At 37.4% G+C, this 221,717-nt stretch overlaps 2 protein-coding genes across 4 annotated transcripts; one reads left to right on the top strand and one right to left on the bottom strand.

Moving 5' to 3' along the window:
• Positions 1 to 65,327: 65,327 nt before the first annotated feature.
• ppme1 (protein phosphatase methylesterase 1) lies at positions 65,328 to 112,483 on the bottom strand. Of its 2 annotated transcripts, none has more exons than XM_039744279.1 (14): positions 112,461 to 112,483; positions 93,155 to 93,248; positions 92,453 to 92,545; positions 88,553 to 88,610; positions 87,451 to 87,502; positions 86,555 to 86,709; positions 86,385 to 86,475; positions 83,756 to 83,821; positions 83,177 to 83,294; positions 80,449 to 80,575; positions 79,413 to 79,457; positions 76,850 to 76,914; positions 70,751 to 70,818; positions 65,328 to 65,771 (listed from the first exon to the last, which is right to left on the bottom strand). In XM_039744279.1, the coding sequence occupies exons 1-14, from the start codon at positions 112,466 to 112,468 to the stop codon at positions 65,753 to 65,755; spliced, it is 1,059 nt and encodes a 352-aa protein (XP_039600213.1). In that variant the 5' UTR covers positions 112,469 to 112,483; the 3' UTR covers positions 65,328 to 65,752. The 2 variants fall into 2 exon arrangements, with proteins under 2 accessions (XP_039600213.1, XP_039600214.1); XM_039744280.1 differs by lacking the exon at positions 112,461 to 112,483 and adding an exon at positions 107,022 to 107,283.
• A 174-nt stretch (positions 112,484 to 112,657) lies between these two features.
• On the top strand, positions 112,658 to 205,442 carry c2cd3 (C2 domain containing 3 centriole elongation regulator). 2 transcript variants are annotated; one of them, XM_039744277.1, is made up of 33 exons: positions 112,658 to 112,781; positions 119,668 to 119,937; positions 124,750 to 124,907; positions 129,708 to 129,844; positions 130,430 to 130,653; positions 132,449 to 132,584; positions 134,609 to 134,761; positions 135,791 to 135,938; positions 136,023 to 136,159; positions 140,115 to 140,312; positions 140,609 to 140,721; positions 140,816 to 140,934; positions 141,507 to 141,638; positions 144,464 to 144,946; positions 145,124 to 145,275; positions 145,505 to 145,748; positions 149,508 to 149,676; positions 152,017 to 152,200; positions 155,255 to 155,430; positions 159,280 to 159,415; positions 162,049 to 162,317; positions 162,410 to 162,490; positions 167,195 to 167,794; positions 168,815 to 169,138; positions 170,490 to 170,628; positions 177,773 to 177,837; positions 180,344 to 180,543; positions 181,951 to 182,084; positions 182,422 to 182,553; positions 182,809 to 183,017; positions 185,681 to 186,380; positions 188,807 to 188,915; positions 205,136 to 205,442. In XM_039744277.1, exons 1-33 carry the CDS (start codon positions 112,730 to 112,732, stop codon positions 205,271 to 205,273), a joined length of 6,621 nt encoding a protein of 2,206 aa, XP_039600211.1. In that variant the 5' UTR covers positions 112,658 to 112,729; the 3' UTR covers positions 205,274 to 205,442. The 2 variants fall into 2 exon arrangements, with proteins under 2 accessions (XP_039600211.1, XP_039600212.1); XM_039744278.1 differs by lacking the exons at positions 188,807 to 188,915; positions 205,136 to 205,442 and having other exon boundaries at positions 182,809 to 182,989; positions 185,681 to 185,797.
• The last annotated feature ends 16,275 nt before the right edge of the window (positions 205,443 to 221,717 follow it).

The following is a 221,717-nucleotide window of genomic DNA, read 5'->3' as shown; positions in this document are numbered from 1 at the left end:
GACAATGATTATATTTTTATATTATGTTCATTAAGGAACCATCAACAACAAATCAAATTAATAATATATTGATCAATTATTATAAAAGTAAAGTTGAATAAATTAGACTCTGCAGCATAAATAAAAAAATAAAAAACATCGAGTATGTGTTCAGGTAAAGTACCACTTCCGGGTGATGGATTTGGCCCAAAAGTTAATTGAGATCTGCAATTATGGTGTAACAACCACATGCCAAACTTCATCCATCTATCTAGTTGTGTTTTTGAGTTATTGTGTATACATACAGACACACAATTCCAAAAAACAGTATTGTTGGACACTGGTTAGTCTATAACGTTAAGATTCATCAAAATATCAAGGTCGAATTTTTTCATGATTACTATACCTTCTCTATACTCCGTATATGAGAAAGTAAAAACGATTTCTCCTGTGCGAAGTGGCAGGTGAATTGCTGTCAATAAAAAGCAGACACCTGAGAAATAAACTGAAACGTTATTTACTCGTGATTTTTCTATCCAAATGGTAAACATTTTGTTGACCGGCACATTCTAATTTCTGCCATTTGAATTACATCTTGATATACAAGCACAAAGAAAGGCGGCACACAAACCGCTTTCTATTTCTCACGCTTTACGCACCCGCAATCAGCTCACTCTGTCACCGCAAATGTTGTGTGAACAGCCGATGTTCACTGGATGAATATGTGCGGGCGTCTCGTGGTGGATGACTCTGTTTTAGAGTTAAAACTTACAAGGTTTAAAGACTATCGGTAAGAATATTCATTCAAAAATGAAAACTAAAAATATTTTAGTAAATTATTTTATTTCAGTTAGTCTTTCCAGCTACTTTAATAGTTTTGTTTAGTTTTAGTGTTTCATTTCAGTTTTGTTAATTATTTTATTACAGTTTACGAAAATGTTTTTTTAATAATAGTTTCAGTTTTGATTTTAGTGTTCGTTAACTATAATAACCTTGGTTCACACCCCGGCTCATTTTGGTACTGCACAGGTTGCAAACTACCACTCTTTTGTTGTCTGCACATTCCTTAAAAAAACCCCTTGGCAAGGTAGATTTCCGCATGGGGGTGCTCGGTGTCACGGTTGCAGGCCTGTTTGGTGTGGCCCGACTTCTCCCTTTTGCAACACCACTGCCTCTTTCAGCCTGTTGCGGTGCTGCGGATCCCTCTGTACTGCTGTCCTCGCTCGGCTTTTCACCTTCCCATGTTGGATCAGTGACTTCATCGTACACCACCTCCTCTTCCACTTCCTCACTCTGCTCATCCTCCTGACTTGACCTAAACATAACCTGAGTGTTTGGCAACTGTGTCTCATCATCATCCACTTCGTGAACGAATGATTGCCGATCACCACCGTCATCTTCTTGTGACTGTGAAGGCTCAAGACGTTGGGAATCAGGGCACAATATCTCAGGTCCCTCCTCCAGCGTGCTGGGCGAGTGGGCCAAATCTAATTGTGGCGCTGTAAAGAGCTCCTCGGAATTTCCGAGTGTGGGATCACTTGTTTGGCAAGCCTCTACATGGTGGAAGGAAGGATGATCAGAGTGAGGATTTTCTTGACCAGGCTCTTGGCTACAGAGACTGGACCTGGTGGAAGAGAGGTTGGTGCTTAAACGACTGGAACCATTATCTATAGCAATCCAACCGACCAACTGTTCGCACTGGCCCGACTTAGACAGTGTTGTCCTGCACCGCCCAGCTAATTTGACATGAAGCTGGGTACAGTGGGTTTTTTTTTTTCTGGTGCACTGGCAGCAGGCACAGTTTCTTTGCGCCCAGGGCCACGGCCTCTGTGTGCACCATCAGCATCACACCCACTTCCCTGTCCCTTAATGCTCACCTTCTTCATATTAATGCCGGACTGTATATGTCACAAAAAACACCAGAATATGGACAGTATATTAGGCCCAGATGAATGTAATGTGAACTACAGCCACTGTTTTAGGACACTATATGTGACAAAAAAGACCAGAATATGGACAGTATATTTGCTCCAGATTAAATTGAATTTAAAGTACAGAAAATGTTTTCTGATGTCCGACTGTATATGTCACAAAAAAGGCCAGAACATGCACAGTATATTAGGCCCAGATGAATGTAATGTGAACTACAGCCACTGTTTTAGAACATTATATGTCCCAAAAAACCCCAGAACATGCACAGTATATTGTGCCCAGATGAATGCAGTCTAAAATACAGACTGTAAAACACACACTAGAGTCCTTAAAAGGACTTTTGGGTCTTCTCTGAATGTGAGAGCTGTGAAAGTCTACGCACACTAATCTGTCCCTGCCTATCCACGTCTCTCCCTGTCTCTGTCTGAGCCGAACACGCAGCATCAGGTGCTATATAGCACCCGATGACATGTTCCGGCCAGCCAATCACTGTAATGCCAGCACCTGACATGGCTACTGGCATTACAGTGAGGGCAGTACTTACCTGCCTCTTGATTGGCAGTCTCCAACCCGCAAACGTGCAGGGCGGAGACTCAAGCATGGCGCATGAGCACATGTGGTGCTCGTTCGAGTAGCGCCATGCAGGATCACATGGCTTTGGCAGTATTCTTTTATATTGTGCTTTAATAGATCATTGACTTAGGTGATTGATTATAGTATACACTTTTTGAAATTCCAGCGGGCCATATTTAAACTATTGTAAGCATAGCAAACATATTTATAGCACATTCACTTCAAAACAATTCAATATTTCTTTCTTTCTTTTTTTTGACAGTTAAAAGAGTTTGACTGTTGTGGTATTGTTTGCAGAAACAGCAGGGCTTGACATTAATGGTTGCCATTTCGAGGCAACTGGCAATCACTTTTTGACCCCTGGTTGCCAAGAATGTCAAACGCTTAGTGATCCATTATTTTTTTGGGAGTGGATCAGAAATGGACAATGTTTGCATTTAATATATACATAGTTGGCAGCTCAGCGTATTACTTTCCAATCACTAGTCATTTTTATGATTTAAATAAAATGTTATCTGTACTCATGTGCACTGAACTTCTTGTTTTGCCTTTGTGCAAGTAATAAGTTAGTTAAAAAATTCAGTGTTACAACTCTCCTCTATGCAAGTGTAACAGAAATGATAAAAGTCACCTTTAGCTTAGAGAGGCTAAGACGTAAGACTGAAAAATCCAACAGAACCCCCAACCTCTACAATATCTGCTGTGTGGAAGTAAAGTGTGTGGTGATGAAAGATATACTTACTGCAGCATGTGCTGGGAAAAAGTCAGCCATGATGGAACTAAAACAAACATTTGGCACTACAAATTTGATAAGATAGTTAAGATTATACATCACATGGCAGAATATGCTGACTTTCAACTACTTCCATTGCACATGAGTAAAACATAATTCTTTTTGGCACATTTTTTACTTATTTTTGATTGTTTCGTGAAAGTACTACAATATTAATTAAATTAATTAAACAATAATATATTTAGTAGTAATAGTTAAATTCTTTTTATCTGATAACAAGATGCAATGATCAATATTTTAGAAACCCAATATAGGAACAAATAAAATAAGTGCTGCTGACTATTTTAAGAAAAAGGACATAAAATAAGGTGTGCAGAGGAAGGTTAGATTGTGTGTTGTTAGATTTATTTTACATTTAAATATGCAGAGGACTTATTTTCTTTCATATGACGTTTGCTCTGCGGAACTTGTATATATTTATAATGAATCTATTAAAATAAATAACATTCAACTATGCTGAAAATTTTAATTTTTTAATATTTTATTTGAACCTGTAAGGAATTGCTATGCTTTTGTTTATAGTGTGTGATCTGGAGATTTATGCCAAAAGTAGGAAAACTATTTCATTTTGTTGGGCCCTGGCAAAGCAAAATGAATGACCGCTAAGGGTTTAGGTTTGTCTAAACGGGTCATTTTCATTCGCTGGTGCGCAGTATTATATGAAAGAAAAATGGCTTGCAGGATGAACTCATTTAGTGCACTTTAACTTAATAATTCTCATAAGGCAGATTTGAGCAAACCACGTAACACAAAGAATTGCTGTGCACAGAGCTGGAAGTGATAATACTTCCTCTTAAAATGCTGTAAAGTAGCAGCATGCTGACATATAATTGCATAGCATCTAACTCTAAATATGGCAACTATATTTTCAGTTTTGGCAACCTAAAGATGATGCCTGATTGCCAAGGCTGGCAACCACTTTTAAATATTAGCATTGAGCTGTGAATAGTAAATGACACAGCAACAGAGTGAAGTTGACACATATCAGTTGTTGAGCCTGAGCTGAGGAGACTCTTGGTTTTTATGTTTGTGATATTACCGATTGCCACACAATAGCACACTATTACTTCCATTTCTTGTCGTTCCGTTCTGTCTTCTGCCAGTCTCTTTTGTCAGTCTAATTATGACAAAGCTTAACATTATTTCATGGAACATCAAAGCCCTGAACTCAGGTCAGTGGCAAGCTTGCCTCCTCGTTCTCCTCCACTGTCACCACATGGACATGGCTTTAATTTGGGAGTTGCACCTGTTGGCCTCAGGTGTCTCTTGCTGTAATAATAAGTTCTACAGAGTTGTGGCGTCATCCTCTCTAAAAGATGTGCCGTTTTCATTCAGCGATACCACACCTTACGAATGAAGGTTTTGGAATCAGGTAATGATGACGTTGGTTGATTTTGTTACTTGAAGTCTGATCTAGGAGGTCATAAATTACTCATAATTTCCACCTGTGGCTGTACCCTGTATGTTCCCTCCTTTTTCCCTGACCTCACCGACCATCCTCTTAAGTTCTCTGGCTGTAAACTTCTAGTTGGCATTGACGCAAATGCCGCTTTAAACATATAGCTAGACAAATTTCCACAACTGGTCAGCAAACGCACATCTCACTATTCATAAACTTTATGTAATTTTACTGCCAATCTTTAATAGATTGATTCTAGTTACTTAATCCTTCAGCAAAAGAATTCTCTTTTCTCTTTTCCTGTCATAATTCACAGTCATGCATTGATTATATTTTCATATCACACAACCTGGCTTCATTGGTCTCAGACACTATACCTGACCACAAATTTAATCATTTATAGTAGATCCATCTGTTATTAACATTTCATACCCAGAGGTGGAAATTCGACACATCTCTTATGAAAAACAAATTGTTTCACAAACAACTTGATATCATAGTAAAGGAGTTCTTATCATTCAGTTTTGGCTTTGTAGATAATTCAGGTGCCATCTGGGAGACAAAGGTTTCATTCTGGACTTAACTGTCTCCTTTTCTTCCCATTTGGCATATACTAAACTCCAAAAAAAACATTGAGTCTAAACTTTCATCCTTAGAAAGAACATGCACCCTTGTAGTAAATAAAGAACACAAATTACTAATTGTTAACACCAGATTCAAACTTAGTAGCCTTTTAATCCAAAGAACCACATTTTCAATCCACCACATTAGTGCTTGCTATCATGTGTCTGGGGCCAGGCTGAGCAGACTTTTTGCAGCTAGAATTAAGAAAAATACCTTGTTCGCCACCATACCTTCTATCCACACTAAATCTGGCTTGTTTTCTAATGATTCGCAAATAATATATAATGAATTTGTAGATTGCTACTCTAAGCTATTTATTGATATTAGATATTAAATCATTCCTTAACACCCTTCCATTCCCCTGTCTCACTAAGGGAGAGACTTCTCTTCTAGATGCCCCCTTCTCTTTGCCTGAACTTAAAGATCCGTTATACTCAATGAGCACAGGCAAGGCCCCAGGGATAGATGGGCTCTCGGGTAATTTCTGCTATCTGGAAACATTTATGCCTTCCTCTTTTTGAGGCAGTCAGTGCAGCTGCCTCCTCTGGCCATTTAAGCCCTAGTATTAATGTCACAGTTATTAGTTTACTTTTGAAGTATGGTAAAGACCCCATTCTGATGGACCTCACTGCTGATCCTCTCTGTCAATTATGTTCCCTTGGTTTACCATGCACTTTTCTTTACATGTTCTGGCACTGTCTCTGTGTCTTGTAAGAAGAGGAGACCAGAGACGAAAGGTTTGGGGCAGCCACCCGTTTAATGCGGTTTCCCGGCTGCAAAAGTCTTTGAGGCATTGTTAAACAGTTGTTACACAACAGAGTCCAAAACAGAACTGCCTGCCTAAGCAAAGGCAGTGAGCTTTATAGCACAGAGGGCGGAAATGATGTCGTCCTCTGGGCCGGAACTGGAAGTGACATCATCCTTGGGGCCGGAACCGAAGTGACCTCATTCTTGGGGGCCGGAACCGGAAGTGATGTGTCCTTCCTGGAAATGGCGGCTCCTGGTGGGATTTCCGGTAAGACCTGCAGAGAACTCAGAAAGAGCGCCAGTGCACCCGCCCCTGGGCAGATGTATAAACAGTATTTCTAAGCCCTTCAGCTGCTTCCCATGCACACGCAGGTGACAAGACTCCCCTCAGCCCAGACCCGTGGGTCGGGCGACCTGCACCGAGAGGTCGTGGGCCCGGGAGAGGGCATCGGCGTTGGCATGAAGAGACCCCTGTCGATGAACGAGCGTATACTTGTACTGCTGCAGGTCAAGAAACCACCTCGTGACCCGTGGATTCGACTCCCTGTGAAGGGCCATCCACTTCAGAGGTGCATGATCCGTCACCAGAGTGAACACGCCACCCAAGAGGTAGTACCGCAGCTGAGTTACGCCCATTTGATCGCCAGAGCCTCTTTCTCCACCGCCGCACCTGGTCTCCCTGTCCAACAGTTTCCGCTCAGGTACATAACGGGTGTTCAACACCGCCGACGCTTTGGGCTCAACACGGCACCCAAGCCTGTGTCCGAAGCGTCCGTCTGGAGGATAAAAGGGAGAGAGAAGTTAGGGGAGATCAAGATAGGTGCTGAAGTCAGAGCCCTTTTAAGTCACTGAATGCAGCCCCGCTTTATCAGACCATACCACCGTATTAGGAGCTCTTTTCTTTGTCAAGTCGGTCAAGGGCGCCGCTCTCGGAGAAGCGAGGCACAAACCGGCGGTAGTACCCGCCAAACCGAAAGGATTGGACTTGCCGCTTGGTTTTGGACGGGCCAGGCCATTATGGCTTGCAACTTGGAACACTGTGGCCTCACAGTACCCGCCCACTAGGTAGCCCAAATATTTGGCTTCCTCAATCCAAAGAAACATTTCTTGGGGTTGATTCGGAGCCCGGCCTCTCCCAGTGTCCGTAATACTGCTGTGACCTGCTGTATGTGTTCCTTCCAGGTGCTGGAATAGATGACGACGCCATCCAGATAGGCAGCACAGAACGAGTTATGGGGCCGGAGCACTTTGTCCACCAGACGCTGAAAAGTCGCAGGCCCTGTAACCCAATGGAAGGACACGATACTGCCAGTGTCCGCTAGGAGTGCTAAACGCGTTTTTCCTTCGCGACTCGCTAAAGGAACCTGCCAGTACCCCTTTGTCATGTCAAGTGTAGTCAAGAATTTGGCTGGTCCCAGTCTCGAGGAGGTCATCCACGCGAGGCATGGGATAAGCATCAATCTGGAAACTTGGTTGAGCCGACGGAAGTCATTGCAAAACCTCCAACTGCCGCCAGGCTTAGCAATCAAGACGATGGGACTGGACCAGGGACTACTACTTTCCTCGATTACTCCTAGTGCCAGCATTCGCTTGATTTCCAGTTCCACTTCTACTTTCTTTGCCTCCGGGAGTCTGTAGGGTCGCCACGGACGATCACCCCGGTCAGTCAATATGTCATGCGCAATCAGAGAGGTCCGACCGGTTTTCACTTACCACCTCTGGGACAGAGCGGATAGCTGCTTCGAGCTCTTGTTTCTGCCTGGGGATAGCTGCTCGCGAAATTAAGGGAACTTACTTCAGCAAGAGAGAGCAGGGCTGTCCGGAGGAGGGATCGGGACCCTCTCCTTCCACGGTTTCAGCAGGTTTACATGATATATTCGCTCAGCTGGTCGGCGATTGGGCTGTTTCACCAAATAGTCAACCAATCCCTTCCTTTCCTTAATTTCGGAGGGGCCTAGCCAATGTGCGAGCAGTTTAGAGTGAGAAGTTGGTACCAATACCATGACGCGATCCCCCGGTTGGAACTCCCGGAGAGTCGTGCCACGGTCATAAAGGCGGCCTGTGCTGATTGCGCCTCTCTATATGACTTTTAGAATCGGTCTTATTGCATCAAATCTATCGCGCAATTGGGCGATATATTCCAAAATATTAGTGGAGGGCTGTGCCTCCCCTTCCCAGCCCTCTTTAAAATATCCAATAAACCCCGGGTTGTCTTCCGTACAGTAATTCAAATGGAGAGAACCCGTAGAGGCTTGAGGAACTTCCGATATGCAAAGAGGACAAGGGGAGGAGTTGGTCCCAATCCTCCCATCCTTGCTGACTACCTTACGTAGCATTTGCTTGAGAGTTTGATTAAATCTCTCCACTAGGCCATCGGTTTGAGGATGATACACCGAGGTCTTTAAATGCTTTATTTTCAGTAACTTGGCAGTCTCCTTGAACGCTTCCGAGGTAAAAGGCTTCCTTGGTCCGTCAGGACTTCTAGGAATGCCTACCGCAAAAGACTCCTACTAGTTCCCGTGCAATATTTTTGTGGTAGCCGAAAGCAACGGAACGGCTTCAGGGAATCGGGTAGCATAATCCACGAGGACGAGTATATATTTATATCCTCGGCTGAGGGTTCTAGGGTCCTACTATGTCAACCCCAATCCTATCAAAGGAACGCCAATAAGGGGAAGGGGAACCAGAGGAGCGCGGTCCCTCCTAGGAATTTGCCGCAGTTGACATTCCGGACAGGAAATGCAAAAGCGCTGAACCTCCTCGTTAATCCCCGCCAGAAAAACGGAGCTTAATTCGCTCTAATGTTTTATCGGAGCCGAGATGGCCTCCAAGAAGGTGGGAGTGCTAACTCGCAAACCTGCCGCCGTAGGTCCGCTGGATTAGCAACAACTTCCGACCTTCCCTCATGTTCAGCGACCCGATACAACAAATCATTATCAATGACAAAGTGAGGTCCCTGTGGCATGGGCAAATGCGCGTTGGCGCTAACGAGAACCACTGCATTCTTTATGTGTTTCAGAGAGTCGCCATTCCACTGTTCTCTTGAAAGAAGCCGGTGTTGCTCTAAACTGAAAGTGCAACTCAGAGAGGGTCCGGTCTGACCTCAAGGGGCGGAGATTCCTCCCTCGCTGCCGGGCGCTTAGTGGATGACGTAGTAGCCCGCGACGGTCCGGGAGTGTCTTCGCCACTCTCTTGGCCTACCGCCCCACTCCCTGTCGGCTGATTACACGGTGTGGAAGCAACTTGAGATGAATCGTTGTCATCTATAACGAGGCCATAAGTTTTTCGGGGAATGCTTTCTAAACTACCGCCGTTACTATCAGACCAGTCTTCTTTTTAATGCACTGTTGCGGTAGAATAAAACGGCGAGCAACAACAGACACGTTACTGCCGGAATCGAACAGCGCTGTTATTTTATGACCATTAATAAGAAGCTCCCCCGTATGTTTATCCGCCAGGGGATTGCTAAGGGCACACAAACAACCCCGCCATTGTCCCTACGGTCCGCCTTGTTCCCCGACAGGTCGCAAGCCAGACGGCCCGGCGACTTCGGAACAGGCTCTGGATTTCGTGGAAGGGACTGCTTTAGTAGGACATAGCTCCCGGGTAGTCCATAGAGCGCTGTTCTGCCTTCCCAGGTTTCACAGCCGGCTTCTGGGTTTGCAAGGTTTGTAGCAGCTCGTCCATAGAATGGAATTCCCAGGCCGGCTGGGCAAAATCCTGGGGTAGCTTTTTTAGCAGCAAAAAACAGGCCACTTGCTGCACTATCTGTAGGGGTCAACTCGAATGGCCGTAGCCACTCACCCACCTTTTGCCAGAGAGCCATAGCCTGCTCTGACAGCCCTTTGTTTGGGTTAAACTCCCAGTTTATTATTTCCTTCACCTGCCAGCCTGGGGACAACCCATCGTTAACAGGGACCTTGGTCCCATGGGCAGCTCGGCTTTCCTGCCAAGGAGAGCATACTGAGCCACTCGAGTGTGTTCCCCAGAAGCCAGCCCACGCCTGTGGGTCCCCTCTACCTTCTCCACGAGATGGGTGGTCAACCCCGGGTTATGCTCATGGAGCAGAGCCTGCACCGCGTCCTTCCTGACCCTCCGGCGCACTCCCTGCCCTGAAACTCGCCCCGTACTCACCCACCTGGTTCCATGAAAGTTCGTGGTCCCGGTTCATCGGGACACCATCCTGCCGACTACGCCACTGTAAGAAGAGGAGACCAGAGACGAAAGGTTTGGGGCAGCCACCCGTTTAATGCGGTTTCCCGGCTGCAAAAGTCTTTGAGGCATTGTTAAACAGTTGTTACACAACAGAGTCCAAAACAGAACTGCCTGCCTAAGCAAAGGCAGTGAGCTTTATAGCACAGAGGGCGGAAATGATGTCGTCCTCTGGGCCGGAACTGGAAGTGACATCATCCTTGGGGCCGGAACCGAAGTGACCTCATTCTTGGGGGCCGGAACCGGAAGTGATGTGTCCTTCCTGGAAATGGCGGCTCCTGGTGGGATTTCCCGGGTAAGACCTGCAGAGAACTCAGAAAGAGCGTCAGTGCACCCCGCCCCCCCCTGGGCAGATGTATAAACAGTATTTTCTAAGCCCTTCAGCTGCTTCCCATGCACACGTGTGTGACAGTCTTTTCTTATTGGACACATGTATGCCACCTACTGTCTTCCGTTCTTTCCTGTAGTATTCCTCTTTTATCTTAAACCTTTCTTCTTTTAGGCCTTTCTAGGCGTATGCTTGAACTTTCTGAATGCAAGTTATTCTGTCTGGGTACTCTAGCTGCCCAACTGTTTATTGCCTGATTGTGTCACGTCAAAACTGGCAGTCCTCTCCTTCTACAACTTAATACATTTGGAGTTGTCTGCAGTGCAGATTAATGGTGCTTCCAGTAATGTAATTGAATCCTGATCTGCTGTGGTTTGATTGTGTAAATCTCAGCTTGCAACTCCTTGATTTTTTAAATAATCGCTTGGCTCAGACTGAGCGGGAGAGGGTGGGAGTGGGTAGGTTGGTATACTTTGTATGCTGTGTCTGTTGATTGATGCATCCTTTCAATTTGTTTTTGCTTAATAAAATGTTGATCACAAAAAAAACATTTCAGTTGTTTAAATATTAATAAATATGCAACAGTATAAAATTAAAAAGTAAAAGTGTTATACAATACATTCCATACAAGCAGAAAATGCAGGCAACTGAATTGTACAATGGTAAAGGAAAATAAATCATCAGTGAAAACTGATTTTCAGTTTGTGTGCTTACACAGTGGAGATTTGGTCACAGATGAAGCAGATGCATGCAGATGTATGCAGGATTATAGTTTAATGGCTATGGGGTAAAAAATGTTTCCAAGTGTTATGTATGACAGTGAGTGCTACTATACTGCTAGGAAATTGAAAAGATTTTTAGTCTTAATAATAATGTGATTTTAATCATATTTTTATATTATTTAGATAAGAATGGTATTAGAAGCCATACCACTTGCACTTAAGAACACTTGAAGCTAAGCATGTTCGGGCCCAACCAGTACTTGGATGGGAGACCAACCAGGAAATGTTTGGGTTACTGTTGGAAAAGGTGTTGGTGAGGCCAGTGATGGGGACACTGTGCTATGAAAAAGGTGTTGTCCTTCAGATGAGACATAAAATTGAGTTTCTGACTCACTATGGTTATTCAAGATACCTGGGCATTCTGATGTCTTGGCTAAATTGCCCACCACAGCCTGGTCATACTGCCCCACTAATCATCACCTGTCTCTAATTGGCTATCTCTCTCTCACCCGTTCACCACCTAACATGTGATGAGTATACTGGCACAAAAACACTGCCCTTGCACCATCCATGTGGGTGCTGCACATTAATGGTGATTGAAATGGCTCCCCACTCACTGTGTAAAGCATTTTGAGTAGGGAGAAAAGTGCTATATAAATGTAAAGAATTATTATAGTACAATGGTTATGCATTAACCAGGTAGATGCTACACATTAATGGTGATTGTGGTTCATTAGTGGGTCCCCACTCACTTTGTAAAGCAATTTGAGTAGTTAGAAAAATGCTATATAAATGTAAGGAATTGTTATAGTGCTGTGGTTAGTTCTGCTACCTACTGGCTAAGGTGCTGACTGTATCAGTTTTGTAAATTTTTGCTATTTTATTGAGGGAATGTTTTTTATCTGGGTACTCCTGTTTTCTCACCCATGTATAACATAGTTTGTAATCAGACATTCTAAATTGGCTATATATGATTGAGTGGGGGTTTAATGTGCCATACAGTATTCTGCCCATCTAGGGTTCATTTCTGCCTGGTGCCCAGCACTGCAGGAAAAAGCTATGCGAGCCTGAGCTGGATAAATAGGAAAACAGATTGATGGGTGGGTTGTTATATAAATATACTTAGTCCTTATCATCATTCTTTCACCATAAGCATTATTTGTATGATAATAATATTGTATTTGCAATAAACTTGAAAATCTAAGTCATCAACAAACATTTTTGCTAAAGTGAAGCTGGTGCATTAATTACGCCCAAGTGTTTCTTTTTCTTTTTCTTCCCCACCCACGCTAAACAGCTTATTGGGTGACTAAGGCACTATATAAACATAAACAACCATAACAATCCCCTATAATTATAAACAGATGGGAACTCAGGCTAACAAAAGCAAGAAATTTTCAAAGTGGTCACTGATTTTATAGAGAAATAAATACCCTGTTTACAATCATGTGAAAAAGGTAGTTTGATTTTCAACATCTCTTTTTCTGTAACCTTTGGAGTACCTGAGAGGGAACATGGTATACATTTTTTTTAACTATCTCGTGCCCACCACATGCTATCTTATGCTCACCACTTACCATGCGCACCAAATACTTTAAGGTCACACCAGCTGCTATTGCATGTGCATCGAATACATTCAGGTGAGCACAAAACACCATCGCGTGTGACTGTACATTCTTTTCTGCGAACAGGACATATCGCTTAACAGTCTGACAGACTAACTCTACAGAAATAGACATCGGCAAGTTTATAAAAGTAGGCTATACATTAAATCCCAGGTTGTTGGATTCACAAACCAGCAGCACTAAGCACTATACTACTGTGTAGTAAATTACATTAGTTAGCTAAGTACTTGCAGCTACTTACTAGCTCACAGCCAGCTTATCATTCGCACAAGTTACGACAGGAATCCATGTTTCACATTTTGATTGCATGTGATGTTTGTCCAGTCCAGTGTGGGGTTCATGGCTAAACTAAATTATCTGAGTCAAATCCACCAGTAAACCTGGGACACTGAGTCATCCATTGCACTAAGCAAAATGAACTGTGATATTTAAAGGGCAAAGCAAAGCTAAATCAAATTGTGACAGTTTTTCTTGCAAGATTTTTGACTAGATGGACACCTAAGTTAAATTGAAAGTGATAACTGCTTGGTTCAAACGTAAGTACACTAGGTAAATTCATTGACTAACTTGCATGTTGTAAAATGTGAAAAAGAGCCCTGAGTTCCTAAACTACCTTAAACAAAACTACCATGTAGTATACGTAAATCCTTCTGCCAGCTTAAATTTTCCTTATTTTAAAAGACAACGAGTTACAAAGAGTTTCTTCTCAAGCATAACATATTTTACTCAAATTTGTAGTCCCTTTATGACATCATGGCACGTCTAGCTGTGAACATCTGGAAAGTATTTATAGGTTCAATGAGTCTGTCAACTGTGGAGAGAGAGGATAGTTGCCAGGATATGTGCGAATATACATTTTTTTTTTCGTTTGGGATTCTAACTTATATTTTTATATTCAGTATGTTTTTAAAATTTCAAGCTTGTTAAAAACTGTTATAATTATTAAATAAAAAATGTGTCTCTTTTTTGATGCTAATAATCTTAATGTAAAAAGATAAGAAGTCACTTTATTGATTCAGATGTTTTTCTCATTGTACATGTACAGTAGATGCTATATGTTAAGGGTAATGAAAGGTCTGTCTGGCGTTTAGGGATATTATGGTGGTGGAACACTTTTAATACAGTACATTTACCATACCATTCATTTTCCAATGGAGAAAACTGTAGACATGTTTAACCTTGTTTACATGAAGTATTTTGTTTGTGAATACCTACATAAGGCATCAAGCTTTTACCAGACATGGAGAGTAACTGTGAATTTCCCCTTGGGATGAATAAAGTATCTATCTATCTATCTGTCTGTCTGTCTGTCTGTCTGTCTGTCTGTCTATCTATCTACCACAAGGCAAACTCTTTCACACTTATATACTAACATAGTGGGCTAAATTATAATAGCTAATTATTTGTATCTGTGCATTTAAAAATGTTAGAGGAAGCTAGAGCACCAAGAGAAACGTAAGCACTGCTCATGCCAGAAAATGAATCACATCTAGAAAAAAGTAATTCAGCAAGTGAATGCCAACATGAATTGCATTTTTTTATTTTTATAAATAATGCCTAGATAAAAGAGAAACAATATGAAAGCAGAATCCTTCTATATAAAAGCAGTCGAGTGTCCTTCCGTCCCATGAGTGCTACGCAGGCGCGGAGTTTCACACACACCCTGTCCATTTTGCAATGCACGATGGGATTTGTAGTTTCGTTTTTCCAGGTAAAAGATGATTTTCTACTCCAGACTGTGAGATATCTTCTTCTTTCTTACTATATAAAAGCGATCGGGATTGTCCTTCCGTCCCGTGAGTGGAAAGCGTAGCGGTATTCCGTTATCACAGACTTACTACTTGCAGCTTGCGGTACGAAGCGACATGATGTGAGCAGAGTTCTGGTGCTCCCATCGTTCCTTTGCTTTTGTGCGCGATGCGCTGGAAAAATACACAAAATTATGTCTCTGGAAATAATTAATGTTGATGGAGTACAAATGCCTCATCGCGTAGTAAATATCAGGGGGGTTCAAAAGGGCGACCTCAATATAGAAAAAAAGTTTACATTTCATCACAAAAATAACAGAAACTACAAGTATTAAAGTAATACAGCTCAAATGCAATATAACCAAATTAATGAGTTTGTATAAAATATCAAATTGATCTACATATTGAATTGCCTTAAGAAGTGGTCAACTTAAAAGTCGGTCGCCTTAAAAGGCGGGTGAGCCTAGTAATTAAACTAATGTCAGTATTTACAGAAAGAACTTTTAGAAAAAGGTAAATGAGGCAGAATATAAAAGTGTGTAAATAAATTTTAAATCTTAACCTCCTGCTAAATATATGTATAATCACACAGATGTCACCCACCATAAGATACCACTGTATATATCAAATGATCTGCTAGTCTTTAGCTGTAAGACTACTTGTTTAAGATTTATCCTATCTTACGTAGTGGATGAGAATTAATAATTTGTATGCACTATGAGTGTGCCAAACTTCAATGGTTGCCTTCTGGGTTCAGCAAAAATGTTTAAGTGTCATGAATCGAGTAGTACTTCTTAATAAAGTTAAGGTAGCCGAGGAGCAGGCCCTCAGGGTGGGAAAATAGGCAATATAGTTAAGTATCCTCAAAAACTATAGCAATTATGTTAAAATGGTCTTTTAAGTGTCCCACAGGGCTAGGGAAGTGTCTATGGTGGACCGATTGTTCTGGCCAAAAAATGTGATCTGTGCTAACCACTGTGTCTCATACTACAAAAGTTTAAACAGAATGACAGCCATAAAAAATATAACAAATGGCCAAAAAGTAGCAATAAGTAAATTAAATATAGATTATTGCACTCACTGAGCTTCAATCTGGAGCACACTTTGGCCATGCCATGAAGTGGCAGCGTGGGACTTGTTCATTCCGTTGTTTGAAGTCACAGCTCCAGGCACAACCAAAACTTCTTTTTTGTTTCGTCTCTACCTTTACATGTACTTTGCTCTTTTTTTGTTCCACCATGAAGATAGAAAGGTCTTGTAAATAGTAATAAATCTTTCATTATTATTATTTCACAGGGTCCTATTCTGATGCCATTAATGTGAGGGCTTCTTTGAGGCTTGCTTTGTCCCTATACTATGTACTTGCCTTGCACCTATATCTTTTTCCTATATCCCAATATCCTGCCATCCCTCAACAGGCCACAAAGCAAAATAATTAAGCCCATATGCCATTTGTTCTCCATTCAGAATTTTGTTTTATAGTTCAACGTTGTTTCATTGTATACCAACTTTGTACAAGTGTTTAGTACTCACACAAACATATCTGCTGGCACAAGTGCAATGTTTTGATAGGCTAAATTTCTTAAGTATTTATTTAGTAGAAAGGTTTAAGCTGAACAAATCGAATACTAGGCTCAGAGTGCTGTAACAAGTTCAAAGGTAAAATGCAATTACAAAGAAATTACAAATTGTATAATGCATACACATAAAGACACACATTTGTTTTAACACCCTAGAAAACAAAGCAGTTTCAGACTGAATAACACAAATAGAACCTAGCAATATCTGTCCATTAAAATTATGGTTAAACTATGGCATGTTGTCAGCTGGAGGCGGCACGGTGGTGCAGTGGTAGTGCTGCTGCCTCGCAGTTAGGAGGCCTGGGTTTGCTTCCCGGGTCCTCCCTGCGTGGAATTTGCATGTTTTCCCCATGTCTGCGTGGGTTTCCTCCAGGTACTCCGGTTTCCTTCCAAAAACATGCAGGTTAGGTGGATTGGCGATTCTAAATTGTCCCTAGTGGGTGTGGGTGTGTGTGTCCTGCGGTGGGTTGGCGCCCTGCACGGGATTGGTTCCTGCCTTGCGCCCTGTGTTGGCTAGGATTGGCTCCAGCACACCCCTGTGACCCTGTATTCGGATTCAACGGGTTGGAAAATGGATGGATGGATGTTGTCAGCAGAGAAGAGGAAAATCAAAACACAAGTCAGAAGCATCAATAGAGAAAATAAGCAAATGAGGAATCCATGGTCAGTTATGAAATAGAAAGTCAAAAGACATAATCACAGTTCTGGAGACATAGGCTAACTGGCTGTCCAGTCCTTGCTGGGCATTCTACAGTTTAAGTTTGTGCTGGGCCATCAAATATGACAACAGATTGATCCCAAGGCTTCAAGTATCTTAAATGATTTCTCTTGGGCAGGAAAACAACTTTTAAATATAGCAGTGGCACCAAGTACAACAGTAGCACACTGAGAAAAGAAATGGAATAGACAAGGGTTACTAATGGTTCATATAATCATTGCATTACTTATATTTTGATACAAATGACTAACAAACAAGATCCTATAAGTAAAGCTAGTCAACAGCTCAAATCAGGTTATGCTAGACTAAAGTAGTGAGTCTTCAGCCTAAATTTAAAAGTAGAGCCCAAATGGGTATCTCTTATACAGCTTAAGTAGGCCGATCATTCCACATATTTGGGGACCTAGAACTGAAATTTCAACTTCCTACTGTTAATTTAATAATCCTGGAATCTTTAGTAGGTCAGCATCTAAAGAACTTACTGCACCCTTCAATTTGTAAGTAATAATAATGGTAAGCAACACCTTGGTCATTTAAGGCTTTATATGCAAGAAAGAGGATTTTGAAATCAGCCTTAAGTTTAACTGGAAGCCTCTGTAAAGACTTAAGAACAGGAGCTATTTGGTCATACGTTCTAGTTACCAATCTTACAAAACATAAATACATTAATACATTTCTTAGTATCCCTGTTTTGAAACTATCTTAATTTTCCAATATTTCTGAGCTAAAACACAGGTTATAGCTGTAGTGTGTTTTAAAAGACATACTGGTGTCAAAGATAACACCTAAATTACATCCTGATTCAGTAAAATTAATGACATCTGAGTTAAGAAGTGGTATAATGTTGTTGCAGTCTGCACCATTCCCCCCTGTTAGTGGCATTTCTATTTTCGGTATATTCAGATACAAGTAGTTTTTATCCATCCACTCTTTTAACTCATTGACTAAATTAATTAAAGACACTATTAGAGAATCATCATGTGGTTTAAATAAAAAGGCTAGCTGGGTATCCTCTGTATGGAAATGAAAATTAATATTATGTTTTCTAATGATAGTTTCCAGTGTAAGTATGTAAAATGAATACAGCAATGATCTGAGTACAGAGCCCTGCAGGCACTATGTTTAACTCATATATAGATAAAGACACTGTAAATGAGAATACAAAACATAGAACAGTGCAAGTGCAGTGACTTATTGTATATGTAAGTTGATTAAACAAATGAGCCTTTTCAGTCTATGCCTCAAAATTGTGTGTTGGAAACTGAAGATTGCTTAATGAAAGACAATTTGCATTTTCCATATGGCCTCAAGAGACAATATGTACAATACAGTATGAGCTTTGTGAACCTTATGCACAAACTGCTCATTATTGAAGTATCCAGTTTCTGCTCAAGAAGTTTTTGCTGTGATTCAATTTCCAAATACTTATTTCAATGCTAATTGAAACAAATTCTTAATTTACATCAGGCTTTTCATTTGTCAGAAGGCTTGTCCTTTTGCAGCATATAAACTGCTGTTGTGTTTGCTGCCAGACTAGAAAAGAACATATTGAAGTAATAAAAAGCTCCTAGCCCAGAATGGAATAAATCAATTTGTTTTTCACTCATTTTGATCAGCACAGCCAAAACACTTAACAGTTGCATTGCCATTACTTTCAATTTCTGTATACTGTACTCCAAATAAAATTGACCTAAGCCAAACTTTTTCTTGCATTTTACTTTACTGATTAATGATGTCAATAGGATCCATTGGAATGTTACTCAGTGGTGCATAAAAGAGACAGATAACTGATCCATGTGTTCTGTACAAGCTCTTTAAAGTGGTTAATTATTCTTAAAAACATATATACTTACATATGTGATGTATAATTTTTGGTGCTCTTTAAAATTCAGTCCCATCTGGTTTATGCAAATAAACAAATGTTTTAACATTTACATTTGGTTATCCTTCACACATCAAGAATGTAAGAAATTGCAAAGCTACATTTTAAAAGGCTTTTAAGTAAAAATTTAAATAGAAAATCATTTTCAATTAATAATTTTCCAGTCAATCTGTACAGTGGAACCTCAGTTCACGACCATAATTCGGTTCCAAAACTCTGGTCGTAAACCGATTTGGTTGTGAACCGAAGTAATTTCCCCCATAGGATTGTATGTAAATACAATTAATCCGTTCCAGACAGTATGAACTGCATGTAAATATATATTTTTTAAAGATTTTTAAGCACAAATATAGTTAACTAGCAAAATACCCACGCTTCGCAGCGGTGAAATACTGACTTAAAATTTTTATTAAGAAGAAAATTAAACCTTTTTAAACTGAGGGAAAATATACTAATAATTATTTGTCTTTGTATACCACATTGTGAGGTCGGCCCTCCGGTTGTAATATGACCAAGCTGTGCGCTGAGCTTACTCTTGAGCATGCAACGTACAGTTGGCCATGTAAACAGTAATCTTGTTTCAAATCTCACAGCTTGGATTGCTGCTGTCATAATCGGTTTGAGTTTCATGGTTTGTTTCAATTACGACAGTATTTGTAGGACTTGTGTTGAAGAGACATTCAGCATCTGTCAAGCGTTGTAAGTATACAACCGGTTTCATCAATAACTTTACATCTAGCTTTTGAGAGTTTGAACATTCATAAACATCAAAGTGTCCACTACTGAAATCGTCACCTGTCAATCTAAGATGTTTAAGAGGCATTGGTGGTTTTGGTTGTCAAAAGGTGTAAAATATTTGGCCATTTCGGTACACTTGAAAGCGACAACCGAACAATTCACCGGCAGCCATCAACTCACATGCAGTTGCATAGGTGAAGGGCTTAAGCATTTCACTCTTCTAGTGCTCCTGTGTAGAATAATTATCTCCTGTACCATCATCAGTCCACACCTTGAACCTGTCCTAGTCATTCAATACATAAGACACAATGTTCCTCCAGATATCAAGAGCGAGCCTGATATGGCCGTGCAATATGTAACAAAGAGAATGGAAAAGGTAGGTGCCATCTCCGGGCATGGAAACCACTCGGTAAGTGACAGTTCTTTGATCGATGGTGATCACCTCGATAGACATGTTAATGGGGGTACGGCTGGAATGATAAAGGAAATGGGTACTAACTATAATCGTAATAAATGAACAATAAAACAGCGGAGAAGCCGTGGATTAAATAAAAAGGCTGTAGTTATCAGCAGGGAGACGTGAATCCCGTGGCGAAGCAAGGAAAGGAATGTAGAGACTGGAGCGACGGACGGCCTTATATAGGCAGGCAGCCAACAATGTGGGAGGCGTTGGGATGGGGGACCCAACGCCGCTTCACACGGTGACCGAGCTGCAGGCTATGGACGTATATATGTACGTAAGTAGGATTCAGTTAGCGTTGGGAACCCGCGTACCAAATTTCTTGAAGATGGGCCCATAAGTAACAAAGACCATTGAAAAGTTCAAGTAGCATCATACCACCGAAGTAAGTACCAAATTTCAGCCTTCTACCTACACGGGAAGTTGGAGAATTAGTGACATTGGAAAGTTCAATATGGCAGCTGACAGTGGTGTAATACTTCCGAAATAAGTACGTACATTGGTTTCGGTTAGCGCAGGGAAGCCGCCTACCAAATTTCATGAAGATGGGGCCATGAATAAGAAAGTTCAACATGTCGGACGTTGTTGACCGTTATGACCGTTACGTGTAGAATTTCGAAATGAAACCTGCTTAACTTTTGTAAGCAAGGTGTAAGGAATGAGCCTGCCAAATTTCAGCCTTCTACCTACACGGGAAATTGGAGAATTAGTGACGTTGGAAAGTTCAATATGGCGGCTGACAGTGGCGTAATACCACTGAAATAAGTACGTACATTGGTTTCGGTTAGCGCAGGGAAGCCGCCTACCAAATTTCGTGAAGATGGGGCCATGAATAAGAAAGTACAACATGGCGGACGTTGTTGACTGTTATGACCGTTATGCGTAGAATTTCGAAGTGAAACCTGCTTAACTTTTGTAAGTAAGCTGTAAGGAATGAGCCTGCCAAATTTCAGCCTTCTACCTACACGGGAAGTTGGAAAATTAGTGACGTTGGAAAGTTCAATATGGCGGCCGACAGTGGCGTCATACCATCGAAATAAGTACGCACATCGGTTTCGGTTAGGGCAGGGAAGCCGCCTACCAAATTTCGTGAAGATGGGGCCATAAATAACAAAATTCAACATGGCGGACATTATCGACCGTTATGACCGTTACTTGTAGAATTCCGAAATGAAACCTGCTTAACTTTTGTAAGTAAGCTGTAAGGAATAAGCCTGCCAAATTTGAGCCTTCTACCTACACGGGAAGTTGGAGAATTAGTGATCAGTGAGTGAGTGAGTGAGGGCTTTGCCTTTTATTAGTATAGATTATACCATAGAATGCACAGCGTAATAGTAAACTAAATGTAAAAACATTGAATAACACTGAGAAAACCTTGAACAACAGTGAAAACTAACAATGCAAGAGTTTGCGCTATAGCACTACGAACTGCTCGCTAAAAACACTTTTTTTTAAAGAGTTTTGAAGCACAGGGAAAAAATGAACATTTGAAAAATCCATAATTTAATAAACCACCAAGAAAAGTAACATTGCAACAATGCACACTATGAACCGATCGCTGTAAACAGAAGTGAAGTGGAGGTTAAAATCCAATAATAAAAATTCTTCATTAAATACAACGAGGTTAAAACAATGCTCGGATCTGTCTCTTTAAAAACAAGCCCGGTGCATTCTTTAACTGCCTTCTCGGCCTTATGCGTCCAGCCGTCTCTTTCTCTCGCTCGCGTGTGTGTGTGTGTGTCTGTTTGTCTCTCTCGCGTGTGTCTGTGTGTGTGTGTGTGTCTCTCGTGCATGTCTGTGTGTGTGTGTCTCTCACGCGCATCTGTGTGTGTTTCTCTCACGCGTGTGTTTGTCTGTGTGTGTGTGTGTCTCTCTCTCATGCGTGTCTATGTGTGTGTCTCTCTTGTGCGCGTCTGTGTGTCTCTCTCTCGCATGTGTGTGTGTTTGTGTGCGTGCTCACACAATCAGAAAGGGAAACTGGCTTCTTCATATACCGAGTGTGTGGTCATGAACAGATGCAAAAGTTTGGTGAACTTTTTGGGAGTAAACCAATTTGTACGTGTTCCGAGACATTCGTAAACCGAGGTTCCGCTGTACTAGTATTGCAAGTTAAAAAAGGGCAAATTACCCAAGTATCATATCTTGATTTTTCTTGAGTCAGAGTATAATTTTATTTAGATTGGTAGCAATCTCATAATGCCAAAGAACAGCTTTTATGCTAGTGTTTGTAGCACCTTCGAATTGGGATTTCACAAGGTGTTCACCCACTGTATGCATAGGCATCAGTCCCAGTGAGTATTGAGCTGGTGAAGACATGCAAGAAATTAGATCTTTTCAGAGCCAGAAATTTTGAGCCATTGCAAACAGAATCATTTGTTTTTATATTGCTGCAATTATTAATTTACTTTATATTTTAAAATCCTCACAAAGTACAGTATGTAGATAATTTAGTGCTACACTATGATGCTATTTTTACAGCACTTGGTCAAATGTAATGGTGCTTCAGTGTGATGATTTTTTATTCATTACTGTTCTTTACAAATTGTGTTACTACATAGATAAGAGGAGCTAATTATTATAACAATAAACTCAGATATAGCTAATTGAGTGTGTTTTGTACCAGTGTCATATCTTTTAAAAATTTTATTAAGCTAAAATCGTACAACAATAAGAAAACCATAATAAATCCCATAGCAATCAATACTTTTTAGGTTACTGGTATTGTTTCCTCCATAATGTCAATTTTTATTTGCTCAACAGACAATACATCTATCATAGTACAGTACCTGTGCTGCTTTTTTTAAAATTTCTAACTATTGTAGTAGGCTATTCTTCCTATTCATTATGTCTTAGGATACAACTAGCGGACTTGTGATCTTCAGTCTTGTCTTAAAGACTTTATTGATGATCAACAATCAACTACTCAGGATGACTATTCGCTTTGTGCTTTTTTCACAGTTGCTGAAGGTGGTACTCATGCCACTTCAGTATGTTTTGGCCTTTTGAAGTCACATTCAACAAAATATTTGTGCACACTCTAAGCCTGGTTTGCATTTTAACAATATTACTTTTGCCATTGCCATATTTAGCATATGATTTTGTTTCCAGTTTTATATTTATTTGGACTTACTGTAATGCCTTGTTATGATATATTTCCTACATGTGGGTTCAAAGAGCGGAAAGGGCAGACTTGGTACCTGTTTTTTGCTTTGGTGTATTTTACCAGGTGCATTGGGGATGGTTGGATGGGCAGATAGTGCACCACATTAGGGTTTTGGTTCATTTTGGGGTTTATTGTACCAGGAACTGTAGGTGGAATTTTTCGGGGAGTTTATAGAGCTTATGCATTAGGAGAAGTGATAAATATGCTGTGATGAAACCATACTGTTTTTCTCTCTTCTTTTAGTATTCTCTACATTCCTATTTTTACTATTTTTCTTTTGGTCCAATGCCTTACATGACAATCTCTTTCTGGAATATAAGGAATAAATCTGATCACAAAAATGGGAGAGGTATTGAGTCCAACAGTATTTGACTAATAAGCAGATATTTCCTCCAGAGTGATGTTAGCATGGAACATTCTCAAAGCATATTGCACCTATGAGGCTGGAGGATAATGATACTGGTCGCTTTAATTACTTTTTAACTGATCAATTTAAAGTTTTTACATTTTTGTAATGGGCAGTTTTAAAATAAATTACTCAATGCTTTGCACAAATTGAAGAAGAGAATATGCTATGATTAATTGAATTCTATTCCTTGTTTAAAATAGTAATTTAGGTCTCTTTAATATTCTATCTTAGAAAATTTAATTGATAATCAATATTGTAAGATTCTATTTAAAAAATATTTTTTCTACATTTTAAAGTAAAATAACACTTCTTTAAAGATTTTCCTCTCAACAAAATCCTGTTGGCATTAATATGATTGGCAAAGGTTTGAAATTACAATATAGCCATAAAATAGAACGTATACAACTTACCTTGTCTCCATTCCCTCTCTATACTCCCTCAGTTTTGCATCTCTAAACAAGGATACACATCAGACCATTCATAACCCTGTTCTCTGACATCCCAGAAACAGAGCATACCCAAAACACACATATTATTCCAAACAATCTAGAGTAATAAATTGCAGTAAATAACAATGTATACTAATTATCATGACATCTGCTAGTAAGCCAGTCTACAGATAGCATTAAAGATAGAATAAACAAACCTAGAAAAAATTGAAAACTAATGAAAATAGCAAAAAGAGAGAGACCTAGAAAATGGCTTGTTAATTGCTAAACACAAATGTAAAGTAAAACAAGCTTCACTCATAAACATCCTCCTCATTACAAATTAAGACACAAAAGATAATAAATACCGTTGCTAAATCTAATAATGCTAAGCAAGTGTGTCATTAAAAAGTACAAAAAGAACATCTTTAAAATAAATAGACAAGCAGATAATTAAAATAAATACAGTACTTGAAATTAAAGACACTAATGTGACATTTTATTCATATTGATCATTATAGTCTTCAAAGTCTTGCAGGTGCTATTTCTTATATTTCTCTTGTGATTAGCAACCAAATGTAATTTAAGTATGTTCAGTGTAATTCCCTGTTTTACTCTGTGGGCGGACCCAGAGGTTTTTTTTTCTCCACCTATTCATGCAAACCACGTTTATGCGTGTGGCCTTCAAACATAAACCTCAGTTTGGCTGGAAAAAGGAAGCCATGTGCTATACCTGCAATTTGTACTCAGTGTTCTCCTCTTTTCAGTAGTTGACACAGAATGATATAGATAGTTGATCTAGAAAGATATATATATATATATATATATATATATATATATATATATATATATATATATATATATATATATATATATATATATATATCAATCTGTTCTCTACTGCAGAATAACATTTTCTTTTTTACAAAGTTCATCAAAATTTACAATGAAAGCCTTTGGAGAACATTTAACGGGCAGTAATATCCCGTTTCATATTCTGGATTACCTGTAAAATTTTTGCCAAGACTTTAAGACAACAATTACGTGTATTTAATAGAATTTCCATATTCTAAGCCCTATTATTTAGTGTTTTTGTTTTATTGCCATGTCTTCCAGTTCCATTAATGTATTCTGAAGAGTTTCTGATTCATGTTTAAAAGCATTCCAACCATATTTTGCATCACTGAGTAGGACGTTGAATGCATCCATTTCACTTTTTGTTTTATTTATTTCATTCTCAGTTGAATTGCAATTGTAAATAGAAAAATAGTATTGCATCTCTCCAATGCAGTTTAAAATACTAGTAGAGTCTATACCCAGCAGTACTGAAAATATTCATCTGCCACATTACGATACAATACAATTTATTTTTGTATAACCCAAAATCACACAAGGAGTGCCGCAATGGGCCCTGTCTTTTAAAAGCCCCACAGCCTTTACTCTCTAAGAAGACTAGGAAAAACTCCCCCCCAAAAAAAAACCCTAGTAGGGAAAAAATGGAAAAAACATTGGGAAAGGCAGTTCAAAGAGAGATCCCTTTCCAGGAAGGTTGGGTGTGCAGTGGGTGTCAAAAAAAAAGGGGGTCAATACAATACAATACAATACAATACACAGAACAAAACACAAGTAGTCCTCAATACAGCATAATAATAAAATAAAAATACTACAAGTACAGAGTAGAATTTAACAGTAGATGATATCACATAATATGGTTTAGATTTGTTTAGAGTCCTGGAGATCTCATCCATCAAGCTGCCTCCCCCAATTGGCCTTTCCACAGCTGAGATAGCACTGGGCCAGTCACTCCAATGAAAGGACCTCTCTACCTGACGATTCCTGTGATCCTCCATCAGAGATGACTTTACCTTAGGCAGGCAAAACAAATTGGCAGGTGGGCAATGGCACCAAGTGCCATATTTGAGTACCAAGAAGAGAAACAATAGATGGCAGTTAGTAACAAATTATACATATTACATATTACTTATGTTTTAGTGCTAATGACTAACAACAGAGATACAGTCTGTACAGTTAATCAGCAGCTCTAGTCAGGATATGCTAAACTGAAGTAGTGAGTCTGCAGCCGGAATTTGAAAGCTGATACTGAAGGGGCCTCTCTTATAGTAGCAGGAAGACCGTTCCACAGTTTAGGGGCCCTGTAACTAAAAGCTCAACCTCCCACTGTTATTTTATTAATTCATAGGATCATAAGCAGACTGGCATCTTGAGATCTTAATGTGTGTTCTGGTAAGTCATGATAAGTTCAGATAAGTAAGCTGGACCTTGGCCATTTAAGGCTTTATATGTTAAAAGGAGGATTTTGAAATCTGCCCTAAACTTAACTGGGAGCCAGTGTAAGGATTTAAGAACTGGAGTTGCAGCCGCATTTTGGATTAACCGGAGGCTGTATTGTGACGATGTGTGTTCGCTGCATGCTCCTATCGTCCATCCAGGAGCCCTTGAACCCTGCACCGTCGGTAATGTTACTGATGTGCTCAGCAGTGAGGCACAACAATGGAGCAAGGAGATGGTGCAAAAGAGCAAAGTGCTTTTATTTAAAACCACAACAAAAACAAAACAGTGTTCAAATTAAATAAAGTGCAGTGCTTTTCAAAAGTCATTAAATAAATAAATAATCCATTAAAACAGTTGTGAAGTGGAGGTTAAAAATTCAATAAATAGAAAAACAAAATCCTTTAAAACAACAAGGTTAAAATAACACTGGAAGCAGTCCCTTTAAAACACAAAGCCCGGTGTCTTCTTTTACCTGGAGGCTCCCCTGCTTCTCCCATCTGGGCCCCGCAACAGGAGAGTCTCCATACCTAAAGCTGACCTTCTTCTCCTACACAACTGACCTGGTGGCCTTCTGATCCCTGGCTCCGGTTCAGCTTACCTAGACCAAGACTTGGGGTCCCCAGAGACCAGGACGCACACATTGGGGCTTCTCTTCCCAATCTCAGATTCCGACTGCCTGCCTTTGCTGTGACAAGCCAACCTTCTCCTGGTCACTTCTGCTCCAAACAATCGCTCAGCAGGAGCAACCACTACCATCAGCCCTCAGGTGCCGGCCAAACACCTTACTCAGGCTCGCCTCTCCCAGCTGCTCGTATACATAGTGAGCCTGCGCATGCTCGCTCTCCTTCTTTCTCTCTACCGGCTTTGTTCCTCGTGCTTCCTGCCTTCTTCTCTGCAACCTCCGTCTTTCTTTTTCTTTTTCCTCCCTCGAGCTTCTATTTGTGATGGGGACGTGATTCACCTGTGGCAATCAGTGGCTCCCGGGAACAATTACAGATGCGGACGACTCCTCACCTGTGCACTTAAGTGAGACTCGCCCACACCGCAAATCACCACTTCAGCCACACATCACCACACCCCCTCGCTAAGCCACAAGTGTGGTGATTATTTGTCTATGAATTTACATATTTTAGATGCCCTTTGCATATAATTCCATCTGACCTATTCATAATAGAATGAACCATTATAAAGAAACCTGTTAATAAGTCCTTAAATATATTATTTTAATAATTAGATTATTTGTTTTAGATAAGTTTAATTTAATTGTGATTTTTTTTTTATTTTCAAGGAAAATTATGTGTGTTTTTATGTACTCTTTTTTTTTTACACAGTTTTAAGCAAGTCAAACCTCTATTTTAGAGCATTAACATTTTGTTGGCGAGCTGTTAGGATGTACTGAACCTTTGTAATGGCATGCCTCCCCAAAGGGCACTATGCATCTCACTGCAAAGGATCTGATATACTGTAAAACTCAATGTAATGCTTCAGCTCTTTCTCTGAGATTATAGATTTAGACCTTATACTGCATCATATTCTTACATTGAATGCCACTGTAAATAGGCAGTAAGTTGCTAAAGGCCATTGCCTGGTTGCTAATGACCGCCTTCCTGACACAAGTTGATAAAGTACGATGCAGCAACGACAGCTGCTTTGTCCAAGATATGGATTCAAACAATGGGTTAGTGCTAATAAAATGTTCTGTTTTCAGTGTTCTGTATTTGACTTTAATTATTTTGTCTTGATTTCTTTTTTCTTTAAGTGATTTGGCTGTGACTTTTAAATAGGATTTAACTGGTGAATCACTTTCGCAACTGCATTCTGACTATGATCACAGTTAACCCCACCTACCCCCGCCAGTTAGAAAATGTAGTATTTTTACTCTGAAAAGTTTATCTTTCATTTTCAGGCTTATTTCCTAGTCTCAAGAAAAGTTGTGCATCGTCTGATTAGTTTCATAAATGTTGTAAGTCGCCTTGGATAAAGAAATCAGCCAAATATGTAAATGTAAATAAAACGTCATGCCAGTGTGGAACTTGGGGCAGACAGTTTGGGAAAGAAGGCGTGCAGCCATCTTGGAAAATTGGATGGGCAGTGGGTGTCTGTAACTGACATAAGAGTTTTAAGCTCATTGTGGTAGATGTTCAGGAGAACGAGTTAAAGCTTCCCTCTTCTCAGTTCAGTTCATAGTTTTATCCTTTTAGTTCAGGTAATATTCTGATAATTTTGGTAATGACCCATTACAATTCTTGTTTTGACTTCAATAATGGTTTAGCCCCCTGGATTTTATTCTTGATTACAATACATCTGTATTCTGGAAAACTGCTTTGTTCCACTTTCTTTAAAACACACACATCTCCTGGTCGATTTCTAACAACATTTTTGCCATTGCTCACAATCCACTGTGCCAGCAAATAATATAAAGAGGATGGCTGGAATAAAAAAGCAGGTTAAACAAGTCTGTACTGTAGTCTAGCTGAGCTGCTTTGAATTTTCAAGATTTCGATAATATAAGGCAGTGTAGGAAGCAACTTGAATTACACAGCTGCTGGTTTTGCTTAATATACAGGTACATTAAGATGAAGATGGCTCAGAATATGGGCGAATGATAATAGGCTTTTTCAACCTTTCATGGCTAAAAACATTTTACTTATTATTTTCTTGATCTGCTAACCTAAGGAAAATAACTAAACTAAGCATAGCCCAGCCTACAGCCAAGATTTCAACAGTAGTCATTCTTCTGGTTGGACTGAATCATAAGAAGGTAATCAAAAAGGTGAAATATTTTAAAGTTTAGTTGGGAAACTGTGTTCAAGTTTGTCTTGTACTATAGCTAAGAGTCTAGAGGCCTAGAGTCTAAGTTCTGATCCTTAAAAAGATGTCTTGCTAGGGTTTCATAGGCTATTGTTGGGCAGCATAAAACAACAGTTTTCTGGAAGGTTGAATATAGGGCATGTTTTAAAAAATTCTTGCCAAGCGTGAAGGAAGAAAGGTTGGCAAAGGGAATGTTGAACAAATGCCCGAACAAAAGACAAAATTCTGGCACCTTTATGGATCACCCAAACAAAGCAAAAACTCAAAGCAAATATTTCCTGAATTTTCTGCACTCTTTTCACCACCCTGTGTTTCCTGATTTTTGCTTTCATTTTTAAAAATAAATCCATTGGGTTGATTAGGTTTTTGGGGGGATTTTAATAATGATTATTTTATTTACAGTTTGTCTGCTTTATGTCAGTGAAATGGAAATGTTCTTGCATTTAACATTTTATTATTCATCCATTTGCCAATCTGTTTTTCAAACCGCCTTAATCCAGTTCAATGTCTGGGTGCTAAAGTTTGCCTATCCCAGCTGCATTTATTGTAATGTAGGATATGATAGTAAATGAATCTTTGGATGTTTTGTTTTAGGTGAGGTGTAGAGATGGAAAAAAGATGGATTCATATTTGCTGGCATTGTTACAGTGTAATCTAAAAATGTGGAAACATTTATACAGAAGAAAAATAAAATCCATCCAAATTTATACTATTGGTCCTCAGTTCTACAAGAGAAATTAGGATAGTCTGCAGTGGGTTGGCGCCCTGCCCGGGGTTTATTTCTTGCCTTGCGCCCTGTATTAGCTGGGATTGGCTCCGGCAGACCCCCCTGACCCTGTAGTTAGGATATAGCGGGTTGGATAATGGATGAATGGAAATTAGGATAGTGTTGTATGCTATGACTGGATCTTATACTGATAATTATAAAACATCAATCCACTGTCTTCCTTTCTTGTTTATTTTAGTCACAGTAGGGTAGTAGTATGTAATATATTAATAGATTTTATTTATGCAGCACAGTAAAATAGCATAGACTTCCCTAGGTGCTGTACAAATCAAGATAAATTAAACAATAAATAAAAATAATCTTAAATAAAACAACATACAAAATAAAATTGTAAATTTGAAAGATTAGTACAAATGTAAATATTACTTATTATAGATTATTAGACAACATTGAAATAAATAAGTCTTTAAATTGCCATTTTCACAGAGCTTCAGGCAGACTGTAGGAGCTTGTTCCATAGGCGAGACCCAATAGACCAAAAGGCTTGGTCACCCATTGAGATCAGTCTCATCTGTGGAACAGCCAGGATGTTAGAAAAGTCAGATTGCAAAGAACTAACAGATGTGTAAGTGTTACTTATGTCTTGAAAATAGATGGGCAATACCAGCAATACATTTGTAAGTTAAGAGAAGGATATTAAAATGAACTCTCTCTTTAATAGGTAACCAGTACAAGGATGACAAAACTGGGGTTATAGGAGTGAATTTACGTGTTTTCTTAAAACAGGTGCATTTTTCATTTGGGCATATGGTAAACTCTGAATATTCTTTTCAGGGAGACAAAAAAAATTAAATTACTGTAGTCAAGATGAGATGTGATGCAGATGTGCATGAACTTCTCAGCATCATGCATTCATAGAAAATACTGTATCTACATCTTGCTATATTCAGTAAATGATGGAATTAAGTTCTGGGCAAGAATGCAATGTGACTTTGAAATGAAAGCAGAGAATCAAATTTAACACCAAAATGTTAATAGTGGTATGATTTATGCTGGTCTTTTTTACATGATGAAGAGTGCCAATAAGTATAACTTCTGACTTATTGGTATTTAACTGCAGGTAATTATTACACATTCAATAATGATTATCACTAACACAAAAAGTGACTTGAGTTTGTAGAACATGGGCATCTGGAAAGGTGTAGAGATAAATTTGAGTACCATCAGCCTAACAGCGAAAATACATGTCATGCTAGTGTGTGATTTTTCCAAGGGTAACTGATATTTCAAAAATAAAATGGCACCAAGTATAGAAAACCGTGAAACTTCAGACAAAACATGGCTAGATTTTGACTGATGTTTCCTAATAACAACAAATTTGTTCCTACTTGTGAGACAGCTACAGAACCTCTTCAGTGTGGTACCTGAGACTCCAGTTTCACTCAAACAATTGAGAAAAATGCTGTGATCTACAGTATTAAAAGCAGTTGTTAGATCCAGAAAATAAGATTTGTTACCCCTTGCATCTGTAGCCATGAGACAATCATTTACAACCCCTAACTAAGGCAGTCTCAGTGCTGTGAAAAACTCATTAAACAGACTGATAAATCTCATATAGCTCATTTGAATCTAAACAAGACTGTAATTGCAAAGAAGTCTGCTCCACCACTTTAGATACAAAAGAGATGTTAGAAATAAGATGGAAATCTAAATTAGGCTCTTTTTTAAAAATGGATTTATAACAGCAAGCTTAAAAGAAGTGGGAACTTTCCCAAAACTCCAAGATGTATTGATAATAGTGATAAGAGGTGGACAGAGTGCGGTAAGACATGTTTTTAGCAGTGAAGTCGGAATGAGATCCAGGGAACAAGTAGAAGATTCCATTTGAGACACAATACAGCTCAGAGAAGTAAAATGAGGAGGGTGCGGCAGTACAACAAACTGACTAGCAGCTGCAGCAGCAGGCTTTATTTATCCCCTGATATTTCTAGTCTTTGCTTGAAAAAAACTGAAAAAATGTTTCACATTCTTCTCCAGACTTAACCATAGGGCCTGTCTAGCTAGGTTTAATCAAGTGGTCAATTACAGAGAATAGATGTTTAGGAATGTCACTACCATTAATAATAAGTGTAGAGTAATGGCTATGTGCTGATGTCGTCCTCCATCTCTCTTTTAGCAACCTCAAGAGGTGTTCTTATTAAAGAACGAGGCCACCCAGAGGTCACCTGCACATTGTAATGAGTAGCAAAACCCACAAATAACAGGTATCAGTCTGGGGAGACTCCTGTTCCATTATCAAGGGTCCTTTAAAATCACTTTATTAAATAATTGTCTTAGGGGTCACAAACTGCAGAATACATTTCCCAATTAAGAGGTTTAAGACCCCTGTTGACAATGACTCAGCACTGCTTTAATTATTAAATGTTTCGTATTTTCCACCATCGAGTCTTACAGCCCAACTCCTGCTCCTTACAGTATGTAATTGTCTGTACCCCATGCCCTCCTTCACTGTATATTGTGATTCTTCTTGCCAGTTGTTTTGTTGACAGCAAATGAAAATCGAAAACATATAAATACAAAAAAGAGAGCAAAAAGACATTCTTATTCTGTAAGAAATATACAATAAGAAAAGCAGTAAAAAAAAAAAAAAAAACAGCAACCGTGGAACTGTAGTGAGCACAAAAACACTGCGTCGAAACAGTTAGGCAATCAGAGTGGCCAACTTGAAGGTAAAGCCCGGTGGTCTGAGCTTTTTTACCATCTGTCTGAACACAAGCATGAGAACACCTTGTATTCAAAGTAGACAGAATCCTCAAATATGGAACAGGATCAATTTTGACAGCCATCTGCAAGTGAAGGTAGGTGAGATCATGAGGTCATAAAGGTTTTGTTTTCCTTTTTGAGTGGCAGCCCTTGGAATGGCCTTGCAACCTGTGAAAGGAGTGACCACCATTCAGAACATTTTCACTGGCAAAATGGGATAAATTCTTCAGCATTAGCTTTTTTGCCTCAGCATGTGTAGACGCTGTGGCCTCAGTGCTGTGAAATATCTGAATCCCATGCAGGGGCAGAGAACCTGTTTGGTGGCCATACAAAAGTTTTGCCTGCCTACCCAAAGAAAACTCAGAATAAATAAATAATTTTGGCATTAAGTTGCCCACCCTACATATTCAAATGCCTACCTGAGGATGACATTCTTTTAATGCCACTGGCTCCATAAGGTCCACGGTGGCCACTCTTGTCTTTTCTGACATGCACAGCTGGATTGTCAAAAGTGCATCAAAGATTTTGAGATCATTGTCTCATTTTGACATTTGCTTCACTTCTGTCTTCTGCAGCGCTTTAATTAGTTTTTTTTTTTATAATTCTATATGAGTTCATTTTAAAGTTAACACAATAGTGTAGTGCTATTTAGGGATCTTCCTGACAGTTTCAGGTGGTAGTTGGATTTGATTCTCAGTCATCATATAGCTACTCTGGTTTGCTCTCATTTGGGTGGGCTGGCCACTTTAAGTGCGTCAATGTGCCCACTTCTGCTGGATTAGACCTCATGTCTCAACACTGCTTAACAGAAAAATGGCTGGAAAAATTTTTTAAAGTTGTTCATCCATTTTCTACACCAGTGTTGTCCAGTACTGTATCATGGACAACTAGTCTGGCAACATCAAGTGGAACACAGAAATGAACCTTGGATGGGGACACATACACACACCGGTTTAACCCCTATATCGTTGGGATTTGAGATGATGCAAGTGTGTAAAGAAAAACCTCACAGTCTAGGGGAGAAAATGCAGACTTCATTCAGACAATGATGAGGCTATGAGGCAAACAGTGTCCTGGTGCTGCAGGGCAGTCACACACCGCATGTTTTTAAGTAATCCATCTATTCGTATTTCAACCCCATCTTATTTTCCAGAAGGCACACAAATGAATGAATTAATAGGTCAGTAGTACAAGTGAATTAAAAGTAGACCATTTTGTTTAGTCAAATCCTACTATTCATTTTCTTGAAACAGACACCGATAAATGCCACTGTTAAAATGAACACTGAAGGGCTTCCTGAAGAATTTTAAATGACATCTAATGTTGACGAGTCATACCATAGCAGCCCACTTTCAAAAATGAGTGCCCTTTCTCTGTGATGTGTGTGTAGTTCTCTTGATTTCTCATTTCATCCATGACCCAGGGGTACAGAGAGCTTTTCTATTTCTTACCATTGTTTTGATATTTCTGAAGCCTTGACCTGCATTTCATTAGCTTCACCTCAAGGCAATAAAGGCAACTATTATCTTGCAGCCCTCTGGGGTAAACATTCACTTAGAGATAACCTTCACAGTTTAAAGATTAATGGTCATGTTTTCAGTTGGTGCAACATACTACTCTTGAATGAGCTGACATCTGCCATATTGGTAATACTAGTAGACCAAATAATTCCACATTACAGTTATACATACAGTATGATCATGATCAGGATTGTTTTGATGTGTTGGTGGTGATGTGTAACAGAGATGTAGAACATCTGGATAAATTTGCAGGTTCTATTCACTCTTGTAAGGCAGACATCAACAGATAGCTCACCCCACAAATAGACGTGCCAAAATGTGCAGGTGAAGCTCCGATGAAAGAAACCTTAGCAAAAAGCCACATTCACCTTCTGTGAACAACGTGCCAGGTGTCTACCTCTCAACACCCCTCTTATATTTCATGATTCTCCCTCCTGGACAGCTCTGAATTCAGGTTCAAGCTACATTAGTGTTGTCATAGTGTACATCCATATAGAGTTCAACATGGCTTCTGCAGTGTCCATGCCATTGTTGTTACCTGTGGTTCTATAAGGGTGACAGAATGAACATTAGTTGAAAGCACTCAGTTACTTACAGAAGATAGGGCAGATTGCGACTCAAGAACAAAACATTCTCTAACTGGTTTCCAATTCAGGCCCACAGCCTATCCAGGCTCAGTATTTAAACCCAAGGTGCTCGATCCATGAAGGAGCAGTAGCACTAACCATTGTACTGCTATAAAGAAGTCTCAACAAAACACAAATAAGAGTAACATAGCAACATACTTTACATACAGGGGCTGTGTCCCACCAGAAGTTGTAATCCTTTCATCTTTTGTACACTGATGACTTTTACTGCCTCATCGGTCACATTTGCGCTTCTTATTTCAGAACTCTATCTAAAATGACCTTCTTTTCATCTACAGTGCCCATAATGCCAAAGTGATTACGCCAAATGTGTTTCTGAATTCATTGTGGTCAATATTTTTCCCCCCAGCAAATGTTATGTTCATTAATCAAAGTCCACCTTTATCATCCATTAGTTAATTTTGATACATTTTTATTAGAATATGTCAAACATTTATGTATGTTACATAATGGCTAAAGAACTGTCATGGCCACCTCAGGATCACACTTTATTGTTACTATTTTAAATTTGGATGACACTAGTGATAAGCAAAACAGCTGATTTTCGATTTGCACCCTGTTTCACAAAACCAATACTAAATTTTGTTCTTCAGTGTGACAGATAGGGGACACCACCAAGACCCAAACCCTAGAAACAACCAACACAAATGCAGCCACAGGTTCAAAACAGAGGTTTTTATTATATCAATACCTCACAAAGGATTCTTAAAAGTTGCTCAAACACAATTCCAGTCTAATGATTCTTTCTTCTCTACTCTCTCCATCCACCTCACTCCAGTGAGTATTACCTTTCTTCCTTCCTTCCTGCAAAAGATAACATCTGTGTGACTGGTCGTAACCTTACAAACATCATCACCCAAGTCACTTAATGTCATGTTCAGCCAGGAGGGTTGCTGCCCTGGCTCAATTTTATTATTTGTTTTAGATGTATGCAATTTTATGCATTTTTTTTTGTTTATTAATTATTCTATGTTTTTATATCATGTAAAGAATTTGTGTTCTGTGGGTGGAGCCTCAGGAGGCAAGCAGGACAGTCCTTTGCTGAGGGTTAGAGTTCTTCAGATGGAATGACATTGTGATACAGTTGTGGAGTTCTAATCATGCTTGTGAGTGTTTTTTGGATTTTCCAATTTAATGTGACATTTTTGCTCTGATTACGGATTAGCTTTTGGACTAAGGTCCGGCTTTGTTTAATTTGAGCTGTTTGTGGTTAACATTTATGCCTTGGTCATTGTCATGATTGACATCTTCTGTATTTTTCCTGTTTTTCCCGAATTCTCTGTGTGTTCCTAAATTATATTGCACATGCTTTTTGGAAGTTTTCGTGCACAGAGAATCCATTTCTGTTATTGGTTTCTCAATTGGAATCCTCATTTAGAAGTTTTTTTGCATTATGGTCAATGCTGTTTCATTTTGTTGAGAGGGGGTCAGGATGCCTGGGGTGAGGCCAAATCCAGTGGGTCTGAACCTAAAATACAGGCATATTTTGGTTTGTTAAGGCCTGAACCTCTTCCTTTATATGTTGTGGCTGCAAATCATAACACCTTATGGTTATTTCATTTACATTGATGTTTGCACACTTTATATAAGGCCTTCATTACTGCTAAGTCCTTAACCTGACATTTTTACAACTCATTTCATACATAAGTACAGTTAGCAAATTGCAATATATTTGTTCATTCCTAAAAATTTCCATACCCACTAACTCTAATAGATGGTCGTAGGCAGCTGGAGACATTCTCTGTAGCATTGGAAACAAATACAGAAAGGTCATCAGTCCATTATGAGGGATATTTCCACATTAGACCACAATCTCTCATTTTCATGGGTGACTTCGGGATGCAGGGTGAAATCCAGTTATTCAGGAGGAAATCCGCAACGATTCAATGTAAGTTTACAGCTCCACACGGACCAACCCAAGCCAAAATTTGACCCAAGGACCCAAGCTATGATCATCTTCCACCTAATTCCCAGTACTGCCTTGAAAACTTGATTGGTCAGGAAAGCCTGACTATCAAGAAAAACCCAACTCAGTAGTTTCATAGAAAAGTTTCTGGGAACAGTAATATATAGCTATATTATTTATGTAAATGTGTCTGTTTTGGATTTTTCTTATCAGTATTCTGTTTTTGAGGTTTAATCTTTAATTCAATCCATTTTGAAAAAGTTTTATTTTGTTTCCATCTAGCTTTTTGTTTTTAACACAGCATGTTTTGGATGTACCACATGAATGCTATTTGTAACATCACAGAAGTAACAGTAATAACACGGTGATGGTTACAGTGTAAGTGATCATTTAATGAATAAACAAGAATCTCTAGCATAGTTAGCTTAAAAGCAAAGTAGAACCTAGTGTCAGGTTTTCATTTTGTTTTTGACACACCTTTTGCTTTTGATTTTCAGTTCTTATTTTGCCTTTTTAATTCCAGGTTGCCTGGTTATTCTTGTTTTCTCAGTCCTGACCCTTTTGCCTGTCTTGACTACAATTAAGCCTGCATGTCATGTACCTGGGGCCTCAGGTATAAAAACATGCTTACACTAAGAAATGTGTGAAATCCATTTCTTATCCAAAATCAGGATTGATGAAACACAAACTGGGCATGAAAATTGGTTCAGTGTTATTGCAAATGTCGACCATTGGTAAGTCCTATGCAGACTCTTTTTGGTTCTGGCATTTTAGCAACCCCAGTCAGCTGTACAATGAAGTGAACAGAACATCGTGCTTCATTGTGCAATTCAATGACACATCAGTCACATTTCTGTGTTTACTGTGTGCAGCCTGTCTATTTTGTCTATTAAAAGGGTGTGCTGTATGTTGAACAATATAACTGGCAATGGTAGCATTGACTCTTTTGAAGAATATCCCCAATGGCAGCCTATAAGGGATTGCAGTGATTTTGTGGCTCATGATGATGACTGGTGTCACACATGTGCGCTTAGGAGGCAGTCAACAAGCCCAGAGGTGAGTGATTTATCGACAGATGAAGGGTTGAATGACAGTGTTAATGCTTCTCTCTCTGATCTTTCTGAACTAAAGAAGATAAATAACTCACACACACCTCCTACAGTAAAACTTCCAGAAAATGGCTCCTCAACATCACTTCCTACTCCTTCTGATGACATCACTTCCGGTCCCAGTCTGATGGTGTCACTTCCGTCTCATGACAATGATGTCACTGCCGGTCCCAGTCCGATGATGTAACTTCCGTCTCATGACGATGATGTCACCTCCGATCCCAGTCTGATGTTGTCACTTCTGGCAATTCCTCAATGACATCACTTCCTGCATTACCTAATTTCCTGCAGCCATTTTCTGAATCTGTATAAAAGCCACCTGAAAACCACCATCTATGTTGAATGTCTGATGTTTTTTCATCATATTTAACCAAATCAATATTGCAACCAAAGCAACATACGGGGCAATTCCCCAAACCTTTGACGTGGTTTGTCAAATTTATTACACTGGGTTATACGTAGTAATGATTTAGACTTCTTAGACCCATCCTCTTGGAGTTGTGTGATGAATGGCAGACTACATTACAAAGACCATCATGCAGAAATTACATAATCTCTGTTGCGGTGCACGGTTTAACAACCATAAGGCATTTGGTGACAGACATTCTTCCGCATGATTTTGCAGGCTGGTCAGGAATATCACAGTCATGTCTGAGCTGTGTCATGCCACCTAAATGGGATGGTATAGTTAAGAAGATACCCAGATATATACTGTACAATTTCCTTACAGTCAGGGTGAACATGACAAGATCAAATGGCAATTTGCAGCAATTGCTGATTACCCCAATGTAATCTACAAAACTGACCATCACAGAAACAATTTGCTTCAGGTAACAGAAAACACTTTAATAAATTTACAACTAATATGTGATTTATTCAGTGGGATGAGTTTAAGTACCTTGGGGTCTTGTTCATGAGTGATGGGAAAAGGTAAGGTGAGATAAACAAATGGATCGGGAAAGGCTTGGAGTAGTTGATTTATAAGTCACCTTGGATAAAGGCTTCGGTTAAATAATAAAAACAGAATACAGCGTTGGTTTATTAAATGATAGATGATGATGTTTGAACTTGTCAGGAGACACACTGCCGTATAGCCCCAACAAAGTTTTGCCACATTGTAAAAGTAAAATAGTCAAAAAATGTGACTTTTAAGTTATGCATGGGGTACATGCCTGGGGACCACCTTCTCGGCTCTGATAAGGTAAACAACACCACTCTGAGATGAGAGGAGACACTGGTGCTCTCTTCTCTTTCCACCATCATAACAAGACACCCATGGAGCATACCTATCCCCGCCCACTGCTCCTAGATCTGGCCCCGCCTCTACTGCACATGGAAGATGCCATTCATTCAGACCTGAGACACCATCATGGACAGAGCTCCTACTGACAGAATCTTATTTAAAATATTGCAAGACAATATTGGATCAGCCATCCTTAGTTGTAGCCAGGGCACCATTTTGGTTGATTGACAATTAAAGGGGGTAGCCTGGCTGGTGCCTCGATGTTCTTTTTGTTTCCTTCAGCTTGTTCCTCAGTCACAATGGTTACTGGAGGGAGGTGACGGTAAGTACCTAGAAGCACGTACATGCGCACATAGGTTTAAGTTGATTTGGGATTTAAAAAGTAATTTGGCTTGGAACCTGGCAAATGTACAGTTTTAGAAATCCGATTTTTTTTTTTTTTGTTTGTTTGTTTTGTGCATATGCTGTTTTTTCAAGTGTAAGCAAAATTTTTGTATAAAAGCTAAGTATGGTTGGGGCACCGGCCTGTCCTGGGTCACATTTCCGCCCTGAAAAACATAAACACAACAAGGGCAGGGAGGCGCGCCCACCAAGGTTATTATAGTTGACGAAAACTAAAATCAAAACTGAAACTATTATTAAAAAACATTTTCGTAAACTGAAATAAAATAATCAACAAAACTAGAATGAAAAATTAAAACTAAACGAAACTATTAAAGTAGCTGGAAAGACTAACTGAAATAAAATAATTTACTATTTTTTAGTTTTCGTTTAGTAGAATTTGCATTTATTCTTAAACTATTAAAGTGAGGCCTTCTGGGTATTTCCAACCCAGTAGCACAGAGGCATTCTACGTCAGAGCCATACTAATAGCTCCACAGAGACTGATTTAATTTTCGCTTAAAGAATGGGATATTCTTGCTGTTAGTCTTTAACCCTTGTAAGTTTTAATTCTAAAACAGAAGGTCATCCATAACTAGCCACCATATATTCATCATAGAACGGCGGCTAATATGGAAGACATTCACAGAGCAAAGGAAAGCCACATAAGCAGACAGCAATTCAAAAGCATTTGTCAGTGATGAGAAGAGAAGCAATTCCATTACCCTCATTTTTTCCAAGTTCATATGGAAAAAATGGGATTTTAATGAATGGAGCCAAAATGCTGCTGTCAGAGTGCTGATAATGCTATCCAAAGGCAACAATCTGAACTCCACTCGAGAGGGGATGAAAGCATGAGAAATAGAAAGTTATTTTCGTGTTGCCTTTCTTTGTGCTTGTTGCATATCAAGATGTAATTCAAATGGCTGAAATCAGAATGTGCTGGTCAACAAAATGTTTACCATATGGACAGAAAAATCACGAGTGAGTAACGTTTCAGTTTATTTCTCAGGTGTCTGCTTTTTGTTGACAGCAATTCAACTGCCACTTCTGATCGTGCAGGAAAATTGTTTTTACTTTCTCATATACGAAGTATAGAAAAAGTATAGTAATCATGAAAAAATTCGACCTTGATATTTTGATGAATCTTGACGTTATAGACTAACCAGTGTCCAACAATACTGTTTTTTGGAATTGTGTGTGTATGGGCGTTTGTGTGTAAACACGTTAACTCAAAAACACAACTAGATAGATTTGGTATGTGGTTGTTACACCCATAGACATATATAGATAGGCGCCGCATTCACTGTTTTGGCCAGTCGACATGATACGTCAGCGTGTCCGCCATATTGCAAGTGGCAGAAGTGCCATTTAATCTAATACAGGTAGACGTGGAAACCAGGTTTTCTGATGAAAAAACAATAATGTTTAAGTATTGTTTACATACAACAGATTTTGGCAAATCGTTTAAATGCAATTATTTATATCAATTTATACACTAATAATGGCAATTATTAAATAATAATAATAATTATTAAATAATTCCTCCTATATAAGTAACATTTCTCCAACTGCCTTCTTCCATCTTCAAAACATTTCTAGACTTTGTCCTGTTCTTATGCAACACAGTACTGAAGTATTGGTTAATGCCCTAGTCAACTCACGTATAAATTATCTATCTGGAATCCCACAAAAACTTATCCATCGCTTACAACTTCTTCAAAATTCTGCTGCCAGGATAATAACCTGCTGTTCTAAATCCACTGAACATATTACACCTATTCTCTCTCAACTTCACCGGCTCCCTGTTAACTATAGAATACAATACAAAATACTAGTCTTAACATTTAAAGGTCTCCACCGCCTCGCTGCCCCCTCACTGATCTCCTACAGACTTACACTCCCTCTCACTCACTCAGATCCTCATCTGCAGCTCTACTTTCTGTACCACACATCAAACTCTGTTCTATGGGAGCTCAAGCGTCTCTCATAGTGCTCCTCAACTCGGGAATTCTCTTGCCGCTCATATACGTCAGCTCGATTCAATAACACAATTTAAAACTACCCTCAAAACTTATCTTTTCAAACTGGCATACCAATTGTGAATTTTGCACTATTACTGTCAGTTATCTTTGTTTGTTTGCTAATTATTGTTTTTTTATTTATCATTCTCTTGTTTTTATTTTACTAATGTTTAATTTTATTGTAAGGAGACCTTAAATGCTAAGAAAGGCGACTATTAAATAAAATGTATTATTATTATTATTAATTATTGAGAAGAAAGCTTGACCAATGTCTGAAAGTCAAAGTAGTGAGACTGCAACTGGCAGTGTTGTCTTTCTTTTAACAGTGAAATGATACACTCAATGACACACAATTTTATTGTATACAAACTGGCTTAATAATTTCTGAAAACATTACATTCATTTCCTCTGTCAATCTCTCTCTCACTCTCACATACACGCACACAACACACACAATGTGGTTACTTAAATATATACAGGATAGGATCTAAAATCCTTGAAACAGAACCGTCTAACATAGCTTTTTCCGTGTGTTGCCACTCTGTAATTTGAGAGTATTCAGTCTGGCAATATGATGCAGCCTTAGTTTGTGGAAGACAGACACAACTAAAGACATGAGCATGCTTAACTTTGATAGTTGTCAATTTCAAACTGTGTTTCCTCAATGTGCTCCTTGGGGAAAAAAAACAACATCTGAACCAATCTCAGCCCAAACAAACTGATTGATCAAAGATACACTGACCGCTTGCCCTAATGTCAACTCAGAAGAAATCACAGGACACGACACACATCACAGGACAGCTTTCTCAAAATCCCGATTAAGGGCTATCACTCACTGCTTCTTGAGGTGGATTTCTTTGGGAAATCTTCAAAGTTTTACAAATGTTAACAGCTAACAACAATCTACATAGTTAGTGACTAAATACATTTAGCCAAAACGTTGTTTGGAGGCTCACTTGAGCATCTGAATGCACAGCTTTGGCGTAGCTAAAGTTAAGATTATAAAATGGGATTTTCCACTGGCCAAAACAATTGTTCAGCCTTACCTATGAAATGTAATCCCCCGGGATCGGGTTTGGAGAGTACAGCGGTTTGTACAATTCCAAGCAGCACATGCGTGAGGCATCTTTATCCATTACTTCACTCCACAGCAGTGCCACTCGTAATATGGTGGCGACATTGTTGTACGATGCTGCTGGTTATGCGGCGTCTACAGTAGTAATTCTATGTCTATGGTTACACCACAATTGTAGATCTGTGTTAACTTTTGGGCCAAATCCACTGGTACTTTACCTGAACACATACTCGATTTTTTTTTTTTATACAGCTGCAGAGTCAGGTTTATTCAACTTTACTTTTATAATAATTGTTCAATATATTATTAATTTGATTTGTTGTTGATGGTTCCTTAATGTACATAATATAAAAATATAATAATTGTCTTGTGGTTTACTCCTCAAATATCCATCCCCATATCTGAGTATACAGGAAAGTCAAGGGGAGACCACTCCTGGTTTTTGAAAATAATACAGCACTGATCAAGAGACTGACTAGGTTATCATACAAGATTCAGCATATTGTTGCTGACCAATCACTTTTGCTTTAAAAACATCAGTTAACAACGAAGCGAAACAAACAAAGGTAGACAGTCTGACAAGTGATGAAAAACTGCTAATGGGTTTTTGTATTTATTCCATATTTATTCATTTATCTTTTTTAGTTCATATTCACAACTCAAAATACCTGATATTGTTAAAGTAATCCATTAGCAGAATTATATTTTAAAATATTTGTCTCCTTTTTTCAATGTTTTTCTCTCTCTCTCAAAATAGATAGTTGAAATATCATATTCTTTTTGTTCTTAACATATACAGCCTTATCATACATATTGCATACCAGGGATTTTTCCAGCCTTGTATCCATACCTGCTGCGGTAGGCTCCAGGTTTCCTGCAATCCTACTCTGGATAAACAGGTTTAGATAATGTATATGTTGTTCTTAATCTTGGACGCTGTCTCTGTTGTTTTGTGTTTTTGTTCTTTGTTTCCCTCAATACAGCTAGGTGGAGTCTGCACACTGATTCAAGTCTAAGAGCCCTGTTCTTCCTAAGCCCCTGTGATTTTCATGAGAAAATATTTTAAAAATTATAAAATTGTGTAAAATTGTTCATATTCAGTGTCTAGTTTTGATTATGCTTGTTTTTATCAGACAAAAACAAAACCAAATAGTAAACCAGGTAGTATAGTAAACTTCCACTAACATTAAACTCATATCCAAATATGTTAAGTGTACAGTTCTGCCTGATTGTGACACAAAACTAACTCCATAGGCGCTCCATGCCAAAATTACTAAAACTAAAACTGAAATTAATATATATATAAATAAAATAGTCTTTGTGAAATAAAAACTAAAGCAAAACTAAAAATTCACAATGAAGGAAAACTAAAACTAAACTGAATTTCTAAGTAAAGTCAGAAAAAATATAGAAATAAAAACTAATATAAAAAGGCAAAACTATAATAACCTTGGCGCCCACGACACCACTCCATGGCATCCTCCGTCAGCATATACGGACAGCGCCTCCACCTGTGACCACTGGCATTGCAAATAAAGCACCGGTGCTTCCCTCCATGTCCCCGTGCCCTCTGGACATGGCATTAGGATGGGTTTCTGTGCTCCGCCTGGAACCCAGCCAGGCTCGAGGCTTCCCTCTGCACCCGCGGAGGGCGGCTCTCAACAGCAGTTGGGCGCACAGGCCCAGCCTGCCCCTTGTCAGGAGGTCTGGACCTCTGTCTCCGGTTCCTCCTCCTTCTACTCTGGGACGCAAGGACGGTTTGGGTCTCCTTATGGGGTAAAAAGAGACCCTGTGTCTTCTGCATCCCTGTGGACCTGCTGCCGGCTTTTGGAGCGGTATGCCTTGGCAGCTAGCACCTTGCACACCCCCGCACCGGACTCACCCCTACAGCATGATCGGCCACTCGCCCCGCGTCCACTGTAGGAGGCCAGGCTAGCTTTTACACCAGTCTTTATCCTACTTCTCACAATAATCTTTGGACACTTGCATATCTGTTAACAGGAATGGCATGTATTTGTGGCAGTTGTTAGTTATGGAAAAGTGGAGTTTGTTCTGGCAGCAAAGGCCAAAAGGAAAGAACACACATCATACAAGAAACACATTCATGGTAGAGTGATCATACCCATAAACACCCGCATACCTCAACTAATCAGCATCGCTTTGAAATGATGGAAAAACAGAGAAAATGAACAAAGTGAAAAACATGAAAAATGTTTCTGTTAATGAAAAGCCATGCACAGTCATACTGTCCACAGACATAAAAAAATGTGTATTTTTTGTTTTTACCTGTAGTAGAAATTTGCATTTATTAACATAATGTGTAGCATTGCTCAGGTGAGCCTGATGTGCCTGAGAGCGTCATCACTGCTATTAGCTAAACTGTCATGCAGGCTAAGGGAGAGGCTCTCAGTTGTTTTGACCTCAGTGAGGGCTTGATGTAGCGTATCTAAACTGAGGTGTCTTTTGTAACAATTGTAATATCGGCTGTGGTAAAGAGCTTCTGGGGCTGTTTGTGCTCCCTAGTGGCCTGTATTACCAGTCCCTTAAACTATTAAAGTGAGGCCTTCTGGGTATTTCCAACCCAGTAGCACAGAGGCATTTTACGTCAGAGCCATACTAATAGCTCCACAGAGACTGATTTAATTTTCGCTTAAAGCCTTTGGGATATTCTGCCTGATTTAAGCTTTCATTTTTATACAGTTGAGGCTCCATAAACTATTTATTTTAATATTAGATCATACCATATTGTAATATGGAAGACATCTGCAGAGCCAAAGGAAAGCCACATAAGCAGACAGAGCCCTTGCAGCAGGTTCACATTCAAAAAGCAGCATTTGTCAGTGATGAGAAGAGAAGCCAATGTTTTGCAGACTAATTCCATTACACCTCATTTTTTTTCCAAGTTCATATGGAAAAAATGGGATTTTAATGATGCTGCTGTCAGAGTGCTGATAATGCTATCCATTCTGTGAAGGCAACAATCTGAACTCCACTCGAAGAGGGGATGACTTTGTAACTTAGAAAGTAATGTTCATGTTAAAATTATTTAAGTGCTTTCTTAATTTCAATAATAGAATATCAGTTAATTATAGTTACTGAGAATATGGTATAGTCTTCTACCCCCTGTAAGTCAACATGGAATAGAATTTTCTTTGCTTTAGCTGTAAAAACCGAGGGTTCATTAAGCCAGTTAGGAAGTAGTCTTATTGCTACCATGGTCTATTAGATATCTTTGCAAATAGGAGATGGCATACGGTTTTCTGATCGTGCTAAGTGTGCTTAACTTGTTTAACGTGAGTCAAGTACGACTGTATGACCAAACTTAGAGAAATGAGACAAGATAAATAAGCCTTCAACAGAACTCTTTTTAAACAACAACTTTACTTTTCTTTATTATCAGTTCCATCCATCCATTATCCAACCTGCTATATCCTAACTACAGGGTCACGGGGGTCTGCTGGAGCCAATCCCACCCAACACGGGGTGCAAGGTAGAAAACAAACCCCGGGCAGGGTGACAACCCACCGCAGTTTATTATCAGTTTTTTCTTTATTTTTGTGTGAAATATTTTGCTTTGAATTTACTAAAACTTTTAATATGAAGATATTTGGTCTGTGGAATTATTGAACACGCTTCGCCTGAATCATAATATGAAGCTGCAGAACTTTGGTAATTTTATTTAAACGCAAATACAGACTTTATTTACAGGGATACTCCACCAATAATGAGTCTTTTTAGCATGTTGCTTACCTACCCTATGCAGTTCATGGAGAATAGAAATAAACAAAGCTTTCTGATATGATTGGTGATCAATGCTGGGCAACAGCAAACAACATCAAAATGTCCATAACTAAATCTTATGTTATTTGTGTCATATAATCTGCATATGAAGTCATCCAGTCTTATGCCCATGCCATGCCAAACACATGTATTTTTACAAAAATATTGTTAAATAAGTAATTCATTGAAATGGGATGCACTTGGACATAAATTTGACTTGTGGACCTGCCCCGTCCCGTCATTACATTTATTTTTCTATCCACAACTGGAGTACCTCAGGATTATTTAGCAGCAGCCAGTGAAACTGCTCAGGTGAATGGACCTTCTGCTTGTTGAAACATCTCAGTCCAAGGCATATCCTCTTCTTCATGGCATTTTCTTTAACCTTTAATCTTCAGTTTTACATTCTTCTCGGTGTACGCTTCTTGTTGATAGGACATGAAGCCCAGTGTTAGCCAATGAATAAACTGTTACTGGGCTGACCAATAAATGAGGCATGAAGGTGGGTCTTCAAATCAAATGCTTGGACATTTCTGAATGTGTGCGGTTTAATTCACGAGAGAGTTTTACAGAAGGAGTTAATTTAACAACTAACCATGGTACTTGTCGAAGATGGGTAATTGAATAATTAAAAAATATTTGCTATCTCTTGCCCTGCATGTACTTTCAGCGCCATTTCTCTGTATTTGTGTGTGTGAACGTCTCTTCACCTGTGCTCCCCCTCTCACAAGTGCCTTCCCGTAAAGCCTGTTTCTCAGACTGTCATTATTTTCGAGGCATCTTTCTTACCTAATGTCCGGTTTTATATTTTTCATCTTTGAGGGCGACTCTCTTGGCATGCGACTTTACTCCATCTCATGCGCTTCACACTCGCACTTCCTCTAAAGCGACACTGACCAGTGAGATTGCTCTGAGGGACTGGACAAACAGACCTTAGTGTTTTATTATTTAGTAGATATTTATGATATAAGTAAAAATGCATCTGTTTGGGGGCATTGTGAGCATACAGCTGGGTCACTTCACATGTAGATTAGGCAACATAAGTACAGTCGACCCTTGATATATGACCGGCCTGACATGCGAACAGCTTGATTTACGACCAAAATCTTGTGTTACGACCTGAATGCCGTCACGTGTATCCGCTTGTGCGATTGTAAACAAACAGCCGAGAGCATTCGTAAGCGTCAGTCGGAGCCCAGATGCATGTGTTTGTGGACGTAATTTCGGTCAGTGTAGTGATTTATTCATATATATAATTCACTAAGACCATAGCAAGCAAGACGCATAATTGCTAAGGAAGGAAGAGAAGGAAACGAAGGTAAAGAAAGCAATTGTTAAGGGATGTTAGCTAGTGGGCTGGCGCGGCACATGATGATATTATCAGGCTGAGTCAGCATCGGCTTGCTTTGGAGTGTATTATTACAGCAGTTCACAATGCGACCAGCTTTGAACTGAGTGCTCGACTACTGTCATTATTAACTTGAGAAACAGCGATCACAATCGAAACGAAAAAGAAAATTGTGCGGAAATATGAGAGTGGTATTCGTGTGACCGATCTCGCTAATATGTACAGCATGTTGAAATCCACCATCTCGACAATTTTACAAAGAAAAGATTTGCATAAGGAGGCTCCTTCTAAACAATAACCACCTTCCGTTTCATTCTCCTCCTCCTCCCTTCCTGCAGCCCAAAGATGTCAAATTAAATGGTGAGTACAGTATGAAATTGTTGTTTCTGGTATGCTAGGCACTTTTTATAACTTTTTGGTTAGTACATTAGAAAAATGATTGGTGTTTTGGTAAATTATGCACATTATACAACCCTTTTTTATTATGAAAATGTTAAGTAAGTATTGCTGTGGGAGATTCAGAGTGCATTATGGGTATTTCTATTATTTCTTATGGGAAAAATAGTCTTGACTTACAACCAACTTGAGTTACAACCAGCACTCGCAAACGAATTGAGTTCGTAAGTCAAGGGTCCACTGTAATGTGAGATTTTTCATAGACTTTTTTGATTATTGTTTGCTGTTGTTCAGTTTTGGTCACAATAGATGTTGTGATCAGTTGGGCGTCAGTGTCAAGTTGACCCCTTACTTAAAAGGACTCATAAACATCAGACAATACAGTCATGTGGGCTTTGATTTGAAGAAGGAAGGGTTCCAGAGAAGTAGAGGGCACAAATTATATGCAGATAAACAATAAACACTCACCATTTCAGAACCTATCTCTGCAAAACACAATATTATTTTCCTGGCCTACTTTCTTCTACATTCTTCTGTCCACCCAAAGACACTGGCAGGATTTTCTCATCTTTCTCCACTTCCTTGGCAGGTGATCTGCTGCCTTCACTTCACTCTCAACTCTGAGCTGAGCTCACCTGGGATCACAGCCAATTGGCAAACCAATGGTTCCAGGTCATCCTAATGTCTAAAGGGCCAGGCACACCAATATTTGGCTACAGCCTGGGATTGGATTCCTGCTGCTCTCTGGTGACTGGGCAGACTAATAGGTGATCTCAAGTCCACCTTTGGTTGCTTCCACTTCTTCATTTGGGATGGGCATTCCAATCCTCAGGTCTCTCCTTTGTGTTCCTTCCAGGGAGTGGTCTCAACCAGCTTCCAGACAGCATCTTGGCTTCCTTGTCCTTATCCACTCCCAGACAGCACAAGAATAGCCCTACAGTGCGCCTCTGTGCCCTGCTGACTTTCATAATCCCTTTTATAGCAGAATCTTTGTTATCCTCATTCTGCTTGAAAATATGAGAATCAATTTTTTCTTCACCATCACTACAAACTACATGGGGTAGGTAATACAATTAAAAAATACCATTTTTGGGTGAAGTATTACTTTACCCTTCCTGATTCAATGTTGTAAGTATTGATTGTGCAGAGGTTTGTACTACCACTTCACATCTGCAGGGTCCTTGGGTTGCTTGTTGGCCCCATCTTCTTTTTCTGTAGGGCAGGGGTGGACAGTGTCAGTCCTGAAGGGCCGCAGTGACTGCAGGTTTTCATTCCAACCCAACTGCTCAATTAGAAACCAATCCTTTCCAACCTTAGACCTTATTTAATTTTATGGCTTGTTAGTCGGCAGTGTTAGGTTCTTATTTTCCTTTCCAAGAATACCATAAACCTAAAACGGATAATTTTCAGTCTGTCACATTTTTCTCTTTAAGTGTTTTATTAAACCATATAGTGCATGATGAATCCACACAAGTGTAAGTGGAAAAACATTAGATGGAAAACCGCTGGCTCCTTTGTCATTTTCCATCTTAATGCTAATAAGGAGCCATTAAAAACACTGAAGATAGAATGTAGCTATTTAAGACTGAAATAATCAATTAAGGGTGGGGAACCTTAACAAGCGAGACCACTAAAATGACGCAGAAAAATGTCACTTGAGCAATAACTGACTTCTCGTTAAGAAACTGGGTTGGAACAAAAACCTGCTGCCACTGCTCTCCAGGACAGACAGTTTCTACCCATATCCCAAAGCTTGGTGGCTGTAATTAGACCCTGCATGAATGAATGAAGAGGGGTTTGGACTTCACAATCAGCACACTACTGTATAGTGCCACAAAGGTTTGCTATGTTGTAAAAGTAAATAGTAAAGACGTCACAACATGGCCAAATTTATGTGGTGATTAGATCATGATTATTCAATAAAGGTGTTTTTGTAAGCCATACATGGCGGTCTTGGCTCTAATGAGTTAAGCAGTACCACTCTGGGACAACAGAAAGCGCTGGCACAAACTGTATTTTTTTCTTTCCATGATAAGACGCCCAAGAAAGATGCCTAACTCTCTGCTTCTGTGTAACCAATGGGCAGACAATGTGGCTTCAGAAGTTAGATTGCTTAGTTACAGTCTGTCCACGATTTAATGGTCTTTTGAGTCAGATAACATCTCAGTTTTTTAACCTGACCTTGTTGCATGTTTTCTTTCTCTGTACAAATGCAGCAATTACGTCTAATGGCGCTGTGACGCAGGAATGCCAGTTTAAAGGAGTGTCACTGTGGCTTGTTGCGTCAGTCACATCAGGTCAGCATTTCAGTGCTGTAGATCTATCCATTCTGTAACTATCAAATCTGTTTAAATTACTTCAGGATAATGGGCCCTAGCGCATGTCCCAGCAGCACTGTGTGCAACATAAGAACCAACTCTGGACAGGCAGGTTGCACATTCATATTGCCCAGAGCCAATTTTGATATGCCTATTAACCTAACATAACATGCATGCCTTTGGGATACAAAAGAAAAATGGCATATCCAAAGAAAAAACCACACAGACACAAAGAAATTATTCAAGCTACACACAGATCATAACTGAGCAGGGAACTCAAACTCAGGGCTTCACCTTTGAGATCTTGCTTTCGTAATTAAAATAAAGATGTGAGTCTGCAGACATGCAGCATCACTGCTCTTAAGTTGACGTGACTCCAGTAGAGCCGTAGCCCCATGCACTCCTTCAAGTGAAGTGTCCCATGACTGATCTCGGGATGAACAGCTCTGACTGGCTGGGGGCTCTGTATTGAAAATCTCACCATCCAAATTCTCTATGCATGATCTGAGGATCTGTCTTGTCCATGTCTGCCTGTACACCCACTACATCCTGAAAGCAAGATCACGTTAACTTCAAGTTTTCACTTGCACAAACAGTTGTGGTTATCTAGTCCATGGTGTCCATGTGTGCCCCAGCCATTGAAATAATAAGTCAAACTGACCACCTACAACATATATGGACCTGGCTGGCCTGGAGCATACAGTCTATGTGGATTTTTTAATCTAGTTCTTCGTGTGAAATGTGTTTTTAATTATTATGGATACATGGCTGAAATTATACAGAAAGCAAGTTAGTCTGTCCAGAACTGTGTATTTAATTCTTATTATATGGACTACACCCCAAGTGTTGGTGAGCACCTCTTTTCCATGACATCACTAAAGTTTACCCCAATACAAAGCCTCCAAGCCAACAGACACCCTTTAAATAACCCGCGTGATCTGAAAAAATCCTTGGCTCACCCTGACAAACACAGATCCAAGGAGCAAAGTGAAAAGCCCCCCTCAGAAGCCCCTTGTCATTACATTTACCCCTTCCTAGTATTCGACGTGTCTTACAGTCTTCCTCATGAGAAAAACTCCTGCACAGGCTAAACCCCAAGTTGCACGAGGTAAATGAAGAGTCAGTTGGCATCGGGTTTCTAAACGCTGATCGAGGATCTGTTTTGTACGACTATTTGATGATTACAAAACCAAAAAGCAAGTAAAAAAAAAAATGTAAAACATAAAATGGCACAAGTCAACGCGTTTGAAAAGTCCACCAGAGAGCCCTGGCACAGGCGTGTCAGATGGTGTACTTGGTTAAGCATCACTTCTTCATCCTGGTGACTTGGGTTTCATCCCCCATGCGGGAGGCAGCTGTGTTGTCTTAAAGTCCTCAAGTACCAAATGAATGTGTTCCCCTCATCTTGACAAGAGGGATCTCTGCCTCTGCTAGTGTGTCACTGAGGTCATAAGATCCTTGAATGGTAGAAGGTGGAGACAGCCGAGTGGTGCACTGGTGGAGTCGGGTGATCAAGGTTTAATTCCCGCTCTTACACCACCCAAAACAAGCACTGGTGAACCTCCCAAAAATCCACCCCAATACAAAGTAGCCTAGCCAACAGTCATTCTTGAAACCACCCATGTGATTCAGCAAGCAAATATTGCTCACTGGAATTAACTTCATTAAGAGTGAAGCCCCTCACAGTTACATTTTCCCTTTCCTATCATTCCGTGTGGCCTACGATCTTCCTCACAAGGAAAGCTCCTGCATGAGCCTAAAATGGAAAGGTCACGGTTGGGAGGTGGTGACTGATCAACTGCTTCTACCTTCACACGATTCCTTTTCAAACTGTAGCTATCGTCTCCTGTGCGCTGAACAAAAGATGGATGCAAATGAAGCAGTCAGAACAGATTTACAATCATAAACTCAATCGAACAAATATGAAGTCACCATTTCAGATTTCATGAGATAAGTGAGGAGCCAGTTTGCATCAGTTGTCTGAGCAGAGATCAAGGCTCTGTTTCATGCAAATATTTTGTGAATATAAAGAAAAAAGAAAGAAGAAGAAGTAGTGGGATAAAAGTGCTGTGTTTTCAACCCAGTAATCAACCACTGGGAATCCATTCAGAAAGCAAATGATTTGATTATCATTACAATAAAAAAAAGAGTCATAGTATGTTTTCCATCCAATGTACACACAACTATACAGTCAGATCCATAAGTATTTAGAGAGTGACACAATTTCCATAATTTTACCTCCACACACCACCACAGTGGATTTGAAATAAAGCAATCAAGATGTGACTGAAGTTTCGACTTTCAGCTTTGCTTTAAGGGTTTTACCAAAATATGAGCTGTTTAGAAAAGACACACATTTTTATACATGGTCCCCCTATTTTCAGGGGCACAAATGTATTTAGACAAACTAACATAATCATGAATATAATGATCATTTTCAATAAGTCCTTAACAGTCAATGACTGCCTGAAATCTGAACGCCATGGCCATCTGCAAGTGCTTTACTTTGCCAAGCCCTCAGGATCAATTCTTATTCCAAATCCCTCCAAACGACTAATTGTATGGATGTACTGCAGCCTGACGGCCTTCCATCCATTTTTGGACCCTTTGGAAATGTTAACTGACTTATTTAAAGGCGACTGCCATCTCTGATCACACTTGTTTTTCAATGTTCTCTCCTCTGCCTTCAAAATGGATTAACCACCAGATCTTCCTTTCCACCTTCTCTGACCTTGACATCACTGGGACTGCACTCAGGTGGTTTGAGTTCTACCTCTTGGGCAAAACCTACCATCTTACCTGGTGAGGAGAGATGTCAAGCGCCCAGCAGTCAAGCTTGGGAGCGTCAGAAGAATACATGCTGGGCCCTCTCCTCTTCTCTCTATGCACCTCCGCACTAGACCCTATCATCCTATCCCACAGCGCAATGCCAACAATGCATTTATATTTATTTGGCTGACACCTTTATCCAAGTGACTTACAACTTTTGAGATACAACTGGTTACATTTCTTTTCTTTTTCCAGTTGGAGCACAAGCAGGTGAAGTGACTTGCTCATGGTCACAGTGTCAGTTGAAGGATTTAAACCCACAGGATTTGAAGTCCAAAGCCTTTACCACTGCACCACCCTGCCTGATCCACAGCTGTACCTGTCGTTCTCTCCAGATCTTTGCATGGCTCACCCGTTTGACAAACTTGAATGAAGCAACACCATCTTCACCTCATCCTGGCAAAGACAGACCTTCTTGTTCTCCCATCTATTCAGCACCCCACCTCTGTTTAATTTGGTTTGTTATCACTAACAGGTTGGTATGCAACCTTGGGCTAGCGATCGATGACCAGCTCTCCTTCACTGACCAATGTGCAATGATCTCAGGGACTTGCATTTTCACTCCACAGGATCAGATCGTATCTGATGGAGCATGCAAAACAACTCCAGGTCCAGGATTTGGTCTTGTCACGTCAGTACTGTTGCAACTCTCTGCTGGCAGGAGTACTGACATGTGTGATCAAGCCACTGCAGATGATTTATAATGCAGCAGCATTTCTGCTATTCATCTTTTCAGGGGACTACATTGGCTCCCATTCTGCGGTGGGTTGGCGCCCTGCCTGGGATTTGTTCCTGCTTTGTGTTAGCTGGGATTGGCTCCAGCAGACCCCCGTGACCCTGTGTTAGGATATAACAGGTTGGATAATGACTGACTGACATTGGCTCCCTGTAACCGCACATATTACGCTCAAAATCCTTAATGCTTGTTTACAGAGTAATTGGTGGGCCAGCACCCATATATATATATGGAGACACTTGTGAGGTGCTATGCTTCTTCTCACCCACTCAGGTTTGTTGATGAGCATCATCTGGTGATGCCACCTCTGCATGGCATTAACTCTCAATCCAGACTCTTGTCATGTGTTACCACTAGATGGTGGAATGAGCTGCCCACCTCCATTCACATTTCTGATTCCCTACGTGTGTTTAAGTAGTGGTTGAAGACTCTCTGGTTTGGCGAATTTCTGATATTAGCTCTTAGGGTTTTGTAACCTAGGATTTATACTTGATTTGGTACCCACATTGCGCTGGGCAAAACTAAAACTTAAAGACATCTGTCTTTGTACAAAAGTGTGACAATTGTATACCAGGTGGCCTGAGACAAAGAATGGACTCTCTCAGTACTATGCCTCTTTTGGAGAATCCTTTGGTTTGACTTTGTGTTGAACAAGTGGTTGCTCAGGGAGTCGCAAATGAGACACATTACCTGCACTGTGAGGGAGCGTCAGTTACAGCAAAATGGCCATGTGGCGCGTTTCCCTGAGGGTTACCTTATTGTTGGGGACCCAAGTGGCTGTACCAGGCCAAGGGGACGCCCACGTAACACCTGGCTGCAGCAGATAGGGGTGAGACTGGACCACGTGTCTGCCCCAGGGGTTGGCAACTGGGATCCCAAGCCGTTTCATTGTGTGGTGGGTGCGGCAACGTGCTGTACCAGTGCATGGTCCCCAACCTAACCTGACCTGACCTATGCACTCAATCAAAATAAAAAAGAAGCACTCATAGCTGGTCCCCCTGCCAAAACTCAAATTGATTTCAAACTTCTCGGCCCTTTCACTGACTTTTGCAAACCTCAAGTCCGTAATCTCGGTGTCATTTTTGAAAGTAACCTGTTCAGAAACAGATTAACTCTGTAGTAAGGAGTTGCTTCTTCCACCTTCAACTTTTAGTTAAGGACAAACTTTTTTTTTTATCTTCTATGGATTTTGAGAAAGCTACTCCTGTTTTTATCTTTTTCTCGGCTTGATTACTGTAACTCATTGTACTCTGGGATCAGCAAATGCCTGATGTGCAGGGTGCAGTTGGTTCAGAATGCTGCTGCCCATTTTTTGGTTGGGGCAAGAAAGTTTGATTCCTTTTCTGCAATGTTAGCTTCTTTACACTGGCGGCCCGTTAGGTTCAGAATTGACTTTAAAATTTTGTTACAATAGTTTTTAAATCATTACACAGGTATGCTCCTGCCTATCTGTCTGAATTGTGTTTTTTACACCAGCCATCTAGAGAGCTTAGATCTACTGGTCAGTTGTCTCTTATGGTCCCTCGTACTAAGTGTAAAACTAAGGGGGTCAGGGCTTTTGGAGCTGTGGCACCTCGACAATGGATCGCTTTACCTCATTACATTAAGGAGACCCCTTCAATTGAACGGTTTAAAATGAGATTGAAGACCAATTTCTATTCTCTAGTTTTCAGTGATCTTCATGGATACTGATGGTTGCCATACTCTTCGACATCTTCTTTCTTTTCTTTAACTCACTGCTGCCTATATTTCATGTCATTGTACTTTATTTCTATTTATTTTACTTGCGTTCTTTGTATGTTTTAATGTAAAGCACTTTGACTACAGCATTACTGATGTTGTTTTAAATGTGCTCTATGAATAAACTGACATTAACATTGACACAGTAAATATTATTCATTAGATATAGGATTGTGCCAACCTTGCCAGTCCTTTTGACCCAAGTGTCCATGTTGGGCCAGGAAAAGCCCAACTGTATCTTGACAAAGTTTGTACAAGCTGTCAGAATTAGCTGGCATGAATATGGAGCAGCAAATAAGTAGCCAGGGGAATAAGGAGCCAGCTTTAGCGTAGTGTTCAAACTCTTGTTTTATGCCTGTTCAGTTTTGTCTATTTTATTTGTGCTACTTACGTTAATTATTTGCATTGTTCTTCGTTTTTTATTTTGTCTTTAAACCTTCATTAAGCGTCTTGTGTTTTATGAGTGGTATCCCATCACCATCAGGGGCAGCCCTCAGCTTTATAAAGGCAGGACAGTTCCTTCAAATGCACTAAGGAGTCGGTGAGGGTTTATTGCGTCTTTTGCTTGTGCATATTGGATTTTTAACTTCAAACTCTAGTTCTGGATTTTTATTGGGAGTTTGTTCCCTTGCACTACAGGCAATTCTTTTTTGCCTGTTTGTGCTACACAGAGCCTGCTTTTTGTTCAGAGCATTCTTGTGAGAAATCAGGCTTTTTATTTATAAAGATTCTATTTGGCCCTCTTTTGTTACTAGCCGGGTTTCTGGAGTGTGTTTCCCCCTCTAGTGAGCAGTTTTGACACTCTCTAGCACATAACATGTCACACAGGGTCACCTTCTGGGATCATCTAAGGTAGGCAATTCCACCCTGGGGTGAGAGGAGACCCTGTCACTAATGGTATCATCTATTTCCCCCCAATAGGGCAACCAACTCTGCACCTTTTAGTCAGAGAACTATGAAGTTAACGCACTCCTGGAAGGTGGCGTCTCATTTAGTCGTAGACTCAGCGCAGGACAGACTTCTACCCCAGAGACGCACCATGTTTTTTTGTTTGTTTGTGCACCACCAAGCACTACTGCTGTTGTCACAGACACCATTATTTAACGGGGCAACGCGGTTGGCACACCAGCATTTATATTGGATCTCGCTTCACACCTCACACGACCACATGTTTGTGCTGACTTTTATTTTCACTGGTTCTTTTGTAATTAAATGAGAAAATTATTACAAATAGGAATCCTGTTACATCTATGACTCAAGTCAAGTTAAATTTTAATGAAAAGGTGGTTTGCCATGTAGTGGGTGCAGCAACACGTACAGCACATGCTCCCAACCTCTCTCTAAAAGGTCAGACATACTGACCTCTCCCTTTTTGGCACAACTGCTGCTTGCTTATGGGTAAATGACGACGATAGGAAAAGTGAATCACACACCCTGTGTCTAGATGTGCTCCTTCATCCTCACAATCAAATGACAAGAGTTAAGGCAATCCTGTTCCATCCAATTACTTACTCAGTGCAATGCAACTGTTATTTTTTTCCTGTTTTAATCACATTTTATCTGAGATTATTAAAAGCTGGCTGAAAGTGACCATCGAGTCTTTAATTCTGACTGAAACATTGCACACCGATGTGCTGCTTGGTGCCGCCTGCTTGTGTTTTCAAGTATTTGTGAAATCACTGAATCTACGCTCATGACAAATAAATGTGGGGAATCGGTGCCATCTAGTGGCAAAATGATGCAACAGTCAGCCTGGAGCTGTTACTTTCAAAGGCACATACTGTATACTGGTGGAAAACAGAAGCACAACACACACTGGTGGACTGAAATAACAATAAGTAAATGAGAATAGTAGGAAAGCAAAACGGTACAACCGAACAACGGGAAATGAGGGACTAGGCTGATTCAAGGACTGCAATCTGACAAAAGTAATAATAAATAAAAATTCTATGAAATTTAACTAATAAAAGTCAGACATTGATTTTCAACCATGCTTCAACAGAATTAATAAAAAAAAAAAAACTCATGAAACAGGCCTGGACAAAAATGATGGTACCCTTAGAAAAGACTGAAAATAATGTGACCAAAGGGACATGTTAATCCAAGGTGTGTCCACTAATTAGCATCACAGGTGTCTACAATCTTGTAATCAGTCAGTGGACCTATATATAGGGCTCCAGGTAGTCACTGTGTTGTTTGGTGACATGGTGTGTACCACACTCAACATGGACCAGAGGAAGCAAAGGAAAGAGTTGTCTCAGGAGATTAGAAAGAAAATTATAGACAAGCATGTCAAAGGTAAAGGCTATAAGACCATCTCGAAGCAGCTTGATGTTCCTGTGACTACAGTTGCACATATTATTCAGAAATTTAAGATCCATGGGACTGTAGCCAACCTCCCTGGACGTGGCCGCAGGAGGAAAAGTGATGACAAATCAAAGAGACGGATAATACGAATGGTAACAAAAGAGCCCAGAAAAACTTCTAAAGAGATCCAAGGTGAACTTCAAGCTCAAGGAACATCAGTGTCAGATCGCACCATCCGTCGTTGTTTGAGCCAAAGTGGACTTCATGGGAGACGACCAAGGAGGACACCATTGTTGAAAACAAATCATAAAAAAGCCAGACTGGAATTTGCCAAACTACATGTGGACAAGCCACAAAGATTCTGGGAGAATGTCCTATGGACAGATGAGACAAAATTGAACTTTTTGCCAAGGCACATCAGCTCTATGTTCACAGACGGAAAAATGAAGCATATCAAGAAAAGAACACTGTCCCTTCTGTGAAACATGGAGGAGGCTCTGTTATGTTCTGGGGCTGCTTTGCTGCATCTGGCACAGGGTGTCTTGAATCTGTGCAGGGTACAATGAAATCTCAAGACTATCAAGGGATTCTAGAGAGAAATGTGCTGGCCAGTGTCAGAAAGCTTGGTCTCAGTCGCAGGTCATGGGTCTTGCAACAGGACAATGACCCAAAACACACAGCTAAAAACACCCAAGAATGGCTAAGAAGAAAACATTGGACTATTCTAAAGTGGCCTTCTATGAGCCCTGACCTCAATCCTATTGAGCATCTTTGGAAAGAGCTGAAACATGCCGTCTGGAAAAGGCACCCTTCAAACCTGAGACAACTGGAGCAGTTTGCTCATGAGGAGTGGGCCAAAATACCTGCTGAGAAGTGCAGAAGTCTCATTGACAGTTACAGGAATCGTTTGATTGCAGTGATTGCCTCAAAAGGTTGTGCAACAAAATATTAAGTTAGGGGTACCATCATTTTGTCCAGGCCTGTTTCATGAGTTTATTTTTTAAATAATTCTGTTGAAGCATGGTTGAAAATCAATGTCTGACTTTCATTGGTTAAATTTCAGAGAATTTTTATTTATTATTACTTTTGTCAGATTAAAGTTATTTCTGTGACCATTTTGAGTTTTTCTTTCATTGACTGAAGGGTACCAACAATTTTGTCCACGTGTGTATGGGGGATAAAGAGATGGCATAATTGATTTGTTTAAAATTATGAAGGGAATTAATACAATGGATGCAGGCTGCTGCTTTAAAATGAATTCAACAAGAACAAGGGGACCCAGATGGAAACTTAAATGTACATTTCAAACTAACGTTGGAAAGTTTTTCTTCACACAAAGAATTATAGACACATGGAATAAATTACTAGCTAGTGTGGTGAAGAGTAAGACCTTAGGGTCCTTCAGAATTCGACTTGATGTCATTCTGGACAACAGTAGTTTAAATCCTACATGGGACTCTTTATATAGGGCAATTTGGGATGGCGGGTTGTTGTTGCCTTCTATAGTAATGATCTGTTTTTTTTTTTTCTACAATTAATTTTTTATGCTTAATTCAAATTAGGATTTAAAAAAAAAATTACCAAAAAAGTGTTCAAAATTTCAAAAAAAAAAATCTGACCACTGGGAGCTGAATTGCTTCATGCAGATGGACAGATATAAATAACACAGTAGGTGCTTAACACATTATTTGCAAACACACCTAAAAAAGGAAAAAACACACTGGTCATTAATATGCTCTCACAAAATGGTTTCTAACATGCACAGATATATTTGTGAATAAATGACTCTGCTGAAAAGATACAATTTTTGTTTTACATTGGAAAGTCTGAATTGAGTATTATGAGCGGATATCCAATTTGAAAAGCAAAACAGATAAAATGAAATAACATTTCCTCAGAGCTTTGTCAGTATGTATGCCTAAAACTCCTGTAACAGGATGTCTGCATATAAAACTGGTCTTAAAAATTAAGAGGCTGACAAGACTCGGTACTTCAAAAAATGGTGCAAGAATCTGTAATAAGTATGTAAGTTTAATATGTCACTGTGCTCTGTACAATAACTTTTTTATAAATTCACTCACATGTACAGCTAACAGAAGGCCAGATTTAGCGCACAGGGGCTCATCATTTAGAACTGCTAGGCAAGCATTAGAAGACAAGAAAGGGACAACTACAAAAATGGGCATTGTACTATTTGCTTGTGTCAGAGTCAGCATGACATTGGATCTTCTTGTCCTTGTTTGGAATGGCATGATTTACCTAAGAGGGGCCTGCACATGGAGAAAGAGTATAAAGCCTTGGAACACTGCTCGGCACATCTTTGAAGCCGACGGACGGATGGGAGATAATGTCATTCGAACTGGAAAATCCTTCCAACGCAGTGACAAAAATGGCAGACTGTATACATTGAGCTCCCACTTTGGTGAAAAGTTTTGTCATTGGCTTCCGCATCTGTTATGCCACGTAAATCGTCATTAATGAAAGATAAGTTATTTCTCCTATGTGATTTCCCGTATCACCTTTTAATATTATACAGTGGAACCTCGGTTCATGAACGTCTCAGAACATGCACAACTCGGTTTACGACCAAAAAGTTCGCCAAACTTTTGCCTCGGTTCACGACCACACACTCGGTATACGAACAAGCCAGTTTCCCTTTCGGTTTGTACATGTTCAGTGTCTCCTTGAGTATTTCCTGTGCAGAGAGAGAGCGAGAGTGCGAGACACACACACACACACACACACACACACACAGAGAGATGCATGAGAGACACACACACACACACACACACACACACACACAGAGGCGCGCGAGACAGAGGAGCACACACACAGGCGCTCCAGGCTCACGAAAGAGACACACGCACACAAGAAAGAGAGAGAGAGAGAGAGAGCGAGCAAGCGAGAGAGGGAAGGCTGGACACATAAGGTAGAAAAGGCTTGTTTTTGTTTTCAGTTCTGTTTACAGCGATCGGTTCATAGCGTGCATTGTGGCAATGTTACTTTTCTTGGTGGTTTATTAAATTACGGATTTTTCAAATGTTCATTTTTTCCCTGTGCTTAAAACTTATTAAAAAAGTGTTTTTAGCGAGCGGTTCCTAGCACTATAACGCAAACTATTGCAGTGTTAGTTTTCTCTGTTGTTCAAGGTTTTCTCAGTGTTATTCAATGTTTTTTACATTTAGTTTACTATTACACTGTGCATTCTATGGTGTAATTAACTATATATTTGTGCTTAAAAACTAAAAAAATACAGGAATCCCTCCTCGATTGCGGGGGTTGCGTTCCAGACCCCCCTGCGATAGGTGGAAATCCGCAAAGTAGAAACCATGTTTGTATGGTTATTTTTATATATTTTAAGCCTTTATAAACTCTCCCACACTGTTTATAATTATTCCCTGCACAGTTATACAGCATAATCCCTTTGTATTCCCTTAGATATTAGGTAAGATTCATTGAAATTATGTATGTAAACACACTTGTTCATATACAGTAAAACCTAAATATTATTTTAAAGATATTGAGTGTCTCCGATATCACATATGTTACAGCCATTACAATAGACAGGCCACCAGCAATAAATACGTACAATGCAAGAAAAATTGTATACAGTAAAATGTGTGTACAGTGACACTAAACGTACATACATGTACTAAGTACTATAAATAGAAAATTAATTATGGTTACTCACCAACAATGACACGATGACTTGTCCGATAACAATGAGTTTAATTTTACTGCACAACAAAGGAGAGCGTTACAGCCCTTCTAAAGGAGCCACTTCAGGCAACTGTGTAGCATCGCCGTTATTCTTCTTCAATCCAAATCCCTAAAGTAGATTCCATCCAGACTACTGCCTTATTACATCCACTTACAACTCGTTTTGCACCCTGGTTAAAAGGACACTGCGGCCGTAGATCTTATATTCCTTTCCTACTTTTTAAATAAAAAGAATCGTAGCCTAATTGATGCTGTAATGGCGTCCTACAGCGGTGTAGCTTTTCCCTTTCTTCAACAAATCCAAAACATTTACCTTTTCGGCAATCGTTAACATCTTCCGTTGGCGCTTGGGCACAGCCCCTGAAGCAGTAGCAGGAGCAGATTGTTTTGGAGCCATAATGAAGGGCTCGACTATGCACAAAGATAAACACAAAAGTTAACTCTTTACACAGCGAAACACGTTGATGCTGAATGAGCGAAACAAGACTTCCTGGTTAATACCGCATTCAGCACACAGGAACTTAACTGCGTGCTCTGATTGGTTAGCTCCTCAGTCATCCGCCAATAGCGTCCCTTGTATGAAATCAACTGGGCAAACCAACTGAGGAAGCATGTACAGGAAGTAAAAAGACCCATTGTCCGCAGAACCCGTGAAGCAGTGAAAAATCCACGTTATATATTTAGTTATGCTTACATATAAAATCCGCGATAGAGTGAAGCCGCAAAAGTCGAAGTTAATTGTATTTACATACAATCCTATGGTGGAAATTGCTTCGGTTCACGACCAGAGTTTTGAAACAAATTATGGTCGTGAACCGAGATTCCACTGTATCTGTATAGTTTCGGGTTATGCAACATGCCGCAATTACAAAAGAACTTATTTCAACAAGGGAGCTAGCGCCCCCTGCTGGACAGAGAAGCTACTGTGAGGAAAATGTAGCATGCACATCAAGACCTTGATTTCAGGATCTGGCATAAGCTGTAGCCTACTCAAAATAAAGTTACATACATAATACATATTATTTTATACATGTGTATACACACACAATACTAAACTAACTTAGAATGTAACTCTGCAACACATAATGATAAAATATGACAAGGAACGGCAGAAAAAAGTCATAACAAAGCTAAAAGATGAATGATATGGTCAAAATAGACAGATCCATGCCATTATTAATAATTAGACCAAGACAGTAATTAAAAATGCCAATGTGATAGTTAATTCTAGAGCTTCCTGGCAGAAGTGCAGATTTTAAAAGTTTAAAACAGGCCATGCATCCAGCATATAACCATTTCTGAGCCTATTTAAAAGATTTCAGGATGGTCTATATCAACTGGAAACAACCCTTGGCAGCGCCACTCTGTCTTGGGGCACACACCTACAATTACTAATACCGAGGCTTCTTCAGAGCTGCCAATTAAAGTTTCAGATGAAGGAGAAAGTGCCACATGGACATGGGGAGAACATGGAAACAGAAGTGGGATTTAGAAACTAGGAGGTCATGTTTCTAAACCTTGTACCATGTGTGTCCTGTTTTAAACACATTTACAGTTGTGCTTGAAAGTTTGTGAACCCTTTAGAATTTTCTATATTTCTGCATAAATATGACCTAAAACATCATCAGATTTTCACTCAAGTCCTAAAAGTAGATAAAGAGAAACCAGTTAAACAAATGAGACAAAAATATTATATTTGGTCATTTATTTATTAAGGAAAATGATCAAATATTACATATTTGTGAGTGGCAAAAGTATGTGAACCTTTGCTTTCAGTATCTGGTGTGACCCCACTTTAAAGCAATAACTGCAACTAAACATTTCCGGTAACTTTTGATCATTCCTGCACACCGGTTTGGAGGAATTTTAGCCCATTCCTCCATACAGAACAGCTTCAACTCTGGGATGTTGGTGAGTTTTCTCACATTAACTGCTCGCTTCAGGTCCTTCCACAACATTTCAATTGGATTAAGGTCAGGACTTTGACTTGGCCATTCCAAAACATTAACTTTATTCTTCTTTAACCATTCTTTGGTAGAACGACTTGTTTGCTTATGGTCATTGTCTTGCTGCATGACCCACCTTCTCTTGAGATTCAGTTCATGGACAGATGTCCTGACATTTTCCTTTAGAATTCTCTGATATAATTCAGAATTCATTGTCCCATTAATGAAGGCAAGCCATCCTGGCCCAGATGCAGCAAAACGGGCCCAAACCATGATACTACCATCACCATGTTTCACAGATGGGATAAGGTTCTTATGCTGGACTGCAGTGTTTTCCTTTCTCCAAACATAACGCTTTTCATTTAAACCAAAAAGTTCTATTTTGGTCTCATCCGTCCACAAAACACTCTTCCAATAGCCTTCTGGTTAGTTCACGTGATCTTTAGCAAACTGCAGACGAGCAGCAATGTTTTTTTTGGAGAGCAGTGGCTTTCTCCTTGCAACCCTGCCATGCACACCATTGGTGTTCAGTGTTCTCCTGATGGTGGACTAATGCAAATGAACATTAGCCAATGTGAGAGAGGCCTTCAGTTGTTTAGAAGTTACCCTGGGGTCCTTTGTGACCTCGCCGACTATTACATGCCTTGCTCTTGGAGTGATCTTTGTTGGTCGACCACTCCTGGGGAGGGTATCAATGGTCTTGAATTTCCTCCATTTGTTCACAATCTGTGTGACTGTGGATTGGTGGAGTCCAAACACTTTAGAGATGGTTTTGTAACCTTTTCCAGCCTGATGAGCATCAACAACTCTTTTTCTGAGGTCCTCAGAAATCTCCTTTGTTCGTGCCATGATACACTTCCACAAACATGTGTTATGAAGAGCAGACTTTGATAGATCTCTGTTCTTTAAATAAGACAGGGTGCCCACTCACACCTGATTGTCATCCCATTGATTGAAAACACCTGACTCTAATTTCACATTCAAACTAACTGCTAATTCTAGAGGTTCACATACTTTTGCCACTCACAAATATGTAATATTTGATCATTTTCCTCAATAAATAAATGACCAAGTATAATATTTTTGCCTCATTTGTTTAACTGGTTTCTCTTTATCTACTTTTAGGACTTGAGTGAAAATCTGATGATGTTTTAGGTCATATTTATGCAGAAATATGAAAATTCTAAAGGGTTCACAAACTTTCATGCACAACTATATCACAACATTTTAAATAACTAACTATCTTTAGAAAGGCCCACAGTTCTGACAGGCTAAAGTCGACACTATTTAATCATGAACCATACAAAAGCACTCAATGAATCAATTTAACTTTGAAAAATGAAAAACAGCTCTATTACTTTCAGAAGTAATATTACCATTTTATCAACTACAAAGCTTTTCAAGGTACATATTGCAGAGTTTCATCACTTTTTAACCTACAAGTCCAAGAGGATTTCTGGAACTGCAGATGTCTGCGTGGTAAATTATTGACAAGTTTTGTAAATACAGTCAAGTCAGCTCCTAACAATAGACTGGGGAGGACTACAATTTTCCAGGAACCAGCCTGATGGATGGCTATAAGCTGAGGTCAAAACAGTACTAATGGAACAAGTTACAGATACAGGAAAGGCAGTATACAGTGGTAAATATTTCATTTAAGTTTGTTTCTGGGGTTTTTAAAAATATTTATTTATAAAATCAACCACGAGAAAACACACTGGAATTTACAATCCTTTATGAGTCAAATAAAGAACAAGCAAAGGCATTTCATAAATTAAAAAAAAATCCCTGCACTCCTGAAAAGGCATATCCTTAATAAAGGTAACAGCAACACAAGCAAATATTTGTAATAATTAATATTACAACAATAACCATATGATATCTATGCTGTTTAAGTGCAAAGTTGATTTAGAAGCTGACTAATACCAGCACTTGTATTCCGTTCAGTTTTTGCTCAGAGAGTAACAGCATGACTGCTGTTGAACATTTAGTTGTATTAGTAAATGTCGAACTGGCTTCGGAAACCCAGGCCGCTTGTATGAATTATTTACAGTGACTCTGTTCTGAAGGTCTATTAACATGCTGGAAACAAACTGAAACAAAAGAGAAGAAAAAATGTATTACAAAATTAAGCATGAAAGTACGTAAGTGGAATATACAGTACAGCACTGTTTGAAAGTATGTGGATATGACATTTTGTATGGATTATTAGGCAGACAAATAAGCAAAAGTCCAGTCTGAAGGTTAAACTAAATAACATAAATGAATACAAATATTTAAGACTATAATATTAATATAATATAAAAACTATTTAGCAGAAGCTCAGACTCTTTTAAAACCTACTAAATGCATGCCTGTACTTTGTAATTGCTCACACATATCTGCCTTGAGGAATTTTCACCTATTTCTCTCATAGAACTTCTTTGACTAAAACACATTTGCAAGGTTCATGTTTTTCTCTTTGTACAATTTCTGGTTTGCCATTTTGATACCATAAACTAATAAGTATCATACTTTGAGGTATTTCATAAGGAGACTTCTGATTATTCTGACATCTTATGTGCACCATTGGAACATTAAATGTGATGATAGAACTTGTCATTCCACCTTCCCCAACAACATTCTTGTTGCACTTGCATAAAATGTATGTAAAGTTAAGCACATACCACATATGCATATTCTATCATGGTAACTCTGTCCTGCAGAAATCTTTGTGCTCATTAAATTTACTGTATGTATGCATATAATATAATATAATATAATATACATACATACATACAGCATCCGGAAAGTATTCACAGCGCATCACTTTTTCCACATTTTGTTATGTTACAGCCTTATTCCAAAATGGATTAAATTCATTTTTTTCCTCAGAATTCTACACACAACACCCCATAATGATAACGTGAAAAAAGTTTACTTGAGGTTTTTGCAAATTTATTAAAAATAAAAAAAACTGAGAAATCAAAGCAGCTGCAAGGAAGGGAGCAATGTGAAGGTAGTCTTTCAGCATTTTTTAGAGGAGCGTCCATATCCTCTAGGCCAGTGTGCGAACAGCCCCTCTGCTAACACCCCCCCTGTCAGGAGCAGAGAATGTCAGAGAGAGTGAGAGAGACAGGGAAAAGCAAACAATCAAAAATCAATACGTGCTGTTCAGGCTTTTAAGTATGCGAAGCACCGTGCCAGAAGCATAGTGTATATCATTGAGTTTTATTTAATATGTAATACGCGCTCCGATTGGGTAGCTTCTCAGCCATCCGCCAATATTGTCCCTTGTATGAAATCAACCGGGCAAACCAAATGAGGAAGCATGTACCACAAATTAAAAGACCCATTGTCCGCAGAAATCCGCGAAAAATCCGTGATATATATTTAGATATGCTTACATATAAAATCCGCGATGGAGTAAAGCTGTGAAAGTCGATATCCATCCATCCATTTTCCAACCCGCTGAATTCGAACACAGACTCCACACACTGAGGAGAGGCAAGACACATGACAGCCCACATGGAGTTTGCTAAAAGACACCTGAAGGACTCTGAAATGGTGAGAAATAAGATTCTCTGGTCTGATGAGACCAAGATAGAACTTTTTGGCCTTAATTCTAAGCGGTATGTGTGCAGACAACCAGGCACTGCTCATCACTTGTCCAATACAGTCCCCACAGTGAAGCATGGCGGTGGCAGCTTCATGTTGTGGGGGTGTTTTTCAGCTGCAGGGACAGGACGACTGGTTACAATCGAGGCAAAGATGAATGCGGCCAAGTACAGGGATATCCTGGACAAAAACCTTCTCCAGAGTGCTAAGGACCTCAGACTGGGCCAAAGGTTTACCTTCCAAAAAGACAATGACCCTAAGCACACAGCTAAAATAACGAAGGAGTGGCTTCACAACAACTCTGTGACTGTTCTTGAATGGCCCAGCCAGAGCCCTGACTTAAACCCAATTGAGCTTCTCTGGAGAGACCTAAAAATGGCTGTCCACCAACATTTACCATCCAACCTGACAGAACTGGAGAGGATCTGCAAGGAGGAATGGCAGAGGATCCCCAAATCCAGGTGTGAAAAACTTGTTGCATCTTTCCCAAGAAGACTCATGGCTGTATTAGCTCAAAAGGGTGCTTCTACTAAATACTGAGCAAAGGGTCTGAATACTTAGGACCATGTGATATTTCAGTTTTCCATTTTTAATAAATCTGCAACAATTTCAAAAATTCTTTTTTTTGTCTGTCAATATGGGGTGCTGTGTGTACATTAATGAGGAAAAAATTAATTTAAATGATTTTAGCAAATGGCTGCAATATAACAAAGAGTGAAAAATTGAAGGGGGTCTGAATACTTTCCGTACCCACTGTATATATTATATATTCATCCATCCATCCTCTTCTGCTTATCTGGGATCGGGTCGCGGGGGCAGCTGCATGAGCAGAGTGGCCCAGAGTTCCCTCTCCCCGGCCACTTCTTCCAGCTCTTCCGGGAGAATCCCAAGGCATTCCCAGGCCAGCCGGGAGACATAGTCCCTCCAGCGTGTCCTGGGTCTTCCCCGGGGCCTCCTCCCGGTTGGACGTGCTCAGAACACCTCACCAGGGAGGCGTCCAGGAGGCATCCTGATCAGATGCCCAAGCCACCTCATCTGACTCCTCTCGATGCGGAGGAGTAGCGGCTCTACTCTGAGCCCCTCCCGGATGACTGAGCTTCTCACCCTATCTTTAAGGGAAAGCCCAGACACCCTGCGGAGGAAGCTCATGACCATAGGTGAGGGTAGGAACGTGGATCGACTGGTAAATTGAGAGCTTTGCCTTACGGCTCAGCTCTTTTTTCACCACAACAGACCAATGCAGAGCCCGCATCACTGCGGATGCTGCACCGATCCGCCTGTCGACCTCACGGTCCATTATTCCCTCACTCGTGAACAAGACCCCGAGATACTTGAACTCCTCCACTTGGGGCAGAATCTCTCCCCCAACCCTGAGAGGGCACTCCACCCTTTTCCGGCTGAGGACCATGGTCTCGGATTTGGAGGTGCTGATTCTCATCCCAGCTGCGAACCAATCCAGAGAGAGCTGAAGATCACGGCCTGATGAAGCAAACAGGACATCATCTGCAAAAAGCAGTGACCCAATTCTGAGTCCACCAAACCGGACCCCTTCAACACCCTGGCTGCGCCTATATATATATGATTTGAAAATCCTTTTCAACCTATATTCAATTGAATACACTACGAAGGCAACATATCTAATGTTCAAACTGATAAACTTTATTGTTGTTTTGCAACTCATCGCTCAGTTTGAATTTGATGCCTGCAACACGTTCCAAAAAAGCTGGGACAGGAGCAGCAAGAGACTGGGAAAGTTGAGGAATGTTCAAAAAACACCCGTTTTGAACATTCCACAGGTGAACAGGTTAATTGGAAACATTTGTTTGTCATGATTGGGTATAAAAGGAGCATCCCCAAAAGGCTGTCATTCACAAGCAAGGATGGGGTGAGGTTCACCACTTTGTGAACAACTGCGTGGGCAAATAGTCCAGCAGTTTAAGAACAACGTTTCTCAACGTACAAAATTGTAAGGAATCTAGGGATTTCATCATCTACTGTCCATAATATCATCAAAAAGATTCAGAGAATCTGGAGAAATCTCTGCACGTAAGCGGCAAGGCCGAAAACCAACACTAGATGCCCGTGTCCTTCGATCCCTCAGGCGGCACTGCATTAAAAACCAACATCATTCTGTAAAGGATATTACCATGTAGGCTCAGGAATACTTCAGAAAATTATTGTCAGTTAACACAGTTCGTCGCTACATCTATAAGTGCAAGTTAAAACTCTACCATGCAAACGAAAGCCATATATCAACAACACCCAGAAACGCCGCCGGCTTCTCTGGGCCCAAACTCATCTGAGATGGACTGACGCAAAGTAGAAAAGTGTGCTGTGGTCTGACGAGTCCACATTTCAAATTGTTTTTGGAAACCATGGCCATCGTGTCCTCCGGGCCAAAGAGGAAAAGGACCATCCGGATTGTTATCAGCGCAAAGTTCAAAAGCCAGTATCTGTGATGGTATGGGGGTGTGTTAGTGCCCATGGCATGGGTAACTTGCACATCTGTGAAGGCACCATTAATGCTGAAAGGTACATACGGTTTTCGAGCAACTTATGCTGCCATCCAAGCGACGTCTTTTTCAGGGATGTCCCTGCTTATTTCAGCAGGACAATGTGAAGCCACATTCTGCATGTGGCTTTCTGCAAAAAAGTGCAGGTACTAGAATGGCCTGCCTGCAGTTCAGACCTGTCTCCCATTGAAAATGTGTGGCGCATTATGAAGCGCAAAATACGACAACAGAGACACCGGACTGTGAAGCAACTGAAGTTATACATCAAGCAAGAATGGGAAAGAATTCCACCTACACAGCTTCAACAATTAGTGTCCTCAGTTCCCAAACACTTATTGAGCGTTGTTAAAAGCAAAGGTGATACAAACACAGTGGTAAACATTACCCAGTCCCATCTTTTTTGGAACGTGTTGCAGGCATCAAATTCAAGGATTTGCAAAACAACAATAAAGTTTATCAGTTTGAACATTCGATATCTTGTCTTTGTAGTGTATTCAATTGAATATAGATTTGCAAATCATTGTATTCTGTTTTTATTTATGTTTTACACAATTTCCCAATTTCATTGGAATTGGGGTTGTGTGTGTGTGTTATATATATATATATATATATACATATACATATACATACATACACATACATACACACACACACACACACACATATGCATATACACACACATACACGCACACACAAACACAAAATCTGGATTTTCACAAACATGTAATACAAAATTCCATGTAATAGATGACTACATTTTTATGGATAGAGTTGGAGTAAAGTATGTATATTAATCAGTTTTTAAACAAGATAAATCGGAGAGTGGTAAAGGATACAGCACATAATTACTAAACTGTATAAATAGCAAAAATTTGGAAAATGTATATCAGCCATAAACAATCACAAAGTGCAATCACACATTAACAGCATATGGTATTATATTTGAAAACCATGTTACATACCACTGGAATCCACCTTTTGATTCTGTGAATTTGTGGCGAACCATAAAGGCTGCTAGTGCTTCAGCCACCTGATACCAAAATAAAAATTACTTCAGTAAGCAAAAGATCCAGCAGTAAGAATACAATTGCAAAAGGGCTTCTCAACCCTAAAAATATTATGTAACAGCATGACACTTTATACTAGACCACAACCAATTAATCATGGGGCAAATCTGATTGGACATTAATCTATTTCAACATAGCCAGAAAACATCCAGTGCTTTGTCTTTTCTTTTCACAACAGTGAACCTGCTCCTCCATTTTAAAAGCAGCGCACCTAATTTTTAACTGCTATTCCATATGCATGACAAATTTACAATATGTTAGAGTTGATGTATATTATCATTAACAACTTTTGAAAGACAGTTGTTCAAAGTATATAGTACTCTGTGGCTAAATAGACAATAGCCAGCTATTCTGAACACTCAATGTAGACAGCTTCGCTCAGGGGATAAAAAGATGTTGGTGCATTTTAGTGTTGAGACTCTGTGAAACATTAGTATTTCCCTCCCAGTAAATACTTAAAACAACAGAACAATAAGTACTTGGGGGTCCACATCAATGACAGGTTGGACTTTCATAACACAGAAGATCTATATAAGAAATGGCTGAGCAGGCTCTTTTTTCTTAGGTAACTGTATTCCTTTATTGTGGGAACTGACATCCTTCACATCTATAATTCTATGAAGGCCAGTGTGATTTTCTACGCTAGTAACATCACTTCAAGAGAGGCCCACAAAACCAACAAGCTAATTAATAGGGCATGCTCAGTTATAGGACACACTCTGGACCTCCTGGAGGTCATAGCAAAGGATAGAATTAAAACATAAAACAATGCTGACCATCCTCTCTCTGACACATGGACACCGAGGATTTTTTGTTAACTAATCCTTCAGAAGTGTGCTAAGAAACGATACTGGGGCTTCTTTATACCAACAGCAATTATGCTTGCATAATGTCTCATTTCTTTTTAAAATTTCTTCCCTTTTAGTCATTCTGGTGTGTATTCATGTGGTATAGCGTGTCCGCGGCTCAGGAAATGTGGCCATTTTAATAAATATATAATTGGTTGTGCTCGCGCAGCGACTGATCTGCTGTGAAGATGCCTCCCACCCAGATTGATACGAGGTGGTCGGCTGATCATGTGTTGCTTTGCAAGCACGTGCAATTGTCCGATTGTCTGAATATCAGCCCAGGGCAGCAATCAGATGATCGCACCTACAGCTGTTTCCCAGAAAGAAGGGGAGTGCGAGAAAAGAAAAGGGAAAAAAAAAAAGAAAGAAAGAGACAAAGGAAGCAGAGGTTAAAGGACGGGAGGAAAACACCCAGGAAAGAGAAAGAAAACAAGCTGGTGCAGAGTATGGAAGCAGGTGGATGGGAATTAAGCCCTAATGAGGAGCGAGTGGCCATCACTCAGGAGGGGACTGTGGGTCACTCCTGCCGAGTGTCTTTGGAGCAGGAGTGACCATTACGCTCTGGAGGTGCTCTTGCCAGGAGGACCCATTGAAATGGAAGTGGTGGGAGCACAGAGCGCCTGCACCAGATGGAGCCAGGATCAGCAGCAGTTCTTGTGGAGAAGGACTCAGTGGTTGCTTGCGGACACCATGGGATTGGTACCTGGGACATGGGCCAGAGGAGGTGTGCGTCAGCACCTGTTGGTCGACATCTCTCTGTGCTGCCAGATCCAAACGCTGGAGGCGCGTCAATTTTAAATTAAGACACCAGGGCTTGTGGAATTGAAATGAGTTTCCTGCACTTAGTTTTTTTTAAGCTCATTTTAATGGATTTATTTATAGGATTTTTAACCTCCACGTCACCTTTATTTTATCGGATTATTTATTGAATTTTGAGCACTGCACTTTTTGGACAGCTTTTTTTGTTGAATAGTTTTTAATAAAAGCACTGAGCACTGCTTCACCATCCCCCTTTGCTTGGTGTGTTTGTTCTTATCAGCTCAACTCATCCTGGTCATGACTATCAACGGTGTCGGGATCAAGAGGCTTCCAAAATGGAAGTGAGAGGGTGGAACCGACCTACACCATCACAGATCAGACCATATTGTGTGTGTGTGTGTGTATATTATATGTAATTTTTAAAGAACTTCTATAAAAAGCCAAATTTCCACCTGAAATTTTAAATTCATACCCTATTAATGATAAGATTGTCTGCAGCGGTCAGGTTACACAAAAATTAGTGCTCAAATACTCATATTTAAAACAATATTCGAATATATATTTGAATGTAGATTAAAAATTCTAAATGTGACTGTATATTTGTACTTAACGTGCCTTTATATGCTTCATTATTACTAATAATTTTGCTTTGTTTGTGGTGCATCTGCAATGCATGCAACACTAATGATTTGTGCAGTGACATAACTTTCACTTGGCAAATACAGCCCTTTATAAAAATTGGATATTTTGTCCATGGGATTTTACATAAACAAAAGTAAAAATTGAACAGAGGTACTTTAAATGCCTGAATGCATATGTGAAATACATACAAAATTGTTGCGGATTAGTTTATCACTCGCTACTTTAGTACCTACATCCTGCTCCCTCCTCAAGCCCTGTTCTCCACTATGTGCTTTTTGATCCATGGGTGCAAAAAATGTGAAGTCAGTGTCCATCCGTGTTCATTTTATATAAGTCTCTGCATGGTAAGTTACTGAATATACTATTGTAAATGTTGTATTTTAATGATCTTTCACTTTCATTAACAACAACGTTTAAATTCTACTACTTAAGGTTACATGTGTTATATTTTGGCTTGTTCTAAATTTTTCTGTACATTCATTTTTTTACTTTTTCATTACACCTATGTTTTAGAAACTGTATGTCAGCTGGCACCAAACGACACATATTGGTTGAAGTAGGTAAGTATACTTATCTGATGCTGTAAACACTCTTTAAAATGAAGGATTTCAAAAGTTGAAAAAGGAAATTCATACAAAATGGCAGTTATTTCCAATTAATATTAATGATAAAGGAAAGTAGGCTTTGTTTGCTATAATACTTAACAGTATAAATATAAAGTAACAGCAAATCAGGGGATTTTATGTTCAAGAGTGGAATGGAACAGAATCGAGAGCAAAACAAAACTTTTAGGGCACTGGAGAAGAGCTTAAAATCTGTTGATAGTACACCCAATAACCAAAAAGATCAGCAATTCACTCAAAACATGCATCAGTTTTATGAATGACAATACTAAGTAACACTGATAACGGAAATGAAAAATAAACATACAAATGTTTGCCGTTTGGAAGCGTAGTGTGTCTAGACTTAACACAAAGCTGAAATTAACCTGAAGGTACAGTGCATCCGGAAAGTATTCACAGCGCATCACTTTTTCCACATTTTGTTATGTTACAGCCTTATTCCAAAATGGATTAAATTAATTTTTTCCTCTGAATTCTACACACAACACCCCATAATGACAACGTGAAAAAAGTTTAATTGAAATTTTTGCAAATGTATTAAAATTAAAAAAAAAACAAAAACTGAGAAATCACATGTACATAAGTATTCACAGCCTTTGTCACGAAGCTCAAAATTGAGCTCAGGTGCATCCCGTTTCCCCAGATCGTCCTTTAGATGCAGCTTAACTGGAGTCCACCTGTGGTAAATTCAGTTGATTGGACATGATTTAGAAAGGCACACACCTGTCTATATAAGGTCCCACAGCTGACAGTTCACGTCAGAGCACAAACCAAGCATGAAGTCATTGTCTGTAGACCTCCGAGACAGGATGTCTCAAGGCACAAATCTGGGGAAGGTTACAGAAAAATTTCTGCTGCTTTGAAGGTCCCAATGAGCACAGTGGCTTCCATCATCCGTAAGTCGAAGAAGTTTGACTCTTCCTAGAGCTGGCCGGCCATCTAAACTGAGCAATCGGGGGAGAAGGGCCGTAGTCAGGGAGGTGACCAAGAGCCCGATGGTCACTCTGTCAGAGCTCCAGAGGTCCTTTGTGGAGAGAGGAGAACCTTCCAGAAGGACAACCATCTCTGCAGCAATCCACCAATCAGGCCTGTATGCTAGAGTGGCCAGACGGAAGCCACTCCTTAGTAAAAAGGCACATGGCAGCCTGCCTGGAGTTTGCCAAAAGGCACCTGAAGGACTCTCAGACCATGAGAAACAAAATTTTCTGGTCTGATGAGACAAAGATTGAACTCTTTGGTGTGAATGCCAGGCGTCAAGTTTAGAGGAAACCAGGTACCGCTCATCACCAGGCCAATACCATCCCTACAGTGAAGCATGGTGGTGGCAGCATCATGCTGTGGGGATGTTTTTCAGCGGCAGGAACTGGGAGACTAGTCAGGATAAAGGGAAGGATGACTGCGCAATGTACAGAGACATCCATAAATGAAAACCTGCTCCAGAGTGCTCTTGACCTCAGGCTGGGGCGACGGTTCACCTTTCAGCAGGACAACGACCCTAAGTACACAGCCAAGAGATCAAGGGAGTGGCTTCAAGACAACTCTGTGAATGTCCTTGAGTGGCCCAGCCAGAGCCCAGACTTGAATCTGATTGAACATCTCTGGAGAGATCTTAAAATGGCTGTGCACCGACGCTTCCCATCCAACCTGATGGAGCTTGAGAGGTGCTGCAAAGAGGCATGGGCAAAACTGGCCAAGGATAGGTGTGCCAAGCTTGTGGCATCATATTCAAAAAGACTTGAGGCTGTAATTGCTGCCAAAAGTGCATCGACAAAGTATTGAGCAAAGGCTGTGAATACTTATGTACATGTGATTTCTCAGTTTTTGTTTTTTTTTTTTTTTTTTTAATTTTAATACATTTGCAAAAATTTCAAGTAAACTTTTTTCACGTTGTCATTATGGGGTGTTGTGTGTAGAATTCAGAGGAAAAAAATGAATTTAATCCATTTTGGAATAAGGCTGTGACATAACAAAATGTGGAAAAAGTGATGCGCTATGAATACTTTCCGGATGCACTGTATATATTATGGAAAAAGTACAGGATTATCTGGAACAAATCAGACAGAAGTCAGACATCCCCTTTGAGTAGTGAAGCCTCAACTGGACTGGTTTGAACAACCTCTCTGTTCAGGCAAAATTATTTGGCTTATCCAATATTATCAGTGCCCAGTGAGCAGGTGTTTGGTGGTTTAGGCAACATTTATGAGGACCAGAACAACTTTTTCAATGCCGCAAATGCAGAGAAGTTGTTTCCTGCATTATAACTAGAGATGAGCAAACGGATCGGAGTTTGCTTTGCCTTATGTTAGGCACAACACAACTCAAGTACTAGTCCATTGAAACAATATCTCAGCTTCTTCTTTTTATTAATCAAAAAGTTTAAGGAGCTCAGAAGGCAGACATTATACAGCTTAAAGTAATCGGGCATTAGAAATTGAACCTTCTTCATGAGAGAAATTCATTTTGCCAATAAAGTGTAGCTTGTTCAGCACAAATACTCAAAGAATATAAACGTTCTAAGAATTGTTCTTATTCAGTACCTATTTTTTTAACTGTTTTAATTTTATGTATAGTTGGGTGGAAAGGGATATAAAGACACCCCCTGGAGCTGTGAAGCAGGAGCACTAACCAATGCAACATCATTCTGGTGAAAATAGTGTTGCTAACATTTAAAATAATTTGGCGTGTTACAGGCAAATAACAGCCATCCATCCATTTTCGAAATTCACATATACAGGGCAGTTGGAGCCTATTTGGCAATCCTTGGACAGGACATCAGCACAATGCAGGGTGAACACATGCACAAGGGCAAGTTTAGCACTGCCAGTCCACCTAACCTGTACGTCTTTGGACTGTGGGAGGAAACCACAGCACCCAGAGGAAAATATGCAAACATCATGCTGCAAGCACCTGGGACGTGAACACTGCTCTCCTTGCTGAGATGCAGCAGAGCTACCACTGCACCACCACGCCAACAAGTAATATAAACAGAAAATAAAATCTAGGAATTTTTTTTTTTTTTACCTTTTCAGTATGTAACTGTAAAATGACACGAGTTACAATGTACTGTGCAAAAAACACACCTCATTATCTGGAACATTTACTTCCACCCCATTTGCATTTACCTTCTCAGGTGCGTCCTCATGTACCGCATGTCCACATTGGGGTAAAACTTGCATTTGAAATTTACCTGTTGGTAGGGGGACAAAAATTACTTAAAAGACGACTTTTGACAGTGTATTTCTTAATGTATGTGTAAGTAACACATTAAGATTGGAGCAGTCAAACTCATATCCTGATGGTCACAGTGGTTGTAGGCTTTCAGACATCATATTTTTATAATTAGTAACCAACAATATAACATACTTATTTTGCCTTAAACTTAATTGACTTGCTTTTTAAGATTCAGAACCCTCAGTTGTTTTTTTTCCCATATAATCAGCATTCAAACAATAATTATATACTCGAGGGTCTCAAGTTCAGCCGAGGATGGCCACCATCTTGAATGCAATAAATTTCCTTATTAAAAGACAATTTTTGCTGAAAATGACTTACACTGTTTAACACTAGAATTACCAGAGCCTACGAAAAAACTTGTAAATCTGTCCCACCTTAAATCGCTTCTTAAAATCGTTCACAGCTCTCCACCAGAGTCTTTTGTGAAACCTTTACAAGTATCATAAATTATACAGAATATTTCAGACTAAAATCATATGTATGTTTTTATTCTAAAATAGTAAGACTAAGAGCAGTTTACTTCTCAAAACGGAATGGTGCAGGATCAAACTCGCGACCTTTTGATTCCCAGTCGGCAGCTGATTCTATTGCGCCACGGAGGCAGTCATAATAAATGGGTGTCAATGTCGCATGTTAAGGCGGCTTTTTGTTTCTGCAGTTATATTTTTGAATAAAAGTGCAATTGTTGTGTTAGATTTGTACCTTTTTGTGAAAGCATTTCTTGGATACTTCAGGCTTCATACATTATATTGTTTATGTCTACATTTTGTCATCTACTAGAAGAATATAAAAAAGTTTCTGTTTTAACAATGTATTTACACAGATTACTGTAGAAACGGAACAGACATGAAATGTGTCTGTTCCAAACAACGATCTATTATTTCCACTCTAAAACTCCACTTCACTCCCAGAAAATCAATCAAGTTTGTGCACGTTCTAAGTCGGTGGGGGGATGGAATAGCCGGCTGCTTGCAGCCCGATTTTTATCAGCACATTTAGATCACAAAAGACACTGTTGGAGAGCTGTGAACGATTTTAAGAAGTGATTTAAGGTGGGACGGATTTAAGAGTTTTTTCGTAGGCTCTGGTAATTCTAGTGTTAATGATGTCTTATTAGTGCTTTTAGACTATGTTCACTTTACCAGGCTGAAGCGATTCAAATCTGAATTTTTGCCTTAATGCGACACAAATCTGATGTTTTTTCAGGGCTGTGTGGACACAGGAAATACAGAACTTTTCATATCAGATATTTAATCACTTTCATATGTGGTCCTAGATTGAATCCATATCCAATTTTTGGTAATGTAAAATGGGTAAAATCGGAATTAGTTCGTTTTTTTGCCTATATATATGGGCTGAGTGCAGTTGTTAGTCAGCTAGCTCTGGCAGCATGGCAAAACAACAATGGAGGAGAGCTACAGCTGTGACAACAGTCTTGGTCCCACCACTGCTGGCTTGTTTCTCATACCGACACATCTTTTGGTGCAGCAGTGATAGTAATAGCTGTTAAAACAGCAAACATTACCCATCCGGCTTTTTTTCACCCTCTCGACCTAATTACATACAGCTGACAAACAATCCTTCAGAGCAAAATATGATGCATACTGTACACTAGCTACTAGCGCATCCATTTTGTCAGTTTTAATATAAGTCACCTCACAAATATCACATTTTGGGGGACAGATGTGATCACATTACAGTTAGATACAGGCAAAAAATTTGAAATAAGCAAGGAGGCTTGAAATGTGAACATGGCGTTATTCTGTCACACCAGACATTTCCAAAAGTGTTGATCGTCTTTTTTCCCTGATTGGAAATACTATATTTTTGAGGACCAGATGAGTTCACTATTTCTCTGACCTTTGCTTTTTTATGTCTAAAAAGAAACAATGAAGCATTCTGAATCTTAAAATGCAAGTAAATTAACTAAAGCAATAGTAATCGCTTACTAATTAAAGAAGTGACTGGGAAAAAAAAAAAAAAACAGTGGCACCCTGGGATCTGAGTTTGACCCCTTTGATTTAGACAAAAAAAACTTAATGCATTTTCTTTAACAAATAAAATAATCTAATCATGAAGATCAAATGCTTCATGAACATGCATTATGAAAACTCTTTCTTTTAAACACTATTAAAAATAAATTAAATTTAAGATTTCAATAGAACATAAATATTGTCAGTTTTATAGGAATACATATAGTGTATATTTAAGACTTTTTTTTAAAGAAATGGTAGAATTCTTTTTTAGAATATCACAAAATTACCTGCAAAATTATAGATACTATACTTTTGAAATATATTGTATCAACCATTTATAAAGAACAAAATTATTGAATGAGAAAGTATAGTACTAGGAATTATTTTCTGAACCATTATACCGGGTAGTCCTTTTACTATAAACATCTGGATTAATGAATATTTTTTAGCTATAACACATTTAACTCCAGCATACCTTGCATCTGTCCTATTGTAAGATCTTTATCCAGGCGATCAACACCTGCAAAATTATAAATCGTTGAAATGATCTCAAAGTGCTGTGTAAAGTAAAGCAACAGAATAAGACGTACAATACATAATATTTTTGGAACTCGTTATACTTAAGAATTGGACACTAAGACCCCGATAGGAAAAAATAAGCACGATGATCACTTCATATTACAGGATTAAGCAAGGTGTATTTTTTTAATATTGGATGTAGTTTAAAAAAATATATATATTTTTGTTGATGGCTGCCATTGTGTAAGATTTTCTTATTTCTGAGTTTTACTTTCTCATGTCTACATTTAATTGAGCTAATAAATGTTAATAACTATTATGTCACGATAAACATAAGTAAGTCTAGAACCTTTGGAAATTTACATCAGATGTCCACTTAGGACACTTCTACTTCTGCCAGAGAAACATGAATTGAATGTAAACAAGTATTAAAGTAAAAGGCTACAAAAAATTACTTTTACATACAATAACTGCACAATACTAATATCCTCACATCTTTAAAAAAAGGTGCAAATTTATTAAATATATTCAAAACTTGCTTAATAATCTTCTGAACAATCTTTAAAATAATACAATCTTTTTATAGATGTACAATTTACAAACTTTAATAAATAAGCTGAAGCTATTTTTCAGTGTTTATTAAGATACAGTAATGGCGCACTGCACGAATACACTTGACTTGAGCATTCATAGTTTTTATCCTCTTTCTCTGTATGTTTAGCATTCGTTTGCTCAGAGGTTGATGTGCTTGCTGCTTCCATAGCAGCTCTTCAAAGCTCCACCCTAGCGGCCTGCTTCTTTCGTGCTTTTTCGTGTTAAAACTGATTAAGTCAGTGCTTGTGTTGCAATTACTTAGTACGCTTTCCTTAATTTTTTATTGAAGCTTGCACTTAAGTCTTAAAAAAGACTTGGGATAATAAAATCCTACAGTAAATATTAAGTGAAGAATATGTTGGTTGTACATGGGCAAAAGTGAAGCAATTCATAATTACCTGCCAACAGCAGCAATTTGGGTACAGAGCAGCTGAGGAAAAGGTTGGACAATCCTCTGAACCAGCCATCCCAATATTTCTCTGTTTTTGCCAACTCAATTCTCCAAGTATAAGAGCACTCTTTTAGCTGTGGGAAAAATAAGGACTTGCTGGGATTACCAAAAAAAATCAGTTCTCAGAAATACTTTGCAACAACTTAATCACAAATTACAATTATACTGTATTAAAAGGTCAATTTCAAAATCAGGACAGGATGATAGAGAATACCTATATTAAAAGCTGAAGTCAAAAGGAGAGTTTGCAGCTCCCTTTTGAACGTCATTACTGTTTCATTCTCCACAGATGCACCTGTTAAAACCATGCAATGAGAAATTCTTTTCACAAACTATATTTCTGAGTACTAATATATAGGAGTACATAATATATATTTGAGTTGTGTACTAATATATATATATTGGAGTCTTTTTGGATCTGCTGCAGAAATACTATAAATCAAAAAATGCATTGTAGCATTTTGTTATTGTTTATATTTGATTAAAACACATGGGTGAAACAGGATTCCTGTTGTATTAACATTATTTCGATTTTCAACTTGGGCTGCTTAATAAAAATAAAAACGTGCGCATCTAAGTAACCTTCTATTTATTGTAGGGATTCCCTTGTTCACCTGTGACTTTTATTCTAATAAAAAGGATGGTAAAAGATGTAATTTTTGTCAATATATCTGTAACACTTTAGGAGGCAATGCAGCTATTTTATGGTAAGCATTATAATACATCATGTTGTGCAGATGAACACAGCTGTTGCAGACACACATACATGGTTGAGCAGTTAAACAGATAGTATACAGTGTTTGAAGATATCAAGAATGACAGAACATTGGCACTTTTTAATTTTCATGATATTATTTTCACAAGCCAGGAACATATGGACATAATTATAATAACATTATGTGTTTTTATTTACCAGTAATTACCATAATTACAGCACAAGCTGACAATTGTTTTTACTGGCATGCAAAAGTTTGGATGCCCTTGCTTAAAATGTATGTTACTGTTAATAGTTAAGTGAGCAGAAGATGAACTGATCACCAAAATGCATAAAGTTAAAGATGACACATTTCTTTTCAACAGTTTATGCAAGATTAGTGTATAGTTTTTGCTTTGCACAATTGTACAGTGAAAAAAGGATATTTGAGGTCTTAGATAACTTGGATAATGAGCTCATTAGGGCTATAGCTGATCAGAGTCATCATTAGGAAACCCCAGGTGATGCAAATTGCAAAGTTGTATAAATTCTCTGACTCCTCAAACTTTCTCCCAACAGTCAGCGGCCGTGGGCTCCTCTAAGCAGCTGTCTAGCACTCAGAAAAATAAAAGAATTGATGCTCACAAAGCAGGAGAAAGCAACAATGAGACAGAACAGCATATTCAGGTAGCTGTTTCCTCAACCTGTAATGTTATTAAGAAATTGCAGTTAACAGACACTGTGGAGGTCAAGTTGTGGTCTGGAAAACCAAGAAAACTTTCTGAAAGAGCTGCTTGTTGGACTTTTAGAAACACAAATAAAAACCCCTATTTGACTGCAAATGACCTTCAGGAAGATTTAGCAGACTCTGCAGTGATATTAAACTGTTCAGCTATGCAGCAACTCCTGAACAAGCATTAACTTCACTGTAGTGTCAGCATAAGAAAACCTTGAAGTTAAAGAGGACAGGTCCTACAACAAGATAATGATATGAAACACACCTCAAAATCTAAATGGAATACGTCAAGAGGTTGAAGCTGATGGTTTTGCCACAAACCTCACAGTCCCCCAATCAAAACATAATTAAAAATCTGTGGATAAGTCTCAGAAGAGCAGTGCATACAAGAGGGCCCAAGAATTTTGAAGAATTAGAAGCTTTCTGAAAGGAGGAATGTGTGAAAATAAGTAAGAACTGAAAGACTCTTAGCTGGCTTCAAAAACTGTTTATTTACAAGCTATGATACTTGTCAAATGGGGTGTTACTAAGTACGGACCATGTCAGGTGCTCAAATGTTTGCTTCAGACCCCTTTCATTTTTTTGGTATTTTGTACCTGTGAATGATGAAAGTAAAATGTTAAAGAAATGTGTCATCTTTAACTTTATGCCTTTTGGTGATCAGTTCATCTCCTGCTCACTTAACTATTCATGGTAACAGACATTTTAAGCAAGGATGCCCAAACTCTTACATGACACTGTAATTAAAGAAATTATGAACAATGCAGAGATGTATTGCTATTACTTTTTAATAATCATGCTTTGACCCACATATTAATGAGATTTGCACATTGTTTATAGATCTAAAATATGATATGGGTTTAAGTCTCTGCTTAGCAGAAACTTTTAAAAAAATCAATTGTAGAATCCTTTCATGCAGTTTCATACAACCATTTGTGCCAGTCTGACTACTTGAAAAAACAGCATGTAAATGATGAATGCACTTTTCAATACAATACATAATTACTGAATACATATATGGAATCACATATGACATTCTTATAAAAACAAAAATAAGAGTTTAGATCATGTATATTGATGGAAATCAGAGTTAAGCATAATCTATAATCTACATAAGCCATTTAACACTCAGCTGAAATACAAGTCTTAGTTAAAGTATGTACATACAGCAAATATGAACATCCCTTAAGAATATTTCAAGGTCTACAATTGTTTTGAATATATTTATTTTAGTATTCTTGCTACCTCTAAATCATCCTCTTTCTTCCTTTTATTATTGGACTCTCCTTCTTCCTCTTCCTCCTCTTCCTCAATGATCCCTTCAAATGCTTTAGAGTCCACAGAACTAAGATGATCTTCACATCTTGAAAGACAATAAATCTAAATAAGAACTAGTACTCTTGTGCAGTGTGAAAAATTAGAAAAACAATGTTAACATACTTAGCTTTCTGTATCATAAATATCTTCAAGAGAAGGATTTTTAACAAAACACATTTTTAGTCCAAACATATATTACCAATAATTTGGTAAACATGGAAAACATGGAATGATGAAGGTTACACAACTCTTAAAGTAATACTGCTTTGAAAGGACATTAGCTACTGCTAAACTGTACAAGAAGCTCAAATTCATTAATATTAGTAAAATAGATTTTTTAACAGAGTGTTGAATTCACTTTAATAAAGCGGATTTCAGCTGCAAGAAAACCTTTGAGCTTTATATTAGACTGCAAAAAGCTGTAAATAACCAAAAACATTTTTAAGTAACTCTGTTACAGAAAACTTGAAATATCTGTCTAAATACAACAGAGAAAGAAAAACTTACTTTTTAACTTGGCCAACCATTGAAACCTTTGCAGACTCCAGATTTCTTATCTGTCCACTTTTTACACTAAAAAAAAAAAAAAGCATTAAAAACATTACTTTGACTTTAGACTATATATCATACAGCATGCTAAAATACTTGCACAACTTACTCCGAATTTCAAAGTGCTGTTCTAAGAATATCCATCAAACAGATTAAAATCTGTCGACTTTAGTTTATTACATTGCAAATATCACTGCTTACCTCTGTGTAAACTTGAGACCATTATAAAATTATTATTCGGCTCAAATAAAGAAATTACATAAGCATACAGAAAAAAGACAGAATGTATGTAATGTTACCATTTATGTTCGTAATTAAATGCGAATAATGACGTCTTAGGAAATAAATGGTACTAAAATTATAATGAAGTAAAGTAGCTTTAAAGCATAAGAAGCAATAATTACCTTTTGAAATGCCATTTACATTTATTGACAAGTACACTCAATTAGCAAATTATTAAGAATATCTGCACATCTGCTTATCCATGCAATTACCTAATCAGCCAATCATGAGGCAGTAGTGCAATGCTTAAAATTATACCGATACAGGCTAGGAACTTCAGTTAAGGTTTACATCAAACATCAGAATGGGGAAGAAAATGTGATCAGCATGATTTTGACAGTGCATGATTGCTGGTACCAGATGGATTGATTTCAGTATTTCTGTAGCTACCAGCATTTTCACGCACATCAGTTTCTACAGTTTACGAAGAACTGTGTGGAAAAACAAAAAAATAGCCAGTGAGTAGCAATTCTACAGACAGAAACACCTTGTTGATGAGAGAGGTCAGTGGAGAATGGACAGACTGGTTTGTGCTGACAGAAGGGCAAAAGTAACTCAGATTACCACTCTGTATGACTGCAGTGGGCAGAAAAGCATCTCAGAATGCACAGTATATTGAATCTCAAGGCAGATGGGCTACAACAGAAGATGACAACATTGGGTTCTATTCCCATCAACAAAGAACAGAAAGCTGATGCTTCATTTAGTACAGGCTCATTAAAACTGGACAGTGGGAGACTGTAAAAACTTAGACTGGTCAGATGAATCTCTATTTCTGTTGAGGCACAGATAGTAGGGGCAGAATTTGGCATGAACAGCATGAATCTATGCACCCAATTTGCCTTTTCTCAACAGCCTAGGTTAGTTGTGGTGGTGTAATGGTTTTATTGGCATACTTTGGGCCCTTTAAGAGCAATCAGCCATCCTTTGAAAGCCATAACCAATCTTCTAATGGCTACTTCCAGCATGATAATACAAAATGTCACAGAAGAAAAGTTGACTCAAACTGATTTCAGAACCATGACAATGAATTCAGTGTGCAAATTTGAATCCAATATAACAGGTATAATGCTGACAAATCAGTGTAAATAGTACAGTGCAATCACGTCAACTTGGACCAGAATCTCAAAGGAATAATTTTAACATCTTGTGGAATCCACATAATGAAGGTCTGAGGCTGTTTTAAGAGCAAATGGAGGCCCCTACCCATTATTAGTATAGATTTCTTAATAATTTGATCAGCGAGCGTATATGTGTGCATTACTAAAAAGAATATGACAATATTTTCTGTATTATGGAGTCTAAAAATTGTATCAGAGGCCAAAGATTATAACAGTCTCTTAAAATTTTAAGATCAATGACAAACTAACTGCAAGTAATTCAATGTAAAATGGGACAAGTTAAAAGACTTAAACATCATCATTCCTCCTATCCATTCATATTCCATTAGGCCTATTATTAACTTAACATTTGTTAGCAGGCGATTATTTTTTAAATGAAAATTCTTTTAATAATATGATATGTTCTTCTAGGATGAAGCTTAATAAACTTAGCCCTAATAAAAAAGAAAGATGTTAACATTTTTTTGTAAAGAGATGGAAACAGCAATGTGTATGGTAAGAAAAAGGAAACAAGTGCAAATTGATTTTGACACTGTTACCACAGGAATAGTGCTTAATAATCACATCCAGGTACAAATGTTAATAAGGTTATTTTCTTTTTTTTCCCCACCAGATCCAGAAATCAGATTACACCGGTTTAAATGACATTTTCCACATAATCCTAAAGAAAAGCATAAAATTCAACTGCTGATTGGGTTATATTCTATATGTGGAAGCCATGCTGACCTGGGTACAAGGGGACCATAACACGGCCGTTGTGACACCGTGGTCATTGATTGGTTTCAGGCTATTCTTTTATGCAAATGAGATGCATTTTTTTGGCAATACTGTACTTGCTTGTTACTCACAATACAGCATCAAGTGTTCTGGACTACATATAAAGGTGCATGCACTTACTGACAATTGGAAACTCAATAATAAAGCAATTCCTGTCAGTGAACACTAAAGTTGGTAGGAATGAGCATCATACACAAGGTAAAATATTTCAGAGAAGAAAAAAAAAAAAAGTAATCAAAACATGGGCATGATAAAAAAAGGAAAAAGAACAATTATCACTATTGTCTTTTTCCTCCACATCTTCTTAGTGGATTTACTCAAATTAGTAACTTTCATGTAACAAGTAACTCATCTACTGGGTGTCAGTCGGAAAGTATAATTTTATAAATAAAACACTTCACACTTACCTCCACTCAATAGCATTTTCTAGAGATCTAAATGTTTTTGGCCGACTTCTCAAGAAATTCTGCATGCTATTTAATGCATCCATAGCTGTACCTGTGTTAAAAATAACAAATCTGTATTTTTGTCTATTAACATTAGAATAATGAAAGTATTATAAATAAATCTGATTTACCTTCAACTACATCAATCACACATAGACCAAGTAGTGATGGCACCAGATTGCTTGCTGCTGCGTGCACTGCAATTGCCCCACCCATGCTGTGACCAATTAACATGATTGGAGGAAGATTTTCACCATAAAGTGCTTCAATTACTTTTCCAACATCCCTGCCATACAAATAAACATTGGAAATGGGATTGAATACGTGACATACTGAGTATTCTATACTGTAAACTTAAACCGCATTGTATAAAGTGCACTGCAATTTGTCCAATATTAGTACAACTATTTCAACAGAAACATACCCTATAATTATTTAAAAATTTTGTTGACTTTAGATCTTACTGTATGTGATTGCAATAAAAAACCTTTAAAATAGTAGGGTCTCTGCAAATGACTCCTGTAGCAAACCATCAAAAAGGTACACATAAAGTTGTTTATTGAAAGTTAAGAGCCAAAAACACAGTCAATGCTTTAAAAGTCACTATTTATTTTCCATATCTGCATATTGGTCAATGAAAAAAATATAAAATTCAATCAACTGCTTAACTCTAAATTTAGAAAACTGAACATACTAGGTGAAAACAAAAAAACAGATGGCTCATTTGGCATCACAACTATTTCATTCAACCACTAAAACTCTTTGTTAATATTAAAATGAGACATTGCTTCACAAAAAAATAAAAAACAAACATGTAAAAGAAAAGTATATTGGTACATTGACACCCGATTGTGATTTCAATGAGATTCAGCTGTACTTCTTTTCATAAAGACAACAAACAAAAGAATGAATAGCATGTTCTTCATCAGCAAATGCAAAATGTTATGCTTCATTTTCCTTTCCATAAATTTAATATTAAATTGTATATATTTAATATATGAGCATTAATTGTAAAAGGATATCTTACTTTGACATTGTTTCGGCAGAAAGATCTTCTGAATTTTTTACTTTTGTATCACCTGTAAAACAAAATGCATCATAAAGAATACATGCTAACAATTCAGACTTGCTTTTTACCTTGATAAATGTGTATAGGTAAGAACCACCCCGATTATTATTTCCATTTACTTCTTACTTATTTGTGCAGACTTCAAAACTAAATAGAATGGGGTCCCATATTTGTACTAGTACACTGTATATCATCTTACAAAATCTAATACATTTTTATCTGCAGAAAAGACAAATGTGTTTTGAGTCTTGCTGGTAATTTTACAAAGAATGTAAACTACACTTTTGGGTACAAGGTGTATGAATGATAACAATACCTGTACATAAGGGAATATCAGTAAAGAATACTTTGCTGGCCTGCATGGACGCTTTGCTGTGGTCTGTGAAGATCACAGGTAAAATAGTGTAGCAAACAAAATAGATGAACTAAGCACTTTTTTGTACTTTTTTTTTTAATCAGATCTGAATTGCACATTATACTGAAGATCTTACTTATCCTTAATTTATTGTAATTTAAAAAAAAAAAAAAGGAACGGTTTTCTTAGCCTCATATTGTAAAAGCTCCCATAAAATTAACAAAATCTACATCCTGAAAATTATACTGAAAATCTTTCTTGAGAAACACTCACTACTTTAGAATGCATATAGAAAATGAATAGCACAGTATTTCAAAAGACCAAAGGAAAAGTTTTCTTGCAATTATTAAGAAGCTGCCACAAATTAAAACTAACTTTTAAATTTAATTGTGCCAATGAAGATGGCAGTAGAGGAAGGAGCATCATGCTTTGATTTTACTAATATTTACCGTTTAATCTTATATGCATATTGGAGTACATAGAGAGAAAACTGAAATTTTATCTTAGGATAATTTTTCATGTGAAAAAATATATGCAGAAGAATAATTATAAAAACACTATGCACATGATATAAAAATTCAAAAATGTATTAATATAGAATGATTTTTTGTTAAGAAGAAAATATTTTTCCACAAATAAAAAACACATATACTTACAATTCCAGTTATCCAAAGCCTAAACTTGAGAAATATAAAAATTCCTTACCATGTCCTCTCAAGTCAATTGCCACCACTCTGCAGTTGATACGATTAAATATAACAGCCTACAAGGAAAACAGAATTTTAGAAACATTGCTACTTTTAAACTTTGAAAGATACTGGCAAATTTATGACCAGTTTCATTAAAATAAAAAAAATTAACAAACTTAATTTGCATTAAATGAACACTAACATGACAAGGATAAACACACATATGGCAGACTTACATGTAAATCAATAATTGTTATTTTCTAGGGATAATGGTTTTTACTAGACAGCAGAATATGAAAAATGTTTAAGGGTGTGGAAACTTTCACAAACCACTGTATATTTATTCACAAAAAGTACTGTAAACAAAGCTGCCTTCAAGGATATACTATATGCAGTTTTTTATAAAACTATTAGCCATGTGGACTATTTTTTGCATTATTATGAACATTTTTCACAGTACATGTAATGATATTAGATGAAAGAGTCTCACACCACAGACTTTTAATTCTTATTTTTATTAGCAATTAATGTTATTTGATTAGAAACTCTCAATTTACAGTAATTGTTTATCCAGACCAAGTAACTATTAACACCAGTTTTAGCTGCAATAACCACAACCACAAATTGTCTCTCTCAGGAACTGGGAGAAATTCTCGTCCATTCTGCTTCCAATTAAGGACATTTTCAGGATCCTCAATTATGTACTGTTCACTTCATGTTCACTTCACTTCACAGAAGTTAGACCAGGACTGTCACTAAGCCATTACATCTTTTTTTCATTAACCATTCTGATGTGGACTGGCTTGTAGATCATTTGCTTTCCACACAATTCATCTGAGTTACTATGGCAAGTCGTTTTAACATTTAATTTGATATCTGCTTTCAAAACAAGGATATCACAAGTTTTAAATTTGATATCAGGCTTTTAATATTTTATATCAGCTATTTACACTTTGATATCGAGCTTTTGAAATTTGATATTGACTCTGTTATCTTTGATATCTATTTTTGGAAATCTGATAACAAAAGAGTGATTAAATGCTAAAATGGCTTGCTGCTTATATGACATTTCCATGCAATATAAAATGTTGTACCTTACATATCAGTGTTTTTAAATTAGATATAAAGCTTATGAAATTTGATAAAGTTTTAAAATTTTCAATAAAGGTTTGAAATTTGATATGATTTTGAAATCTGATAACTGTTGCTAAATTTGATATCAAGCTTTTAAATAAGATATCAAGGTTATTAAGTTTGATATTAAGCTTTTCATTTTTCGTTATCAGTTTTTAAATATTTGATATCATGATTTTGAAATACAGTGTCGAGCCTTTCATATTTTATATCAAATTTTACAAATTTTGATGTGCCTTTTAAAATTATGTATCACGTGCTTTAAAACTTGGCATATTGTGGGGCAGGACTTGATATCACATTTTTTAAATTTGATATCAAATTTTTGAAATTGGATATCACATTAATGAAATTTGATATCACGCTTTTAAAATTTGGTATCACGCTTATAAAATTTAATATCACACTTAAAATCTTCTATCAAGTTTGATGATGTTGATATCAAATTTCAAAAGAGCAATATTAAATTTTAAAAAACTTGACATAAAATTTTAAGAAACAGGTCATCAAATTTCATAATGCTCTTTTTTGATATCATTTCAAAACAATGAAAAAAATATATTTTAAATAAGTGATATTAAATTTCAAAAGCTCGATATCAAGTTTCCAAGCATTGATATCAAATTTTTTATAGCGGATATCAAATACCCAACTCTTGATATTGTATTTAAAAACGGACAGTATCAGTGTTGTAACTGCTGATATCAAGGAAAATTGATTAAATATTAAAACGGCCTGCCTCTACTTACAAACAGATGACCTTTCAATACCCTCATGAATCCATCGATACAAAACAAAATTCATTGGTTCATTTAGTAATTGTATTCACTTACCTCCTGATACAATACAGCATCCATGTTGCTACTACCACTAAGCTAGACTGTTACACTACTATGGAATGAAATACTGGGCTTTTCTCAAGAAATATCAAGTCCCACATTAAGTAGAATGTCACATATTCCATTCATCTGTAAATTTAATTTTTTTTTTGGTTTGTTGGTTTTTTTGTGGTGGCAAAGTATCGAATACTGACTTTAGATGAAGCAAGAGAAGCCTGAACATCTCTAAGATTTTGTACATTTTTTAAATAGTTTATAGCTTGCTCTTAAATAGGTTTGGGTACTCCTGTAAGACTGACTACTGTTCCAAACTTTGTCCATTAGTAAAATGTAGCTTTTACTGTGGATAACAGAAGCTGGAAGGCTTTATAATTCTTTATAATATTATTGGCAACAACTTTCCATAATTTATATCTTAATCACTATCAAAAGTGCGTCGCAGAGAAACCATGCAGGACATTTAGGAATAATGATGCTAAATTACATCCCTTATTGCTCAAGTTCTTTATTATACAACTTAAAGTTCTACAGATATTGAGGGCATCTGAAAACTGGGAGGACAGAAAGCTTTTTCAACATTTTGGAGTCCAATGAATACTTAATTCTCTAGTGCCTTCTGTGAAGGTTTTAAACTCAAAATGTACACGTAAGCGTGATCTCCAGGTATCATTTTAAAGCCTAAGCACATACTTAAAAAAATACAAATATCATTTCAGTGTGTTTATAAATATGAGACTGTGCATGCTCACATTAGTTAGAGCAAACATATTATTATTATATTGTGGTGTATTTTATCCATGATTCTAAGTTTGGACTTTACTTCCATGAAAACAGGAAACATTTCATGGGCTAACCCATACACTAAATAGAGACAAGCTCTACTGAGATGGTTTCAGGTTCCAAAAAGAGAGAAAAAAAGTAAAAATAAATAAATAAATGCCAACATCAATAACCTTTTGTGTACAGTAGGTATATCAGGAGGTTTGGGTTTGGAGGGAGGCCATGCTGAGAATAGCTAAATTCTTATTTAAACTCTGATAAGATGAGATGAACCATTTATGTTGTCTTTGACCATGACTCAGAGTTAGAGGGTAACAGATTAAGAGGAAGGCCTGCTTTAGTGACACTGTTATGTTTTAGACAATACATAATTGGTCTTAAATTTGTATAAATAACTAAAATTCCTTTGCACTTAATAAGTAACACTCCTGAGATACAGGGGTGGCAATAATTTCATGAGAGCAGTTGAAAGCTCTACTGACAGCACAATGCAACAATATCCATTTGCAGTTTAAGAGCAAACTAAACCAAGTTTCTTATTATTTCAGGCCAAGGTTTTCCATCTTGCAAATAGTTTGGTGTAATTAATAAAAATATGAATACAAAGAGAAAGACAGAGATAGTTTTGTAATATTTTCACTCTATAAAATAAAATTTCAAATGACTCTTTCGATTGAATCATTTAAAAGTTAATAATTGTTAGATTAGGACACTTTAATCTACTAAAAGGTGTAAAATGATGTCATGATTTTCCAAGTATTCATATTTAATAAAACATACCATTTTTTCTGGATGTGTCCTGTCCTCAAAGGACTTTATAAACACAGCAAGACCAAAGTATCACTAGGTTACATTTTATTAATTTCAAAATGAGCATTTACTTAAAATGATATAAACAAAATGAACTCAAAAGCTGCTCAAGGGATACAAAATTATGCCACTTTTACAAAAAAACCATTCATTTAAAATCAATAACTTAGAAAAAAGTGTTAAAATCCATTGGGATGAAAAATATCTGACAGATGGTAATGAAGCTGAATGCCATATTTACTTTGCCATTTCAGAATAATAAGCAGCTGGTCAAAACAAGACTTAAGAATAATGAATGCCAAATACACATAAAAAATATGAAAAAACAAACATATTTAACACAAATTACTTACACTGAACACTGCCCACGACAGTGCTGAATGACCTCCACCATGTAATAAAAGAAGTACAGGCCCTTCTGAGCCAATTCTATAGATTCTAAAAGAGTTTTTAAGGATTAAGGATCATATACTGTATATATCTGCCATGACTAGCATTCCAAAAGTAAGTCAATATATCTCACAAACATACACAGTTTAAAAATATAAATTTACTTTCCATAGCACCTTTAAAAGGACAGTACCATCCCAACACTCTCTATAGGGATAAAACTGCCTTTATAAACATGTAAACATTTGAGGTTAAGTAGTTTAAACAGCTAAGGATTATAAACATTTAAACATGCAGTATAGTGCAGTGAATATGGTGCTGGACTATAAACCATAAGGCTGCCAATTCAATTTTTGTCTTTGTCCCAACTACATATCTTGTCATAAAGCAGTCAGACAAAAGTAAGATAATAACAATAAAAAAAAAACTTGCATGCATTTCTTAAGGTCATTATTTATTATACAATAAATTAATTAATTAATATATTGCCATTTGCAAAATTGAAACTCTACTATCTGTTGAGAACTGAAAATTTGTTATAATTGATAAGGTTATGTAGGAAATCACAAACATATCTGAATTAATTTCCTTTCATGGATGTTATTTTTAAGTTTTGGAAAAAATAAAGGTGTCATAACATTTAAATTGTACTTGACAAAGGATATGTCCTTGCTGCTTTCATTTTCAACTTCAACATCTTCCATACTTTCAAAGTACTGACTCCAAGGAACTGGAGAAAAATCTCTTTTTCTTCCAGGTCTATAAAAGGAATTAAGTATTTAAAGTGGGTAATACCAAGAGAAAACAGTCAATTAAACCTGAAAATGAGCACCATTTACTAAACAAGTTATTTTTAAGATACTTTATATAATGTATTTCAAAAGCACTATGCAATGTCTTTAACAGAAGTATTAAAGTACTAAATACAGAGTCAATCAATTCAATAATACAATTAGTACAATATTCCCAGATATAAAAGACCCAACAATTAAAAGACCCACCACCTACTCGGTCTGGAGAAATATGTGAAGGCAAAGCCCATAAATATAGAAAACTGGCATTTGTCTGTCAGACATATTTTAGAGCATTTTTAAAGAATTATTCAATTAGTCAAATTCAGAAAAGGCTTAGTATTTTCCCCACTCATTTTTTTTTTCTCCAGTTTTTAATAGTAATTCATCATTTATCCATACAGGTGGGGTTAGAGTTCCTCTGTCAAACTTTGAAACTTCAACAAATAAAAAAAAGAGTGAATGATAATTAGTGTGTTGCAGGAATTCTAAATTTCTGGCATAGCTGATCAAAGGATGCAGGTCCATATACCTAATAATTTTCCATAAATACTGTGTAAATTATAGAGCTATAATATATGATTATTATGCTTTGAGGAAAGACAACCATCTATGTTTAAAATGTTTCTTACATTTGTTCCATATTTAAAGCAAGTTATACACAACTGGATGAACTACTAACAAGTTGATGATAATTATTGATGGAGTTGAAAGCAAGGCATACAGAAGAGTCAGAGCAGGATTCCCTTTCCAGGGTAATGAATCAGGTACAGTTCTATTATCTTCTAAAAACTTCCATAGTTTAGGTATGGGCATTTGAAACTTGGTATTAAAACTGAAAGTTGGGCAATGCCATGGCACCTTCTGTGTTACAGTGTCATCCTTTTAATAAGTAGTTTTTCAGCACTCCAGATAAATAAGCCAACAATATAACCTTTTGACTAATTGTTTGCCAGTAAATACTGATTTAGTCATCTAAAGATAGCTGCAAAGATGACTTAAAATATTTTTGATGCATTCCACAATATACAAAAGTTTAACTTGAGAACATTTTTATTTTTTGTGACTATAACTCCAACGTATTTGAACTGCTCAGAAACGATTAATAAAAATCATGTTCAGTACAGCATGCAAGAAAACTGACTGGGAAGCATACACTGTCACTTAAATTAAATTTTAAAACTATAAATCCAAAGCCATTAGCATAGAGAGATATTTTTTGTTATTTTCTTATGACTACCTTTATCTGTGACTGTTGCCTAAGATGATTAGCCAGAAGATCAACCTGCCTGGTTTTGCTTTACAAAATGAAATGGTCAGAGTATACAGTGGTGTGAAAAACTATTTGCCCCCTTCCTGATTTCTTATTCTTTTGCATGTTTGTCACACAAAATGTTTCTGATCATCAAACACATTTAACCATTAGTCAAATATAACACAAGTAAACACAAAATGCAGTTTTTAAATGATGGTTTTTATTATTTAGGGAGAAAAAATCCAAACCTACATGGCCCTGTGTGAAAAAGTAATTGCCCCCTTGTTAAAAAATAACCTAACTGTGGTGTATCACACCTGAGTTCAATTTCCGTTGCCACCCCCAGGCCTGATTACTGCCACACCTGTTTCAATCAAGAAATCACTTAAATAGGAGCTGCCTGACACAGAGAAGTAGACCAAAAGCACCTCAAAAGCTAGACATCATGCCAAGATCCAAAGAAATTCAGGAACAAATGAGAACAGAAGTAATTGAGATCTATCAGTCTGGTAAAGGTTATAAAGCCATTTCTAAAGCTTTGGGACTCCAGCGAACCACAGTGAGAGCCATTATCCACAAATGGCAAAAACATGGAACAGTGGTGAACCTTCCCAGGAGTGGCCGGCCAACCAAAATTACCCCAAGAGCACAGAGACGACTCATCCGAGAGATCACAAAAGACCCCAGGACAACGTCTAAAGAACTGCAGGCCTCACTTGCCTCAATTAAGGTCAGTGTTCACGACTCCACCATAAGAAAGAGACTGGGCAAAACGGCCTGCATGGCAGATTTCCAAGATGCAAACCACTGTTAAGCAAAAAGAACATTAGGGCTCGTCTCAATTTTGCTAAGAAACATCTCAATGATTGCCAAGACTTTTGGGAAAATACCTTGTGGACTGATGAGACAAAAGTTGAACTTTTTGGAAGGCAAATGTCCCGTTACATCTGGCGTAAAAGGAACACAGCATTTCAGAAAAAGAACATCATACCAACAGTAAAATATGGTGGTGGTAGTGTGATGGTCTGGGGTTGTTTTGCTGCTTCAGGACCTGGAAGGCTTGCTGTGATAGATGGAACCATGAATTCTACTGTCTACCAAAAATCCTGAAGGAGAATGTCCGGCCATCTGTTCGTCAACTCAAGCTGAAGCGATCTTGGGTGCTGCAACAGGACAATGACCCAAAACACACCAGCAAATCCACCTCTGAATGGCTGAAGAAAAACAAAATGAAAACTTTGGAGTGGCCTAGTCAAAGTTCTGTCCTGAATCCAATTGAGATGCTATGGCATGACCTTAAAAAGGTGGTTCATGCTAGAAAACCCTCAAATAAAGCTGAATTACAACAATTCTGCAAAGATGAGTGGGCCAAAATTCCTCCAGAGCGCTGTAAAAGACTCATTAAAAGTTATCGCAAACGCTTGATTGCAGTTATTGCTGCTAAGGGTGGCCCAACCAGTTATTAGGTTCAGGGGGCAATTACTTTTTCACACAGGGCCATGTAGGTTTGGATTTTTTCTCCTAAATAATAAAACCATCATTTAAAAACTGCATTTTGTGTTTACTTGTGTTATATTTGACTAATGGTTAAATGTGTTTGATGATCAGAAACATTTTGTGTGACAAACATGCAAAAGAATAAGAAATCAGGAAGGGGCAAATAGTTTTTCACACCACTGTATATTAAATAAGATTCCTATGTAACATGTTCTAAGCACAAATACTGGACTTAAACCCAAATTGGCAAACATTTACAGATTCCATGCTATCACAGGAAGCTCTGACACTTAATGGGTAATTCTACTTCAATAATGTTGTCAAACACTGAATAGGTGTCTACCAGTTTGATCTTGGGATATTTTAACAGGAAGCACTTTCACTAAAATATTCACCAGGACCTTAACATCAGTATTAAGTAGTGAGATTGGTCTGAAGGATGAACACTCAGGAGGACATTTATTTATTTATAAGAGTTTTGGGCAGGTCTTTTATGAGCACAACATTGACCTTAGCAGTAGTATTGTACCAAGCAATACACTTGCATAAGCTTTACTTTTGGTGCAACTCAATGTGTACAAAGACTTAAAATATTGCAAAACTATGTTAATTACTTCTTTATGTTGATTAACTTTAGTTCTGCCTGCATTTTTCATATCTACAATGGCATCCCATACTTCCTTTTCTCATACAGTACTGTTTATTTCATAACTTTCTAGCATAGACGGGTATGCCAGAGACATATGTACTTAAACCACTTTCCCCAGCAAATGGCATCTGGGAGCTCAAGTAGCATGGACATGCTGAAACAGCAACAGTGACTGTTTAAATGCACCAGTTCTCCCAGAAGTAGTATGTAGTGACATACAGGGAGCTTATGGTCGGAAGGGGCTCAAAAATAAAGAAAGAACACTTTCCAGAGAAAGACTTTGTTACGGGAGTTTCAAGCATGATGGGAGCCGCAAATGAAAGCCGTGAAAACAGCTGCAGTGCAATTCCAAACTACTAAGCAGGATGGGGAAGAGAGAGAGACGAGATAACAGTAGCAAGGCAGATTAAAAGTGCTGCGTGACAACACACCTTTTAGAGCTTTGAGGGAAAGCAAAACAGTAAAGAAAAAAATAATGGACAACTCTAAAACTGCTGGCCTTACTTTAGTCTCTCTAGTGAGCCACACAATTTTGAATCTCCCTGGTGCACCATGCAGTTGAGGCAAACACTGCAAGGCTTCCCATTTAATGGTATAAAGTAGGCATTGAAGCTGTTTTTTGGGAGGGATTTAGAGCAGATTAACTGGAACCTCTCTGTGAAGTTTCAATCATGTCAAAGCCTGGAGTTTCATTAATTGCCCGGTAGACTTGCACTTGATGCTGCCAGAATTCACTCTATACAGCCATAAAATCGCGGGTGAAATTTTACACTTAAGCTATGTGGAAACAGAAGAACCATAAAAAAAGTTGTTTTTTTTTATTCTTCAAGTCATAACCACACCGCTACATATTTAAATCATATCCCAAATCAATAACATAAATTGATTGTAATACAAAGTTACAATATAACCTAAATCTAACTTCCAATGATACATTTAAAAAATTGAAATTATGGAAGAGTGCGAGAGCTCTGTTAAAGTTCTGTTCTTGAAATGTTTGAAAACACTATTGTTGTTTTTTCTAGCTTGTTTGACTGTTTATTGTACTTGTGGCACAAGAAACACTTTCTTATTTTTAAACAAATTAGAAAGTGTATGCACAGTATAATAATATTCATGTGTTCTGGGATTGGTTTACTATGAAAGACATGCAGGTAAAGGAATTGGTAATGCTAAATTGACCCCTGAAGTGTTGAGTAGGTGTTCACTCTACGATGCGCTGACACCCTGTCCAGAGATTGTTCCTGCCTTACACCTAATGCTTGGTGAGTTAGGCTTCAGCTTTTCTACATCCCTGCTCTGGATCAGTGTTTTTTTTTTTTTTAAAAAAAAAAAAGGATGAATTAATGGGAAGTTGGAACATTTTTAATTTTCATATAGGTCCATTTTTGTTAAACATTTTGTCTTGTTGGTATGCGTAATGTGTGGTTGAGATTTGCTCAGACCACTGTGCCACCATTTATACGGGTAGCACATTTAAGCATAAGGTTGCTGTGGGTACCAATATTGAAGAAAAACGTGGTTGTAGCTCACTATGACAAAATGGATTCATGCTCATTTGTTTATTCTTTTATAGTAAGCAGCTTGCTGTTCTTTTTCACTATGCCACACTAGGATGGTTACAGTTTTGTGGGTAAAAACCTCCACACATTAGGCACTGAAGCTGCTTATTAGAAAAGTGGTCTGACGGCTCATGTTATAATTTCTGGACTCATCATTGCCACTGTTCTTGCCTAGCCTGCTTCTGCTAGAGTCAGTGACATTACAATATAACAATACAAAGTGTTTTTCACTCTCTTGCTTGTGATACCAAAACAAGGAAGTTTTAATTAAATACCAAAGCCATGTGCAGCTAATAATGGCACCTACAGGAAAGAGACGCCTAGGATTATTACAAAATCATATTTCTTAAATTCAAAAGCCAAATTAATTACTGGGAAATATTGAATAATTGATAATGCATTTTAGATTAAGTCAAATACAGTAGTGTGAAAAACTATTTGCTCCCTTCCTGATTTCTTATTCTTTTGCATGTTTGTCACACAAAATGTTTCTGATCATCAAACACATTTAACCATTAGTCAAATATAACACAAGTAAACACAAAATGCAGTTTTTAAATGATGGTTTTTATTATTTAGGGAGAAAAAAATCCAAACCTACATGGCCCTGTGTGAAAAAGTAATTGCCTCCTGAATCTAATAACTGGTTGGGCCACTCTTAGCAGCAATAACTGCAATCAAGCGTTTGCGATAACTTGCAATGAGTCTTTTACAGCGCTCTGGAGGAATTTTGGCCCACTCATCTTTGCAGAATTGTTGTAATTCAGCTTTATTTGAGGGTTTTCTAGCATGAACCGCCTTTTTAAGGTCATGCCATAGCATCTCAATTGGATTCAGGTCAGGACTTTGACTAGGCCACTCCAAAGTCTTCATTTTGTTTTTCTTCAGCCATTCAGAGGTGGATTTGTTGGCGTGTTTTGGGTCATTGTCCTGTTGCAGCACCCAAGATCGCTTCAGCTTGAGTTGACGAACAGATGGCCAGACATTCTCCTTCAGGATTTTTTGGTAGACAGTAGAATTCATGGTTCCATCTATCACAGCAAGCCTTCCAGGTCCTGAAGCAGCAAAACAACCCCAGACCATCACACTACCAGCACCATATTTTACTGTTGGTATGATGTTCTTTTTCTGAAATGCGGTGTTCCTTTTACGCCAGATATAACGGGACATTTGCCTTCCAAAAAGTTCAACTTTTTTCTCATCAGTCCACAAGGTATTTTCCCAAAAGTCTTGGCAATCATTGAGATGTTTCTTAGCAAAATTGAGACGAGCCCTAATGTTCTTTTTCCCAACAGTGGTTTGCGTCTTGGAAATCAGCCATGCAGGCCGTTTTTTTCCCCAGTCTCTTTCTTATGGTGGAGTCGTGAACACTGACCTTAATTGAGGCAAGTGAGGCCTGCAGTTCTTTAGACGCTGTCCTGGGGTCTTTTGTGATCTCTCGGATGAGTCGTCTCTGCGCTCTTGGGGTAATTTTGGTTGGCCGGACACTCCTGGGAAGGTTCACCACTGTTCCATGTTTTTGCCATTTGTGGATAATGGCTCTCACTGTGGTTCGCTGGAGTCCCAAAGCTTTGAAATGGCTTTATAACCTTCACCAGACTATAGATCTCAATTACTTCTGTTCTCATTTGTTCCTGAATTTCTTTGGATCTTGGCATGATGTCTAGCCTTTGAGGTGCTTTTGGTCTACTTCTCTGTGTCAGGCAGCTCCTATTTAAGTGATTTCTTGATTGAAACAGGTGTGGCAGTAATCAGGCCTGGGGGTGGCAACGGAAATTGAACTCAGGTGTGATACACCACAGTTAGGTTATTTTTTAACAAGGGGGCAATTACGTTTTCACACAGGGCCATGTAGGTTTGGATTTTTTTTCTCCCTAAATAATAAAAACCATCATTTAAAAACTGCATTTTGTGTTTACTTGTGTTATATTTGACTAATGGTTAAATGTGTTTGATGATCAGAAACATTTTGTGTGACAAACATGCAAAAGAATAAGAAATCAGGAAGGGGGCAAATAGTTTTTCACACCACTGTATGTGAGCACAACTTGGTGTAATTACAATTTTAAAAAACGAAAATAAAATCTTACAATATAAATGATTAAGACAGGCATATAAATGATATACCACTCAAGTATGGCTCAGTAACAAAGTTTTTCTAATTAAGTAAGGAATCCAAATATAACTAAATTATTAATATACTCAGATATTAAAATACTGATTTTATTACATACTGCCAATTAACACTCTTGAGATTTTGGAGTTAGACTCACTTAAAATAACATTAGCAACGTGGATACCTTATTAGCAATATATTACTACTAGGACATTGTTACCCCCTAAAATCCTCAAATTTTTGCACTAAGCCTAATTATCTGCAGGAGTTAATTGAGCATATGTGGTTTAGTTTTAAGCATTAATAATATTTTTTACATACTTGACATTGGTTCCATTTCTTTAATGCAGGTTATTAACATACATTTCATTCGGCTCATTAATGATATTCATTTTAGACTCCTTTGTGATCATCTGCACTTAGTGCTTACAGTATATATACATGGTTTTAATTCTTTCATATCCTCTTTCTGTCCAATAATTAGGTTCTGCACATCTTTTAATTCCAAAGCATTATCAAAACCATCACATTCATACAGCTCCAGCAATGTAAGGGACCCACTTGATGAAGGAGGAAAAACTGACTAATGAGTGTTTTCATTGAGCAAAAGGAGTGCTCAGAATTCTCAGTGTAGCCAAGCTGGCCATACAACTAGCTCAGCATAAACAGAGCAGGTCACCTGCTTCCTTCATCTCTGTCTTCATTAGTGGAGAAACATTTTTCTTTTTGACGATGCAGTAGAATTTTTAGGTGACATACCAACCGCAATACCTCAGGAATCCTCACCAAAGAAATTATAAACCACAGTATACCAGAAAAGTATATCAAAATAAGATCACCAGGGAACAGCAAATTTACTAAATCAAATCCAATCTAACGTATACAGAGTGGTCCAGATCTAATTATGCAGATCCAGATTGACTGGATGACTTTCATTTATGTGGGGAAGATTCCAGTTTGGCGCAAAGATGATTCTTCATGTCCTCAGTTCGTACACTTCTCAATGGTTCAGGATTTTTCGGGTGATTTCCTATGTAATAAACGTTATAAGTTATAGCGTAATGAAAATTGCATAATTAGATCTGGATCACCCTATACTTGGATTGCCAAACATACTGCATAATATTGTAAGATTTTTTGTTACAGCATCTGCAAATCATTTTTTCCTCAGTCAAATGATTTTATGAAAGATCCATGATGATGACTGACAAAACTTTGTGCAATTTAACAATAATATTAAGTGTCTGTTTCACTGGTTGACCAAAAAACGGATTAGAAAGGGAGGAAAAAAAATAAATAAATAAAAGAAGCTGTGATTTTTTTTTTTTAACGTATATCATGGAATGGAGTCACTGCAATAGCAAGTTATTCTTTTAAATAAAGGGATATTTAGCTGATTAGATGCATTTATCACATGCAACGCTATTAAATATTAGGAAACTGTCAAACATCCCTTATTCTCTACACATACTGTTGAGTAAAAACAAAGTAACATACTAGCAACAAGTCGTGATGCTTTAAAGTCAAAGTAAGACCAAAATAAGAAGACTACCACTATCTGCTTTGGTCATGTCCAGGTCACAGTGGATGATTACTTTTTATTCATACAGAATAGTTTATATAATTCATTATTGTTTATAGAATCTGTAGACTCTTTAATAGTTTTGCTATTAATTTTAAAAATAACAGCAGAGCTAGGTTGTTCCCGAAGTGCTGCCAAAGTAACTGCAATACAATATTATTGACACATTTAAGAAAAGTTTTTTTTTTTTCTTTTAGCATTTTAAGGGTATGTTTCTTTTAATCATTTTAGTACCTGAATAAAAATACCTTAACTTGAAAAACCATAGGTGGTAAAATGAATTATTTTTCTCTCAGACTAAAGCGTAAAAAAAACTGTGCTCTGGTTATTTGATTGTGTAGGACAAGCAATGGCAATTGCAAAGGTTAATAAAGCTACAGAACCTCCAATAGAAAATATCCTGCACATGTTCAAGTCATGCATTTGGAATTATTCTAGTCTTCTCAGTGTTAGAAGAATGGAAAAACTTTATACGAAATGAGAAATTTGAAATCCAAGTACTGTACTAGGTCACAATACAGAACAGGGTTGTCACTTTTATATTCAAACTTTATACATACAGTATACAGTACTGTGTGTATTTTAAATATCTTGTGTCATGATATTATTCTAGACAGCTGTGTACTGCAATGTTGGATTTTTTTTTTTTAAATCATAATCTGATTTTCAGGCATTATGTCAAGGAAAAGCCTACTTGTAATCTTTGATTGGATGGCTTCTATTCTGTTGTCATCAATGAAACAGAAGGCCTGTCCAGTGAAATCAAAATTGTAACAGTTGTACAATTATGGGATCTAAATCTCTTAGAATAACAGAAAGAGAATAACTGTATATTACATATACACACACACTCCAAATAAAAGAAGAATAACACAAAGCATTAAATCTTCAGTGGCTAAATCTATAGGATGTTTTCAGTCTACTGCCTTTCACTTGTTTTTCAAAGGACTAAGCTATAATGATTTCTGATTTTTGGTTTCTTCCGGGCGCTCCGGTTTCCTTCCACAGTCCAAAGACATGCAGGTTAGGTGGATTGGCGTTTCTAAATTGGCCCTAGTGTGTGCTTGGTGTGTTTGTGTGCGTCCTGCGGTGGGTTGGCACCCTGCCCTGGATTGGTTCCTGCCTTGTGCCCTGTGTTGGCTGGGATTGGCTCCAGCAGACCCCCGTGACCCTGTATTCGGATTCAGCGGGTTAGAAAAAGGATGGATGGATGGATGGATTTCTGATTTTAATTGGACAGCAGAAAAAACAACAGTGGAATGATGTTTAGAAGTCTTTTGATGAGTCATGAAGCCTAGAAAAAGGAAGCAACTTTCCTCTATACTGTGTTCAGTGCTTCTTCACCCCCATTTAGGACCTAATTTCATATATGCAGTATGTGGTGCCATTCTTGTTTCTTTCCTATTAAGTTTAGATACAGAACACTTGTAAAAAAACCAAAGACTGACTACCACAAACTACTACTTAGCATAAAGAAGAGGGACGCGTCACGCCTGGACAAACTGGTGAGGAAGGCAGGCTCTATTGTAGGCACGGAGCTGGACAGTCTGACATCTGTGGTGGAGCAACGGGTGCTGAGCAGGCTCCTGTCAATCATGGAGAACCCACTACATCCACTGAACAGTATCATCTCCAGACAGAGGAGCAACTTTGGCAACAGACTGCTGTCACTGTCCTACTACACTATCAGACTGAGGCGATCATTCCTCCCCCACACTATGCAGCTCTTTAATTCCACCATGGTTGTAATTTGTTTGTCTCATTTGTTCAATTGTGCTTTCTTCAACTATTTTCAGGACAAGTGTGTAAATATGAAGATGTTCTAGGTCTCATTTATGAAGGAATTTGGAAAATTCTGAAGGGTTCACTAACTTTCAAGTATCACTGTATATTGATACCTAAATGTTCCTCTGATTTTCCTTGTCTGGGGGCTAGAGGTGATACTATGAGATTTCATGACGAACAATGAAGTCAACTGGGCACAAGGAGAAAGGTATGCAAGTTTTATCTGGCTTGGGTTAAAAGAGTCAGGAAATAATCTGTTCAGGAAGTCATTAGTGGTGGTGGCTAGTGTCTCTCGTGGCAATAACCCTGGGACACACTGATTTACACCACTGTTAAGAGCAGCTATCAAATAAAGAAGAAATCCTTCTAACAAGCATTAGACGGAATTAATACATATTTGAAACTGCACTCCAAATTTACAGTCGAAGATAAGGGAAACAAGAGATTGCCAAAAGCTTGGTGGAGCACATGATGCTAGAATCAATATTTCATTGTCCTTAGACTATATTTTTCATTTATACTGTATACTTATCTATGTCTATGAGCTTTTGATTTGGGAGGTAACCAAAAAGATCAAGAAACCAAATAAGTTTCCTCCCAGAGAAAGGGCTGCGGAACTCAGACACAGAGTAAGTGCCTTACACCAGATACTGTATATGCCTACTCCCAAGTGGCATCAGCTTAAACGGTTTTGGGCACCTTATGAAATGATATAACCGGTCAAAAGATAAACCAAGATACACTAAAATGTTTTTCCCCACTCACTTTGCCAGGAAGTAAAAGAGAATGCTGCAAAAAGTACTAGGGATACATGATAGATGTAAAGAAATCTGGTCTGCTCTGCTATACTCAGCCTGTTATTTTGTAACCCTAACCAGAACAGCAGATAGAATATAGCAATCCAAGTGTACAATCTGCATCAACTCATTAGTTTCCTTAATTGTAACACAGATCAGAAAACAACACCAGTCCACACAACTATGAGCATCACTTTGAATACTTAAGAAATGTTATGTGCTTTAACTGTGTTGAGAAACTTGACCTTAACAGAAAATAAACTGCCAGCCAAAGTTTTTCTTTTCATATAATGCAATGAAACAAATCTCATAAATAACTGTCAGGTGAAGATGCAATTTTTAACAATTTTTTCTTATTGAACCTATATACGATGACGTAAAATGCTGCTTGGTGCATCTTTAACCTAACGCTATACTTTATAGATGAGAAGAGAAGGAAAACCTGTATATGTCAAATAGTAACTAAACTTTTTTGCTTCTGTAAAAACAAGAAATACTCAAACTCAACTTTAAACTGTCTTTTTGTATTTGGTGTGTTATTAATTTTACTTCATCTGCCTTGTAGGTAACCTTTTTTGTCCATATACAAGAAATTGTGGTTCATTTATCACATTTTAAATCTAATGGCTAGAATACTGATCCACACAGAAACGTTAAGCAAGAATTAAGTAGGATACTTACTTAAAATGTTGTTAATGACTGACTTTGTAACATATCGTAGCTATTACGAGCAAAGCCTTACAGATAGAAGCAGTTTTAAGTAAATTTTACAAATTTGCCCTTCACTTTTGCATGTTTGAAGCAGTAACTCTAAATTATCGTGATATCTTTTTCTTTCAAGTCAACCATTGTCCGTCTGTCTGTGTCCGGGTCACGCTCAACACAATAAAGGTACACAGAAAATGTGCTTTTTCGGTCTTCAAAAGTAACCAGCCGGTTTCAGATTTTCACCTCAGCGCCAATGCACTATAATTGTGATATGCATGCAATGCTGTATGACAATACCATTTAAGCAAGTACACCCTTTGCCAATGACAAGGAAGAGGAGGATGAGGAAGAAGGAATGCTGGGAGGAATTACCAAAATTCCTGATTTTAGAGGAGAGGGTGTATACAAAGCTGGTGTAGATGAAAAGCAGGCAATCACCACTAATGTCTTTACATAATATTCGATTTTGCAAATATTGAAACACTTTCACTTAATTTGTTTAGAATGCTACAATGTCATGTTTATTTCATATTACATTTCATATTTCTTTTTCTTTTTTTATACACCACCAAAGAACCAAAAACTAAACCTTATAATAATGTACTGCTAGCTGATTGGTTTTAAGTGAATTCATGATGCTTCAAGGGCAGATGTACTTTATACTCATTTCTAAAATTGCTGATTAAAAACAGTTTTGGGGAGCACTCGAAAAAGCAGCACATATTGCATTTTACTTACATACACTGTAAAGTTTTTTGTTAATTTCCATGATTCACAATTTTCAGGAAAGCAACCCTGTGTATTAGGTCATTGTGAAATGACTAATATTTTGGTTTAATAAAATAAATTAGAGACCCCAAGGCAAAATAATTGTTAGAATTCATATAATAGAGAGTTAAATGTGCTGATATGATTTATAAAAATAATATTTCATGGTGGTATTGAAAATATGGATGGCAGCTACTGAAGAATAAAGAAAATGCAATCTTTTTGACTTATAATAGGCCTTCTGCGTCACACCCGCTGCAAATTCAGAATGGACACATTTTGCCCCGCCCCTTTTAGTATATGCTGAACCTTCATTTACAGCTCTGCATTTTACCTGTTCATAATTCAAGGGGAAATAGGTGGTTGCATATTTACAAGGCAACTCTTACCAGTCTTCGAGTGAACATTCAAGATTATAAGAATCTCTTTTTAATTAAACTTTACGCATTTCTTGACTTTGTCAATATATCTAAATTTGACCCTCGCGGTAGTTTCTGAGCAGTAATTTCAGCAACAATATGTATAATAAACCTTTACTGGTTTGTAATAAACGTTTGCATATATGTTTAAACATTTCATAGTAAGCTTTTGAAATACAGGATTTAGTTACAATTTTCAAGAAGGACTTAAAATAAAGGCAGATCAACGATTTTTTTTTTGCTACACTGATAAAATGAACACCTATATAGACTTATGTGTAACCCCAAAGAAGTTAAATATTCAAAAACCGAAACCTTTACAAATGAGACACAAACTTTACTGCTTCAAAAATAACCAAATCGGCAAAATGTAAAAAAAAAAAAAAAATACTGGTTCATCGCTTTCTGAAAGGTCCGTCTGACACTTACTCTACATTTTCAAAACTGATCAGCCACCAAGTCTCCTCAGAAATAAATCACTTGAAATCACTCTGCAGTATTAATTAGCGCCAGCCGGGTACTTAAAAAATATCATACAAGAGAAATTAAAAATAACTAGCTAACCTTTATTAGAATCTGTAAATAACAATAATAAAAACTCACCCCATTCTCATTTTCGATCCAGACTGCACTCCAGTAGGCATTGGTGGTCGAGAAGGTAGGCGACTTAAATGCAACTGTTTCTCCATAGCAAACAGAATGGAAATATTGGTTGCAAATGGTTTTCTGGTGAAAATTGTCTTAATTCCCTTCCTTTCGACACCACTTAATTTTTGTACACAAATAACCAACTGAATCGCCTGCAGTTCAGATTGCAAGCAGCGATTAAAAAAATAGTTCCTACCACCAAAAACACGCCCCCGACGCCCGGTTAAGATTCATGGGAATTGTAGTTCTAACGTTCCGCGTGGTATTGCGACAAAGCTAGTAGAATATTCTAAAAAACTACACATACCATTGATCAACGAGGAAGCCCTGTTGTGACGTCTAAAATGGTGACATAATGTTTCTTGTAGTAAAGCTCATGGGTAATTTTACTAAAGGACGCGAGTGTTTAAGCTCTGGTAAATTTGTGTGTATTTTTCCAGAAAACCAACTAAAATGAGTCTTAGTATGTGAACTTTCACTAATGAAAGTATTTTTAGAAAGAAAAACGTATACGTTTCTTTAAGAGGGTCGAATAACTCGGTCAATAATCTTACTGCATTTTTTTTCGTAATGCCTTGCGTTATTTCTGTCGAATCACAAAAAAACACCGCTCGTCCCTTTAAAACAAAAAGTGTACTTATTAATTGTGCTATTTTAAAGTGGAAAATGTTTTTTTAGAGTACTCCAGTAAAGTAGAAGACACTCTCGGTTGCCTCAGTTTAGAACCTGAGAAACACCCGCTCTGGATTAATTCCGTTAACACTGTACGGTACTTGGAATTGAGTCTGACAGGAAATTTTGAGTTTTTACAGGGTGTTACCTGTAATATTTAATATCAACAGGTGTCACTGTTTCACGCGCTGCAAGGTACATTACATCTCTGGCAAACTTGAATTGATTTGATCAGTGTTGAAAATGTCCGCTTTCTGAACCCAAAAGAAAAAAAAATCTAATCTAAGTCACAATTCCTTAGAGGTCAATAAAAAATTTGAGCGTCCCCACCCTAACAAAATGATGTGAAAAAGGTTTCAGCACTCGTTGTTTTAAATCATTCTACTGCATTAACCTTCTGGCATTAGTATCCTTTTAAAATACCAATTTATGTTGTGTTATAGTACCGTTACATATAGTTCCTCTACAGTAAATTATAGTTCTTTAGAGTAAACAATGAGATTAGGGTGATGTAAAATAAAAGCTTAGAGTAAGAACTGTGAAGGAAGAAGAAGGCAGCAAATAGACCATAATGGACCTAGAAAGTAAATTTGAGATGATAATCATTTGTCTGACATTTTTCTATACCTAGAAACTTGCAACATCACTGTTTCATGGGTTTAACTGACTAGTATACAGTATTGATTTATTAACTAAATATTATAGTATTATAAATAAACACATACTAAAGGGACAGGAAATACACCACTGGTAGGAACCAGAAGAATCGTAGTAGTATGTGTGACAGACTTAACACAACAAGCATCAGGAAGGCCTGTATAAAAATGTATAACAGCTATGGTATAAAATTTAAAAACTAGCAAGGCAGAAATGGAGATAGACAAATTAACATAAGAAGCTGTTCAGATTAAGCAGTGCTACAGACCAAAACATCAAAACTGGGTACATAAAATCAAAACAAAACTTTCAAGGCTAGCAGATGAAGAACATCTAGTTCAAGTAAGGTAGTAACAAAACAGTAGTACTAAACAGCAGGAAAGATGTTAATGTTTTCAAGTCAGTTTCAGGTTTTATGGATTTCAATTTGTTTGTGGATTTTGATGTAAGATTCAGTCAATGGAATTTATTTCCAGAATGCTTGTCTGCATTGCTTAAATCATGCAACAGTTGAGATTTTCTGGTGTTGGTCTGCTTGAAAAAGTTCAATAACCCTGTGTAGCAACCAAAGACATTTTCAACTTTGTGGTCCCTATGCATTGAAACTCTTTTCCTTGGTATGTCTGTAAACCTTTGTCTGTCTTAACACTGAAATTCAAACTGAAGATGCACGAAACAGTCTTGTTTCTTGTCCTGCCACAGCATCTCAATAGGGTATAGATCTGCAGTTCAAAAACAATAAACATATTTTTATTTTAGCCATTATGATGTAGAGTTGCTTGTGTTTTGGCGCTTAACTCGGCTAAGTCTTGAGGCATGAAGAGGTGGCTTTTAAAAATGTTCCTAATGCAGAAAATTATCTCTAAAATATGACACTAATACTTCCAGGCTTGGCTAATGATATGAGCTTCTTACTGCTGAAAGCTTCCACATCTGACTTACTGGTACACAGGATATCTTTCCAGTAGAGAACCATCCATGTTTATTTTGGCCAGTGCTCACTGACAATTTATGTCACCATTAGAAAGCCATAGGTTCTGTCTTGCTATTCTGTCATGGATCGTATTTTTGCTAAGTGTCTTAAAAACTGAATCTTAAAAATTGACCTTAGTAGAGGTCAGTGTTTCCTTAGTTGCTCAATTAAAAATGATATATTTGCAGTTAAGACAGTTGTCTGAGGATGTCCACAAGAATGGCAAAGGTGATCCTAATTGTCCTCTTAATTAGAATGAGTGCATTTATTAAACATTTCATAAACATTTGCTCTCAGACCTGCTTGCAGAGTTGGCTCAATCTAATTAGAAACTTCATCAAAGTAGGGAGAGAAGAAGATGCCATGCGTAGGTTTAATAGCGGAGTTTAAAATCATATAAGCATTCAAATGGGGACATTTTTATAGATGAACTATATACGACATGTGAGGCACATTTAGACAAAGGCAACTGGGCTATCCAATTGGACTGAAACTAATCAACTATGCACCCTAAATATTTCTCAAGATACTTCTTTAACCTTTCAGACTGTTCATTGCTCTCTGGGTGATACACAAATACAAACCAACCTTGTAGCCAATCTTGGCATAAAAGATTTGCCTGAATTTAGAGATGAATTGTCTGACCTCTGTCTGAAATAATGGTTTTTAGTTATCTGTGTAACTGAAAATGTTCTCTAAGAAATATTTCAGCTAACTCTTTAGAAGTGGGCAATTTTTCAATAGTATAATGTGGGTACTTTTTGATAAACTGACAACTACAACAAGATAGTCATATATTTCTATGATATCAATAAGTTGGTTATAAAATCCTTTCTGATTTCTTTACATTAATTTGGAGGAGCAATTGGCTGTAGTAAAGGGCCATCTTGCATGTCAAGAATATAATCTTTTTGCCATTATTAAATAAACAAAATTTTTGTACTGGGAAAAATCAAAAAGAGATCTTTACTTCCCTTTTGTTCTGTTTATTATATAAATAAGACACTGGATGTGTATGTAACACGCTTTACTCTCATTTTTTGTATTATTTGTTATTTTTTAATATTTATGTTCTTACACAAATGACATCTGAGGAACTCACCACATCGCCTCTCCCCATGTGCAGGCCCTGTAAGCCTGTGGCTTTGCAGGACTATTATGTCCTTCCAACTTCAAACTTCAGATGACTGATAGAAAAACATAAGTCCGAAAAAGGAAAGTACGATACCAAAAACAGCAGATTGAGAAAATGTAAAAAACAAAAATCTGTACTTAGATGCTCTAATATTGCCAAACATTTCAAGTCAACACCTTCTTCACAATTCAGCAGCTAGTGCTAATGGGATAAAGCAGGAGGCAGAGTTCCAAGTAGGAACATTTAGCACAGACTTCCAAACCAACAACCTCATATTTTGCATCACGAGGAAGATTATTATACAACCAAAGGCTGTAAGAAAACAGGCTTTTTACATTCATTCACAAGTTTTAATTTAAAACCTCTGACTTATTTATTTTCAGTTTTTTTTGCTTCATATTTATGTGTATGATATGGCTGAGGTGTGAATTACTGCTTTTTAGGTAAGGCTGCACCACTGCCATAGGTATACCGAGTAATTCATCCACCAATCCTGTTCCCAAAACAGTCACATTTAAGGTCAAAGGAGACCATCAGAACAGTAGGCAAAGAAAGACACTGAAATAACCCTAGACAGAGCACCAGAATGTATGGCAATGTGTACTAAAATTAAACAAAATAAAATTCTAAGGATAGCAAATTAGCATAGTGATGAGCACAGCTACCTCACAGCTTCAAAGTCCTGGGTTCAAGTCGCTGTGTAGATGCCATCTGAAAAGAGTTTGCATTATTTGCTCATGCTATTGTGCACATGTAGATAACTTAAAGTTGTGTGGGTTCAGCTGATTGATGACTCTAAATTGGTCCAACATGACTGAATCTGGTTTCCCAAAAAGAATTATACGCACTGCTGGTCCCTACTGTTCAACTGCTGCTGTCAGAACAGACTTTTCCCACAAAGCACTGGTACATTACAATAAGGGGTTTTGGAACATTAACCATTACAATCTCAGTACAAAATCTAGCAGTAAAGCATATTTTACTTTCTTGAATATGACGTTACATGCAGGCTCAAAACAATCTTCTGCGTATTTTTCATTGTACAAATGCATGAAATTCACTTTTTATCAGAAGAGGAAATAAAAAAAATTGGGAATGGTCTACTTTCTCGTATACTCAGATATGGGGACGGATATTTGAGGAGTAAACCGCAAGACAATCATTATATTTTTATATTATGTGTATTAAAGAACCATCAACAACAAAAAAAATCAATATAATAATATATTTAATAATTATTATAAAAGTAAAGTTGAATATATCGGACTATATAGCTGAATGAATAACAGGTAAAGAACCACTTCCGGTTAGCGGAAATAGGTGATAGGTTTTGCACCTAATACTTGTATGCAAAATTTAGTTGACCTAAACAAAGCATACTCAGGTTATCGTGTTTACATACACACACACACAGACAGACACAGACATTATTCCAAAAATGGTATTTTCGTCGTGATTCATCAAAATCGTGAAATTGAATTTTTGGAGAGGAGGTCTAAAACGTTGAGATTCAATAAAATCTCGACATCGAATATTTGGACGATTACAATACTTTACTTATACTTCGTACACGAGAAAGTAAAAACAGAAAAGCTTCCATTTGATTACTGTTTGTTTTTTTCATGGGACATTTGATAAATTAAAAAATGTAGATGGTAGATGTTAAAGATCCCTTATTCCCCATAAACTCAAGGCACCTAAAATAATTTACGGATGTTATCATACGGCTTATATAAACTGATTGCTAACAACGATATATGATTTCATAAATCGTAGTTTGTGACCAAAGGAACAATAAACGTATAATGACCATAAAAGGATGAATATTCTATTAATGTTGTAGTATTGATCAGAACATTATACATTACCAGCACCAAATAATAAGCAGCAAATTCACTATTTACAATCTTGCAAATGTATAATTTGAAATTGTTTAGACACTTGTACGTTTACCCACCCTGCCATTCTCAATCTCACTCTTGCGGTTAAGACCACTGATGTGTAAACCTGAGGTACTGAAAAATTAAAAATGAACTCGCCAATATCCCATAATTACTGGCGTCGGCGGCGGCACGTCGAGCTGAGTGGCGGGTTGAGTCGATGTTGTTGCTCGGAGACGGATGGCGCCGATGCAGTAGGGGTGGAGCTAGATAAACGACTTAACAAACATGGCGGTTGCAGAGATGAACTTTTGACAGTCATAGTCTAGAAAAGCTGAATGGAAGTATGAAACACAAAAATCCGAAGAGCACCAAACTGGGAGGCAGAAGGAGGAAAGGTAAATGCTTCTGGTATTTGATATTGTTACATCGTACTCAGAGCAGGCAGGAGTGTAGAGCAGGTTTTACAGATCGGCTGCGTTATTTATTTAAATGCATAGAAACAAATGGCCTTAAAATGAGCTTCATGAAATTACGTATTTAACTGTCAGTTATGATTTCTGAACATTTGATTGATATTCAAAAGGGCATGGAAAACTCATAGATGTAGATATAGCATAGTCGACACTTTTCAAGTAAGAGTTTCAGCCGGAATCTGGCATTGTATGGAGCGAGCCAGAAACCAATAATCGGGTACACTAACTCTCATATGCTATTCAGATTTTTGGGGAAAAAGCTGTAAATATAGTGAAATTATTTTTCTAAGGATATAGGCAGTTCGGTTTCTTTACCACATGGTACCTCTCCAGGATTTACAATTAACAGAAGAATCAAACAGGTTTTCCAATGTCTCCTTTATTCTTCATAGCTGCAACAAAAATGCAGAAAAAAATAGTCTTGAGAAATTCTGATTTTTTGAGACTAACTGTATTAGGTAAAAGTCTGTCCATCGCCTAATTCGCGACACAACAGTGTTTATGGCGACGGTTGCAAAGATTGTTAAAATAATGTATATTTATTTTTCCTCTATAAAGCTTCAGATTTTAAAGTAAACCTAAAAATGGGAATTGTTGTAAATTAAACACTGCCCACCTGCAATCAACTAATAATATCATAATCAAATCTGTAGTTAAGTATTCGGGTGTGCACTAACCAAAGATAACAACAGGTCTCTCAATATAATCTCAATAATTGGAGCCAAATGAACAAATGCACATCACATTTAAATGCCTGTTTATAAAGAGACTTCTTTATTTTCGGCCCAATATTTTTCACAGAAATGGAGAGTATGTTCACATTTATTTATCTTGCTTATTTTATGGCATTTCCTAAAACAGCTCTTAAAACTTGACGTCCAGTGGGACAGTGTGAACCTGGATATACTGTATAACTATATATATAACTGTCTAGAGCCAGGTTTAATTCTCACCTTGCACCTTGTATTGTCTGGACCATCATCAGTCATCACCCTGTAGACTGGAAAAATGGCTTAAAATCAATAGATATTTATGTTGTAAGATTTGGTGTAGGAAAGTGAATGTAGTATCAGCTTTGTTAAACACGTAGCAGAGGATCCATCATTGTCATAGTCTGCGTTTGTGCCCCAATGGCAGATTTTACTCGTAATTTGTTTCTTCATGTTCAATCCACTGCCTTCCAATGAATTTTAATTCTTTCAGGATTTGTTGCCAGCTTGCTTCCGAAGTTACCAGTATAAATGTGTTAGAGAATAAATAGATGAATGAGTGGACATCAAGGTTGTTGTTAGTATTGTTTAAAACATATTGTCCCTGAGCTAAATGGCAGGCGGTTATTTTGAAAAGTGCTAAACATACTGCAGAAAATTCCTATGCTGATTTATCTGATTGTATAATGTTAGCATGCCCACCATATTGGTTAGTGTCTTTTATTTATTATTAGTATGCATTTATCTCCTTTGAAGTAACCATACATACATTTTTTGGCACTAGCTAAAGTTTAGTTCACCTGTTTGATACTCTTGGAGAGTGTTAACAAGTTGATTTCTAAAAAAAATCAAAGGTTGTGTTTAGTTGCTTCTTTCCTGTTACCCTGCTGTATCCACTCACCATTTCATTGCACGTTCTTCAGAAAACAATGGATCAGAACATCTCCAGTAGCTAACATACTTGCTCAAAGCTTCGCTGTCTTGGCTGAATTTTCCTATTCACCATTATAGTTTTGGCATGCTTTAGTTCACACCAGTCCCAATTTACTGTTTGCATTGCTTCTATTACTATTTGTTTTCTATTTCTGCACACTATAGTCAAGAAAGCAATGAAATAAGAACACAGAAAACATGAATGCTTAAGGTCATGCTTTATTGTAAAAATACAGTTGTTCTGCACATCTTAAAGTATTATAAACTTGCCAGACTCGTGTTCATCTTTGTTTAGTAATTCCAGAATTGAATTCTTCTGAATTCATTTTTTAATTCACAAGTTTCCAGATACAATATTTTTATACAGGATCTTTCACAGATCTTGTCAGCTAAAGATACTTTGTGAAGCACACAAGGATACAACTCAAAATAACAAATTTCAGCAGCAGATTAGGTTAGATAAACTGTATGAATCCTGTGGGGATATTAAGATGAATATAGTGTTAGAAACATAAAAAAAAACCAATGTGAATTGTTGGCTGTTTATAAAATATGTTATTCTGAAAAATGAAAAATAGTGTCATTTGAAACCAGTCGTGTTCTAATGAAAATGTTATATTCCTAAGTATATGTGTTAATAGATAGACTGTATTCTGCCTTTCTAAGCCTTTATCAGTCTATTATCACACCTGTTTTTATCCCCCATATCCATTTGTTCAGTGTGATGCTACTCATCCCCCACCCTCTACATACTGGTCAAGGTTAAATTCATTCCTCTCTAACTTTATCTGAGTGGAAAAGAGGTCCTGTCTTGATTGCTCAGCTTTAATACAGGATAAGTGCTTTTTATCACCATGACTCCTTTCTTCTCCCAATAAATATATGACATTCCCTGCCTTCAGTTCCACCTTTGTGGCTTCTTGTTGAGAAAAGAACAGTACAACCACAAATCATACAAATGCTCCCCTTCATGTGAGTTAATGAAAAATTTCCTTTTGCTTCCACGGGATAATTTATTTTTGTCATTTTCTGTACTTGGAGACTGGCTTCTGAAAATTTAGTTTCGTGCCTTAAGTGTCAAGGAAAGTGCCCTATTTTCCATAACAATGTTTTGCAAGCAGCCAGTAGTACCTCTGTTACCCAAGATGGATGTATCGTGACATAGCCTCCTTGGGCGAATTGTTTGATGAGCTAGGGCTCCTCGCATGTCAAGCCTTAAAATTTAGTATCCCTCTGTTTTACTTCTTTTTTTTCGTTTTACATTTGAGATCAGTGCTTAGATCATGTGTATTCCAAATGTCTCCTCCTCTACCTCAAAAACCTTCTCTAGATCTTATTTTAAATCTTTCTCACCCTTTATAAATCCATTCTGTTATCTATATTTAGCTCTGAATAAAGCCTCTTACAAACCTTTGTCCTTAAACTCTATCTATGTAACACATAAGAAGATATATTGTTATATTGGGATTATTTTCTAAAAATAAGACCTCCATTTCTAGAAATCCATACTATCAACTTTCTCAATACTAAACTCATGGGGTCTACATCATGCCCAATAAAAACAACTTCATGGGCTTTTACAATGACCCTGTCTTTTTCATAACACAGAAGTTTCTGGTAAATTTATTCATGTATTCTAGGAGTGTTCATCAGCATCCCATTTCCGATAGTCCATAGCCTCCGATTTGTCTGCTTTTTTGACTTTCAGCTATCCACTCGCATCCTTCTTCTTTTACATTTGTCCTGACCTTCCTCTGAAGTGGAAATTTGTCCTTTTTTTAAACCTGATGGAAATGATCCTTTTATAAACTTTCAGTTCTTGAATACTGAACAATGAAAATCAGTCAAGCTTCATCTTTAAATATCAGTGCTTAGCTGACTATTATTAATAATATCTGATAATGGGTTTCATCCAAAGAAGTATTAATACTCTTAATGCCCTTTCCCTATATATAATATCTTTTCCTTGCCTTTTATCTCGCTTTTGACAGTTTAATTGGCAAAAATGGGATTTATATTAAATTATATTGTATTTTTTACTTGTAATACTTCATGCTTTAGTAACATTTTGCACACATATAAAAATCATGCATTTTTATAAAGTTTAGGGTCATGGGGACAGGAGCCTGTGGTATAGAAAATGAATTGAATTAAATTGAATTTAGACAAGTTAACAATTTCACTCCCAAGTTTCTACTACAAGACTGGGGGAGTTACCCTGATCAAAACCATATTAACGGTAAGTGCCATAGCTGGATATTGAGAAGAGAAAGATCAATCAAAATAAGTACATTTTTATAAAGTAGTATGAAATGCACTTCTATCTAGAGTAACCTGTTCTAAAAATGTCAAGCTTCCAACCTTGAGTTTAGTGAAGCCTTAATAATATTGACATGTAACTTTGTAGGTTAAAGACTGTTCCTCCTACGTTTTCAAAACTTTTTAAGTTTAGTATTCCTTTGATGTTTAATTAGTCTTGTCTCTTTCTGCCTTCCTCAAAATGATCAGCATAATTGATTAAACAACAATCTGGGGATCTTTTTGGCAACACGTGCTTTAGGACAGGTTGCAAAATTGATCATTACAAGTGGACATCTCGGAACAAATTGCTAATTCCTTGGTTACAAAATCCATTAGACAGAAATTCACCAAACCAAAGAGTCTTCATATACTTCCTAAACACATTTAGGGAGACATAATTTTGAATGAAGTTGGAATGGCTCCTTTCGAAGCCTGATTAGAACTGAGGTGTCTGATCTGTAGAAAAATGGAATAGACTTATTCAGAGACAGCACATTCCAGTTGTTTGGATAGAAAGGAAAGTACAGAGACAGGTCTGTAATTACCTACTTGAGAAAGACCAAGTGTGGGCTTCTTGAGAAATGGGAGTTATTAGAGTCTGTTTGAACATAGTAGGGAAAGTGCTTATGCTAAGTGAGACGTTGAGAGACAGCCACAGGGAGAGGTGAGGTGATGTGGTCGAGAAGGTAGTGGGATGACAAAAGAGGACATTGGAAACTTCCATGATGGAGAGAGGGGAAAAGTGGAGAATGTTGTGGTATATTCAGGAGAGAGCAGATTAGCTGGTAGGAGTGGTAAGAACTGAATGCTAAAGATGGCCACCTTTTCCTGAATAAGGTTGCAAAATCATCAACAGTCGAGGTAGTTAAGGCAGATGATGAGGAGATGAACTGAGTGGTGAAAGCAGATAACAAGCAACAAATATCAGAAGTGTTGATAATCCTATTTTGAAAGATTACATTGGCAATAATAAAAGCCTTTTTTGCCTTGAAAGAGCTTTGGGACATTTCCTGCTTAATTAACTTAAACCATGAGGTATTTTTAAGTAATCTCAGGCTAAAATATAATACTTGTATACTTTATGTTATGCATGCATAAACAGTGGGATGCAAAAGTTTGGGCAACCTTGTTAATAGTCATTATTTTCCTGTATAAATCGTTGGTTGTTATGATAAAAGATGTCAGTTAAATATATCATATAGGAGACACACACAGTGATATTTGAGAAGTGAAATGAAGTTTATTGGATTTACAGAAAGTGTGCAATAATTGTTCAAACAAAATCAGGCAGGTGCATAAATTTGGGCACCACAAAAAAGAAATGAAATCAGTATTTTGTAGAACCGCCTTTTGCAGAAATTACAGCCTCTAAACGCTTCCTGTAGGTTCCAATGAGAGTCTGGATTGTGGTTGAAGGTATTTTGGACCGTTCCTCTTTACAAAACATCTCTAGTTCATTCAGGTTTGATGGCTTCCGAGCATGGACAGCTCTCTTTAACTCACACCACAGATTTTCAATTATATTCAGGTCTGGGGACTGAGATGGCCATTCCAGAATGTTGTACTTGTTCCTCTGCATGAATGCCTTAGTGGATTTTGAGCAGTGTTTCGGGTCGTTGTCTTGTTGAAAGATCCAGCCCCGGCGCAGCTTCAATTTGTCACTGATTCCTGGACATTGGTTTCCAGATCTGCTGATAGTGAGTGGAATCCATGCGTCCCTCAACTTTGACAAAATTCCCTGTCCCTGCACTGGCCACACAGCCCCACAGCATGATGGAACCACCACCATATTTTACTGTAGGTAGCAGGTGTTTTTCTTGGAATGTGTGTTCTTTTTCCTCCATGCATAACGCCCTTTGTTATGCCCAAATAACTCAATTTTAGTTTCATCAGTCCACAGCACCTTATTCCAAAATGAAGCTGGCTTGTCCAAATGTGCTTGAGCATACCTCAAGCGGCTCTGTTTGTGCTGTGGGCAGAGAAAAGTCTTCCTCTGCATCACTCTCGTATACAACATCTCCTTGTGTAAAGTGCGCCGAATGGTTGAACGATGCACAGTGACTCCATCTGCTGCACGATGATGTTGTAGGTCTTTGGTGCTGGTCTGTGGGTTGACCCTGACTGTTCTCACCATTTGTCGCTTCTGTCTATCCGAAATCTTTCTTGGTCTGCCACTTCGAGGCTTAACTTGAACTGAGCCTGTGGTCTTCCATTTCCTCAATATGTTCCTAATTGTGGAAACAGACAGCTTAAATCTCTGGGACAGCTTTCTGTATCCTTCCCTAAACCATGATGGTGAACAATCTTTGTCTTCAGGTCATTTGAGAGTTGTTTTGTGACCCCCATGTTGCTACTCTTCAGAGAAAATTAAAGGAGGAGGGAAACTTACAATTGACCCCCTTAAATACTCTTTCTCATTATAGGATTCACCTGTGTATGTAGGTCAGGGGTCACTGAGCTTACCAAGCCAATTTGAGTTCCAATAATTAGTTCTAAAAGTTTTGGAATCAATAAAATGACAACGGTGCCCAAATTTATGCACCTGCCTGATTTTGTTTGAACAATCATTGCACACTTTCTGTAAATCCAATAAACTTCATTTCACTTCTCAAATATCACTGTGTGTGTCTCCTATATGATATATTTAACTGACATTTTTTATCATAACAACCAACGATTTATACAGGAAAATAATGACTATTAACAAGGTTGCCCTCATTTTTTTGTATTTGTTGTTAGTAGTTGTGTTTGCATTTGTGTCTTGAAAACTAATGATGAAGTAAGAGTTTCTTAGAAATAGGGAATTATGTTACTGTTAATGATCCTCTCACCCCAACCTCTCCCTCTCCCACATTTTTTAACAGCCTCTAGTGATGTATGTCCATCCACAAGCCTTCCACCATTGGTAGAAGGTCAGCTACGTTGCTTTTTAAGAGTTACAGTCAGCAAAATATTATGGACAGTCCAGAAGCCTCCTACTGCTCCATATGTCAGACTCAGATGGTGGGGGGAGTCATCAGACGGGACTATTTTCCGCCCCAGAGATGGTCTTCAGATTGAACAAAGAGAAATAAAGACAACTGCTCGTTTTGCCATTCGATGTGGTCCAAAACAGTTTACATCTTATCTCACAGGTAACATTTTGGAATACTACACCTTTTTATATATACTGCTCAAAAAAATTAAATGAACACTTTTTAATCGGCGTATAGCATCAAGTCAGTGAAATGTTGGGGATATTGATATGGTCAGTTAAGTAGCAGAGGGGGTTGTTAATCAGTTTCAGCTGCTTTGGTGTTAATGAAATTAACAATAGGTGCACTAGAGAGGCAACAATGAGATGACCCCCAAAGCAGGAATGTTTTAACAGGTGGAGGCCACTGACATTTTTCCTCCTCATCTTTACTGACTATTTTTTCCACTAGGTTTGCATTAGGCTACAGTCATTGTCACTACTGGTAGCATGATACCTGGACCCTACAGAGGTTGCACAGGTAGTCCAACTCCTCTGGGATGGTACATCAATATGTGCCATTGCCAGAAGGTTTGCTGTGACTCCCAGCACAGTCTCAAGGGCATGGAGGACATTCCAGGAGACAGGCAGTTACTCTAAGAGAGCTAGACAGGGCCGTAGAAGGTCGTTAACCCAACAGCAGGACCAGTATCTGCTCCATTGGGCAAGGAGGAACAGGATGAGCACTGCCAGAGCCCTATGAATGACCCCCAGCAGGCCACTGGTATGAATGTCTCAGACCAAACAATCAGAAACAGACTTCATGAGGGTGGCCTGAGGGCCCGATGTCCTCTAGTGGGCCCTGTTCTCATTTCCCAGCACCGTGGATATTTGCCATAGAATACCAGAATTGGCAGATCCACCACTGGCACCGTGTGCTTTTTACAGATGAGAGCAGGTACACCCTAAGCACACGTGACATATATGAAAAGGTCTGGAAAGCCGTGGAGAACGTTATGCTGCCTGTAATGCCATTCAGCATGACCAGTTTGATGGTGGGTCAGTGATGATCTGGAGAGGCATATCCATGGAGCGATGCACTGACCTCTACAGGCTAGAAAATGGCACCTTGACTGCCATTAGGTATCGGGATGAAATACTTGGACCCATTGTCAGACCCTGTGCTAGTGCAGCGGGTCCAGGGTTCCTCCTGGTGCACGACAATGCCCGGCCTCATGTGGCGAGAGTATGCAGGCAGGAGTATGAAGAAATTGATACCATTGACTGGCTCCATTTAGGTCTGGCTCTTGCCTGACCTAAATCCAATAGAACACTTCTGGAACATTATGTTTTGGTCCATCTGACGCTGCCAGGTTGCACATCAGACTGTCCAGGAGATCAGAGATGCCCTGGTCCAGATCTAGGAGGAGATCCCTCAGGACACCATCTGTCGTTTCATTAGGAGCAGATTTTGAGTTGCTGCAATGAAATTTCAGCAAAATGGACTAGCCTGTCGCATCATTTTTTCACTTTGATTTTTGAGGTGTCTTTGAATTCAGCCCTCTGTAGGTTGATAATTTTCATTTCCATCAAACAATGTGGCATCCTTTCTTCCTAACACATTACCCAGTCCATATCAGTATAAATATCCAGCATGATTTTTTTTCCCCATTGATATCTGATGTGTTTTCAAAGTGTTCCTTTAATTCTTTTGAGCAATTTATTATATTCCTTGTTTAACATAGAATTATGAAATGTTTATGTGATTAATATTTGGATAATATTGTCTATTAATTGACCAGTCAGTCATTTATGTTACAGTATAGTAATAGCCTAGTTCTAACAGATATCATGTTCTTATAGTCTACACTCATCTTCACACAGGGTATGATAGATCACAGACATCTGGAATACGTAACCAAGTAGTGTAAATGTCTATGGAGATTTTCATAACTTGACTTAATGTCATTTGGGGGAAATTTAATTAATAAGAATTGCCAAGCACGCTTTTGTCAGAATTGTTGTAGTGTTTTTATAGTCCATTTTGAAGCAGGAGCAATTGTGAATATATGCAGTTCATTTAGATCAGTTTCAGTTTAACATGTCAACAGAATAAGGAGACATGAATGTGGCAACACAATCACTTGCTTATTGTACCAGCTTTCAGTCTTTCATAACATCAAAAAGGTATAAATAATGCCATAGGTACAAGAAGGAAATGACATATCATGGTGGTATGTCTTTCACAAGTATGCTTTGAACAAGAAGAAGCAGCACCACCTGTAGTTACTCTGAGTTGTATGATTTGAATTGGATGATTTCTGAGACTCTTCAGAATTCCAGAAAGTGGAGCACAGATTTTGTTTCTGGTCAGTAGCATTAATACACACAAATATTTTTCAAGGACTCTCTTATAGGAAAACCTTTAGGAAAGCCATAAATAGTTATTTGTGAGCCACCCGTAATTAGAAGTGGATCCTACACATAGCAGTACACATTTTTCTAACTTATGGAAAACAAATAAGCAAAATAATGTCACTGTCATAACGGTAAAAATAGCAATGAAATAAGATATTATTTATGCAGTCCTGAAAGTGTTTTTTCAACAGCAGCTACTGTTGAACAGCAGTATGTTTCTAAAGGTGAGACCAATGATAAGATCAGATGGCTGGGTAGGACAGAAAAAATTAAAGAAAACAAAATTCCAGGGACAAGAAGGTGGAGAAAAAATAAATCTACAGAAGTTCCAAGGCCAAAAGACCTCCCACCCCTACTAGGCATTCTCCCTAACATAAATATACTTATGTAGTTTCTTTTTTTATTTATTTAAGGATTCAATGCACTGGGTCTCATGTAAAGTTAGGGTATCCACTTTCATTTGAACATCACAGGCTGCACAGTGCTTTGATCAGGGGTGGGGGCGATGGTGCAGGTGCAAAATGCCACCATAGACAAAACTGTAAAGAAAGCATAGTAAATAATAACGATTGCATGTCCATGAAGAATATGATATTTATGTGCATGCTAAGTCCAGCAGAAGTAGAACTTAAATGTAGCTATGAAAAAGTCAAATTAAAATCTGGGTTTTTGGGAGTTTTTTTTTTTTTAAATGTTCCATGGTGTAGGCTTGTCAGATTTCTGGTGCATAGCAGCAAAAGGTCGCCTAACCACTTCTGTTATGCTTAGCACTTGGAATATTAAGCAGGCCACTATAAAAAGATCTAAGGGTTATGACTTGGATTGTAGGGGGTACATGCATTCCAAAATATAGGAAGGAGCAAGATTATTTAAAGGTTTATATACCATTAGATGTATTTTTAAGTCAGTTCTAAAGGGCTCAGGTAACCGCTGTTAAAAAGCTAAAGCTGGTGAGATGTGCACAAATTTTCTTTTCCTGGTTAAGATTCTTGCTGCTGCTTTCCAAACTAAATGCGACTGATTAATGGTTACTCAGGTTGTCCGGTAGGAGTGCATTTTAGTAATCTAGTTGACTAAAAACAAAAAAAGATTAAATTAATTTCTCAACATCTTGCAATATTATAAGAGATTTAACTTTTGCAATGTTACTTAAATGGAAAAATGCAGTCCTAGTAATATGGTTAACTTGCGATTTAAAGGTCTTAAGTCCATGATAATCCCTAAATCTTTACTTCCACATTGCCTTTTAATGCTAAGGCATCAACTTTATTTCTAAGATCATCAATATTTCCATTTTTGACAAATATGATTTTTGGGTTTTCCTTATTTGGCTTGAGGAAGTTCCTGTTCATCCATTCAGAAATACAAGCAAGACATTGGATGAGAAGGACCAGAGTGTCAGGGTGATCGGGTGCTATAGATAAGTAGAGCTGCATGTCATTTGCATAGGTGATTCAATTTACCTTGTGTTTCGGTATAATCTGGCCTAATGTTAGCATGTATAGTGTGGTCCAGATCTAATTATGCAATTTTCATTACGCTCTAACTTATTAAGTTTATTACATAGAAAATCACCCAAAAAATCCCTGACCATCAAGAAGTGTGCGAACTAACGACATGAAGAATCATCTTTGCACCGAACTGGAATCGTCCCCGCAAAAATCAAAGTCATCCAGACGATCTGGATCTGCATAATTAGATCTGGACCACCCTGTTGATTAAAAATAACAGTGGGTCCAGAATATATCCTTGTGGTACACTGTGTACAATACAGTGAATCCCTGATTGCAATAACCACAGCTAATAAAGAATTTTCTATTTGTTAAGTAAGACTAAAACCAATTTAAGACACTGCCCGAGAGACCCATCCACTGTGGTCTGCGGTGTCAAATGCTGTGTTCTGGTCTAGGAGAACAAGAACAGATATGCTACCAATGTCAGCAGTAACCATTTACTATTTTAGCTGTACTATGATTTGTCCTAAAACATGACTGAAACTTATCAAGAATATAATGTATAGTCATTTAAATGGCAAAAATTTGCTTTTTTCAAGACTTATCCTTTAAAAAAAGCCAGTTGGAAAAATATCTAAATTTGTCAAAAAGGAGTCTAATGTAAATTATGCATTCGTACTTGCTGGCGGTTTTCTTATTGGTAAACTTTAGTCACCTTTACTCAAGATGACTGTGTGATGTATAACTCCTTTAATCACTTGGTAAGACTGCAAAAAATTGTATTGATTATATCATCAGTACTACATTTAGCACAATGACTTGATGATACAAATAGCAATCTATATGTAAGATCACAGTAAATCAACGACAGTTTAAGAAAAACAATGTAGAAATTCAAAATAGATGCAAGTTTTTCAAAGCCTAAACAGTCATTGCATTTTGTGAAGAATTGTTTTTTCAAATAGTATCTAAAGGTAAATAATGTTACTATGTTGGTAATATTAGTAATTATGTTTAAAATTAAAATAGTAGCTATGAAGGTTAAGAAATAATAACACTAATAACCAATCTTTCTGCTAAACTGAGTATTTCTGTTAATCACTTTCTCCATCTATTTTTAGATATGGGAATGCTTGTGTTAGAAGTGATGACAAAACTAGATCATCTTCCTTTGGGTCGTGTACAAATAAATGGGATTCCAAAGTTGTCTCCAACACATTCCATTAGTGGATTTTACACAGTAGTTTCACCTACGTCTGAAAAACTTGGAGAAATACAGGTAAAGAGCTGTATTTAGGTCAATTTTTGTTTTCAGCTCAATAGTCTGTAATGTAGTGTCTTCGTACAAATTCATAATGCATATCTCATTTTAACTCTTTTTGTTTTTGATGATGGTAACAACATGCTTGATGCTTGACCAAACCCCACTGTCTTCAGCAACTTTATCTACCCACTCATGTTAAAGTTCCATATGCTGCCAGACTGCCTGAGAGATATATTCCCTCAAGCATGTCCTCAGTCTGTTCTGTGTTTTATCTTACTGTGCTGTGCTTAGAATACCTTATCTGGAAGTCATGAATGGAGAATTCTCACTACATACCCAAACCATATCAAATGAATCCTCTTAATCTGAAGAATCAACTGTTCTACTCCAAGATCCTAATGTATTGCTGAGCTGAGCTCCTACATGTCTATGATGTCACACCTTACTCTGTCATGGAGAGCAAGTCCTGCAATCCTACACAGGAACCTAATTTTTGACTGCTTGTATTCATGATCTCATTTGTTTGGTGATTACCTAGAGCTTATGAGTAATGATGAGAGAACCCACACAGTTCACTTCACCATGAGTTTGGTGAAATCACTATTCAGGAACTTTGCAGAACTCTGCAAAATGCATTGTGATTAATGGGGAAGGAGGAACTAAACTCGTTTTGAGAGACTTTTAAAGGTGCAGTGGTCCTTTAACTTTCCCTTGGGGCTAGGGAAGTGTCTGCCAATTAGCTGGACCATTTATTGTGGACAAAAATGTAATCTGTGCTGTGAAGCAGCAGTGGTAACCACTGTATTCCCCCTGCCTCAAACAACAAAAGATGTAGACAGAACAATAACCATAAACAAAGTACAACAAATGACCACAAACTAGCAGAAAACGTAAATAAATATGTATCAATGCGCTCACAGAGTTCCAGTGTTGGAGTACACATTGATTGTGCTTTTATTATTTCATAAGGTCTCCTGTGTTTTGTGATGACAGAAGTGGGAGAAAGAGGATTTCCTTGAGGCTTGTTTTGAATGATGCAGGGGCACATGGCTAATTGTGCATACAAACTAGCCATGTGGAGCTGCTTCCGCCAGCCCACAGGGAATCTTGTTATATAATCAGTGGAAATACTCATGGTATTCTCATTATGGTAAACTAATATACTGCTCAAATGAAAATACTGCAAGTTTTTCTTTTAATTACATTTGGAGTGGAAGGCTGGAGTAGTGATCGAGTTGTGATATCATACATGTGCAAAGCAGATCGGCAATGATCTTAAAGTAGGCATGTGGTAAAGTTCTGCATGTGGCTGCTACACGTCTATGATGTCACACCGGCCTCGTAAAGCATGATGGGACACTGGGAAAAAATATTTGTCTAAGCCAGCCGTAAGGCAGATTTCCAGGAAAATCTTCAGCGAACAAGGTCACTGTTCAATACAGCATATATGCCACTTCCAAAATAAAGCCTTGATGAACTCCCCGTGTCTGCGTGGGTTTCCTCTGGGTACTCCAGTTTCCTCTCACAGTCCAAAGACATGCGTGTTAGCTGCATTGGCGATTCTAAATTGTCCCTAGTGTGTGCTTGGTCTGTTTGTGTGTGTTTGCCCTGCGGTGGGCTGGCACCCTGCCCAGGGTTTGTTTCCTGCCTTGTGCCCTGTGTTGGCTGGGATTGACTCCAGCAAACCCCCATGACCCTGTAGTTAGGATATAGCAAGTTGGATAATGGATGGATGGATGAACTTCGCTCGTCAACAGTACTTTTGGATATGGATGTAGACTGACTGTTGAATCAAAAGTACTTAACATCTACAGTAGGTTACGACAAAACTGTTGTTGCACCAAACCATTCAATATCATGAACTCCTCTCCCCTCACTCGCTAACAAGACACTAGAGTACTTGATCCCCTGCAATTGGGACAACTTATCAATCCTTACCTAAGAGAGAGGGAGAGGGTTATTATCTCAGCTTTAGAGAGTGGGATTCTTATCCCAACTGCATTGCTTTCAGCTGTGTACTGCACCAGTACATGTTGAAATCAAGAGGACAACATTATTTGCAGTAAGCATATAAGCAATCATTAGTTTCCCAAACCAGATATTCCCCATTCCTCTCTTTTCCCTTGATATCCTGTCTATGAAAGTCATGAATAGGAAAATAAACAAGACGGCTACAAGGCCAACTCCAGCATTACACAATCAATATAGCACTATGTTTGCAAGCACAATTTTCACTTCACAGATACAAAAACAGAACAGCATACACCAGCAGCCTGGAGAGCCATACTGTTGAAGCATCCCTGACAAGATATTACAGTATGCATGAAAATAATAATTTCCCAAATCCACAATATATATTTAAAGGATTGTCGGATCTCCTTGATGTCTCTAATATTTGTACAAAATGAAGAGCTGTTGCACTGTTCCATGGTCTGTATGGGATTTGATTATTTTTCTTTCTAATGTTGATTTTTTTGGATGGAATCTCTGTTCCTGTACCCCAACATAGATTTTTCTTGAGAATTTGGGAAATATAATCTGTCATTAATTGTAACACAGGCACTTTGTGAGAACAGCCTAGGTAACATTGCATCTGCTCTGCCTGAACCTTTGTATTATTTTCCATAGCCTCTTTGAAGCTGTCTGCAAGTCATTCTCCATGGCTTTACCAAACTCCATCCACTCATGAGCTTTTGCTTCCACCATTGTTAATTGTTATTAGTTATTTTCTTTTTGCATGTTGGTACTTTTCAGTCAAATCTAAAAATTTGCTAACTTTGCCCAAAATGTCTCTTCAACTTGAACGCTACTCCTACTGGTGGTGATCACTAGTGGATCCTAGGGCTGTCTACAGTACAGGCACCAAACAACCTTTTCACCATTGCAGCATCCTGCACTACAAAGGAGCTTAACACAGTCGGCCAGACTATACATCACTTGTACAGGAAGCTTCTTTGGAGTTGAATCAATATAAAAGAAAAAATAAAATTGAATCTACGATACCTGCATTGAATTTGTTTGTCAATGTATCAAACCTGAATGGATTACACAGGTTTGGAAATATTATGTTTTGTCACTCTAAAACTTTGTCACAATAAGTTTACAACTTCTACTTGAAGCTATCTATTTCTACATCTATCTAATCCTTGATAAGGTAATGTAATACTATTTCCAATAATCATTTTGTAATTAACAAATTTACAGTACCTTATGTTTTAATTTTAATCATGCAATCTTTCTTTACACAGTATTTAGTTTTGCAACATAAGATATGAAAATAATTTCAAGTATATTTGACTCCTGCAGGCTCAACATTTTCTTCATGTTTAATAGAAACGTATATAAGCCAATTCAGAAGAAAGTTCTTATTTATAAGAGAAAGTACAGTCCACAATCCATTTTCCACAGTTCCGCAATTTTAAAAGTGCATAAAACCAAATTATTTTGGTAAGTTTTGTTTTTACAGCCATATGTGATCAACTGCAAAGTTGTTTGCTGACACACTTTAAGCCATGGCTTTAGAGTCTTTGTGCAGGAGGGAGTGATTTCAGATGCATTCAATGAAGGAGTGCACTTCCTGCATCCTAATGTCTTTTTCAGACTTGAGTCTGAATAGTTTTAGAACTACTTCACTTTATCACTTAAAAGTGATGTAAATTTTAATGTGATGTCAAAAATAATGGCAGAAAATTTTACAAATGCTATTTCTGCATTCATTGTACAGAACACAAAGAGTAGTTCAAAATATCCTACAATTATTTACACATAGTCTAAAAAAAATGCATGTAAAGGACACAAAATTACTGAAGTATAATGCTGGAGTTTGAAGTCAGGCTCCAACTGCTATATACTTTAGTTCGGGAAAAAAATGCTCAAATATAAAGAAGATAATTCCCTCTCAGGGAATCCAAAAATTCTTAAACGTATCTAGCTCCAACCATTTCAGACGAGGGACAGAGAAAATGTGACACTGCAATGGCATGTGTTGTTGTTTTAATTTTCTTTTCATTTTAAGAATGCCTTTTCTTATTACTAATTTTTTAATGGTTGTGTTTTCTTTTAATTCTAACAATGATTTTTGTTTATAACAGGTTTAGCCTTATTTGCTTTAAATACTGTACTGTATTGTGAAGAGAGTGTAGTTCACTATACTCAATACAGCTAATGAAATCTATATAGTAAATACTGTAATGCTGTACTTTTATTCTGTATTTTTTGCCATTGTCTTGATTTTGTTGATGTTAAATACCTTTTTGTAAAGATGAGCATTGAAAAGAAATCGTTGTTATAGGCTAGAGGTTTTACTGATTTGACAAAGCCAAGTTTCCATTTCAGGTGGCGCAGTGGTAGCGCTGCTGCCTCGCAGTTAGGAGACCTGGGTTCGCTTCCCGGGTCCTCCCTGCGTGGAGTTTGCATGTTCTCCCCGTGTCTGCGTGGGTTTCCTCCGGGCGCTCCTGTTTCCTCTCACAGTCCAAAGACATGCAGGTTAGGTGGATTGGCGATTCTAAATTGGCCGTAGTGTGTGCTTGGTGTGTGGGTGTGTTTGTGTGTGTCCTGCGGTGGGTTGGCACACTGCCCGGGATTGGTTCCTGCCTTGTGCCCTGTGTTGGCTGGGATTAGCTCCAGCAGACCCCCGTGACCCTGTGTTTGGATTCAGTGGGTTGGAAAATGGATGGATGAAGTTTCCATTTCTGAAAATTCAACCACCAACAAATGTTATTAGTTATGCAAAGTTTTGCATTGGGTATTGCAAATTTTAGATGCACTGGTATTGAGAGAGATATGCATATTTTCATGTTTTTTTCCCATTTCAAGGTATCCCTTGCATTGGAACCGCTATCTGAAACGTACGACAGCAGCAGCCCAGTACCCACTACTGATACAAGTATAGATACAGTTCCAGCATACTTCCCAAAGTCACTTATTGGTTCAAGTGCAGCAAATACACCAAGGTAAAAAGTTTGTCTTATTTTGAAATGGAAAAAAGGATAGTTTTCAATAATTTGGGGAATTACATCTGGCAAAATGAACAAGGAACTTAGACTTGCATCATATTAATTTTCTTTAATAGTGTATTTATTTTTTTTATAAAATTCAGATTAGTAGAATTAGAGTTGGAATGATAGTTTTCTTAGTCTTGATAGAATACAGTATACTTTTTTGAATGTATTTATCTGATCATTTAGTCTGGGTGCTGGACAATAATAACAATATTAATAGCAATGACCCTGAGAATTTTTTTGATCTTATGTCATTGAAAAGCCATGATCTGAGCTCAAACCTGATCATTTAGTAAAATTTCCTTATGTGCTTGTTAATCACAGTGCTGGCTGAGGGTAGCATGGCAATAAGCTAAAGGGGTTTACGGATATTGAGAGATGCATGAAAGTATCAATGCCAAGGCATGAAGTTTATTTTATCTTTAGAAGGCTTAGCCTTTTACAGTTTTTCTAAAATTGTCAATGTTCTTTTCAAAGCAGGGTCAGAAAAACATTTATGGAATTTTGTATTTTGTTCTGCTTTGCTGTTTTATCTAGAGGAAGAGATCATTTATACTTCCATGAAAATGGTAAAACATCAAAGGGTTTACCTCCAGATGCAAAAGTTGAACCTGTTTTAGAAAATGTCAGACAAACATTTAACCCTCAAAAATCACAGTTTTCTCGAGAAGTGACACCAGGTTTATCAAGAGAAATTTCTACAAGGAATGAAAAGCCTATAATACAAGCAAGTAGTAATGCATCCAAAGACCTTATTTCAGGTTTGTATTAAGTTATTGTAAAAGATATCCAACCCTGGTTGCAACTCTGCATGACATAGTGGATAAAGCACTGTGTTGTAAACCTCAAAGTTGTCTTTTTATTTAGCACAATGCCATTGGACCCAAAGCAATAAAGTGTACAAATGTTTCTGTCATAAAAACACATATAAACATTTGTATTGCATCTCTGTATGCAAAATACCTTAGGATGGTGTTAGGTATAGAAAAGTTTCATGTAACATGAAGATTGTAGTGTGACATCGCTAACCTTAGTTAGGTGAGTGTAAACTGCCTAAGAGTAAGCTCTGCTCAAGATGTAGAATATGTTCCACTTCTGTGAGAGGTATTTTGGATAACTGTGCATGAGGTATTTAAGTTCCATGAAAAATGCGAGTTTGAGAAGGTAGTGATTTTATTGGCATTGAAAACAATATGCCCCAAGCTAATATTTGACAAATGAATACATTTATCCTAATTTAAAAATACACACCTAGATAAAGAGAGTTCTGGTGAGTATAAGGTGCTACATAAAATAAAGATTGATGGTTGATCAGAGTCTGTACAAATGGAGCAGCACATGAAACGTAAAACTGTTTTTCTATTGGATGATGTGTGGTAAAACGCATTTGGCTACTAGACTGTAAATATCTTTCCACAGCAAATTTTAAACATCCCATCCTGAAAAACATGTTTATTTTCTTTTGGGAAAATATTTAAGTTAACATTTTGTTACCATGTACAAATATCTAAATACACAATTAGTTAAAAATGCGATTCCCAGTTCCACCCCTGTTTTATATACTAGTGCAAAAGGAACTTGATAGAGAATATTATGAGATAATAACACCATTCATAACATTTAAATGAGCAGTTTAGGAAGTTGTATTAGTTTGTTGGAAGGTAATTGAGGTCATGGACAATTTCTTCTCCCAGTTTTATGGTATCTATGAATGTATGGTATTGTGAATTTCCCCTTGGGATTAATAAAGTATCTATCTATCTATGTATGTATGTATGGATGGATGGTATAGTTCCATTGTTTCTTAAACCTTTATATCCATTATAGCTTTTATGTCTTTAATGTGTGAAAGACTTGTCATTTGTAAAAACTGAAAACAGAATTTTCATCAATTTTTATTCATATAAAAGTAATGTGCTTTTATTTTAGTTGAACATACAATTTTCTACATCCTTTGTGACCCCAAACTGGCTTAAATGGATTTGAAAAAGGGTGAATGGACTGGCGGATATAGACTTTTGAAACCTATTGAAAACTGTGTAATATGACATTGTCTGATTTCTGTATGTTCCAAAACAGTGCTTTAGTCATCACTTATTTGTTAATGCTATTGTTTTAAAATGTAATGAAAATAAATATGCAGTGAGGTACAGTAATTAAAGGGACTTTGGGGGGTCATCTGCACATAGAAAACAGCAATCATGATTTACCATTACTTTTTCATTCATTTTATTTTCTTTATTAGAAAATAAAATTAAAATTGTGTTTAGTGTTCTTTGCTTTAGTGCTAAGGAAGTTAAAGAGAGCTATTTTTATAAATAATTGCTATTGCTTTAGTTCTTCCTGTTATATAAACCTGTGTAAAATTGAATAATACAGATCTAAAAATTAGAACAGCTTTTACAAAAAACACTGAAATTAAAATAAATAGAGTTTAAATTAATTTTTTTAAGTTTTATCAATTGGGATGACATGATTGCAGGTGATAATTTAATCTTGAGGTTAAGCCCAGATAAATATTTTAATTAATATTTTTGGAAAATATTCTGTTAACAGTGCTTCTAGACCGTGGGAACAAACTCAGGAATGCAATGGTGGTGTCTGCATTACAATCCAGCCTGAATTTAAACTCTGCTAATCAAGATATTCCTCTTAAAATGCCAAATAATTGTGACACCACACCACTTCCAGAGTAAGCATGCTTTTTGGTTCTTTTTCTCATTTCCATGTGCATTTTACTGCATAGAACTGTAAATGTAATATTGGTTAATAATAATAATAAAAATTATGAGCTTGATTACAAATAAGGTATTTAATCAAGTTTAAGAAATTGGGCTTTCATTGTGTTCATGCTATTGAAATTTTATGGTTTAAACTTAATTCACAGCAAAATATCAGAACTCTCACATTTTATTGCATTCCTTCTTTTTTTTCATTTTTCAAACACACATTGTAAACAGCTAGATGCTTTAAATTTCAATCTGTTGAAACTCATAACTTCCAGTGTTTCTTCTTAATACTGGTAAGCTGCACAGTCTAATATTTTCATACTCAAACTTCTTGCCTTGTGGTATGAGCAGTACATACTAATGGTCCTGGGCAGTGAGTGCTAAGATGACAAAGTTCAGAGATTGCCCAAGGAGTACTTTGGAGGGTGCAGTCTGTTCCAACTCTGCTTTAAGGTTGACAGAGGGTTTTAAGTAATCAACAGAATTTGGGGCACCTGTGCAAACTGTTCGCTTCAGCTTGCAAGACTTAATTTATTACTGCAGAACATTTGTAGAAGGCCCATTTGTAATATTCTGATATTTCCTTTTTTTACCAAGGATAATTGAGCTAGTACTAGCAATGCTCAGAACAGCAGAGATGCAATCTGTGTTTCAGACTGCAATGTCCTTTGTGCCCTGAGACATTTAAATTGCAGGAAAGCATTAGGTCCAGATGAAATCACTGGGCACATTCTTAAATCATTTGCCAATCAGCTAGCTGGAGTGTTTACATACATCCTCAATGACTATTTAGCCCAGTCTGTGGTTCCTGCCTGTTTTAAAAAATCTGTTATTGTACTCATGCCAAAGAACAACAAACCCCCGTGCCTTAATGGTTACCGTCCTGTAACACTAATGTCTCTTGTCATAAAGTGCTTTGAGGGGATTATTAAAGACTCCATCTGCTCCTTCCTTACAAAGGACTTTGATTCACTCCACCTTGCATACCATACCAACAGATCTACAGATTATGCCATCTCACATATTCTGCACACCTTTGTGTCCCACATAGACAGCAACAAGGGGAATTATGTAAGATTGTTGTTTATAGACTACAGCTCAGTCATTGTCCCCCACTTATTGGACACAAAGCTTAAAGACCGGAGTGGTGGTTCTGTGCTTAAAGGATCTGGGTTGGTAACTCGAAGGAATGCTGCTTCATTGGGCCCTTTAGCAAGGCCTTTAACCTGCAATTGCTCCAGGGGTGCTGTACAAATAGCTGACCCTCACTTACCCTGAGTAAGTTTGGGTATGCAAAAAAGAGCACAGCTCCAACACAATTGTTACGTTTACTGGTGACACAGTGGTCTTGGGCCTCATTTCCAACAATGACAAGGAGGCATATCTGGATGAGGTAGTAAACCTGGAAGCATAGTGGCAGGCTCATAACCTGGTTTTCAAGACCAAGGAGCTAGTGATGGATTTTAGGAGGAAGCAGCATCAGATCTACAGCCCTATCAGCATAAACGGAGGTCCTATTGAGAGGGTGAGCAGCTTCAGATACCTGGGTGTGCACATCACTAAGGATATGACATGGCCCCAGTACACATTTATCTCCTGAGGCAACAAATAAAATCCTGAATCTTGAATCTTTCAGTTTTTGCCAAACTAAATTTTAAATGTAAACCTCTGGCATTTTATTGCTTACCTTTTCACAATTCTAAGTCATTCATTGCATTTCAACTGATAAAATTTGAAGAAAAGCTGGAAAAACAGAAGTGCTCTAAAACTTGTGACCAGTAGTGTGTATATTAAAAAGTGTACAATTTACAGTATTTGTTGTTACTTATATCAGTGGTATTCATATAATGTAAAATGTTAACTTTCCTTTGACATTTTTTGATTTCATGTTTACAGTTAATCTATAGATCTTGAATGGTTTAACTATGTCACACCACCTTATTGTTATGCTTAATAGTATATTTAATTTTCTTTCTTTTCATTGCAGAGGCCATGTGGTATCATCAGGGAATTTGTTTAAAAACCTACTTGAATCCGAGAATAATGCTGCAAACTCAAATGTGTTGCCTTTGTCAAACTATCCAGATAAAGAGTTGCCCACAGACATTGAAAATAGAGCTATTCACTTGCTTTTGGGCAGGTAAAAACTTCTATACGTTTTACTTGAAAGGAGGGGAGAAAAATTTGTTTCTGCACTAGGCGGTACTCTCATTCACTCAGTTTGAAAAGTTTCTCTTTTAGTTTACAATATGTTCATATCTATTACTTTTTTCTTTAATTTTAGTATTTGCAGTATTGATACATTTTCAATATTCTGTTTCTCTTTCTCTCTTTCCCTCTTTTTATGCATTTTTCCTATTTTTTTTTATTTTATATGGGTAAATAACTTCTGTACCAATCCATTAATTTGCAGTTGTCATACTGGGCTGGGCGCAAGCCTGCCTCAGAGGGTGTTTTATATTTGGGATGTAAAGAACACAATTATCATGCTGGTTAGCCCCCATAACAACCTAGAACAACTCCAACTCCCCCTCTCCCATTAAGTAATAGTTATATGATTCCTTTTTACATTGATACAAAAATGAACATTTCTGGGTACATTAAATCCCTAATTTACATTTCTATTAATTTTAGCATATGCGTTGAGAATATCAGTGTCATTTTATGTTTAGTTTGAATTATCCTAATTGTCAACAAAAGAGCCTTTTCTTAGTAAAAATATAACTGTATGTACTTTGTTGCAATTAAAAAATACAATTATTCAAAATATACGGATACATTGAGGTGTTTTTTTTTTTCTGTTTTCTCATTATGCACTGATAAAGACTTTATTAATATAAATGCCTTTGCCAGTTTTGAACCATATTGAAAAGAAGACCTCAGCTTTTTTGAAGTTAAATAAAAGATATGTTGTTTCTGTTTAGCTGCTTTGTTACAGGAGATATGGAACAAGAATATGCATATGGTATATGCATGATTTTATCTTTTTAATTCTTTTAAAAAAGTAAACACCTCATGTTAAAATGTACTGAACGTCAATTTGGAAATGGCACAAAACATTTTTGTTTAAGTTTGAACCTTACACTCTTTATCTGCATTTTTGGTTAGATTTAAATATTAATATATATTGTAATAATACTTGTGTGTTCATAGTGTTCTCTTTTTTTAGTGTAAGTTCACCTACTTTAAACTGCTGGGATGAAAATGCCTCTCCACCTGACTCTATATCTTGTGCCAGTAGTATTTATAATGACTGTGAACCAAGTAATCCTCTTTATGATGAGAGCTTGCTAGAGAAACTATTCTATAATCTTCCAGTAAGTGAAAAAAAGTTTTCTTTTAAGAATTTTTCCATTTTTTTCCAAGTTATGTATTTCATTTTTTTCCCCCACATTTTGCAGTCTGATACTAGTGGTGCTGATTTAAGCAGTGAAGGTGAAGCAGAACAATCTGTTGTTCTAAAGCATGTGGGAAGAAAGGAAAATCCAGATGAGCTTAGTGAGGTTTCTAGCAAGTTAAAGACTGCAAGGGACCAAAGGTAAATTGACCTATTTATTTTTTATGAATTCAATAAACTCCAATAATAATAATTCAATTCGGTTAATTTAGATTTTTTATTAATCAATTAAACAAATATACCTATAACTTCCCTAAAATGCAAGAATATATACAAACCGGATTCCAAAAAAGTTGGGACACTAAACAAATTGTGAATAAAAACTGAATGCAATGATGTGGAGATGGCAAATGTCAATATTTTATTTGTTGTAGAACGTAAATGACAGATCAAACGTTTAATCCGAGTAAATGTATCATTTTAAAGGAAAAATATGTTGATTCAAAATTTCACGATGTCAACAAATCCCAAAAAAGTTGGGACAAGTAGCAATAAGAGGCTGGAAAAAGTAAATTTGAGCATAACGAAGAGCTGGAAGACCAATAAACACTAATTAGGTCAATTGGCAACATGATTGGGTATAAAAAGAGCTTCTCAGAGTGGCAGTGTCTTTCAGAAGCCAAGATGGGTGGAGGATCACCAATTCCTACAATGTTGCGCAGAAAGATAGTGGAGCAATATCAGAAAGGTGTTACCCAGCGAAAAATTGCAAAGACTTTGCATCTATCATCATCAACTGTGCATAACATCATCCGAAGATTCAGAGAATCTGGAACAATCTCTGTGCATAAGGGTCAAGGCCATAAAACCATACTGGATGCCCGTGATCTCCGGGCCCTTAAACAACACTGCACCACAACCAGGAATGCTACTGTAAAGGAAATCACAGAATGGGCTCAGGAATACTTCCAGAAACCATTGTCAGTGAACACAATCCACCGTGCCATCCGCCGTTGCCAGCTGAAACTCTACAGTGCAAAGAAGAAGCCATTTCTAAGCAAGATCCACAAGCTCAGGCATTTTCACTGGGCCAGGGATCATTTAAAATGGAGTGTGGCAAAATGGAAGACTGTTCTGTGGTCAGACGAGTCACGATTCGAAATTCTTTTTGGAAATCTGGGACGCCATGTCATCTGGACCAAAGAGGACAAGGACAACCCAAGTTGTTATCAATGCTCAGTTCAGAAGCCTGCATCTCTGATGGTATGGGGTTGCATGAGTGCATGTGGCATGGGCAGCTTGCATGTCTGGAAAGGCACCATCAATGCAGAAAAATATATTCAGGTTCTAGAACAACATATGCTCCCATCCAGACGTCATCTCTTTCAGGGAAGACCCTGCATTTTTCAACAAGATAATGCCAGACCACATTCTGCATCAATCACAACATCATGGCTGCGTGGGAGAAGGATCCGGGTACTGAAATGGCCAGTCTGCAGTCCAGATCTTTCACCTATAGAGAACATTTGGCGCATCATAAAGAGGAAGGTGCGACAAAGAAGGCCCAAGACGATTGAACAGTTAGAGGCCTGTATTAGACAAGAATGGGAGAGCATTCCTATTTCTAAACTTGAGAAACTGGTCTCCTCGGTCCCCAGACGTCTGTTGAGTGTTGTAAGAAGAAGGGGAGATGCCACACAGTGGTGAAAATGGCCTTGTCCCAACTTTTTTGGGATTTGTTGACACCATGAAATTCTGAATCAACATATTTTTCCCTTAAAATGATACATTTTCTCAGTTTAAACTTTTGTTACGTGATTTATGTTCTATTCTGAATAAAATACTAGAAGTTGGCACCTCCACATCATTGCATTCAGTTTTTATTCACGATTTGTATAGTGTCCCAACTTTTTTGGAATCTGGTTTATAATTTATATGTAATGTTTTTAAAGTTAAAGACAAAAACCTTGAAAATGCATTTCTTATCACCTTAAATGTAATGTGAAATGTTTAGGTCTCTAAGTTTAAAAAATATAGCTATCTACATGCATGAGTTGTGCTTCACACTAGGTACAGTTAGGTCCATAAATATTTGGACAGAGACAACTCTTTTCTAATTTTGGTTCTGTACATTACCACAATGAATTTTAAATGAAACAACTCAGATGCAGTTGAAGTGCAGACGTTCAGCTTTAATTCAGTGGGTTGATCAAAAACATTGCATAAAAATGTGAGGCAACTAAAGCATTTTTTTAACACAATCCCTTTATTTCAGGGGCTCTTGCTGTAAGTTGTTTCATTTAAAATTCATTGTGGTAATATACAGAACCAAAATTAGAAAAGAGTTGCCTCTGTCCAAATATTTATGGACCTAACTGTATATGTGTGTTTTCTTATTATTATAATTTTTTTTTTTTTTTTACTATTAGTAGCTTTTTGGTTGTTTCTAAAAACTATTTTCCTTTGTTTTATTGAGCCCTTGGACAATATGTATATGTGATTACAGGTTCCAAAGGCCTACATTTTAGGCCTGTGTTTCATTTTCATTTCACTGTTTCTGTTGTACAACAAGCGTTGCACCTATCAAAAGGACATACATTACATTTTATATATGCAAACAATAATGCCCAATACTTGACCAATTGCTTAGTTCACAGTTTAGTACGTATATGGATTTTTTATGTTGTGTTTAATGAGGAGTATGAAAGCTTGCAATGGTACTAAAACATGACCTAATTTAGCTTCAATTTCCTTTTGTTGTATGTATTATACTGTAACAAGTGCAATAGTATTTGCACTAGTGATTATTTTCCCCATACATTGTGATCTCAGTGTCATGATTTCTTAATTCCTTAACTGTTCCCTGGAGATCTGTGGCCCAAGATACCCTACTAAGCAACCAGCTTAATTCATGTTGTTCAGGAAACAATTTTCCGCACCTTTCTGTCTCTCCCTTTCGGACCCAAAATATGTTGTAAAATGTAGTGATTTTTAGGTCTAATTTGTTTTCAAGATCCCTACGTGTGAATATCTTTTGGAAAAATCACAGTAATATCTCTTTCTGCATAACCAAATACAAGTGCACTAGAGATTGCCATGATACATCCACGTTTTGCTCACTCAACAAAATTCTTCAGACAAGAATATGAAATGTAAACAAATAACAAATGAAATCTGTCACCTTTATAGAGGCATCAGCTTTACTGTTTATAATCTTTTGAGTAAAACATTTAATGCAGATGTGAAGTGTTTTTGTGAAATAAAATATGTTGCAGATTTTGAGATGGTGTTAATGTAATGTTAAACACTGACATACATTTATGATCTTTCCACCTATCTTTTTGCCTTAATCCAGAGCCTATCTCATCGGCATCAGATCCAAGGCAGAAACCAACACTAGAAAATATGCCCTTCCATTACACGCATACTTGTGTTCAAATTTATAGTCATGCGTAATTAATTAAATCAGGCAATAAATCCAACACTAAGTGTTAAAAATAACAGACAAAATATACAGCCATAAATAATGAATACAGAAAATAAAAACAGATTCAACCCTTTTAAACATAATCATCCAAATGAAGAGTGTAGTGACACAACTGGTAAAATCAGGTGACTGCAGCGTAAGAGTTGTTTATGATGTTAATGACCAGTAGCTGAGTATGGCTTGAAGAGAAAACAAACAGTCCTTTAATCTAGTGGTGAAAACTCATTGACATGCCCTTTATATATGAGTATTCCTCAAGGATTTTTCCCTACAACATTTCAGGTAGGGGTAAGGAGAACATCCTTTATGTTGATTTTTGTTTTCTATTAAATAAAATGCAGCTGTATTTTAATGCATTTTTGATGATTATTGTACTGGGGAATGGTGATGTTGAATGTTGGTTGCACATGTAAATAATGTTTTTACTGTATCATGTACATTTCACACTACTACTAAATTCATTCCTATCTGAACAACCAAGAGACTGTTAATTTACAGTATTAAATGACCAAATACATAGGTCTAATGTGAGTTATATAATATATGTTGTCTGTTTACTTACCTGCATCATAATTTGTAACTTATTCAAACTGTGATTCTGTATGTTTCAGTTATATTGAATATATAATTTTTATTCTAACATATAATTACATTTCATTTTGTAACCAGATCAATAATTTCTACAAAGGAAGCAGAGCCAATATCTTCAGTTGATCTTACTGTTGATCAGTTAGCCAGTCTGGGTCAGATTTCTCTTGCAAGGTTAACCATTGAAAATTTGAAAATTCCTCCAGATAGTGATCAGTCTACATCATTACAAAAGGCTCAAAAAGGAAAACCACCAAGGCCTCGATCAGCCCGAAAATGGTATTTTTCTGAGTTACTGCTTAGCAAAAAAAAGATTGAATGTGATATTGTTATTTTTTTGATGCTTATTAAAATGATGAAATGTTAATAATTGGCTGTGTTTTTGTTTAATTACAAAAATTATAAATCATTTGCAGTCAATTAATAGAAAGTGGAATATACATAGACATTGAAATTAAACAACTAACCTGTAATAATGTTAAAGTATTATAATGGCATTAATGCCACAATGCCCAAAACATTAGCTGACCTGTTATGCTTTAAAATAGACTTCTGATTATTGCTTGTTTCCTTAGCACTTATTTTGTGGAGTATCGCTTTCCAAACACATCTTCCAAAGGTGAAACTGGAAGAGCTGCAATGGCTACGGAAGTGACACGGGCCGTCTCTAGCAAAATTGTTGGAGGAGGTACTATTATGCAGACTCTTTAATTTAAACTCCAATTCATAAAAATCACAAAATCATAATTGTAATTTGTACATTATCGTTTATGTTTTTGTAGTGGTAAAATTTCAGCATCGCTCCAACTATCCTGTACATTTCAGTGGTTTAGTAATTGAACAGTGGTGGAACACAGATTTGGAATTCAAAATATTTGCAAGGAAAAGTACCCAAAAAAAGGTAGAGTTTTAGTTTTCTTTTTTTATTTATTTATTTTATTTTGTTTTATTATTTATTTGGTACTTTGGTGTATTTAGTACCTTTTTCCAAGGAAACCTGCACTCAGGATACAGTGAAATTTTTTACACACATTTTTTGAAATTGAAGTACAGCAGGCTAACAGTTTTTCTTGTTTTGTATCTGTACACTCACAACTGCAGTGGACTCAGAAAGCATTCACTTTCTGCACACTTTATTGTTTTGTAAATTTAATTTTAAATGGATAAAATTGCCATTTTTTTGTCCATCAGTCTAAACTCAATAACCCATAATTTAAGAATGTTTCAACAATGGTTTAAAAAACATTGATTGGAAGGACCCAGAATTTAAGAAAAAGATGTACTGGAAAGACACATTTTTTGTAGTTATGACATGGATTTTCTGAAGAGACATTATACCAAAGATTTCTAGACAGAAACAACACCATTAAAATTGTCTTATGTTATTTATTGACTGGCAGTAAACCAAAACAGTGAGAAAAACAAAAAATAAAATAGCATAATATCTTTTACCTTCCTTCCTTCTTTCAATAGCCTGTTCCTTTCGGGAAAGCATATTTTCCATTACGGGATGTCATGCAGTCTGAACTGTTGCGTTCGTCATCTGAGCTGACTATTGTAGGGTTGACGGAAGACAGTGAAAAGCAGCATTTTGGTTCTTTGATGGTAAGGAACAACATTATTAAGAATATTTCATTTTTAAACACTAGTAAAATAAAATGGCAATAGTGTGGCACCTATGGAACAGGTTTTTACATTGGGGTGTGCATGATGCTACAGTAGTAAGAGTTTATACGTCACAACTCCAGAACTGTGCGCTTAACTCTTGGTCCAAATATTTTTTGTATTGACTTGCCATGTTTTCTGTGGTGCTCAAGTTTACTCTAGCTTACTTCTGTATTCTCAAACCCTTTTAGGTTCACTGGAATGAAAGCTCTAAATTGTGAATGAGTGAGTGAATGAGTCGTCTATTCATCCTTCCATCTAGCCATCCTTTTTTGTGAAGGACTGGCACTGTGTCCATAGTAGGCTTGTGCTCCACACCCACTAATACTGGGAGAGACTTTAGCTCCCCATGACTCTATATTGAAATAAGCATATTCATTTACTGAAAGAAAAAGTAAAAGTCTAATTTTGTATACTAGCCCAACACAATATTTTTTTGTATCAATTTCTCATTAAAGCTGGAAATTACATAGAAGTCACATAAACTGTTACTACACTCAAGACTCACAGTTTTTCCACAAAAAATGGTACTATCTTTATCATCCTGTCAATTTATCTCCCTGCTTCCACCACAGCAAAGAACCTTTCCCTTAAGATGTTCATTTGGTAGACTGACAAGAAACCCTTTCAAAAAAAGGGTCACACTGTACAAAGCTCAAAATCAAACGTGCAAAAAAGATAAATGTACCAGACTATTGTATAGTCAAACATTGGCAATATTCTGTCTAATTGAATTAGTTTATTTTTCCTTCTTTTATCACACACATTTTGTAAACAGTAACACTAGGTATAGACAGTATATTACATACAGTATTTACTTTGTGGACATCAGTATGTACCGTTACCACTACACAAATCCTAAATGACTCTGTAAATAGTAAAATTATAGAAGGTTTGTAATACTTTATGCTTCTCACTTGCTTTATAAATCTCATTGTAAGGATAAACAATGCAAATGGAAAAATTAGCAGCACTGCTAGTTCAGATTGGCTTGGTTCTGGGATTTAACAATTTGTGCAGAGTTAAAATAGACAAAAATGTAAGTACAGTATGAATTAGAACCTTAAAATGGAGTAATAAAAAGAGGAAGAAGGGTAGCAGAAGTCTAATTGAACACTCTACAATAAATATGGAGCTAGTGAGAATCCAGAATATTTATGTGTAGTTTGCCAAAAGGACACAATTTAAACAGAGCTATTTATGACTTTCAAAATATTCAAAATTTTCAATTGTCCCTCTATTGTGCACCCTAGAGAGTAAAGGGATAGGCAGGAAAAAACTTATAGTCCAGATGCTGAGATAGAGTACCAATGATATAGCAGTGCTAAAGTAAAAATATACAAAATCCATAGACAATGATGGTCATATTGCAATGCTTTCAGAAATTATTCAGACCCCTTAACTTTTTACACATTATCTTATGTTACAACCTTATACTATCCATCCATCATCCAACCCACTATATCCTAACTACAGGGTCACGAAGGTCTGCTGGAGCCAAACCTAGCCAACACAGGGCGCAAGGCAGGAAAGAAACCCCGGGCAGGGAGCCAGCCCACCGCAGTACACACACCCACACACTAGGGACAATTTAGGATCGCCAGTGCACCTAACCTGCATGTCTTTGGACTGTGGGAGGAAACCGGAGTACCCAGAGGAAACCCACGCAGACACGGGGAGAACATGTAAACTTCACGCAGGGAGGACCCGGGAAGTGAACCCAGGTCTCCTTACTGTGAGGCAGCAGCGCTACCACTGTGCCACCCATAGCCTTATACTAAAATCTTTTAAATCCATTTTGTTCTTATCAAGCATCACTGTATAAGTTAGAAGCACAATTCCTAGTTCATTTTATTATACAATTTAAACTTCTTTAAAATATTGAATTCATTTGCTCTCTTCAGATTTCACCCATCCATCTTCTCTAAACTCTGTCAGGATAAGGTTTGTCTACATAAAAAGTAAAAGTAAAATAAAGACAAAACTTTAAAAAAAATAAATAAATAAACAAGACAGAGGTGAAACATTAAGAGACATGAAACCATTATAGGACTGTACATGACAAAACAAAGTGATCTTAAAAATTACATTGCAAAAAGTATTGTCAGTTTTTGCTCCAGCAAACTTGGACTATTTCTTTGAAATTCTGCCAGCATCCTGAACTTGTCTTCTCACTGTTATAGATGGCATGCTTAATTTTGCCTAATAGTAAAATAAAATAAAATGCTCATATAAAATAATGTATGCCTAAGATGTAATATTGTCCTTTAGTGCTGTGGTGGTGGGGGAAGAAAGAATCTGTCATTGAGTGTTATTTTTTGTCCTCATAACTCTAATAACAGCATATTTGTACCAAATACTTTTGTTTGGCCAGCAAGGTTATTACTGTTTTTTTATGCCTGAAATATATGATTTGGCAAATGAAAGAAAAATAATAGTTTGCAACTCCTGTCATGTAACAAATGTCTGCACTTTACTGTCTTATGTGAGCTGTCCTCCATACTTCTTAGTGATCATAACACATATCATGAACAGGTTCTCTAAGCCATGAAAATAAATAAAAACCATAGAAATGTGATTAACTGGTACAAATAGTATAACTATGCATGTGACCTTAACCCTAGTTTTGAGCCCAGAGTCAATTCTTTTAGAGTTCACTACCCACATGTGATGTTTGTATAATGTAAAATTAATTGTGCTGAGATTATTTGTTTTGTTTTGGTGACAGAAACAGTTGACATATTGTGTTTTGCTCTAATTTAAAGGTTTCTGTTGAGCTAAATAAGGAAAGTAAAGATTTACAACTAGTTAATTCCAGTACCACAGGAGCAGACAAATCTAAACTGTGTGATGCAAGTGGTGCTCAGCAAAATGAATTTCTTCAAGTGGATTATAAAAAAAGACAGTATACTGATGGTGTCACTGGCTACAGTACCCAACCTAGTTCTCCAAAAATGCAAGTACACATGGACAGTCCTCAAATTGTAAATGAAGAACCAAGAATAAATGTGATTCAAACAACAGATACACAAAAAGACTACAGTTTATGTCAGCAAGTCAACTATGTCTGCGAAGAAGATGAAACTTTGTTTCATGTCTTGTTGATGGTTCCAGAGGGAAAGGATTTTTCATCAGGATCAATGAAGCCCTATAATGTTTATTTGAATTGCAAGTTTTTTGGCACCGAAGAAGTCACTAGGTCCCCTGTGATATGGGGTCAAAGTCAACCAGCTTTCAGTTTCCTGCAGGTAAATGCATGGATCATTTTTATTTGATTTATGAGTTGAAATGCACCCATATTATGTGATTTCACTTGACAATGACTTTATGGACCACTTTTCACAGTTGTCAATGTCCTTGTCCATCTTACACGTTTTGTGTATTAGATTCTAGTGCATCCATTGACCTCCTGGTTATTATTTTAGGTGACCCCACTAACCATATCTCCAAGACTTTTGGAGAGAATGAAGAATAATGTGATGGTGATTGAGGTGTGGAAAAAAGGTTCTGGCACAAGTCAGGATACTCTGCTTGGCTTAACCAAACTCCCTCTGCATCAGTTTTACATGTCTTTTAGGTTTGTATTATTTCTTTTATTATGCCATTTGTTATATCAAAACTAGTCAAAAATTAAAATACAATGAAATGTCACAGAGTAATGAGGGAAAACATTTTGCAAAGCCGTTCTTACTATAAACATAGCAATTGGTAGTGTATGAAGTTATAATGGGCATATCTTCATATCATTTGCTTCTTCTCATCAGTAAAAATACATATTTTTGGATATCTTATTTTGTTCATTCCAGAGACCCCAAGGTTCGCCATCTCCTACTTCAGGCTCAGTATCCAGTAGTTGGAGTAGATAGCTATATGCCAGTTATTGATGTTTTTGCAGGCTGCAGTCGAGGCAGTCTAAGAGTCCTGTTAGCTATGGGCTCTGGGGAGCAAATTATATCATTACAGCGTTTAAAAACTGAAGAAGAGGCACCAGACTATGTAATTAAAAGACCTTCTCATTTCTTAGACCAGCTGCCTAACACTTCATCAGTGGTAAGTGTGTTGTTTAACTTTTTCTTTAACCTCCTTAGTGTTATGTTTACTCCCAAAACAATTAACCAAGAATGTTGATTTTTTTTCAACAAGAAAAAGTGTTATGTGTAACAGAAACATGTTAATACTAAAATGTCAATGTAAATACAGCAGGAAAGTTATGTCTAGTATCCACTGCTGTACTGATGCAAATTTAATAGACATCCTTCGTGTGATATGTTTTGGAAACAGTCTCCAGTGCCCAATATTACAAGTGGAATAGTAGAAATGTGTTTTTGCTCATTTTTATTATTTTTTTTTTCTTTTTTTCTATTCCTTGTGCATGATTGTTGCTGCCCATTGGGTTTTTGTAAACAACCACAGTGCAAGATTTAGTGACTTCCACGTTTCCCCTAACATGAGCATTGACAGTTGCTGCATTGGGAACTGTGCTTGGGAGGTCAACAGTCTTTGCAGTAAGGAGACCTGGGTTCGCTTCCCGGGTCTTTCTTGCGTGGAGTTTGCATGTTCTTCCAGTGTCTGCGGTTTCCTCCCACAGTCCAAAGACATGCAGGTTAGGTGCGTTGGTGATCCTAAATTGTCCATAGTGTGTGGTAGGTGTGCGTGTGTGTCCTGCGGTGGACTGGCGCCCTGCCCAGGGTTTATTCCTGCCTTGAGCCCTGTGTTTGCTGGGATTGGCTCCAGCAGACCTCCGTGACCCTGTATTAGGATTCAGCAAGTTGAAAAATGACTACATTTTTGAGCCACTGAAGGCTGCACTTCATGCAGGCATATTATAGTGATTTGGTTGTAGAGTGCCTTATGCATTGGTTTCACTATTAATGTCAACATATAATGACCAATTTACATCGATATCACTATCACTTGATTCAACTAATGGTTCAGTCTCAGTTTGTTCTATAACTGGCTTTATAGCTTTTGGTTTGCTTGTCATTGTGTGTTTGTTGTTGAAGGCTCCGCCCCACTTCATTGTTTCTTTGCAGCATATTATTTAATCCATTAGATGTCAACAGAGACACTCAAGTATAACCCTTTTACTTAGATTTGCGAGATGCTTGTGGTTACCACCAAGGAGGTTAATCAATGATTTACCTGTACGTTTATATACTTTGTTCAATGTATCTTTTTTTAGAAGGTTATTTTGTTACAGCCACATCATTTTTTGTATCGTGGTTCTTGTTGCACTTTTTATAGAGTCAATATGTAACGGGGAGTTTAGTAAGATTAAAGTAAGTCTAAAGTAAAGTAGTAAGCCTCTGAGTTTCTCAGTCTTTAAACTAGTGGAGGACAGTAGTACCTACATTTCATTTTAAGGAGTGATCAGTACATTGTTAGAGACAGTTTTATTTTTAACTAGCAAAATACCCGCGCTTCGCAGCGGTGAAGTACTGCATTCAAATTTTTATTAAGAAGAAAATGAAACCTTTTTAAACTGTGGGACAATATGCCAATAATTATTTGTTAAGGATCTCTTTGTATACCATGTTGTCAGTTCGGCCCTCCGGTTGTAACATGACCAAGCTGTGCGCTGAGCTTACTCTTGAGCATGTAACTTACAGTTGGCCATGTGAACAGTAATCTTGTCTCAAATCTCACAGCTTGGATTGCTGCTGTCATAATCGGTTTGAGTTTCATGGTTTGTTTCAATTACGACAGTATTTGCAGGATTTATTGTGTTGAAGTGACATTTGGCATCTGTCAAGTGTTGTAAGCACACAACCGGTTTCATCGATAAAATCACATCCAGCTTTTGAGAGTTTAAACATTCATAAACATCAAAGTGTCCACTACTGAAATCGTCACCTGTGAATCTAAGATGTTTAAGAGGCATTGGCGGTTGTCGAAAGGTCTAAAATATTTGGCCATTTCGGTACACTTGAAAGCGACAACCGAACAATTCAGCGGCAGCCATCAACTCGCATGCAGAACCATAGGTGAAGGGCTTAAGTATTTCACTCTTCTAGTGCTCCTGTGTAGTATAATTATCTCCTGTACCGTCATCAGTCCACACCTTGAACCTGTCCCAGTCATTCAATACATAAGACAGAATGTTCCTCCGGATATCAAGAGTGAGCCTGATATGGCCGTGCAATATGTAACAAAGAGAATAGAAAAGGTAGGTGGTATCTCCGGGCATGGAAACCACTCGGTAAGTGACAGTTCTTTGATCGATAGAATTTCTTGAAGATGGGCCCATAAGTAACAAAGACTGTTGAAAAGTTCAATATGGCGGCCAACAGTGGCATCATACTACCGAAATAAGTACGTACATTGGTTTAAGTTAGTGGAGGGAAGCCGCCTACCAAATTTCGAGAAGATGGGGCCATAAATAAGAAAGTTCAACATGGCGGACGTTGTTGACCGTTATGACCATTATGCGTAGAATTTCGAAATGAAACCTGCTTAACTTTTGTAAGTAAGCTGTAAGGAATGAGCCTTGCAAATTTCAGCCTTTTACCTATACGGGAAGTTGGAGAATTAGTGATGTTGGAAAATTCAATATGGCGGCTGACAGTGGCGTCATACCACCGAAATAAGCACATACATTGGTTTCGGTTAGCTAAGGGAAGCCACCTACCAAATTTCGTGAAGATGGGGCCATAAATAAGAAAGTTCAACATGGCGGACGTTGTTGACCTTTATGACCATTACGCGGACAATTTCGAAATGAAACCTGCTTAATTGTTGTAAGTAAGCTGTAAGGAATGAGCCTGCCAAATTTCAGCCTTCTACCTACACGGGAAGTTGGAGAATTAGTGATGTTGGAAAGTTCAATATGGCGGCCGACAATGGCGTCATACCACCGAAATAAGTACGTACATCGGTTTTGGTTAGCGAGGGAAGCCGCCTACCAAATTTCGTGAAGATGGGGCCATAAATAAGAAAGTTCAACATGGCGGACATTGTCGACCGTTATGACCGTTACGTGTAGAATTTCGAAATGAAACCTGCTTAACTTTTGTAAGTAAGCTGTAAGGAATGAGCCTGCCAAATTTCAGCCTTCTACCTACACGGGAACTTGGAGAATTAGTGATAAGTGAGTCAGTGAGTGAGTCAGTCAGTCAGTCAGTGAGTCAGTGAGGGCTTTGCCTTTTATTAGTATAGATATTTAACTTTATTTCAGGTGTTTATGTACTTAATTCTAAATCAAAAATTGTACAAATACTTAAAAATTTATCAGCAGATATTCTGTTGTCCTTTACTTTATCTCATAAAAGCCTTTTGTAAGTTTACTATTTCTTTTCAAGATTTTGTTGTACAGGTATTACTTATTTTAAAACAGCTAATTAACAATGAGCAGTATATTGAATAGTATTTTCCATTGCAATGGTTAATTTAAATTGGGGTGATTTGCATTATTATAGTGTAAGTATAGAAAGTAAGTATATACACAATTGCTTCAACTCGAGAAGTAAATTTGTACATTTCTTTTTTGAGTGGGCAATTATTATTGGACATTTCTGAATTGACCAAATCATGACAAAGTCAGGAAAATGCATGTAAGTAGCTGAATAATAATTTTAAGATAATCTTACACATTCCAGTGTTTGAGCACAGCTGTCAGAAGAAAAAGATGAAAATTAGATACAGGGTTAAACATACTTGGCTTCTGATTAAGAAGCTGTCGGAAAATAAACTAGCAGAAATTAGGCTAGAAATCGGGAACAGTATATCATTAAACAAATACAATTTTTTTAAAAACAGTATATATTAGTTTATATCTTAATATGACCTATAGTACTCTTTTTTGCCACACAGAATGACAGAAAGGAAACATCAAGCAGGGAACATGTATTTGAAATTAAAGTAGAAAAAGTGAAAGGACTAATACCACTACAATCAACTGTCTGGGGAGAAGCAGACTGCTATGTTCAATACTATTTTCCAACCCAGGACCCAGAAATGGACTCTAATATTTTGGAAGCAGGTAAATCATAGTTTCTGTTAATGCAATATTTTTATTGGAATGTTCTTTTATTTTTCTGTTAATTGATAGGAAATTTGCTAGTTATATATCAAAAGGTCTCTTAATAGCAGCAATTTTTTTTGGCTGACACTTCCTAAGTCAGCATTGGCTCTAAAGTTATAGTGTACATGTACATGTTCACAAATGTCATAATCCAAACTCTGCCATTCAATAGAATTTACCTTTGGAGAATGGTTAACTGTAAACTTCAGTTATTTTGTCATTTAAATAAATGTTAACTTTAAGTATGATCAAAAGGGGTTGTAAATCAAGGTTATAAATCACTCTGAGTGACATGGAAACATAACATAAATTTCCACCTCAAGTTTAAAAAAATTTTATTGTTTTAAAAGCTAGTAACAACAAGCATAAATAAAGAATTTAACAAACGTTTGTTTGGCCAAAAGAAATTTTTTTTTTTATATAACTCTGTGTGGTTACTCTCCTTAGTCATACGGAGAAAGAAGACAAAGTATATATTTCTAAACTATTTAAATAGACAGTGGGCATTTTTATGTCTCATGTTATTCTTTAACCCACTGCTAGGTGTTTCTGGCTGGAACTGATACAAACTTGAATAGTAACAACTGCTTTGAGTAAAACTTCCAAACCAGGTGACCTTTTCTTGTAAAATGTGATTTACAAGAATTTAGTTTCTGCGTTACAAAATTATTTTAATATTATTTTAAAATATTTTGGGGGGTTTAGTTAAAGATTTTACTCCAGACAGAGAAATACAAAGTTTCCAAAAGTAGCTATTTTGATTGTAGTTTTGTTTTCAGATATCTGAGGGCAGAAACTATCATCTTATACAGTTAAGATCATGCATACCATCTGAAGCCAGTTTTTGACAGCAGAGAGCTCTTAGTAGCACCTTGCAGCCAAAATTTAATCAGCTAAGCCATTTAGTATGAGTAAAATAAGAATATTCACATATTTGTTTCTAAGTTTAGATGGTCAGCAGTTTAGTCATTTTCTGTGCGAAAGCAACCTAATTTTAGTAGCATATCATGGTTGTATCTGAAATCCCAATACAAAATCGCTAATAAACTTGAGTTTAAATGTTTTTCTTTATGCTGCTTTTTGCAATCTGTAAAGTAGCATCAAGTTCAGCTTTTTAAGCAAAGGTTTTATGGTATATAATAACAATAAGTAAATATGGTACTGCTAGCTTTTTGCATCTACTCTTTTGGTCTTTTTCATTATTGCTCCAGTCCTACATTAAATAATTGAAATTACACGCATCTTTAAATCCGGCTCATTTTCCACTTATTATTTTATTTATGTAGCCATGTTCTTATAATCCATCTACATGGTAATGAGAATAACAATAGTAAAACAGTTGTTGCATATTGAGTTTGTTCCCACATTTACATATGAAATATAGGGAGGGATGCTGCTTATAGGAAAAATTAGATTAGTAAATTCTGTCTCCTCACTCAGTACTTTCTTAAAAATGGGAGACTTTCCTTGAGAGTCTTAATGTCAAGGGCTTATTAATTAATATTTTAACACAAAACACATTACTTAATTTTGCACAAAAAAATAGCAACTGCATATGTAATATTGAAAAAGAAACGTGCATTTGATATATAGTTTGTCAAAAGTCTGCACACCTTTATTTAAAATGTCAGCTTTTGTTGATTCTAAGGCAGAATTTAAGAAATATTGAATCAGATTTTTTCATCTTTAAAAAGATCTTGTTCCCTACAATATTTTTGTAAAAAAACATGGATCATTTTTAGGAAAAACAAAAGTTAAAGAGCAATGAATAAATGACTGTGTAATTTTACACACCATTTGTAACCAGTCACGTTCCTAATTCTGTACAAAGGTGATTTTCTTCACCTGCTTCTTTTATGCCTACAGATGGCACAAAAATATGGGAAAAAAAGTTCTGATACTTGTGCTTAATGTGTTGATCATATATTTCAAAGAAAAATATTCAAGAACTCTTAACAGTTTTTTCTCCACTTCTACCATGCACATGTATGAGATTTTTACTTTCATGAAAATTGTTAATTTATTTTTCAATTCAAAATATTTTTTACAAGGTTTTATTCAATGTGGGCAAAGGTCTTCCATGATTTAATTTAATTTCAGATTTTACAATAAGTGAAATTTCAATAGGGATATTAAAACTTTTGTAATATACTGTAAATGTTTATACTTTTGTAATATAAACCAAAAATATGTGTAGAATGTAATATCCTTGATTGAGTTAAAATCCTATACTGTATATGATTATCATTTCTGATCGAATCTTCTAAAATTATAAATTGCAAACGATGTTTTCCACAGCAGTACATTTGCACCCATATCGAACCACTACAACATTGTGTGTGCCAGACCCTGTTTTCAACGACTGCCAGACTCACTGTCTTGTAACACCTGCAGAAGTTCCAGTGCAAAGACTACTGCTCAGTGCTTGCTCCAGACAGGGATTATCAGGAGGTGGTGCCATCAACTTTGAAGTGTGGTGCAGGTAAAACTTTTGGAGTTGTTTGTTTTCATGTGGATAGATTATATTTTAGAATTTATAACTGACATGCTAAATTAGATTAGCAGGTGGGCTCATGTCCACTGTCCGTGCTCTACTTTAGCTGTTTGTTTAATCATTTGTGAGCTAGAAATCAAATATAATATTATTAATAGTGTACTGAACAATAGCATTATTTTAAAAAAAAAAAAATAGAAACAATACTGTAGTTTCTTCTCACATATTACAACCATGAATGTCTTGCTAGAGTGATTTCACTCCTGATGCATTCAGATTTTCAGTGTTAACCTAGGTTCTCTTTTAGTGTTTAATTCTCGGTTTAACCGAGTTTGTCTTTGAAATAAGTATATTTTCCTTGGTTTTTTTTTTCATATTTCTAAACTGGGTATTTTATTGTTTTAATGTAAAGAAATTTATTGTTGTATAGTGACTTAAAAACATATACCTCTAGTGTCCTCAGTTCATACGTGAACCTTTCCTATGCATCATATAGTTTGCAATATTTGCCCTTTTACAACTGTGCTGTCCAATACACTTGTGTCCTAATCATAGTAGGCTTGCATTTGATGCTGCTGCTCTACTGCCTGGTTTAGAATTATTGGGATTAGAAAATTAATGGTTTATTTCTTTAGTAACTATTACTGTATTTGTCAACAAGCTGATGGGTAATAAAGGTAAATGTAAACTGATCATAAGGCAATAGTGCTGATATTGTATGATGCATGTTAGTAGTAATAGCCACAAAACATGAGATTCATTTTTGGGTAGTGAAATGTATTCACTCATATATTCATAATTTGTTTATTTAAAGTAATTCCCACAATGCAGTTGGAATTGTTTAAATAGCTAGCTTAAAAAACCTAAAGAGGTTTACATGTTGGTATGTGTTAACTAGCACGTTTGGTGCTCAATATTTAATGAAGTCTCTTCATTATATTTATTTGGTCCTTGTCAAAAACTAAACTGATCAATTGTAGGTATGTTAAATGTATACTTTGTTGTCAGTGATGGCTAGTAGGAGTAAGGATAGCAAAATTGTTTAGCTAATTTTCAGTCTGAAGATTCAGTCTATTCATTTAATGTGTTCTGTGTGTATTGTGGAAAGCATACCCCCAGACACAGACAGACCGACACCAGAATGTCCAAACACACTTCTTTTTATTAACTATTCGAGCACCACAATGTCTTCAAGCACCAACTCTTCTTCTTTTTTCTTCTTCTTTCTCTTTCTATTTCCTTGACCTCCTGTCCTCCTCACAAGCTTCATCTCCTTCCTCCCAACTCTGGCTCATCTACTGGAGGGAGGCTTCCCCTTTTATGACCCGGATAAGCCCCAGGTGCTCCCCTTAACGTCACTTCCTGGTGTGGCGGAAGTGTCAGGAAAGCACCTGGAAGCACTCCGGGTGTCCTTGGAATTACTTCCGGCAGCACTTCCTGGTGTGGCGGAAGTGCTGCCATCCAGGCTTCTCTAATTATCCGGGCGCCCCCTGGCGGTGGCCGCGTCCTCTCATACAGAGCATCCCAGCTCCATCCCTGTGGCCCCCAAATAGCCCCAGGTGGCTACCCTCTCGTGGCCGAGGAGAAGTATTGTCTAACTCAGGGACTATCCAGGTGTCCTGGCCGGGCAGTGTCCCCGGTCATCTGTGACAGTATCTTTATGGAGTTTTGAAAAGGCAAAAATGTATTTTGACAATTATTTGATAAACTTCAATTTTATATTGATAATCATTCTAATTTCCCCAATTAAGAATAATGGTAGGAATAAAAAGGCACAAAAGCTGAAATTCTTATTAATGTTTCTTTCATAGAAGGGGAAACAAATGTTTGTATAATACCTTTATTCTGTAATTTCAGATAAAATAGTGTTTTCCTCAGATATTGAGATGTAGAAAGTGATACAGGGTTCTTCCAGTTGAACAGAGGTTGTACTGTAGTATAATAGATACATCTACTTTCGAGTCATTGAAGGTAGAGGTAAATCCAGAGAGGGTCATAAGAGGATGAGTCTCTTTGAAACCAAACCGGAATCTGGGTGCAAAGCTAAAACAATGTTGTCAAGAGAGCCTGATGCCAAGTAGCACCACATTATCTTTTTTGGGTTTAATGTTCATTTATTTGCTAGTTAAGGTATTGAGTAGTATATTCTTTTTCATTAAAAAATACCTGTAACAGCAGACACAGATGCAAATAATAAGGTAAGCAGCAGTGTTTTTTTAAATACATTTTATCAATTCCAAACATGTGGAGCACCTGCAAGTTTCTATTCCTGTTGTACTCCTAACAAGAACCTGTTACATACTTTAGTTTGAAAAAAGGAGTTTTTAAAACTATTTCGGCATCTTTCTACAAAATGTAAAATATTTTCCATCAACTATACTTCTGTATAAACCAACTTAATTTTCAGTGCAATAGCTACATCAAATTACAAATAATTTAGAAAAGTTTTAAAAATGCAAGGCTATACATAAAATCTTTTTTGTCATGTTACTGGATGTCTTAGTTATGTCAAGGTAGATCTAGAAAGAAATCATATTAAAGGAAAGAAAGACAGTCAAGGGAATCAGAATACTTACCCTTGAACATCTGTGAATCAGAACCTGGCAGCATTTAAATAGATATGAGTGCAAGTAAACAGAAGAAACAGAATAAATTTCTTAATGAACATATAGCACATAAAGGATAACAACTCTTTATGACCAATTTGATAAAATGATGAAGTGTACCTGGGTTGGAATTCACCCATAATAATAAATTAAATGCTTTTACAAAATAAACTTATGAGCCCAGTAACAGAGTACTTGCATATGTATTTGCCTTTGTTGATTGACACTGAATCAAATGTTTTTTGTTTATAGAATTTCATTGATTTGTTTACATTTTAGTAGAATAGTTCAAACTATGCATATGTTACATCTCTCTCAATAATAAGATTAACTGTAAAAGAAATTCAGCTTATACATTGGATATTTTACTTAAGGTAGTAATAACTCTGTTCATTGTTGGTAAGTAATACTGTATATGTAACTGTTGATATTGCAGGTATTATTACCCTAATGTAAGAGAACAAGTGGTGGCCAGAGGTATTCTCCCTTTGTCCAAGCTTTGTGCCATGGTAACCATGCAGAGACATCAGAATTCTGGAGCTCAAAATTTTAGCCTTCCCCTTACTCCGAAAATAGACAGCACAGACAGTCATAGCCACATTCAACCTACAGGTATGTAAAACATGTTCATAAAGAAAATGGACAGGGTTTAGATAATTTTAATAAGTCATACATTAGAACAGGGGTCCCCAACTCCGGTCCAGGAGGGCCCCAGTGGCTGCAGGTTTTCATTCTAACCCTTTTTCTTAATTAGTGACCTGTTTTTGCTCATAATTAACTTCTTTTGAATTCATTTTAATCAACTTGCTCTCTAAGAATTAGACCCCTTAATTGTTTCTTTTTTCTTAATTAGTTGCCAAACAATAATGAGATACAAAATGAGCCAAAACATGACCAATAAAGTGTGTCCATCATACAATATCTGAAAATAAAGAACGATGAAAGTCTCAAGGATGTTGATCTGCTCAGGTCCCCAAAACATTTTAACAGTGCTCTTAGAAAAAAGAAAATCAACAATTTCAGAAATGTATGCCTTTGCATAATGAGAGCAGCAACAAGCCATTGAATTAAAGAACGGGTTTAATTAACAACAAGAATCCGCACCTAATTAAGCAACTGGTTGGCGTGAAATTGGTTGGTATTTGAGGCCCTGACTTAGTTGGTCTTAGTTGGCTCACTCACTTCACATTTCATTTCTGTTTAAGGAAATAAATGAAGCAATTCAGAGGAACAATGAAGAAATTCAGAGGAAAAAAATCTTAAAAATACAAGATTCAAAAGAAGTTAATTAACAGCAAAAACAGTGCACTAATTAAGAAAAGGGTTAGAATAAAAACCTGCAGCCACTGGGGCCCTCCAGGACTGGAGTTGGTGACCCCTGCATTAGAATAAGTAATACCTGAAAATGTTTTTTTTTTATTTATTAAAAGGAACTGACCCCTAGTTTGTCAACCCAATTAAAAGGATCATTTGAAAATTCCTGTACTGATCAGAATTAAATTAGTGTGTATAAGGCTCTGAAAGTCCACCAAACTGTAGTTAAAATGGGAACCACCTAGAACAGAACCAAATCTCCCCAGAAGTGCGTAACTTGTCAAAATTACTCAAAATTAGCTTGTGTTAAAAACTACAGGTTATGCCTTGGAAAAGGTCAGTATTCATGAATCCATAATCAGTACACACAGAGTAAAAGTGGACTTCATTGGAGAGCAGCAAGGTAGAAACCAGTAATCAAGAAAAACATAACTGATCGTCACTCTTTGCTAGGATCACCTGGTTGATCCTCAAGCCTTCTGTTAGAATGTTCTGTTGGCAGAAGAGACAAAAAGGGGGAATTTTGTTTGGGCAAAATGTGTCCTATGTCCAGTGGAAGACAAACGCAGCACTCTGTAATAAGAATGTTATATATTAAAAGAGATGGAAGTTTGAAGAGCAAACCCAGAAGCATAGTTGGGTCATGCAGCAAGATGATAATCCAAATAACAAATGCTAGTAGACATCAGAATGACTGAAAAGAAAAGATGCCATATCTAAACCCCCCCCTTTAAAGATGTTGTGGCAGGGTCAGCAATAAACAATTCATACTTGAAAACCTACTCATTTTTCTTATTGAAATCAGTTTTGTAAGAAGAGTAAGCTATAACTCCTTCACAGTAATATTAAACATTAATAATAATTTGGAGGAAATGTTTGGTTATATTCATTGCAGTTTAGGGTGCAATTATGTGTAAGTGGTCAGCTACCTTTTTCACCCAGTGCTGGTTGATGTTGGAAACCTTTTATATAAATTCAATGTATGATATAATTAAAAGGAAAAATGTATTCATTCAGATGTACCTCATCTAATAATAGATTTTGACATTCATTGTCAAGAATTTACAATAAAAGGAAATCGGAAAGGGGCAAATGTTTTCGCATGGAAATTCTTTTTTTGTTTTCTTTGTACAATAAATGTGTGTAACTCAAAATAATATTACTCCATAATCTAGACTCTGAATTACATGTATTTTGACAAGTACTGTAGTTGTACATTTTTGCACTTGGTGCTAATAAAAAAAATTACATTTTACATATCCTACACATAACACAAAAATATCCACCTTATATTGCATGTTTTCCTTTCCTTTGTGATTGCCACCAGACAATTCTATGTAGCCTCAATTAGCCCACACGTGCTAATGGATTTGTACAGTTCAGAGGAATAATGAGGAAGAAGACTGTAGATTTAAGTTGCTCTGGAAATTATATTAATGCTGGCATGTTTTGAAAAGGGTTCTTAAAATTGGTGGCGCTTATAGGTCTTCATATTGTGCTTAAAAGTGCTGTCAGATTCATTCATACTACCTTTTGAATCTGTGTTTATATTTTTAATATAGTTTCCTATACGTTCTTTTATTATAAACATTCTTCTTTTATTAGTGTTATCCAGTTTCTGTTTCCACTATTATATAACAGTAGTTGGTCCAAAAGAAATTAAAAGTCCTTTCTAAAATGCATTATGATATTGGTTTCAACTAATGGTTTAGGTTTTTTATATGCCCTGTGTTTAATATAGATTTCTTTGTTAATCATGCATAGCCGTTTTCTTTGGTCAGGTTGTGAATCTTACTGCAGGCATCCTTGAATTTTTATCCTGTCCATAATCTGATTGTTATTCCAATTTTCTGATGATAACTATCATATTAAATATTCGTACCTTGCTTTAAATTCACACAAAAAGAAAATCATAACCACATTAAGTCATTCTGTGTTGATAAGCTTACTCCACAATGATTGATTTATTAGAGGACAAAGAATATTTGTACAAAAAATGTCCACAGTAACCATTACAAGATCAACTTTGTATAAGACAGCGTCATTAACACTTTTGATCTTGAAAAATAGGGATGTGAATTGTATCAATCTCATGTCTAATTGTTTTGTCTTTATTGAATTTCATGTACCTTAAAAAATGTTTTTGTAGTTAAACAAGTTGCAAATTGAAGTTACTTAATGTAATTCACAAACATTGATGTCATTTTCTCTATGTATGCAAGTGGGGCAAATAAACAAAGCTTTAACAGAATTTGAAAAACAAAAAATCAAATACCATCCATGTTGTTTTAAACAACCGAGTTGATAAATTTACATATTTGATGTGTTTTAATGCAAAAGGTGGATCATTTTGCATGATTTTTGAGAAATGCTCTTGAATATACACAACAGACAGCGATGGAAAAAAGTAAGTTTGTCTTTATGAATAGTTTGCCAATATGAACCTATAGCTCAGATGTTTCTTTGTATGTATCATTAATGGGTGAGTGCTTTATTTTTGCCATGTTGTAATGGAAAAAAACACATGGCAGTAAAAAATATCCACATATTTCACTTTCATCTTTCTTGGCGATTAGTCTAATAAAGTAATTTTTTATGCTAGCAAGGCCCACCTCTATCATTTAAGAACTTGGATACCCTTAATCTAAGTAATTTTATATCTATTATATGTTTTCTTATTCACATATCCATCTTCTAACTTATTTATGCAGCCTGTACTGCAAGGTGTTGGTTCCTATCCTGGCAGTACTGAGGGCAATGTGGGAATCAACCCTTGAGGGGCACCAGTGTATTGTAAGACACAGTCATATACACAATACCACACTCACTCATGCTGGGCCAATTCAGAGTTGTCAGGTATTCTGACATAAAAAGTCTCCAGAGAAAAACACACATACTCAGGGAGAGCATGTAAGCTCCACAGAAAGGGCACATGTTGAAACTGAAATTCAAAAACAGTAACCACTGTGCCACCACTGGAAATTTCTAACCCATTTACTAAGTATAATACATTTTCCTAACTAAATCATCATATTTTATTCTATTGAAATTTTCTCTTTACATTTATGTATTTTTTGATTTTACTAATCTTATTAATTGCTTATTTTATGCACAAAAACATTTTCCATTTATATTATTGCCTTTCAGGTTTAATTGATATCTTCATACAGTACAAGCAAGTGCTAAAGACAGATGGACAGGAGAAGACTGGTGCATTGTCATCCCGTGCTGTTTCTGTGGTGGTCCAAGTTCACAGGGCAATGGGTCTGCAGGCTGCTGCACGGTTAGCAAGACTTACTTTTTTTGTACTTTATTGTAAATACTACCTTTTTCACATTATTTTAGGATAGTATTTTCAAAATATTTTCTTCTCATTTAATATTGCATTTATGCAAGCCATGAAAGTCTAAAATATGATTTACCTTAAAGAAACACATTTTTAATTCAAAAGCTTAATTGTTCAATGAACTACATAACCTGTAGTTAAGAGTTAAGAGTTAAAATATTAACAAAGGAGGGTAAAAGCCATTTTATTCAAGGTCTCTAGACAGAAGAAATGTTTTTAGAGAAAACATTTATTAATTTTATTAGTTTCTGTTTTGGGTTTACTTTTTCATTACTTCATGTATGTTTAATTTTTCTCAATCTTTATAATCTCTAGTTTAATGCCCATTTTGAGGTTTTCCCAGGCTAATCAGATGCCCCCTCAAATCTTTTTTTCTTCACTTTGAGCAGTCCTGGGCATCCTTTGGCAGTGAGACCTTTCATATCATCTATCACACCCTCCATCAACATCTTTGGCTTCCCTCTTGGTTTCATTATTGTCCTTCTCCATCTTGGTGAACCTTTTCACCCAGTCATCATCTGGCTTTCAGTCCACATGCCCAGAGCACCCTAACTGTTTTCTCCTAAGCACAACTGTCACCTTCACATCAAGTATTTTCTCCTAATTCAATATTTGTCTTCTTCTCACTCTGTGACACCCCATACATCTGCCTGACCCGATCATTTCCATCCCAGTTCTTTCTAGCTTTGCTGCATGTTCTGTCTTTTTTAGCTGCTTCTTGCATTCTATTTCTCACACAGCTTTCATAACTTTCTCCCTGCAGTGCCAGAAAGGCTCTTGCAGAAGCCAGAATCTGGGTTGGCATCTGGACTTTGTCCATGCACCTCTCAACCATTCACTGCCTCCAACCATCATGATTTTCACTTTCTAACTAGCTTTCCAATTTGTTTGTTTTTTCCCTCATACATTGACACTACCACAGACCTTAACCATTAATTCACACCTAACTTTCTCAGTGCCCACCTTACCACCTCTCACAGCACTCTGTCAGTGCATTTTTCTGATTAAAAAGATCCTATGTATACTCTTGTTGTACAGGCCTGTCAACCATACACCTCCAGGACTGTCCCATTGCTTTCAGCATTTCGAGCACCACCCAAGTTGGAGCTATGTCTTTGCATATCTTCATTCTTTTCATTTTAGCACTTTGTGACCTCCTCTCTCACAAACATGCAGCTCAGTCTCACAACAAACATCATTATCTAATTCACACTCCTCATTCATCAAGATCTCCAAGTCCTTCTTTCAGATATCCTTATTTTCATTAGTGTCAATAATAATGTTCCCTTCAGTATTTTTAAGCAGTTCACATTTGCTACATTGTGTCATTCTTTTTGTTTCTGCTTCACAATCCTGAACACATCAAAACACATTAACACACTTTAATTTTTCATTATGCAGCTCACTTGTAAATTCCCATCTCTTGGGCTGTTACCCTTTTGCAGTTGCTTTTCAAGCATTTTGCATCACATCCTTATAGATCGCCATGTCATTTTATGCCTTTGTTTTGTGCCACACCTTATAGCTTCATCCTTTTCCTTCACTTGTCACCTTTACCTTTACATTCCAGCATCATTTTATTTTTTATTGGTAGAGCCTTTATTCAACCACAGAGGACAACTTAAGAATTGAGCATATATTTTTCATCACTTCCCAATTGCCATTCACACTTAAACTTTGTCTAGTTAGTTAACTAAAGTAATAAGTTAACTAAAGTAATAAGTTTAGTCAGGATAGTATTTGTTAATTTGAAAAATTTCAGGTAAACATTTTTTCTGTTTTCTTTTGAGTTTTAACACTTGTGGGCATAGTAGAGGCACTCTTTTATAGCCCTTTCATCCAGAAAACTACCAACCTGGCCATAATATACAAAAACAACTCTTTGTTACAAAAATTAAACAACCAAAAGGTGTGAATAGAACACAAGTTAGGAACAGCACAATATACAACATAAAATATAATATATCCTTCTGCCTCTCAGAGCTTCACAATATAGTTGCTGAAACCATGTGTTTCCAGTAGTGTGTCTTGTCCAACTCAGTACCAGACGAAAACATTCCTCTCCTCATCTCCATACTCAGCAGACCACTAGCAGAGAGTGGTATTTAAACTTTATAAAGAGCTTAGTTCCCAAGTCAGTCAGGAAAATCTTCAAAATCTCCTGTCTCTCACCTTGACCATGCCTCAGGCAGCCAGAGACAGCCATACATCCCTTCTCTCCAACTTATTCTTGCTAAAACAGGTAATACTGGTTGCTTCTGGTTGACTTGCACTCTTTAATGTGCAACATGGATTCATATGTTTCACTCCAAGGGTTGTTTTCTTTCCTGTATTGGCTTCAAAACTTGATTAAATACCAGCATTCCAGTTATCACTTCCTAACAATGCTAAAGACACTGATCATTTCCAGTGGTCATAGTCCTTTCCTGCTTCAGTGTTCCTTTTCACTTTGCAACCATGTACACAATTTACATTGTCTGATTTCTTGAACCTTTCCATTACAACATTAATAGTATATTAAAGTCTGCCTCCTCAGAGCACTGATTCTCTTTAATTTTTGCTTTGGACAGAGCTATTGCTGAAAGGGACCACTCATTTCAATACCCTGCCGATGTGGGAGTCAATGCTTATGTTGAAATGCAACTGTCCTTCTTGCCAGAAAGTGAAAAACGTACTACAAGAGTTGTTGCCAAGAGTTTCTGCCCCGATTTTGATCATCACGTTGAGTTTCCATGTAATTTAATGATTCAGAGATCTAGTGGTGAATCTTTTAGTTTGGCAGAGCTTTGTGAATCTGGACAAGCAATATTTACTATATGTCATCGTGGTAGTACATACAGTAAGTACTGGTATTTAAATTTTAGTCCATTGCGTATGTATTATATATACAGTATGTTCTTGACTTAATTTTTTTTTTATTTTCATTAAAAGTTAATGCAAGCAGAAGATCAAAGGACACTATCCTGGGAACAGTAAAAGTACATTTGGCCGACTTGGTCCATAAGCGGGCAGGTATGAATTATATGACACACTGTACATTGTAATTGTACAGTAAATTTGAAATGAAGCAAGATATCAAATTATTTATAAAATGTTAGTTGCCTGTTTTTTTTTTCTTCTGTCATATTAAGTGCCACTTTTAGTTCATTAAAGGATAGGTTAGTCATATTTTTAGTCAAAGTTACTTATGTACAATCATGGCTTATATTACTTTGTCACATAAAATTGTATTCAAAGGTGAACTGTTTTTTGGTAAATTTTAAAAACACCTTGTCTTTTTGTAGCTTACAATCGGACTTTGGATGTATTCTCTAAGTTTTAAGGCTTTTCATTGGACTTGTGAACCATTTTTTTTTAGGCAAAAATGTTTTTGTACAGTATATTTATTGATCCGCATCTTGGGATTGCACACATATTACAAAATAGCATATCTCTCTAATATAAAAAGAAATCCTGTCCTGGAAAGCAAAAGCAAGGCTACGATACGTGATCTTCATGGAAGACATTTAAAAGACCCGCAAGACCAAAGAGACTTGCCACAGTGCGTCTCGCAGGGACCGTAAACATGAGACATTGTTCCAAGAGATTGACCCAGGAACGTCTCGCGATGACGTAGAACATGAGATTCTTGCAAGACACGTTCTACTTACAATCTATTAAATAGGATAACGGGGCAGCAAAATATTCAGTCTTGTGAAGGATTTGAGCACATACAAATCCAGGGTCTCAACGCATATAAAGCATATAAGGACATACGTTATAAAAGAAACATCGACGAATAAGTGCAGAAGAAATCAGCATGGAGAAAAGAGACTCAAAAGCGTTGGAAAGGAAAAAGAAAAAATAATCTAGATGCAAATTCAGAAAATAAGGCAAGTAATTATCAGCCTGTAACAAGTGGAAATGAAACAAAGCACGTCCAATTGGGCTCAGAATTAAAAGACTGGGTAAAAGACAAAGACGTTCACAAACGTTGGCGCTATACACATGCATAGCAGATTATGAAAGCAGAGCATTTGAAAGGCTCGAAATAAAAATTATGCGCAATTCAAATGTGGAGAAAGTTAAAGAATATAAGAGTAGAAAAATTAGAAAGTATAAAAAAAAGTAAAGCTTGCAGTAGCGCAAACAAACGGAAATTAATACTCAAAAAAGGGAAGATGATCACCACGGACCAGGTGTCATTGAAAAAAAAGCAGGACAAAGAGAGGTCAGAGATAAAGGACAGAGTAGAAAACAAAGTGAAAAGTCATAAAGAGGTTAAAAAACAAAAGGGCCAAACACCAGCAGAACAGGTTAGAGATAATTCATGATAGGTTTCTCTGTTTGGAATTTCAGCACAGACAAAGCGAACTATATCATCAGCAGTTAATAATTTTTTTTGCAAAGTAACCAATAAATGCATGTGAGGTAAAACACGTTTTTGAAATTCTCTGACTTAAACTTCAAAGCCTTACAATATTTACATACTTCTGACATATCACCTATGTCCATATATTCGATCTCTATTCGCCTTTTAGTTATTCCTCCGAGTAATAATTTCTGTTTTTCAGCATTAATGTGAAGTTTAGTGTTTTTTTTTTTTGGACACTTTCGTTTTTTTGATGCTTTCATACTCTGTATCTTGCCCTGCATGTGTTTCGCGCCTATGTTTTTTTGGGGGTCTTTTGAATTCCAGTTTTCATTATCTCTAACCTGACAAAGTCATTAAACACACTCACTGACCTCATTTAAAAGATTCAGCATATTTGGACTCGAAAGATTCCAAATATTGTTTTTACAGAAGTTCTGAAATAAAAGTGAAACTAATGAAATAGCAACAATTCAAAGAAACAAAAATCTTAAAAGTGTGTCCGGAAAACCAAACATGGAGGTTGGCGATTGAAGCGAGCAGGAGGCGAAGCCCCCTAGTCCATATTATTTTAAGAAGGTAAAACAGCAAAAAGCAAATCATTGTTGTAAGATTTACCCATTTTAAAAGGAGATTGACTGTTCTTTTCCAAGTACCTCATTCATATTCAAAAGTCATCACCAAGTCATCACTAAGTTGCCTTTTTGACATTATTTAATGTTGATGGGTAGAAACGAATTGGTGTCTCTGTTCTGTAGACAACAAGACAGTCTTCTTCTTCCTCTTTTGGCTGCTACCGTTAGGGGTTGCCACAGCAGATCATCTTTTTCCATATCTTCCTGTCCGCTGCATCTTGTTCTGTTACACCCATCACCTGCATGTCCTCTCTCACCACATCCATAAACCTTCTCTTAGGCCTTCCTCTTTTCCTCTTGCCTGGCAGCTCCTTCCTTAGCATCCTTTTGTCAATATATCCAGCATCTCTCCTCTGCACATGTCCAAACCAACGTAATCTCACCTCCCTGACTTTGTCTCCAAACTGTCCAACCTGAGCTGACCCTCTAATGTACTCGTTCCTAATACTATCCATCCTTGTCACACCCAATGCAAATTTTAGCATCTTTACCTCTGCCATCTCCAGCTCTGTCTCCTATTTTTTGGTAGGCAACAAGACAGTAATACTGGTAGACAGTAATAGAAGAAAGTAATGCTTATAGGCAGTGACAGTATGACAGTACTACTGGCATGACAGTAATACTGAAAAAGGCACACTTACAATCAATCACTTTGATTATTTTGCTGTTATGTAAGGTCATTTCTTTATGGCTCAATGATTGCCACTAGATAGATAATGTACATATGTGCTTCAGTGAGAAAGAATATTGAGCAACCATATAGTATGTAATCAGTGACAAGAACTGAATAGACAGGCATTCATCCCTCCACCTTCCTAAACCACTTATCCAGGACAGAGTCATGGGACAGCTGGAGCCTGTCCCAGGAAGCATCGGACACAAAACAGGAACAATCTCTGGATTGGGCACCAGTCTATCACAGGCCAAACACAGATACACACACAGAGAGAACACATTAAAAATGCCAGTTAGCCTAACCGGCATGTGTTTGCAACTAACACTGGAGACCAGAACATCTGAGGAGAACATGCAAACACCACATTCTCATAATCCCAGTCTCCTTATCTGCGAGAAAGCAGCTTTATCTCTGCATCACCTTGCCACCTAATATTATTATTAGCAGACAAGTCATCAGGAAGTGTATTCTTACCTCAAGAAAACTGGTTCCAAGAATTTATGATAAAATAATTATTTCTAGTTTGATTTTGTTATAACAAGGATGCCTTGTAAACGTGAAGTCATATTTTCTAATATTGAACTTTGCTTCATCAAAGTTGTTATAATTAGTAAGTTTTAAATCTTTTACATTCACTTATGGACTTATGTACTCTTAGGTAGCGTTATAAGCTACAATAACAAACAAGGCGTTTTCACAATTTGTAAAAGGCTTCATTTTAAAGCGCAGATTTATATGGTAAAGTGATATATACCATAATTATTTGAAAAATACAGAACCAACCCTTTAAGAGAAAGGAAAATGAACATATGTTTAAAAGTGAAAAGTAATCTTTCATGTAGGAGCTTTAAGGAAATCGTAGCATGAGACAATAGAGCTGTGGATGTATAAATCACCAGAAAAAATCAGTCCAGTGGCATTGCTGATCTAATATTGGGCTGGGTGAAGAACTCAAAAACTCAAACATCAATGCAGCAGTTAGGGAGCGAACTGGCTGGCTATGCATAGCTTTACCTTTGACCAATTTCTGGAACCTTTATATTACAGTATTAATAGTATATTAAAATTTGCCTCTTCAGAAGGCTGATTCGGTTTAATATTTGCTTTGGATGGAGATATTACGAAAAGGAACCACTTATTCCAACACTCTGTTGATATGGTAGTGGACATGCGGCTTTCCTTCTTGACAATCAGTGAAAAACGGATTACAAGAGTAGTTGCAAAGAATTTCTACCCAGATTTCCTAAAATAGGTAGGAAGTCCCATTGAAAGAACAGGAAATTTTGCAGGAAGTGATTTTGAGATATCAAAATTAATTTCACATATCATAAAATGCATGTAGGGTCAACTAGAGATATCTCAAAATGTAAAGGAACTTATTTTAAGTTATCTTAACTTACATTTGAAATATCTTAAAATACATTTAAGATATCTTGAAATATTTTTTTCAGATATGTATAATTCATTTTAATTGCATTTACAGATATCTTAAATGCATTTTTAGATATCTCTAAATGTTAATTCAGTTCGCCATAAATCTGGATATTTTGCATTTGGAGTAATTAAGATTTTAAGAGTGCAAACCATTATCATAATAATAGTTTTATTTCAGACAAACTGTATAAATAAATTGAGACAAGACATCTGTAAGAATTTTTATCTTGCAGATACAGGCAGGATGATTACATAGGCACTAGGCACTATTTGCATCCCTGGTAATGTAATTTTCAGGCTTTGTTTTAATGGATACCAGCTGCACTTTGTAACATTAGCCAGTTCAACAGCAAAGAATAAAAAAAATTGGTTCCACATTACCAAATAGCCAGATCTGACTTGACAAGTGGAAACATATACTAGCTACAGCCTGACTAAAAACTACATTTACTGTCATGAAGAAAATAACCTTTATAACAATAATTTTTGTTACTCTGGCAATATTTTTATAAAAATATTTAACATTTTTTTTTTGTATTTTTTTTACAGACTTAAGCTTACATGATTGGTAAAAATACATGATTATTTACTAATACGGTTTTATCATTTATATTATATAGGTATTTCTGGATGGTTTGCTGTCTGTTTACTTCATACCAACACTTCAGTGGAGTCATGTTTACAGAACTTTGGTGGTGGGCTCGAAGTGTCTATCGGCTTCACTCATCATTTTGACAGAGAAAGGGTTATAAGAGTTGCAAGAAGCATGGGCTGGAATGCAGGATATAGTGAAAATGATGAAAGTGATGATTGCGATCTAACTGAACAAGCCTTGGCAATTCAAATTGGAATACCTCGACTATGGCTCCCCTTGCATTGTCTGTTACTTGCAGGAAAGAGAAACCTGGAAAGGTCAACATACTGTTACACAAGATACAAATTTTATGACAAAGAAGCCTTCAACTCCTCACTTCGGCATCCAGTGAATGATGATGATGAAGTAACTACTGTGACCTTTAAAGATACCCAGACAGTTGAGGTTCTGAGAAACCAGTGCTTCCTTTGGTATCTGAGAGAGGAGAAACTGGAAATACAAGTGTGGGTTGCTTTTGGTAAAGAGAGAAGGCATAGACCTCATGACACAGATCGTTTAATTGGCTCTGCTTATATAGACCTTTCTACACTGGCAAAGAAACCTTGGAAAAAGCAGGCAATAAGTGGTAAGCAATGTGTAGATGTTAACACTGAAGGTGCCTATTTTGAAACTAAAGCAAAAGTAGAAGACATGATTAAAAGTAAACTTTGGATTCTTTTTTGCAGAAAAAATAGTGCCTTTAACTATGTAAAGCATCTTGAAATTTTAGTGATAAAGTGTATAATTATTGTATTTAGCAAACAGTAATTTAGTATGTCATGAATCGGGTTTGTGTGAGGTCATTTAGAAGAATACTGTCATTGTCATTGCCAGCAGACCCCCGTGACCCTGTGTTAGGATATAGCAGGTTGGACAATGACTGACTGTCATTGTCTGCAAACAAACTGAACTGAATACATCACAAAAAGCAAAATTCATTGTTCATATATTCCAATAAATTAGGAAGGTAAACATATTTTTTCTGTGAAACCATTTACTAACACGTTCAGCGTTCTTCATAAAGTGTGCGATAGTGAAAATATTCGGTGAACACATCCGTGCATGTAGTCATAACTTCATTAAAAGGTTATAGATTTGCCATTTTAAAACACTTTTGCTGTATTCACTTGTTGCAAGTTTTAATCGGCACATTTGCAAAGACATAAACAAAATGTAATATTTATCCTATTTTGAAATTTCAATCCTTTTATGGCACATATTAAGACTGATAACTGATTTCCTCATGTGCTATGTGCAGTTCATTCTCTTTTAAATACAGAAGCAGACAGTGCATTTTGTGGCTTGATTGTAGTAAATAATAGTTCTGTACAGTTTTTGGTGAATAACTCTGTTTTCATTGTTAAGGGTGTTGCCCCTTTTGTTTAGTATGTAAATATTTATTTTTGACTATACCATACAGTTTTTAAAAGTTAAATTTTCTTAACATACACCGTTTTAAGAAAATACTAATTTTTACTGTTTTCTTAATAATATTTTTGAAAATTTGCTCATTTACAACTTGCTGGAATTTTTTTTCTTGTTCACAATTGAATGCAAATTAGTTATTCATATTTTAATAGTTTTATCTTTCTCTAATTTGTTTCAGGTGTTTATCCACTTTTTAAAAGAGGTGCATCAGATTTGTCAGGAGCAGCAGTCAGAATTCACATCTCCTTGGTACCAGTTGGCTTCACTTTTATCAAGGAACCACCTTTGCCATTGAAAAACAGTTATGTAGAGGATATACTTGATAAAGAGGATGAAGAAGGTGGTATAGATACACACTTTGAAAGTGATGATTCTACAGACCTACAGAAAAATAAAACATTAATAGACTCTGCTGAAAGTGTCAGTATTTTGAAGGATGACCTCAAAAACACCTTTGCTGTGAACATTATAATTGAAAGAGCCATGCATCTCAGCCTCAAAGGTAACAGCTGATATTCAATACAGATATGTATTGTAAATATACATTAGGATAAACCATCTTTTTTTACTCAAAATATTCTTTGATCAATACTTTCTCTAGACATGATTACACCTCCAAATATTTATATGGAAATAAAAAAATAAAATGGATATTATCTTGAGCTTATTCCACTTTTAGTAAGTTTTGTTATTGCAATTATTTGAGGTTTTTACAGAGTACAGTGGGAAAAAGATCTCTCACTCAACATTTCATAAAAGGAGTGGAAGGCAGCAGTGCACAGAATTCACTCAAGCTCTGTATGTGCAAAGCATACAATTATTCAACTTACAATTATATATCAAGCACATTTGTCTCGTTTAAAATTGTCCAAAATGTTTCCAGGGCAAGATTCAACCTGTGAACGTTGCAATCAAGTTCCAGCCTCACTGGGCCACATGTTTTGGGCGTGCACCAAATTAACATCATTCTGGACCAAAATTTTTAAATACCTTTGAGACAGCCTTGTTGTCACAATCAGTCCTAATCTATTAACAGCTGTATTTGGTGTACTCCCAGATGGGCTTAAGGTGGAGAAAGACAAACAAATAGTAATTGCAGTTACTTCAATATTGGCACATAGACTTGTCTTGCTTAACTGGAAGAATCCTAACCCACCTCTTTTAAGTCAGTGGGTAACTGATGTTGTATATTATATGAAATTGAAAAAAATCTAATTCTCACTTAGAAGATCTATGCAATTATTTTTTAAACCTGGCACGAGCTAATCAATAACATTTTAGGATAAGAATTTAAATTGAGAAAGTGGATTCTCTCCCCTTATTTATTTTAATTATTATTTTTTTCTTTTTTTTTTTTTTTTTTTCTTGTCTTTTGTACTATTAAAATTTTACTCTGTTAGCATAGCTCTCTTTCTCATGGGTGGGGGTTGATTTGATTTGAAATTTAGTTTTGTAAAATTTCAATTTCTTGTATGGAATGTTATTTGCTTTTAATAAATTCAATAAATGGTAAAGAATACATACTGTAGCAACCTCTTTTATAATATAAAACTATGTTCTTCCTGTATTTATTAGTACTAGCACAATTGTGTATGTTAGGCACCATAATAGGAACAATCACATTCTTTACTGTGCAGTGCCACTCCTGTAGTCATGTTAAAGATTTTAATATTACTGCATTTAATAAAAGAATGCACAGTGTATAGTGTTGCTGCCTCACTTAAGAATATATCTAATTCATTTTTCATTTGTTGTTTATTCATGCTCTTAATAAGTACTGAATATTGCTTTCTATTTTGAGTGTTTTTTTTTTTTGTTTTTTTTTTTCTGAATTTTTGTTTTTTCCCACCTAGGCTGCCCCTTAATAGAACGTAGTGGTGTAAAACCAAGTTGCTGTGTATCATGTGCTACTGCAGACACTTTGAGTCTTGTGAGTACACCTGTCATTGAGGGCACAGACTCTCCTGTCTGGGACTACCAACAGCGAACACGGTACTGTTTTGTTTACTTGAATTCTTCAGTAATTTTTTCAAAACAATGCACAGTGCAAGGGCTTTTTCTTGTTCTGCTTCATCTACTTCTTCTGTTTCTGCTTGTTCTTTCAGCTGCTCCCATTAAGGGTTGCCATGGCAGATCATCTGTTTCCATATCTTCCTTTCTTCTATATCTTGGTCTCCCACACCCATCACCTGCATGTCCTCTCTCACCGCATCCATAAACCTTCTATTTGGCCTTCCTCTTTTTCTTCTTGCCTGGCAGCTCCACCCTTAGCATCCTTCTCCCAATATGCCCAGCATCTCTACTCTGGACATGACCAAACTAACGCAATGTCACCTGACATTCTTCTCCACCTGCTCCACCCTGCCTGCACTCTCTTCTTCACCTCTCTTCCACACTCCCCCGTTACTCTGTACTGTTGATCCCAAGTATTTTAACTCCTCTACCTTTTCCAGCTCTACACCCTGCATCCTCCCTATTCCTCTGACCTCCCTCTCATTCACACACTATATTCTGTCTTGGTCCCACTGACCTTCATTCTTTTCCTCTTTAGAGCATATCTCCACATTTCCAGGGTCTCCTTAATCTGCTCCCTATTCTTGTTACACATCACAATGTCATCCGCAAACCTCATGGACCATGGGGACTCTAATCTCCACTTCAACCTGTCCATCACCATTGCAAATAAGAAAGAGCTCAGAGCTGATCCATGATGTAATCCCAACTCCACCTCAAACACATCTCTCACTTCTACCACAGACCTCACCACTGTCACACCTCCCTCATACATATTCTGTATCACTCTTGCATACTTCTCTGCCACTTCTGACTTCCCCATACAATACAACTCCTCTCTAGGCACCCTGTCATATGCTTTCTCTAGGTCCACAAAGACGCAATGCAGCTACTTTTGGCCTTCTGCATACTTCTCCATCTTCCTGGTTTAATATCTCTACATTATCCAACCTTCTCTCTCTCTCTCTCTCATGCATCACTGTCTCTAAGTACTCTTTCCATCTGCTCAACACACTTTCCTCACTTATGAGTATGTTTCCATCATTATCCTTCATCACCTAAACCTGTTGCTCATCTTTGCCAGATCGTTCCCTCTGTTTTTCCATTCAGTACAGGTCCTTTTCTCCCTCCTAAGTGTCCAGCCTCTCATGTAACTCAACATATGCCTTATTCTTTAACCTTGTCACCTCTCTCTTCACTTTATACCTTCCTTCTACTCCTGTCTCCTTTCTTCATCTCTCTGACTATCCCTCTTCTTCTTCGCCAACCTCATCCTCTGTATACTCTCCTGTAATTCCCTTTCAATCACCAGGTTTCTTTGTCCTCCTTCCTCTGTTGAGATATTACATCTAGCACCCATCTAATAATAAGGTAATAATGGTGGTAGAGTGCTAGACAAAACAATTGTGGATTAGGTGAAAGTTATCAAAACATAGTTTCATGCCTATGAAGGGAACCACAGGTACAATCTTTTTTTTGTCAGCCAAATGCAGCAAAAGCAACAGATAAAGGTGAACAGTCAGCATTATGTGTTTTTTTAGATCTGAAGTAGGTTTGACAGAGTGCTGTAAGAGGGGGTGAGGTGGCCATTATGTAAGTTAAATGGGGATGAACGGTTAGTGTCTGTAATGTTGTCAACATATGATCTTTTATTAATGGGAAATAGTGAAGTGGAATTACAGGAGAAGAAACTGAAAAAGTGTATGGAAGAAATCCCAAGAGCCATTCTAACTGCTAAAATAACTTCTTTGTTATTGAGTGGAAAAGCTTACAAAAGCTGTGTGAGGAGCTAATGAAGTTGAAACATAAAACAAAGCTGAAAAGAGCAGTTGACAGTGATGTGTAGAGTGTCATATATTGAGATCAAGATGAATGATGAGTTAAGCTGGCATTCACAAAGGACAATATCCCTCTCCAGTCTTACATTTGGTTGTACTTTTGGGGATTAGAACATTAATTTTCAAAATTTTCTGACTGAAGAAATATGTCTTCAATAATAATTTACCTGTATTTTATACTTTTCTTTACTACTTTTATTCCAATAAATATGGAGACATTCAAAATGAGCATGGAATACTTTGTTATTTTCCAGTAATATTTTAGAAATGTTTAATAATGTGACTGGACTCACTTGGAAAACCACTAGGTGGGGCTGTGAAAGGCTGAAATGGCATGCTACCAGTAAAAACTCAAGTTGAAACCTAGGTCAAGGCTCAGGAATAATCAGAATTTAAGCTTAACCAAGTTTAGACCTATATCCTGTAGCATGTTAATGTGATATGCATTTTTTAGGCTTACGTCCTCAAAGAGAAAATTCAAAGTGTATTGTTTTGTAGTAGATAAAAACAGAAATAATATTTTTGATTTAATTGTCCCTTGTAAACCAGTCAAGGACACATAACAGAATAAAACCATAAATAACTGTAGATGAGAGCATAATGTAGGTAAATATTCCATGAAAATACACATACCAAAATCCACCCTCTTCATAAATATTTATGCATCAGAGATTGTAAATCTTGACTTAGAATATATTCTTTAAAGCTATTTTTCTAACAACATACCTTTAAAATTTGGTTTGTGAGAGAATTACTCTGTTAGTTTTATATCATTTTGTATTGTGAAATTTATATTTGCATCTCTAACTGATAAATAAACTGGTTAAAAACTTGCTAAAGAGTAATATTTGAAGTATGTGTTAAATTAATCCATTTGATTTAAAATTTTATTGAATTTATTAAAATGAAATAACATTCCATACATGCAAGTCAAGTTTTACAAAACTAGGTCAGAAACAAATCAATCCCCACCCATGAGAAAGAGAGCTAGGCCAACAGAGTAAAACTGTAATAGTAGGAAAGATAAATAGAATAAAAAAGGGAAGAGAATCCACTAAAATGTTATTGATTAGATCCTGCCAGGTTTTGCATAGATCCTCTAAGTAAGTTCAATTTCAGATAATATATACTGTAACATCAGTTACTCATGGAGTTGGGAGGTGGATTAGGGTTCTTCCATTTGAGCAAGATAAGTCTACGTGCCAATAGTGAAGTAAAGGGAATTGCAGTTTATTTGTCCTTCGCCACTTTAAGCCCATCTGGAAGTACACCAAACACAGCTTTTAATGGGTTAGGAGAGATTGTGACACCAAGGTTGTCTGAAAGGCATTTAAAGATTTTGGTCCAAAATGATGTTAATTTGGTACTCGCTCAAAACATGTGGCCCAGTGAAGTTGGGGCTCGATTGCAACTCTCGTAGGTTGAATCTTGTCCTGGAAACATCCATCCATCCATTATCCAACCCGCTACATCCTAACTACAGGGTCACAGGGGTCTGTTGGAGCCAATCCCAGCCAACACAGGGCGCAAGGCAAGAAACAAACCCCAGGCAGGGCGCCAACCCAACACAGGGCGCACGCACACACACACACACACACACCAAGCACATGCTAGGGTCAATTTAGAATCACCAGTGCATCTAACCTACATGTCTTTGGACTTGTGGGAGGAAACCGGAGTACCCGGAGGAAACTCATGGAAACATTTTGGACAATTTTAAATGCGACAGATGCGCTCGATATAGTATTTTAAGTTGAATAATTGAATACTTTGCACATATGGAGCTAGAGTGAATTCTGTGCAATTCTGCCTTCCACTCCTTTTCTGAAATGTTGAGAGAGAGATCCTTTTAACGCTTTACCCTGGCATCTTTGAAAGAGAGGGACTTTAAAATGTTTTTATATATAATAGAAATGCTTTCTGTGTCCTTAAGACTGATCAATTTTTTTTATATTAATAGATATTAAAGAATTGAGGTACGTGGGAGATGAGGAAAATTGGGCAGGTTTTGTTTAGCAAAGTTTCTGATTTGTAGGTAGTGAAAGAAACGTGTTGCAGGACAGTTAAATTTGTTCGTAGGATGCGAAGACATTGTCTATGTACAGATCTCTAAGTGATTTAATCCCAAATATTTTCCAGACATTAAAAACTGTATACATTTGAGAGGGTGGAAAAGGGTGGTTATTGTGCAGAGGTGACACAGATAAAAGCCTCTCTATCTTGAAGTATTTCCTTCATTGGTTCCATATTCTGAGTGAATAAAGCACAATTGGGTTGTTAGTACGTATATTGGCTATAACTTGTATTTACTGGGGTACAAAGCAAGGAATATAAAGAATTGCTGCAGGATTTTATTTTGTTGATAGAGAGCTTTATGTTTACTTGTGATGTTTACCCCTAGGTATTTAAACTGACCTGCAATGATAAAAGTGAAGGTGTCCAATCTAATATTGTGTGCTTGAGAGTTCGCCGGAAAGAGCACACTTTTATTCAAATTAATTATGAGATTAGAAAACTTATGAAATTCTGTTAATGCTGTTAGAACTGCAGGCACAGTATTTTGTGTATTTGTGTGTGTGTGTGTGTGTGTATATATATATATATATATATATATATATATATATATATATATATATATATATATATATATATATATATATATATACACACACACATACAGGGTAGGCCATTTATATGGATACACCTTAATAAAATGGGAATGGTTGGTGATATTAACTTCCTGTTTGTGGTACATTAGTATATGTGAGGGGGGAAACTTTTCAAGATGAGTGGTGACCATGGTGGTCATTTTGGATCCAACTTTTGTTTTTTCAATAGGAAGAGGGTCATGTGACACATCAAACGTATTGGGAATTTCACAAGAAAAACAGCCATACAGGCCTGATTGGTGGATTGCTGCAGAGATGGTTGTCCTTCTGGAAGGTTCTCCTCTCTCCACAGAGGACCTCTGGAACTCTGACAGAGTGACCATCGGGTTCTTGGTCACCTACCTGACTAAGGCCCTTCTCCCCCGATCACTCCGTTTAGATGGCTAGCTGGCTAGCTCTAGGAAGAGTCCTGGTGGTTTCGAACTTCTTTCACTTACGGATGATGGAGGCCACTGTGCTCATTGGGACCTTCAAAGGAGCAGAATTCATTTTTCTGTAACCTTCCCCAGATTTGTGCCTCGAGACAATCCTGTCTCAGAGGTCTACAGACAATTCCTTTGACTTCATGCTTGGTTTGTGCTCTGACTTGAACTGTCAACTGTGGGACCTTATATAGACAGGTGTGTGCCTTTCCAAATCATGTCCAATCAACTGAATTTACCACAGGTGGACTCCAATTAAGCTGCAGAAACATCTCAAGGATGATCAGGGGAAACAGGATGCACTTGAGCTCAATTTGGAGCTTCATGGCAAAGGCTGTGAATACTTATGTACATGTGCTTTCAAACACATCTCAAACTTTTTTCACGTTGTCATTATGGGGTGTTTTGTGTAGAATTCTGAGGAAAAAATGAATTTAATCCATTTTGGAATAAGGCTGTAACATAACAAAATGTGGAAAAAGTGATGCGCTGTGAATACTTTCTGGATGCACTGTATATACAGTATATATTATATTATATATATATATAGAGAGAGAGAGAGCATATAGTGAAATTTTCTGTTCAAGTCCTTCTCTGATAAAACCCCTTTATCTCAAGCATTTCTGAGGTGAACTGCCAGTGCCTCAATGGCAATTGCAAAAAGTAGTGGTGACACGTTGTCTAGTACCATGTTCTAGTTAGAAGTAGTGATATTAATACATACTGAATCTTCTGGTATACAGTAGTTTGATCCATGCACAAATGTTCGGGCCAAACCCAAATTTCTCCAGTGCAGTGAAAAGGTAGTTCCATTAAACCATATCATTAGTTTTGTTAGTATATAAATTGTTTTGACTTTGTTATTGTTAAGTTTGATTGTGGTAAATACAAATTCACTTTTAGGCAAAAAATCAATACAGTGATCCCTCGCTATATCGTGCTTCGACTTTCACAGCTTCACTCCATCGCGGATTTTAAATGTAAGCATATCTAAATATATATCACGGATTTTTCGCTGGTTCACGGATTTCTGCGGTCAATGGGTCTATTAATTTATGGTACATGCTTCCTCAGTTTGTTTGCCCAGTTGATTTCATACAAGGGACGCTATTGGCGGATGGCTGAGAAGCTACCCAATCAGAGCACTTATTACGTATTAAATAAAACTCCTCAATGATCTACAATATGCTTCTCGCGGGGTACTTCGCATACTTGAAAGCCCAAACAGCACGTATTGATTTTTGATTGTTTGATTTTCTCTGTCTCTCACTCTCTCTGACATTCTCTGCTCCTGACGGAGGGGGTGTGAGCAGAGAGGCTGTTTGCCTAGAGGATACGGACGCTCCTCTAAAAAATGCAGAAAGACTACCTTCACATTGCTCCCTTTCTTGCGGCCGCTTTATCGCGGTGTCTCACATACTTAAAAGCCCAACAGCACATATTGATTTTTTAATGTTTGCTTTTCTCTTTCTCTCTGTCTCTCTGTCTCTCTCTCTCTCTCTCTCTCTCTCTGACATTCTCTGTTCCTGACGCGCACTCCTTTGAAGAGGAAGATATGTTTGCATTCTTTTAATTGTGAGAAAGAACTGTCATCTCTGTCTTGTCATGGAGCACAGTTTAAACCTTTGACTAAAGGGTGTAATTTCATGTCTAGAGGGCTCTAATAATGTTTAAAAACGTATTTAGAAGGTCGTAAACAGGTTTTCTATGCTCTGTGAAAATATTATATTTATAAATAAAGAATCCTACTTCATGGAAATTCATTTATCACGGTAGAGTCTGGAATGGATTAACCGCAATAAACGGAAAATATTTATAAACAGTGTGGGAAAGTTTATAAGGGCTTAAAATATAAAAACCTAACCATACAAACATATGGTTTCTACTTTGCGGATTTTTACCTATCGTGGGGGGTTCTGGAACGCAATCAGTCAGCGATCGAGGAGGGATTACTGTATACTGCTAATGTCATTTTAATTTTAAAAATTTATATTTGTTTCCTTTTGTTACTATTTGTTTCCTATTGTTATTTGTTTAATAGTGTTTATGATCACTTCTTTTACAAATGAAGAAGTTATGAAGACTGAACTGTAATTTTTTAATGCAAGTCTTATATTTAAATTTCACTATATGTGTAAATATTGAAACAATATGTAACTTCTTAATTTGATTATTTTAATGCATTTGTTCTCAGGCTTTCAAAGGAGATACTGCTTGATCCACATCAGTGTTTGGTTTTCAAGGTCTGGCATAAAGCAGGTAAAATTATACTTCTTCAGACTGCTGACATTTTGATATGCCAGATTTAGAGTAGTAGTAGTCTTTAAATGATTTTCTAATGGTATCTTTAATTTAGTTATAGGCGGTAAGCATTGATTTTTTTCTTTGTAGTAAAGCGATGTACAGTGGGAAAAATAAGTATTGAATGCGTCAACGTTTTTCTCAGTAAATATATTTCTAATGGGGCTATTGACACGAGGGTTTCACCAGATGTCAGTAACAACTCAAGTAATTCACACATACAAAGAAATCAAAACAAATAAGTCCATAAATTATGTGTAATAAATTGGAATGATACAGGGAATAAGTATTGAACACACTTACTGAAATTTATTTAATGCTTAGTAGAAAAGCCTTTGTTGGTAATGACAGCTTCAAGACGCCTCCTGTATGGAGAAACTACTCACATGCATTACTCAGGTGTGATTTTCGCCCATTCTTCCACACAAACTGTCCTCAAATCTTCAATGTCCCGTGGGTCTCTTCTGTGAACTCTGATCTTCAGTTCTTTCCATAGATTTTTAATTGGATTCAAGTCGAGTGATCGACTGGGCCATTCTAGCAGCTTTATTTTGTTTCTCTGAAACCAATTGAGAGTTTCCTTGGCTCTGTGTTTATGATCATTGTCTTGCTGAATTCTTATCAAGAATGTCCCTATACATTTCAACATTTGTCCTTCTTTCAGTTATATGAAGTCTGCCAGTATTTTTGGGGTGATGTGCAGTGCCATTTCTCCTCCAAACATGGTGTGTGCAATGACATCCACAGAGTTAAGTTTTGGTCTCATCTGAGCAGACTATATTCTCCCAGTATTTCATTGGCTTGCCCAAATGTTGTGCAGTAAATTTTAAATGAACTTCAACATGCTTTTTCTTCAGCAGTGGAGTCTTGTGAGGCCATGGCAGTTGAGTGCATTATTTATTTTCTTTGAAACAACAATACCTGCTAATTCCAGGTCTTTCTGAAGCTCTTTGTACAGTTGTGCAATAAATAAATGACCAAGTATAATATTTTTGTCTCATTTGTTTAACTGGTTTCTCTTTATCTACTTTTAGGACTTGAGTGAAAATCTGATGATGTTTTAGGTCATATTTATGCAGAAATATAGAAAATTCTAAAGGGTTCACAAAATTTCAAGCACAACTGTAAGTGGTCCTTGGCTCTTGGACAACTCTTACAATTATTTTTTTTTTTACTCCTCTATCAGAAATTTTGCGAAGAGCACCTGGTCGTGGGCGGTTTATGTTGAAATGATATTCTTTCCATTTCTGGATTATGGCCCCAACAGTGCTCACTGGAACATTCAGAAGTTTAGAGATATGTCCGTAAACCGTGCTATCAATATGTTTTGCAACAATAAGGTTGCGAATGTCTTGAGAAAGCTCTCTCCTTTTACCCATCATCATTAGATGCTTCTTGTGTACACCTTGGTAATGAGAAACCATTTTATAGGCCATCAATTAGGACTAAACCAGCTGATATTAATTTGCACTGATAGGGAGCATGATTGCTTTCTAAATAATGACAGATTTCAGCTGGTTTCTTGGCTTTCCATACCTTTTTGAATCTCCTTTTCTTCATGTGTTCAGTACTTTTTCCACTTTGTTACACATAATTTATGTTTATGATTTCTTTGTATGTGTTGATAACTTGGGTTGTTACCGACAACTGGTGCAAATTTCATGTCAGTAGCCCCATTAGAAATGTATTTACTTTGAATAATGTTGATGCTTTCAATACTTATTTTCCCTGCTGTAAAGTATAAAATCTGCTATATACCTCTTCTTCAAAAAATGATAACAAGGAACCCAGTATTTTAACAAGTCAATAAATTCAGGATTTTTTTTAATATAAGAATATTTGAAAACTCTCAAAGTACAGTTTTGTTAATTGTGCATTGGGATTTATGTAACACCCCTGGTTTTATTAAGGGAGATGGATGTGGAGAACTCTATGAAGGAATGTAAAGTCATATGCAAACAAATAGAATGTACAGTAATCTGAAAATCAAATACAAGTAATGCTTTTTTTTTTTTTTTTTTGCAACATATGTGGCAGATTCTCTGGGAGAGTTTGGATTCTGTTTTGTTAGGTTTGAATTGATTGTATGGAATGTTATTTTCCTCCAATAAAATAAAAAAAACATATGTATCAGATTGCCCAATTAAACCCTTCTTGAAATACTGGTACTTGAGCAAATTATCTTCATTTTGTATTCTATGGAATAAAATTACTTTTGCAATCCCAATTTTTGTTCAGTGACCTTACTTATGTAAGTCAACTAGAAAATTGTCCAAAAAAAAAGGATTTAAGACTTTTCTAGTTTGTATATGGATCTTTTGGAAAGGTAGTTTTTGCTATAGGCACTTTTTTAAATTGCCATGATACAACTGAAAGTTTTGTAACAAATGTCACCATTAATTGAAGAAAAAAGGTATCCACATATTCAGTGATATGTCCTTGTTTTTTTGTTTTTTTTATGAAGATGTGGAAAGAGTAATTGGGTTTGCCTCAGTAGATCTGTCTCCATTGCTCTCTGGTTTTCAGTCTGTGTGTGGCTGGTACAATATAATTGACTTCAGTGGTCAGTGCCAAGGTCAGATCAAAGTGGGCATCACTCCTCAGGAGCCTGTCCATGACCTTAAAGAAAAAAGAACTGCAACTGCTGAAACAACAGAAAAAGTAGTAAGTATGTTAAAGTTTTTATATATAAAGCTTCTTGTTAATTTATGTGCAAGTGTGGATATATTCTCATAGATAAGGAATGCAAAGCCAAGGTTCGTACTTTTTGTTGGTCTTCTCTTTGTAGACACACACATTGCTTGGTTCACCTTAAGTTCAGTCTGGTTAATCACTTCAAGAACAAAATCTTCATATGGCATATCATTACCAGATTAAATTTGTAAATGGCCTTTGCTTAGTAAGGTTTTTAAAAACCTACTTTACGGTTTATGTAGATCAATACATTATACTTAAATTTGATGGTATTCTACATCTTGTGACATTCTTCTTCTGCTACATTCTCCATCCACTTTATGTATAGTCCCATCTGATCAGGTACATTACCCTTTACAAAATCACAGTCCCCCTAATATCTGCTTTTCATTGCATTTTTTTTAATCATATGATTAATCTTACCTTGCCTGAGCCACTTGGTCAATTTGATTTTTTTTAGTTTATTGACTAAGAAATTCTTACAGTTCTTACAATTCTTATTTTTTTGTTTCAGTTTTTTTATGTTCTAAATTTACCTATCAACTCTTCCAGAAATTTCAGTTCAATTTGCAGACTAAACAGCTGCCAAAAACCAATTAACTAAAAGCAGACTTAATAAGAAATAAATTTACCCTGCATTCAATTTAAAAATATTTTAAAGTTTGATTGTTCAACTTAATTAATACAACATGTGTAGCTTTTAATACATTTCATTAGAAAGTAAATGAAAAGTAAAGCAAAATGACATCTTTTATTGGCTAACCTTTATCGAGTGGAGTACAATGTACAAGCTTTCAAGACAGCTTAGGCCCCTTTCTGTGATCTATTCAGTTAGCTAGTAAAAGATGTTGCTTCACTTCTTACTGCATTCCTAACATGGCACATCACTCTGATACTGTTAGGAAATAAAGCACATTACTATAAGTTGGGATAAATCAAAGTTAGCAACTCTCCCAGAGGCACTAATGTAATTCAAATAGTAAATCTAGTAATAGTAAAATAGTAAATTGCAGTATGTACATTGTAATTCTCACAATATGTTGTAATGAAACACTAATGTCAAACAATAAATACCAGGTTACCATGTATATGCCTAGCATACTTAAAAGTGTCCTATAATATGTATGTACAGTAGGTATGTCAAAGAGTAGATTTAGAGTAAATAACAAAAATGCTTATTTTTTAACCCCCTTGGTGTAATTTCTGGTGCAGTTGTTTTCTTCTTAGATGTTTTATCCAGAGAGTCTTACTGTGCACCGCTCTTTTTGAAAATTCTTTTAGAACTGGTGCATTAGATGAAATATGATACATAATCCATCATTATTCTCAAGTACTAAAATAAAATATGCAATATCTATCTATGTGTCACTTTTGCAGGCTTCTTTTCAAGTACCATCATTGTCATACCAAACATCTGCCACTTATAATAGTTTCCCAACTCACATAACACGATATCCAGAACAGCTGATTAATACTTCAGTGAGAAGTGGTGAGGCCTCATTGTCTGAGAGGTAGGACATTTTCTATTCATTTGCACTAAATGGTCTTCCTTCAGAATCATGCTTTGTAAATAAAAACCTGAAATGAATTGTTTTAATGTTAAGAATATACTAATCTCATGATAAAATGCAGCATAGTGTCAGCTAAACTGTTTTTGTAATGTTGCTTCCCTTTCATAATCCTGTACATCTAAGAAAAGAAATAAACTGTTAAAACTGATTGTTGAATTTAAGTAAACATATTGTGTATTTTCAAGGACCCCCATTGATTTTTTTTTTTATTGTAAAAACTTAATGTTTGAATCAGTTGTTAGTTAACACTATTATATTGTGTATTTTTTTTCTAAAGGCTACCGACACGACACAATCTACACATGGATGAAGTGCGTAGATTCCATGAGAATTTACAGCAGGGTCTCCGACAGAGCTCATTGGGCACTCAAGAGCATCCACCCAAATCCACCCTTTTTACAGCTCTCAGGTTCTCATTTTTGTAAAAAGGTTTAAATGCAAAAATTATCTTGTACAAAAGTAAACCTAATTAAAAAAAAAAACAAAACTTTGTATTATTTTAATGTTGTAAAAGTAATCTTTAATTTTGAAGTAAATGTTCTGGGCTGTTTCTATTTCCGTGCAAAATCAAGTCATTTAGATAATCGGTGCAACAAAATCAAGTAGTATTTGAGAATAATTAAATTAATGGGCTGCATTATGTTTTTTTCCTTTCTAACTAAAGGAAAAACCTCAGTGAATTAGAAGACATTCAAAGATACTTCAATGAAAAGCTGTCAAACACATTTCCAAATTTTTCCAATCTTGATGCCTCAGCAGCAAGTGGAAGTGAACACAACATTCAGCAGCTTCAAAGTTCTCATGATCCTGAAGGAGCAGAACTTATTTCAAAGTCAGCCAAGCTTGTGAGTGAAATGAACAGTTTGATTAGTGGTAAGAAAAAGCTTTTGTTTGCTAAAACAGAGTCGTGTCTTAAGGTTATGTTTATAGTTCTAAAAATTTTTGTAAGTTTACAAGGCAGTAAACAAAGAATAAGTGCAGTGACTCCACACTTTCTTCACTATACTTCTAATATTTTACCCTACTAAAGACTAGTGCATTGTCATGTAATTAATTATTCTTATAAACAATAACCATGGCCTTCATGAACCCTGTGCAAGAATATGTTTTTATTTATATGTCTTTAGTGACTGTCATTACTCTCCATGCACTTTCAGCCTGATTCAACATTCAGAACTGGAAAAACTACATTTACACAAGTTAGGTAAGGGTAATATTTTATGCGGGTGCCATGCACCGTGGTCATTATAGCATTTCATATTTGAGACCCACACAAGCTGATGAATCAATTAATGAGTTAAACAGATTGAAAGAGATCATGTTATATTATAAACATTTATAAATACATTTTTAGCCTTATTGCAAATTTTTGCGTACAAAATATATTTTAAATCATACCCTTTTTACTAAAGGTTATCTTATCTACCTCATAACAAATCTCCAAAAGCCCCTATCAATGAATCTTTGTCCACTAAGTGAACAGAACAACAGGTTTCAACAGTATTAATGTACTTACAAAGGTTTCTCTAATAACCAGTTAGCACGTGCACATGACTAATTCACAATAAGCTACGGGTGTTAACATTAGGACATTGAAGGATTTGTTGCTGAAATCGGTCTTTGCAGCCATATGTGTATAATAAATATAAAATCAATCATTTCAAGCAGTTATGGCCATTATAAACACTATTAATTTGGCTGTATTTTTAAAATCAATTTAAAGATATCTTGATAATAAAAATGATCAATGTATATACAAAACATGAACATTTCTAGGTGACCCCAAACGTTTGAATGGTAGTGTAGCTCTGTTAATATTGATATATGCCAATTTGTCCATTTTACACTTACCCATAAACCATTTACACTTACAGATGTTTTACACTACCTGCATGTATTATATTAAATTTTATATGATTTGTGGCATATTCTATTTGCTTGTAGAGTAAAACATTCAAGTAAGTGCTCACTAACAAACTTTAAATCAGTAAAAAATCCAATACCAATCAATATCAATTATAACCAAAAAATATTTGTAATAATTTAATCTGGCATATCTGTTTATTCAGTAAACTATATCAAAAGGTTTTTATAGCAGAAACAAACAACATAATAATATTTAGTTTAAGAAGAAAAAGAGTATTTGGAATTTACAGCTACTTTTATTAAAAGTTGAAAAGTTACTGCTTGACACATTTAGTTTTTTTGTTTACCTTATTGGAATTCAAGAAACTTTCAATAATACTTCACTAAAGTAAACTGATTGGATGGCAAGAAACCATTTTTGAAAATTCTAAACAAATCTATACTGTTCAGACTTACAGAATTTTTAAAGTCAGTCTTGTGTAGCTAAGAGTACAAACAAAGATGCAGTTCAAGTAATTTAGAGCCAATAGCTTTTGGAGAATTGCCGGATAAAAAAAGATATCATCGTGGTTTGACTTTCCCTCAGACGTTTATACAAAGTGCTTGTTATGGTATGGATCAAGACGATTTAGCAGAAATTTAGCAGTAGTCCATATTTATGTAATACCCTAATATGTGTACACATCGAGACAGGTTGTTGTACTTAATCTGCATTAATAGAGCACACTGATTGATTTCACTAGGGAAATTTATCAGCATATACTATGTTTATTAAATGAAAAGTATGTCCTCCTTCATGTTTTTTTAACAAATGAAGACTAGGATAAATGATTTTTAACCAGCAGAGGCTTACTTATTTTAGATATTGAGCAGTTTTTTTGGCTAAAGTTACCATATGTACTAGCAATAAAATACAGTCAATAGTTGTAAATAAACATTTCAACCATAGATGTATTTACAGATGCACTTATAACTACTTTATGAATTTGAAAATTATTGATAGTGTACCATTTTTTTCTGCCTGATACACATTTTGAATAACATAAGTAGCAAAAAAGAGTGTTGCAGTAGTTAACAGTGCTGCTTTACTTGTCGGGAGTATTGATTTAAAATTTCGCAGAGTTCACATGTTCTTTAGGCAACTCTAATGTAGGCCAGTATGAATCAGTGTGAGTGTACGAGAAAATATGGTATAGATTGGGATAGTGTCCCATCGAGTTGTTGTTTGTGCCTTCAACCCAATGCTGCCTGGATAGACTCTGACTAATCACATCTCACACTGATAGATATAAACAAGCATTCTGCTATGGAAATGGCTCAGCAGTTCTCTCAGGCTGCACAGTAAATTGATCAGGCTCAAACCTGACCAAGGGGTTGCTTTATCTGTCAGTGCTGTTGCATGATTCCGAGTAACTGGCAAATAAAATAAGTTAGTTCAAAGCATGAATACCTAGTATAGTATTGTAATGGATTTTTTTTTTATTTTCAATAATGTGTAAAACGAACACATCAACTTGTACATTATCTCCATAAATTGCAGTGTTGTGGTTGTTTGTTTTTCAGTTATTCTTAAAACCAATAAAGTGTTGCTGTTTCTATCCTTTACCACTTGAGGATGGTGTTTGCAATTACATATATTAAAGTTTTTTGTATTTTTTTTTTTTGTTTAGTTTCCCATTATACAGGTTTAAATGAAAGATCACAAGGGATCATACCTGAAGAACATGTTGCTTCACCTCCCAACAGCAGCGGCATTTTTGAAATTCCAGTGCCTCTTCAAAGCCATAACAAGGAAAATACTTTAGATGTTCATTTAGATTTGCAAACCATAAACAACAGTGAAAATATCAGCAATTCAGCATCGTCATCTCTAGTTCATGAAGAGGAAGCTGAACAAAATTCACCCCATGAAGAAAGTTTGTTACTGGAGCTTGAAAGGGAAGAGGAGCCATGCACTGATGAAGAATATGAAGAAGCAGTTATCCAGCCAATTACTTTGAATGATGTAACAGCACTGACAGATAAAACAAGTCCCTGGTCAAGTCTAGTGTCAGAACCTGAACATTTTGCTGAGCAACCAGAGGGAGCTGGTGAGCCATTTTCAGAGCAGAATGCTGCTACAGAAGGAGAGCAAAGGTCAGACACCAGTCCAATGTTGGACAGCCTGGACGATGAGAACTCTGACTCTCCATATAGTGCTATTCCTACAGTGACACAAGGTGTGAATGAAGCAGATACAGTTACTGCTGAAGATGTGGAATCTGAATTACCTTCTGTTTCTTTTCAACCAGCCTGTAATGTAGAAGAAAGCAACTGTTCAGAAATTCACGTTTCCTTTTTGGATGATGATAGTGACCAATCCACTAAAATGTATCCTTTCTAGAATGCGTTTAAGATTTAAAAAAAACAAAGTAATGCTGCTGTATGTATTTATGATTATTTGGCCACATTGTTTTTTATGTCCATTTAGTAAAGTTATCTTCAAAGTATGGATTTATTCAGAGATTAGTATTTTAAACACATTTTATTTTGTATAGGCAACGTATAGTGAACTTTATCCCACGGTGCATTTAAAGTATTGTATTATTGCTTATCCATTATAGTTGGATCCCCCAATTTATAATACGATGGACTTAGATTTGTGTTACAATATGGAAGGTTCATGAAAAGGAGAAGTTTTCTTGAAAGACAGCACAGAATAGTGAACCATGAAATCCTCTTTCATTCCTTTATTTGGTTTTTTTTTTTAAGTAGCTTACAGTCGATGTGGTATTTGTCTTTTCAAATCAGATTTACTATTGGAAAATATGTTCCATTCTGTATATGATTTTGTTGCAAATACTTTAATTCACTATATAGTACATTTCTTTAAAGTAAAGGTGGTTTACTTGGATGATAATTGTGTAGTAATATAGCTTCCTTCTCATGTACTTTTTCTTAAAAGAGCAAATTCACAATCTAGTATTAGTGTACCAGGAATGTAACATTTGTACACTTAAAATTAATCTGTGCTAAAGTAAGAGTACTGTATAAATTTAATTTATTTTATTGTTTACATTTAACTCAGTGCTGTACCTATACCTAAATTGCCACCATACAGAACCATATTATGCTTACATGATAGTGATGGAGGCTACAAATTTAAGTAAATGTTGTGGTCTTAAGGTGACCGTACTGGCAGTTGGAAGATCTCCGCCAAGTGTTCGCCCCGGCGTGAATATAGTTTGTATACTAGCTACCAGTCTGGTGTTTATTTAGATTTTCATTGTGAAGCTGCCTGCCATCCCCTGTATGAGGAAAACCTTTCCAATAGGGCAATCACAGAAGGTGTCATAACACAACAGGCAGAAGGTAAATGTTTGAAATTAAAATAAAAAAAGGAGTTGGGTACTGTCAGTTGGTGTACCATAATGACAGCCTAAACTAACCTGCACTTTGGCTGGAGAGATGGATATTCCAAATTAAGCAAATATACTGAAACAACAAACCTCAAAAAATGAAAACTCCAAATGTAACATACGATAAAAAAGCAAAATGGAATATTCATTAATAACATTTTATTCAGTCCTTAATGCTTAAAAGCAATATCCTTAATGTGGTTATGTCTTGCAAATCTCTTTTCTAGGCCTGCTTCAGCTAGACTCAGCTCAAGCATTTAGGGCAATGGCAGAGAACATTTTGTCACGTTTTTCACAAATACTGTCAGTTTTGTAGGACGTTAGTTTTTCTAAATATATGCTGTCACCGGAGTATAGTTTTAATTATTGCACATGAGGCAGAATTAAGGTGTACTCTACAACTGCTAGGATCCATTTTGTTATCCTTGTCCTTGACTGGGCTCACGTTTGTAATTTTCCATTTGGCGGGTTTTCCTCTCATCTGAAGTGGGTGTTGGAATATACTTACTAATAGTTTATACATAATGTCTTTTATTTGTTCCACTACTTCTGATAAAATTTAGTCAGGACCAGTTTTGTTAGTCTTCAACTGACGTATTGCTTGCAGTACATTGAACTGTTCTATTTTAAACTCAATGAGCACGGAACGTCTTTCTGCTTGTGCCTACTTTGATTTGAAAAAATAAATGAAGAATGAAATAATAATTTAGTTCATTTTCTGTTTAGCTTTTGTTTCTCCTTTAACTTTTACCTCTCCAAGGTTTTTGAAGTTCTGTTTAAACACTTGCTCTACTAAGTACCACTCAAAGATTTTATGCTTGTCAATTGTCAGTTTACATTATTTGGCTCTCGTGCTGAATACTGGAGCATCGCTGAAGTTGCCAGTGAATTCTCAGTGTTGTTTTTCTGGAATTTTCATCACTAATCACTTTCAGTTTCCTTTAAAATTGGCACTATGTTCTAAATAAGAGCTGTTAATTCACTTCCATTCATACTTGAGCACTCATCGTTAAGGTGCTTCTTTAATATTTTAACAAGTTTATCAATTAGTGTTAATAAAACAAAACTCCTTACCTAATTCCTTCAAAATGTACCACAAACTCTAATATGGGGGATCTGTATTGGCAGTCTTTTTTTGAGTTTTCCTTAATAAATTAATCGAACTAGAAAATAGTTAACAAGTTTAAGAGTCGTACTTCATACCAGTATATTTTTTTTCTGGCCACTTTCTGTTTTGATTTTGTTTTCTTGTGCTGACTGCATTTGTTTAACTGTTAATGGTAGTGTAGGTAGTTGCAATTGTGTATAATTTCAGTGACTTTAGTATTCTGTTTGCTATTTTATAAGGATTGTAATTTGGATAATAGCACTGTCGTTTCCTTAATGTTAATTATTTAGATCTGATGTTGTTGTTATTCCAAACTTCTTCCTACCGACTTCAGATTTGGAGGCATCCATGCGTGCACTAAGCGTTACAAATACCTGCTCATCTGCTAGTTTAGCTAACGTAAGTATTGTATGAATAACATAAATATTTTGTAGAATTAAACATAAATGATATAATGACAAAAATCAATTTGGGACACGGCTTTACAAAATGTTTAGGTGTTTTTAAATGTTTATGGAGTACGAAATTGATTGTAAGTATTGATACAGAAAAAAGGCACGTTCAACATGAACACAGATCTTTACGGAACTCTAATATACACCTAATATTTTAAAGATTTGTGTTTTGGTTTTTAGTTTGTGGCTAAAGGTACTTACTAATGTTATTATGCATTTTTTCTTTCTTACTCCTTTTTCTCATGTTTATCGTTAGCTCCCCAGTTCCATTTTGTTATACGGTTAAACTGTAAAGGTCAGGTTCATTTTATTAATTTGTTGCTTTCTTCTTTTATTATGTCGCTTTCTTCTCTAAATCCTATTTTTTTCTGCTACACTGTATTTTTGTACATTTTTGTGTTGTAATTTTCCTAAGTATAAGATACTGTGTGAATTTTTATATATGCTGTTTGTAGGTGTATTGCTATTTTTAGTTTCCAATTACATTTATTGTCAATCTATATTGTAACACTTTTATTTGATAACATTCTATTATGAGGTCACCTTTTTCATTTCCTTGCTGTCCATTCTAATAGTAGCTTTTCAGTCTTCAAAGGGAGTTTATGCCCCTTTTTAATTAGTTATTTGATTTTGTGTGAAAGAGCCCGGCCCCCTAAAACTTTCCTCAGATTCCCCTAAGACCATTTAGTGACTTCCTAGATATTGTCAACTGTGGGTTTCGAGCCTTGACACAAGTCCATACCATTCACTTCCGTTACTTAGAGGCGGTAGACTTACTAATAAAAAACACATACACCTTTTCTAATGAAATGTCCTTATCTTTATGGGATTTTGCTTCCACGTTTTACAGACTTTCCTGTTTCCACCGTCTCTGAGTGACTGATTTCTGCCTTCTTAATACCCACTTTTATATATAGTCACTCGCTCACTTATATATTTTGTTTGCATTTATTTATTTAGCAAATGTTTATACAAAACAAGCTACATATCTAAGCACTGTTTATGAAGACAGATATGACAATCCCCATAAAAGTGCTCGGTTATAACCATATGGAACGTGTATGGAATGTCAGATTTCAGGGGTAAATAAAAGCTGAAAAGGCTGACAACTGTGAGATTTAGTTAGTGTTTTTGAATTTAATGAGAAGGCAGTCTTACCATTAAAGTGTCAGGACTAAAAAGTTGCAAACAGCAGCCGAGATTCTGCACTTCAGAATTGGTATCATCAGCTGTCTGTGTAGACCTGAGGTGGGGTGCATACCCTGCTATCAGGATCTAGAGATGCAGTGGACAAAAATTCTGATGGCTCTGTAAACAAATACTAAGATTTTAAATTTAAATCAGAACAAGTATAAATTTGAATACAATGGAAATTTTTAACTGGATGAACCAATGAATGCTAGAGGAGCTGATGTGTTTTTGGGTACAGTGCCAAACTTTGAGACATTGTTGACTTGGAACCAAAAGAAGGAGAAGTTAGGATTATTGCTGAGGAAAGCACACTGTTTCTTGACACTTGTTGTGCTTTTTACTGTAGGAAAGGCGCTATATAAATAAATTGTATTCTTTTTATTATTAGTAGTATATAACAAAAGGGATAATGATGTAATGGTGCAGTGTGGAGTTAAGGCAGATGTAAAGTCAATTTTGTTTTTGAAAGTGTGGGCTGGAATTGTAGTTTCACCACCCAGACCATGAAACTTTTAAAAACTTTGGTGTCTGGAAGGATGTCTCTATGATGAAGGAAAGACAGAAAACAAAAGTCACTGTCATTACCATATCAATGATAGGAAGAAATATGTGAGGCAACAATGCAACCAAGAGCATTGCTATAGTTTACTCTACTTTGGGCTTCATATACTGTATGTACCAGTTAAGACAATGAATGGTTTCTTTAAACATTCTCACCCTCAACTCCCCCACACTGAGGTCTTTGTCTTTCACTGTGAACTTGGACACTTCTCTAGTACATGCTGGGTTTAGCCACTGAACAGCAACAGCAACAAAAGCATTACTGGAAGTGTCCAACAGAAACATTGATAGTGGGAAGGTTACTGATTGTTCTTTTTAACATACAAATATTGAAGATATTGTATAATGTTCTGAATTAGCAAGTTGTGTTTATATTATCATGTTAAACGTTTTTAATATTTACCTCAGGGGTGTCCAACTCCCATTCTGGTGGGCTGCAGTGGCTGCATGTTTTCATTCTACACATCTTAATTAGAGAGTCATTTTTGCTGCTGATTCACTTGTTTTACCTTAGTTTTAATTGACGTGACTCAGACCCCTTAGTTGTTTCTTTTTCCTTAATGAGCAGCCAAGCAAATAATGAGACACAAAACAGGCCACCACGTTACCAGCTAACCTGAAAATAAATTAAGGTGAAGATCTCAGTTATGTTGGTCTGCTCGGGTCACCAAAACATCTTGACGGTAGTCTTAGAAAAAACAGAAAATCAACAGTCTGCTGTGGCAGAATGAGAGCAGCAACAAGTCCTGATATTCAATTAACAGCAAGAATTGGCTTCTCATTAAGAAACTGGTTGAAGTGAAATTGACTGGACTTTGACATACCAATTTAGCTGGTCATCTGTTGGCTTATTTCTGTTTGGTAGCCATTTAATGAAGAAACAAATCAATTCAGAGGACTGAATCCTTTAAAACCGGGTTATTAAAATGAAGGGAAAGGAGTTAATTAGCAGTGAAAACTGCTCGCTGATTAGGAAAAGGGTTAGAATGAAAACCTGCTGCCAATGCGGCCCACCAGAACCAGAGTTGGACACCCCTAGTTTACCTGTATTCAGTAATAAAATTATAACTTTAGTTGTTTAAAGTAGCTGAGCACATTGGCACAGCTTATTAAATTATGAAGTGAAGAAATTTTTGATTATCTTTTTTTTTTTTTTGGCTGCAGTAGTTCTAATCACCTTTTTAGTATGCTTATCTTTCAGAATACGTTTAACAATAGGAGTTTAAATTATGAAAACAAAAAAATCTAAACAGAGATGCAAAGTAATTTAGATTTTTTTAAAACCACATCTGATTAATTTCTAAACAATCATAGCATAACACCAGTACTGCATCAAAGACTGTTGCTTGCATTTCAGATTTTGCTAGGGTTGTTTCTAAACAGCTGTCATGTCCAGGTTTAAAAGTATGCGTTGGGGGAGATGAGATGTCATTGGCGTTTACGTCATCACTGAAATACTTTCCATGATGCTCTTTTGCAACAGGCAGTCATGATATCCCATCTCCAAAAGTCTCTTAAAGAGCCACAAGCTCTAAATTAAGCAGAGTATTTGCCAAAATTACATAGGCAGTGGTCAAGGAGCTTGTAAGGCAAATCTTAGTCAGGTATTCAGTCCCATTAAAGGTTTCTGATTACTTATAACTGATACTCATAACAGATTGACGTGAGTAAATTTTTGCCTGTGGTTTGATATTATTTATGTAAAACGCAATATTTTTGAGTGTTATATTATAAACAGTTGTTTAGTGTTTCTGCCAGTGGTATGTAAGAATGAATACAGTTTTTTTTTTGTTTTCTCATTGTAATATCTTTGTCATTGTGTTACAGATATTCACCAGTAAGATAGTGTTTATTTCAATGACTCCTTAGCCTGTTCAGGGTCTTGGGGAGCCACAGCCTATCCTGGGAGTACTGGGCTCAAGGCTGGAATATTTCCTAGGCATAATGCCAGTCAATTGTACGTTACACATATATTTATGTATGTATTCAAATTCAGCAATGAACCTAAGCAGGAGGAAAACTACTGCAACCAGAAAAGAACGAATGCAAAAAACAGCAGAGCATGATTTCCAGACAGACAGCAGCTAGGCCAGAACTCCAACCCAGTTGGTTAACCACCACATGACCATAATACTCCCTCAACAAAAACCTAGGAAATATCAGTTCAAGAACTCTGTACACATTCTGAGAACACTGAAGGATATAAATCACATGTAAGGTATACAGAATAGTGAATTTACAGTTTTGTTTGATCGTGAAACATCAGTCTCCCTTTGAACATGACAGATTGTTTATGGCTTAGTAAAAAGATTCTGCCAAACATCTTTATCTGCTTAAAGATAGCTTCATGTTTTAACATCAGCAGTTCAATTGGCAGGTTCTATTCCACTGTAAAAAGTATCATAGCTTTTTCAAGAATGCATATGTAATACAGTATCTGGATCTTAATATGTTTCCACTTTATAGCAGGTTTATTTGTAACTGGCCATTTAGATTTTTTTTTACTAAGCATGGATGAAGGGACATCTTACATACAGTTCTAAAAAAAGTGCAAACTTTACGTGCAACAGCACAATAACTTGTAAAGTTACCCAGCTTCAGGCAGGACATTTTCTAAGACGATGTGCATCAATTTAGGGTGTTGTTAATTGGATGTATCAGAATTATTATGTTAAACTAACTAAGAAATATTCTGTATAAATATTAGATTTGTTTTTATACCAAGGGTTAATATAATTAGTTCACTGGAGCTCCTTACTCTTAAACATGCTACATACGATTGCTCAGGAATAAAACATTCATGCTGTTGATCAGTACAGTACTAGCTTTTCCTAATGACTGACCTTGGCTTTTGTTGATGGTCATTGGAAAAACACAAGTTTACACAAAACCAAATTATTTTGAATTCAAACAAGTAATCAGTAGGAATAATGGAAATTTGGGATATAAATATAACTTCACCCTGTAGCTTCTCCTGTAAAAAATAGTAGCTTCAATATAACTTGAATGAAGTGCTCTGATGTATAATCTTATGTGGTCACAAAGTTTTGGAGGGTTTAAGTCAAAAGCAACTGAATCGTGATTTACTCTGACTTGTTACATACAACATTGACTTTTACAGGCTGAACACTGACATGGGATGTATAATAAATTAAATGTTTTAAGAATTGTAAAGAAAACAACAAGAGAGAGAGTAATAATATGAACTATTTACAATGTCCCAGTTCTTGAAGTAGAAGCAAATTACTGGTGGTACAGTGTATAGTTGGTATCTTGCTCCCTCTTGTCTTTTGTTATTACTTTTACATGACATACAGTGCATCCGGAAAGTATTCACAGCGCATCACTTTTTCCACATTTTGTTATGTCACAGCCTTATTCCAAAATGGATTAAATTAATTTTTTTCCTCAGAATTCTACACACAACACCCCATAATGACAGCGTGAAAAAAGTTTACTTAAGGTTTTTGCAAATATATTAAAAGTAAAAAAACTGAGAAATCACATGTACATAAGTATTCACAGCCTTTGCTCAATACTTTGTCGATGCACCTTTGGCAGCAATTACAGCCTCAAGTCTTTTTGAATATGATGCCACAAGCTTGGCACACCTATCCTTGGCCAGTTTCGCCCATTCCTCTTTGCAGCACCTCTCAAGCTCCATCAGGTGGGATGGGAAGCGTCGGTACACAGCCATTTTAAGATCTCTCCAGAGATGTTCAATCAGATTCAAGTCTGGGCTGTGGCTGGGCCACTCAAGGACATTCACAGAGTTGTCCCGAAGCCACTCCTTTGATATCTTGGCTGTGTGCTTAGGGTTGTTGTCCTGCTGAAAGATGAACCGTTGCCCCAGTCTGAGGCCAAGAGTGCTCTGGAGCAGGTTTTTATCCAGGATGTCTCTGTACATTGCTGCAGTCATCTTTCCCTTTATCCTGACTAGTCTCCCAGTTCCTGCCGCTGAAAATCATTCCCACAGCATGATGCTGCCACCACCATGCTTCACTGTAGGGATGGTATTGGCCTGGTGCCTGGTTTCCTCCAAACGTGACGCCTGGCATTCACACCAAAGAGTTCTATCTTTGTCTCATCAGAATGTTGTTTCTCATGGTCTGAGAGTCCTTCAGGTGCCTTTTGGCAAACTCCAGGCGGGCTGCCATGTACCTTTTACTAAGGAGTGGCTTCCGTCTGGCCACTCTACCATACAGGCCTGATTGGTGGATTGCTGCAGAGATGGTTGTCCTTCTGGAAGGTTCTCCTCTCTCCACAGAGGACCTCTGGAGCTCTGACAGAGTGACCATCGGGTTCTTGGTCACCTCCCTGACTATGGCCCTTCTCCCCTGCTCACTCTATTTAGATGGCCGGCCAACTCTAGGAAGAGTCCTGGTGGTTTCGAATTTCTTCCACTTACAGATGATGGAGGCCACTGTGCTCATTGGGACCTTCAAAGCAGCAGAAATTTTTCTGTAACCTTCCCCAGATTTGTGCCTCGAGACAATCCTGTCTCAGAGGTCTACAGACAATTCCTTTGACTTCATGCTTGGTTTGTGCTCTGACATGAACTGTCAACTGTGGGACCTTATATAGACAGGTGTGTGCCTTTCCAAATCATGTCCAATCAACTGAATTTACCACAGGTGGACTCCAATTAAGCTGCACAAACATCTCAAGGATGATCAGGGGAAACAGGATGCACCTGAGCTCAATTTGGAGCTTCATGGCAAAGGCTGTGAATACTTATGTACATGTGGCTTCTCAATTTTTTTATTTTTAATAAATTTGCAAAAATCTTGAGTAAACTTTTTTCACGTTGTCATTATGGGGTGTTGTGTGTAGAATTCTGAGGAAAAAATGAATTTAATCCATTTTGGAATAAGGCTGTGACATAACAAAATGTGGAAAAAGTGATGCGCTGTGAATACTTTCCAGATGCACTGTATTAGTCTTGTAGTAGGAGCGCCAGTAGCAACCAACTATATAGCACCATAGTGTCTGCCACTTGGGAGATTCTTTTACTGATATGAAGAAGCATTTAAACTTACCAAGGCATGCAGTCACTAATGGCTTTTGTTGTACACCTTACTGGCACTTCACTATTTCTGTTTGCGAACCGAAGTGCAACAGCACATCACGGTCGGACTTCCAAGAGGACACTTCAGTTCTCCCCAATATTGCATGTATTTCACCACCAATGGCCTATCGTTCAAAGTATATGTACTGTACAGTGGGATGCAAAAGTTTGGGCAACCTTGTTAATAGTCACTATTTTCCTGTATAAATCGTTGGTTGTTATGATAAAAAATGTCAGTTCAATATATCATATAGGAGACACACACAGTGATATTTGAGAAGAGAAATGAAGTTTATTGGATTTACAGAAAGTGTGCAGTAATTGTTCAAACAAAATCAGGCAGGTGCATAAATTTGGGCACCACAAAAAAGAAATGAAATCAATATTTAGTAGATCCGCCTTTTGCAGAAATTACAGCCTCTAAACGCTTCCTGTAGGTTCCAATGAGAGTCTGGATTGTGGTTGAAGGTATTTTGGACCATTCCTCTTTACAAAACATCTCTAGTTCATTCAGGTTTGATGGCTTCCGAGCATGGACAGCTCTCTTTAACTCACACCACAGATTTTCAATTATATTCAGGTCTGGGGACTGAGATGGCCATTCCAGAATGTTGTACTTGTTCCTCTGCATGAATGCCTTAGCGGATTTTGAGCAGTGTTTCGGGTCGTTGTCTTGTTGAAAGATCCAGCCCTGGCGCAGCTTCAGCTTTGTCACTGATTCCTGGACATTGGTCTCCAGAATCTGCTGATACTGAGTGGAATCCATGTGTCCCTCAACTTTGACAAGATTCCCAGTCCCTGCACTGGCCACACAGCCCCACAGCATGATGGAACCACCACCATATTTTACTGTAGGTAGCAGGTGTTTTTCTTGGAATGCTGTGTTCTTTTTCCTCCATGCATAACGCCCTTGTTATGCCCAAATAACTCAATTTTAGTTTCATCAGTCCACAGCACCTTATTCCAAAATGAAGCTGGCTTGTCCAAATGTGCTTGAGCATACCTCAAGTGGCTCTGTTTGTGCTGTGGGCGGAGAAAAGGCTTCCTCTGCATCACTCTCACATACAGCATCTCCTTGTGTAAAGTGCGAATGGTTGAACGATGCACAGTGACTCCATCTGCTGCAAGATGATGTTGTAGGTCTTTGGTGCTGGTCTGTGGGTTGACTCTGACTGTTCTCACCATTCGTCGCTTCTGTCTATCCGAAATCTTTCTTGGTCTGCCACTTGAGCCTTAACTTGAACTGAGCCTGTGGTCTTCCATTTCCTCAATATGTTCCTAACTGTATAAACAGACAGCTGAAATCTCTGGGACAGCTTTCTGTATCCTTCCCTAAACCATGATGGTGAACAATCTTTGTCTTCAGGTCATTTGAGAGTTGTTTTGTGACCCCCATGTTGCTACTCTTCAGAGAAAATTAAAGGAGGAGGGAAACTTACAATTGACCCTCTTAAATACTCTTTCTCATTATAGGATTCACCTGTGTATGTAGGTCAGGGGTCACTGAGCTTACCAAGCCAATTTGAGTTCCAATAATTAGTTTTAAAAGTTTTGGAATCAATAAAATGACAACGGTGCCCAAATTTATGCACCTGCCTGATTTTGTTTGAACAATTATTGCACACTTTCTGTAATTCCAATAAACTTCATTTCACTTCTCAAATATCACTGTGTGTGTCTCCTATATGATATATTTAACTGACATTTTTATCGTAACAACCAACGATTTATACAGGAACATAATGACTATTAACAAGGTTGCCCAAACTTTTGCATCTCACTGTATATAAGCATGATCAACAATCCACAGAGGACACCCCCTTTCAAATTTGTATATATTTTATACTTAATTATGAGGAATAGGAGCCGACAGAATTGGGGGTGCTGTGTGTGCCCAAGGAGGCAACTTGCTAAGCATGTCTAGCCTATATAATTAAAGTGTGATGAATATGAGAATTCAATTTTATTTCAACAACTTTCTCCTAAATTTTAAACATACACATATATATATATATAAATTTTGAAAGGAACACGAACAAACTGGCCAGCAGTATATGTGGGTACAGTGGGTCAACAAATAAAGCAGTTAAGTTAGATACCTGTGGTTCCACCAAGAATAGGGTGTTGATATACAGTGTTTTCTTGCTCTGTACCAAAATGTACTAACCAACCCTAAGTATTTCAGTAGAACACCACTGGGGTCTTTTCTTGGAAAGCCCCTGCTTTAGCAATTGTAGATAGCTACCCGAGGAATTAACAGAATCCGTAAGATACCCACTTTGAACAATACAAGGACAGTATGTTGTGTTTTTATTTCCATACTTTTTATTTCCCCACATAGAATAGAGTTAACATATTTGAGGGGATGAGCAGCTAAGCAGTACTTGTGAATTTTATAATCAGTATCATATTGTGACTGTTCCATGCATTTGAAGTGATGAATATAGGGTTTATAGGGTCAATACTGTCGTGGGTACAGAGTACAATGAAATCGGACACCATAAATAAAGAGGCAAACTGCCTTATCTCAAACATTCTGTCTTCAAAATAATAAAGTATTTCATTGCAATGAAATTGAGCTAGCAAAGTTCCTCTTACTATATTTGTGGACTTTTAAGAGAAATCAGTCACATATCAGAAATTAACCATTACAGATGCCACATATTGTGCCAGAAAGCAATCCCACTATGGTTATAGTTCACCAGTAATATGACATGGGGGCATAGCCAAAGGTCAAAACATTGCACAATAAGTAGTCTGAAGTTAATGGCACACAGTCCAGTTCAGCATTTTTAATTTTTAAAAACAAAGAATATTGATGTGAAAAACAGATGGTTTCCTCTGCTCAACAAAAAAGAACCTCCAGGATTGATTCATTGATTCCGGAGTTACAGCTCCTATAGATGCGCAGATAGACTAATTGAATAGGTCCTTTCATTTTAAAGCAAAAATGTGCTAAACCAAGTGATGGCCTATAATTAAAAAAAGAAAATTAAGACCTTGCTATCATTTTTATTGGTTATTTTAACATTTTTAGTTTTCACAGCTTCTATACAGTAGCCAGTCAGAGCTGAGTGAAACCGGGTTTAAATTTCTGTTTTTAGATTTCAATTATGCTATTGTATAAAATAAGCTTTCTGTGTCACATTATTAAACAGAAAGCAGAAGATTACAAATAGTTTGAAGAATATGTGACATGGAAGTGCAAGATTGTTTGCAGTAGGTTGTGTTTCATGCACTTGTTTATCACTATTTCTGTACAAAGGTCATTAAGCAAATCACTGAAACCGGTTCAGTCTGGTTACTCACCAGCAATTACAGCTGCAAATGTTTTAGCACCAGCACAGACTTTCAAGCAGCTCCCTGCAAATTTCTCACACAGGCATCCAACAAATGGGAAACGAAATGGGGAAGACCCCTCCTTAGATCTCAGGGAATAATATTTTTGTTCTCCTTCCCTTTAGCTTGTTTAATTGTTAACTATTTGAGGTACAACAGTGGGCACAATCAGAAATACTACTCTAGGAACAGCATTCTCCTGTGCCGTGTTTAGTAAGTTTTGTCCTGATAAAAAGTGTGGTGCAAATGGTTTAAGCACAGTTAAGTGTCGAGCATCTTCTGACAAATCCTTATACCTATGCTAACTAAATCAGTACACAGATGTGGTCAGAACAGGTAAATAGAACTGATGCATGATCCTTCAAATATCTGTGTAAGAGGAAAGAGCTGGCCCAATGTTCCAAGACAACTCTGAATCTTTAGCAGTCCTTTTAAACCTTTCATACTTTTTGTGTAAGCTGTTTGTTTCTGTTTGTTATTGGGTGCAGCTGAGTTGGTAAATTTCCTGTTTTCTTCTGCTAGCATGACTAAATAAAAACCTTGAACTTTAAACTCAAGGTCTGTCTTGCTGGCTGGGGTTTCCTCTCCTGTACCCTGGTATAGGCTTTCCAAGGGACGCCGAGAAGTGTGATTCCTCACTAACTGGAATGCACTTCCTGGAGCCCTGTTTTGTAAATGGGCACCAGCACCCGAGTCTGCCATTCCAGGTATTTTGCCCACAATTTGCCAATTCAGAGCTTCTCAAACACCATGTGTAACTAAGTGGTGGGTTTTGTCAAGGATCTGGAGCCAACATTACCACATGTTTCCAGCACAGACTCCTCTGGGAGTCCAAGTGTTCCTCAGAGGCCTATTTAATCTCTCGGAGATATCCCTAGTCAAGGTCAGTATTTTCTCATCCTTGGTGACAACAGTCCGGGTGAAGTCTTGCATTCCATTGTTTAGTCATTGAGACCTGAGCCTTTGCTTCAGCAGTTGCTGCAGCTAGTCTCTATGACCCATTGAGATTTTGTGATGAGATTTGGAGAGATCACGTTAGCAACACATGGAAGGCTTCCTTCTTACCACCTGCATTCAGCCATACGTCAGTTACCAAACACTTGCTACAGCTCATTTAGTCTGCTTGCATATAACATTTTATATGTCCTAACATCCCTTGAGATGCAGGAGAAGTGCTTCTGATGGATGATACTTGAATTCAGCCAGAACCAAGGCGTCCATTTGCAATTCCTGTAATGTTCTCTCTTCAAGTTTGGGTCTCCTGCACTTGTCCAGCTTATGTGCTCACTAAGCCAACTCAGAACTAAGTGCTGATCAGTTTACAGCTTAGCTGCCATTTTTATTGGAGTGTCATGAGCCTACGTCTCTAAATCAGGCAACATTATCAAACAATAATCATTAACTTTAGACACAACTGCATCCTCGATTTCTGATGTGGTGTTTAACGGCTAGCAGTTCATCTTTTCTGTTTAGCTCAGACGTCCCTAGTGTCTCATTCACACTTCTCCAGGCGTGTCCATCACTTCACACATGAGTAGTGATGTCTCACAATGCAACTCCTGTTTTAATAGACCATTTCATGCATGACACCCACAGTTTTTAAGACGCCTTCATGGTTGGTAGACACATGCTATGCACATATTCTTCAGTACAGATTTTCCTCTCTGAAATTCAAAACAACAACAACATTTATTTATATAGCACATTTTCATACAAATGATGTAGCTCAAAATAATAAAAAGGAAAACCTCTTGCTCAAAAGTATGCACTTTAAATGCCCTGTGGAAACTATGGACTTTGTCACACTGATTCTTAGCCTTTCTTGAGGTTCAGCTCAAGATGTAGGACACACAGAGCCAAAGCTGTACTGAAAGGTCAGTAAGACTAAAGTTAGCCAGGACTTCTCAGCTTCACTCACAAGCTTTGCTTACATGTCTCCTAGGAAAGTAACATTTCCATCCATGAATCTGTTTTCTAACCTGCATTATCCAATCCAGGGTTGCTGGATGTCCAAAGACTATCCTGGCAAGGCTCAGCGCAAAGCATGGGGCTAACCCTGGAAGGGGTGCCCAGTACATCGCGGGTACACTCACTTGCATGTCAACATATGCCCATTCCTTATACCTGTCACCTTTTGAGTCCACAGAGTGACTTCTTTTGGCCGGATCTTTTAACATTTTGAATAGACTGCATATTAATATGGTTTAACATTACTAAATATTATTTCAGAATAAAAATGAATTCCTTTGACCTATGGTTAAGAGTCAGATATTATGTGTAACCTTAAAACCTTATGCTATTAAATATCATCTTAATTTCAATTTTAAAAATATTGCACTTTTTTGTTTCTATCTTTTCTAAGATGAGTGCAAAAGGTTCTAAAGCTTTAACCACACATCAGGCCTCTTCCTGTTCTTTTTGTCTGTGCAGCAGTTCAGAGAGTTCACAGTATGCTGAAATGCTAACAAAATTTAGAAGAGTAGCAAAGCTCCCTTAACCACCCACTCTTTTAACATAGTTGTATTTTAATGGGCAAAACATTGTACTTTTTTTGCTTCATTTAAACCCTTTTAGCTCACTGTACACAGAAAGCTGTATTCACATGCATCTAAAAAATGTCTTGAAGTTGTTTTTCATTGTGAGCGCCAGATCGTGGCAGGCATGAAGACGGCCATTTCAGAGTGATTTCTTTGAGTTCAGCCCCACATTGATGTGACCTCCCTGTATTCTGTGTTGTACGCCTTTATTCATTTCGTTTCAGAGTTTTTATTTTTGCCCAAGCACCTGATTGTTTTGGACTGAAGTACTTTTTCTAATCTTCATGAATGTAGTTGCCCACCACATTCCACGGAATCAGGGTCCGAGACGTTTGTTTCTTCCAGTCATTGCCTCTGTTTGTGTTTCAGGAGTGGAGCTAAAAATTAGCTGTGAGCTCTGAGAGCTTTGCACTGCTGACTCATACTCCTTACTGCTATGAATAGGAAAACAAAAAAACAATACAACTTTTTTACCTTTTTTTTGGCTAATGAGCTATTTTTTACATTTTAGTTTGCTTACTTCTAATGCTACAGTTGGAGTGTAAGGTAAAGGTCTAAGGCTCAAGTTTTGCATGCATTTTGAAAAGATTAACGTGAGGTTATTGTACATGCAAAATGAGCAGGCTGAGGGCATTCCACCAGCAGTAAATTTGCAAAATACTGTTTTACTGTAAATAACACATTTTCTATTGTTATGTTTTGGAGAAACATTCTGAATCATTGCACAAAGCCTCATGCAATAAAAACAATTATAGCGGCAGTTGGGGGTTAAGCTTCATGTTGAATTTACCTGAAAACTAACGGCTGCCTGCTTATTATTATCAACTGGATAAGTAAGAACCATTTTTGTGAAATCAGACCCTAATAAAGCCAATCTGAGGAGAGATGCCATTCATGGGTACACACACTCAGAGACTGGCACACATGATGACTGCTGAGCAATTCACACTCTGAATTCAGCAAAGCAGCAGGCCTTTGTAATTAATCGGCCAGGGCTTGTGATGGTGACTGCCTGAAGAAATGTCCCATGATGGAGGCGGTAGAGATGAGGTCCAGAGAGAGGCCAGAGAAGTCATAGTTGGAGGTGGCGATGAATGACATAAACAGAAGGGGTCTCACCACCAGAGGTCACACAGGACCATGGAGAAAGGTTTGGGGTTCAAGAGGCTAACCTGGGAGATGGCTGCTAAACCAGTGATAACGAGGAAACAGTAGGTCTTAGAGCATCTTTTTGTTTTATAAGCAAGTCTCAGTAAATGTGAAAACCCGCTTCAGAACCAAAAGATTAAGTAGAATATGAAGCTGGATTGAGAAACATGGCCAGTCTGCTGAAGTAAAACTGCTCTGATCTCTATATACGCCTCACCTCTATCTTTGTGTTAAGGGCAAAATAACTGTGGCTGAATAAGATTGTTCAGGGTTGCCTTTTCTCAGAGGAAAAGTATTATTTTGGCACAGTTTTATACCTGTGTAAAATTCATTAGTGTTTTTTTTTTTTTTTTTTTAATTTTGGATTTATTATAATGGGGTAGTAAAATGGTAAGCACTGCAGCTCCATAGCTTCAGGGGCCTGGGACATGACTGAGTGGACTTTGTGTGTTCCATCTGTCTTTGTGCGAGTTATTGTGTGTCTCTGAATTGGTCCAGGATCAGTAGATGTGGGTGTGGGTCTGACTGCCAGGTGACAGATTGGAGCCCCACTCCTGGTTGCTTCTGTCTTTATGGCCTCAGCCGCTGAGATTGACTCAAAGAGCCCTTGCGCTGCTCAGAAAAGCATCAGATGGATGTATTTCCATAAAGCTTAACACATTAAGTAATATTGGAACCAAGTTTCGTCCTACAACAGATTTTGCAAGCTCTCCTCTCATTCACTGTGGGTTTCTCCCTGTGTCCAAACACAGGCTGTAGGTTTGATTTGACATACTGAGCTGGCAGTGTGATAGAGGACTGCTGGTGGGTCTGTTTCTGCTCCCTGCAAGCAAACTGGCAATCTTCTTCAGGTTTGGTTCCTTCTGTTGTTGTCTGAGGCTTCTTCTTCCATTGGCCTTTATATGGAAAGACTGGATAGAAAAATTGGATTATACACAGTGTAGTCAGACCTTACAAAAATGAATAATTAAAGGCAAATTAGGCCCCCTGACTGTATGTTGTTCAAATTTCAATTCCTGGCACACAATATATTAATTACTATCATTGATATAAAAGAAGTGTGGTGTTAACCAGCTTGGACGAATCTCGCATGTAGGCCTAACTGTCCCTTGGCAGATTATTTATATTCAGGTAACTGTAGGTAGCCAGAGAATCTTTCTTACTATATAAAAGCGGTCGTGATTGAGTGGAAAGTGTAGCGGTATTCTGCTTATCACAGACTTACTACTTGCAGCTTGGTACGAAGCGACATGATGTGAGCAGAGTTCTGGTGCTCCCATTGTTCCCTTGCTTTTGTGCGCAATGCGCTGGAAATAATTAATGTTGATGGAGTACAAATGCCACACCACGTAGTAAATATCAGGGGGGTTCAAAAGGGCGACCTCAATATAGAAAAAAAGTTTACATTTCATGGCAAAAATAACAGAAACTATGAGTATTAAAGTAATACAGCTCAAATGCAATATAACCAAATTAATGAGTTTGTATAAAATATCAAATTGATCTACATATTGAATTGCCTTAAGAAGTGGTCAACTTAAAAGGCGGGTCAGTCTAGTGGGTTATATCCATTGACCACACACAGTGGTTCATATTCTGGGTATGCTTATCATAGGCGAACCTCCTAGGCCAATTTCCAGGTTACAAAAACAAAATGTAAGTAAAGCCTTACACTGCATATGATCTGTAGGCAATTGGCTGAAAGCATAGGTTCTGTCTGATAAAGGGAAGCCATCGTGTGACTTTTATTATTGTTAAAACTTGTTGCTTCCACACAATGAACCCTGGTCCTCCATGACTTTGGACTGGAGGATTTTGATAATGCTGAGTTAAAGCCCAATGTACAGTAACTTTTACCGGTTACCATGCACCGGCATTAAAGTAATTAAAAAAGTATGACAGATATTTATATTGTAACTGAAAATCACAGGTAGCTCAGCAGTATCTCAACAGCGCTGGGCACAAGACAGAAAGTGACTCTAGACAAATCAGCAGTCCATCGGAGCGTAACTTGTGCATACTCTCACTCATTTACAGTCGCTGTAACACGCATGGCCTGGAAATGTGAGAGGAAATCTGGAATATGTAGACACGGTGGGGAAAAGGCAGTGGCTGGGCTGAAATTCCGACCTAGAGTGATGGAGCCATGAAGGTGCAGTGCAGGTCACAGCACCACGGAGCAGCGTAATATAAAAGATAACTCTGCAGATGTTTCATAAATTCAGTGTAAAAGAACCGTGGGAGCTCTTAAATGATTGACTTGGTGGAAATATGGAAAAGAAACTGTTGATTTTACATCCAAAATGTGTCTTATTTCAGGTCAGTCATGGTCAGGAAAAGGAACATTTCAGAAGACCCCGACGACAAAAGCCCAACTTGCATTCCTCAACTATCAGCAAAGAAGAAACGGGCCGAATAGCCAAGATTTTTGCTGCACAGTTTTCAGATAAAAAATAATCATATTTTAAATATGAATTTGCAGAAGTATCTGGATTTCTGTGAAAATGTGTATATTTTATTTTTTAGAAATGATCAAGTTTTTTTAAATATTTTTTTCATATTTATAAATCTGTAAATAGTATTTTTAATAATAGTTTGTACACTAATTAGGAGGGCTCTATATTTGTACAGCAAAGTAAATAAATTTGTTTTGATTTTAGTAAAAATTTCTAGTTATTCTTTTTGTTTGTTTGTTCGTATTCATAGTATGCTACAAGCAAAACTTCCTTGTGTCCAACTTGCATTTTAGTTACAGTAGGTGAACACACCCAGGGTAAGTACGAATTAAGCACTTTCATGAATGTCTGTTTTTTAATCATTTCTTTTCCTTTACAAGCTAAGGTTAAGGCAGTAAATGAGCATGGACTGGAGGGCATACTCTTACACACACCGGCAGGCGCTCAACCTGGCATCGCCAGTTGTTCACCTAACATGCATGTCATTTCTACAGTGACACTGGCAGAATGAGGAGGTGCCTCACAAAGTCGGTGTGCCAGCCTGCTGTTCTCACGTGACATGTAACAGATAGCCAGCTTCATCTGTCTGGGGAGTGTGAAATGGAAGCAGGCCCGTGAAACTGGCAGGACTTTGACAAGGAGGGCCAGGCCTAATAAAGCTCAGTGACAAAGCATTTCCATGTACAGAACCATCCTTTCTCAGAAGAAGTATAAACAGTTAAGTACAATGCATGTAGTAGTAAATGTTTTCTGGAAATTTTCAGGAAAGAAAAAGCAAAAAATTATTTAATTGGCTAAATTAAACAGATCTTCAATTACACAGAAAAGATTAAGCAGGTCAAAAAATGATATACTATGTAAGAAAATGGTTAGTACATTTTAAAGTTCAAAGAAATGTGGCTGAGCTCATGTTGTGCGAGTGGTCTTTATGGTTATACCATGTGAAGAACTGCTGGGACTTATTTACTACTGCATGTAGAAAGCCTGAAGCAGAGTCGTATTTTTAAATGAATTCTTCTGTATTATTCTGTATGAACACAAGTTATGTAATGCATCCTGTTTAACCAGAGCATAAGTTATGTAGTGATGTACGTCTTTTGCATTAAATGACACCTTGTCATGCTGTTTTAAAGGTCAACCGAGTCAAGTTAAGGAGCATGCACAGTGCGTTGCTGCACCCACTACACGATGAAACAACTCAGGATCCCAGTTGGCAACCCCCCAGGCAGACATGCGGTCCAGTCCTACCCTCCGGAAACTACCCTCTATCTGCCGCAGGCAGGTGTTACGTGGGCGACCCCTTGGCCTGGTCCAGCCACTTGGGTCCCCAACAATGAGGATCTCATGAGCCGGATCGCCCTCGGGGTAATGTGCCACATGGCCGTAGTGCCGTAACTGACGCTCCCTCACAATGCAGGTAATGTGCCTCATTCGGGACTCCATGAGCAACTGCTCATACCACACAAAGTTAAACCAGCGGTAGCCAAGGATTTTCCGAAGAGACACAGTACCAAAGGAGTCCAGTCTTCGTCTCGGGTCACAGGATAGCGTCCATGTCTCACGACCATATAGTAAGACCGGAAGCACCAGGACTGTAAAGACTTGGACCTTCGTCCATTGGATAGATTTCTGGAGCGCCACATACCCCTTTCCAGCAACCTCTTGACACCCCATGCTCTCCTAAACCATCTATTGACTTCACAGGAAGAGTCACCAGAGACATGAATGTCACTGCCAAGGTAAGTAAATCTCTCAACAAGGTCAACACTCTCTCCGCAAATAGACACACTGCCGATGGCTGTGCCCAAAAGGTCATTAAAGGCCTGGATCTTGTTTTTTTATCCAGGACACTCAGACTCCTCACTCAGTCTCTCGAGCGCCCCGATCAGAGCATTGACTCCATGAAGATCACAGCATCGTCATCAAAGTCAAGATTCGTGAATCTTTCTTCACCAACAGATGCCCCACAGCTGAAGGACCCCACGACCTTGCCCAATACCCAGTCCATACAAGCACTGAACAGAGTAGGAGCAGAACACACCCCTGACAAACCCCAGAATCAACTGGGAAAAACGCAGAGGTCCTGCCTCCACTCTGCACAGCACTCACAGTACCAGTGTACAGGCCAGCCATGATATCCAGCAACCTCGAGGGGATCCCACGAACCCTCAGGATGTCCCACAGGGTAGCTCGATCAACTGAGTAGAACGCTTTGCAAAAATCGACAAAGGTTGCAAAGAAACTCTGCCGATATTCGTGTTTGTGCTCAATGAGAACCCTTAGTGCCAGGATGCGGTTGATGGTAGACTTCTTAGGCGTAAAACCAGACTGTTCCGGTCGCTGGTAGGTGAGCAAGTGATTACGGATCCTATTGAGGACAACCCTAGCAAGGACCTTACCCAGCACTGAGAACAGTGTTATCCCCCTGTAGTTGCTGGAATCCAGATGATCACCCTTCCCTTTCAAGATAGGGACGACAAGTCCCGTTTTCCAGTCAGTTGGGAGGATGCCAGTCTCCCAAATGGAAGCAAAGATTGCTTGCAATGCCAGGAGGACAGCCTTACCACCAGCCTGGAGAAGTTCACCCCGGATACCACAGATCCCTGCAGCCTTTCCCCTGCTTAGCTGGTTCACCACCTGTGCAATCTCAGTGAGATTGGGTGGTTCACAGCTAATTGGGGGATCAGCCTCAAGAACCATGGATCCAGAGATATCCAACATCCTAACCGGAGGATCAGCTTTGAACAACTGCTCAAAGTAGCCAGCCCAGAGGGTCATCCGTAAGGATCGTTCCATCAGTTGCCCTGACTAAGCCTATCTGAGGAACAGATTCAGATGTGCGTAATGCTTTGACTCCTCTGTAAGCAGGACGTGGGTCACTTGTTCACAGATTCCTCTAACAAACGCCTCTATATCTCCCCTCAGAGCCCTCGCAGCCGTCCTTCTCAGTTCCAGGTACAGACCAGAGTTGCCATTGAGCCGTGCACTGCAACTCCTCTCGATGAAACACCTCATTCTGGGAACACCGGTAACACCAATACAACCCTCAGCAACCTTCAGGGTCTTGTCACGGAAGGTCTCCCACATCACATTAGGATCGGCAGTTGTACCCAAATCTGAAAGTTCCTCACACAAACTGCGTGCAAACTCTTTAGAAACAGCCTGGTCTTGGAGTCTGGCCAAGTCCAGGCTCATTTTCTTAGTAGGTGATAACCTACTGGACCTAAGCTGGATCCTAAGAGTAGCAACAACAAGTCTATGGACAGAATTCACAAACTGGGCACTTGCAGTTTTGCAAGAGCCTTCAGCGTCTGCCCACAAGGATGTTATCGATCTCCTTCACCGCACCACCAGTATTGGAGTACCAAGTCCAACGATGCAGTTCAGGACGCTGGAACCAGGATCCAGCGATTCGCAGCCCCTAACCTTTTGTAAAGTCAAGGAACATGGAGCCACTTTCACCATGGTCACCAGACCCATGGGGACCAAGACAATCCTTATAACCAGTCCTGTCAGTGCCAGTGGCTGCATTGAAGTCGCCCATGACCAGAGGAGTGTCACCTCGTGGGCACCCATCAACCACCGAACGATGCTGCGAATAAAATGTCTCCCTCGCCAAGGCATCACTCACCCCGGTCGGAGCATACACTGAGACAACAGACAAGGCACCCAGGGAGTGCCGTAATCTGAGTCTCATAATACGCTTGTTGAAAGGAGTGACATCGGACACCATTGGAAGAAAACAATCCGCTACAGCAACAGCTGCACCCTGAATATGACAGCCATCAGACCGACCAGATCAATAAAAGGTGTATCCACCTACAGAGATCTGGCAAGTCCCTGGTTTCTCGCACCTCAGAGAGTGCCGCCACTGAAATGTGGAGTTTACTCGGCTCCTCCGACAGCAGAGGAAGATGATCATCTTGCCGGGGAGACAAGATGTTCCATGCGTCCACCCGTATGGGCCTCCTCAAATTGGGACCAGATTGCTGCCTCGCAGCAAGCGATGCCTCAGCACTCAGCACAAAGGTCAACCACTGGGGTTTTTTGTTCAAATGTTTTTACCTTTGCATTTTTTATGTCATAAAAATAATGCAAACCTTCATCCCCAAAAATCATAAGCTTTTAAATTGTATTAAGCTGCTATTCTAAACCAGTTCTGCATGGTTTCCTAGTATCCACACCCTTGTGAATACTTAACAGTACTGAGATGCAGTCAAACCAGAAAAAAAATAAGTGTTGTGAATTAATTAAGGACCTAAAGCTAATTTTTGTCTGTGTTTCATTTACTGTATAAAAAAAATTTCTCGAACTGTAGGGATATGTGATGTTTTACTAAGGTTCTGTTTTTGTGTCGCTTAAATAACTGTCCATCTGTCCAGACATTTCATGAACCTGCTTCTTACAGTGCTGGGTTTGAGGGAACCAAACTTTAAGCTGGCAGGTTAAAATACAAGGCATGAGGCAGTCCTGGATGGGACACCTACACTTTTTATCATGTACCTTTTAATTGCAATCGGCTATTTGTGGCATTTGATCTCATATTTTAAGTCTCCTGATATGTTCTCACAAAGTAAGGTATTTTGTTCAGTCCAGGCATGGTTTTGGGTTATGAGTTTGACCCCCAACAATGGTGTCTTTTTTTGTAGAGTCATCACGGTTAAGCTTGAAAGCTGTCTTGTTACTGAATGGTAATGTCTGCCTTTTAATGCCCATTGCCTATGCAGTACATATGAAAGCAACCTGAAAAAACTGTTCTTGAACCACAACAAATAACAACTGGAACATCTGTGGTAGTCTAAAATTATTCACACTGCTCCTGGGAATAGGAATGCAGCATTGGATATACTAAGTATTGTTTTATTTGTAAATGGGACAGCCATGCTAAAGAGTCTCATTATGACAAAAGGAACTGGACACTGTATTCTCCCCTATCCCATAAAACATGGACTGATGAAAATGTTCATGAAAATAATGAACAAGAAAGGTAAAGGATTCCAATTTTCTGACACGGACATTTCCATGAATAACTGATCCCAAGACTACAGAAGTCACTTTTTTTGTTGGTCCACAAATCAGAAACATCATCAATGACAAGCAATTCCAAGATCTGCTAGTGAGGCTGGCATGGAAGGCATTCAAGGATGTCGTTGAGGACTTTCTTGGAAACTACAAAACACCAAATGATGTCCAACTGGTTGACAACTTGTTTCAAGCATACTAAATGATGAAGTGCAATGTGTCAATAAAGGTTCACTTTCTGTATTCACACTTGGGCTTCTTCAGTGGTAATCTTCATGCATTCAGTGATGAAAATTGTGAAAGATTTCACCAGAACATTGCAGCGATAAAAGAACGCAGGATCAGTGCTGGTGACTATTGTTGGACACAGAAATGAGAAGCATCAGATGGTGAGTACGAAAGAACATCAACAGAAAAACGTTATTAGCTCAGATGAACTGATGCAATGTGTCCACATCATTAAGTGAATAAACACTCTAAATTCAATAGACGTTGATTTCATGTTTCTCTAAATTCCTATGTGATAGTCAATCTGAAATCCCGTGAGTGTTTAATGCTCTGTATTATAATCACCAGAACTCTTTTTGAAAGCAGACAAATTTGTTTTTTTCCTAGATGTACAATTCTGACAAACATCCCTACTTTTTTTTAATTGCATTATTTAATTAAAATGCCTAATTTCTGTAGCAAACAATTTTCTGATTAACTTGTGAATGAAATTAAGGACATTGTTTCTTTTCCCACAGTCCTGACAAAAGAAGGTGTGTAAAGAAAAAATATTAGCCAGTGCAATGGCTTTTAGCAAACAGACCTAATTTGATGCTCTTCGGTCATCTTTCTTTCCATTATAAGTCACGTTAATGTTGCATTCATACACTAAGAATCTTTGTAAATAACTCCAGAATGAATGTCAGCCATAAACTCACTCACTGTCTCATCTCGTAGTTTAATGTCTGTTGATATGTAATGGCTGAGCCCTCACACGGAAAGTGAACTGTTTGTAGTGCCTTGAAAAATGACAAAGCTTGTCGAGTTCACACTGTTTTTTGGCTTCACTAAAATGACCTTACTGTCCTCAGTCAGCAGCCTTGACAGCACTGTGAGCTTTGAATGGCCCATACTGACTGCATGTCTTTCTATCATCTCTCCATTATAAAAGCAAATCCTGAGATAAGACTTTTTCAAAGAGATAATTTCAAGTCCCGCAAGACGAGACTTTGGCCATGAGATTTGTTCAAGCCACGCCCACCTCTCAACCATATTCAACCACGCAAATGGTAATCTCACCTCGCATTCGTGTGAATGCTTTTGACAGACACAGTTCCTGCTCTCTCAGCTCTTGTAAATTTTTACATTTTCCTCACTTTAAGTTCCCAATAAAAGAAGACTTATTATGTCCAAATCTTATTTAAGATTTTCATCCCGAAGGGTTATCAACAGAAGAAATAGGCAATCCTAGCACCGAGAAATGATGAAGTCAAATTAATTAACGTGAAAATTGACGATCGGTTACACAGCAAATTGGTTAAATGCGTATCAATAGACTATGCTGAAACAGTTGGTGGTAATCGTGCAGAAGATGAAAACATCAACTTACAATATCCCATAGAATATCTACAACTGTTAACATCGTACGGTCTTCCACCGTCCGAATTACTGTTGAAAGAAGGATGTATCCAAGAAAGGTAATGTAGTACATCTCCCACGGGTAACATTAGACACTAAAGGAGATCTTGATGTGCCATTCGTATTAAAACATTAGCAGTTTCTCATTAGAATAGCTTTTGCAAAGACAATTAACAAATCACAGGGACAAACATTCAAAAAAGTCAGTTTATTTGTTAGAGAGAAAGACACGAAATTCACTAACAGACGGTTATACGTTGCGTTGTCACGATGTAAGTCCAAACACAGAATTCAATGCGATATTGCCGAAATTTAATTCAAAAAAATTTTTTACTGAAGTTTTACAGTAAAAGTGTAAGTTTAAAAAGTATTTGTGTGTTAATTTCAAATCAAAAGTGAACGAAATCGTATAACACAAGAAATAACTCAAAGGCAACATGAAACATAATTTACTTTCAAATTATTACATTTTAATATTTTTTAATATGGGTAATTACTTGCTATAATGTAAAATAGTTCTATTATGCATATGTAACAATTCCCTGTTTAAATTGTACATCCGCATCCCCATACGCAAGGGGCTGAACCGCAAAGTCGCTAGTGTGTAGTGCAAGCATGGGGGTTGGCGAGCAAAGCAAGCAGGGGGCAAAGCCCCCTAGTTTATGATTAATTTTCAGATTCTAATCCTGCAACTTTTTCATCTAAAGGAGAGCAATACCACATCTTTATTACCTGTATCATATTAAAAGATTATAATAAATAAGTGACTGCACTGTGCTAGACTCCTGTCCAACAATCACAACACTCAAGGCTGCCTACCATTGTACAAGCCTGGCAGACTCCTCTCAACTCTGATTTCACTCACACCAACTTAACTTTGGGCCAGAGGCTGCATAAATGTTGATATTTAAATGGTGTGTGAAAATTTCCCATTTTTCCTTTGCAAATCAAATCACTTTCTTTTTTTTTATAGTAATTTTTTCTTACATGTCTGCTGTTCTGTTCTCATCCATTCACTTTTGAAACTCTTTAAATAGACAGCATTGGACTCAAGGAAGGGACCAACCCTTAAAGTCAACCTACTCGACAAATCTTTAGGATCTGGAGGGAATCTGGGGACCTAGCCAACAGTAAAACCCGTCCAGTGAGTTATGACGTACTAATACGTTATTTTCACTTGATTTTCATTGTTTAGAAAGAGTAAAACCTGTCCAATGAGTTATGATGTAGTACTAAGGTATTTTCATTTTGTTTTTTATTTTTTTAGACTCTCCTTAGTGCTAATGCTCCAATTCTTTATAATCCATTTCTATTACACCTTATAGTTTTGTTGTTCTTTCTAAAATCATTTGTGAAGCTCTGTTCTGTTGAATAACTCCTTTTTTTTATATAGCACAGACTGCACCCTCAGAGGGGGCTTGAAGCTAACAAGAACACGTTTTAAATATCAAGAATATCCATCCATCCATTTTCCAACCTGCTGAATCCAAACACAGGGTCACGGGGGTCTGCTGCAGCCAATCCCAGCCAACACAGGGCACAAGGCAGGGTGCCAACCCACCACAGAAGATCAAGAATAACTTAAGATAAATTATTAAATGCATGTAACGGGCCTAACAGTGCATAAGTAAAGATGAACTGATGGGCCCATGGCAGTTAATAATATAGTATGACATGACAACTTTGGTCAGGATCAGTGCAGTTGTGAAAGGGACTAAATACAGTAAAGAATGATATGAATGACTGAACAGTTTGATTTCCTTAATAAATTGTCACCTTGACAAGTCCTGTACTGGAGCTGCTAATTCTTTTCCAATATCTGCTTAGTGCTCAGCTGTCTGCTTGGACAGAGGAGACTTTAAAAAGAGAGAAACCTTTCATGAAAATGTTAAGCAAGTTATGGATTAATGCAGAAAAAGAAACAAAATCAAAAATTGTGTGACAGACAATTAAAATTAAATTAAATAAAAACCAGCAGAAACAGTGAGATACAACACCACACTCGAAGATATAAAATGTCATTCATTATCTGAAAAGACCATCTGCATTAAGCTGCTGGGGAAACTGGGCTTTTTTTTTTTTTGTTTTGTTCTTGCTTACTTTAATTTTGCACAATATCCATTGGTACAGTACGTGTTGGAAATATAAAGATAAAATGATGATAAACTACATTTCAGTTAGTAATGTTATCATTGTTTTGTGCTGCCTTCGCCTTTCACTAAGTAAATGTTTCCAGATGGCAAACAAATCTGGGCTGTTGATCAAAGATCTGGAAACCTCCGTGTCCCTTGCGTCTATGGACCTTATATCACCTTTCCAGTATGGCATGAGTGGCTGAATAATGTAGATATATAGTGATAATTGTAAAAAGGGGTGGGCAGCACTGGGGTTAGAGCTGCCATCTCAGCTCCAGGGTCTGAGTATGAATCCCAGCCCGTCTTTGTTTTGTCTACCCATTCTCCCCATGTCTGTCTGTTTTTTCACCTCAATGTACACCACTCAATCCAGAGACTCTTAGGTTAGATTAACTGGCCATGCTAACTTGCTCCCATGTGAGTAAGAGTGTGGGTGTGTGACCTGTTATGGACACACACCAGTGGAAGTGTAAAAAAGCCGTTCAGTCAGAGGGAGCTGTCATATGCACAGCCACACTAGTGGATGACTTCTTCCTCCCTCAGAAAAATGGATGTTTTTCTTCTTAAAGACAGATGCTGTGCCCAGCTTAGCATGGTTCAGGACTTGCATGACAGCATTCCAAGAAGGACTGAGGCTGATGTGAAGGCAAACTGTGGTCCTGCTTCTTACTAGGCCCATGATAGTTCTGCATTATTTGGCCAGTCTGCTATTGCTAATGAGGTTTTTCCTTTCTTTTGTCCACCCCCTGTGTCTAAGTAAGTTTGTATGCTAGGAAGTCTCATTAATTTCTACACTTGCACATTGAAAGCAGATGCCAGTAAAGGGAGGCCCACTGACAACATTCACATGTTAACACACCCACCAGGAGCTGCTGATGATAGGTTTGTGAACTGCTTTCATATAGACAGCATGGGGAACATCAGGAAGAAATTACAGTATAGGTAAAGAATTCATGTTTCACTCACACATGTGCAAAAAAAAAAAAAAGGTTGAAGTATCGCCATAAAGAAAGTTTAGAAAGCGACTAAATAATTTTAAAACAGTTGAAGATTTTGAGTAGAAACAGCTTACTGATAAATTTCATTAGCTCTGTCCTCAGACGTCTAATATGTACTTCACCTTGAGTACATCTCTCCAGTTTTTTGGACCTGTTAATGCTAAAGCAGAGCTGGGCACAGTTGCTCACAAAGGGCCAATTTAGAAATGCCAGTCAACCCAACCTTCACACCTTTGAAATGTGGAAAGAAACTAAAGAAAAAAAGACCCCACATCACTGGGGCAACTTCTCCACCCAGAGATGGAATGGACTGGCATTTGAACCCAGGCTCACGGAGCTGTGAGGCAGCGGTGCCCACCACTGTGCCAACAGAATAAGAGTAATAGTAATTTAAATTCACTGGCACATGGCTCATGTTGGCTTTTTTCTGATTAAATATTTTTAAATCATTTAAATGGACACTGTCAACAAGTTCATAAATTAGGTTTATTCTGCATTAAATGCTAAGATTAGAGCTTGTGGATTATTATTAACTACAGTTACCTTCTGATGGTCAATAGCGCATTTGAGGATGAATGTCTCAGTGCATCTATTTTTTGAAACAGTACTTTCTAGTGATACAGGGTTATAAAAAAAATAAAACAATTCACCCAACATTTGCAAAAAAAAAAAAGTTGAAATGTAAAGGGCCCTCAGAGTTATTCTTTCATCCAATACTATGGTATTTTCTGCAAAATTTACCATTAACAAATTTTAATTGTGTTCCCATGTCCTTCTTGCTGAATTTATATCAAAGTAACATCTGGGCTCCACTGTATTAATTCTTTTCATAATTTTACACACTTTGATCAATATCACCTTATTTCCTTTTTGCTTGAACTGAAAAGGCTCAACCCCATCAATCTCTCAGTTCTGGAATCAGTCTGGTTGATCTTCTCTGGACTTGCTCTAACACAGCGATATCTTTTTTGTAACATGGAGACCAAAACTGACCACAGTACTCCAGGTGAGGCCCCCACAAGTGTGTTATATAACTTAAGCATAACCTTCCTTGACTTGTGTACTCTACACATTGTGCTGTTTTACCTATCATCCTGTTAACCTTCTTAATGGCTTCTGAACACCATCTGGTTGGGTTGGTGAGTCCACTTTGACTCCCAGGTCTTTCTCATAAGGCATACTTTTAATACTGCCATTGCCTATTCAAGTAGAACATTTTTAATTTCTACATGTAACATGTTGCATCTCTCTATTATAATAAAAAAATCTTGGGAGACGAGACTTTTTTTCCTGCAACAAGACGACAAAGAGTAGATGACAAAGTAGAACGTTGTAAAGAATTCAAAAACGTTGGAGTGATACACATGTAAAGCAGGTTAGAGATAATGGAAGCACGAAAATTGGAAAGTCTTAAGAAAATGATAGTAAAGATCGCATTAGCGCAAACAAACAGAAAATATTACTCAGTGAAATAACGGAACAGCGAAAAGAGATCGAATATACAGTATTGTTCGGATTTAAACTTTAAGTCGGAGACTTATAGATCATCTAATTCGTGTCGCCATCAGGGAAAAGTAGTGTTTCTTCCCAATGAAGAGGCATATCCACGAGAATTAAAAGATTTGTTGTTTGGTGAAAGTGAAATCCACTTACACTGTCACACTTGGGTCACAGAGTTGCACAAATACACAGGAGACAGAAACGTTATTCAGACACTTCAAACAAGCATAAGTCTCTTTCAGGAGTGAATCGAGCTCCGTGTGTAGTCGGAAGGGACAGTTCCATCTCTCAATTAAAAGAATAGAAAATCTTTCTCTTCATAGGGGCGCGCCTCGGGAGTGGGGCTCCCAACAGGAGCAGAAGATGTCTGGGGGAGAAGCCAGACAGACAGACAGACAAGGAAGTGAGACAAAAGATAGCTGCTGTACAGGCTTTTAAATGTTTGAAGCGTCGCATTAGATGCAGATCACGCAGCATGGCAGCAGCAGCAGCAGCAAACCCGCAACTGATCGAGCAAAGAGGAGATAAAAACTGTATTTGTTTCCCATTTTATCACCGTTTAAGTGGGGGTTTCGGAGGAGCATTGGGGTGCCCCTCTTCCAATGCAAGCAGCAGAGACGTGAAGTGGCTAGGCTTTGGCAAGCGAAGCGAGCAGGGGGCAAAGCCCCCTAGTATATTTAAATGAAATTCCATTTGTCACATATTGGCTCTAGGCTGAATTCTGCCCATGTCCATCCTTAAGGAATATACTGACTCCAGGGTATCTGTTTCCCCATTTTTTGGACAAGTGCAGCCTCCACCAGCAGCACCAGACACACAACAGCAATCAACACATCCAATGTGTGTCATGGCATTGTTTATAAGCCAATGTGGCAAAACTGTTCAAAAGAAAGCCACATGTTTACTGATTAATTTCCTAGCTCTGACACACTGCGTGCCCTTCCATAATCTGCCTTGTAAAACTGTAAACACCTATTACAATTCTGAATTAAATGAGACAAAAATAAATTAAACAATGTTGATTATTAGCTATATATATATACTGCTCAAGAAAATTAAAGGAACACTTTGAAAACACAAATCCTGCTGGCTATCTCTACTGATATGGACTGGCATGGTAATGTGTTAGGAATGAAAGGAAGCCACATCATTTAATGAAAATGATCAACCCACAGAGGGCTGGATTCAAAGACACCCTGTGAATCAAAGTGAAAAAATGAGGGGGCAGGCTGGTCCATTTTGCCAAAATTTCATTGCAGTAATGACCCCCACATGTTTGTATGCATGTTTGACAATGTTTTAGGGCATGAACCTAATGAGACGACGGATAGTGTCCTGGGGGATCTCCTCTTAGATCTGGACCAGAGCATCACTGAGCTCCTGGACAGTCCGAGGTGCTATTATTTTTTTCTCCAGCCGTCTGGAGTTTTTTTGTTTTTTCTGTTCCCCCTGGCCATTGAACCTTACTCCTATTCGATGTTAATTAATGTTGTTTTATTTTGTCTTATAATTGTGTCTTTCATTTTTGTCTATTCTTGAATATGTAAAGCACTTTGAGCTACTGTTTGTATGAAAATGTGCTATATAAATAAATGTTGTTGTTGTTGTTGATGTTATTGTTTTCCATCTATCCATCTTCCTAACTCATTTATCCACAGCAATGTCAAGCCTATCCCACCAACCATCAGTCACAAATCAGGAATAATCCCTGGATAGGGTGCGAATCCATCCTAAGGTGAAAACACACACACTCATGCATTAGGGCTAATTTACATTACCATTCCTGTATGTCTCTGGACTGTATAATTTTCTAAGCCCCGTTACCCCATTACATAGTCATGGGGGGCTTGAGCCTACTGAGGTAGCATGAGCCAACCTTGGATGGGGTGGGAGTGAAAGGGAACTCATCCACATCCACTGACACAAAGCCCATTTACAAACCACTTTCTATCTGTGGCATGCCCCTAGGAGGCCATTAGTGTCCTGGAAAAAAAAAAAAACTCAAAAGTAAATCTGGCCCAGTCTTAAGTTGAAGCCTGAGGCCACACACCCTCCCACGTTTTACTGTAAGCATAAGAAGATCAAACGTCAAACTTTTCAGAGCTCAAGACCTTTTTGCGTTTTTCTCATGGTCATAACATGGCATGGAATTGATGGCTGTTCCCCCTTCTCTTTATTCAGGATGTCCACGTTATCAGCCTGCTGGTTCATGCACCCATAAGGTTGCCTCGAGTCCCAGAATGCCCTCTCCACGCAAGAGTCTGCGGCATATGAATACCCAGAAGTCTCTGCCTTGTAGTAAAAACGCGCGACAACGCCGGGCATGGCAGCTGTCTGCTGGGCCACGGAGTCATGACAAATCCGGGTGTCTCCTCCGAGCTGGACGCGTGGCACCGACAACCCAAATTTTATTTTACTCTCGCCGATGCTGCTCGAATCACACTACTGTTACGTGTGGGTGTTTTTATGTATTAATTTCACCCGTCGTGATGTTTACGTTAAGGGTATTCTTGACCAGTGCTGTTCACATCAGTTTCACGCTGACTCGACTCAGTTTTGTATCTCATGAACGCGCGTGGAAATGATCTGGGGCGCGCGCAGATGACCACGCCCTCCGAAACTTCCACGCGCTCACTGGTTGGGCTACACGTGTTTAACTTTTTTTAAGCGTGAGGTGGGCGGTTTAGGGATCGTTTACTTCCGAATAGATCGGCGTGTTCTGAAATCTAAAACCCGCGAAGGATACGCAAGCCCCAGGCGAGCCTCTCGACGTCATTGGTTGAAGCGACCAACAGCTGTCGCAGGCAGCCAATGAAACGTCCGCTGATTAAGAGGCGTTTCCACACCGCTTTGGACTGAAGTCAAAAAACAAATCGAAGCGAGAATCCCGCCAGTCAAAAAATACCGCAGTGTGGTGTCCAAAAACTGCGCATCCCAAGGTTTGGATGAGAAAGCGCGTGATGTCAGCCGTTTAACTCGAGTCACCCAGAAACCCCGGCCTTCGCAACAGATTAGCGGTGTTTGCGAAGGGAGGGTGAAACGTTATCTCTTGTGAAATGTCACCACCGCGAGGCACGCCAGTTAAAACAAGGATCCTGGAACACGGAGCGGGGGGGTTGCGTGGGGGCAGCACGATGGTGCTTAATGGAAAACATGTATGTCGGGGTTTTACATCTCAGTTGTTTTTTAACTATCACGGTGGCGAGGACAATTAGCGGAGAAGAGCCACACAGACCAACACTATCTAACGTTTAACTGTTGTTTTTAAAATCGCACATGGCAGTCGTCCACCTGTGCAGTTTTACATTTCTGCAAATGTTTTGAACAGAAACCACGTATTGTAACTGGGCCATCGCTTAAGTTGTAGTGACTCAAAACGCCGTTAGTCTCATGACTTTGATGGTTGAAAAACGTTGGGGGAGGTGGCACAGAAGGTGCTTTATTCAATTCACATCTTATATACCGCTCTTCACTGAATGCATGCGCTGAGTGCTGTGACAAATCATTTGGTTCAATACAAGTCTAAAATAAAGAAATATAATTTAAAAAAAATACTACATACATATTTAGAACACACAAAGAAATGCTTAAACACAAGAAAAGAAAGTAGAAAATAAGGAAACGAACCATTAATTATTTCAAATGTACTCTGTGAATGGCGCTATATGCAACGTGAACTTACTTCATTTATTAGTCTATTCATTGGTATTGACTTGTTAATATTTGCCCTCTTACTTGTATGTGATGCCATGTTTTGAGCATGGGAAAGGTGCTATATATGAATTTTAATATTAGTTGGCAGCGATCAGACATACATAACTGCCCCTAGATGTCGGTTATAGCATGTTTGCCCAACTTTAAATCAAAATCATATCAAGAATGAGCCCTATTAATAAACGACGTTTATGCACAAAAAGAAGGCCCTTTTAATATGTTTATTAAAATGTTCATGAAGCGCAGCTGGTATACACACCGAAACTGTCAGATCAGATCCAGAAGCCTCGAAGAGAATTTCTCGAATTATATACAAAATAATGTTTGCACAGAAAAAAGGCAGAAACCATGTGTGCGTGAGAACTGCCTGTGCCTACAGATGTTCGTCAGTTCACTCCCTGTCATCCTCCCAGTACGCACCTGTACAGTATGCCCTGTTCTTCTCGGGCAAAACTTGAACACGCCATGCAGCACTAAACAGATTCGTAAAACTGCACGCTTTCCAGTCCCTCTTTCGGAGGATATCATTCAGTTCATTCCTTCGTCAGTTGTGCAATGCTTAGGGATGGATGGTGCAGCTTTTAGCCGTGGTTCGATTTTGTATCGCGGGGTATAACACGAAACAAAGGCAAACTCTAAATATGGTGCATACCTTGAATACGGTTTCTGTGGATGTCACACCCGTGTTTTTCTCCCTAGTCTATTAGCAAAACAACCCGTCATTTGCGATCATTTCAACAACCCCACCCATTTCAGGTTTAGGAGCTAACAGGCCTTTTGTGCGTTCCAAGCTCAAGTTTTCCTCACAGTTGTCAAGTGAACGCCTGGCATCTTTAAGCATCCGGATTCTCACCTTCAGCTTTGAAACGGAAGTGGACTAGGAGATCACTAATGTAGGTAAAGTGACACAGTGGAGGAGCTACTGAATCCTGCACACTGTGCTCGCATGGTTCACTCTAGTTGCCCATCCACAATCCATTGACTTCCAGCCATGTAGATAGCCGTCTTTATACCGACCTGGTATGACCAAGTGGTATATGTGTTTGTGCCCAATAAAGTTCAAGCCCTTGGACTGACTACTGTCAAGTGGCAGTTGCTTTTCAGATGGGCACCGGTGCCACGTGACCCCGTACTGGAGAAAGCTGGTTCGAGAAAAATCAGAAAACTGAATTCCCAGGAAAAATGAAGTAGAAAAAAATCTGAGGTACTGCTGTAAAGGCATTTGATTTCCAAAGAGTTAACACTGAAATTCTTATTTATTCCGAGATTATATATATATATATATATATATATATTTGTATTTTGCCCTGATCTAAATCAATTAACATTACTTAACATTCTCAAACCCGCTCATTCCAATTCCGACTCTCGAGTAATCAAAAATTAATTCCACGAAGCGTTTTCCTCAGCACTTTCACAAATGAAGTTACAAGGTGTATGTAGAAAGGGT

Source organism: Polypterus senegalus, chromosome 2 (genome assembly GCF_016835505.1).
Source record: "Polypterus senegalus isolate Bchr_013 chromosome 2, ASM1683550v1, whole genome shotgun sequence".
Taxonomy (NCBI): Eukaryota; Metazoa; Chordata; class Cladistia; order Polypteriformes; family Polypteridae; genus Polypterus; species Polypterus senegalus.
Note: the sequence above shows the minus strand (reverse complement) of the source record. Positions and strands in the feature narration are given on the sequence as shown.

Excerpts from the sequence above, each read along its gene's own strand:
- ppme1 (XM_039744280.1), bottom strand. The coding sequence starts at position 107,107 with ATGGAGAAACAGTTGCATTTAAGTCGCCTACCTTCTCGACCACCAATG. Across the intron at positions 88,611-92,452 it reads TGTCGTGGGCAGTGTTCAGT|GCTGTTATATTTAATCGTAT; the intron begins GTAAGTAATTTG and ends TTTTCCTTGTAG. Across the intron at positions 86,710-87,450 it reads TCTGCCGAAACAATGTCAAA|GGATGTTGGAAAAGTAATTG; the intron begins GTAAGATATCCT and ends TTTGTATGGCAG.
- c2cd3 (XM_039744277.1), top strand. The coding sequence starts at position 112,730 with ATGAAACACAAAAATCCGAAGAGCACCAAACTGGGAGGCAGAAGGAGG. Across the intron at positions 170,629-177,772 it reads GACTACCAACAGCGAACACG|GCTTTCAAAGGAGATACTGC; the intron begins GTACTGTTTTGT and ends ATTTGTTCTCAG. Across the intron at positions 180,544-181,950 it reads CTGAAACAACAGAAAAAGTA|GCTTCTTTTCAAGTACCATC; the intron begins GTAAGTATGTTA and ends TCACTTTTGCAG.